We start from the raw sequence: 288,358 nt of genomic DNA, 5'->3' as shown, positions 1-288,358 counted from the left end.
GGGAGTTAGAACCTAGGTTTCCTAATCCCTAGGCACTTATACTGTAAAATAGGGACAATTTTTATCTTACAGCTGGGCTGAGAAGCTCAACTAGTTGATATTTTTAAGTTACTTCATGAACTTTGTGTGGGAGAGGCAGTATTATGACTTTTTGTAAAGAATATGCTGGGGTTTGTTAGAACTGATCCTTTTCTTTTTAAGCAAAAAGATGCCCCTTTCTTTCCAGGTTAAATATTGCACTACAGAAAGTGACCTGTTTGTACTGCAACCCAGCAGGGGAGTTCCACCTTCTGGATACTAAACACATGCTTGCTTGTTTACTGATACATAGGAGAAGTAACGGGAATTTTTTTCATTCTATAATACAATAACCTATTTACAAATCCCTTTTACTCTCCCATCTTTTTAAAGGTTTCACTAAAGAGCAGGAAAGTGGCACAATTATGCAAATGAGCAATGTCTATATTAAGTATGTAAAATAAATTCCCCTTTTCATTTTCCCCATTGATTTTAAACAGGAAGAGAAAACAATAAGAACATAAGAGCAGTCATACTGAGTCAAACCAAAGGTCCATCTAGCCCAGTGTCCTGTCTTCTGACAGTGACCAATGCCAGGGAATGAACAGAACAGGGTAATCATCAAGTGATCTATCCTCTGTTGCCCATTCCCAGCTTCTGGCAAACAGAGGCTAGGGACACCATCCCTTCCCATCCTGGCTAATAGCCATTGATGGACCTATCCTCCATGAATGTATCTAGTTCTTTTTTGAACCCTGTCTGCTTACTTATTCTGTCTACTTACGTTTTAGCACCAGATTTTCAAAGTGAAGCTGACCCAACAGTTGCAAATACATGGTTAAAGCATGCGTGCCAATTTTGATCAAGGTATTTACACAGCTAGTTATATACTCAATTTGGCCAAATACCCATGAAGTACTTATAAGTACTGCATTCCTAACTGATGCATATAATTGCATGTGCTTTGCTTTGAAAGTCTGTCCCTTAAGGACTTAAATGGTGTCAGTTTATCTCATTTAACCTCTCTTTTTATGTTCCCAGCTGCTCTCCGTAATCAGAATCTGAAGGTCTTTGACTTATTACTGTCTTGTGTCAATGGGAAATAGAGATTTTAAAATCATATGAAAAGACCTAATGGGTGCAATTTGCGGGGGGCTAGTTTACCCTCTCATTTAAGGCAAGGCTGAAGAAATTAGAACAACTACAAGTGTTGTAAATGTAATTCCTGATCCCTGTATCCTGTTTAGTTATACCTCACCCTGAAACACCACTTGGAAAGATACCCTGGATACAGATCAATAACTAAAGAAGCTAATGGGAGCTCAGGGCTGTTTTACTTAAGTTTATTTCAGCGGGGGCTCAAGGCAGGTCTTTGTTTACTACTTAGTGTCCCCTAATAGCTGTCAAATGTTAGCATTGCTGAGAAGGATGTCTTGTGGAAGGATAACCATGACAAAGTTGTGTGAGTCCACTCTTGCCTATTGCAGCAGTACCAGTCTGAGCAATACTGTAAGCCCTTAGAGGTGCACCAGCTGTCCATTATCTCTACTCCCTTCCTTTAAGGTTTCCTTGTGATCAGAAAATCCAGGGCGGGAATGTGTGGCTCCTAGCCCTACGTGGATCTCACAGTTATTGCCAGCCCCTCTTCCAGGCAAGACATTTGGGCTGGCAACTCCCTCAAGTTCACACAGAAGTTGAACTGCCCAGCCCTGGTAGGTGCTTCCCAGTGCTGCAGCCTTCTGAACATCACATGACTGGGCAAAGGGGTGCCACTGTACATGGACTAGCTCTGTGCAGCTGTCCTATGTGTTTTACGGAAACAGCAATCAGAATTTTGAGCTGGAGGCTCTTGTGACTCTACCTTGGAGCACATCTGCCTTTGACAGTGGAATAGGCTGAGAGTCAGGGTGAGCAGAAGGGAGCAAGCTGCTGGGCACTGAAATCAGAAATAGTGTTTTGTTTTTTTAAAAGAAAAGGAGTACTTTAAAAATTATGTTGTAAAAAGGGGTGTTGGTTGGAAGGGGGGGCAGCAAAATGTTTGGAAGTTTATGATCATTTTTCTGTTACGAGGAAAAGCACTAATTTTTAAAAATTAAGTACTTCCATTCATCCTATGCTCATGCTGGGAAAAGTTCCCTCAGTTTTCCCAAAATAGCCTAAGGCAAGAGAACCTCTGTCTGCTCTGCTGCTAATCACCCAGGTGAAAACATGACCTGGGCATATGTCCCATTAACCTTGGACTATCCACAGCTGTTATGTGAGTGCTACTTTTACACAGCCCACGAGCTGCCTTAATGCTAATAGCAACAGCTTTCCCAAGACCTCAAAACTCTTTGGAGAGGGGAATATCTGCAGCATATACACTTTTTGGCTCTTTCTGTATCTTCCCTGCTCCTTTCTTGGACATTCACTCCATCCTTTCTTCTGCAAGATACATTTGCAGGCACTAATGCGGCAACAACAAAATCTCAAAGTTTTTGAAGAAGGTCATATGAGGCCTCTAATTTGTACCCACCAAATTATACCTAGATGCAATCCTAGAGAAGTGAGAAATGTGGGCGTTTCTGTCTTGATGTTGCCTCAAGCAGTCAATTCACATGCAATTCCTTCTCCTGATTTGGAATATTCCTCCATTTAGCTACAGAACAAGGACTTTACCATAGACTGCAGAATCCTGAGCTGTGCAAACAGCCAGGAAGGGATACCTATGACACCGATGTTTGCTGGACTTTTGCCTTTGAAATTTATAGGCTGAAGGCCTTGAGTGTCCCTTTTTTTCTTTTTTTTTTTTAAAGTTGGCTTTGTGATGTTTTGGGGTTCCCCATATGTGGCTGCCCCAACCATCTAATTAGCAATTTCCATCTCCCTCTTTACAAATTTCATGATCAGAGCTGGTTCCGGCAGGAGTCAGGTGTCTTCATTCAGGGATGTTGTTTTCCCTTGCCTCTTCCTTCCCATACCTGTAACAACTGCACTGTGGCACCTGACCTGGCAATCTTGATAGTTGCTGGCAGCTTGCTGGCAGAAGCTTGCTGGCCACAGCCAGTGAGCCTCAAGAGCTTTGGAGTTCGGGTTGGGATTAACGTCTACAAATCTGGAGGCTTATTGCTGTCATTTACAGTCTGTGATCAAGATTTCTTTCTGAGATTTCCAGCAACATCTGATTTCTGCTGACACACACCCCCCCCACCCCACACTCTCACCCACAACAGATTGTCTCACCATATTTTGTTACTTCTGCTTCTGCATTCAGCTGAAGCCAGGAAACACAGAGCCACGCAAAAAAGTGAAGCACAGCAAGCCCACACCAAACCTTAAGGTGGGAAATATATGGCTAGCTCCCTTTGGGGAAAAACGTTTCGGTCAGCATTCCATACTCATTGCAAGCATGGGTACAGTTGCCCCTTCTTTTGACACCAGTGTCGTCCCTCTGCCAAGAAGTGGTAGATGTGCTGGGCCTTGCAGGTTGGCTTCCCAGTCCAGAGAATTGGGACGCGGAGGCTGGGTGCATTCTAGGCATAGCTTGCTTTATGTACACATGTACATCAGTCCCAAAATGAGAGGGTCAAACAGCAGCCAGGTCAATCCCTTTCCCCAGGAAACTCAACCCAATACCAATGCCTGGTTGTCAAAAACCCACCCTGCCTCAAGAATGGACTAAACCAAGCCTAAGGCAGAGCAAAAGCTCTCCACCCAGCTCTGCATAGAAACTTGCATCACCCAAACCTAACAATACACAGCGGGTCTTCTCAAGAGTCTCAGCTTACTCCTACATTAAGAAAAGGAGCCTGAAGATGACCTGCAACCATGTCACCTTCCATAACTAGTTATCTTAGGTGTGTGTACATGAACGCAAGAAGCCTGGGAAACAAGCAGGAAGAATTGGAAGTCCTGGCACAATCAAGGAACTACGATGTGATTGGAACAACAGAAACCTGGTGGGGCAGTTCACCTGACTGGAGCACTGTCATGGATGGGTATAAACTGTTCAGGAAGGACAGGTATGGGAGGAAATTGCATTGTATGTAAGAGAGCGGTATGATTGTTCAGAGCTCCAGTATGAAACTGGAGAAAAGCCTGTTGAGAGTCTTTGGGTTAACTTTAGAGGTGAGAGCAACAAGAGTGATGTCCTGGTGGGCGTGTGCTATAGACCACTGGACAGAAGGAGGAGATAGACGACGCTTTCTTCGGACAACTAACTGAAGTTTCCAGATCACAGGCCCTGTTTCTCATGGGGGACGTCAATCACCCTGGCATCTGCTGGGAGAGCAATACAGCAATGCACAGACAATCCAAGAAGTCTTTGGAGAGTGTTGGGGACAACTTCCTGGTACAAGTGCTGGAGAAACCAACTAGGGGTCATGCTCCTCTTGACCTGCTGCTCACAAACAGGGAAGAATTGGTAGGAGAAGTAGAAGTGGGTGGCAACCTAGGCAGCAGCAACCATGAGATGGTCGAGTTCAGGATCCTGACAAAAGGAAGAAAGGAAGAAGCAAAATATTGACCCTGGACTTCAGAAAAGCAGACTTAGACTCCTTTAGGGAACTAATGGGCAGGATCCCCTGGGAGGCTAATATGAGGAGGAAAGGAGTCCAGGAGAGCTGGCTGTACTTTAAAGAAGCCTTATTGAGGGCGCAGGAACAAACCATCCCAATGTGCAGAAAGAATAGAAAATATGGCAGCCGACCAGCTTGGCTTAACAGAGAAATCTTTGGTAAGCTTAAGGAAGCTTACAAGAAGTGGAAATTTGGACAGATGACTGGGGATTACAATGGACAAGAAGCTGGATATGAGTCAGCAGTGTGTCGTTGTTGTCAAGAAGGCCAACAGCATATTAGGCTGCATTAGCAGGAGCATTGCCAGCAGATCAAGGGAAGTGATTATTCCCCTCTATTTGGCACTGGTGAGGCCATATCCGGTGTATTGCATCCAGTTTTGGGCCCCCCACTACAGAAAGGATGTGGACAAATTGGAGAGAGTTCAGCAGAGGGCAATAAAAATAATTAGGGGGCTGGAGCACATGACTTACGAGGAGAGGCTTAAGGGAACTGGGATTGTTTAGTCTGCAGAGGAGAGGAGTGAGGGGGGATTTGATAGCAGCCTTCAACTACCTGAAGGGGGGTTCCAAAGAGGATGGAGCTCGGCTGTTCTCAGTGGTGGCAGATGACAGAACAAGGAGTAATGGTCTCAAGTTGCAGTGGGGGAGGTCTCGGTTGGATATTAGGAAACACTATTTCACTTGGAGGGTGGTGAAGCACTGGAATGGGGTCCCTAGGGAGGTGGTGGAATCTCCATCCTTGGAGGTTTCTAAGGCCCAGCTTGACAAAACCTTGGCTGGGATGATTTAGTGGGTGTTGGTCCGGCTTCGAGCAGGGGATTGGACTAGACGACCTCCTGAGGTCTCTTCCAACCCTAATATTCTATTATTCTATTCTATGATAACCCCTCTCTAGCACCCTTGTGGCAGAGTTAAATGTGCCATCTCCTCCTCCTCCTCCTCCTCATGGGAGGTATGAGGATGAGCTCTACATACCTCCCATCTCCATCAAACGGTGTGAAACTTACATGGGGCTTCAAGGAAGTAGTTTTCCCTGCAGCATATTACATGACCTCATGGTGACATTCTTTCACTATTTTGTTTCGTGCTTCTTAAATCAGTGACCAGAAGGGTTTTTTTCCCCCACACCCTGCTTAACTTCACAATAGCTGCCCTATCACCATCATGTGGCTGCGGAAAATTTCCCACGTTGTACCATACAGTGGGTCTCTCTATAGTACAAATATTCAGGTCATTAAAACCAGCTTGATGAGAATGCCTCTTAGATTGTTGGAAAGATAAAGAGTGAACAGATCCCTTTTGGCAACTCCCGGGAATTGACTCAAAGATGTAGCTATTTGTTTGAATGCTCCCAGTTCATTCTTAACAACGTTCAAGAGACCAAATAACTGAACTCAGCCAAAGTGATTGTCTAAAGACAAAGCAGTACGCTATGAAAAGGACATATACACTCCCTTCTTTGGGAAGCAAATTCTCAGTGTGTTCACTTTACACGGAAAGTGTGATTCAAAGCTACCCATTTCAACTAGCAATACTTATAGTATGATTTTACAAGTTCTGAAACTTTTTATACATCACTAAAATCCAACCCACCAGTTTATACCAGTTCCTTAACTTGTTACTCTGTCCCTTCCTTATCTTAGTTTTGGATACTAGCATTCCCGGTTCTGGGCTGTGATGGTACTGCTCTATACTTTCCTGTATCTTGTTTTGAATACTACATTCCAAGTGTTGATGAGTGTTAGGATATAGATATTCAGGCCTGTCTGTAAAGGCCTATACTCTAAGAATTTAGGTGTATTCTTATCACTTGGCTAGTTATAGAGGTATAAAAGAAAGAATCAAAATCACTGTCTGCCAGTGTAAGGTCCTTCTCTTACCATGACAGTCTGAGGCCCTGTTCTTAGGCTAAGGCCTTTGGCTAAGCAGCAGAGGCAGCCATAAGCTGGGAAGCGACCGGTCACATCCTCACATTCCAAACTAGTCACGTTGAAATAAGGTGCTATTGGGCTGTTAGGAAAACAATCCTGTCCTGATAGTGCCTATCACCTCCAGAGAAAGGGAAGTGCCTAGAAAATGTAAAAGGAAACTTAGTTTGATAGCATCCTGTCTGGCAAGAACTCACTTATCAATAGCTGGGATGTGAAATCCTCACTTCTGTATTGTTTTGTCACTATAGTTCCCACTTTGCTATTGTTTGTCTGTATAATCTCTGCCTGGTTCTGTGATTGTTCCTGTCTGCTGTATAATTAATTTTGCTGGGTGTAAACTAATTAAGGTGGTGGGATATAATTGGTTACATAATCATGTTACAATATGTTAGGATTGGTTAGTTAAATTTCAGGAAAATGATTGGCTAAGGTATAGCAAAGCAGAACTCAAGTTTTACTATATAGTCTGCAGTCAATCAGGAAGTGGGTGTGTGTGGGGGGGGAAATGGGAACAAGGAATGGGGGTAAGGAAATTGGAATCATGTTTGGCTAAGGGCAGGAATGGGAACAAGGACACAGGTGTAAGGCTCCCTGGTGTCAGAGCTGGGAAGGGGGACACTAAGGAAGGAAACTGGAATCATGCTTGCTGGAAGTTCACCCCAATAAACATCGAATTGTTTGCACCTTTGGACTTCGGGTATTGTTGCTCTCTGTTCATGCAAGAAGGACCAGGGAAGTAAGTGGGTGAAGGAATAAGCCCCTTAACAATGAGCCATGAAAGTACTCCTCTGACTACTTGGTACAAAGTTGTTATACCAATAAAATAAAAACCAGCAGGATCTTATTAAAGGGAATAAGGCAAAATGCCACATTTATTGTGAATACAGAAAGAATCATAGTAAGCAGTTATAGGTATAACATTCCTTTCAATTTCATATTTATTCACACATTCATTCATACACACACACACAGAGGTTCTGCAAGGTTATCATAATAGTTACCAGCCTTAGAGTAGCTCGTGCCAAGCCACTGGCCAGGTGGCCTGGACACGAGGAGGGAGAAGGGCCTTGTCAGATGCTCATCTGATGCTTCTGGAAGTTGGTTTGCAGAGTCAGATCCCAAAGTTCTCAGTTTCCAGAGTCCATTTTTATAGGAATTTATTCCTATGCCAGTCTATGGGAATTGCTTCATCGTGCTGTTGCTGAATTAATCAGCAGATGGCACATTCCTGGTTGCTCCGTGCTGCCAGATGTTATCTTGTTCTTCGGTTCTCCCATCCTTGAGGCTGTTGGGTGGATTCCAGTCGACCTCCAGGGGTCCTTTGGTTGTTTCCACTTGACGCCTTCTTCAGCCGATGGACACTGGATTCTTAGGCTGGCACCTCCCTGATCATTCAGTTATTATCCATCCGCATATATCCTCCATCTCTATTTTAATCACAATTGTTAACAAAGCGAGATGAATACAACAAAAGGGCCGGGGAGTCTCTGGGTGCTGTTTCTGTTGTTACAAAGTATCGCTTTGAGTCTCTCTCTGTCTGAGCAGTTGTTGTTACGAAGTATTGCTTTGAGAACAGACTCTGTCTTAGGATGTACTAACACAATTAGAAGCTTTCAAGTTTCACACAGAGAGGGAGAGGAACAGTAAAAATAAGAGACCAAAAACCAAGAGACCTCTTAATTAGTAATACCCTGGAATTTAAACTATGGGGAATCAAACTCATTTGTGATTTTAATACAGAGCTCCTTTAATATGATCCAACCTAACAAAGTATTCATACAGCCTTGCTTTGACAAATTTCCTATTTTCTAATTCCAGAACTGACTTCAAAGTGTTGAGGGATACCTGATGTGGGTGAACAGACTAGTGGGAAGAGAAGTGGGAACATTCAGTTCACTTAAATTCCCAACACCCATAGAATATCAATATTATATTAATACCATGCACATAACTATTAATGTGTTGTGTACTATGCCTAACACATATATATTGGCTAACTCTGGTTTGGCGTTTGATGCCCATGCTGGAATGCTGATTTACTTTGACATCCAGCGTCTCAGATCAGGGCCATCTCTGTGAAGTCCGTTCTATGACCTGCTGTTGCAGCAAAAGCAGACTGGCCTTTTCAGGCATTCTGACGCACTGGGACTTTATTCTCTCCCCTGTGCCTGGGAGCTGGACAAACCCCTTTGGCAAAGCAGTGGAACGTGCCTTGGTTTTTCTCAAACCAGAAATCTCTGTGCTGTGGGGGCGGGGAAAAGCCAAAACCACAGCTGTGCTGTGTGATGCCCAGCACTGCACAGAAAACTTCTCTTTAAAGAGGAAACAGGAGGAAGAACAACCACTTGTCAGCCAAAGTCTGAACAAAGCAACAAAGGAAGTAACTGTATCTCTAACTTCTAGGGAATTTATTGCAGTTGGTGGTGGGGGCAGCAATCCTATTAGCAAATATGCTTGTGCTGGGAAGACAGGAGAAGTGCATGGTGATGCGTGTTACCGACGAAGGTCAGTGGAGTATGAAGGGCAAAATGTAGGCCTGGCAACTATAGGAAAGCAGTGACCTCATTTGGCAGGGATAACACAGGGAGGTGGTGGCTATGAGATAAATACCTATGCTGGACCACACGGAGATAGAAGCCTTCAGGAAACTGCACTGGCTAAATCTCAGTGAGCCAAGGCAATGCAGGGCCCTGAGGACAGAAAGGGCATTTGGAGAGGAAAGCCTGTGGGGAATGGGGGGGCCTGTTTGCCATGGAAGTATAGCTACATCAGGGCACTGCTTGCAAGGCTCTTTCACTGTTTGTAGGGGGGTGGCTGAAGCTGTTAATGGGATGGGTTAAATTTTCTGACATCCCGGACTAAACTGTCAGGTGCCTAAATTCCTTTGTGGCTCTGGCTCAACCTGCCACATTAGGTGCCCAAACCTAAAATTAGATCATCAAAATTCCTGCTCAGCTGCCACCACCCCACCTAGGTACCTACATTTCCCCTGGTGCCTACCTTTCTTCCAGTGGGCATGCACAAAGCTGCTTAAGTCCTGACACCTAGGGCCAAATTTCTAAATGTATTTCAGCACCAAACTCCCTCATATTCCCCCACCTATTTCACCTGTGAGGCCCACCAGATTGGGCATTACCCAAAGCAGCCTGTGGGGGTGACACTGCCCCCATGTCGAACCTTTATCCTAATGGTTAGAGTTCTCACCCAGGATGTGGGATACCTGGGTTCAAATCTCCTCTCTGCCTAATGTGGCTCCAGATCTCCCACCTCCCTAGGTGAATGCATTGAGCTATGGGGTATTCTGGGGTGGGTCTCTCTCAAACTCCTCTCTTGGAGTGTTCCACTTTGTGTAGTCATTGGAATCAGGGCTTGAACCCCAGTCTGTCATGTCCTGAGGTAGTGCTCCTATACGTTTCCTCTAGCATGACCTCTCGTACATCAAAAAACGGAAATATAATGAGTGAGTAGTTTGATTTCTGTGAAGTGTTTCTTTCTGTATACAACTAACTTCATGCTGAGTAAGCTTGGTTTCTTGACAAAAATAATAGCTGGCAACAAGTATTTGTGTGTGCTAGCAGTAGGGGAAGGTGTTCTAGTCTTTAGTCATTACTATATTTTAATCAACAAGAAAATAGCCCTATGAGACTTTAATGGCATATCACTTCTGGAGAATAGGACAGTTAGGTAATCTGATGGCTATTTTGCCAAATTTCTGCTGGCTACAGTTGCTTCTCTCCAGGAAGAAATGCTCAAATGCTACTAAGTGCGCTTGCCTAACACTTCTGCCCAGCCATGCATGAGATTCAACAAGGACAAGTGCAGAGTCCTGCACTTAGGATAGAAGAATCCAATGCACCGCTACAGACTAGGGACCGAATGGCTCGGCAGCAGTTCTGCAGAAAAGAACCTAGGGGTTACAGTGGACGAGAAGCTGGATATGAGTCAACAGTGTGCCCTTGTTGCCAAGAAGGCCAATGGCATTTTGGGCTGTATAAGTAGGGGCATTGCCAGCAGATCAAGGGACGTGATCGTTCCCCTCTATTCGACACTGGTGAGGCCTCATCTGGAGTACTGTGTCCAGTTTTGGGCCCCACACTACAAGAAGGATGTGGAAAAATTGGAAAGAGTCCAGCAGAGGGCAACAAAAATGATTAGGGGACTGGAACACATGAGTTCTGAGGAGAGGCTGAGGGAACTGGAGATGTTGAGTCTACGGAAGAGAAGAATGAGGGGGGATTTGATAGCTGCTTTCAACTACCCGAAAGGGGGTTCCAAAGAGGATGGATCTAGACTGTTCTCAGTGGTAGCTGATGACAGAACAAGGAGCAATGGTCTCAAGTTGCAGTGGGGGAGGTTTAGGCTGGATATTAGGAAAAACTTTTTCACTAGGAGGGTGGTGAAACACTGGAATGCGTTACCTAGGGAGGTGGTGGAATCTCCTTCCTTAGAAGTTTTAAGGTCTGGCTTGACAAAACTCTGGCTGGGATGATTTAATTGGGGATTGGCCCTGCTTTGAGCAGGGGGTTGAACTAGATGACCTCCTGAGGTCCCTTCCAACCCTGATATTCTATAATTCTGTGATTCTATGAGTAAGAATGTTGTCTGGAATTCCAGTTTTTGGTAAGGGCCTAATTTATTGTAACAGCATTAGTCACTTAGGCTGACGCAAGAATTCATCAAGCCCTAAAATTGGCATTGCTCCCACATCAGTCCCATGCAAAGGGTGTCTAGACAAGATATTGGCAACTACAAAGGCCTTTGCAAAAAGAAAAGGAGTACTTGTGGCACCTTAGCAACTAACCAATTTATTTGAGCATAAGCTTTCATGAGCTACAGCTCACTTCATCGGATGCATACTGTGGAATATACAGAAGATGTTTTTATACATACAAACCATGAAAAAATGGGTGTTTATCACTACAAAAGGTTTTCTCACCCCCCACCCCACTCTCCTGCTCGTAATAGCTTATCTAAAGTGATCACTATAAGATAAGCTATTACCAGCAGGAGAGTGGGGTGGGGGGAGAGAAAACCTTTTGTAGTGATAAACACCCATTTTTTCATGATTTGTGTGTATAAAAACAAACATCTTCTGTATTTTCCACAGTATGCATCCGATGAAGTGAGCTGTAGCTCACAAAAGCTTATGCTCAAATAAATTGGTTAGTCTCTAAGGTGCCACAAGTACTCCTTTTCTTTTTGCGAATACAGACTAACACGGCTGCTACTCTGAAACCTACAAAGGCCTTGTCAGACATGTGACTGTCTTCAGGTAGAACGTCATTAATCATGTGCCTGTGAGATGGTAAAGGTGTCCCTCAGTGCACGAAGGCCTCGCTATTTTTTAATGGTCAGAGAAAGGTTTACAAGATTCTAATCCATACATGACTTCACAATTTTTTCCACACACCAGTACTGTGGTGAGGTGCTCCTCCTCAGTGCGAGCGTAAAGATCCCAGCCAGACAATGGTCTGGAGCAGCAGGCCACTGCCTTCAGCTGACTTTGCAATGATACTGCTTAACCACAGTATTTCACTATATAGGCAGATACATACCCTACTGGTCCAAATCATACCTAGCCAGAGCTTCAGTTGTCTACTCTGGATTGAGACACTGCATTATTTAACAGCATTTACGTTCTCTGGAGGTAGTCCAAAGTGCACATGCTCCCATTACTTTCCCTAAAGAGGATGTAGCACTGAAGTGTTGTTAACAATTGAATGGGTGTGGGACTGGAATGCTTGTACTTCCGTACAAATGTTTGCTAAGTGCAGCGACTCAGAATTGGACAAATTATTTTGTATTCACTTTATGTAGCCCTTGTTTTCTGTTTGCGTATTGCCTGTGAACAAGTCCCTGAGTGTTTGTTGCTGGAGATATTTGGCTGAGGAGCTGAGACTAGTTTGCCAAGGACATTAGTTATTTCACTGTAAGCACACCTTCAGCTGTTGATCAAAACAGCTCAGATTTCATGCGTGATTATCAGACAGATGAGCCACAGGGTGCGTTTCTGTTCCCTGATTTCTGTTCAGCTATTCCAATGGGAAAACTTGCAATTATGAAAGTGCGTAAACAATGGATTTTGAGTGAATACTCCAGAATAGACACTGCAAAATTGATACATTGTGCCCTAGAGTATTCAGGGAAAACAAACTCAGTGTCTTGATTGGTGCTGGAGCAATTAGTTGTATCTAGACTTCCCACCCTGCTTCTCTTCTGCATAGGTTGGAGGAGAAATGATCTTTCTCAATAGCTTAGGATTTTTCAAACTAGTTGTAGAAAACACTCCTTAGTGTTTCTAGTTGACTCTGAAGATGAGGAATCCGATCCTGTGTCTTTTAAAAATGTCTTTGGATGCTTATCCTTCTTCTATTCTTGACACACATACGAATATCTCGGGGAGGGGGGGTGTTCTATTAATGTTAGATGGACCGTAGCTATATCTGAGTGGTATCTGCGAGAACAGAAATGGCCACACGGTCAGCCTTCAAAGAAGTGGGATGATTTCCTAACAAGGAGATATGGACAAGCATGGCGAAGGATGGCCAGAGCAAGAGAAGATTGGAAAACGTGTTGTGATCGGCTCAGTCTCAATTGATGAAGGATCGACAGTCTATGTAGTTAGATTATTATTATTATCATCAATTATTTGTATTACCATAGTACCTAGGAATTCATCGGGGACAAGGACTTCATTGTGCCAGGCACTGTACAAACACAGAACAAAAAGCCAGGCCCTGCCCCCAAAGAGTTGACAATAGAAGTATAAAACAAGACACCATAAATGAATACAGACGGATGAGGGAGAACAGGGAAACCATGAGACAATATTGGTCAGCATAACAGACTGTGTGGTCTCAACACCCCAGTGGTTTTTTGAAGGCACCCCATCAAAGGAGAGTTTTAGGGAGGGGCGGATTTGAAGGAGGGTAATGAGGTAGCTTTGCAGAAGTTTACGGGGAGCTTCTTCCAACCATGAGGGACAGCATAAGAGAGCACGCCAGTGCTTGTTGGATAACTGAACAGGTGGGTGATGGAAGCTGGAGTAATAGACCAAAGGTGGGAGTTGACCTTTTGATGGTGCATGAGAGATGATAATGGGGTGGGGCATGTAACAGGTATAATGGGGGAACAATCAGTGTTTTTTTAAAAATTCCATTTCATCAACTCTCTGGGCTGTGCTAGAGGCTTTGGGAGTAGGCTGTTTGCCTTATCACGCCACTTTGTGGGCCCTGCAGCTACCCAACAGGAAGCAGGCTAGAAAGATACAAGGGGACAGACGCATGTGAGCGATGCTGATGCAGAAGGGAAGGGAAGGGAAGATACATCAGAGGATGATGTGTTTGTTACTGTCCAGGGCCCAATGAGAGCGGCTGAGATGGCCGTGGGGCAGGGGTTGCTGGCTGAGGGGAGGGCCTGGCCGTGGCCCAGAAGAGGAGGTCTAACAGGCTGATTACTGGCCCTGTAGCAAGGCAGGGTTTCAGATGGGACATACAATGTTCAGAATGTCTGAGCACTGTCGTTAGGATGCAGGTGCTGCTCCTGTTGGCAACAGAGAAAGTGTTGTAGGGGTTCAGGTGATCTGGCCACAACTTTGGGTGATGAGGCCGATACCTAAGGGGAGTAGGAAAAGAGAGCGGGCTTATGGCAGCTACTGGCAGTGCCGTGAAGCCAGCTCAGTGCAGCCTGGGGCAAGCCAGTGACTATTTGGGTGCGAGGGGGGACGTGGGGCAGCTTCGGTGACAGCAGCCAAATGGCAGGCAGGTCACGGCCCATGCAGGGCACGGGCGGCTTTGAGAAATCATCCGCCCCTTTGTCATCCTTTGGAGCAGCTCCTCTCCCCGCCCCGGGGTAGTGGTGTCTGCTAACCATATTTAACAGCTTCTATAGAAGCCTGTTGATTTCTTCCCAATTACAGCTAGGGGCCTTTTCCAGAAGGGGTGACATCATCAATACATTGGGCTTTGGAGTTTTAGTTTTAGCCGATAAAACACCTCCAATTAAAAAAATGAAATCAGCGTTTGTTCAATAAACCCCAGAAATGGTGACTTGCAGATAAGGGCTTGTCTACACAGAGCAGTAATGTGGACTACGGGGAGTGTCCGTGGTGTGTAATGTGCACTAATATAATTAATTGGTCTGTGCAGACCCTGCTGGTGCGTACTACAGATTGCCTAGTGTGGTTTAACGTTTGAAACAGCGCTATGTTACAGTGCGATAGGGAGCACCACAGAGATTACTCATTACAGTGCTATACACTGTAAAGTATGGAACAGAGCTTACTCAGGACAGTATATACAAAGAGCAAAATCCTGATTTTTGGACACCTACATAAAACTCACAAGTTGCTTAAAACTATACCCTGAAAAACAGAAGCCCTGTCAATCCAATAATGGCACCCATTAAACATGTCACTGCACTTCCCGTTAGCACTGTGCGTGCTCCATGTTATGGAACTAATTTGTGTTGTGGACTTCATCCCTCTGCCGCACCATTAGGAGGGACGTGCAGAGAAAGACTCCTTATTCACACACAAGACTTCTGTGGGCATATGGCAGTTTTATTGTGATGCACTTCAGTAATCATTAATTTCCCTGCTCTTTATGGCAGGAACATGTAACTCTGGCATACCAGTCAGAGCCACTGACTGCTTCTGTTTGCCCCTGCCCTTCCATAACGATCTTTCTGCCTCCCCTAATGGAGAGATGAAGTGCCCACTGGTGCTTGTCTGAGGGGGAGTTTAGTCATAGGCGTAGTTTGACTTTTATATTTGGGGTGGGGCTAGGGTGACCAGATAACAAGTGCGAAAAATGGGGGTGGGGGGTAACAGGCACCTATATAAGAAAAAGCCCCGAATATCAGGACTGTCCCTATAAAATTGGGACATCTGGTCACCCTAGGTGGGGCTGCTCCAGTCAGGCCTATGGGGCCGTGTGTGTGTTGGGGCGGGGGAACAATTCCATGCCTGCCCACAAGGGGGCCATTTCACATTTCGGGGTGTGGGGGAGGGGCACAACTTTCACTGTGATTCCGGGGGCTACTTAGGCAACTGCAAACTCTAGTATTTTTGCAGATAACTTACAAATCTCTGACAGGAGGATGGTATTGAATTCTTATCTCAACAAAGAAAATTAAATAAAGATTAGACCCCTCAGCTCTAATACTAACATGTGCTGACATCTTGTAGCAAGTCACTTATGGGACACTGGTTAGGTTTAAAATTATAATGTCTATTCTTACTCAGATACGCTTACTGAAGTCAGAAGGGACCAGCGTGATCATCTAGTCTGACCTCCTGCACCTTGCAGGCCACAGAACCTCCTCCACCCACTCCTATAATCGACCCCTAGTCTCTGGCTGAGTTACTGACGTCCTCAAATCATGGGTTAAAGATTTCAAGTTACAGAGAATCCACCATTTACACTAGTTTAAAACCCCCATGGTCTCTGCCAATCTGATCTGGGGGAAAATTCCTTTCTGAACCCAAATATAAAGATCAGTTAGACCCTGAGCATGCGGGAAGACCCATCAGGCAGATACCTAGGAAAGAATTCTCTGTAGTAACTCCCTATCTAGTGTCCCAACTCCAGCCATTTGAGATATTTGCTGTAGGCAGTTGCCGATGGTCCACACACCATTGTAGGCAGTCCTGTTGTACCGGCCCCTCCATAAACTTATCAAGCTCTGTCTTGAAGCCAGTTAGGTTTTTTGCCCCCACTGCTCCCCTTGGGAGGCTGTTCCAGAATTTCACTCATCCAATGGTTAGAAACATTCATCTAATTTCAAGCCTAAACTTGTTGATGGCCAGTTTATATATATTCGTTCTGGGGCCTACATTGATGCTTAATTTAAGTAACTCCTCTCCCTCCCTGGTATTTAGCACTCTGATGTATTTTTAGAGAGCAATCATCTCTCTCTCCTCAGCCTTCTATTGGTTAGACTAAACAAGCCACATTCTTTGAGTCTCTTCTCAGAAGATAGGATGATCTGAGGAATGGAGAACCTAGTAGCCCGTCTCTGCACATGTTCCAGTTTGAATTCATCTTTCTTAAACACGGGAGTCCAGAATTGCACACAATACTCCAGACAAGGTCTCACTTGTGCCTTGTATAATGGTACTACACTTGCCTGTCTCTACTGGAAATACCTCGCCTGATACCTCCTAGGACTGCATAAGCCTTTTTCACGAGCGCATCACATTGACGGCTCATAGGCATCCTGTGATCACTCAATACACCCAGGTCTTTCTCCTCCTCCTGTCGCTTCCAACTGATAAATTCCCAGCTTATAGCAAGTTTCAGAGTAGCAGCCGTGTTAGTCTATATTTGCAAAAAGAAAAGGAGTACTTGTGGCACCCTAGAGACTAACCAATTTATTTTTCTTTTTACTCCTTTTCCTTTTTCTTTTAAAAAAGGACTCCTTTTCTTTTAGCTTATAGCAAGACTTCTTGTTGTTAGTCCCTAAATGCATGACCTTGCACTTTGCACTATTAAATCTCATCCCATTTCTATTACTCCAGTTTACAAGGTTATCCAGATCTTCTTGTATTATATTCCGGCCCTCTTCGGTATTGGCAATACCTCCCAACTTTGTGACATCTGCAAATTTTATTAGCGCACTCACGCTTTTTGTGCCAAGGTCAGTAATAAAAATGGTAAATAAGGTTGGCCCCCCGAGACTGATCCCTGAGGAACTCCACTAGTAACCTCCCTCCAGTATGACAGGTTGTAGTCTCCCCTTTAACTAATTCCTTATTCACTTTTCAGTTCTCATATTAATCCCCTCTTCTCCCCTTTAACTAACAATTTCTCATTTGGAACTGTATCAGCTGCCTCACTGGAAGCCAGGTAGATGAGATCTACTGCATTTCCTTTGCCTAAAAATCAGTCATCTTCTCAAAGAAAGCTATTAGTAACTTTGTTATTTTAGGCTACTTACTTTTTGGAGTTCACCAAGCTTATCCTAACAGCCCTTTCTTATCTTAATCGACGCTAATCACTCTGTTTATAAACAAAATTCTGACTCCCTGTCTCAGGGGCGCAAGCTGGGAGCAGCCTCCAGTCTCCTCTGCAGAACTCATTACATTGCACGCTCAGGCTGCCTGCCTGAGGCTTGCAGTTTGCAGGGTGGGGGGGGAGGGAACACCCTCCTATGCCTGCCCCCACAAACTCCACCTATGATTTCAGTCTGCAGTTCCTGTGTTCTGCTGAGCTGGCAGATGCCACTAGCTCTGGGGGTCACCTGCTGGCACCTTTCCTTGTTCTGGTTCCCTAATAAGGTGAAAACTGACCAATGGGTGGCAGTGTCTGACTGATAGAAAAGCCATACAGGGATTCAGTTTTAATCCATCAGTTCTCAAATGGAAAGGATGCCTCTCTTTTATAATGCACGGATTGGCTAAACTGCTTCATGCTATCAATTCACTAACGAAGAGACAACGGAAAGTGGAATGGGAGTTAAGAGATGGATCAGATTAGCATCATGGGTGGAAATACTATATGGCCCAGTCCCTTCCCCAATGCTAATCAATGTCCCAGGGTAGGTGAATATTAACTCTTAAGCTATTGCCTGTTTCTGCCAAAATATCAGCAGTGAAATACCTACATTTTACATTTCCATTATTAGGCTTAAGTAAATAAGAAACAAGGCTTTTTGTACAGTATCCTCAGTCCTTTAACAGAGCAATAACTTCCCAGAAAAGTCATGTCAAGAAAGAAACATCTCATAGAGTTGGATTAGTGTAATACAAGCTTGTACGTCAGTTTCAGCAAATTAGCTTTTTCAGGCTCTTGTGTCTTATCCAAACTATAACAGAAAGCTTAGAACAGGGGTGGGCAAACTTTTTGGCTGCAGGGCCACATCTGGGTGGGGAAATTGTATGCAGGGCCATGAATGGAGGGCCGGGGTGCGGGAGGGAGTGTGAGGTGCAGGAAGGGGCTCAGGGCAAGGGGTTGGGGTGCAGGAAGGGGTACAGCAGGGGCTCGCTGCTTACCGGGAGCGGCTCCGGGGTGGTAGCGGTACACAGCGAGGCTAAGGCAGACTCCCTGCCTCCCCTGGCCCCGCGCTGCTCCCAGAAGCAGCCAGCACTATGTCCCTGAGGCCCCTGGGGGAGGCCGGGTACCTCCCCCGAAGCTCCCATTGGCCATGGTTCCCCATTCCTGGCCAATGGGAGCTGTGGGGTAAGGGCTGCGCATGGAGCCCTCTGCCTCTTCACAGGGGCCACAGCGCCGCAGTGTGGGGCTGGCAATCCCACGGGCCAGATCCAAAGCCCTGATGGGCCAGATCCGGCCCCATAAGTGCAGTGTCCCTGCTCCTCCTCCTCCTCCCCAGCACTTCCCGCCCCCTGCTGCCTAACAGCTGTTTGGCGGTGCTTAGGACTTTCTGGGAGGGAGAGGAAGGAGCAGGGACGCAGCGCGCTCAGGAGAGGAGGTGGAGAAGAGGCAGGGCAGGGGCGGGGACTTGGGGTAAGGGTGGTGCAGGTGCAGGAAGAGGCGGGGTCAGGGGCAGGGGAGGTGGGGGGGGTCGAGCAGCTACCAGGCGGTGGGGAAGTCGGCGCCCAAGGGCTGTAGTTTGCCCACCCCTGGCTTAGAACAAGCAAGCTGTGCAATTAAGAATCCATGCATCCTCGCTGTCAGCCACACATGATGTATATGGTACCAATTTATTTTGGAGAGGCAGGACTCTTGCTACTGGCCTGATCAGCTCTGGATTTTCACTATGTGCTGCTTTAGGTGCATAGTTCACTTTAAAAGTCGCATTTTCACCACCCTGTGGTTATTTATTATTTGTACTGGAATAGCACCTAGCACCCTCAGCCATGGACCAGGACCTCATTGTGCAAGGCACTGTACGAATTGCAGAGGACTTTGCCAAAACTCCAGCGACTCATCAGAACTAGATTAAAAGGATGACGCAATTATTGTAAACCATGAGCTTTAATTGAATTGCACTTGCTTCATAGCACACACACGAAGAGTACATGATAAAAAGTTAAAAGATTACAATCTGTTCAAAAAATACTTTGCACTGAAAGTGCTTCACATTTATTCCAACAATGGTGGAAAGGGCCCTTTAAGATATTTAAAATTTACTAGCAAGCATAGAACAAGGTAGGGATTAATGTTTGGGAAGTTTTGAAGATGTATCACGGAAAAAGGACACTGAGGAATCAAAGGCATGATCATTACAAAATGGCTCACTACACTCTTATGGCAGATGCCATAATACTTGGTAAACGTTAGTCCATTTATTTCAAGAAACCGAAGTGGTATTCTTGTAGTTGGTTTGATTTGATATTACTCTTCCATGACTCATGATGCATGAGGCAGCACACTGAAACACTGAACAAGGAATCTGACTAATGGAAAACCAGCTCGAGAGGGAAGCAGTTGCTAGCAACAGTTGCTGCTTCTTTAGAAAGAATAATTCTGTGGGCTGAGCAAGACAAAGGTAAGAGGAAGCAAAAGCAAAATTAGGAAACAATCAGGTTTGTGCCCTCCATCCTTTTTTCCTTCTAAAGTTGTTTAATCTTCTATTCTTTGTGTGAGGAAGCTGTTTGTTCCTTTCTGTAAGGGGAAAACAAGAAAAGTAAATGCAGAGAAAATGGGTGGGCTATTACAGCTATACTTCGTGGCCTTGTGAAAAATCGCTTAATCTCTGGGCCTTGTTTTCCAGATGGGGGAATAAAGATGGTCTCAAACTTTATTTAGGACCTGTCTTAATTATGTGAAAACACAAACCAAGTAATTGTGATAATTATCGTGCACACAGAGCTTTTCATCCATGGCTATCCATTGATTGGATATGAACAAGAAATGGGACAGGCCTGCAGTTAGAGCTAGATAATTGTACAAGGGCTAAGGGAAAAAAGAGTAACATCTCTCATTTGAAAATAGACCGTCACTTTCCTGACTGGACTTTGTTCAGCTTTATCACGAACCATCAACTTTGTCCTAAAATGGCCCAATCGATTAGATAACATTGTTTCAGCAGACTTTGCCTGACAATTTTCGTCATTAAATGTGAGAGTTTACGTTACTGGTGTAATGCTTTGTATTTTAATCCTCAAGAGTCAGGAACTGAGAATTATACTCACAGTATCCTTTATCTTAACCATGTCTAGATCTTAACATCTTCTAGATTTTATATTGAACAAAAGCCATAACATTTTAAAGATCCAAAAGTAAATACTCAAAAATCAGAAAGGGAAATATCCCTGTTAAATGTTAGATCATTACGGGTTGGGTTTTCAAAAGCCTTCAGCATTGGCTTAAATCTGCTCCCACTGGAAAAAAGTTCATAAGTCAATTTTTTTTAAAGGAAAAATTCACAGCTCTTAGCTTTGAGCTTAAAAACCTAACTGGTTGCAAAGCCAATTAATATGCAGTTTACAAGCGGTTGTTCTGACTTCCCCAAAGTTACCATTTTAATTTATTTTTCTAATAATAAAAGAATGAGTGTAGTCCTCAGTGTAGACAGATGGTTTTGTGGTTAGAGCACTCATCTGGGACTCCAAATCCTGGTTCTACTATATACTTGCTTATGCAATTTGACAGAGGTCACACACAATGAGATAAAGGGCTTTCATGAGTCAATGTTCTAACCTGGTTACAGCTGCAAAACTAGTACTTCCTTACTTTACAGGATGTAGTAAAGTTAAATTAATTTGATGTTCCTGAGCACTCAGATATCACACTGATCGGGACATGGAAATATCCAGGGAGAATAGCCAACCAGGAAGCTTGATTTGTAGAGCTGGGCAAATAAGTTTCTTGAAGTTTAAGTGGGGATATTATTTTTGCTGTTCTATTACTTAAAAATGACCAGATGAATCTTGCTCAAACTTTCCAGGATAATTTCTTTCCTGGCTGAGACCAAGCAGTGGACTGCAGGCAGGAAGGGGCATTTTTCAGAGAAGTATGAGCATGGTAAAACAGAGGGTTAGAATAAAAATTCAAATATAACCATAACTAGAGCTTGTGCACTCAAACTGTTCTATAACAAAGCATTAACTTAAATGAGGCAGCTTCATACAGTTAGGCTTCAAGATCAGGTCTCTTTAGTCTGATCTGCTACAACTCAGGGGGCAGTTCGGCAAACTTTAACTGCCTGAGTAGTTCTTACTCATGCACATAGTACCATGGATGTCAGACTATGCATGAGTAATGGTTGTAGGAATGGGTCCTATTACAGGCAAATAATATAAATGAGACTTACTGGTTATGTAACTTAGTCAGAAATTTCTGCATCCAGGGGGCCTTGGGATGCACACACAGTTTCTGCCCTGTTTTTAGTTTGAGTCTGAAAAACAAGTGTAGTTTAAGCTTTCATTAAATACTGTGCTTTCTTCAAATCATTATTAGCAGCAATAGCCATCCCTCAAACAGACAACTTATGGAGCAGACTTCAAAATACTGAGAATGTAGAGGAATGGGCAAATAGAAGTAATTCTGCATCACACGAGGACGAGTACAAGTTTTCAATTGTTCAAAGCAAAACAAAATTTTAGATTTAACTCGTAGCGCATGTGATCAGTAGACACCTCTTTTAAAGCCCCGATTCTGCAAAGTCAATGAGACAACTTGCAGTTACACATGTATAAATTCACACATGCCTTATCAGGGCCCAAAAGTAGGGATTTTTAAACATAACACATAACTGGGCAATCAAGATCATTTGTGTGATTGAAAGAGGGAGATCACTGGACTGATGCAAGTTCTAGCACATGTATTTCTACAAATAAAATAAATCCCACTCCTTTGAAATAACTAGCTAGGAGCACATTTTAAAAGTGTTGGATGTTTTGATCACACAGGAGCAGCACACAAAGCTGTAGGTTTCTCTCTAGAAAACAGAAGGGACCAAACAAATACTTTCTCTAGTCCTCAGTCTCAAACTTTGTCTCAGAGAAAATGGAACCTGGCTCCCCAGTTTTGTCAGACTAATAACAACACCTGATCAAGAAGTTCTTTCCAAACCAAATCCTAGTCACTCATTCTCATCTCCACTCTAAAGCGTACCCATAGTTCTATGGTCTCGGAAGTGGGCTAGAAATTAAATGACCTCAAGCTGTTTGGGGAAATTTCCAGTACTTCCTGAATCCATATAGGCTGAGAATAGCACAAGTGTAATTCCTTGTGGTATTTTGGTTCTTCCACTTCCAGTCTGGGCCAAAGAACAGGAAGTGCAGAAGCACATGAAGTTAAAAACAACAAAAATTAAAAAATTTCAGTATTTAACACGTGTTTGATTTGAATCTGTCCTTACTACGCCAGAACCCGTTCGCCCAGCTGGGAAAAAAAAAAAAAAAGTTCAAGGGTGTAGTTGAGCCAAGAAGACTTTATACTTGATTTTCCCCTGAGTGGTAAGCCAATCCTGTGACTTTGGGCATTAAAACCTACTCTTTGTACATTGTTCGTATAAATACAAAAAGCGACCCAGTATATAGCTAGGTTGTTAGATGGAAGCTGAAATGTAAAGGTCTATACTGCATCAGTGTATCTAATTGTAAGTGTAATTGCTGCCCTCTTCATAACTAAAGTAGAGTCTTGGTGCATCGAGGCAAGTTAAAAGTAATTTATGCCACTTACATAATTTCTGTGGTTCGGCAGGCACCCCCAAGAGGAATGATCTCAATACTTTCATATCTTCTTGGCGCTATAAAGTCTGAAGTCTGCTTTGTGCATCTGCAGCTCTTATAGGAACCGTTGGTTTCTAGGATAGCTATGAAGCAAAAATTCATCGAATTAGGTATAATTCAGGGATAGCAATAGAGTAGGTAGCTTACACTTAGCTAGTGAGACAGAGAAATCCTTGCTGTGTAGTACGTTATTAATGGAGTTTTAGCCACAACTAATGGAAATAATTATTATACCTTGTATTTCTAAAGCCCCTTTAGAAAGGGGGTATCTCAATGCACTGTACTGATCAATGCATTAGTTCTTGCAGTACTCCTGTAAGGTAGGTGGTATTATCCCTATTTTACACATGGGAAATTGAGGCACAGAGGATTAGCATCTGTTGTAGCCTTATTAAAACAAATGAGGTAATTGGAGGAGTAACGTACTATGCAACATGAGTAAGGGCCAGATTTTTAAAAGTATTTAATGATACTATTTATTTCAATGGGAATTTGGTGCTTTTGAAAAATCCACTAGGTGCCTTTCTGCATCTTTAGGTGCATCTTTTAATTAGTGTTACATTAGTGCCTAGAGGTCTCAACGGAGAGCAGGTTCCCATTGCACTAGGTGCTGTACATACGCATAACAGACAGTCTCTTCCCCCTCTCTTGTTGTTTATGTGGCTTGTAAGTTTTTGAGGCAGAGAAGCACAGGGAGGTGAAGTGACTTGCCCAAGGTCACACAATAGGTGTCAGAGCTGGGAACAGAACCCAGGTCTCCAGACTCCTAGAGCAGTGCCTGGTCTGCTGGACCACACACTGCAAATCTGATGAGAGAAAACCATTTTTAATGATTATCTTACTCTTTCAAGAGGAGTGACTGTAACTCCTCCTGCCCCGTCAAGAAATGAAAGTACTTACCTGCATAAACTGAGTGACAGATCACCAGCAGAGAGACCAGCAGAAGAGCAGTGTGGGATCTCATTATGGCTAGAGTTGTCAGTTGACCTCTCAGCAGCAAGTTCAATCTCAAAGTTTGTCTGAGGCTTTTGGTGGAGAAAAGGTTCCTATTTATTTGGGAGGTTCACAGTGTGGCAAGATCAGCAGGATTCTATTTTTAGAAATCAAAGCCGAGAAATGGCATCATCGTTTTTCACGGGCTGCTACCCAGGCATTCCCCTGAGACTAATTGCTGAATTTGCAATATTGTTGATACAAATGAGCAAAAGGAATTAATACACATTTTGCTGCTTTTAGAATCAGCTAAACAGTAGAGGAAAACATTGCGTAATGGAAGAAAACCCAAATGACTTTCCTTACATGAGATATGCTTGGTAATATTTCACCCCAGTGTTTACACCTAATAATCGTTATTCGTTTTATGTCATACTGCCTCCACATGCTTAAGTATTTTATAACCCTACAATAAATATCTCGTCTACTTCTCTGTATTTTACAGTACCAAGCAAAATGCTGACAGGCATCTCCCGTCCTGAAGTCCTTCTAGTCAGGCTCAGACATTACAATTCGCACTATGTAGAACTGGTGAAGCACACATTCAATGGATTAAAAATGGCTAATTGGCCTATCTCACAGTTAATGGGGAATCATCCCTAAATGGCGGTGTTTCTAGCAGGATTCTGCAGGGTTCGTCCTGCTGTTATTCACCATTATCTATGATCTGGAAGTAAATATAAAGTCACTGCTGATAAAATCTGTGGATGACAGACTGGTGGCATGGTGTATAACAATGAGGGTAGTCAGAGTGATCTGGCTTGCTTAGTGACTTGGGCTCACACAAAGTGCGTATAAATACAGCCAAATGTAAAAGTTATGCACCTAGGAATAATCAGGGCAGGCCAGACCTACTGACCGGGAGACCGTACGTTGGAACGTGGTGACTCCAAAAAGGTGTTGGGGTCAAAGTGGCCAAGCAGCTGAACGGGAGCTCCCCGTGTAATGCTGTGGCAGGAAGCTGATGTAAGCCATGGATATCAAATCAGGGGACCGGTGAGCGGGAAGGCGATTTCACCTCCGTACACAATGCTAGCGGCAGACGTTGGAATGACGCAACCAGTTTGGGTGCCATGGTTTAGAAAGAGGTTGAAAAAAAATAGAGGGTGCAGAAACGAGCCACAAAAATAAACGGAGGGTGGGAGAAAACACCCTGCAAAGAGATTTAAAGAGCTCCAGCTGTTTACCTAGTACACTGTACGAACTGAGAGGTGGCTTGGTAGGTCCCTTCGTGAGGCGAGAATACTGGGTACTGAAGGGCTCGAGAATCTCGCAGAGAAATGTAACCACCACCAAAGGCTGGGAGCTGAAGCTAGACACATTCAAACGAGCAATAAGGCAAAAAAAGTAACTGTGAGGATGATTAACCATTGGAACACACTGCCAAGGGAAGTGGTGGTTTCTCCACCTCCTGATGTCTTCAGGTTCAGACTGGTGTCCTCCTGGAAGGAAGGACATATAAGTTATTGAGTCTGTACAGGGATAATTGGGTGAAACTTAATGGCTGTAGGGTTCAGGAGGTCAGATTTGATCTAATGGTCTCTTTTAGCCCTAAAATCTATTCAGTAGCCTCTGGAATGTGACTAACATTAGTATTCAGTTGTATGCGTCTCCTATTTGGGATCCTTCTCAAAGCCCCACCTCCTGGAGTCACGTGGTGAAGGGCAGGACTCGGCAGCCAAGGTGTCCCTCGTAGTTCACCTTATGTTCCTAAAATCTCATCCTTCAGGGCTTCAGACAGTCATCTATAAGGGTCAGGAAGGAAAACTTCTCCGCTGCCCCCAATCCAATGTGTTCGTGGGTTTGTCCTCTGATGCATCAAAAGATAGCTACAGCTGGAGGTGGGACTATGTAGGGTGGGCTAGTGCTGTCAGGTGGTAACTGAGAATTCAGTCTGCTGGCTTGGTAGGTCTTTCTCACTTGCTCAGGGTCTAACTGATCATCGCATTTGGGATCAGGAAGGAATCTTTCCCCAGGTCAGATTCGCAGAGGCCTGGGGATTTTTTTGCCTTCCATTGCCATGTGAGGCATGGGTCACTTGTTTGGGTATCCCACTAAATTGGTTTCCTGCCACTGCCTGGGGCACTGATGCATGTTAGTCCTTCCTGTTCTCTGCCTGTAACACAGTCCCCTGAGGGCTGTAATACTTTGGTCTAATTCTGGCGGTATTTAGTGACCTGTGACATAGGAGGTTAGACTAAATGAGCTGATGGTTCCTTCTGGCCTTAGATTAGATTCATAAAGTTACTTGTGTGAGTCCCTTGCTGTAGTATCTGAGTGCCTCTGTCCTAAATGGTTTTGCCCTCACAATACCCCCATGATGGAGGGACATGCTATTGTCCCCATTTCAGTGATACAGAATGGAGATGGAGAGAGACTGAGTGGCATGTCCAATATCACTCAGGCACAGCAGGGATTTGAACCCCCCATCTCACTGGTAGTAGGCTCCTCCCCTAACCACTGGACCATCTTTTGTCAGCTTACTTTTCTTTAAAAAGTTTCTAGCCCCTCATGATTTCTTGGAGAAAAGTTTGAAAAGTGACCCCTCAACTCTCAAACCAGGAGGCCAATAAAAAAACCCCCAGAGATACATTGCAGAATGTTAATTTTAAGCCAGGTTCATGATCTGGTTGGGATGGTGGGAGGCAACTCATGCTATTTCAATGTGCAGGAAGCATAGCAACAGCTTGACCAAAGAACCTTAAGCCAGCAGGGTGCCAGGAAAAGTGGCAGACTTGGCAGGATGGGGTCAAACGCTCGAACGCATCATAGCGGCCAATTTATGCCAACTGATGGTGGGCTCAATCTAGTTCCTTGTGTAGAGGTGTGCACATCACAAGCTATCAACTCATTTCAGAGCCTGCTAGGGCTTAAATACTCCAGGAATTGAACTTCCCAGGAACTTCTTACAGGAGGCAGACCCAGATGCTAATGGCTTGTGGATGCTAATGAAATAGGCTGGTTTTTTAACAGAAGCCTGTGGATTTACGGTAAAATGAGGAGAAAGGAAAACACTCATTGGGAAATATATTACAAAGTATGCGATTTTACACACATGGAAATATTATATATGGAACTACCTGGCTTGTAACCCTCCTAATTCCAAGGATGCATCATTGTATGTGCTGGTGGTGGCAGTGTTCATTTCACTCCCTACTTTGTGAGGAGGGACCTGCTAATACAACATCATGACCCTCAACTAGAAAAATATCAAGGTTTCCAGGAAAGGGGCCCAACTCTGCAGTTTTCTGAGGTCACTGATTAGAATACTCCTTACCACGGTCACTGCATCCCTTGCTGGCCAACTGAAGCCTTAAAAATGGTGCGTTGAAAAAGCACAGAGGCCTTGCCAGCGGTGTCCAGTTTTGAATGGGTCCTGCTGAATCCCTCGGTGTTTCCCTTGAACCTTTAAAATTTGCAATATGACTAAATCAGGGATGATCTCTCTACTGCAGGAGCACACAATTAAATTCTTGTCTCTGCCACGTGGGTGAGTTTCTCGTGTTTGCCCATCTTTAATAGCAGTCAGATGTAGACCCTTAACCCGCTATTGGAAGAACCTGAAATAGTCTGTTTTATTTTACGTCCTTCTTGCTTGTCTAATATCCCAGAAAATCAGCTTTAACTGTGCAAATGTTGAGAGCTGTCTTTCATTCCCTACAATTTGGGGTAAAGGGGGGGAAGCTTTAATACTGATTTCAACCTGTATATCATGCTGTCACTACTACATTGTTTCATGCTACATGCCTATCGGGAGCTAATGGCAAAGCGGTCTCACTGAACAGCAAAGCAGAGCTGTGCGAGTGATATATAACAATAGAAAGCAAAACTGGATTTTAACCAATCCTTACAACACTGTTGATCAACTATCACAGAGCTCTCAGTTGGCCAAGTTTGGAAACTAGCAGATTCTTGTCATCCTCACACAGATGGACTTCCCTCTACTACCATTTGGAGGTCTGTCTACACGAGATCTACAGGATTGGATTACAGTTAGCATATTTCACAGCTGGGTAACCCCAAACCAGTGTTCTGAATGGTCATCATCTCCCTCATCAGACTGGGAACACCCACACTGGAATCAGTGGCTCATGTGTTTTGGAGTAAAGAAGAGGTTGCAGGTCTGGAAGTGACACAACACTTCATGGTGCACAGCAGATGTATAGATTCCCAAATGCATGAGTGAGTGTTTGGTTTCTTGGCTGTGATGAAAGTGAATAACCAAAGAAATATCCACAAGATGGAGCAGATTAGTCTGACTCATGAAAAGACTGGGTCAGCATTGATCAGATTATGACGATGTTGCATTAGTAGCCTTAAAATGAACCCAAACTTTAGATAATGAAGAATTTATATTATTGTCTAAAATGAATAGGGACATGGGTTTCCCAAAAATATTTAATTAAATATTGAAATACAATATTTGTTAGCATTTCGATAGGTCTTTTAAAAATGTGATCTTAGCTCAGAGGACTTAAATTCAAACCCACTGTACATTTCATTAGCGAAAGTTGTCCTTTCCCAACTGTGTGTCACTGCTCACCACTTTCACTCAGCATCAGGGAAATATTTAAGTGTCCACCATTTAACTGAGATCTACACAGACATAAGTCTGAGAAGATGAACGCAGACTCAAGGCAGCCCCAGCTAAATGGTCAGCTATTGATGGACTCAAATGGAGACAAAAATCAGAACAAAACACAAACACTTGCTCAGAGAATTTTCAGACTAATAGTCTTATTAAAATGTTTGATGACTGTTAATGGCTGGTGTGGTTGGACCACGTGAGGAGGCCTCCGATTCCTGCAAGTTATCACATCACTGTACTAAAATCACTGCACTTAATTGGTTAATTTCTATGTGATTCACTACATTCTGCTGAATGGATTCAGAACCGTGCACTTGTGTCATAGGCCCCATCATGCTAACAAATTTGCCGCAGAAGGATCTGGGTTCAGACTACAAGCCCGCCTTGCTGTTCTGAATGGTGCTTCTGCAGAATCATCATGGTACTGCCCAAAGTCCGCAGATGAAGCGTGGGGCCTCATCGTACGGTCCCTGCCCTGAACAATTTAAATTTAAAGATGAGATGCAATAAGTGAGTAGACAGGGACAGGAAGGAAAAAGGGGGGTTACACTGATGAGATGACTGTAGAATGATGTGCAGAACAGAGTGGTTTCAAGTCATGTAAATGGGTTTGGTTTTTTTTAAAATTAATTTACCATTTAAATAAACCACAAAGCACTGTCATCTCCCACAATTCCCACCCCTCTCTTGCCAGAGAACGTGAGTGCTCAGCCATTGGTTTTGCATGCTAAAAGTTGGGACCTCAGACAATCTTCAAGCTTAACAGTTTTACCCCACTGTACATGACAGCACAAAATAGAATCTGATGAGGATTTACCTGAACAATTTCCCAGTTCCTTCAGAATTTAATAGTGAACGAGAGCCTCACGGTCGGTGCTTATATAGCACCCTATAGAATTTAACAATTATATCCCTGCCACGGGCTGCGGCAAAAGAACCTCTCACAAGGCTCTCGTGCACTATGAAATTCCATAGGGTTTCGGAGTAATTTGTATAGAACCACATAGGGCTCATTCTTAAATTGTCAGCCTTTTTTATATAAAGCAACTGTGACGTAGGGTTGAAGTAGAGGACATGGGTGTGCGTGTGAAGCTGCCCCCAATTTGGGAGGGAATTGAATTTGGTCTCCTCACCCCCCTGCGTTGGTTCCCCCAAAGCCTGTGTGCAGGGAGGGATGGGAGTTAGCCTATTCATCCTCTGAGCAGTCTCAGTATTTGGATTCACGCAGGGTTCAGAGCCTTCTCTTCTCTTCTTCTTCTTCTCTTCTTCTCAAGATTCTTCTCTTCAATGAGGGCCTAACTCTGTCTGCCTTTAATGAGCATAGTCAGTGAACATTAAACCCCCAGCGACTAGTCAAACCTTGAGCAATGGCCGAGGGGAGGCTACATTTGGAAAAGCCCCACCAGCAGTCAGCTTTCTTGGTTTAAAAATAGGGAGTAAGTGTGGTAAACTGAAACAGTACTTGCTCATTTCTCCCCCATTCTTATTTATATAAACACAGTATGTTGGCTTAAGAAAATCGCAACAAAGCCATCTGCTTCCTTTGTGTTGTGATAAGACTTTCTTTGGAATGTCCCCCCTGGCTGCAAAACTGCTATCTCTAAAAACCATGACCCTTGTGTGTGCATCAAAATTTCTCTTCCTCGATTTGCACTGCAAGCAGAAAAAGTCTGACATCAGCGTAACAGAAAGCTGTATCCTCACCATGTCACTTAAGGCTCTTAACATCTTCTTAGAATCTGAACTTAAAAGGAGTATTTAATATTGGTAAGTGTTACAACAGTTTAGCTGCAGGAGATACAGTGGTGTTTTCAATGACGAGCCTGTTGTGTGAGATCAGGAGGAGATAGTTAGCATGTAAAGTGTTCAAAGCACTGTCCAGAGTTTAACTAAGCCTCACAACACTGCTGTGAAGGAGAGGAGTCTAAGTATTCCACCCATTTTACAGAGAGGTAAACAGACTGAAGTGGCTTGCCCAATGCCATACAGCAAGTCAGTGACAAAGACCAGTTTGGCTCACAGGTGTGGGAGACAGAAGGTCCCGTGCTTTTTCCTCCACAGTCCTTTTACCTGGAGAAGTAGCACACCGGTCTCGTAAGACCAAAATTAGAAATAGATATGTTCTTTCCTTGGAAGGATTTAAAGTTAGTGAATAATCCACCTCTTAAAAATTGATTCCCTGAGAGAAGAGTTTGGAACATTTAAAAAAATGAGCAAGCAACTGTGCCCCCCACTGGAAGGCTCAATAAATAAGTTACTGTGAGCATTGAATGGGGCGCAAGATACCAACCCTCGTATTTGCTTGCTCTAGGATAGATTGAAGAGATACAGCGTATCAGCATATGAGAAAACACTAGACACAGGGTTTCCTTGTGTTTAAGCACATACCCTGGAATTCAACACTTCTATCCTTTAGACCTTTGCTATGAAGGACTTCGAATGACTGTTAAAAGTGATTGCTAGATACTGGTCTTTATGCATCTTTTCACCCATGTGTCTGTTGCTCTGATGGGCCCAAAATATTAGCTTTCCTCTCCAGTATCATTCTTGGGCCAGCCATGCTTCTGTCTGGCCTCTTCCCTCCTTTCCATCCTAGCTTCGCTGTAGGTTGGATATTAGGAAAAACTTTTTCACTAGGAGGGTGGTGAAACACTGGAATGCGTTACCTAGGGAGGTGGTGGAATCTCCTTCCTTAGATATTTTTAAGGTCAGGCTTGACAAAGCCCTGGCTGGGATGATTTAGTTGGGGATTGGTCCTGCTTTGAGCAGGGGGTTGGACTAGATGGCCTCCTGAGGTCCCTTCCAACCCTGATATTCTATGATTTTACCTTTCATGGATAGTTTAACCTTTCACCCTGTATTAGGGAACCACAGCAGGTAGTGCTCACTAAAGTTAATTCCCCTCTGTGACCCGGTGGTACATAGGGCAGCCCTCACTGGAAATGCCAAGGTCAGGGCAAGCTGCAAGGGAGAGCAGATACTCCCAAGACTGGTGAGTAATACTGAAATTAAACTCCCGAACCAGGTCACAAACTGTGCTTCTGATCCCCCAACCTCGTTATCAAGAAGCAAAAAGAAATCACACCGCCCCCTTTATTGCATTCCAGCTCTCTGGCTCTCAATCCGCACCTAGGTCCAGTGCAGGGAGAAGTTATTTTAAACACTGCTCACATATACAAAGTGTTCTTCTGACCCCAAAGGGTCAGCCATGTTACTGGGACAGCATAGATTTGGATCTTACCCAAAATACCACACTGCCAGCCAATCCTTTAGTATCTAAAATTAAAGGTTTATTATAAAGAAGAAGAAAAAGAAAAAGAACAAGAGAGTTGTTAAATGAAAAAGCAATCAAATACATACAGAGACCTCAAAGTCCATATATCAGGTTCTTAGCAGTTTAGATGAGTTTGCTGGTTTGAAAGTCCCTTTGGAACTCATCCACAGCTTGGATGGGTCATTCAGTCCTTTGTTCAGAGCTTCAGTTTGTAGCAAAGTTTGGAAATACAGATATATCCTACATATCTATGAATCATCATAGAAAGGTGATATAAACAAGATCATATTTAGCAAATTATAAATTTTCCACTGATACCTTACACTGTATATCTGGAAAGAGTGATTGCGCTTTTATAATATTGGGATCAACAATGTCATAAAATGTCTCCCATACGCCATACAGTGTCACACCTTCCGACGAAATTCAGACAGAGACAGAGAGTGTGTGAGATCAGCATAACCAGAACATTTTGAGGTAAGGCTGAAACTGGTTTAATCCTCTGTCTGTCTGGGCAGAAGGAAGGGGGACAGACAGCAGTTTTGAGGTGTACAGGGGAAGGAAGAGGAATCAGTCATGGCTCCAATTTCAGCCCAGGGTCTGGAATACAGATTGTGGAGCTGTTTTGTGTTCTGCCAGTGGTTCAGAGGAAACTCCCAGGCCTTCCAACCTCTGCATAGTTCCTCACACAGCCGCTTTAGTGGTCTCTGCGCGGGCAGGGAGCTGAGCTGATGGTGCACACTCAATTTCCTCGCTGACATGAATGCGGTGGACAAGAACTTTGTACTTCAGTTTCAGTGGCAAGCGAACTGGAGTTTGATGATGACTGCAATAAGAAAGGCCCCTGCTACAAATGTCATCTTGTTTTCAAACAGTCGCCACCACACGCCCCATACACACAGAGTGGAACATGCCTACATGTATCATTTACCGAGGTACCATTTGCTCTTTAAACCACACTGAACCCTCTGCGCCACAGCTGGAAAAGTTTGTGTTCTCAGGGTTTGTTTGTTTTTTTAATTTGTTTGAGTTATGTTTGCTCTAAAAAAAATTTAAAAAAAAATTCAGCCTCCTGCTCATAAATGTAAAGCAACATAGGTATGGCAGCATGGGATTTTCAAAAGTACCTAGAGGAGTTAGGTGCCCAACTTCTATGAGGCTTGCATTCCTCAGTTGCCTTTAGCATCCTTCCCCCAGCTGCTGGTGGATTTCACATGCCTTCTGGTGATGTTAATTTAGATTTGTGTCTGCATTTCTTGAAAGCTATCAGGCGTGAGGCTAGGGTGACCAGATAGCAAATGTGAAAAATTGGGACAAGGGCGGGGGGGTGGGTAATAGGCGCCAATATAAGAAAAAGCCCTGAATATCGGGACAGTCCCTATAAAATCGGGACATCTGGTCACCCTTTGGGAGTCCCTGATAATTAAAACTCTTATCAGAGATCTCCTCTGCTAGGGAAGGAAGAAGGTGGCAAACCCATAATTCCACTAAGTTCTACATTGGCCACCCTCCCACCTAGTGCATCATGTTGCAGAAATAGAGGATATTTTGTCAAAATGAGGCAATGTTGCAGAAACATAATATCACAAACTCCTCACCACAGGAGGTTAATGGGTTTTGAACCAGGCACCTTCCTGAACTGAAACACAGGCCTCTACCACTTGAAGGAGTAACTGTTAGCTGGCAGCAGGAGTAGGAGGTTATCATAATGAAAGTCTGAATGGCACAGAGGGTAACACACACGGTTGTATTTTCAATCATTGGTGGGTTTCCTGTATACCAGCAAATACACACAGGAAAACTTGTTTTCACAGTTTGGCTACTTATCAGCTCTCCATTTCCTACAGACGCTACAGTACTGCCTCTCTCATGCCTAACTAACAGCTACCTGGCAGCCTCCCGTTGTCACCTTCAGATGCTAGATTCACTCTCCCTTCAGCTGCCTCATGGGATTATCTTGATCAGCTCGAGTTGGCCAAACAACGTGTAAGACATTTGCTGTCAGAGAGAGGGCTAAAGACTAAGGGATAGATTCACAGAGGCACTTCAGCCCCTAAATCATTTAGGCACCTGCACAAAAGACAGCCAGGAAACAGGGTGAGCAGGAGCAAGAGACAGACCCTGTCAGGGAGACAGCAGGCAGACTAGATAGAGAGAGAAGTGGTAGGTTGACTGGTCAGGGATAGGGAGCGGGTTAGTGGGGCAGAGTGGAGGTCAGAGACAGCTGAGATAGCCCAAACAGGTGGGGAAGGGGAACCACAGATAGTCAGGGCTGGGAGGTGGGGTAGCAGTGGGGGCTTGACCGCTGGGAAGGGAGAGGCTGGAGAACAGGCTACAGTAAATATGAATCAATGTCTTTGTGGTGCAGCAGCTCCTATTGTTGCAGGTGGAGGACCAGCAGTGGAAGGCTCCAGGGGGAGCCACATGCCCACCCCCATGCCTCAGTTTCCTGGGGACTCTCAGAGTGGATCTGCATGCTGCACCATTATGTAGGCAAGAAACAGAGAAAGCAAGAGGGCAAACTCCAGCTGATGGCCCACTATGGCTGAACCTCTGACGCACCTGCATCCTCCTCCAGGGGATGCCAGGAGCAGGGGCCACCGTGGGGCAGTTTCCAAGGCAGCAGTATGTTCGGAAAGAGTCAGCTGCCGTAGGGGGCGACAGTTATTTCAACCAAGACTTCTTGAGCAAGTTTCATCCTATAGCCAGGTGTAGCAGGGTCCCCTTTGCTCCTGTCTCTGCTCTGCTCCAAAAACCACTTAGAGACCCTCAGTTTCAGCAGTCACCGGTACAGTTTATTTACAGGGTGCAATCCCACCACCTTCTCACCCCATGGAGCTTGGGGTTCTCAGCCTTGAGAACTCCTTAGTCTCTGCATCCAGAAGGGAAGAGCTACCCCCTCCTTCCCTTCTCTGGCTTCCCCCCTGCTTCCTTCCTCTGGGCCTGTATATAGCCCCAGGCTAATTGGGCTGGCAGCTGTTTCCCCTTTGCTAATCAGGTACAGGTGTCTCTAGCCAGCTCCAGTTTACCTTTTTGAATTGGAGTTAGTGTGACAGAGGGCTGACTCAGGAGTCTCTGCCCAGCACCCTGTCACACAGCCCTGTTCTTGGGGAGCCAATCGGGGGCCCAAGAACGAGCATCCTTTGCCAGCCCGCACTGGCTTCATTATCCATCTGGATAAGCAAAACCATTCCCTTCTGTGTGCACCTGTCGAGCAGACCCAGATCTGGACACCTCTTTGACAAAGGGTCCAGCAGAGCAGATGCTGGACAGCAGTAGCTCACTCCCAAAGAGCAGATCTCAGGGTGTAGTCTCTGCCTGTGTGGCTTTTGGGGTGAGGACATACCTGGTACAGGCAGGGTCTAACATCTACAGGTTCAACTAGGATGCCATCCACAACCCATGCTTCATCACTCAGGAGGACCTCTGTGCCAGAGCCCACAGGAGCCACACTATACCAGTGCAGTATGGATCAGTGCTGGCCACATTGACCACCAGCTCTTTCCAGAGGATCACCCCCCAGACCACTCAGCATCAGCCAGGCCACTGCCTCCAGGGTCTTAGACCAGTTCCTGGGGGGCCATCATAAAAAAGACAACAACATGGACTACATCCAGTTCCTTACCAACCCAGCCACCCAAAGGAGGAACGTGCTGGAGGTCTACTGTGCCTCACGCTGCCCATCGGTACTGGGAGAGGTTGATGGCACAGGCAGGGTACCCATTCATACACCAACAGGCACCAAACCTGTGATGAACATGATGGCAGTGCGACAGTTGGATAAAATTCATTATCCTTGTGGGCAGATTCCCAGGGTCCCAGTCCAGCCTCGGTAACTGCTTTGTCCAAGGGGAAGTCCCCTCTCCATCACTCATATCACCAATCCCACCTTATGGCCTGGCACATCCCCACTTCTCCCCATCCACAGCCCACCACCATCCATCACGGTGCAACCTTACCACAACAACTATAATATATAATGGAGCTGAATGAGCTTTTCTGCCACAGGTCCCAGCAAAAGACCTTCTGACCCCAGCCAGTAGGTGAGTGCTTAGAATGGTGTAGGTCCTAATGCTGTGTGGACACCTTGATTCATAACTGAATCTGAGCTTTAGAAAATGCTGCAAAAACTTTCCTAATAATGAGAGACACCCTAGCACTCCTTTTTGCCTCCATACCCCACCCTAAGCAAAAGCATAACCTTAGCCCCCCCACCCCAAAAGGGAGAAGAGCTAGGGACTTTGCTATTGTTAATTTGTTTTATGTGGAAGATGCTCAAATATTATGGTGATGGGTGTTGGTATAAGATTGCCAGCACTATGGTTTTTCCAGTACTGATGACATTTGCCCATATTCACAGATGCTCAGCGGTTAAGCCTCACTTTCAAATTGAGAGGTGGGAGCATGTAAGGAAGAGCTAGATTCTAAAATATTTTTTTGGAATTGTGTACCAAGAACCGAACCTCTAAACCAACCCTCTTTCTATTTCAAGAGGTGAGGGTCAACTCCCGTATGGTTACGGTTCTAAATCCTAGCCAGAGTAGGTCTAGTTTGCTAGTTTCAATTCAGATGTATCCAAAGTCTGGGACATTTAGGGCCAGATTTTCAATAGAACTCCACTCTCATTTAGATACTTAAGTGATGTGGTCAGATTTTCAAGAGAGCTCAGCATATTGGATGCTGAGCTCTGTTGAAAATGTAGCCCCAAGCTCTTGAAAAGTTGACCCAGAGACTAGAGAAGACAGCTAATAGATCGGGGTCCTAATAGATAAAGGCTGAGGAACAAGGGTGCATCAGTGTGTGAAGAACTTGCAGAGATAAATAAATAAAACAGGCTAAAGTGGCCTGTTTTTCACTTTTGTCAACACAAAGCACACAGAAAAAATTTACATCTCTATGATTAACACATGTTGTATCAATATACAACAGGATTCTGAAAAGGGAAAAGTGTGTGTGGGGTTTTCTGGGGAAGGAACAGGTTACCCAGCACAAGCTTTCAGTAACTAAACCTTGAATGTTTGACACTTCTTTAAGTATATTCTCAGATAAGAGCCTCACCACGCTAACCGCTTCCTGGATGCCAGTAAATCAGAAGCACGGTTCTGATCTATTCAATAGAAACAACCGTTGATGGGACAGATGAGTCCACAAGTTATTAATCTTGATAATATTTTGCATACCTTCAGCAGCCGCTAAATCTGCCATGAGAGGCAAGGTGTCAAAGTTTGCTATTGACGGTTGTGCGCCTCCTCCTACCCACTCACTGAATCTGTGGATGTGTCAACAGCTCAGACTTGGAGCTGGCCAAAAGTGGCATCTGAGTCAAGTAACTGACAGGATGGCTTGTTTCGGGGCTGAATTTTCCACTTGGCTAGACAAGAACTACTCAGCCCTGGCAGCCTACAGGCAAAGCCTGATTACACAATCGAGGCTGATTTCAACGGGGCTCCACAGGGAGGATATTGTGTGGCCTCTGAGCCAAGGGAAGGGAGGGTGGCAGAGTCCATGGTTCATGGCTTCTATTTCAACCCAAGGTGTGGAACTGGCCTGTGTCCTGCCAGTGGGTTGGGAGAAGAATGGGATAGGGTCTCACCCTTTCCAAACACAGACACTTTACTAGAACGGCATCCGCCTGATGGCGTGCATTGAAGGATCAGCACGTGACAGGTTCCGTAGGTTTCTGAGGCTAGACCTAAGCTGCATAATGCACAGTTTTCTGTGAATTTCAGGCACCTTCTTTGTTCGTTTCCCATGAAAGTTTTAGCAAACAAGTTTGCCAGCAAAAATGCTCCTCACAACAGGCAGCTTTAAATGCATCCTTCTCAGAAAGTGGATTTGGAAGTATCGTAACGATGAGGGCTCACGCCAGGAACCTGCTTGTAAGAGTTAATGCAAGTCAGTCCAGGGACAGTCACAACAGCTCAGATTTTGAATTCCAAGTTCATGAAGCAAACTGCTTGTGAAATGAGCTCCAGATCAAAAGTGATTTGCTCAAAAGCTTGTGAATATTTTCAGATAACTAGGAGAATAAAATCATCTGTTAATGTGAATCAGTGGAAGACCAGAAGTTTTCCTAACCAATTATTTATTCGGAATTATTTTCTCAGTCTAGCCTCATGCTTCCTAGGAACTGAATCATAATGCCATAAGTCAAAGGGTTAAGATACTGCTAGTGGAGTGAACTGGAGAATGGATCTGGAGTAAGGGTATCAGCCTGACCCAGAGCTATTGCTATTGAGGATTAACTGCGGGATCTCTATTATAGAACAACAAGACTACTAAACCCTCTGAAGAGTGGTAGCATTTTTGTGGACTTTTGTTATCAGGGTTCAGCTGTGGAGATAATAGTTAGATAGATAGTAGCTGTGGAGAGCATAGTTGTTTGGAGATCTAAGCACAATTGTGAAATAGACTCCCAGTCCAGCGTAGTGCAGAAATTTATGGTCTGTAAGCTCTCCCTTTTGCGTCTGTCTCTGCCTGTCCCTCCCGACAATGTGGGTGCCTGGGGTCACAGCCTGACCTTACAATGGCCTCGCTCTCAAACCAAACAGCGAGTTCCCCGCTGAATCCAAAAGACGCCCGCATTCGTTGACCTCAGCACCTCTTCGTTAGCAACGGTGCAACTTTTTTTCCAAAAAGAATTAGCAGCGTTCCAAGGCGCCGGGCCTGAAACGGAGAAAGGGGGATTTCACATGCGGATGACAACGTCCAGAGAAGCGATATAGTTCGTTCAGCCTAAGAATGACACTACCCATGGGTCATTGAACAAGTGGTAGACAAGCCACTGATTAAAAGTGACAAAACCTCACAGGCCCACGTGGAGCCCCTGTTGACGCTGATGCTCCTTGCAGGATTGACATTTAAGGGGTGTGAAGGGGGTTGGTCAGTAAATGCTTGCAGCATCAACAGTTTTAATGATGGGCTGCCCCTGCCTCATTACTCCCCATCGTACATGGCCACCAGGCATGGGGGCCGGGGGTTGAAGCAGCCTGCATGTCTGGCACCAGCCCGGTCACAGGTGCTGAATTAATGGGAACCAGGAGAGCAAAACATGGCTGAAGTCAGAGACTCTGGCCCAGAGTTTCATTAGCTCCTGTGTAGGCCTCAGCAAAGCAATGTAAGAATATCCCAGGCTTGCTGATTAGTTTAGTGGGAGAAAGGAGCAAATAGGCCAGTGAATAGCCAGGAGGCTGTGCAGCAATTGCAGACAAGTGAAGAAGAAAATGGCAAGCGAGCACTGTGAGGGGCAAGGGAAGAAAAGCAGCTTTTCCATAGAGGAGGCAGAGATCATCATAAGGCCTCGTCTACACGCTGTGGGCTTCAGCAGCACAGATCCAGCACCGGAGCTGTGCCACTGTGGCACCATAGCGTAGATGCTTCCTACAGTGATAGAAGGCGGTTTCTCGTTGCAGTAGGTAATCTGCCTCCCCGAGCTAGGGCAATGGAAATATTCTTCCATCGACCTACACCGAGGGTTAGGTCAGCATGGCTACGGGGGCTCAGGGGTGGGAATCTTTTCACACCCCTGAATGCTCTAGCAATGTTGACCTAACTTTTAAGTGCAGATCAGACCTAAGGCAGATACGTGCCTTATACGCCTGAGCCCACGCCAAAGGATCGGCTAGGCAGCGTCGTCACGGAGCAGGGGTAGATGGCATTCGCTCCCTAAATAGCCATCAGCAGTCAACGTCAGAGAGCAGGAGGAGAAGTGGCAACAACAACAACGCGTCTCTGCACACTCAAGCTCCACGGTAAGCCCAGCTTCACCGCCTAAAGCCCTCCTGCCCTGAGACCAAGCCCATGAGAAGCCTGCGTCGCTCCATGTAGGTATGCCGGCACGCACAGTAGAATTGCTCCCTGATCACAATGCTGGTTAAGGATTCAAATCAGTCTAGTACCACAAGGAGTTAAAATGTGTATGTCTTGCTGTAAGTTAACCTAAGTGATGCATTAGGTACAGGGCACTGAATTCAGAAGAAGCCACTGAGCCATTTCAAAACTGCAAAGCTTGTCCAACTTTGCAGCCTACAATGCATGCTGTACATGCAAGTGAATTTTAAGGAGGTTCAGTTCCCCCTTTCCCTGTTTTTCATACACTATTGTGTAGTTTGCCCTTTCCCTCTTACCCAGTGTTCCTTTGGCCATCACTGAAAATTACAGTATTTTTCTACTGCATTGTTTGCTAAGAGACGTGTTTTGACCTGTTAGCGAATTGTCATTGCTGTGGTTTGTGGTGCACCAGCTGCTTCATAGACAGGGACAAAGAGATACTCCTTTTGTATCCACATCAGATGGTAAGCCACACACACCTGGCTTTCAAACTCAGTCTGAGTCAAACTGGATGAGAATCATTCCCCTCTCACTTGGCAAATTCCACAAGGGCAGGTACAATAAGCGAAGAGGAAGTTAGTTAGCATTTTATTCACAGATGTTTCATGGCCATGAGGGTGCAGCTGATGTGTTTGGAAGAACTAGGGCTGATGTTCACAGGGAACCTCAGAGCTGCGTGAAAACAAGCTGCTGGATCAGTAGTGTAGGTACTTACATAGCTCCTGTCCCGACTGTATCAGAGCACCTCAAATTGTAACAGATTTCTCCTCCCCGTTACAAGCCCTATTTTACAGGTGTGGAACCAAGGCAGCGAGATTAAGAGCCAGATTGTTAAAGGTGCTTAGCAGCTGACCTGCCAGCGCTGCACGGCCAAACTGCCTAAGCGGCTCGCTGCCTAGTGGAATTTCTAGGACTGAGGAGGCGTATACCCTCCCAGTTGCTGCATGGGGACTGTTTAAGCACCTATATATGGGGGTTTCAGAAAGCCAGCATAAGCACTGCGCCACCTTACTGGACATTTTCCCCAAGCAAGGCAGGCTTGAAAAGTAACGCAAGACTGGTCAGCCCCTACAGGCGGCTATCTGAAACAGTCACTGTACAGTCCATCACCGTCTGACTGCTACACCTTTACACTTCACTGGGACATCTCCCTCTCTAATCCAATGCTGCATCGGAGGAAGACAGACGTGTCCTCCCTTCCCTCTGGAGTCCTCCCACAACACCTAAAACCCCAGGCTACCGGTAGGACATGCCCCACTCCCCTGATCCCTGATGCAGCTTTAAAACAGGCGCCGGACAGATGGGATGGTTCGTCACATTCCCCACCATGCCATGACGTCTGTACATGTTGTCATTCCAGGAGTGCTGAGGAAGGAGTGAATGGAGGCCTCCATGCAAAGCAATCATACTAGTCCCAGCTCCTCTGTCCCTAGCTCAAAGACTTCCCAGACCTACAAAGGCAATCCCTGGGGGAAGTCAGTCTCTGTAACATCCCCAAGTGCAGAGAGGATAGTTTACACAGTCTAGCTAGGAGGCATCCTGGATCAGGGTCCCATACGTCTCCTTTTGGCTGGTACAGTCCCCATTTGAAGCTCTGTTCTGGATGTCATGACTTTTGGCAAAACGGGGCATTTGTCCCATTTGATGACTAGTATGCTATTCAGAATAGACTATTCTACTTGTAATAAAACCGTTATTATTCAGACCATCCAGGATATACTTTTTTAAAAAACTATTTGGCTCAATTAAGAGGAGACTTACCTCAACACCGTAACCTCTACCCTTCAGGCTAGCATTCACTCAGTTCATTAACTCATAGCTCAAATCTCCAGGGAAGTGATGAAAGATACAAGAATCATCACGTGATGCTTTCGGCTATTTTGGGGGGGCTTGTGCGTATTTGTGTAATTAGAAGAATCAATACTTTGTGGTCATTTATTGCTGTAAAAAGTCTCAAACATCTCTGTAATTTTGATGAAGACCTCCAAAAACAGTTCAAGTTTTTTTTTTTTTGAAAGACACTTCAACATCAGACAACAGCAAAGTTGTATACGAGACATGTGGAGCATATTTCTCCATCGTCCCCATCCTCCGTAGAGCACGGGAGACCTGCCTTTGAGTGCACTGAAAAGTTGGAGTGGGCTCTGCAGAGGAAAATTTCTGCACGATGCTGGACTGGGAGTCTATTTCAGAATTGTGCTTAGATCTCCAAACAACTATGCTCTCTAATCTACTATCTCAATAGTTGAATCCTGATAACAAAAGTCACAAAAATGCTACCACTCTTCAAGGGTTGAGTAGACAGCCTCACTGCATGCCGCACCAGAATTCCCACCTTGAATATGTTGGATGAGACTCATCTCTTCAAGTAGTGGTCCAGTGCAAAGTCCATGGTCTCCAGTTGTCTTTCCAACTGGAGCCGTCAGAGAACACCCATCCGGTGGCGGAAGATTTTTCACGAGATGGTCAGTAATGCAGTACAATACATAGATCTAGCCAAGGCTGGGGAATTTGTGCTGCATCTGCCTGCTATTACAGTGCCCGTTGAACGTGTCTTTTTAATGATGAATGTGTGCCCTCCTGAAAAATTACGTTTGAATGTCTCCACCCTGCAGGCTGTCTTGTGTGTGCGTGAGTTAACTTTTCTCTGAACTGCACTGCATTCTACGACGAGTTGCTGGAAGATGAGCAAACCCTCAGAAAAATAGCATAGCCAGAGAAATCCAGCTGGTATCAAGCCGCTTCATGCTGTGGAGAACAGCAGCAAGACAAGGAACAATGCCAGTAACTACTGAATTGTAAGTAAAATATATGAAACTATAAAATAAATCAACATGTGTATAAAAATCTGTGAAGCTGCCCTATCTTTTCTGCATACTGTAAGTAAGCGGTGACCATCTCTTACTGGGTGTCCTGTTTTCAGTATAGGGAAATATGGTCACCCTATACTGGATGTATTCAAGTGTCTCGTGGAGCCAGTGGTTCTATCAGAATGGAAGGGGGCAGTATCCTATGATGAGAGAAGAAACAGGAGATTGTCACTGGTGACAGCCGTAGAAGATGAGATAATGGGAAAGGACAGGAGAATCGCCTGCCAATGGAAGATACTGAAAACAACAAGTTCCTAAAGTGAACCAGAAGAATCCCAGTGTCCTCACCCCACCCAGCTACCGATCCACTGGAACCTTCACACGCAGCCAGATCTGCAACAGCCAGCCATGGGGCTTGGACTGCCAGCCTCACTCATCCTCACTCCACAGTGCAGTTATGAGACAGAGCTGTACCCCAGCTCAGCTCTCCCAGTTCACTGGGTCACTGAGGGATGGACTGGCGTAACTCCCCTCCCACTGGATAAGGCATAGCAGTAGCTCCTCACCCCCCAACATCTGGACTCTTACATGTGTACAGATCAAAAAAGATAGGAAAAGCTATGGTTCCCCCAGGTTGTCTAAGTAAAGGCTGGGTAAAAAGTTCAGAGGAAACTCTTACATTTCATTTCTGTTTTCAAACCCCGAACTTACTGTAGTAGGAGTCCAGATTTAGAAATGAAACTTTCACTTCAAACAACCATCTGTCCTCCCACAGTGGGTATACTCCCTTGGGGGCACAGCGGTCTCTAAATTGTGGCAAAAGGGGGAGCAACTGCATCAGCGTGAGCCTGGAGGAGATCATAACCCACCATAGTTTGTCCAGGTATACACGTACTCGTCTAACAGGTAATTAAATGCCGTGTACAGTGGAGGTGAGTTGCTATGACAGACTTAACCGTAGTTTCCTGACTTTTGTGCATTTAAATTACTAACCTGAACTTTGTATAAGATTAGTTTACATTCAGCATTTTTAACGCATGTTACAAAGGGTCTAAAGGTATAAATACCCTTATTCCTCCGGAGCACCTTGGAAAAGTAGGACACGATTTGTATCCCAAGAACATGCCCATACAAAAGTTCAGCAGGGGTCATTAAAAAAAAAAAAGTCAAGAATTAGCAAAAGAGCTTTTCTCAGAACAATTGGGCTGCAGCTACTTAATCTCACCACACAGTTGTCCGCAAGTACACCCTAAAAAAAGCCAGTCTAAACATAACCGGCGCCTAAAAGTACCGTTATTTATTTGCATATTACATCAGTCTGATGTTATGTCAGCCGTCTGGGGTCAGCAGCCGCTGACACCAAGTACAAGCTGAGTAAACCTTTTACAGAGAAGCCCAGTTTATAATACAGTTGGGAATTGCCCACTAAATTGCTGATGCATTAGTTGTGGAAGAGTCGATCACTTAACATTTAAACCTTTTGGAAGTTAAATATTGCTGGTGCAATACACATTGAATAAACCAGCAGAACACACGATCTAAAGTCTCATATGTCACTGGTGTGAATGAGATGGCTTGAAGCCCAAATCAGATTTGGTTTTAAAAGCATAAACTGAAACAGGTGCAGATTTGTTTTTCTCCTTTGGCCTCAAGCTAGGTCTTAGTCTGCCCTTCACCAGAGTGTCTGAGCAGCTTCCATAAATATTAAGTATAAAAACCTCTTCTTACCTAAACTGGCATGAAGGCACTAGTTTCAAGTTACGGATAGCTGTCAAGGGGAGGATGTGCAAGTGTTGGAGAAGGCCATCATGGGACAGCGAAGTGAAAAATGTTGGTTTAGTCTTAACCAGTGCTGCTGTAGGACTGGTGAGACAGGTGCTGTAGTACCTGAGAATTTTGCATGGCACCTCAAAAGCAACGCTCAGATAAACCTTTTATCTGGAAACTGCCACTAAATTCTCTGTATCAAAGGAGTCAACCCAGCCAGAAGCAACCTTATATTGGTATGTTCACTTCCATGCCCCCCAGCTGCAATCCATTTCAATGATGACTCACTTTCCCCCCCAAGCCAAGTTTCTGATTCATCTAGAAAAACCACATTGCAGTGTATGTCCACACGCCCCTGCCATATCCCTTTTTCATAGGCTCAGTGACCTGCCAGATATCGGCCAAAACATCTCCAAGAAGTCACCCTCAGTCATATCCCAGAGACGATCAGAAATGGCCTGGATCTCACGGCAGCAGAGTCCCCACGGGCCTACACTCTAGCGTTGCCCAAGTGCTTGATCTCCCCTGACTTCGTTGACGTATGGAGGGGAACAGCCTCATAATACAGGAGCCCAGGCAGGGCTGCCCTGCTCGCGTGGGTCCTTTTAACCCTAGAAGACCTGGTACTCCAGAAACCACCTCACACCGCCTGCCCCCACCCCCCGCACCCAAAATGCTTCCCTCGCCCAAGACATAGGCCTTGGAACCGACACCACTGCCCCAGACAGGGAGACGCGGAGTAGCCTCACATCCTTCACTAGCAGCAGCAGCCCAACAAAGAGGCCCAGGATATGTACTGTCCAATCCTCCCACTATCTCCCTGGCTAGCAAGCTGCCTCACCCTGGGTCCAGGAAAGCGGCTATCCACCAGGCAATAAGCTGGGGCTCAGGTGTGCCCCTGACCTCAGAGGTAGGCTTCTGTCTTCCCACGCAGGCCGCAGCTACGTAGGTGCCTACGGCCAAGTGTGACCCACAAACGCAAAGGGGCGGAGCTGGAATTAGGTGCCGATGTGGTAACCCTGCCCCGCGCGGGGATTGAGGGGCAGGTGTGCACAGGCCCATGTCTCTATGAGGTCACAGGGCAGCAGCATGTTTGAGCAATGGCTAAAAGCTGAAACCCGGGTCCCCCTGGGCCTGTGCCCCAGCACCGTCACGCCAAGTACTGGGCCCGGGCGTGAGAGAGCAGATGCAGGGGGTGGCGTGGGAAGCCCAGGGCCAACTTCACTGAGCCAGAGATCAAGGCCATTAACACTTTCATGTATGCTCATGCCTCAGAAATGAGCGTGGCAGCAAGGGACAGCCTATCGGGGGAGCTCAGGCCTGGGAGGGCTCAGGTGGGGAACGGGGGACATCAGAGACGTGGAGGCTGATGAGTGAGTACGCGCCACCCTCACATCGTTCCCAGTGATGGAGTCGAGGAACTGGATATCCTGAGGAAGTGTCACTGGCTGCACTGTGCGAGCAGCAGGGCAGCTGCAAGGGGCCACTGCAGTGCATGAACTGGACACGGGCACTTTACGTGCGAGCAATCGCTGTAGCCAGACAGCGCGTCCACTGGCACATGCCCCCTAGTCCAGGCATGGACCCCAGCCCCAACACAGCGTCCTGATTCCGTTTCCCATAACCCTCTGTGCGCACAAACCCCTGGCAAGGGGAGAGGCCAAGGAGAGCAGGTCGAGGAAGGCCTCAGTCTGCTGCATAGCCAACTGCCACCCCTGTGTGGGTCTTCAGGTTGCGCCCTGCTGGGTGCCGGGAACTAGCGAGGTTTCAAGGCTAGAGACCTTGAGCAGGTGCTGGAGTGCTGGGATGTACAGATCCCCAGAGCCTTGCACGGGCAGTGCTATCCAAGGTGGGGTGCAAGATGCCAACTCAGCAAAGAATTTGAAACTGTCCAGCCAGATTGTGGCAGTGACTCAGACGGCCAATGCACTTCTGCTGATGGTCAGCCAGAACCAGGAGGCTTGTGTTGTCCCCAAGGGGCAACCCACACCAGCGTAGTCTCAGGACCCTACACTTGGCTCTGCTGGAGACCAACACCCACCACTGGCTCCCTGCCCCTTCAACATCCGCCCACAGAGCTGGGCCAAGCTGATCATCTCCCCCCACAGAATGTTCTTCTGCTCCTCACATCCCCTTTGAAATACCTCTCCCCACCCAAGTCAGCCCATCTTCCCTCTCAACTCTGCACCAAGAAGGTGCCTCTTTGACAACCCCCTGCCCCCATGGACCTCCCCATCTCTGCCATCAACATTATCCCCATTCCCCAGCTCCAAACCCTGGGCCAGGCCCATCTTACTGCCCTGATGCCACCCTCTTGCCCTGCTGCTCTTCCAGAAGAGGCGGGGCTCCCTGGTCTCAGCACGCCTCCCCAAACCAGCCCTACATCACAGCAGAGTGCCCAGAAAATATGGAGGACAGCCACTACCTGGCTTGGGCTCTCCAGCCTCTCCACCAAGAACACCTGGAAGCAGTGACGGGTTTTCCCCTCGTGTCACCTTCCTCCTGATGACAGCTGCACTCCTCCTTGATAGCCTGCCCTCAGGGAATCAAGGACATCAAGAGGCAGAGGCTACCGAGGGAGCAGACAATGGTGGACTTGCAGAGGATTGTAAGAAGAGAGCAGGGGAGCGGGGAGGGAGAGGAAGCCTGGTGTCCCAGGTCCCTGAACTCTTGAGAGAGTGGCGAGAGCGATGGGCATAGGGGAATTGGACACACCATGGACTTCGCCAGCCACGCTGTGAGCATGAGCAGTAGGACAAATGCAAAGGGGCACTGCAATGCATGGGCTGGTCATGTTCACAGTATGGGTGACTGGTGGCACAGCCAGAGAGCCTCCACTCCCCATCCCAGGGGGGCAGGTGGAGGAAGGACTCTGTCTTCTGCATAGGCATATGTCACTCCCAGGTGCGTCTGGAGGCTGTGCACAGAGGGATGTCTGGTGGAGGGCCACACCACTGACAGGAAGCATGTGCAGAGGCTATTGGCTTTTAGAATCCATGCAGCACATCCCCACGTGACCCCTTCCCCCGGATACGGACTCCATTCCCCCAAACCACTGACACCCTTCTTTCACCGTACCTGCATTGACCACCGCCAACCTCAGCTGGATCCCCCTCTTTACCTACAGGAATCCCGTCTGCACACATGAGTGTGAAGGATTGTCCTGGTCTTGCAGCCAGAGTTCCAGGCATCATCTTTAGCCATTTCCCTTGCAAGCCCACCATCCACAAGCTTCCTCTATCCTCCCCCTTGCCCCATCTGCTACCCTCCTCTAAACCAGTAAGTAGTCAGTCACCAGCAGGGGATCCTTGAAATGGGCCCCCCACCTCCCAACCCAGCATAACTTCAAGGCCGGCTGGCCTGTCCCCCAAGCTCCAAGTGGCCCTGGGAAACTATTCAGATGTGGGCGGCTCTGCTTTCACTAAGTCTCCCCAGGCTGGCCCTGCACCACTCTGGGGTGCCAGTCCAGCCACCCTGAGAAAATGCGGCAGGAGGCAACGTTAAGCTGTAGTGGGTTGGTGGATGAGATTTGTTTTGGAAGAATTGCTGTTTCGATGGCCACCATCTGTGTTCTAAAGTGGTTTCATTTTGAGTGCAAGTAAAAGTGATATGTGCAGAGATAATAGGTTGTTGTGGGTGTAGCGTCAGCGATGTCTGTTTTCGGTATAGCCACCCCTGGGTTTGACTTACCATTGGTTAAGTCAAAACGCTATATAGGTAGCTTCAGAAGAGAGACTTGCCATTCACTTTCAGGTGTGATATAACCTTTCCCCAACCACAACATATGCAGGTATAGTGTGTCTTCACTTTCCGTGTGTGTCACTGACTCCTTTGTGTACAATTGTCACGTCTTTCCAGAGGAACCTATGTTGATTTTGATAGACTGACCTTTGTCTCTGCTGTTTCCACCAATTTTATATTTCCAGATGATGTGCTTGCAATTACAGTGTCAGTAGCGTGACATTTCCAGTCTGATCAAATACTTTTTCATCGAATATTTGAAGTGCTTGTAAAAAACTCTTAGATTACAAGATCCGGGCCTCCAAATGATACAATATTGTCTGCTGTAAAATAAGCTGGGAATTCTGTGCTAGAGACCCCAGATGTGTTTGAATAACTCTGACCCCTTACTCTTAAGCTACCTGGGAACAAAACAGTGCCAGCCACCAGGCAAATTCACAGGGTAGTATTTAAAGCCCGCAAAAAACTGATCGCCCTTGACTGATAATACTGTAAGAAGGGGAAAACCAGCAACTCCACAGAAAAGGAACCATGCTGTTGCAATGCAAATGTCTCTGAGGGGGATCCGGCAATCTCAGCTCATTTGGAAACTCCCTTCAAAACACAGTTTTCACTGTCCCAGGCAGCACTGATTGGCATGTTACCAGATTTGCCCATTACTTTGGGGTACGCTCATTTATTAGGGTCACTCTTCTGGGGGGAGGATGTTCTGTAATTCTATCAATGTCCTGCTTGTGTTCTCATACGGAGCTCTACTTCTCCCTGCTGCAAGTTCCCTCCCAATGGAGCATCCTGCAGGACCTAGGTTCCTCCAGCCCCAGAATCAGATGAACACACACATTCATTCACAGGGTGCATCTGAGCAGACCGAGTAAATCAGCACTCACAAGCTGACCCCTTATATGTCCCTGGACTCAGCAGGCTGGGTCAAGCAGCACTTCCAAGCTGCCACCCTCCTACGCCCCAGGTTCAGCACATCCCTATCCCCACTTTCATGTTACAATTGTTCCGTTAATAACCCACTTGCTGAGCAAACTCCACAGGATTTTTGGGCGCTACAGGGATCGTTAGCTTAGGTAAGAGGAGCGTTGCTGCAGAGCAAATGGGGAAGCCAAAAACACGATGACTTGTGGTGGCGGGGAGAGCAACCAGCTTAATCATAAAAGTTATTTATTGCCAGGTAATAACCATAGGGGAGCCAAACTAACAAAACAGTCACAATATTAAAATCTAGCTTAAATTTGATTACAAAAGTCAGGTTTAGAAAATGAGATCTGATCACACAAGTCAGCGTTAGAAAGCTATACCTAGAGTAGAGAGAGAGAGAGAGAGAGAGAGGTTGACCTCTTGCAGGCCATTTTGCCTGATATTTACCACTGCTGATACGCTCAGGTTAGAGCTACAGGCCCAGGAGTTCACATGATACCTTGCACCCTTTCCCCAGTACTAGTGTAGAACAGAATGGTTTGTTAGATCAGGGGCTTCACTTAGGTGAAGGATTTGTAGATCTTCAATCTCACCTCCCAAAGAAAGGAGGCAGGAGAAGTCATTTTCATAGATGCAGAATATGATTTGGGGTGGGTATGTCATAGGGTGAGCTGGTATTTGAAGGGGTTCCAGGCCCAGCTTGGCTGCATCCCTGGTTTCACGCCAGACAAGAGGTCATGTTAACATCTGAGCAACCTGGATTGGCACATGGCCATTTCAACAGTGGCCTGCTGTAGGGGATGTGGGCTTTGTGGAGTCCTTCCAGGAGGACTTCTTCCTGGCCTGGGGAGGACAGACTTACCCTTTCCTCTCCGTGTGGAGATGGTGGGAAGCGGGGAAGAGGTCATAGCAGGAACTCCACAACACACCCCTAGGGCCAGTCAGTAGAGGAAGGCTGTGATGGACCAGCTGAAGCAGGAGGTGATGGAGCTGGAGGGGCACCCGGCAACCATCCCTGAAATTCCATCCTTCCATGTAAAGGAGCTGAAGAAGTGGGGTGCGCTCAGGGCCCTTGATGAGCACTAGGCCTGGGGCACTTTGTCCAACAGCACAGCTAGCTTCCACTTCCTATGCTCTGAAGCAGAGAGACAACACCTGCCTCCTGATGGAGGACAGCACTCTTCCTGTAGAGCCAGGAATGGCGTTCTCTCTCTGGATCCAACCAATGCTGCTGCTTGCAGAGTCCTGGGGCATAAACTCCTGACAGTCAGGGCAGGTGACTGGGGCTACCTGGAACGTCCTCTCACTCTGGCTGCATTCTCAGCAGACAGTGCAGACCTCCACCTGATGGCCACTGTTAAACTCTCAGGCATAGACAGGCTGATTGTGGAAACCTACAGTGCATTCTGGGACATATTGGGCTCAGACTCTGTCATTGTCTGGGCACAGTGCCTGAGGAGCAGGGGGTTCCCTTTCATGCAGGTAGGTGATGCTCACCTTGCAATCCTGCCCATTCTCTGGCACTGGTTCAACACCTTAGGTCTCCCCCACAGCCTGGCTAGTACCTAGAGAAAGCTTTTTTTCCCTGGCTAAAGCAGCACTGGGTCCCAATGTCCTGACCCTCCATCTGGGAGAGGGCAGACAGGGCCCAGCCTGTCTGTGCCAACAAGTCACACATTGCACCATCAGGCCCGGCAGGGATTTCTTTTACTGCTTGTAGTCTGGCATGGAGATTCCTAGTACATATCTTCCTCCATGGGCTTCAGTGTGACCAGCAGCTCTTCTACATCCATCTGAAAGATACCCCAGAGATCCCTCTGAGTGGCCAGCCTTCTACCAGGATCACTTCAGGACCTGGAGGTTGGTCTCCACATCCACACCCATTGGGACCACCCAAGGTGAGAACTATTCCCGATAAATCCTGCTGCACAATGTGCATCTTTGTGTCCGGCGGGGTGGAGTGACCCTCAGTGCACTGCAAGTTGGCCCTGGCTGGTGTTGCCCAAGCCTGAGACATCCTGATCTGTGGCTGATGGGCCTAGACGGATCCCACGGAGCTTGTTCAGTAGATGGAGCTACCCACCCTTCCTGTCCACCGCTGTGCCCTGTCTCCTACTGCTCTCTTGTCTTGAGCAAGCCCTCTGAGAAGGTGCTCCCTGTTTGCCCACATCTCCTGGCCTTCTGGAGCTTCATGTCAGACCCTTCGTGATGGGGCAAACCCCCATCACCTCCTAGCAAAGGCAAAAACCCCAAATAGAGAGATGTTTCACAGGTAGAGGGTGATTGAGTGACTGCCTCCCAGCCAGAATGGGGTGGAGCTAGACACCTGGGCCTGGCTGAGGAAGAAACAGGACAGGATATTCCTGGGGAGACACCTGCAAGGTGAGGGAAGAGAGATCCTTGTTGGAGGGGGCTCAGGCAGAGATTGCTAAAGGAAGCGAAGAGCCAGCAAGCCCACCTGGGAGTTGGGAAGAACTTGCTGCAACTAACGGCCAGGAGCTGTTGCAGAACCTTGAGTTAAAGGGACACACTTGTATTGAAGCTAGCTGCCAGAGGAACTGTTGCAAAACCCTGAGTTAAAGGGGCAAACCTGTAGCCTTGGGAAGCCAGGATTTACAAGGACACAACGTTAAATAAATGAGACCCCCGGGGAGGGGTGGGGGAGGGGAAGAATAACATTCGAGAGATTTTTGCTGGTGTGTAGCCTTCTCCAGGGAAACTGAGGCTGAGGCCATGCAAAGCCAACCCAGTCTGCAGGGGAAGCCTGAGAGGCAGCAGCACCTCCCTGACACCCTGTTTCAGGAGCCTCCTCAGCTTTGTTCCTTCTGGGCCATTTCCCGCTGTCCGCCTCCAAACCGGGCCCAGGGAACAGCTATATATGCTTGCTCTCCACAGTAACATCTACTACTTCGCTGTGTCCCTGGATACATCCAAGTTCAAAAGTGACAGATCAGCGGCAGGGCACCACTAGGAGGAAGCAGCTTGCTTAGCACGAGACAAATTTTGGCTGAAGTAGGTGTTATTAATGATTATGTTACTCAATGGGGGGAGAACAACAGAAAATGTGGAAATGGCCGAAGCGTTTTACCAAAAAGCTTAGCAGCAATTGGATGTTTAACCTAGTGAATGCCAGTGAAAGTGAGGTAGGATCAGAGGCTAAAATAGGGAAAGAACAAGCCAAAAATTACTTAGACAAGTTAGATGTCCTTAAGTCGGGCAGGGCCTGTTGAAATACATCCTAGAATACTCAAGGAGCTGACTAAGGAGATATCTGAGCTATTACCAATGATCTTCAAAAAGTCATGGAAGATGGAAGAGATTCCAGAGGACTGGAAGAGAGCAAATATAGTGCAAATCTATAACAAGGGGAATAAGGACAACCCAGGGAATTACAGCTTAACTTCAGTCCCCGGGGAAGATAATGGAGTAAATAATCAAGCAATCAATTTGCAAATACCTAGGGGATAAGTAACAGTCAGCATGGATTTGTCAAGAACAAATCATGTCAAACCAGCTTAATAGCTTTCTTTGACAGGGTAACACATCTTGTGGATAGGAGGAAAGTGGTAGATGTGGTATATCTGACTTTAGTCAGGCTTTGGATACTGTCTCACATGACCTCATAAACTAGGGAAATACAACCTAGGTGGAGCTACTATAGGGTGGGTGCATAACTGGTTGGAAAACCGTTCCCAGAGAGGAATTAACTGCCACCAGCACCTATGTATACCCATGTAATATCACTCTTTTACAGCAAGCATGAGCTACTTTTCCACCCCTCGTGACCCCTATAGTAGATCTCTAGAGTGCTTCCAGAAGTAGCTATAGTAGTTCTGAGCACACCTTAAAGTGGAGTCAGATGCCTTCATCAGGGAGGACATTATATAGCCCTGAAGGTCTGTACATCACTGTGATGGGTGTTTATCCCACACAGGACAGGAAGGGGTTAAGGTGGCCAAGTAGGCCTATTAACTCTACAGCCTGCACCGGGAGGAAGAGCCAGGAAGCAGAGATCGATTGTAAACAGGTTCAGCTGGGAAGGAAGAGGCAGGGGCTACAAAGCCTGGCAGCAGGCAGGGGCTGGGCTGCTGCGAAAGGGCAGTCACTCTCTGGGAAGAGGGAGGAGTGTTTGGAGGCTGAAGAGACCTTAGGCTGTAGTCACTCCCTGGGAGGAGGGTTTGGAGCTAGTACTCGCAGCGTAAGAGGGAAACCAGGAGTTGTAGGAAGCAGCCCAGGGAAGGAGCAATGAGAGTAAAGCCCACAACTGCCAGGTTGAGGGCCCCTGGACTGGAACCCGGAGTAAAGGGCAGGCCTGCCTTCCCCTACCCACCACTGAAGGAGGGACACCTGTGGCAGTGAATGGGAAGACCCATGCTGAAGGAAGTTTGGTATACCCTGGAAAGGGGGGACGCCGAGTGACCTTGCTGGAGGGCTGAGTCATGACGAGGACGCTGCAATTCCTGGAGTGAGAGGTGCTGCAGAGCAGCAAAAGAGATGGACTGATGGTCTGCAACCATGGGAGGGAGTATTGACCTGATGAGCTAAATATGTAGAAGGTTTTTTTTGTTGTTGGGTTTTTTGGTTTGTTTTTTTGGAAGAGGACACTTATACCTCTCAGGCTGGACTCTAGAGTCCCTGTCCCTGCAGGGACAGATATGGGCCCTGCTGAGACAAATGCTTAAGAACCAGCACAGACTGGGACGTCAGGTGTATCCACAAAACTCTTTGGCACAGCTGGCTGAACAGCAACCTTACTTATTTAAGCTCCTGTGGGAGAAAGTTAATAGAGGCCACAGGGAGTGAGATTGGAAAACTGGGACCAGGGCCAGGACGAACAGGCAGGGTCTATATAAGCCAGGATGCTGGCAACACAGAGAGGGGCTGCAGTCACTTCCTCAGAGGAGGGTTTGGAGCTGGTACACCCAGAGAAAAGTGGGGGGGGGGAGACCAGAAATTGTAGGAAGCCGTCCAGGGAAGAAGCAGTGAGGGCTGGGAGAGGAAAGCCCAGAACTGCTGGGTTGAGGGTCCCTGGACTGGAACCCAGAGTAGTGGGCAGGCCCGGGATCCCCTGCTGACCCCTGGAGAAGCGGCACCATAAGGGCAGTGCTGGAGATGTCTGTCTGAGACTGTGCGGAAGGACTTTGGGGCTGGAGGGCCAAGTCACGAAGAGGTTTCTGGAACGAGGGGGGCCCCAGGGCAAGATGATAGGAGGGACACTGCTGGAGGAGGGTGCAACACCTAGACAGCTAATCCCAGGATGGCCAGGAGGAGGTGCCACCTGCAGTGAGAATGTTGTCCTGCAAACCAATCAGAAATACAGCCTTGGCTTAGAGATTCTCCTCTGCAGCTCCCCCCAAAGCAGCTGGGGTCATAAAAGTCTTGAGGACTTAAAGGCTATAGCAGGAAGCCTATTGTCCAATGTCAGACCCAGCTGACTGAGGCCACCTTGAGTTTGTAACACTGCAAGTAGCCATTGGTGTGGTTTTATATTTTCTGAATGTTTGTTTTTGTTCTAACACACACACACACCAGTTCAGTCCAAGGCATTGATGAAGCTCTTTTCTGGTGTGTAGTTTAGGGTAAGATTTCTTCTACATATAATGGAATGTGGCTCCTAAGTTTCAGAGGTGGGGTCTGTATTATGTTTACCTTACTTTAGAATTAAAGGCTTAAATTCAACCTTTTATTCACAAATATACAAGCTGGCCCCTGGAACGACAGACATGGGTCCAATGAGAGTTTATACAAAATCCGACCTTGCTCAGGCTGAATTCTGGTTTAGAGCATTTACTACGAGTGCTTGGGTTCCTTGCAAACCCCATATAATGATACGGCCACTCCTGCTCAGACGAGTTGCCCAGGGAAGGAAAATAAAAGCCATTTCCAGAGACTCACAGGAGCTACTTGAAAAGATTTTGCTCCTGGCTCCAAGAAGTTTTTTCTTTCATAGCCAGCCAATGACCCAGAAATCTGAACACACACAAGCAACATCTGACAGGGCTGGCTGACGACTGCCTAGTGGATGATCCATGCTCATGAATCTTTAACTCTGTAGTTAAATTGAAGATTGAATTCAAATTGAAGATTTTCATGATTATCTAGAGAGCAGCGCGTGATGGCATTTGAATCTGCTGAGCAACATAAACCCCAATGGTAGGTTCATTTTGTGTGCACTTCACTTAAAAGCTATTTTAAAAGCACTTTTCAGCTGCGGGCAAGAGAATTTCTTCCCTCTTCCCAGGAGCCTGTTTCTGAACAGACTACCATTTGTTTCCTGCCTGGAAGTTTAAGTAATAGGTGCCTATTTATAAGCCTAAAGTAAAACATGCTAACTCAATACAGCAAGAAAAAGTGTCCAAAATGGAAAACCATACATCTATACAGTAGGCCCTTTCCATGGGACAACATTTAATTAAAGTTGCCTCAGAACAAGCTGGCATCTTCTATGCCAAGTAGTTCAGATTAGATGCCAATAGGGACAGAAAGACCATGCATTTCTGAGGCAGAAATATCTGTAGTCGTGTTTCATCTGTAGATCTGGAAGCACTTTATAAAAGGAGGGCAAGTATTAACATCCCCACTTTACAGAGGGGGAAAATGGAGGCCTCTGGCTATGATGCAATTTGTCCAAGATCACAAGTCAACAATTGAGTTATTTGCACAGTATATTCTACTCCAATTTAGAGGTTTCCCTTTGACTTTGAAGGGAGACTGATGCACAATGAAATCACTCATTGCTGGAGGACCACATCAATGTGCCAAGCGTGGAAAAGTCTCCATTCGGATCTGGATAAGTTAGTATTTTCAACTGAGAAAGGGGGCATCAGAAGTAAGACCTCTTCCGTACCAGAGAGTCCTAACAAGATGTGTGATGTCAGTGGATGAATGGAGTATAATGGATCTGTGTTCTATACACTACCATCAAGGCAGTCATGCTGAGCAGCATCTGGAACAGAAGCCAGATTGGGTCAAAATTACAATTATACTATGGTCAGATCTACGCTATAGTCTTTTGCTGTTGGGTCAGTTTGGGGATGGGATGATTTCCCCCCCTCCCATTCCTATATCAGCAAAACCCTAGTGTAGATGCAGTTATACCAGCAAAAAAGTGCTTCCCCCCCCCCCCGTATAGTTTATTTCATTCAAGGAACGAGATATACCAGCAAAAGCATAACTAGTCTTTTCTAGCTTAAATTGCAAAGATGTGACCAGAACTTTGTTTAAACTTGTTAAAAAATGACTTGATGTTTGACCCAAAGAAAACCAAAGTTTAATTCAAACTCAGATTTCCCAAAAATCAAAGTGACATGAGTTTCTAGTTTGGGGTGAAAATTTACTCTAGCCTGCCTTTATGAAATTAGATTTTTCCGTGGGTAGAGAGTCTGTCTTGTTTCTCTAAGTAGATGTCAGTTTTTTTAGGCCCCAAAGGCTATGAAATAGGTGCAAAGTTTTTGTACGTGCTTTGACTACATGTCTACCAAATTTAGAACTATAAAGAATACTCTTTACAGAATGTTCTGGTTGTTACAAGCCGGCAATATGAAATGTATGGCACAATATATTAAAGGTACAAGTAGCTAAGCTGCATAACTTTGGAATATGAAGAGCAACTGCTTAGAAAGAAGTAATTCTCATTCACCAACATTACAAGAATTTTGTAAACAAATGAAACTTGTCCTCGGACAAGGAAAGAAATCATGGACATTTGACACTAGCGCCATCTACTGGATAACAAGAGTACATAAACTGGAGGTGCAGAAAAAAGCCTTTGCAAGCATCCAATAGGAAGGTAGTCCCCTCCAGCAAACCTTGAAAGGGTATTAGGTGGCAGGGAAGAATCTCAGTTTGCTGAGCCCACCAAGTGCAGCTGGACCCTCCATGAAGCTTTGGATCAGCGAATGCTGACACCCTTTCCCCTCACCCAAGAGTTACCAGGCATAAGAAGTGGGGAGTTCATTTCAGAGATTGTATTTCACTAAGTATCTGAAACTCACCTGGCTAGACCTTTGCGCTCTCCCGTGAGATTCCAAGGAACTGTATTTTGGGGTTCTATCAACTAGTGTCAAAGTACAAGTTTCTTCTTTGTAAGTCTAAGTAGGTTTGCAAAAGCAAAACCTTTAAATACTTATGCAATTGCTTTTGATGTTTTAAACTAGCCCTTCCTAAACGAAGTTCTAGAAAATGACAGGAATATACTGTCCACACAGTACATGAGGACAGAGTGCAATTTTTTATTCCTTTGAGTTATTTATGTGCTTAGCATATTCGAAGAAAGTGATAACTGGTGATTACAAAAAGAGATGCATTTTGATTGATATGGTGTATGTCTCCCCACAGATCTACTTAAGTCTTTTGCAGACTGCTGGTTGCGTTTTATCTGCCTGACATGGGTTCATTTACATTTTTATAGACTTTTCAACAGTTAACTCTCCTTTCCTATCTCACTTTTTATGGTAAGTGGTATCGTTCTGCTACTTTAAACAAAAATTGGATGTAAGCTATTTTTAAAATCTGTAACATTTAATGGATTATGTACAAAAAGTAGAATAGTGCACCACTGGAACTAGCCTGAAGTATGATTTATGATAGCTATTGGGGGTTGGGGAGCGAGCTGAAAGATGCAATTTGTCCCATTCTTCAAGAAGGCCTGCTAGATTTCTGCATTTTCAGAGCGTTCCTCTTCTGTGTATGACCTCTCGTATTTTTTTCCATCCAGCTTGTTTTTTTTTTTGTTTTTTTGTTTTTTAACTCGAGAGAACACATCCTTGATGCACCCTGGGAGCGTTTCGGATCCTCTCAACTCTTCACTCTGTCACACTGCGATGCAAGAGGGCAATGCCAGATGTGGAGAACCATCACCGTGTTGGAAAAAGCTTTTGCTCAGGCTAACAGCAGATACGCTGGGCCCAAGTGCAGACTGAAGTTTGGCCACAGACTAAGGAACAAGTCCTGATAAAGATCTTAGTGAGGTGGAGGGGAATGGTAGACTACAGTCTGGTCTATGCTATATGGTTAAGTCGCCGTAAGCTACTTTGCATCGATCTACCTATGGAAGTCTCTTCACTTAAATTTGGCTCCCACCAACATAAGTGCCTCTTTAGTAACTCCATCTCCCCCAGTGGCATAGAGCCACAGTCACTAATTAAGTTTACACTGACACTGCATCAACGCTGCGTTGCTTATGTTGACTGTTACTGGCCTCCAGGAGCCGTCCCACACTGACAATACAATTGAGAGATGTGCTCCTGGCGAGGATGCACACTGCCGATACAAGAAGACAAGGGTGTGCACACACATGCAATTTAACAACACTGGTGGCTATAGGCAGATGTAGAATCATAGAATATCAGGGTTGGAAGGGACCCCAGAAGGTCATCTAGTCCAACTCCCTGCTCGAAGCAGGACCAATTCCCAGTTAAATCATCCCAGCCAGGGCTTTGTCAAGCCTGACCTTAAAAACCTCTAAGGAAGGAGATTCTACCACCTCCCTAGGTAACACATTCCAGTGTTTCACCACCCTCTTAGTGAAAAAGTTTTTCCTAATATCCAATCTAAACCTCCCCCACTGCAACTTGAGACCATTACTCCTCGTTCTGTCATCTGCTACCATTGAGAACAGTTTAGAGCCATCCTCTTTGGAACCCCCTTTCAGGTAGTTGAAAGCAGCTATCAAACCCCCCTCATTCTTCTCTTCTGCAGGCTAAACAATCCCAGCTCCCTCAGCCTCTCCTCATAAGTCATGTGTTCTAGACCCCTAATCATTTTTGTTGCCCTTCGCTGGACTCTCTCCAATTTATCCACATCCTTCTTGTAGTGTGGGGCCCAAAACTGGACACAGTACTCCAGATGAGGCCTCACCAATGTCGAATAGAGGGGAACGATCACGTCCCTCGATCTGCTCGCTATGCCCCTACTTATACATCCCAAAATGCCATTGGCCTTCTTGGCAACAAGGGCACACTGCTGACTCATATCCAGCTTCTCGTCCACTGTCACCCCTAGGTCCTTTTCCGCAGAACTGCTGCCTAGCCATTCGGTCCCTAGTCTGTAGCGGTGCATTGGATTCTTCCGTCCTAAGTGCAGGACCCTGCACTTATCCTTATTGAACCTCATCAGATAAGTTAGGTTGAGATAATTTTGTCTTGAAGACATGGCCTAAAAAGGTAAAAAGTTTAAGTGTAACCCCACCACTGTGACCTGAGTCACTAACCTCATCCCTGAGACCACCAACCCTCTGCACCTCTTAATTACAGGATAGTTTAGTCTCTCCCTGCTGCGTCAGGAGACTAACTCCCTCTTATAGTGGCCTACATGCCACCAGAGAACAGATTCAGCTGTCTGGAAAAAGCTGTTTCTCCATGTCCCTACAAGCAGCAGATGAAGGCTATCATTGATTATTATCCTTGAGTATTGGTGTTTATAATGGCACTGTTCATGGAGACTGTCAGGGGCCACTTTTACTCAATCCCACATCAATCTCCCGAAGGAGCTAGATTGCGGTTCCTCTGTCTATGCCCTGGAGAAAGAGGGGTCCCAAAAAGCATATCACCTGTCTCCTGGTTGAGAACAGCACCCATCTCTTGGATCTGATTGAGATGTGGGAAGAGGCTTGGGTCTTCTATGCCAGCCTGTTCTCCCCAGACCTGACTGATGCTGATGTCTGCAGGGTCCTGTGGGATGAACTGCCTATGGTCAGTGTGGGTGAGGAGACCAGTTAGAGCACCTGCTCCATGGGAGCAACAAACCTCCAGGTACCAATGGGCTGACTGAGTTCTACCGCGCATTCAGGGATGTCCTCAACCTCGCCACCATCTGAGCCAAGTCCTTGGGGAGTGGGGTGCTTCTCCTGTCATGCAGGCAGGCTGGGGCTGGCCATGCAGCCCAAAAAGGAGACTTCCATGACATAAGGAACTGGCACCTAGTATCGTTCCTCAGCAGCCTGTAATGTTGTAAGCAAAGGCCATCTCACTGCAGCTGAAGTCCATGCTGGGGGACAGGATCGACACTGACCAGATGCCGGACCATCTTTGGTCCGGTCTCCAAGACTGTCTCCACCTAGCATGTAGGGATGGTCTGTGCACCCTCCTGTCCCTCAGTCAGGAGAAGGCATTTGAGAGGGTGGATCAGTCTTCGGGGGAGGGTGCTGGTGCTCAATAATGTAGTCCTGTCTATGCTCTGGCACCAGCTCAACACCCTGGCTGGGGATCATGGCCCGGCTCCAGAAGGTAGCTCTGGAGTTCTTCTGGCCAGGACTGTACTGGGTCTCTGCAGGGTCCTGAGTCTTCCCCTGGAGGAGGGAGGATAGGGCCTGGTCTGCCACCGCAGCCAGGTCCATGTCTTGCACCTCCAGGCCCTGCAGAGACTCCTTTATGGTGCAGGTAGTCCGGCTTGGAGCACATTGGTGCATGCCTTCCTCGGCCACCTCCGAAGGCTCTGATACGACTGGCAGCTCCTTCTCCATCCAAGGTGCCTTCCGCAAGACCTCTCTGAGTTGCCGGTCTTCTACCAGGGCCTCCTCCAGACCTGCAAGCTGTTCTCAGCCACCAGGTTTGTTGTGGCCACCGAGGGGGCGGACCTCCTTGCGGAGCTGCTGCTCCACAACCCCTGCCTTTGTGAGCAGGTGGCAGAGTCCCCCTCGGTGCTCTGAAGGCTGGTCCTGGCAGAAACCACCAGAATTGGAGACCTGCTGGACTACGATAGGGGAGACGTGGTGGATCCCCAAGCGCTTGGTTGGCACATGGGGCTCTCCACTCTTCTGACCCCCCTGTGCGTACTCCAGGACAAGGAGGCAGCCTTGTCGCCCACCTCTCGGGTTTTCCTTGAGAGGGTGCTGTCTGCTCACCGCAGGCCCTCCCGACCCTTTCAGTGAGCTCCTGTCCTGTGAGCCCTCCTGGCTCCCTCCCTTCCACAATCCAAGCTGGCTGCGTGCCCTGCAGCTGGTTCGCTTCTGAACTGTGCCAAGGAAGCTGTACACACTCGTGCTCCACACGTTTCACATCCTCACCCTCATGTCCTACCCTGATATCAAATGGGGGGACTATGTCCTGCCTGTGGAAGGTGAGGAGCCCTGGTAGGCAGCCTCTATTCAACCCTGGTCCCATAGCCCACTGGGGATATCTATTGGCAGCTCCTCCATAGAGCTGTGAGCATGGGCATGTACCTGGTGCGGTTCCCCCCCAGTGCTGATGCCTGCCCCTTTTGCAGTGTGAGGGAGAACCTGGCGCATGCTTATCTCGAAGGTGCCAGGTTGCAGCCCCTATTCCAGCTCCTCCAGAACCTCCTGTTGTGCACTTTTCCCCACACCTGTTTATATTCACATACCCTGTCTGTGGCCCCATCAAGTTGCAAGACCTCCTTGCAACTGGCCCTGGCGAAAGTAGCCATCTACAACACCAGGAGGAGGATGCTGAATGAGGGAGTGCTCTGCGACTGTGGGGCCTATTTTCACTCCTCTCTGGTCTCATGCATCTGGGCAGAGTTCCTCTGGGCGGCATCTGCTGGCTCCCTAGACAGCTTTGAGGAGCAGTGGGGACTGTCCGGGGTTCTTCTGCTCGGTGTCCCCCTCTGGATCCCTAGTTTTGAACCGGTGACCTTCACTCCTGACCCTATTATTCTTTAGTTTCTCCCATTTTCAGTTAGTCCCTGAGTCCAGTGGGAGAGGGGCCTTTAGACGTGGGTGGGCTTGCGCCTGCCCACCTCCCAGGATTTGCAATAAGGCCTTCCTGTCCCTCAATCAGGAGAATGCATTTGAGAGGGTGGATCCGTCTTCAGAGGAAGATGCTGATGCTCTGGAATGTAGTCCTGTCCATGCTCTGGCACCAGCTCAACACCCTGCACTCGCCCCCAGGAATCTTGGCCAGCCGCCAGAATAAGATCTTGGAGATTTTCTGGCCAAAGATGAATGAGGTGTCTGTGGGTGTCCTGAGCTGCCTCGTGAGAGAGGGCAGACAGGCCCTGGTCTGTAATCACAGCTAGGTCCACACATGCCACCTTCAGGCTCTGCAAAGACTGTTTGAGTGTGCTAGTCACATGGCATGGAGCATGCTGGCCCATGCTTTCCTCTTCCCCCTCTGATATGACCAGAGGCTCTTCTGTCTCCACCTGAGATGTCTTCCCGAGACCTCTGAGCTGCTGGTCTTCTACCAGGACCTCCTTGGGACCTGGCAGCTACTAGGTCTGCAGCAGTTAGTGAGGGGAAGATCTCCTAGCAGAACTCTGGCTACCCAACCCACACCTCCGTGTACAACTAGTGGAGTCCCCTCAGTGCACCAGAGGATGGTCCTGGCTGGTGCCACCAGAATTGGAGACCTCTAGGATTACAGCCAGAGAGACCAGGGGGACCCTGTGGAGCTTGGCTAGAGGATAGGGCTGCCCCACTCTATTCATCCTATTGCGCGCTTCAGGAGGGGTGAGGACAGCCTTGCCCCTTCCTTCTCTTGAGCAGGTCCCATGGGAGGGAGCTCCCTGCTCACTTCTGACCCCTAGCCCACCTCCAGAACTAGTCCTCGCTCCCTTACCCTGTAAACCTCCCCAGCCACCTGACATGCCGCTGGAGTTGGCAGAGTGACATCCGCACTGACACCAGAGAACATCTGAACCTGCTCATGCTCCATACCATCCATTTCCTTGCCCTCGTGTCCTGCCCCTACTCCAAGTGGGGGGGATTCGCAGAAGGCAGGGAGCCCCGGTGGGCCAGCTCATATTCCACCTTGGTCCCATGGCCTGCTGGGGGGTATTAAGTGGCAGCTCCTCCATGGAGCCATGAGCATGGGTGTGTGTCTGGCATGGTTCACACCATCCCGACACCTGTCCCTTCTACAGCAAGAGGGAGACCCTGGTGCACGGTTTTTGTAGAGTACACCAGGCTGCAGCCCCTCCTCCAGAACCTCTTTCTGAGGGTCTGGCTGCCCTCTCCTCACACACATACACACACCCCATTCATGGCCCCACACAGTCATGAGACCGCCTCTTCCAGGCTCTGGCCGAGACAACCACCATCACACCAGGAGGAGGAAGCTGGACAGGGGGTAGGGGGGAAGGAAGGGGTGTTCTACAACCGTGTGGCCTATTTCCAATCCCTTGCCCATTTGTGCCTCTGAGCAGCATCCACTGACTCCTTAGCTGCCTTTGAGGTTTTGAGGAGCAGTGGGTGAGGTTTGGGGGTGGGGGGTGTCTGTGGTGGGTATTCCCTTCTGGTTCCCTGATTTAACCTTTGAACCTTATTCCCATTTCTTTGTTGTCCCAAGAATTCCCGTGTAGCCGGAGTTCAGTGGTTCCTCCCCCTTGGCTGAGGGAGATGACCTTTCATGCTGCCCGCCTGTTCCAGTATCTGGACTAGGCACACTGGGAGAGGTCCCTTTTAGGCGATACAGAATGGGTAGTTTAAGTGGATGATCAGATATAGAAATTTTTATGTACAGTGCTGCTTGGATGTTCTGTACCAGGGTATACCATTGAGGAAAAAAAGGGGTATATGAAGTTTAATAGGAACTAGGTTCACCCGTGCCTCTAAGAATGTATAGTAGATAAAGGTACATACATGACAAAGTACTGTGAAGACAGCTTTGCATCTGAAGTGTCATGACATTGGAGGTAGCATAAATTCAGGTACAGCCACCCCTCAATACCCACTCCCTTAAATCCAGGTACCAGTCAGTTTAATGAATCCACATTACAGACAGACTGTTCACAAAGGGAGCCAAGACAAGAACCCTTCTATTCCAGTAGCACCAGCCTCTATCACTTGAGCAAAAGGAAAAACCTCTTGCTGGTAGCTCTAGAAGCAGGTGTTTGCTCCTGGTTCAGACAGCAGAGGGCATCCATCACATTCATATGAATAGGGCTAATTCATTTTGGCAGTTCAGTAAGGCGAAGAAAAGGCAATTCCTCTGCCCAGGAGTTAGATACTGAGTGACTGTATGCAATCTCTTCGATAGGTTTGCCCTTTATTTTCCAAAAATTATAATAAGTGATAGAGAGCAAGTGGTTTAATGAAGGTCTAAGGTTAAGTTTAAGCCACAGTGTTATTAGCTTAAGCACCTTTTTCTATCTTGCATAAGTGAGTAAACAGGACCATTTAACCCTCCCACATATATAATTATAGTCATTCAAAACAGGTGATGCCTAGAACTTCTGTCAATACCCTTAAGCCCTAAATGTACAGGTTGGGAGAACCAGTGATGTATTGAAAGCCATCGTGACAGGACGTGAGTCACGCAGCTAATGTTTACATTAGCTTACACTGGGATCATTATGAAACTTGCCTCTCCCAAGGTGTTTTCCATACTGCAAGTTAAGAGACCTGCAGACGTGTCGGCAGAAGGTCATGGTGCTCAACTGGCACTGGAGTTTACCATCCAAAATGTTCCTTTATATCTGCTTAGCCATATATTTATCCAGATTTGTCTTTGCCAAGTGTACCTCAGTGGTACGATCCAAAGGGTAGTGATGATTGGCAAAAACAGATCACTCGACAGTGTCATGTTCAACAAAGAGCCTTACTTGCCTCTCCCCGCATGGCATAGTGCCTAAGCCCCGGTCAGTAAGATGTTTCAGCTAGAGCCAGTCTGAAGAGAAGAGGCTGGGGCAGAGAGTCTGATGGGCTGTCAGCTGTAGAACCAGCTTCTGCACATGGTCCAAAACGGTTCAGGATTGTTGAGCCTCAGGGCACGCTGCAAAGTTCATCATTCTGGTGAGTGGCAGAAGCATTTGGTACCCAATGGGGAGAATTGTTGGGGGAAAGTCTTGCCTCGTGAGAGTCGTGATGGTGTTTCCTACTGGTTTCCTAAAGGCCTGTTTTGGTGCAAATGCGGCGGCAGAACTGAGGACAAGGAGATACCTGGGAACGTCTCCCTCACAAGGGGAGTTGGTCATCAAGAGTGTGCTTGAGGGCAAAACCATTCTTGATCATGTTAATCACTTCCTGGGGTTTCCTTCAACAAGCCAGTTCAGTAAGGAAGTAAGTAGAGACAGCCAGTGAACTGCCATTCTATTCAGCAACCTGAGCTGATGTAACTGTTGTGAGTAAACTGTTTTGTGGCTCTTTAGACAGGGGACAGGTTGAGATCTGAGGTGAAGATTATGTACAATTCATGGCTACACCTATTTGTATCATACCCATCTGGTGTGTCAGAGGATTGCAGTCTATTTCATAATAGAACCATTTCCATCTGTTTTACAAGAGATAGGAATTTGTCACACCCAGTTTCTTTCTGACCCTCTGTCTAACCAGTATGTTAAGATTATGGATTTTATTAGCCAGCTTTTAAACAGCAATCAAGGTGTTCCCAAAGCCAGCATACAGCCCCACTGTTGCTGTTAACGTCTAAGAGAAGAGGAGACACAACAATGGGAAGAAATGGGAGCCAGAAGTTAAGCTCTAGAGGGCATGTTTATATAGCCCAGATATTCCTGAGCAGTTGTTTCGGTGCTACTTGTAATTATCTGAATAATTGTTAGCATTTTACAGTCTATATGAAGGACAAAAGCCCATCCCAAGAACAATGTCCATGTAATAAAGCCTGCCCAATCTAGCAGGTTTGCTGTAAGAATGCATGGCAATTTGTAAGATAGATGTGGTTTCTCTCATTATTCTTGTCCTTCCCTCCCTCCCCAACTCTCGAGAGAAGCCATATTCAATAAGGAGGCATTTAACCATTGAGAAAGTTAGGGGTGAACACACAATGAACACCTGGTCCTATATAAATACTCTAGCCTATGGAAAAAACAGTAATTTCAGTCGTAAAATGCAGTCATGGTGGGTACATGCCAAGCAGCTGTTGAAGACAGCTCAGGTTATTAGACACATCCATCCTTTCCTGTATTCTAGTGGTAAAACCCAAGTCCATTTCAGACTTCAGAAGGAAGATGATAGCATGCTAGACTTGAACACTGAACCTGTCTACTTATCATTCTGAACAGGTGAAGGACAGAAATAGGTGTGCTTCACCCATACCCTCCTCCCAAGTCGTCCTCCATCTGTTCCTACTGGCTGCTGCTTCTCTCCCAGAAGCAACCATTTTCCCAGAGTCTCCCCTCCAGACAGGAGGACTAGATACTGATTGAGGGGGATCATTGACACCATCTGGAAGTACAGCTGTTTGGCTGGCTACAGCAGGGGTATCAGTAGAAAAGAAAATCTGAGGTTGGTTGCCTTAGAGACTTGGTCATGTTTCCTAGGATCTCCATCAGCCACATGGCTACCTCTTGCAGTAGGAGATAAGGTGATGAATGCCCCAACGCTAGCACTGGGGTCTCTACCGCCTAATTCTCTGCTCCACATACTTTCACTGCAATTCCAACCATGCACTATTGCCCCTGAGGTGTCTAGGCAGGACACCGGGCAGGGCAGGGCCTAGATTGCCATGACTACTGGCCTGCAAGTTATGTGGTGTTGGCAACCAGAATGCAGTATGATTTTAAAGTGGAACCAGTACACAGTTGAATTGTCAGCTGTAGCCAAGTCTCCGTTCAAGCTTAGGCACCAACAGCTACAAGCTTGTTGAATATGGAAAGTTTGGAAATACAGTATTTAACTGTACAACTAAGAACTCAGCAGGAGATGAGGGGAGGATTGAGGAAAGGTTAGCAGTTAGCAACTAAAGAAATTGGGCTGAAAGTGTAAGAGGTGCCTTTAACCTATAGATGACCAGAGTAGTCTTAAAGATAGCAAACTTCAGTGAATCCTACCTCCAAATGTCAAGTGGTCCAGCCATAATTAGTAATAATGCTTTAAACATACAGGGCTCAAAAGCAAACCCTTTATTAAAGCCTGGTGTGCAACCTGTGCTCCTTATACTGGCCCTGCAGTGTTCTGAATTCCATCCTATGGCATCTCCAGGCTTTGTGGCAGAGGAGCTGATGGTACCACAATGTGTCCTTCCGGACCAGCTCCATAGCTGCAGGTTCGTGTGCCATGCTAAAGTAGGTGAGGCACCTAGGAGATCTTCCACTAAGACAGCAGAGAGGCAAACCTCTGAGGCCTCACCCTCAGACAGGAGTCTGGCTCCAGAGCCTGCTCTATGTAGCTTAGCAGGGTGTCTGCTATTTGGGCCACTAATGCCCTAAAACACCAAATACGGCTAATGAATTGGCCTGCCCAAGTTGTGCTGTGTGGGCTAAAAGAAGTCCTAGCTATGATCCACCAGGTGCAGGTCAGCCAAGTATTCTGCTGCAGTGCAGATTTCTATGGTGGAGCCACTCAGATGGCTACTCAAAGCCAGCAACCAACGGCACTGGAACCGGGGGGGCGGGCATGCAAAAAAGATACTGTTAGAGTATACGGGACAGGAGAAAAGACATTTTAATTTTGAGTGGTACAAAACCCAAGAGTGGCTGGTTTTCTGCAAAACTGGAAAGAGACCTTATTGTGAAGTTTGTGGTTTTGCAGTAGCAAAAGAGCTCGTTACATCCCCTATGTGTGGAGACGATGGATATGTGAAAGTCAATATAAGTAACTGGAAAAATTTGTCCTGCAAATCTGGATTTGCATGAAAACAAAAATTGCATTTTCCCAGGGAGTGTTTGCTAAAACGCGGTGCTTACTTGAAACGCAGTGCCTGTCAGTGTTTATCAAAAGACTGCTGATCAGGAAGAGAACAGCAATACCTTCTAGAAACCTGTGCTGTTTGCAATGTCTTGTAAGGCAGGGTATCACTCTTAGACAGCACACCGATGAAAAAAGTAACTTCCAAAAGTTAGTCAAGCTACTGTCGCATAATTACATAACCCTTATGATGAATGGGAAGTATGCATCATATGATATTATCAATGAACTGTTCAAGGAAATGTATAGTGTGTCTCAACAATCTTGTCTCACTGAATAAGGCTGCAGAAATTTACTTCACTACAGTTGACAAAACATGAAAAGTAGCTGGACATGTGCAGATATCTTTTTTCAGTGCGTTGGGTGTCGCAGGATTACCTTGTGCATGAAGACTTCATTGGAATGCACAACTGCCCCAAAACAGACTCAGAATCAATCTTCTTGACAATACAGGATATATTAAAGTATGTTGCGGATTGAATATGGATTGCATGAGGGGAAAATTTACAATGGTGCATCAGTCCCTCCAGGGCCAGATGTTGGGCGTAGCTAAACTAATCAAAGACATTAATCCAAAGTCAGTTCCAGTTCACTGTATGAACCACAGTTTGACTCTTATTCTGCAGGAAGCTGGTAGCAAGTGTGCCATGATTTGAAGTGCTTTGAACTTGCTGTACGAACTTCATGACATTATTGATTCATCATCACCAGAAAAAGACTTGCCCTTTTTGAGAAGATCCAAGTGTCCTACTCCTCCCAATCTGATGGCTTTCATTCATTGAAGCCTCTCTGTCCCACGTGCTGGAGAGCAAGTCGTCAGGCAATTGAATCAGTATTGTATAATAACGAAGCTCTTTAGAGGAGCTAATTGCTGCTGGGGGTGACACAGAAGCAGCAAAGAAAGCACCTGGACGTCAAGTTCTGAGGTTGCGCTTTGATCCGTTTCTTGGTCTTAAAGCATCTTTCAAAATTTTCTCAGCAGCGGAAGTGGCGGCTCAGGTGCTTCAGACACTAGATATCACGTCCGAGACGCAATTCTGCTGTTGAAATGCTGCACGTTCATCTGACCAGTTCTTTGAGCGGATAGACATGCTCACCACTGTAATTAACTGGCCCACTTTGTTGCTTCTTATGAGCATCAAAAAAAATGCTCATAACCACTATCGATGGTCAGCCATGTAGCCAAATACCAAGAAAGATTGTGGATACATACTCTGGTGACATTGTGTTTGATAGACTTCATACAGCTTGTAATGCTGCCAGATCTCTTGAAAACTCACGATCAAATGACATGCATCAAGAACATGACAAAAATTGGCTGGCACCATAATGGAAATCTTGACAGAAAAATCCGAGATGTGCTGTTTTCACAAGTCAGTATCCTTTCAAGGATCTATCTTACAGCCCCAATGTGTAATGCTACTTCTGAGTACAGCTGTGTTTAGTCATGGATGGTAGGTATGTTTTCATCCATGGGGAGACAAAGCGTCTAATCCACCTGCTCTTTGTCCACATTCATAAACATCTGATGGAGTCTATGGATCTCAAACATGTTTTACACAACTTTTGTTTTGCTGAAAGAACAGGAGGACTTGTGGCACCTTAGAGACTAACCAATTTATTTGAGCATAAGCTTTCGTGAGCTACAGCTCACTTCATCAGATGCATTTGTTTTGCCGGTGATAGATGCAGTCAGTATACTAGAAACATCTGAAAAAGGTAAAAAATAAAATTACATTAAGTTTACATTTTTTGCTTATCAGAAGGAATACAATATCTATCTGCTACAGGCTGTTGATGGTGTTTGTTAGATTTTCAAAAAATATTTTTTTTTTATAAAACATTCCAAAAATCATTTTATGTTCGCTCTTATGGGGACACATTTACCTCCCTTCAAAGTTGTTCACTATTATTTTTTATTTTGCTGACACCTTTTTCCAAGGAGATTTACAATTTAGGGTTACCATTGTTAAACTATGCATTATATGTAAACAAGGATGATTCAATTGTAATGTTACAGAATTGCAAGTTACAGTTCAATGAAAGTAGTGCAGTATTTGTAGTGGAGTATACACTGTAAAATGATAAATGCAAGTGTATATGAAGTACAAAAATAAAATGCAGTCCTGATTCTAGAAAAGTTGTCTTTTCCCCGTTTGTTCATACTATAATTATACGTTAAAAATTATGTGGTTATTATGGTACTCTGGTTCTCTATGTTGTACTCTACAGGGTATTTAAGTAGCATTTTAATTCTGCCACCACTCCGGCCCTTCCAGATCTGCAAAGGTTCCAGTACCCTTGCTAGTGACTAAATGTTCTTAAGAGCAGTTGAGATTCTGGACACTTTTTTCCAGGAATTCAAGCTGAGCTCCTTACTGTAGAGCTGAAAGGATTGTGGCACTTTGCGCCTCGGACTACACAGTCGATATGCCAAAAGAGTTTTTTCTGAATAACCAGATCTTTTACTTTTTAAGATGCATCTGCCATCTTGGAAAAGAGCGTCTGGCACTTCTGCACTCCAATGGAGAGCCTACTATTGGAGGCAGGAGCTGATAGGCCAGCAACGTAAGTCTCAGTGTTCAAGCTTCATGTCCGGAGAATTATGATAATTTGTCTTCACTTGACCATTTATGCTTCTGGTAAGAAGAGGGTAGCCAAGTCCCATTTGAGGCTCCAAACCTACTACTGCAGGTATCAAGTGCTCTCTCCCATACGCAGCATTGCACAAGTGAATTATGAGGGTTTTCACCTTCCTCTGAAGCATCATGTATTGGCTACTGCCTGAAGCAGGACGTGGACCAAGACTGGCCTGGTAAATTGCAAAAGAAACAGGATTTCAGCTGGCTGGAAGATAGCCACAGCTGTAAAAGGTGTGTTGAAGCCTTATAAAAGAAAGAAAGTGGCATTTGGGCCTGTATGAATTTAGTTATGATTAACATGTGTTCCTCAGGATCACTTCGCTAGCTAGTTAAAGTGAATCCATTACATTCTGCTGAGTCTGTGGCCACCTGTTGTATTCTAAAGATAATAACCCCTTGGGATTCATTTGTATTTCCAGGGCGAATAAAGGAGGAGAGTTGTCTGCTAGAGTCAGTGACAAAACTAGCTGAGCCATTAGTCATTGTAACCCTTGTCTCTCACGCTACCCCATTCACACACGAAGAAGCCTTCGAAAGTAGTTTAGGTCTACACTATGGGTCTTTACAAGAAACATTACTGCTGACAATTATAGATCGCATTCTGAGGACTTACGTGAGGTAGACACATTTACTAGGAATTCATACGAGAGAGTTTGGGAAGTGAGCTGGGACCAGGTTTTTAAAAGTACTTTGTGCTATCCCACTAAGCGTCCCCCCCACCTAGCAGAGTTTTCAGAACTGTGGAAGTGATGTAAGTACTGATCTCCCCATTCACCTCATGGGGGCCTTGTAAGTCCCTACCTGTGGGATTTTTAGAAAGGGAAGATAAGCCTATCAAGGCAGGGATTGGCTGGTAGAGCTGATGTCATTAGCACACGGTGCAAAATTCCAAACAGATGCATTTATAAACCAGCCTCGCCAGATATACGCCCCCAGCACAAAGTGAACATTTGAGTCAGAGGGACAGGTCAGCCACCGGGCAGCAGCAGCCCGCACGCTGAAGGGCCAGGTTTTCAGACAGAGTTGGAAGCAATAAATGTTTGCATGTCAATGCATGCCCTGACCTTAGCTGGCACCCAGACAACAGCAACCTCAGTGAGAAGAATTAAGGGACAGGGTAAACACTGTGGGACTCCACAATCTGTGGGAGAGAACTAGAGTGAAGAAAGAGAGAGAGAAAGAGAAAAGGCAGCTGCTCCTGGAGCAGGCCACGGGGGCCCTCCATGAGATCATTAAAGAGAAAGGCTTAGTATACAAAAGACTTATGAGCAGACTAACAGCAATGCCAAATGAGTCTGAAGGGAGTGCGAGGTTTTCTGGTATATTTACCTAGTATTCAAGCTCACTGAATATTGATTAAACCCTGTGGAAAGCTGGGACGTCTCTTCCATTTACCACACTGTACCACCAACGGACCAATCTGTTCTAGGACTCAGGATGTGGGTCTTGCCCATCCTAAGTTCACCATTCAAGTACTCAATACGTTGGTTAGAATATGAGGACAGTTTCACTAGATAGTTGGGTTTGCTGTCTCCTACATTTATGCTGGTGAGGATTTGGTGCAGAAAGTTGGGGGGGGCTTTTTCAAATCCTGGCATTTCTAGACTAGTACAACGTGAATCGGAGTCAAGTTTGACCTACAGATGACAAACACTATTTCTAGGAAGCTGTAAAAGTCTTGTGACATACCCTTTCCCCCTCCATCTTGTACAAGATGACAAAGAAGCATCAGAAAGCCTTTCCAAATGTAGGCAAGAACAAGCATCTGTCAAAAACAAGGAGTCTGGTTGTTGGATCATATTAAAGAAGTTCTGTATTAAAATCACAAATGAGTTTGATTCCCCATAGTTTAAATTCCAGGGTATTAGTAATTAAGAGGTCTCTTGGTTTTTGGTACTGCTTCTCTCCCTCTGTGTGAAACTTGCAAGCTGCTAATTGTGTTAGTACATTCTAAGACAGAGTCTGTTCTCAAAGCAATTCTTTTTAACAACTACTCACAGAGAGAGACTCAAAGCAATACTCTGTAACAACAGAAACAGCACCCAGAGACTCCCCATCCTTTTGTTGTATTCATCTCGCCTTAACAATTGTGATTAAAATAGAGATAGAGGAGGTATGTGGATGGATGCTTGGTTCAGATAATAACTGAATGATCAGGGAGGTGCCAGCCTAAGAATCCAGTGTCCATCGGCTGAAGAAGGCGTCAAGTGGAAATAACGAGAGGACCCCCCCGGAGGGCAGACTGGAATCCACCCAACAGCCTCAAGAATGGGAGAACAAGATAACATTTGGCAGCATGGAGCCATCAGGAATGTGCCATCTGCTGATTGATTCAGCAACAGCATGATGAAGCAATTCCCATAGACTGGCATAGGAATAAATTCCTATAAAAATGGACTCTAGAAACTGAGAACTTTGGGGTCTGATTCTGCAAACCAACTTCCAGGAGCATCAGATGAGCATCTGACAAGCCCTGCTCCCTCCTCATGGCCAGTGGCTTGGCATGAGCAACTCTAAGGCTGGTAACTATGATAACAACCTTGCAGAACCTGTGTGTGTGTGTGTGAATAAATATGAAATTGAATGGAATGTTATAGCTATAAGTGCTTACTATGATTCTTTCCGTATTCACAATAAATGTGGTATTTTGCCTTTCCCCCTTTAATAAGATCCTGCTGGTTTTTATTTTATTGATATAACATGGTGGCACCTTTAAGACTAATTTATTTGGGCATAAAAGTTTTCGCGGGTAAAAAACCCACTTCTTCAGATGCTGTCAAAGTACCTAAACTCTTTCCTAGGCATTAAATGCTGGCATCAGTCTGTGTAGCCGTGCACAGGGCTTAAAACTCATTTTACGAACAAATGCTGTTAACTTCCCTAAATATCTAGGTGCCAGGTATTTTTTAACACTTCCAGAATCTCTTTAGATTCCCAGTGTATTCCAAGAGGTACTCATGCTACCAGTTCATGTGGAGACTATTCTCCCTGTGCCTTGTAAGAAAACCAAGCCACAGGTATACTGCGCACACAAATAGACAAGAGCATCAGCTATGTGGCACTCAATGGAATTGAGTCCGACCACAGAGAATGGGTACCAGATGGCAAAGCTAGCCAAATCTAGCATTTTCCCAAAGCCTAACAGACTGAAGTTACTTCAGTCAGAGAAACAAGGAGTCATCTCAGCTGCTGTGCAGAGGAGTTAATTTTACTTGAAAAAGCAGAATTTATGCCCAGCGCAAATTGGACTCAATATATTTGAAAGAGCAAGTTTCCATTCCAAAGCCCCCTTTCTAAAAATCGGGGGGGGGGAAGGGGGAGGGGGAGGAGGAAAGAGGCAGAACAAGCCAGCCTAATGCCAGTATTAAGTAGTCAGTGGTTCTGTTGGTAACTTTTATCCTCTTAAAGGGTCTTCCTGTGGGTTTATCAGGTAGCACAAAGCCTGTGTTGGAAGTAAAAAAAAAAAAAGGGTGTTGAAAGGATACAATATTTTCTCTAGCCCATTTCAGCTTGGATAGGGCTACACAGTTTGTTGGACCAGTTGCAAGAACAGTGCCTGTACCATGACGCACTGGGTCAGGAAGGAAGAGGGATTGGGTTGGGCTACAGTTGTTGGCAGCCTTTATATGAGGAGATTTGATATTTGACTGATCAAGTTTATAGAGGACACCCCAAAAAGAGAGTTTGGGACTGTTTTGATATCAGTAAAGAAAAGAGAAGTGGTAGTGGATTTGCTTTGGCCTGCTTGCAGAAAAGCAGTGAAACTAAGAATGCCTGTGTGAAATATTAGAGACAAGATGGGTGAGGTAATATCTTTTATTGGACCAGCTTCTGTTGGGGAGAGAGAGAGAGAGAAACAAGCTTTTGGGTTTACACAGAGCTCTTCTTCAGGTCTGGGAAGCACTCAGTGTGTCACAGCTAACACCAGGTCACCTGTGGGGGATCACTTTTCACAAGTTACCTCACCCTCCTTGTCTCTAATATCCTGGGACCGACACGGCTACAACAACATGGCATACGACCATTTGTGAAGTATCTGCCTTCAGGCAGGTTTCCATGCTGCTCTGTCTGAACTGGAGTTCATAAAAAGCTGCAGGCATTTGTCCATTGTGGGGCATGTTTGGTAGGTACTTAGGCACAAGGATTTGACATCACAAGTCAAAGCGGAGTGCAGGTCTGAAATCTTGTGCAATAGCTGCCACCATGATGAACATAAAGCCTAAAAAAAAAATAAGGGCTACATTTTTCGTAGTGTGGTGGTTGTACTGAGGGCATTCACCACCGCCAGCCTCCCTTGAAAGTGTATGAATGAGAGATGTGCCAAGTCATATCTTGCAATGATTAGTTAGGCAAGATCATCTTTTGGAGTGTAATTGTATCGCTGTTCCAAGTTTAGGACCTTGGTTGAGAGCCTTGTTCTCACAGGCATCACTTCATAGCGTGCAGTTTCAAAAAGGGTTCTGACTTCATTAAGCAATTGCTGGAGGAAGATGCAGGACACATTACTTCAGGATGAAGCTCCCAAGTGTTATGAAGACTGCAAAAATCCACTTAAAAATCTTACTCATGAAATTCAGCCACAAGTCAGTATTCTTAACATGCCAAAAAGTTCCTCACTTTCATCAAATCTAACCAGAATCACCTAGTTCCAGGCCGAGGCTGCAAAACTCTGTGGAGCTGGTTACATGGTTCTCTGGGAGACAGCCACGTTTTTAGCCTGCTTCCAGACTAAAAACAAGTTTGACCTACAGAAAGAACTGATATTTCTACCAAGAAGAAGAACCGACAAGCCAGGAATCCTGTACAGAAATACTATGGAAATAGCTTTTTTAGAATCTGGAAGATAAGCGCATAGGGTCTCCAACACACTATCAGTCTGCAAGGTTTCATACCAGCCTAAAGTCATTTGAGATTTGTACCATGGCACTCTTCTCTGCAAAGAGTTGCAAGAACAAAAATAAATAAAATAAATAAATAAATAAATAAATAAATAAATAGAGAGAGAGAGAGAGAGAGAGAGACACACACACACACACACACTGCCCCTACTGTTGTGCAAATAGCGTCTACAGCCTATAAAACCCACCTTCAACATGTTTTATGAAGTAGAGCGTTTCTAGCAGACCTCATCTCTAGGAGCGCAGGGCATTGGCTGACAGGGACCCTGCTCAACAGTTCATGATGTTTAATACAAGGTCAATGGCTAATGTTATCATGACATTTCAGAGGGAAAATGCAAAAGGTTAGGTTTGCTCTGCACAGCCTGTATAGTAGGTCTTCCTTGTAATCCATGCACACAATTTAGATCCCCTGGAGCACTCTTGCTGCATGTTGGTAGACTAGGGAGTAAGGTTTCATGGCACAGGACTCTGGATCCCCTACATTTCTTTCCATTCTAGGACCAAGGTGGAGTCTGAACGCCCACACAACACACTGTAAGGTCACCTTTTGGTTTATTTTCATTACAAAGGCAGGTATATTAGAATTGTGAAGTATTAGCTAGATATAAGAATTGAGGGGAAATTTCAACTGACCACCCTCTCACTGAATACATTTGAAGTACATAGACTGGAGAAAGCATAAATAATGTGCCAGGACAGGATTGTCTGATGGAGACCAGTTGGGTGATCTATTCTCTATCTGACATCTATTATACGTAGTCTCAAAATGCAGCTGGGCACCATGACTAGCAATCGGTGAAATCTAGTCCAACAACATCCATATTGTATTAGCTGTGAGCCAAAGCTTGTATGATGTATTCAGCATTTGTTTTTGATACCTGTAACAAGTGGCTAGATGGCATGAGACAGCTAGAAATTTGGGTTACTGTACTTTGTGTCACTGGGTATGTCTTCACTGCAATTAAAAACCCACAGCTGGCCTGTGCCAGCTGACTCAGGCTCATGGGGCTTGGGCTGTGGGGCGGTTTCATTGCAGTGCAGACTTCCAGGCTTGTGCAGCACAAACTCTAGGACTCTCCCTCTTTGCAGGGTCCTGCTTGAGCTTGGAAGTCTGCACTGCAATGAAACCGCCCCGCAGCCCAAACCCCCCAAGCCTGAGTCAGCTGGCACAGGCCAGCCACAGGTGTTTAATGGCACCGTAGACGTACACCCAGCGAGGGCAAGGTTGGTTTAGAAGTTCCTGAAAATGACGTTTGTCGTTTGAGAACAGCTACTTATTGACAACCCTCAGGAAAAGAACAGACTCAGTCCAACACCCATGTGTAGTTCTGAACAGGTTTTCTCCTCTATGGGGGAAGGGCCTGGAGATAAAGGCAAGTGGGAAATCTACATGACAGGCACTGGAAAAGCAGAATCGCATATCTGACTTTCAGCATAATTTGTTAATATGAAAGGAAAAATCCTTTGATGCTACAAGTCTCCTACCCCTTCTTCACAAAGTCCATCCTGAAGCCCCACCCTCGGCCAGGGTGTCTAGTGAAAGGGTGTAGAAGAGGAGAAGTGGGGCAAATTTGGAAACAGGCTATACATAAACTGACGTGTGAATAGGAAATCTGGTTCCTCTACCTCCTACCTCTCCCTACAGTCTCCAGGCTGAAAGGGCCTCGGAGCAGGGTTCATGCTGTGTTTGGCTAATGCCCATTACTGGAAGTTATTCGAGCAAGGACTCTCCCCCTCTAAGTTTAGAAAGAGAACACTGAATACTTTGACATGCTAATTGCAGAGATCCGCACTCAGGTTTCTAAACTTTTGTAGGGAAATCCAGCCAGCGTCACAGGGTTTTAACCACCGTCTGTCCCTCAGTTCTAGTAATGAAGTTCTGACTCCACTCATGCAGCTCAGTTCCTTTCCTCACTTCCTCATTCTCCTTTCCCCAGTGAGACATGGCCAGCTCCGACACTTGGTGGAGAAAGAATACATACAAATACACACAGAGCTTTCCAAGGGTGAAGCCTGCATCTGCACAGCCACCTAGCTACGGCAGAACTTCCACCTCTATTTGAATTTATCTACAGAGAAGATTTTCCTGGTCTGGTTCTCACTTTGCAGGGACAGTCTGCGTTAAGTGATACAGATAATCAGTGTTTTTATGCAAGCGTATTGCTTCCTTTGGTGCAGAAGCTGGTACTCCAAGTTATTCAAGGTAATTCCATCTCAGCCGGCTACATGAAGTTATTGCAAGTCAGCAAGAGCTGAGAGATTGGTACAAACTGGAATGTTTCAGTTAAAGAAACTGATGAGGGGTCCTCGAGGCTCCTTGTAAGGTTGGCATGTCTGGAAGAAAGACACCAAGAATGGGAAGAAAAGTTTCTAGTTGAACTCATGAAAGTATTTTGATGGATTTTAATGGGTTAGGTTGCCCCCTTCTTTGCTGTTGCTCCCATCTAAACAGTGAAATGAGACACTGAACGGAGTGAGCTTTACCATCATGACTGCCACCCTGGGGGTCCCACCGGGACATTGTGTTGGCAAGATGTCTTTCAGGAGCAGGACTATGAAGGCAAAAGTAGCCATAGGGGAAATTGACACCACCTCCTCCACAGACTTCAGCTAAATCCTGACTATCCCCTGGAATGTGAGCCTTAGGCCCCAACTGTTACCGCTCCCTCGTGAGTCACTTTTCTCCCACCTTATTTCTCCTCTTTCCCGAGTCTGGCTCTGCTTTTGCCTCTAAGGGGCATCTGGCTTCACTGCCAAGACACCCTTTGCAACATTGCTGTGAGCCTGTGACCAGAGAAGCAGCTGAAAGCAACCCCTCCAGCCACCCAATGCTGGCACAAGTTTGCCAGGAATGTGCGCTGGGCCTGTTTCTCCAGCAGCGAAGCTGCAAGAGTCAGCTCCAAAGACAAAAAGAAAAAGGAGTACTTGTGGCACCTTAGAGACTAACCAATTTATTTGAGCATGAGCTTTTGTGAGCTACAGCTCACTTCAGAAGCTGTTTCTTTCTTTCCTTATGTGCACACAGCTGGATTGGTCTGAAAGGATGACAGAGCGGACTTCTACAGCTCCAGACCATCTAAGCACCCCTTTTTTTCCCCTTTCCCCCACAAAGGCCAGGAATACCATCTAAAAATGTCTGACACTGAGTTCCCCTTTAAGAGACTATACAGTTGAGAAAGGGAATAAGTTAAAATGAAAGCTTTCATACATTCATATTTCAAATGCATTCTCTGTTTTTCCTTCTTTCTGTATCATTAGTAAGAGGTTAACATGTTTTAATGGTGGTTGTTACTCCCCTTGTAAGCCAGCCATAATTTGACATGAAACCCCAAGCCACATTTAACTTTTTAATGTTATAACAATGAACAAGGATCTCATTAACATCTTGTCTCTTGTTGGGCCTGAGACTTAATTAATAAGCCCCTTGTAGCTTCCTATAGATGCTGCTTCTGGACCCCCAAGGAAGACCCTCCTTGAAGCGTTATCCAATTCTGTATACAGATAAATTAAATCCAACCTTTCTGATCATTGGTCATAGGCAACACTGACCACCACTGGTCTGATGCATCTATTAGAGTAGGTTGCAGCCTGTCTGATCCTAACACACAGCATTAAACATGCAACAGTTGCAACGGCAAATTGAGAGGTTGCATAGTAGGTAGGTGGAAATTTCCACATCCAACCCCAGATGGAGGCAGAGCTATGATGAACTAAGCTAATTCCCTATTCAAACCAGACACTACCCCTTACTGGAAGAGGTTCGTGCTTTCCATCTATAAAGCCACCCCTCTGGGCAGGCCAGTCTTTGCCAGCAAGATACTGGTGAGGAGAAATGTGTGTTTCCCCTATCCTAGGCACCACACTGATTTTGCAGCTTTCCCCCTTCAGATGCTTCAGAATTTTAGCTGCCAGTTTTACTTGATTAGCATGGAGCTTCATTGTGGGGAAGGGCCTGCACCTGGTCTCAAGAGCCAGTGAGCTGACAAGAGCTTTAACACAGCTGTGGCAAACAGGACCAATTATCTATATGCCTCAGCAATCTGGGTGATCGGCAACGGGTAGAGGAATGCTAAATTTAATTCAGGGGAGAAATCAACTCTAGAAGTTGCATCTATTTCCCCACTTCCCTCCAGGGTCCTCAGTATTAGCTTTTAAGTCTGAATTTTATAGCCCCTCTGTAAGTGCAGAAGTCTAAGCAGTCTGCATGAGAAACCTGTGGTTTTTGCTTTATAATCCTTTACACCGATCCATAATTCTGGACTGGGGGGTGGTCTGTGTCGATAAATACGGACAACTGTTTTGGTCTTTTAATACATTCCCCTTACATTTGAAGGGGAAGATAAACATCTAGTTTGTAGCCCTAAACCCTCTCTCAATGATGCAGGAGAACCTTGAAGAAACATCTCCTATCTACATCTAACACACAATTGATCTGTTTATCTTATATAAGTGCCAAAACCTGTTCCAACTCACTTTCTAAAGGGGATGCCCATGGGAGTGTTCTCCTAATGAGTATATGTAGGCAACAAAAAACCTTTTAAGTTAGGTGGCCCTTCCCCCAGCAGATAAAAATCATTTAATATTAAACTTGTGCTCTAGGTACTAAAAAAAAATTGGATCTCCTTTACCATCTTGTTTGCTGAAGAATTTAGATGCAAGACAAGTTATGACCAGCTCTCACTGTATTTCCAATCAGCCCCCTTTAAGGGTTGAAAATTAGAGGGGATTGTGCAACCAGCCAGAGAATATTTCAGTTTTTACATACAATAGTTAAATTACAGTCTTTAGGCTGCTTTCTACTATGTTGTAATAAGACGCCTGGTAGATTTGCCACATGCAAGAGAATAATCATAGTGCCTCAGTTGTTCTTTAAAGTACTGCTCAAGCAGAGTTGCTCTGTGCTGTAAAACAGGAATAAGGAGGAATAAAGTCAAGTAAGCTGGTTAACATAAGTCACATTCAGGAATCTAAGTGACTTTAGGATACAACTAGCTTAGTATGTTTGTTAGGTCTCAGGAAACTAACACACACTAGCTTTTAATTTAAAGTGTAATTTCAAAGCAAGTGTTTTTCTCCCTAGTCCAGGATCATGGTTAGGGAGCTTCGGGTTTTTTGGTAGTAGGAACAATGTTTATCCTTAACCAAAAGTTTTCATAAAGCTCTTGAGATTGCCAGGGGTTTATCTGTTAGATAAGGACTAAGGCCTTCTTTCCTTGTATTCATTTGCATGTTCTTCTCTCAGCCTATAAGTGTTTGTGGAAGCTCTAATTCTGCTAGAATCAGTGAAGTTAGTCTGTGTAGTGAGAGATGGCCATTAGAGACTGTTCCCCCTGCAGCCCCCACTTAAGAGATTGCTCTACTGAAGTTCTTCTGTTATTTCCCTACAGCCCCTTTTCTGATAAGTTTCCTCACATTAAAAAGTTCCCCCAAAATCTCCTGTCAACTGCACAGAGTTAAAGAGAAGCTAACAGCTTTCTTCCTTCCTCAAACCCATCTTAGCTTTCACCTAAGAGCATAAATCCTTTAAGGGGGACTGCTAGCTGCACTTTCCTTTTTATGCACTAAGGCCCACCTCCTTTGGAATCTAAACTAATGAGAATGCTTAGGGTCCCATCAGGCTCCCTCCTATTCGTTTTTGGTGACTGTCACTCAGTACATAACAGAAGGGTGGTCCTCTGAAAGCTGCACTCCCAGGCTTCTGCTGCTTAAAGGTGTCCTGTCCCCTTTTTAGTATGCCCTGCTCTGCTGACTGTGAAAGGAACACTGTCAATGTGGTAACCAAATGGTTGAAACAAACTGCGGTGAAACACTTCAGAAATGTGCTTGGTGTGTGACTTTGGTTCTAGTGCAAGGTCTGGGGTTGAGAGCGCTGGAAATGGCTGTTTATCTACAGAACAGGGCATGCTTCCCCCACATTGCCCCATTAGCGTGCCACAACTACAGGGCAGGCTGGCTAGATCACAGGTCAGGGTGCTGTGCTCCATGCATCACTCCCAGCAGACGCCCACGGAGACCACAACAGTCCTTCCTCCCCAGTGCAGGCCCAAGGCAAATGCCTCCCCTAAATCTAATCCTCCAGCACAGAATCCCTAAAGAACGATCCAGATTCTGATCTCAGTTACGCCCACATCCAGATTTCCAGATTTCACATGAGGTACTTGGGATCTATCCTGATGTAGCTGAGATCACGATCTGGCCCAATAACAACCCAGGGGGGGAATTTACAGCACGGGCAAGGAGACCTGTAGGCTCAGAGCAGGGTATGTGCATTGAATGGAAATAGTTAAAACCTTCAGTGCTGCAAAGGAGAGGGGGGCCGAGGTGGATCTAAGCCACCTGTTGCTCCCTCAGCAGGCTGGCAGAACAGTCACTGTGATCCATGCCTTTGTCACCTTGAGACTAGAAGACTGTAGCACACTCTACATGGGGCTACACATTAAATCCACATGGAAGCTAAAGCTAGAGCAGAATGCAACTATATGCTTAGCTAATTGAGTGCTCAATATGAACATATAGTAGTAATAATACACATCAAATACCTGGTTTCCATCATCAGCACCCCCACCCCCCCCATAAACATTGTCCCAGCACCCCAGGGGAAGCGTTTAAGGTGTTGCTTTTGACATATAAAGCCTAGATGGCTCAGATCCTTCCTACCTGAGAGATCTGCAGAGGTGCTCGGGCTGGATCCGCCTCACCGGAAAAGGGGGTGCTGGTAAGATGTTCTCTGGGAGGACCCCACACCTTTGACTTGTGCTGTCCCCTCCCCCAGTTTGAAATAGCCCAGATCTGCATGCTGAAAGGCACATCTTGTTCCGAGGGTGGTGGAGGAAGTGAATGTTGTTGGGTTGGGAGGTGTTTAAAGACAAATGAGGGATTTGGCTTATTATTACACTGCTGCTTTTTCGGTGCTGCTATGTGACCTGGGGGGGTCTCTTCCTTTCTGTGATTTGTTGTGATTTTAAGTACGTGTCCGAACTAGCTAGAGGGTTTAGATAGCCAGGCGCCTCTTGTTAATGTTAGTTTATACAGCTAAGGAATGAATACGTATAAATACAGGCTGTGTGCTCCAGCCCTGCCCTGCCACGGCCCCCCGCTACCCAACAGAGAGGGGTGAGGAGAGTATGGCATAGAGCCTGCTATACTGGCTTTGTGCCAGCTGGGGATTCCCTGTCCCCGGGCGGCATAGATACCCTGGTGGTGAAGGTGATATAAGAACCAGGGGCATCAATTAATCACAATTAAATCAAGCAATTAACACTAAACAAATTAAAAAAATAGTCGTGGTTAATCGCACTGTTAAACAATAATAGAATACCACTTTAAATGTATTATAAACATTTTTGGATGCTTTTCTACCTTTTCAAATATATTTTGGTTTCAGTTACAACACAGAACACAAAGTGTACAGAGCTCACTTTGTATTATTATATTTCATTACAAATATTTGCACTGTAAAAAAAATAAACGAAAGAGATAGCATTTTTTAATTCATCTCATACAAGTACGGTAGTGCAATCTCTTTACAGTGAATGTGCAACTTACAAATGTAGAATTTTTTTTCCGCATAACTGCACTCAACAACACAACAAAGAGCCTACGAGTCCTCTCAGTCCTACTTCTTATTCGGTCAATCGCTAAGACAAGTTTGTTTATATTTACAGGAGATAATTCTGCCCACTTCTTATTTACAGCGTCACCAGAAAGTGAGACTGGGCATTCACATGGCACTGTGGTAGCCGGTGGTGCAAGGTGTTTATGTGCCAGATATGCTAAACATTTGTATGCCCCTTCGTGCTTCGACTTGTAGATTTTTTACAGTGCAAATATTTGTAATAAAAATAATATAAAGTGAGCACTATATACTTTTTATTCTGTGTTGTAATTGAAATCAATATATTTGAAAAGGTAGAAAAACATTCAGAAATATTTATAATATATTTAAATTGGTATTCTATTATTGTTTAACAGTGCGATTAAAACTGCAACTAATTGCAACTTTTTTTTTAATCTCGCAATTAATTGTAATTTATTTTAAACATTTGACAGCCCTAATAAGAACCCATTTTGAATAGCTACCCCTTTAGAGCAGTCTTTCCACCTGGAAAGCAGTCAGCACACAGGCTAAGAATGTAGTCAAAAGGGCCTAACCGTATTTCCACTTCAGACAATGGGAACCTTGCAAATGACTGAAACGGGAGCACGGTTGGATGAATATTTTTGTTGCAGTCAAGGGAATCTGAATTCTTCTTCCTTCAGGAATTACTGTCCTCTGTGTTTCATCTGTATACATCTCGGGAAATGACAGATGTAAAGTCTGCCAGCCTTACAAATCGTACTTACTTGGGACGTGATAATTTCTAAAAATGTGTTGTCCCAGCATGACATACCTGGGCTTGCTGCACTTTGCCAAGTGGGCAGAAGGAGCTTCTTTGCAGCCAGCACTTTACATCCTGATGCTAAGGAACAATAATCTTTCATTGTTTTTTTTGTTTGTGTTTGTTTGTTTTAAATTCAAGTGGCTGGTGTCTCCAAGTACGACAACCTCAAGGTGACACTGGAAATCTTGCTGCAGGGCTAGGTTAATTCTTATGATAACTTCCTTCCAAAATAGACTGTCCTTAGAGCATTCCTATGAGTAATGGTGCCTTTGCTAGCACGACATTGCCAGAAGCCATCTCTTGGAAAAAAATCTGTGGAAAAAAATTGTTTGTGATCATGTAGTTAAAGACTGTATCGATTATGCATACACACAAGGGGCCGAATTAAGATTGCACGGGCAGCCTTCATACCGGCATTTCCTATGTGTTGAGTGTGTAACATTGCCACCTTAATAATGTTATGAGTGTCATTGTTTAATATAGAATTATTTTTAGATTGATTCAAAATCCCCGTTCCATAAATAACATGAATGGGCTGAAGAGTTGAGCACTGGTGATATTTTGGGGCAGAAAGTCTTGTTAGAAACATGTACATTGTCCTGGTATCAGAAATTCAAGATCTGATCCCTGAAGTTTCCTCTTGGCAAATTCTCTTTGCCAATGTCTGACAGCCAGTTTTTCTTACATAATCCCTTTGCCCAGGCAAGGCTCTATTATTAGGGTAAAAAAGTAAATTTCTTGCCCAAATTGTTGTCACTGGCTAGGGGAGATTATGGGGACCATTGGTTTTGGGGACTGTTGGATAAGGGTGGTAATGTGGCTGTTAGATATGGGAGGCGACTCCTGGGCGGATGGAGAGGTTTGTGTACAGTTTCCATTAACAAAGATGCTACTTACAATGTGGGCCACAGCAGATGATACAGTAAGACAGTTCTGAACAGCTACAGTGCCACTGGGGCGAGACTGGGGAGAAGGTACGAGGACAGCCGCACTCCAGCTGGGAGGACGATGCCCGTACGTGGCTATTGCCTCTGGTGTCTCTGAAAGTGGGGGGCAAAGATGGACCCAGGGTCTGCCGTCCCCACCAGCCATTGGAATTGGCCTGGCATGTAGGGGAGAAGGCGCTGCTAGGATAGCACAGCTTCTGCTCCCGCCTTTGCGTCCCGGAGGAATTCCAGCCAAGTCATCCGGAACGGTTCCCGCGGGCTCCCGCCACAGTGGGGCACCTCCGATCCGCCCCTCTACAGCAAGCCATGTCTGTATATCGCACTCACGCCCCAATGGTCTCAACTACCGTATTCCTGATCAAGGTGCTTGGTCGTTTTTCTGAAGCTGTAGCTATCCCTTGCTGCATCCAGCACAGCCCTGCTCCTGCAGCAGTCAATGGCAAATATCCCACTGATTCCCGTGGTGCAGGACTACACCCTGACTGAATTTCAGCTTGTTGCAATATCCTCTTGGCAATAGAATAGCAATGTCCTGTGTGGTTCGCACGTGCCCCCTGACATCCGCCGGCTACACACAATCAGTAGCAAGTGAGTCTGTGATTAGTTATTTTGTTCATTAACTTGACACTTCACATTATGTTCTTTTGCATTTTTGTCTATTAACAGATTCTGAAAATCCATACAATAGCTCCTCTCGGATGGTCCTCATATATACTCCTCCAGAACCATAACCCTCACTCTTCTGCCGGCCAATGTAGTATAGAATAATGACCATGTAAATGACATAAGACAAGCAAAGCAAATAGTGAAAATCTTTTAATGAGATGCTTTCTGATGGTTTGTTATCAGCTGAGTGGGCATTTGTTCCCCATCATTTTCAAAACTCTTTTGGGAGGTGAAAAAATGATTATTTCTTTCCAGTGTCCTTAGTGTTTTTGTCTTGTTTCATTTGGCAAGAATCACTTCCACTTTCTAAATTTTTTATAGAGCACAAGCTCACACAGACATGCTGTATTTATAATTCTTGTGAGTCTACTAGCATCACGAATGAAGTCAGCAGCACTGCTTTGGGCATTGGGTGTGTTCCTTAACTGGCAGCTGGTTCTGCAGCAGAAAAGCACAGAATATTGGAGGTGATCGCTGCTCCTTATTAATTTCACAAAATTAACAATCTATCCATGGTTTCAGAGCAGCAGCCGTGTTAGTCTGTATTTGCAAAAAGAAAAGGAGTACTTGTGGCACCTTAGAGACTAACCAATTTATTTGAGCATAAGCTTTCATGAGCTACAGCTCACTTCATCGGATGCATTCAGTGGAAAATACAGCCAATCTATCCCTGGTCACTGGGCAACTCAGGCCCCATTATGGAGAATCGTTTCCTGCTATCCCAGGTTGGTAGTAATCAGAAATAATTTCAGTTCTAAATGCTGTGAAAGAGTTGTTCCCCTCAGACTAATTCATAAGGGACAAATGTCTACCAGAGATATGGCCAGAACCACCTTAAATGACCTTAACTGGCCTCCTTGTTAGCAGTTCTGACTGAATAGACGTAAAGACTGAACGAATCTCTCACTCCTCGAGGTCATTCAGCTCAGGGCATAGCACACTGACGGGGAAGTCTCCACCACCAGTGCCCATGCTGTATCTTTTCCCTGAAGGACTTCATTCTCTCGTGTCGTCTCTTCACATCTTTGAGCCCCACTGCATTCACTCATACAACAGACGTTAGTCGCATCGCTTCTTTCATGTCTCGAAGGCACTCAGATGTCACAGTGATGAGGGCAATATAAAGCCTGACCAGAATAGAAGAGAACTCAGAAAAACCCTTACGCCCATTCCTCGCTATACACCCCGTCCCACTGATTTCAATAGGGCTACTCCTAGAGTGAGATGCTATTCACTGCATGCTAAGCACAATTGGGCCCTTAAAAATAGGTTTAATTACAATTAATTAGCTCTCTTGGGAAATGGTAGAAGAAAGACAGAGCTTCTTTAAAAAAATAAAAAAACCAAAAAACCCCCAGATTTTGACATCACTGTTTTACACCAGTGTGAGTAAGTGGTCTTCAGTGGCTTTACTCCTGATTTACACTGATTTTAGTGAGATCAGAATCAGATTCAAGTATAGCGGATTAATAGTGGCATTATATTGTTAGATGTCCGTTTTAGGATGTCTGGTTTACAGGCATTTAAAAGAAACCCAGTTTAAATATACATTAGATTTCATTCAAAATGCTATGGCATCCTTTGTCTCCTTGGAAGTGGGACAAAGCAGGAACTCTGACCCATCAAAGCAAGCTCGTTAGCGCATGCTTGACTATAAGTGCAATAAGGAACAAAGGGAAAATCTTGCTAATGTTGTTGTCCCCAGTCCTTTCAAAGGCAAGAGGTTGTAAACTGGCTGGCTCTAAAACAAGATGTAATGTGAGTCTATTTCCATAAAGCTGTAAAAACGACATCAAGCAGTCAGGTAATAAGAACAGGAGTACTTGTGGCACCTTAGAGACTAACAAATGCCATCAAAGCCATAGGAATTCATTTTTTTCAGATATTTACAAATTTCCAATGGCTCTAAAGCTTTCCAACATCATTTATGTTAGCTGGGGACACTGATAAAAAGAAAACATATGAACACATTTATGGTATTTTACAACCAAGATTTTCATCTATATTGCCTTTCTGTTCATTATATATGGCTCTCTACACAAGGCTTTCCAGTAAATCCATAATGGAAGGCTGCTGATAAATAAGAACTTAGATAATGAGGACCAATAAAAGCAATAGATTTTAGGACAGATTTAAAATGGGACGGGGAAGAAATATTTATATCAGATTCAACAATAAGTACAAGATCCAAGCAGGAGACACTAACAGTCAAGGTGGAAGGGAAGAGAGATGAAAGTAAAGAATATTAACACTACAGTAGCACATTGTAGGGTTTGCAGAGGTAAAGAATGAGTGGCCCCCACAAAAAAGCCACAGTAGCTTTGCAAAGAAAGGAATAATGGGCAAGATCTTCAGCACTGTAAAGCCGTGTTGTATTGTGCATGTGATTTGCTGGATTGTGGCTTTGAAAACAAGATTGTAACACGATTAACACACACAAATTGAGCATGCCCAGTTGACATCTAAGGCCAGATACTCAGCTGGTGTGTATTAACATACCTCCACAGAAGTCAATGGCGTTAGGCTGATTTACACCACCTGAGGATCTGGCCTAAAATGGTTCCTTCCACTATCCACAGGAGCACTGGAGGGTGAGCCTGATTACATGGCAGGTTCCATGCTGTTGAATTTTGGATGAGTTGAAATCTGGCAACATTTTTCAATCCAGCTAGCAGGCTTTAGCAATAACTTATCCAAGATGTAAAGAATGATAGACCAGATTCTTTCTCATCAAGGGACGGTTACAAACAAGGGCATATTGTTTCAGAGATATTTATGGACCTCACATACCAATATCCTTCCAAATACCATGTAGTTTTGCTCTCCAAAATACAATTTGAGAGTCCTGCTATAGAAGTTCCTCAGTTGTGACCCAAAATGACCATCTGCTGAGCACTAGGCCTCTGAACCTCAGGCCCCTTTATGATGTCTTAGCTTGGGCACCCAAAAATGGAGGCAGCCAGACTCAGTAGTCGCTTCTGAAAATCTAGGCCACTAGAAATAAAGTTTAGAATACACATATTTATCGGTATTTTTCTAGGTTGTTCACTTAGATCTGTCCATTAAAATACTCTGGATACAAACTGTCACTTCTGGCTTAACACACACTATAGTGTTTTGCCTGACTTGAGCTGGAAACTGAAAGATGGCCCCAGTCTCAAAGTCCAGATCTGAATTTCAAACTCCCTAAAGTCCAGGGGCATTCAATCCTAGCTGTAGGTTTGGTCCCTTATAAAAATAGGGGTTGTTATAGAGATAGGGACTATTTGCAAAGTTTGGCTCCGGATTAGGTGCTTCATATCCAGGGTTTTCATTGTGGCCTATCTCCAGTACACACAAGGCCTGGCTTTCCGAGATGGTAAGCATCTGTGACTCCCATGGCAGGAAATGGGAGCTGCAGGGGCTCAACAACACTGAAAATCAAGCCCACCATACATAGATTGAAACGCTGTCAGCATCTAGCTCCCCGCTGGCTTCCATTGACATCCTTTGCTGAAGCATGATGTTCACATTTCCACTCTCAGCAAGAGAAGAAGAACACTGTCCCAATGCTGTGCTAGATCAAGACTTGGATACTGTCACAGGGCAAGCTGGGTCCTTAAGGGAGTTCAAACTCAGCTGTGCCAGGCTTTAGCCCCAATCCCGAGGTGAAGGGAGTGAGTCCAGGGGTGATGGGAGCATGGGACTCAGAACCAAGCCTGCTGGGGATATAAGGGCAGGGTGCATTCAGACAGGAAGGTTGCTGGGAAAAGGGTAGGTGGATACTTTCTAGAGCAGTCAAGTAGAAGGCCTGGGAAAGAGACCTGTCAGGAGCCTTTTGGGTGAGTAGGCCTAGCTAGCAGGACTACAGACGACTGTGAGCCTGGAGAGAGGAATATAAGGGAGGAAAAGCCATGATATAGCACTGGAAAAGGTTTTGAGCCAGGACGGAGGGTTGTATGGCCTCTCAAGACCATTATAAACCGCAAAGGACTAACTGAGCTTACGGAAGAGGGCTTGGGAGGCCTTGGGTGTTTTATGGTAACAAACCACACCCAGAAAAGCAGTACTGTGAAGACATGAGATCTGGTCACTTCCTTGTGAGTTAGAAGACAAACAGAGGAAAGCAGATGGGCCCAAAGACAGGTAGGGTAAGTCGCTGATACCACTAGGTTCTATATATTACTGCCTAGAGCTAAAAAATTATGACTCATGCTGCTACTAACAATGGGAGGAATGGTCGAGCACATGGAAGCTCTGGCTTTAGAAATCAACCTGCAGTTCAAACAGCTCGAGTCTCTTAGCAGCAGGAACGAATCTAAGATAACAAAGTTGTACTGAGTCCAAAGATGATGTGGGTTGATTACCTGCTGGATGCAACCAGAATGGCACCTGTACATGCAACACAACAATCTGTGGGACTCTTAGAAGCAATATACTCGCTATCGTTAAAAGTAAAGGATTATGCGCAAAAATACCATTACCATTGGCGTATAGGAGAACTCCTCCTGTGTTAGCTAATCAAGCCTACTTGATTAGTTTTACCCACAAGCAATATTGTCTGTGAGTGGAAACCTTTCCTAACAGAGGGCGCATGGCTTAAAGGATCGTAGTAATGGGGAAACATCCTCTAACAGCTAGGTCACCAGTTTGAACCCAGCCCGTGTTAGTAGAGAGGGGAAGCTATTACCATCTGTCAGCCTAACTGGCTTATATAAACTGAACGAGCTGAATCAGTAGTTGAAGTAGAAGTATCTATGCTAGCCCTGCTGAGTGGAGTTAAGAACCCTTGTACGTTGTCCATACTAACACTGTTCTAAACCATTTCAATTGCCATGTCCTCTGGCCATCTATTGCTCCGCTCCTAGAAGCAGCATGTTCTGGGACACTTTGAAAGGCCACTGGTTAACTGTGGGACGACTAGTTGAATTGTTTCAGCCAGTCTGTACCCAGATTCTCATTAAAAATGATACTGAAACAATGCCCAAATGGTCTTTAGCCCTGCTGAAGCATCATCTGCTTCAAATGCTACTGTTCCCCCTGCAAACTGTTTGGAGCACTTCTCTGTGCAGATGTGAGGTGCTTTAGGATTGTAGGAGGGGGAACAAACTTGACTTAGCATGATACGCTTCCACAGTGTAGACCAGCCGTTAGATGTGCAGTCTCACCAGGTTCGAGGCACGCGGCGGCGGAGAAAGCATGGAGAAATGCCTACCATAGCTGTTCTGTGGTTAAAAAAAGAGGCTTTGATCTCTAGGCCTGGCACTCTTACACCTTTGACATGCGCTATATTTTACAGAGCTTTTTATTTGCCTTTTATATTATGCCAGGCACCTGAGGCATTAGCTGATGGCTAGATGCCAGATACACGTAATTATCATTATTACTATTTATTCACAAAGGAGTTATTTTCTTGTTGACGGCTGAAGAAACATTGCCCAGGGCACAGACTGATCACAGGACAGCCACAACGTGAAGCCACTGCTAATCAGGGATAAAAATTCCACACAGCCTGAAGTTCCATGGTTTACCAGGGAATGGTTAGAGCTAAAGAAACCAGCTACGTCAACGCTGAATCGTAGCTGACTTATGACTCGAACACTGAGGACTCAGCCTCCCGATACATTCAGCTGGACTTGTAATGGATGAATTCAATGGGGTTTTGAGAAAACAAATAGAATTCTATAGAAATTATTGTAAAAAAATCTATATTTAATGGAGAATGAGGGCTAGAGGGCATTTACACCAAGGCCCTTTTACATCACTCTGGCAGTTTAAAAGGACCTTAAAATAACTAAACATTACCAATGTGGTGTAAAGAGGACTGAGAATCAGGCCCTGAGCCTCTATGTGTAGCATTCTTTAAAGCACCCAGCGGAATACAGAATTCTATCCTTATGGACTGGCTTCTGTGATGAACTGGGGCTTTGTCTGTACAACTGGTTAATTCTGGTTGATATTGTGGAGTCGTATTAAAAAAATTGCTGTGTCATAAATGCCTACATGTATATGGATCCACCATTGCTGATGGGTCCTGTAGCATCAACGCACCAGGCAGATACAATGGGGTGATGCTTAGGACTCAGTGAAGCTATTCAGGGGAGAATACCTGGACAATGGGTGAGCTGCTTCCCCAGAAAACCAGTTTTAACTTAACTCCCTGAAGGGAGCAATGGAAAGTTACCCGAAGACAGAATGAAGGAAGCTGGGGGGTTGAAATAGCAAACCAAAGAAGAAACCTGGGGCAGGAGAAAGCAAAGTCACAGCAGCTGGGTAACAGAGTAACAGCCGTGTTAGTCTGTATTCGCAAAAAGAAAAGGAGTACTTGTGGCACCTTAGAGACTAACCAATTTATTTGAGCATAAGCTTTCGTGAGCTACAGCTCACTTCATCAGATGCATACTGTGGAAACTGCAGAAGACATTATATACACAGAGACCATGAAACAATACCTCCTCCCACCCCACTCGCCTGCTGGTAATAGCTTATCTAAAGTGATCACTCTCCTTACAATGTGTATGAAAATCAAGGTGGGCCATTTCCAGCACAAATCCAGGTTTTCTCACCCTCCGCCCCTCCCCACACAAACTCACTCTCCTGCTGGTAATAGCCCATCCAAAGTGACCACTCTCTTTACAATGTGCATGATAATCAAGGTGGGCCATTTCCAGCACAAATCCAGTTTTTCTCACCCCCCCTTTCCTACCCACCCGCTTTTTCCAAAAAGCAGCTGGGTAAGGGGCTCTAGGAGGGAGAGATCACCGCAGTGCATAACAGCTTGCATTGGGCAGGGGACAGTCTACCTGCCTTCCTGGATCCCGACGATCCCGAAGGATTTCCAAGGGAAAGATGAAATAGAAAGTGATGTGTGTAATCTTTGTTTCTGTATGATCTGTACTTCACATGATTAAGTATGAGAACATAAAGGTGTTAGAGACTCTGTTCAGTGTGTGGGCGTGTGTGTGTGAGAAAGAGAGAATTGACTCCTGCCTGCCCCTGAGGTTTAAATGGTAAACCAGAAGCTTCACACCTTTAGGGTGGAGTTCTGGGAGAGAGAGAGTGTGTTTATGTAACTGTAGTGGCTTGGAGGTCTGTGCTTCATATGGCTTTTCTGTAAAGGGGAAGCAGACTGCGAGTCAGAGCTCAAAGTGAACCAGAGATGTGAAGAGAGAAGCCAGGGCTGCAACAGAAGCTTGAAACACGGGCAGAGGGGGAGTCCAGAACAACAGAGACTCACTCACAGCAGTCCTAGTGGGTGGCCAGCAGCGGGCTGCTTGCTAGACTCTGTGACCATTTCTCTAGCCTGATTAAAAATAAAATAGAAAAATTACTGTGGTCTCTTAATAGGCTTGGCAGAACTTGAGGCATATCATTTTGATGCATCATGTGTTTTAAGTGTTTTTTAATTTTTTTGGACTTATGGAGGGATGTCAGACCATAGTTAAACGACAGATGTTGAGATTCAAAAAGTTAAACTTTTTAAAGCCATTAAAACAAACACCACGTGTCAAAATACACAAAGTAAGTATCCTTAAATCAAACTAAGTTCTCAAGCAGGTGGAGTAAGAAAAATGCTATCTGTTAATTTCAGTTATCAGTGGAAATATTGATTGTCAGCTTGTGTGTATGGTGAAAATTGATTTTTACTAATAGGCTTGGAAGGGTTAGATTTCTATCACATTTTAAAGCCTGGTCTCCCTCTTTATGCCTACAGTTTGTGTGCAGTGATGTCATTTAGCAGTTAAATTATGGTATTTAGGCAGTCGAATAATTAAGGGTGGGGTTTTCAAAAGTGCTCAACATTGGCCTGAAGGCTCCCAGTGACTTCAGTGAAAGCAGAGTTTGCTCAACACTGAGGACTTCTGCAAATCCACTCTAGGTGTTCAATTGTATCAGCTGGACCCATAAATATCTGGAGTCACAACCAGGGGAGGTGGAGGGGATAGGTCAGGAGGGAAGGTAGTGAGTCAGCTGGGGAGTAACTGGCTCCCGGTTGGGAAGGTTGGGGTGTATAAGTAGGGGCATTGCCAGCAGATCGAGGGATGTGATCGTTCCCCTCTATTTGACATTGGTGAGGCCTCATCTGGAGTACTGTGTCCAGTTTTGGGCCCCACACTACAAGAAGGATGTGGAAAAATTGGAGAGAGTCCAGCGAAGGGCAACAAAAATGATTAGGGGACTGGAACACATGAGTTATGAGGAGAGGCTGAGGCAACTGGGATTGTTTAGTCTACGGAAGAGAAGAATGAGGGGGGATTTGATAGCTGCTTTCAACTACCTGAAAGGTGGATCCAAAGAGGATGGATCTAGACTGTTCTCAGTGGTATCAGATGACAGAACAAGGAGTAATGGTCTCAAGTTGCAGTGGGGGAGGTTTAGGTTGGATATTTGGAAAAACTTTTTCACTAGGAGGGTGGTGAAACACTGGAATGCGTTACCTAGGGAGGTGGTGGAATCCCCTTCCTTAGAAGTTTTTAAGATCAGGCTTGACAAAGCCCTGGCTGGAATGATTTAATTGGGATTGGTCCTGCTCTGGGCAGGAGATTGGACTAGATGGCCTCCAGAGGTCCCTTCCAACTCTGTTATTCTATGATTCTATGATTCTAAGGAGGGTTCCAGGGCTTCCTACCTTCTCCCTGTCTGAGTCCCAGACTTTACAGCAGCCACACCACTCCCTCTGGGTGCCACTCTCCCCTCAGCCCTCCCCCAACCATGTGAGCTGGCCAGAATATTTCTGTTACAGGGGTGTGACCCACCCCTTCCACCTGGTTCTGCTCTCCCTGGTCACAACTGCAATTATCTGCAAAACTGTGGGCACTAAAAGGGAGACTGGGTTGAGGCTATGCTGAAAATTGGACCCAGTGTAGTCAGAAAATGAATCCTGGGAAAGGTGTAGTTGAACCTCTGTTGATTCAACTCATTCCAGACTTGGAAAAGAGAAATATAAGAGAATAAAAGGATCAAGAGTGGTATCAGACATAAAATGCCAGAGTAATCAAGAAAGGGAACATTACCCACAATCGGTAAAGCAAACTTATACCCTGTAAGGCACAACTAATTTTCCGTAGGAAGGAAACAGAACTGACCCCTCATCTTCCTATGGCCAATCCACTGTAAAGCCAGCCAGTTTGCAAGGCTCTCTTTCCAAGGGAATCCTGGTCACTGATCATTGCTGAAGTTACTCAGGATCATCGGCCTACAAAGGCAATATCTGAAAGGCTTTCAGAAACGCTGACCCTGTAATTTCTGTGAGCTGGTCCTGAGCCAAAGTACTGGTCCTGTTACTTCACCCACTGGTCCTGAACCTAGCTTGTGAGACTGCAATTTCATGGTCTTCAAGCTACCTCCTCTTTAAGTCTGCCATTCAATTCTGATAGCTGAGTTACTCGCAAAAAAAGGGGTTGTATTAAAAACAGCTATTTTTATATCACAGCAGTACCTAAAATGCTAGCTGAAATCAGGGAGGGTCCTATTGTGCTAGCTGTTATACACAGCTGTAGTAGGACAGTCCTTTCCCTCACTAAATCACAATCTAAATAGGCGAGACAAAGGGAGAGAACAGGTATTTTCCTTAGTATACAGATTACTTGGATTTATCCAAAACAGGGCACTTGCCAGCCTGAGATTATACGGGATGTCTGTGGCAAAGCAGTGACTTGAATCCCCATGACCAGAATACCAATGTGTTGCCTTAAGCAGAAAATCTTCCTTTTCCCTGATGCTGGAAGCTGCTCAACACCCTTAATGCCCGTTCACTTCAAGGTAAAGCTGCTCAGTACCTTTTCAAGAGGCAGTGAGCCCTTTGTAGAACTGTACTTTTAAAATGTCAGACCACAGCCTCAGGAGGCATGGCTGCAGGTAGCTCACATGCAGGAGCAGATTAGGGGTTTGTGGGGCCCTGGGCTAGAGCACGCGGGGGGTCTCCTCCCCACCCCTTTCACTTGCAGTCCCCTTGTCCCCCCTCCCCCTTGTGCTCCTGCCGGGGAAATGGGGTTGGGATGCAGGGGCTTGCCCTGCCCCCCCACCCCGCCCGGCACTCCTGTTGGGAAGCTGGCTCAGGGCATGGGGGCTTCCCCTGCTCCCCAGCAGGAGTGCCGGGCAGAGCAGGTTGGGGCATGGGAGCGCCCATTTTCTGGGGCCCCCCCAGTTGGCCAGAGACCCTGGGCATGGGCCCCTTTGGCCCAGTGGCTAATCCACTAAATGTCAGTGGTGTATAAACCTAGCTGTCTGACAATGATCTCAATCTCCAATCCTTTGCATCATGGACTCTTCTGGCTGTCATGGTTAGCAGCAACAGGCCAGGGTAAAACTCAGTTTTCTACATCAGTGGTTCTCAACCAGGGGTTTGGGTACATCAGCTCATCTAGATATTTGCCTAGTTTTACAACAGGCTACATAAAAAGCACTCGCGAAGTCAGTACAGACTACAATTTCATACCGACAATGACTTGTTTATACTGCTCTGTGTACCATACACTGAAATGTAAGTACAAGATTTATATTACATGGTAAAAATGGGAAAATAAGCAATGTTTCAGTAATAGTGTGCTGTGACACATTTGTCTGTTTGTCTGATTTTGTAAGCAAGTCCTTTTCAAGTCAGTTAAAACGTGGGGCAACCCCAGACAAATCAGACTCCTGAAAGGGGGGCAGTGGTCTGGAAAAGTTGAGAGCCGCTGGGCTACATCTTATAAAAGCAATTTTTTAGCTAACTAAAATGATGATCTTACGGGTAAAACTGTAGTAGTTGCGTACTCCTTAAATCACAACAGCAGGATGTGTGTATGGGAGGGTAATGGTAGTAACAGGCTGACATCACATAAAAGTGTTATGAATAGAATGAATAGTAACTCGCCCTAATATAGACACATTTGGTTTCCTGAACACCGTTAAAAGCTGCCTAATGCTGTAACTCAAGACTTGAGAGGATGCTGCTCATGCAGAGCACAGGACACAGACGGCAGGATTACATTTCATGGTGTAATAAAAGCAGGGGGAGATTAAGACTGTGGGTTTTAAGTAATTGTGACCACCGCATATTGTCCTTTGAGGGGAAACGTGCTACCGCGAGTGTGCTCGGCCTTCCTTAGAATAAACCAGTCCCTAGAACATGGCGTTTGGAGCTGCTGGAGCCCAAGGTTGCTCTTCATTTTCACTGGCTGCGCTGCTGAGCTGGGTGGAGGTCAGTCAGTGAGGATGAGGGTTTTCTTACTGCAGCATCTCCATCTCTACCTCTTCCAGCCTTTCTTTGGGAAATAAACCCTCTCTCCCGTTGTTTTACTTTTCTCTGAGTAGCATGAGTGGCACTTCATCAGCAGAGTGGCCGCTGAATGTTCAAGGGGGATTTTGGGGTGGAGGGGATCACTTTGGCTATTGGGTTCCTGAGCCATCTGTCTAAGGCGCGCGTCAGATGAGGCTGCGACTTTACAACCTACCTTGTCAAAGGGGCAGCAGGGAGCTGCATGGCCCCAGGAGAAGCTCAGCACTTTCTTCCCCGGTCTCCCCTTTTGCTGATGGTGAAGTTCTGTACTCCTCTTGTCCTGGAGCAGCTCACTTCACCGTGCAGCCTGCCAGCTACTCTGCCCAATGAGTGGGGGAGGGGGTGGGGAGGAGCTTGCACGTGCCCTTCCACCTCTGTTCACTCACAGCAGGCAATATTGGATGAGTAGCTTTTGCTTTTCGCACTACAGCCAGTCATAACCTGAGCAGGGATGGGGGTGGGGGGCAAGTCCCCTCACTCTCTCATGCTTCCCTGGGCAGCTGAGTACGGTGTGTGGCGATTTAGTCCTGAACGAGGCAGTGCTTCCTCAAGCTGTGGGCTCAGTCACTGCCTATTAAAGTGCACACAGAGGCCCCAGTCCAGCATTTTTCAAAATCAGCCGGGGGACTTAAAATCCTAAGTCACTTGCTGAGGTGCTGGAACTAGGGGCGCTCCCGTACCCCCGGCTTGAAATGGTTTCCACCCTACAGAGGGTTTGCAGTTCGGTGCAATGCCTCTCCGTTCCCCCACTATACAAATTGTTCCAGCACTTGTGATCACTTGTCCACATCTGAAAATCTTACTCGTAAGCTTGAAGTCAGTGGAATTACTAACGTATCATGGTTAAAGTTAAGCAGATACGTCCAGCTTTGCTGGCTTGGTGCCTTAATACAGCCCTGCCTCATTCGCTGCACGTAGCCTTGGAAAGCAGAAAACTCTGTGCACTTAGCACAAAGTGTTCCATGATAACTTTATAGGCCCAGCACCTGGAGTTTTCAGTTGCACAGTGTCAGCACTCACTCAGGGCAGACCTTGTGTAGGAGATAAGGCTGGGGTGGTGTCTAAGCAAACTGTTCTAGGTTCTGGCATCTTTTTCTTTTAAAGGAACCTAGGAAAGTTCATTACCAAATCGACACTAAGACTGTGAGAAATGTCCATGTGAAGTGTGCACTTACATTTCGAACCCTGCCACCGGGTATGGATTACGGCCCAGTCCTACATACATGATCACGTACTGCTCAAATATGGCAAACGCTCTTTTTGCCCCTGCAACACTGCAAGATGAACGGTGAATGAGGCTACAGAGCGCCATTTGATCCACCTCTCCTTTCTAGAAGTTACATTTGTTATCTTGGACCAGGGTACAAAATGTATCACACGGGTGCAGAAGATTCTGCATGTGCCTAACCAGTTGCAGGGGGAAAAGTATTAACATTACATTGTATCTGTGTGAGGAACAGCATGTAGCTGCGCCCTTGAAAATGGTAATCTCTTGCCTGTTCCTGCTACATGCCAATCTGCTCTTGAGAACTGCTGAGCACTTTCAGAGCTCAGGGAAATCACTGGGACTTGTGATAAAGCACCAGAGATGGGGTATATAATGTAGACACAAAGGGGCCGCATTTAAGTTACACCTGCATTCCTAAGCAGGAATTTCCTGACATTTGAGCGCTTCGCTGCAACGCTGGAGTGCAAAAAACACTGAGCGTTGCCCTAACTTTGAAGTTGGGGTAAAACAGTCTTCTCTTAGGCATTTGGGATGGGATCCACAAAGGGGCTTTCGTTGGCATTGCAACAGTGATGGTCCCAGGACTTAGCTTTTACTCACAGTAACAACCGTGCAATGCACCGAAGCCAGTTTAAGTGCCTAAACTCCCTGTACAAGGAATGGGGAGGCGCCTTAGAGTGTGGTCCACAAAAGGTAGCTGCCTAAACTAGCCATTGGGCAATGCTGACAGGAGAGGGGTGTTAGAGGTGCCCCTTTCACAGCAACCAGCGGCGTGGAGTGAGGCAGCTTAGGCACCTCTGATGGGAATGAGTTAGGTGCCTGCCTTGCTCTACACAAAGACATCTGGAGGTGACGGAAGCTGCTGCTGCCAAACTTACAACTATTAGCCTAGTTAGAGCACTTGCCTGGACTGTGGGAGACCCAGATTCAACCCCCATCCCCTTTCTGCTAGTGGGTGAGAAAGGATTTGAACAGGTGTCTCCCACCACTCAGAGGGCTCTAACCACTGAGCTATGGGATATTCTGATGTGGGGCTTCTTCCATCTCTCCTGCTGAAGCTGTTCCATTGTGGATAAATAGGGAGAGTGACTGGATCTGGGGGACTGGACCTTGGGTCTCTCACCTCACTTAACCACTGGACTATGGAGTCATTTACCCCTGCCCCGAGCCCAATGACTAGATAAGTATTTATACATAGGGAATGGATCCAATCCAATAGATGGCTTCTGGATTGGGCCCTGCATGTAACTTGGGTGGCCAAACACCTGTCTTCCCCCAGTTTAGAATCGCTCGGGGGCTTAGGCGGCAGAGAGACATCTGAATACCTGAAGGGAGACAGCAGCATGCATGCCCAGAGGCAGAAACATAGGCACCACAGGAATTTTTGCCCTGAAAACATAGGCACTGACTGAGTTTAGGGGCCTACAGGGTTTGGTGGGAGTTTTGTGGATCATAGTGGAGCCAAAACTGAGTGTTAAGCACTTCATGTACATGTGTCCTCTGCTCCTATAGTATCAGAGCCCCATACAATTTTCAATTTGTTTATCCTTGGTAGCTCTGAGGGGCAGGGGAGTATGACTATGATCCCCCCCTTAACTGATGTGAAACTGAGGCAGAGTAAAACTAAGTGACATGCCAAAGGTTACCCAAGAAGCACATGACAGAACATGGAATTGAACCTGCTCTTCCGGGCCCCAGTCACTGGACAGTGAGGCCAGTGCTGAGTGCTCTTGAAAATGCCATTTACTATTGACTCCGCGTGGCCTCTTTTGTAGTGCTTTTAATATGTCTTCCCGATGAAGACATGCTAATAGCAGCAAAACAAAACAACACCTCTCTTTAAAGGGGAACTGACATGCTGTCTAAAATGTACTTGGTTTAAAAAACGGTTAGAGATTTCAAATCATGAACAGAACATACATGTCTAGGGCAAAATTACACATAAATTAAGCAAAATGCTGCATTTATGCAACATTAAGGATGAGATTTTAATTGCTTATAACTTTAATAGATTTAATTCAGTTGCCGTGGAATAAGAATTTTAATTGCTTATTTTAATTGATTTCATTCAGATACTATTGTAACCTGCTCCTTTCAGTATATGCCTTGTAATAGGATCTTATGGGCTCACAAAATGAGGCAATGTGACATACCAGGCGTACAATATATAACACTAGATATAATATAGTGTGTGTGTGTTATAGGGGAAGTAATGGATTAAGTCTGCCTAACATTCTCCATTATGTAGCCTACAGAGATGATACTTGCTTACGTTAAATAGAAATGTTCTGAAATATAAATAGAGAAGAGGTTTTTGGGCTAAGGCCTAATAAGATACCAGTGAAGTGAGACAATTCAGAGATAAGTTAGGCATAACCCCAGGTCATGTTGTAAGCATGTTTTTGGTTTTAACAAGGGTTTTAGACCCACTGTGAATGTTATCTGTATTGATAGTTATTGGAATGACATGTACGCAGATGTTAATTAAGAAGACATTTAATGTTAAATAGCCAAGGAGAAAATAGTGGTAGTGGAAATATAGAGATGGTAAAAGGTAGGCTAAATGCTAAATAATTAAGGGGTGTTATAAGGGATTATAAAAAGGGTAATATGCTAATTTTTGATTAGCGCACTCATCCATGATCAACATACTGTTAGAGAAAGGATTATATGCCCATTTTTCTCATCCAGGGACAGAATACCCCTGCATGCACCATTTCATCTTAGAATGTGAGTATCAATGCAGTGTATGGTTATATTGTAATGTGTGTTTGCTTTAACTTATTATATTTAAAACCAAGTCTTTAACGCTCGTGCCATTCGCAGTCCTTCACTAAATTAAATTGTCTCTAACTAATCTGCAGGCTCCAACCTTAAAGAGTTCAGTTAGGTTCTGTTCCTTATCTTTAAACTATTAATTGGGAACACAAAAATCAAGGCTAGAATTACAAGGCTCTATTTTCATTTGCTGACAACTGATCAAACACATGATTTTTATGCTTTGCCTCTAGGTTAGGTCAGGGTTTGGGTCTTTCGTGACTTTCTTTTAAGACTGAATGGGGGTTTTTTTTGGACAACCAAGTTTTGAGAATGAAATTAGTTACGGTAATCTTACAAGTGTGTTTTAAATAAATACAACTATATAGTCTGAACATTTTCTTGAATAGCTTTTTTCTCATCAGGGGCTTGGAGTAGCCACTTAAAATTTAGTAGGCAAGAGACTGGGGTCAGAGAGATGCCCTTTGCTGTTTTTGAAAACTTATTCAGATTTGGCTAAATATAAAACACTGAAAATACCATTTGCACATGCTCAGTAGGGTTTGCTTTTAATTTGCTGAATGTTCCACCTACATTGCCTAGTCTCTTGCATTACAATCATATAAAACACACAAGACAAACTCAAGTGGTCACAAGCCAAACCGATCATTCCCCTTCTTTCATTTAAATGTCACCTGTCCTAGACAGACATTTTCCTGGCCTTTTGAGTGGTTGCTTAAAATCGGTTACCGTCAGCTCTCAAGTGCACTGGATTTTATGGAATGTTACACATCTGTGATGAATCTGAGTAAGATCATATTCATCTGTCTCAGAAGGTGGTCAAATATTAGTGCTCCCCTCTTACAAATATCTTAACAGAGACGGGTGAAGATCACTGCAGACAGAGTAGAGATTATATAACCAAAGTCTTAGTCATGCTGCCTTTGAAACTGAACGTGCAAAATGTATCCGCAAAAAGAAAAGGAGAACTTGGGGCATCTAAGAGATTACCACCTTTATTTGAGCATAAGCTTTCGTGAGCTACAGCTAAGCTGTAGCTCACGAAAGCTTATGCTCAAAAAAATTTGTTAGTCCCTAAGGTGCCACAAGTTCTCCTTTTCTTTTTGCAGATACAGACTAACATGGCTCCTACTCTGAAACATGCAAAATGTATGTACTTCAGTGTGTGCTCACCCCCCTGCAGTGACTGGTCTACATAAAAAGCTGGCAGTTAGTCCAGTAGCTGACAGGGTAGAACCACAAAACCATCTGCTCTTAATCAGAACAGGTCTGGTTGTCCCCACCATTGCTGGAGTGGCCATGATGTACCATAAAGTTCCTAAGGAGCCATTATACTGTTTAGAGGTGTTAAGATTGATCAAAGGTTGAAAGATGAACAGTACTAAGTGTTTATTATAGGGATGAATGTAATTTTTACTGGTGTATAATTGTTATGGCAGAGATCAGCTTTTGAATTTCTTTGGAAGAAGTTTCCTCGGGAACGTCAGCTATATAGGCCTGCACTGTTGTACGGCTCCAAACGCTTGGCCCCGAGGAAGAGACAGGACCAGAGCTTGGAGCTCCGTTGTAAAGCTTGGAGTTACAGCGATAGACCATGTTTGGAATGAATGAATTAGGGGAAGCGTGATGGTGGTACCAATTATAGTACAGCACAAGGAATCCAGTCTTAAATGGTTTGGGCAGGTGAAAAGATTGGAAGAATATATAGGCAATGGGGTGTTAAACTAAGAAGTGAAGGATAAGAGAAGAGTTGGAAAACCCAAAACTAGATGGATGTCATACAAAAGGATTCGATTAGCTAGAGTTTCCGAGGAACGGCTTCAAGACAGACTGGAACGGAGCAAGAAGGATGCGAATAGCTGACCTGCCCCATAAACAGGCCTAAGACTAGAAGAGAAGGAAGTGTTGATCTTTGTTTTTCTAACACTTACCTATGTTCTATGTTTATAATAGCTGTGAGGCCCTGGCCTAGAAAACTCTGAAAACTGGAAGTTACTAAAAATCACAAGATTGTCCTCACAGCAACATTGACTTCACTTTGCCAACCAAACTAAGAGCACTTGTTTTCATGTCACCTTGGGAGACTTGGCCTTTTTTGTCATACTTTGGCTTGTAATTACACTGTAAGACCTTTGGGGCTGGCCAGCATTTTCTATTTGGTTACACAGTCCCTACGACAACAGGGCTCTGATCCCTGATGGGGGTTACTGCTATTTCCACAGTACAAGTAAATTATTAGCATTATTTGTAGAACAGCAGAAGCTAGAAGCCCTAGCTGAGAGCAGGACGCTACTGTGCTAGGCCTTGTACATACACACAGAAGTGATAGTCTTAGCCCAAAACAGCTTTTTTTCTGAACGGACGAGAGCAGGGCTAGGAGAAAGGAAGAAGGAAAACTACAGGCTGTGTTTCTGCCGGGGGCCGAGAAAATGGCTGTTCTGTTCCTAATACAATCACACTAACGTGTCTCTGCCAGGAGCTGAATTGGCATGGGGACTGTACTGCCTTCTCTTGATCCTTAGATATGCTTACTATGAAGTGGGTTAAAGCAGATTGTTTAAAGCAGCACCCTCAGACATTTGACAAATAGAACTTTACTTTCCAGAACTACCACTATCCTATGTTTAAGAAAAGTGCCTTCACTTTCCATGAGTTTTTTTAATAAGGCAAAGCTACACTAAAACATTAACCTACACCCTACCTTACGTATTCAGAATCAGTTTAATATTAAACAAACCTGGCTAAAGCTTCTGGCTTGCAGGCTGGGAAGGCTGCCTCCTCCGAGTACACTAAAAGAGTAAATTTCTAAATACTTATCTTCTTTTTTGGCACTTGTGTCCACACTGTGACAAAGCCACACCTGACCCCGAGAAGAGTGGTGGAATGCTGCTATATCAGCCTTAGAGTAGTAAAGGCCCTTTCCACCCCCATGAGCTGAAAAGGTTACTTCATGTCAACAAGGCCCACCTGAGTCCAATTAAGGCCTGTTTGTGACCTTTACAAACCCCTCTCCTGATGAGAGGGGGAGGAGAAATGAGAAAGAAGCTGCAGCAGGGAGAAAAGGCTGGTCTCTTTCCCATAGGAGAAGCAACCAAGCTAACTGCTGTTTGGCACCCAGAAGCCAGCATAATAAGTCAACACCCCAGAGAATAGGCAGGGAAAGGTATTCCCTCTGAGTATTTCTCAGCTAAACAAAAGAAACAACTTGGGCCTAACATGAGGCCCACTTTGTAAATACTGAAAAATAAACCAGAGAGGAATTAAACACACAAAATACCCCACCAACAACCCTCTCCAGAGTCAAACTGATTTACTCCAGGCCCACACTGCCAAAGGGAGAAATGTTGATGCCAATGAGGTGCCTGGGTGTGAAAGCTTTTCCATTACAAGAACAGTCCATATATTATTAACCGCAACTCCATAAGAGAAGTCACATTTTTCCAAGGTGAAAGTCTTGCTGCTAACAATAAAATCAATCATTCTATTTAAAACGTAGATCCTTCACTGCAGCATTAAGTAAGGCAGTCGGGGATCTTAAGGAAGTTGCTATTTTGTCATAAAATGAACCTCTAATTTCCTCCCAAAACTGTAATTCCTGACCACAACTACCACATGTGTAAGTATGTTCCCCTTTGACATGTTTCTCAAAAATTCTAAAAATGTCATTTGTTCCGTACAAAGCTCTCTCCCTTGGGTGGTAGAAACAGCAGTAGACGCAGCCTTCTCAACACTGGAGAAGTCTTGCAAACAGATGCAACTATGGATTTGAGCATCTCAAAACAGTTGTTTACCACTACTTCACTCCTGTGACATCAGGAAGCATAATCACTGCTCATGCTGTAATTTTTTTTACTATTTAACTATTCCTTTTTGCATGTACATATACTCAGAACATTATCGAACGAGGGCACAGCAAACTTAAAATCCATTTTTGTTGAAATTCCAAGAACTTGAGGCTACAGAATGTAGCCACTTGGGGGTGGTTTTTTCACAGCTTACATGAATGAATAAGCTTACTTCATGGGTCAGACATCCGATGAAGTGAGCTGTAGTTCACGAAAGCTTATGCTCAAATAAATTTGTTAAGTCTCCAAGGTGCCTCAAGTACTCCTTTTCTTTTTGTGAATACAGACTAAACACGGCTGCTACTCTGAAACCTGTTCAAAGACAATAAGTCTAGCTGCCTCTGGTTGAAGGCCAGTGGACTAGTTGTCTTCAATGCCAAGGCTTGGGTTTGAGCTAAACTTATCTTGAGCTTTAGGACATGTGTTTAAGAGTTGAAGGTTATTGAAAACCAAGATCTTAATTTTTTTTAATGTAGAAAATGAGAGCCAGTCATATGCAATAATGCTACCATATTCTGAATAATTTGGTTGAGGCACATAGGCTAGCAGACATCTCATGCAATTCACGCTAGAGCCATCTAAAATCACTGTTCAGAAGACAGGCTAAGTGACATGTGGTGTGAATATACAACACACTGCTGAGGGAAAAGGGAATTTATGGTAGAAGTCAAGCCCCCCAGTAGCCTAGCACAGAGCAGTAATCACAACCTAATACTGTTAACTGACAAACTATAGTAAAGTTGATAGTTACAGTGCTAGGGAAGAATGCCCAACTCCATCCAGAACATGTAATAGTGTTAGTTCCAGGACTCTGAGATGCAGTGGAGTTAGTGGTAGGCTGACGGCAACTAGAATTAGATAAATTCATGGAGAATAGGTCCATCACTGACTACTAGCCAAGATGGCCAAGGATGCAACCCCATGCTCAGGCATCCCTAAACCTCCAACAGCCAGAAGCTGGGACTGAACAACAGGGAATGGATCAATTAATAATTGCCCAGTTCTATTCATTCCTTCTGAAGCACATGGCACCGGCCACTGTCAGAAGACAGGCTACTAGGCTAGGTAGATCATTGGTCTGACCCCATCTGACTTATGTAATGGCATACAAAGTCTAAACACATTAAGGAAAGACTGAGCAAAAGTGTATAATTAGCTGATCTTATTTTCTTTGGCAAAGGAGAAGCCAATCTGTGATAGGAATTTTCTTAGTTGGAGGCAACAGAAAATTTTGCCTAGATAGGTTAGGTTTTCTCCTGTGATTAAATCAGAACTTAGTTAAGCAAAATCACTATGTAGAGCCATTTTAGAAATCTTTTAAACAATTATCTAGTATGTTACAATTCATGAATCAAAAACAGTATCAAAGTCTAGTTAGCTAGGCTCTTACTGGAGACCCAATCTATAAAAATCTAGCATATAAAGGACACCATTTTCCTTTAAATTTTTCAGAAAAGCCTTAAATAGTCCCGGTAGAAAAGTTTCAGACAAAGCCAGTTTTCAGTATATAGAGCAGCTGATATAACTTTACTGAGAAGTCTTAGGTTGCAGTAGATTTACACAAACAGAAATACAACTGCTTTATTTTTATTCTGAACTGAAGCAAAACAGTAGGTTTAATAACCTTTATCAGAGGTTGGGTTCAGAAAATATCTTGTTGGATGTTAAGGCCTGCTGTAGAAAAAGCAAGACTTCAATAGACAGTATTTGTATCATAGAGAATACACAATAAATTAATATCCACATGCATGCTACCTACAGAAAGTTACATACACAATGTAAAAAAATACAGTCCTTTTTTGTTCATTTAAAGTTAAGATTTTTCTGTACATTTTTAAAATTTACATTTTTTTATACATTTTGTAAACTTTTGTATAAGTTTATAAAACTGAAAGCATAACACATTTAGGAACTTACGTCCCCATTCACATCTGCGCACCATACTAGAAAGATGTTTACTTCTACAAACGTTAAACTTTAGCTTGTCATTTTTTTGCCCCTTCATTTTTACATTGGCACTACCATGCATTTACCGTTATTCTACGGAGTGAATTTCCTCATTTGCTAGCTGTCCATACTCGAGTGAAATGCAATCATACTAATCGGTGTGCTTGAACAAAAATGCAAAAAAATTACCAAGTTTCTGCCATTATATCAACCACTTTATCAACTTCACATTTACCTGACATTTCTGCATAATACCAACTCTTCTTGCACTAACAGCTTTCACATAAGCATGCAAACCAGTCTGATTATGGATTTAGTCATTTGACAGTGGAAGAATACTGAAATCAACTACAAGGGTTAAATATTTAGAGGAATGTAAATTTACCAAATTTAACATGTTAATACTTCTAGTCTAATAGTATGAATTGACATGTTCACACTAAGTTTTTAAACATTGAAGTTCATATTATGAAATTCAGCATAAGCTTATCTGCATTAGTTTAAAATGAAAATGCTAAAATAAACCCTGGCACATACATACTAGACTATCATTCATATGAATGGGTTTAAAGGTATTTAAGTCTATATTCCTCCCAAAATAGATCATGCATACTCCTGATTAAAATCTTTGCTTTTTAAACTTAAGGAATCCTTGTTTAAAATCCTTAGAGTACACCATTAAAATATATAATTTTGGTTAAAATACTTCCTGCCCCAAAAGAAATGAGTACAATAGAGCACATACAAGCTCTTTTCTTGAAGATTGTGTGCGCACTCTAAAGCGGTTTTACCATTTGAAATACTAGCCCATTATGCTGTGAGACCGAATTCAGCAAGGTACTTTTCCACATGCATCATTTTACTCACACGAGGAGTCCACTTCAGGACCGTGGCTGTGTTTAAGTATTTTGCTGAACGGGCACCTAAATGGCTGTTTAAATCAGAATTCTAAAAAAGGCAGGCCTTATAAGCACTTATGTATTCCACAGCAACTCTTGCCTGGATACCACCTACTCATTTATTATTGCCAAGAAAACCTATGGTACATTTAAAAATTGTACTCTAGTGCAATCAAATTGCTAAGACTGACAGTTGAGAGCTTTTCATGTAGATTTAGGTTTGAGGTCAAAGAAGAAGTTGCCTTCTAGATCACTAGGAGAACTGCTAAGACTTTCTTCTCCACAGCTCATGTCTTCACAGGAGTCTTCGCTAAAAGAGAACGAAGAGTTATTTGTAATTTACTCAAGTAATGATGACTACACAAGCAGCCATGAAGATAGCAACCTTTATTTTTTTTTGATCCCACGTTTTCTCATTAAATATTTTGTTCCTATAGACGTATTGAGTTGCTGTGGAATGTCAGGTGCCAATGAAATTCAAAAGCTCTTCATACTTTTAGTTCTACAGAATTTCATTCCATTGGCAAAGAGATTTCAAAAATATTAGAAAAAAAAAAAGCTTGTATTACTAGTTACTGTGCTCCCAATGCTCAAATCACAGCATATTCGCAAGCGTTGGACCTAGTTTTTAAATCCACTAGCATGATTATGCTACCGCTTATTAACTAACACGAACAGGCACTGTACGTCTTATTACTATATTTATACTGTTGTGTGAAATGGCACTGCTACTAGTTTCTTTAAAATGTTTAGTATCGACAACCATCCAAGTTACTAAAGGTTTTATACGACTGCCATTTAAGTCAACAGATGTAGGATCAGACTGCTGTGCAAAGAACTCATCTAGTTAGGGACTACTGCATATTGTAAAATGGGGCCCAGCAGGGGCAATCACTTCCACAAGCAATTACATGGACCCAAAACTATGCAGGGGAACCCCACAAACTCTGGGGGCACAAGGACACAGGTGGTGCCTCATCAGCATCTGGCCTTGGAGCCAAACTGCTCCAGAGACTCCAGCCAGTAGGAGCAGCCAAACACCTTTCTACAATTTTGACTGGACTTCCTTTGCCCTGTGTTGATTGGCTGTTTGCTCCAGCACTGTCCCTTCCTCTCCTTCTGCTGTCCCTCACCTTCCCTTAAATTTGATTCCCAAACATGCTAACCTTTTAGCTACAGTCCTTTAAGAAACTGTTGAAACAAAAATTAACATGGACTAAAGTGACAAAAAGCCAACAATAAAACTATTTGTTTATGGAACATTTGGGTTGCAGTCCTTAAAATTAAATTTCTGGGAGCTGCTAAGTCAGATCATGCCACATGACTTCAACTGCTTGGGAAAACTGAGGTGATTTTCTAGTTACCCAAGCAACATATAGTTTTGGAGATTTAAGTCAGTTTGGACGGCAACCAGAAAGACTACACTTCCTTAAGCAACTGTTCATGCAAATAAGAACTACTGAATCAAATCTATTTTTATGACTACATGTCACCACAATGCTTGCAGAAACTAACAAATCAGTGAAAACCAGCAACTTAGGAAATGTTACTTACCTCTCACTTTCATTGAAACATCCAACCTCTGGTATAGTTGGCAACTCAGGAACACTGCAGTAACTATTTTGTAGATTCTGGGCTGTACGTCTTGAAACAATCCAAACTAACTTCTTATGATCTGGTTTGCAACATTCAGGAGAAGAATAATCTGCTAGGCATTTGGAAACCAACTCTCGCCAGTAGAGTAAGTCACTATCACTTATCTTAAAGAAAAAAAAGAGTGAGAAAAACATCTAATTAGTTATACTGCAGACAGTCTAGAATGAGGCCCCGTCACCTTTACAAACATGCTGGCATGTAAATCAAGTGATATGCTGCTGAAGTAATGGACTAAAAAGTCAGTCTTTCACTTTTCAAATTCAGCTCCTTTAGCATGGCCTAAGACAATCTTGTGCGATATAGCGTGAAGCTGACAGTTCAAATAAAATTCATGTTGCCTTTAAGTTAAAGACAGGTTTAAGCAAACGAGCCAGTTAGTCCCTGCCTCATAACACACAATGCATGCCAGTATAACTCAGGACCCTGAATCTTAGGATTTTCACACAGTAACAAAACAGTAGAGTTATCTGTTATACTATTTAATGTCTATTAAGAACATTAAAATTGTATAGTGACAATGATTTTATGAAGGATGTCAGACAAAACTATTAAGAGCTAGGAAATATGAAATAATTTCTCCAGGGCTGGGATCACCACCATAATCATCATTTCAGGTTAAATAAATCTGGGTAGATTTGTTTGTTGTAAAGTCTTGGTTTTATTGTACACTTAAAGTTAAGACAAAAGCACTCAGCTATACTAGTTTCACTAATGCTTTTAAGACAATACCTTTCACTTTTTCTATATATTTAACATCTTTAGTGTGAGAAGAAAAAATCAACAGGTACATTTACATAGACCACATTTTAAGTGTCATGTTTAAGCCCCTTTCCATGTAAGAAGCAGGACGACAGGGGAGCTTCCTCGGATCCACATATTTAAGTAGACTGGGTAAGATGAAGAACTTAACGGGTTCTTAATCATATAAGCATCCAATAAGACCCTGCTATCAGATTGCTTCTTGGTAAAGAAGAGAGCGCAAAGTGTATTCATGTAGTTTTGTCTTAGTGGTATGGTATGTTTTACACCTCAAGATGCTAAAGGGAAGGGTGCTGGTATTATCCAACATCTTATGGTTGTGTTCAGAATGCCCATGGTTAGGAAAGTGGTACTTCATTATTCAGTGCTAAAGCCAACAGGTAAACAAGCCATTTAAAATAGTTTACCTGTGAATGCTTTTGAACACGCAGAACAATTTCAAACAGCTCAATGGATTTTAAAGTCTGAACTTCCAGAGTGAGAAGACACAAGGCCAATATGGATGGCTGGAAGTACAAAACACACACTTAGCATACACAAATCAAAATCCAGTTATGAATTACTAAGCAAAACAATTTAAATGTACATACTTTTGCTTTAGAGAAGACTAATCGGCAGTTGCAAGCTTTCAGCTGTGCTTCCAATTTGTCAAGGTTCAGGATTTCTTTCCTACAAATAATAAAAGAGAACAACATTTGTACTCAAGTAAAAACTAAGATTAAAAGATGGCGATTTTTAAGCTAAAGTCAGAATTTAATGAGACTTCTAAAAGGGGGGAAAAGGGTCTTATAACCATGACAGATCATTGGATAGGATATATAACTACACTTACCTTTCTGAGGTATGACAGAGTACAATAGTATGGTACAAGTGCAAAAAGGTTAAGGCAGTAGTAGCTTTAAATTCAAAGTGCAGTTTTTCCGAAATTATTTTTTCCATCCGTTTCAGGTCGGAAACAGTGCATTTACATTGGCTAATCCGGATGACATCATGAGTGGACGGAATATTGCATTCCTCTTCAATGACTTGGGAAGCCAGTTGAAAACAACAGACTCCAATGCAAGATAAATGCTTAGGTTTCACCTGAAAAAAAAAAAAAAAAACCCCACACATTTATCAATTGTTACACCTGTGACAACCTAGTGACCCACATGATGTTACTATGGAAGTACCATGTTTAAAAGCCACACAACCTTTACAGTTAAACACGAAGCATTTCATGTTTTAGGCTGCAAATTCTTTTGGGTAGGACTGTCATGTATGTTTGTACAACACCCAGCTAAACAGAGATTTAGCCTGGTTGAGACCTCTAGGCACTACTACAATATAAACATTAAGTAAAAGATTTAGACTGCATTTACTGGTACATGATGCCTGTCTAACCAAATCTTATATATAAAATGCACTTTGTCAAGGTAGTTTCACTAGAAAGGTACCTGCAAAGTGATATCAGTATAACAGAAAAATAAGGAAGAAAATTAGGAAGAAAAAAAGAGTTCACTAATGCAAATCCTGAAATGCACAACTTCCAGAGGCCATGAGGGGAACCAATTCCATATCTGAGCCCCCTCTACTGAGAATAGTCCAGCAATGCATTCTTGAAGCAGTTCCACTGGACTATACATTAATACTACATATAGGTTGGCCATAGTTATACAGATTTCTCAATACTCCAAGATTAGTTTGCAAAATATTGTGACTCATCTTATTTCATGATTATAGGCTTTTAAAGGCAAGAACCAGAACCATATTTTTTGTTTACCTATGTAGAGTTATGTGCAAAGTTATGATAACATATAAATATCGGATAGTCACTCTAAGAATCTTATCTGTCGTGAAGTGACCTACCCACTTCTGATCTAGGAAGTAGGAGCTATCATAGGATGTTGCTAACCAGGACACAGGAATTACAATTGTTTATTAAAGAATCTCGATTGTTTTTTACCTTCGTTCAAAGCAAACCTCATGAATGTAAAACTAAACGGAAGTATGCATATTCAACACAAGGATCTTTGCCATAGTAGTACTTCTTCCCCATTCAAGATACCTTCATAAGAGCCAAGAATCTGTCCAGAATGTTGACAGCCAGGACAAACGTTTCAGTTGTAAATCCAAAAAAACTGGTCAGACTCCACAGATCTTCAACCTTGGCATTCCTTAGTCTTGGACATAAAGTGTTTTCATTCTGCAATGAAATGAGCAAAATCAGCATTTACCAACACTATATAATGCAGTGTCATCTGTTTTAGAAGTAGGCAAGCAGATGGCAAATAGTCTCTTAAAAGAAGTACACTGTGAAAACAGTGGATTTTTTAATTTACTGAACAGGGGGTAAGTTATCCTACAGAGCTTCACAACAAACCCACGGTGTTTGGACTGAAGGCCAAACCTTCTAAGTCAACTTAGTACAAAATCCAGTATAAATCCAGTATATTATAATCCATTTATAATATGCATTTGTTTTTAAAAGACAACTGTTACCAAAATATATATAAACAGAACAAGCCCTGACCTCAGGGTGTGGGCAAAGGCTGCAGAAAAATTCCTGTATTAAATGGAGTTCCTTCTACACTCCACCAGAATGCAAAAATTAAACCCATTATGAGCCCTGCTTGTATTGAGGGACCACTGTAGACACATGATTTGTAGGCATCTAGATAGGGGTGCCCCTGGAGCTACCTGTGGGATAATACAGATTACTCATCAAAATTCCTCTTTATAGTATCCAATTAAAGTATTCCATATTCAGCTGAAATTCAGAAAAGCTCATTGGGTCACTTCTACGGAGATCATTAAAATATTAAATTACATGGGATGACACTTCACATGTCTTTGGTTAAATGTATTTTTGAAGCCCATTACCCTTAATTATCTGTCTCCACTGCCTAATTTGTCAAGATACCCCAGTAGTTTACAACCCCAAGAACTGTTCTAGTTGTTTGTACAGTGCTTTGAAGACATAAAGCACTACAACGTAAGCACATCATTAAAATCTACAAGAATCCAACAATAGCTTCTGTACCTGAAGGCACACAAGATAGAAACATTAATATTAAAATAAGTTTCTTTACCTAAGCTATTAACTTCGTATTGAAATCAGTGGGGCTCTGTACCTGCTGACTGAGTTCAGCGGGAGTCTGCCCAGTAGGATTAGGGCATTAGACCCCAACTCAGGAAAGCATCCCTAGAGCCTTGCAAATCTGCAGCTATCCACGGACCATTTTTGTGGATTACGGACGGATGCAGATCCAAATTTTATATACTAGAGCCCTGCAAATCTACAGCTATCCACAGACCATTTTTGCATATCACAGATCAGATGCAGATACAAAACTCACCTTATTTTTTTAACTAGTTCTTCTATTAATGAAGATATCTAGTGGATTTAAGTGTTGGAATTTAAAGACAGTTCACGGCACATAATATATACATTTATTTTAAATTAAAATACCTCCACAAACACATAAAAAGGATGTTTATATAGAAAAAAATGATAATGGGATTTTTAAAGACATGTGTTTCTACTGGTATTCAGTTTCCTACAAGTTTGTTTCTATAAAACCCAAGTTGTGTATTAAATCTGAACTAACAGCATCGCTTTGCTTTACTATTTATCTTCGTGTACTGCAATTCCCTAGTGTAAAACTACAGCAGAGCTTTTGATAGTTACACAGCTAGTTCTCATTGCAATGGATCAACCTCATGAATGATTAACTCTTCCACCCCTAGAGTCAAAGCTCTCCTCCTGCTCCTCACCTCAGCAGTGCGCTCAATCAGGCTCAGCCCCTTCTCCCGAGGTTGAAACTTCAATTCTTGCTCCAAATGTAGATTTAACTGCTTGAACAGCCAGAAAGCTTCATTGCTCATTTGTTCTTCAGCCCCCAAATCCTTCATCTTAATAGGAAAACAAATCTCAGTGTTAGGTAGCTTGCCACTGAATGAAAATTAGACAATGGAGTCAGACAGGATCTACAGACTCAAATACCAGTGTGAAACATTCCAAGTCCAACTTTTGCAACACTTATTCCCCTTGTCTTGCCAATGAAACATTCTGTCTTCACTTGAGAAAAAGCTTAGGGTGGTGTACTTAGTCCTACCCTTCTATGGGGAAAGGAGACTGGGATGAATTAGGAGAAGATGGTGATATACACTTCCCACCCTGAAGAGGGAGGGGAGAGAAGAGAGTCGCCGCTCCTGTGACAGTGTGGGTGGGTTTGGCAATTGCTGTTGGGTTTGGGGTGTTGTCTCCTATACTGACCCAGGGAGATCTCTGACCTGATTTGTTATTAAACAAAACAATAATACAGGAGAGGGACGTTCAGCAGCAACAGTTCAATGCCTTACAGAAATTAATCACACTGCATTTCAGTTAGGTGGTTGGACACACACAATGGCTTCTGGCCACTCTCTACTCAAAAAAAAAAACCAAAAAAACAGCAGTACTTGTGGCACCTTAGAGACTAAAAATTTAATTGGGCATAAGTCAGAGAACACTTCAACCTCCCTGGTCACTCAATTTCAGACCTAAAAGTTGCAATTCTCCTACAAAAAAACTTCAAAAACAGACTCCAACGAGAAACTGCAAAATTGGAATTAATTTGCAAACTGGACACCATTAAATTAGGCTTGAATAAAGACTGGGAGTGGATGGGTCATTACACAAAGCAAAAACTATTTCCCCATGCTAATTTTTCCCCTACTGTTACTCACACCTTCTTGTCAACTGTTTGAAATGGGCCATCCTCATTATCACTACAAAAGTTTTTTTTCTCCTGCTGACAATAGCCCACCTTAATGGATTAGTCTCCTTACAGCTGGTAAGGCAACACCCATTGTTTCATGTTCTCTGTATATATATCTTCCTACTGTATTTTCCACTGCACACATCCGATGAAGTGGGTTTTAGCCCATGAAAGCTTATGCCCAAATAAATTTGTCAGTCTCTAAGGTGCCACAAGTCCGCCTTGGTTTTTTTGCCAGTACAGACGAACACTGCTGCCGCTCTGAAACCTCTCTACTCAAACCATCTCAAGGTTTAATTTTTGCCAGGCTCTCCCCATCTAATCTAGGTATGTTTTAGAAATCACTGAACCAGTACATTGAAATGATCAGGCTCTTTATACACTTAAATTACCAGTCACCCACCATGGCGTGCGGGGGAGGGGAGGGGAGGGGGGGGGCGCCTTTGTTCAATAACTGAAACTTATCACAAGGAGAGAGGAGGAGAGGGAAAGAGAAACAAAACAAAGGGAGGTGGCTCAGCAGCCCTAAGAAAGCCAGACCCACTACGGGGCAGGAGGCACTGGGGCAGACAGCTCTGCCTTCGCACAGTGCCCCGCACAAAGGGGTCCCGACTAGGGTGCCACCAGTTCTCAGACACATAAGTAGCCCCCTCCCCCTCTTCCCAGCCCCCTGCCCCCCCACTCCCCCTCTTCCCAGCCCCCCCACTCCCCCTCTTCCCAGCCCCCTCCCCCCCCTCCCCCTCTTCCCAGCCCCCTCCCCACCCCTCCCCCTCTTCCCAGCCCCTTCCCCCCCCACTCCCCCTCTTCCCAGCCCCCTCCCCCCCAAGCCGCAACGGCTCCCCCTTCCTGCCAGCGACTGCCCCAACCCCCCCTTTCCTTTTCCAGCCCCCTCCCCCCCAGCACCAACGGCTCCCCCTTTCTCCCGCCCCCCGCGACTGCTCCCAGCCCCCCCACCTTGCTCCTCCCCCCCCCACCAGCCGCAGCCCCTCCCCCCGGCCCCCCACCGCTCCCGGGGCGGCCCCTCATACCTCTCCGCAGCGCTGTTCCCCCCCCCGGCCGGAGAAGCGGGGCCGGGGGCGGGGGGGTGAAGCGGAGCTCGGGGCGGGGGGCGATTCCAGCCTCTTGTCACCGCAGAATCGCGCAGCGGCCCCGATCCCGGCCCCGCATCCAGGCGGCGACCGTCACCCGCGAGCGGCCCGGCCCGCCCCGCCCCGCCCCGCCCCGCCCTCACTGCACGGGCGGCGGCGGCAGCAGCCGCACCATCGCCGCCGCCTTCCCCGCGGGCGCCGAGCGAGAGGCAGCTGAGGCCACAGCAAAATGGAGGCGGCTGGGCTGGCCGGCTGGCTCGCCGTCCCCTCCGCTCAGCCCCGTCACGTGACCCGCCCCGCCCCCTTGTTTTTGTTTCTCCCGAGTCGCAGATGTTCCCGGGCGGAGTGATCTCGGGCAGGTCCGGCCGGTGAAATGTCAGGCAGGGGGAAGGGAGGTGAAAGAGTCCCCCTGGGGGAGTGGTAGACAAAGAGGCCGAGAGGGCAACCGCCGCGCTCAGTGGGGCTGTCAGCTGTCCCCAGGCAGCGCCCGGGTGCACGCCACTCCCTCCCTGGCAGGGAGCTTTCTCCGGGTGTTTACCCAGGTGGGGACGCGGAAGGAGACGGAAACTAAATCGAATCACACTTTTAAAGGGACCGGAGATTTTTTTTTTCCGTTTTGAAAAGTCCGCCCAAATCATCCTGCGCGGTGATTGGTCCGTGAATCCTGCTCGCTGATTGGATAGAGCCGTCCCCCTCCTTCCTTCTCGATGTTGTTGTTGTTCCGAGTCTGAGATTGGTCGGCGGTGACGACAGCTGCCTCCGATTGGCCGGCCGGGGACACACACGGACACACCTCCAGTTCCAGGCCTTAGCAACTGCTGCGCGCAGCCGCGAGGCGGGGGCGCGCTGCGACGAGGGCTTTAGCTCGTGCAGGGCCCGATCCTGCGCCCTGCGAGGGCACTGGCTGTTGTGCCGTTGGCTTCCATGGGCCCGATCCTGAAACGGGGCCCAGCTCCCACTGAACTGCGGCGGGGGAGCCCCACTGGGGCCCGGGCCTGACAGGTGCAGAGTGAACCCCAGCTCCCGCCTTTGCAGGATCAGGCCCAGTGGGGCAGGTCCCTCCTGAGTCCTGGTCCCAGGTGCAGCTGAGGGACTGGGGGTGGGGGCCCACAATGGCCATCAGGCAGCTCGGGGCTGGTGCTACAAACGACTGAGACCAGGCTACGCTGCCTGCCGCAGCCCTGCCGCCGTCGCACGTACACACCCCCCCAGTGGCAACATGCCCAGTGTAGAAGCAGCTGTGCCAGCAACATCCCTAATGTAGGCGCTGCCATGCCAACAGGAGGGTGCCCCCATCGCATAGCTAGCCTTGCTCGGGGAGATGGTGTTACTCCACCAGCAGGAAAAACTCCATATGCTGGCATAGGCTGTGTCTATACTAGGGGGAATCTGCTGGTATAGCTATACTGGTAAAGCATGTGTAGTGTAGGCAAGGCCTGAGTGGCACAGGATTCACTGTCACCCATCCCTACGTGCACACCCGTCGGGGTAAAGTCAGAGGCAGCACTCACATTTCCTCCCAAATAACACTGCAGGACAGCACCATTAACCCACAGTCCTTTGAGGAAACTTACCTCCCCCCCCAAAAAACATCTCTCCCCATAGGTGCTGGAACTAGGGGTGCTGGAGCACCCCCTGACTTGAAGAGGTTTCCACCATATACAGGGTTTACAGTTTGGTTCAATGGCTCTCAGAACCCCCACTATACAAATTGTTCCAGCACCCCTGTCTCTCCCTCAACACAGCTGCAGGACATTTATGACTTATCCACCCCCCTGTGTTGTTATTCTATGTGGGTCAATAACACCAATGCCACATGTTCAAAAATCATGAGTCAGGCCCAGAAAATCAAAAGATTGGTTGAAAAATAACATTTTTGTTTGTCTTCCAGTGTTGGAGCCATTCAGGTTTGTGTTTTCAAGCTTTTCTGTGCCACCACAAGGGCTGGAAAAAAAAATTAAATGAAAATTGAGATGTCGTAGTCACATATATTCAGGAGCTGGGGCTTTAAGACAAACCTAATATCACGAGTATTGGTATCAGTGTACCTATGCATCTTTCCATAGCATGTTATTTACAGGCACTGCCAAAGACCTCAGTGTACAGCTTTCATATATAACACTTCGGGGCGGAGGTGGCAGGGTGGAGACAAGATTCGCAAACAGAAAGGAAATGGTTTTAACCAATAGCTAAAATTATGCTAGTGTTTATGAAGTTTCCCAGGTTCAGAAAACAAAGCCTTCTACTCCATAAGACAGTTAGCTGCACTGCAAACTTCCCCATATTGCTCTCTGCCAATGTGTCTATCTAAGTACTTATATCGTCCTTATCACTGTGGTATCTGAACATCTCCCAAGCCTTATCCTCACAGCACTCCTGCAAAGTGGGATATGTGGAATGACTACTGACTATATTATAACTAGGGCCGGTACTTTAAGGATTAAACACAATTTCAGCCTCTAAAGTGATCTCACCTCCAATGATCAGCCTCTTCTAAGGGCAGTGCTTACTGTTAGCTACATTGAAATGAACTACGCACAGTACCAAACACTGCTTACACTAGTGAACGTTTGCAGAATAAGGCTCTTGACTCCAATTTCTATTCAAATTATTAATGGCATCAATGCTCTTTACTTGGTGAAGTGCATCTTGCAATGTCAACATACAATACAGATATAAACACGCTTTCAGGCCCCTGAATGAAATAGCATAACAGGCCATGCATATCAACTGCTTCCGGTAATAAACCTAAGTAATTGCAGTAATTCATTTTTTTTAAACGATTAAACCCAAACATTTCATTTTTAAAAAATACGGGTTTGCTTTCCACCTGAACATAGAAGTTGCTTTTGTTTCACCCAATGATTTAAACCTAATTAAAAACTCCCCAAATATCATTCATATATATGTAACTAACTAAATAATTTGAAGAAGAAAACCGGTTAAAAGAGCATGGACCACTTGTGTTTCTCCTATGCAATGTTGCATGAGAAGGGCTCCTTCTCATCAGTGCGGCAGAAGAGGATCACAAACTGTATCTGCAAAAAGAAAAGGAGTACTTGTGGCACCTTAGAGACTAACCAATTTATCTGAGCATAAGCTTTCGTGAGCTACAGCTCACTTCATCGGATGCATACTGTGGAAAATACAGAAGATGCTTTTATACATACAAACCATGAAAAAATGGGTGTTTACCACTACAAAAGGTTTTCTCTCCCCCCACCCCACTCTCCTGCTGGTAATAGCTTATCTAAAGTGATCACTCTCCTTACAATGTGTATGATAATCAAGGTGGGCCATTTCCAGCACAAATCCAGGTTTTCTCGCCCCCCCCCCCCGCTTTTTCACACACACAAACCCACTCTCCTGTTGGTAATAGCTTATCTAAAGTGATCACTCTCCTTACAATGTGTACGATAATCAAGGTGGGCCATTTCCAGCACAAATCCAGTGTTTAACAAGAACGTCGGGGGGGAGGGGTAGGAAAAAACAAGGGGAAATAGGTTACCTTGCATAATGACTTAGCCACTCCCAGTCTCTATTCAAGCCTAAGTTAATTGTATCCAATTTGCAAATGAATTCTAATTCAACAGTTTCTTGCTGGAGTCTGGTTTTGAAGTTTTTCTGTTGTAATATCGCAACTTTCATGTCTGTAATCGCGGGACCAGAGAGATTGAAGTATTCTCCGACTGGTTTATGAATGTTATAATTCTTGACATCTGATTTTGTGTCCATTTATTCTTTTACGTAGAGACTGTCCAGTTTGACCAATGTACATGGCAGAGGGGCATTGCTGGCACATGATGGCATATATTACATTGGTGGATGTACAGGTGAACGAGCCTCTGATAGTGTGGCTGATGTTATTAGGCGCTTTGATGGTGTCCCCTGAATAGATATGTGGGCACAGTTGGCAACGGGCTTTGTTGCAAGGATAGGTTCCTGGGTTAGTAGTTCTGTTGTGTGGTATGTGGTTGCTGGTGAGTATTCGCTTCAGGTTGGGGGGCTGTCTGTAGGCAAGGACTGGCCTGTCTCCTAAGATTTGTGAGAGTGTTGGGTCATCCTTCAGGATAGGTTGTAGATCCTTAATAATGCATTGGAGGGGTTTTAGTTGGGGCTGAAGGTGACGGCTAGTGGCGTTCTGTTATTTTCTTTGTTAGGCCTGTCCTGTAGTAGGTGACTTCTGGGAACTCTTCTGGCTCTATCAATCTTTTTCTTCACTTCCGCAGGTGCGTATTGTAGTTGTAAGAATGCTTGATAGAGATCTTGTAGGGGTTTGTCTCTGTCTGAGGGGTTGGAGCAAATGCGGTTGTATCGCAGAGCTTGGCTGTAGACAATGGATCGTATGGTGTGGTCAGGGTGAAAGCTGGAGGCGTGTAGGTAGGAATAGCGGTCAGTAGGTTTCCGGGATAGGGTGGTGTTTATGTGACCATCGTTTATTAGCACTGTAGTGTCCAGGAAGTGGATCTCTTGTGTGGACTGGTCCAGGCTGAGGTTGATGGTGGGATGGAAATTGTTGAAATCATGGTGGAATTCCTCAAGTGCTTCTTTTCCATGGGTCCAGATGATGAAGATCTCATCAATATAGCGCAAGTAGAGCAGGGGCATTAGGGGACGAGAGCTGAGGAAGCGTTGTTCTAAGTCAGCCATAAAAATGTTGGCATACTGTGGGGCCATGCGGGTACCCATAGCAGTGCCGCTGATTTGGAAGTATACATTGTCCCCAAATGTAAAATAGTTATGGGTAAGGACAAAGTCACAAAGTTCAGCCACCAGGTTAGCTATGACATTATCGGGGATAGTGTTCTTGACGGCTTGTAGTCCATCTTTGTGTGGAATGTTGGTGTAGAGGGCTTCTACATCCATAGTGGCCAGGATGGTGTTATCAGGAAGATCACCGATGGATTGTAGTTTCCTCAGGAAGTCAGTGGTGTCTCGAAGGTAGCTGGGAGTGCTGGTAGCATAGGGCCTGAGGAGGGAGTCTACATAGCCAGACAATCCTGCTGTCAGGGTGCCAATGCCTGAGATGATGGGGCGCCCAGGATTTCCAGGTTTATGGATCTTGGGTAGTAGATAGTAGAATATCCCAGGTCGGGGTTCCAGGGGTGTGTCTGTGCGGATTTGATGTTGTGCTTTTTCAGGGAGTTTCTTGAGCAAATGCTGTAGTTTCTTTTGGTAACTCTCAGTTGCTCCTCCCTAATTGACTGAGACCCTGCAAATGGTGGAGCAAGGTTGCAAGAGCAACTGCTCCTCAGCAACATAAATGACCTACTCTTCAACGTTGGAATTGTAATGAGGGAAAACTCAAAATCTTGGTTAGCTCCCCAGGCAGACAGGAGCTGTCAGTGCACTTATACAGTAACACAGTTCAGTAACAACAGTTTTTTCAAAGAGCAACTGCTGCTCTTTTACTCTGAGTGACTTATTTTGGATGAAAGGATGCAACAGAAAAGAATATAACATAGTTCAGATCCTGTAGGAAACCATAGTTTATCTCCTCTGTAACATGCTGTGCCTAATAGAACAGCAGCTGCTCCTGGAGATGGATATTCCTTGGAAATTGAAAGGCTCAGTACAGTGAAATAAAGTTATAACAGTTTCTTAGCTACACACATTATGTGCACTGTGTGGGAGAAACAGAATGTGTCTTGGGCTTTCAAGGACTGCTTGCACTATGTGGGATAACAAACCAACTCCAAGTCAAGGTAATTTTGGATGGAAGAGAACTTATGTTGGAATCTTTGAGGAGAAAGGGAGACAATAAGCCTACCAGCTGCAAGGGCACACTCAGGGGAATGATGATATGCCCTCATCCTACCAGAGGGTCCAGTTTGAGGAAGCACTCTAGTGTGTGCTTATCTTTAAGCTTGTGAGTATGCTAGTTCCATTGAAGTCGATATGTCAAAAAAGGATGGAGCTTCCATTAGGCTTTATAAGGGGGAAAACCTTAGCTTGTGCAGAAACTTTCAATGCTTGTTATCTTTGCTTAAAAGACTAGAATGGTAGTAGACCTCACTGAGTACTGTGTCCTTGCCAAGCTTCAAACTCCAATTGCTTTTATTATTATAGCCACTTTTGAAGTATGGATATATTTTACCACTCTCCCATCACTTTTAAAAGATGGGAGATTCACTTTTGTGCAGAGGCCAAGGATGGAAAATTTCAGTCTCAAGGATAAATGTGGAAAGTTATGATGAAGACAGAAACGGCTTATCAACATTAGCTTTAACAGGTTTTACCAGGTTCCCTCATGTTTTTGGTGTAAGCAAACTGTGTTTGCACAAAGCAGTACAGTATTTATTTGGCATACTGTGATTATAACTTATTCTCAACCTTGGCCTATTACAGCAGCCACCAAGCACAGGTAGATGTCCCATAATTCTATGCTTTGCCATATGTTATTGCTCCGTGTTGTATACTTTGAAAGGTGTTGGCTGAGTGCTACATTGCTGGTTACCAATTTAGCTACATTATTGCCCTTTGATCACCGAACAGTGTTCTTGCATAATAAGAGAAGTTGTCCAATGTGAAATCTTTATACATATGTAACTCTTATCCAACAATCTCTAGACACTTTATGAACATTAATTAACCCTGTCGACGATGCCACGCTGCTTCCCTTTTTATATTTAGGAAGCTAATGTTTGGTTTTGGAAAAACTATGCATTAGTTTGAAAACACCCTTTATTTCTATGATGATCGAGCAGAGAACAGCTCATCTGTTAATCAGTATTTTCTCCAAATGTAATTCAAGTTGAGCTGAAAAATGTGGGTAAAGTATCCAATACAAAGAGAGTCTGTCTGTTGTATGATAAGAGCCCCTGACTGAATTTCCATTTCCTGTGTTTGTGTAATAATGCAGAAAACTTCTTCTTCCTCTTTTTATAATCAGTAAGCAGACTTCATACGAAAAGTGTTTCTAGCAGGCACCATTTAAAGAGGTGCCTTGCCTGTGTAGGTTAGGCTCCATATTTCAGTTTGTTAATTTTGTTCCAAACCTGATGTGAATAAAAATGTTTCATTAAACTCATTTACATATAAAATACGGTGTGTTTTTATTGGAGAACTCTACTGTAGTATTTGCAACTTGTAACGGGAGAGGGCCAGGACCAGGCAGTGCTGCCAGCAAAGGACATGATCCAATCCCACTGAATTCAATGGGAATCTTTGCGTAACTTCAGTGGGCTTTAGGCCCTTTGGTGGAGCGGGATCATGGCAGGGGCACCCGGAAAATGCACTAATTCAAATCCCTGCTGGCATATAAAGCTCCCTCCCTTGGCTGAACTTGCAAAGGAGGGTAGCAGTGAATCCGGTGTCCTCTTCTTTGAGTTAAATGTCCCTGCTGGTGCATCTATCACAGAGGTCTGTAACGTGCACTCCCTTGTGCTAGTGGAGGTGAATCAAGCTCAGGGTGTTACTGAAAAGTATGTGCCTGTCTCTGTAAATTCAGGATCGACAGAGGATGTATGACGAATTGCTTCAAGTAAAACCCTGAGACAGGTCCATGAAAGACTAATCGGCATTCTAAAAGCTCTCTTCCAGGAAGGACAGGTATATCTGGGGTGGGAGTGGAAAAGGGGTTTAGTTTTGGCTGGACAAGAATAGATCTAGAGGTGGCCTTTCCTCTGAGCCAAGATTAAGCAATGACCATGGAATGTGTGGCTCAGTGACTCTAGTCTGAGTTCAGTATAGCTTTTGAAATTAAAGTGGGAAGGTAGAGGAGAAGGAAAACAAGATATACTTATCTTGGGGCAGTAACCTGTGTTTGGATCCTATATGCACAACCTAATAATGACATAATCAGAATGGAAAGGCAGGCTAGCACTGACTATAAGATCTTTGGGGCAGAGATTGTCTTTTTGTTATGTTTGCACAGTGCCTAGCACAAGGGGCTTGGCCTCTAAGTGCTACTGTAATAAAACTAATGTTTTAAAATACTTGTTGATATACCAGGGAAGTCTCTCTGACAAAAGGAAGCTATTGGCACTTTCTACAATAGGGGGACGCAGGCCTGGTGGACACTAGAAAAGTGATACTGGTGTGGCGATGTCAGTAAAGTATGTGTGTTTTTAACTGTATCAGTAATACCACTACAAACCCTAATGTGGGTGCAATTATACTGGTATAATGGTGTCCGTCAGTGGGCTCTCTGAAGGGGTCAGGGGCCCAGCCCATCTCTGACAGGCTCCACAAGGGGGAATGAGGTAGTTCAGGTTCTCCTGGGAGTCATTAACTCACTGAGTCACTAGGAGGCAGTTAATTAGGCAGGAAAGCACCTTTGTCTGATAAAAGGCTAAGGACCTCTGTTAGAGGGGGACTCTTGAGGAGAATAGAAGCGGTCAGAGAGGAGTCTTTGCAGCTGTGTGAGGAGAAGCTGAGGGACAAGCCAACACTCCAAAGAGGGAGGCCTACAGAGGAGGAAAGGTAGGAAGTAGCTCAGGGAGCAGAAAGGGGCTGAGAAGGATTAGTTCTGGCAGCTCCCAACAGGGGCCCTGAGCTGGAACCCAGTGGAGAGAGTGGGACTGGGCTCCCCTATCAGCTCTAGCCAAGGACTCTGGAGAAGAAGGCACTAACCCCAGGAGACCTGGGGCTGACTAGCCCCCACTACAGTCATGGGACTTCTGACCCTCCATCACCTTGAAAGGGGCAGAGACCATTAATGACCCAGTTAGAGGGCTGGGTCATAACAGGGCCTTGACAAACCCAGAATTGGGTGTGGTGGCATGGATTTAGATTGGTGTAGGTCCCCATTCCCCTGCAAGGGGACACTGACAGACAAAGGCACCCCCTCCTGACATTATGTGCCTCATACTGTATAGCTTATTTTGCTCCCCAGGCTGGAATAAGTTATACCAGTATACTATTTTATATTGATATAATTGCATCCACATTAGAGGAGGGGAATTTGCCACTTGAACTATACCACTATAGTTCAAGCAGTGAAGCTTTTTAGTAGAGCCATGCTTGAGACTGATGTGCTGAATGGTAGCTTATTAGCAAGGAAGCTGTGGCCAAACTTTAGTAGATCATGACCTGCTGATACAACATGCTATTTCTAACTTCTCTTTTCATACCAGTAAGTCTCCAGCTGTCTAGATTAATATTTGAATTAAGGCTAAATCTGCTTCCATATTATGTTTTAATACAATTGTCCCTTTTTCTAAGCTGGCTTTAACAGAGATTCTTATTGTGCAAGACTGTTTGTGTTCTTTTGTGAAATTCACACAGTCTTTTCCAGGATAGGTCAACTAACCTTTGTCCTGAAAGAAGAGCGCTCTTTACATCTACCCCTGCTTGGGATCCTCTGTCCAAAGGCAAGAACGACTTCTTGCCAGAACTATCTAGCACAGCACATGATAAACCAGTAAAGACCAAAGCTAAGAGTCAAGTTGCTTGGGCCAAGGACCTAGTCTCAAGGTCCTGGCTCAGGCAGAAGTCCATCCCATTGTCTTTAATAGGAATTTCCATTGATACAATGGGATTTTGCTTAAGTAAAGACTTCAGGCTTAGACCCATAGTTATTATTTTTTGTGACTCAGAATGTGCCTAGACAACATGCTGAAAAAACACTGATGGCTTACCTAGCACTCCTACCAGTGAGAGACTTCCTGAAAAGTGCTAATGTAGGCTGTCACCTCTATTTCCCCATTGTGGTCCAGGAAGGCTGTCCACTCTAGGCTCCAGGCTCCTCAGTCATCATGTCTCTTGGGTGGAGATTTGTGTCTCTTTCCCTACTGAGCGGCGTCTTTCCAGGCTCATGGTTCTCTGCCTATGCTGTGAATTCCTCCAGCAAGTCAGACTGCCTAAACAGGCCAGCTTTGCATTCCCTTCGGAGGCTACAAACAGCATAATTGCTCACAATTATAAGGTACCACACAGCTTTTCCTAAGCAAGCACACTTATTCATAAGGTTAATGCATTACAGAGGAAAAAATAAGAGCCTCCATGCATACTAAAAAGCTTATCCGTAATCACCCCTACTCCAACAAGGGCTTGGCTCGGAGTCAGTCCTTCAAACCTCACCAAGGGTTTTCTATGAGGTTACAAAGTTCATAACTGCCTTGGCTCAGACCCAGCACACCTTTAATTGTTCATTGGGACTCTAACTGCATCTTCATGTACCAGGTGATCAGCAGTCAAAGGTCCCCACCTTAAGGTGAAGCTTCAAAAGGGTGAGTTGTTGCATTAGTGGTGGGGGTACATTTACATACAATTCCTAAAGATTTCCTGAGGAAATCCATTCAACTTTAAAGTGCATTCTTGTCTGGCATGCTATTTGCAATAGTCTTTTGAACCTCCTAATGCTTTCCAGGGCTTACATTTGCCATGTCTCCACCCCTGGAAACATTACATAAAATTCCACAATAATACATAAACATTTCTTTTTGATACAATGAACTCCTAAGATACTTTTAATTCAGTAAGGTTAGTCCAGTATATTGCAGGAAAGTGCCATATTTGTCACATAGATAGACACACTGTATGACTCTGAGCGTCCCCTCTGCACGCACTTTAACTACATATCTTTAACCGCAACTGCTAGAAAGGACTTAACACCTTTAAAAAAGTGTTAGCTGGTCAACGTCAATCCTGGCAAGCATGGTTTTAAACAAAACCCACTTTCCAATTTGTGACATTCCCCAAGGTACAATCTGGACTGCTGAAGAGCAGTGTCACCTCAATTCTCCAACCTTGGGTGCCTTTCACACTGCTGTGCTCTGAGAACAACTGCTCAAACATGGCCTCTAGCATGTCAATTACTCCCAGCTGAGTTATACTAGTGCTGTAGGTCAGCCAGTCCTGAATTATATTGCAGAGTGAAACCAGCAAATTCCCAGCCTCAGAATTTGTCCGAAGAAATGTGCTTCTTGTACTACTCAGTTCTTTCCTTCTGGACAAGACAAGCTCATAGAAAGCCTGTCATTTTATTAATAGAAATTTATATGCACAAGCCCTGTTCTCTCAAATGGAGGTTCCAAACGCTTCAGTCCAAACACACACTGATTTAGCTAAAACAAGCTTATTAACTACAGAAAGATAGATTTTAAGTGATTACAAGTAATGAGTCATAAGTCAGAATAGGTTCCATAGAAATAAAAGGTAAAATGCAAACTAATACTTAACTTAACAAGCTAAGTGAACTTACGGTGGGAGAAACCCCTTTGTTTTATGCTTATGGCAGTATGGCTGGACTTCTTAGCCAGGACTCCTCCTCCAGTTCAAATATGCTTTCTTTATCTTTCAAATATTGTTGATGCTGTGAGTAGAGATGAGGGGAGAGAGGTGATCTGTGTCCTCTGTTTCCCTTTTTATAGCGTTTCTCTCCTTTGAGAATCTTTTCCAATGGGGGTTCAGGTGACAGCAAGTCTGTCTGGCAATATGTAAATGTCTCGCTGAGACCCTTATTCCTGCCAAAGAATGGCCACTTAACCAAGTAATAGTCCATTTGATTTTGTAGACACCTGGCTGAGGTGCTAGCTAGCCTTTTGTCTCTGGGGAACTGGTTTGAAGTTCTTTCCCCAGACTTGGAATATGTCTTAAACAGTAGAATTTTATAACTTTACATACAGTGTTTCCACACACATTTTACCAGGACACTAATGTTCAGCAGATTATGAGTTTTTCAAATGATATCTCACAAGGCATACTTTGTACAAAAGTTATCACAGTATTGTAAAAATGGTGAACATAAGGATACACCCTGTCATGCTAATGAATGCAGGACCCTAGTGATCAGTTGGGGCTGAGGTTTCTGGAGGCCATGGCTGAGCTCTGTTTCCTTCTCCAGCAATGGCCCTGGAAGAGGAGGAAAAAAATTCAGCACCAGTCTACTCACGTCCTCCCCACAACAGGACTGGAAGAGGAGGCAATTTATGGTCTGATTTCCTCTGATGCCCTTTCTCCCCCCGACAAACAAACTCTTCTCCTGGAACTCACACCGTTTGTAAGGCTGGCCCTACTGTTTTTATTGAGTAAGCTTGCTGGCAGGGCAAATAGCTTACTCTGGTTCTACTTTCATACTAAGAAAGATGAGGGGACCAGGAAACTAGTACATGCTGGTCTTAATATGTGGCATATTGAGTATGGCTATTGTTTGTGATTTACTGCTTTTGTTTGAGGATTTTATGTGCTCTTTGTACTAGAATTCTGTAGTACAATTTCAGCTCAGCTGTGAGTGGGCTCAACTCCACTGATGTTGATATAGCTACTGTATAAGAACGGCCATACTGGGTCAGACCAAGGATCCATCTAGCCCAGTATCCTGTCTTCTGGCAGTGGCCAGTACCAGGTGCCCCAGAGGGAATGAACAGAACAGGTAATCAAGTGATCCATCCCCTGTCACCCATTCCCAGCTTCTGGCAAACAGAGGCTAGGGACATCATTCCTGCCCATCCTGGCTCATAGCCATTGATGCACCTATCCTCCATGAATTTATCTAGTTCTTTTTGAACTCTGTTATGGTCTTGGCCTTCACAACATCCTCTGGCAAGGAGTTCCACAGGTTGTGTGAAGAAATACTTCCTTTTATTTGTTTTAAACCTGCTGCCTATTAATTTCATTTGGTGACCCCTATTTCTTGTGTTGTGAGAAGTAGTAAACAACACTTCCTTATCTACTTTCTCTACACGATTCATGATTTTATAGACTTCCATCATATCTCCCTGTAGCTGTCTCTTTTCCAAGCTGAATAGTCCCAGTCTTATTATTCTGTCCTCATCCAGAAGCCGTTCTATACCCCTAGTAATTTTTGTTGCCCTTTTCTGAACCTTTTCCAATTCCAATATCTTTTTTGAGATGGGGTGACCACATCTGCACTAGTATTAAAGATGTGGGTGTACCATGGATTTATATAGAGGCAACAGGATATTTTCTGTCCTAGTATCAGAAATCTATTTTGCATCTACAACCTTTTTGCAAATCTACTTCCTTTCCTCCCTTAAATTGACAAAGTAAACCCCTCTCTAGCTATGTTCTAGGTATCATTTGAAAATACCTTGGAATGTGTAGCATGGAATTGTGCTGAGTTGAGTGTCTCTTTTGCAGTTTATAATATTAGCAATTAAAGATCATGAAGTCTGATTTTCTCATTTTCACTGGTGTGAAACAGGACTAACCCTATAAAATGAATAGAATTATGCCAGTGTAAAAGGCAGCACAATCAGCCTCAGTGCTTTCCTGGCAATGATTTCCCTTCACTGCAAGTTAAATTGTCTGAGACTGAGCTGTATGTTTCAATGGTCATATACTTGTCTGATCATAGCCATGTAAGTAGCAGTTTGCATGAAGTTCTCCGTTTCTCTTTTAATAACGGCTTGTCACTTGAAGGTATCTTTCATCCACTGTGCATTTTTGACACTTTATTTCAAAATGATTTGCTCATTTAATTGACAAGATAATTCTAGGCAGTGCTGTACTTGTGTTTTTTAAAGTATGTTTAAAGGGGGGAGAGGGGGAAACTTCTGTGCATTCTTTCAAAGCCGCTTTCAAAATCATATGGAATCTAAATAAAATGGAGTTTAAATTATAGTCATTAAGCAGTTAAATAAGTCTGAAGACAAAAGAGTAACCAGTCACCTTTCTGACTACAACCAGGCAACTGCTGAGTAAAATGATCTTCTGGAAGACATTCAACTGTAGAGAACCTAAATTAAGAGATTTTTATTTGTGTAGATTTAACAACCATCTACAATTTCAGTCCATTACATACAACTCTCACCTCAGAAACTAAAAGCATCAAGAGCCTAATCCAAAGCGCACTGAAGTCAATGGAAAGTCACCTTCCCTTGCTGACTTCACTAGCCTTTGGATCAAGCCACCAGAAAACATATTGATTAAATTTATAGGAGAATTCAGGCATTATTGTAGAGCTAAACTGTATAGCACAAAAGTATCGCACGGAGATTTCGTGCATTCAGTCATGTAAATCATCCCATAGTACACCACAATACATCATTTAGACTTGGCAGAATTTGATTTTTACTTTTTTTTTATAATTTTGATGGATCATATAGATTTTTGTTAAGCATTTTCCCCCTAATATCTATTTAGCTTTTCACAGTTGTGGGAAATTATGCGGGGGTGGAACAATAACTACTTAATGACCGGAGATGGTGCAATTCAAAAAGTTAAAGCTCTCTAACCATTAAAACACATATTGTTAACGTCACATGTCAAAATATAAAGTAAATATCTTTAAAACAAACTCTAGCAAGCAGGCAAAGTCAGAAAAATGTGATCTGTAAATTTTTGATGTTTATCAATGAAAATTTTTTTTGTCGGTTTGTGTCCAGTTCATGCCTTCATGAACAACGAAAGAAAATAGAAGTAAGGAAACAGAGGTTAACGGTGGACTAAGCACAAATTCATAAGTGGCCTTGTAAATAACATGTATTTAGTAAATAAAGAAATAGTAAGAAGAATAATGTGTGATAAGTTTGCAGCGGCAGTTTTGTTTACTAGAATATTTTGTAGCTTGTGGACTGTTCAGAATTTGTTTATATGCAGGCATGTGCATTATATAGACTATCTATTTTTGAAGTTGTGGTAAACCCCTATACCCACTCCACTGCATTTACACTTAATCACCTCAGCGTAGTGGTGCTGTATGCCAATAACAAATCTGGATTTGAGCTAATTTCTTGGGAAGCAAGTGGAAAAGGTCCTGGAAAAGAAATCCCAATATCCAGTGACATTGGCTGATAAAAATATAATCCTTCCAGACCCACAGATATGGGACGAAATCTTGCCCCTGCAGCAGTCAATGGCAAAGCACTCATTGTGTCAGAGGGGCTGGGATTTCTTCTCTTCTCTTGCCATTTTCCTCTCTGCTAATAATACCATTCTCAATTCCCCATTCATCTGTTTTGTTTTGTTTTTCATAGATGCACAGATCATCTAATTCAATCATCAGTGAATCTCGGGCCATTACATTTCATGTACTTACCCTTGTAATGAGCCCAGTATCTTGTGTCTTGACTAAAACATAACTTCCAGAAAGGCATCCAGTCTTGATCTGAAGACATTAGGAGATGGAGACTCCCACAGCCATTTCTGTACTTTCTTTGTACTTTCACGGACAGCCATTCCTGAGCTGTTCGACAAAGATTTTAACAAGGATTTGAAGGGAGAAAGGGCAAAAACTTATGAAAAGTGAGTCAACAATATATCTTATAAACAAAAACTACGGTGTGCTTCCATCTGGATTTCTTCACCTCACCTATTTGTATCTACCTTGTTTCAATGAAGTCTTTGGGGCAGAGACATTCTGTTTTGTACTGGGACAACCACGTTGGTTGGCATTTAATAATAAATAACAAGTTATCATATCCCACATACTCTTGCCTTTATCAGGATGTACAGACATAGATGTTAACAAATCATCAGTAATTCCAAAGGGAGACAGGTCTACTATACTGTAAGATTGAAAGAGCAGTTCCCCAACAGTGACTGACAAACATTCTAGTGTTCACAGGGAGTCGCTTCATCCAACACTGAAATGTGGCTGTTTTTAGCCCTTTTGTTCCTGTTGATTTCAACAGTAGTATGATCAGGAGCTTTGGGACAGGAAGTGAAGAATACCTTCCCCAATCCTAACTTCAAGGGGAATGTTAGGAAAGTGAAAAGTAACTGCCTAACTAAAATTTGGGACCCTCAATCTGTCCAAGTGCCATGGGAACTTTTATTAAAGTGATCAAGATTTCTATCTGACATTCTCACCTGAAAGAAGAAAAGGAGTACTTGTGGCACCTTAGAGACTAACCAATTTATTTGAGCATGAGCTTTCGTGAGCTTACCAATGGATCTACACCATTTGTACAGTTAAGCATATGGGAAAGTCTTTACAGAGTCAGGGCCTTACATTGCATACATGGTACTGAACCCAAGACCTATTATTATACATATGCTTCTCCATTTCCTAGATTCATGTAGCTTTTACATCCATTCAGTCTAGCATGGAGTTCACCAGTTTTATTTTATTTGTGTGTGGCTACTGCAGGTCACACACAACTAAGCATTATAACAAGCAGTTTCAACTTTGCTGTAAGAAGCCCCCAAGGCATTTGGTATAAAAGTGAACGACAATGTTCTGGCTTCTGTAACTAACTCTAATTAAAAGAACTTGTTTTGGAGAACTATCAAGAAGAACATAAGAACGGCCTTACTATGTCAAACCAATGGTCCATCTTGCCTAGTATCCTGTCTTCCAACAGTGGCCAGTACCAGATGCTTCAGAGGGAGTGAATAGAGCAAGGCAATTTATTGGGTGATCCATCCCTTGTCGTCCAATCCCAGTTTCTAGCCATCGGAGGGTTAGGGATACCTGGAGCATGGGGTTGTGTCACTGACCATCTTGGCTAGTAGCCATTGATAGACCTATCCATCATAAACTTATCTAATTCTTTTAAAAACCTAGTTATACTTTTGGCCTTGACAGCAACCCCTGGCAATGAACTCCAAAGGTTGACTGTGCGTTGTGTGAAGAAGTTCTTCCTTATGTTAGTTTTAAACCTGCCACCAATTAATTTCATTGTGTGATCCCTTCTTCATGTGTTACGTGAAGGGGTAATTAACACTTCCTCATTCGCTTTCTCTATACGATTTGTGATTATTTTTTTTTTAATGGCCCTTTATCATATTCCCCTCTCTCTCTAGTCATCTATCTTTTTCCAAGCTCAACAGTCCCAGTCTATTTAATCTCTCCTCACAGAGTAGCTGTTTCATACCCCTAATAATTTTTGTTGCCCTTCTCTGTACTTTTTCCACTTCTAATATATAATTTTAAGATGAGGGAACCATAATTGCACAAAGTATTCAAGGTGAGTGAATCATGGATTTATATAGTGGCATTTTGATACTTTCTCTTAACATGGAATACCAGACACTCCTGCATCTGGCTTGGGAACATCATCATATGTTTTGCACTTTGATGCATGCTTTTATAGACCCTCTCATAACATCTGTGTAACTGCAGTGAATTAAGAATAGCTTGTGTGAGAAGTGGACACAACTCATCCTGTGGTTGGAGGTAATGCTAAACTGTTTTGTCACAGCAAGCTTTTGCTTCCATTTACTGCTTGTTTTTTTATACACTATCTAATTGGATGTAAAGAAACAATAACAAAGTTGAACAGTTTGAAAAGAAATGAACATCAAGTTCAAATCCGTGGAAGCTCAACTCATGTCTTCTTCCTTCTGAGTTAGGAAACCTGAAGTCCATGCAGTTTATCTATGTCCTATATGCTTTGAATGCCATTAGAGTCTATGGTACTTAAGAATGGGTTTGCCTCAATAGGTTATTGTGATAAAACTCCTCCCAACCCCACCCTAGAGTTGATGTCCTATGCCCCAGAGTTGTCTGCATTTCAGTGATAGTATAGCTATAGAGTTGAAAAGCATTTTCTGATTGTGGAAATTGTCGAAACAGCTTCCATTTGCACTTATGAGGTCAGATTTTTTGAAAGCGCACATCACCTACAATTGGTGACAGATTTTCAAATGTGCTTGGCACACAGGAATTCCTGTTGAGAACAGTGGGAACTTCTGGGTGCTGAGATCTTTTGAAAATGTTGCCTATGGTGTTTGCAGTATTGAAACTGTTGCTCTGTCAAGTACTAAAACATCTGGTCCATCTATCAACCTGGAAAAATCCTGTGACACACAAGTGTATTTGAAAGCAAATTACCCCTTCTAAAGTCCTGTTTGACCAGACATACACAGTAGCCAGGTGTTGCAGAAATACAGTATGTTAGGGGGCTTATTCCTTCACCCACTTACTTCCCTGGTCCTTCTCGCATGAACAGAGAGCAACAATACCCAAAGTCCAAAGGTGCAAACAATTTGATGTTTGTTGGGGTGAACTTCCAGCGAGTATGATTCCAGTTTCCTTTCTTAAAAAAAAAAAAAAAGTTTCAAAGTGCAAAATGGCAGGGTTTGCCGGAGCAGGTAACAACCCCCACTCTTCCCCCAGAGCCGGAATGAGAACCTGGGGATAAGGGTTTTCAACTGTTTCAACCCAGGGAGCCTACTCTTGGCTCAGAGCTAACTATATCCTTTTCTTCTTTTCCTCGGTTTACTTAATTGGCTGCTGGTAGCCTATACTTCAAACTGACCTGACAGGCTTACTTGGTTTCTTTACACCTCTCCCCCTGCCTTTCCACACGCTTTTGTTTTTCTGAAGTTTTAATGGAGGGTACTTTTGGATACTTATGTGAGATGTTTTTGTTTGTTTTTTGGACAAAGTATGATGGAGGTCTGCTGTATTCCACTGGAATTTTTGGAGTAAAAGATCCATGGAGACAAAAGTTTTACTGCCTCTTGGAACAGTCTCCAGGTAAAGACAGCACAGGTTAAGGCAGCTGTGTGGCAATAATTGTACTTGGTGGCTAAGTTGTTAGACAAATTGCACTACCTTAAAGAACTAAATGTAGGAGTAAGTAACAGCCGTGTTAGTCTGTATTTGCAAAAAGAAAAGGAGTACTTGTGGCACCTAGAAGTGAGTGAAAAGTTATAAATGGCTTCTGCAAAAATTGATACAGGGTTTGCAGGAAAGTAAACATTTGGGAGTTGTGGAAATGGTAAAAGAGTAACAGTTGTGGTGTTACAAGAAGAAAGTTGTTTAATGATAAAACCCAGTTATATAAATGTAACTGTATGTGCAACTCTGTGCAGTCACATTGGATGGAAGCTTGGTAATTAATTTTATCCAAGGTGGTTAGGTAGAGTGGCTACTACCACCACTATGCTTCTGTCTCCAGAAACCTTTACAGCTATTCTGAAGGAAAATGGGCCCTTTCCCCACAGAAATAATCTATAAGGGACTGCTGCAGGCAGCAGGAGGAGAGAGAATCTGATCAAAATTATTTAACTATTGGGTAATCAAAATTACTAAAGGATATAAGGGGTTTCTATTGGAACTTAACTTGGCTGCCCCTGGTTGTCTAGTTGTACAAGATGGAAGTGTAATCGGGGTACAGTTGTGTGAAAGAGTAATCACGGTGAAAGGGATGTTGGGCAAAAGAGAATTTTGTGTGTGCACAGGAAAAAGAAAAGGAGGAATGATGGGAACACTGAGACTTGGGGTGGCTCTGGGGGATCAGATTGTTGCTTTGGTGGGTGTGCATGAAAACTCTGTGGGCATGGGGGAGGCAGGTACACCTTGTGTAAAATTAATATGGCTAATGTTACGGAGATTAAACTATGGAAGGAATGTGCATTTTCCCAGAATGTGTACAGTACTAAAATCTGAAGTTGTGTCTCAGCTATTACCTGAGAATAAACTTAAAGCTTGGTACAGCAGAGAAACTATTGCAAACATGGCCTGTTGTACAAGAGGGGAAACTGAGGTATACCACCTCATGAATTTCATAAATGATCAGTGACGGGGGTAATTCACTAGCCTGACCATAGAACAAAATAAGGACAGCCTGGAGATGGTAATTCTGTTTTTCCTGCAATTAGCAAGGAAATTTGTAAAAGAAAGTGATATTATTATTAAGCAATAATCTGTCCCCACCAGGGGGGTGAAAATTGTTTTTTGTTTTTCAGACACTCTACAAGCAAGCTGGCGCCAGCAGGGAAAAATAACCCAGAATACCATGGATCTGTGTTTTGTGTTTTTCTGTGGTGTTTGTCTTGTTGCGAGCATTGTTGTGTTTTAATGAACAGAAAACCTCATGACATGGGTGGGGGATGGCTTCAAAAGGCTGACCGAGGGAGGTGGGGGAAGAGATGCTCAACTAGGAAGCCAGCACCTGTGTAATAGCTACCGTAGTACCTGGAAATGGGGGCACAATTACACCAGCCCATAACCAAACTACACACATCTACATGCTGCTATCTGGACTTTGGTGCACAAATGGATCTGTGAATCTTATTGGTGTGAATAATCAAACCAGGGCATACTGCCTGATTCCATACCAAGTGGTCAAGCTGGTTTGGACAATCCCATTTCTCTGTGAACATTCAATGGACTTATGATATGGACAAAAGCAAGCAAAACCTGCAGGGGCAGCTTGTTGCAACTGCCAGCCACTGGACACATAAGATCGTGATCCTGTCGAAGGAGGAGAGGCAGTGTTTTGGGGGTGTCTTGGATGTTGGACCATACTGCAGTGGTCAGGAATCAGTGTTGCTGTGGATTTTGTATTGTTAACTGTACTTGTGTTGCATTGCATATGGAGATAACCTATAAGTAATGTAGTAATCCCTCCAAACCCTACAGTGTGCTAGACAACCCAGACCCAACCTTCTCAGGCCCACTCTAATGGGAAGTCTGGAACACTAATTGGAATAGGTGTGGTATGCCCATACAAGAGAAGGTGCAGGGCACTATACTACACAAGGGGCAGTGGGACAAATGGAATATCGACACCTTCCACCTTGATGCCTGGCCCTATCAGGAAATGTGTGGCCATATGTCCTATGCTTTTCCAGGGATATCTGGGCAGGAGGATCCCAGAAGAGAGAGGAAAGAGTTATAGAGGTATAAAAGAGAGAATCAAAATCACTCTCTGCCAGCGTAAGGGCCTTCTCTTACAGTAACAGCCTAAGAACAGGGCCTCAGACTAAGGCCTTTGGCTAAGCAGCAGAGGCAGCCATAAGCTGGGAGGCAAATGGTCCGATCCTCACATTCCAAACTAGTCACATTGAAATAAGGTGTTATTGGGCTGTTAAGCATTATCAGGACATTATTGTATTCCTATCACTTACATTTTCTAGGCACTTCCCTTTCTCTGGAACGGGAAACTTAGTTTGATAGCATCCTGTCTGGTAAGAACTCACTTATCAATAGCTGGGATGTAAAATCCTCACTTCTGTATTGTTTTGTCATTATAGTTCCCACTTTGCTATTGTTTGTCTCTATAATCTCTGTCTAGTTCTGTGATTGTTCCTGTCTGCTGTACAATTAATTTTGCTGGGTGTAAACTAATTAAGGTGGTGGGATATAATTGGTTAAATCATGTTAGGATTGGTTAGTTAAATTTCAGTAAAATGATTGGTTAAGGTATAGCTAAGCAGAACTCAAGTTTGACTACAGACTAGATAGTAAATCAGGAAGGGGGTGAGTGGGTGGAATGGGGGTGGGGAAATTGGAATCATGTTTGGCTAAGGGCAGGAATGGGAACAGGGACACAGGTGTAAGGCTCTATGGTGTCAGAGCTGGGAAGGGGGACACTAAGGAAGGAAACTGGAATCATGTTTGCTGGAAGTTCACCTCAATAAACATCGAATTGTTTGCACCTTTGGACTTCAGGTATTGTTGCTCTCTGCTCATGTGAGAAGGACCAGGGAAGTAAGTGGGTGAAGGAATAAGCCCCTGAACGCAGTAAACTTCATGAGACTGATTGCCCAAGCAAAACTATCAAGAAAGTCAAGTCAAACATTACAGATAATGGTTTCTGGTAAAACCAGTCCAGGGGAAACCAAGACATTGGTAATTAATTTGAACTCCTCCTCTTCAGTATGAAAATAGAGGAACAAAAGGGATTTTTGAGGTGTCTTGGGAAGGAAATAACATAATCAAGAAAGGCTGCATCAAGTGAAACTTCAATACAAGTATGCAGTTTGGAGGAATTATCTCTCACCCTTTTCTCTTCTCCCCCCTCTCCCCCCCCCCCAAAGGAAAATGGAAAAAAGCAACTGGCACCTAAAACCATGATGCTACTACTTAACTACAGACTCCTTCAGGGCAGATCTTGTCAGAAAGAGGCAGCTTTTGCTGTCTGAGGAGCTGAGAGGTTTTTTTAAACTGTGCTCTAAGGCAGATCCTAGTATTCTTTGATTTCATGTTCATAGATTCCAAGACCAGAAGGGACCACTGTGACCATTTGGTCTGACCTCCCGTATAACATAGACCATAGAACTTCCCCCAAAATAATCCCTAGAGCAGATATTTTAGAAAAACATCCAATCTTGATTTTAAAATTGTCAGTGATGGAGACTAACCATTGGAACAATTTACCAAGGGTTATGGTGGAATTACTCACACAGTTAAAAAATTATGCCTGATTTCTGAATTGGTCTAGTTTCAACTTCCAGCCACTGAGTCATGTTACACCTTTCACTCCTAGACTGAAGAGCCCATTATTAAATATTTGTTCCATATGTAGATACTTAGTCTTAAATGGATGACTTGATTAACCTTTTCTTTGTTCAAGCAAAATAGATTAGACTCAAAGAGCTCATCAGTATAAGACACTTTTTCTAATCTTTCAAAAAGAAAAGGAGTACTTGTGGCACCTTAAAGACTAACCAATTTATTTGAGCATAAGCTTTCGTGAGCTACAGCTCACTTCATCGGATTTGCGAATACAGACTAACATGGCTGTTACTCTGAAATCTAATCTTTCAGTCATTCTCATGGATCTTTTCTGAACCTTCTCCAAATTTCAACATCCTTCTTGAATTGTGGACATCAGAACTGAATACAATATTCCAGCACCTCTCTTTCTACTCAAGATTCCCACATTGATGCATCCCAGGATCACATTAGTTCTTTTGGCTATGGCGTCACATTGAGAGCTCATGTTCCGCTAATTATCCACCATGACTCCAAAATCTTTTACAGAGTCTGTGCTTCTTAGTTTAGAATCCCCCATCATGTAAGTATGGCCTACATGCTCTGTTCCTAGATGAATGTGTTTACATTTAGCCATATTGCTCTGAATCAGTGTCCTCTCCTCTTCATTATTTACCAATCCCTTAACTTTGTGTCATCTACAAACTGTACCAGCGATTTTATATTTTCTTCCATGTCATTGTAGTAATATTAAATAATGTAAGAACAGTTCCCTGAAGGATCCCACTGGAAAACACACCCGCTCAATGACAAATCCTATTTACAATTACATTTTGAGACCTATCAATTAGCCATTTTAGTCCATTTAATGTGTGCTGTGTTCATGACATTTTGATTAAAAAAATTTAAATGATATAAAATTAAGTACCAAGTCAAACTTCTTAAAGAAGTCTACATAAATTACATCAACACTATTACCTTTATTGGCCAAACTTGTAATTTCATTTAAAAAAAAGTTATCAAGTTAGTTTGACAGAATCTATTTTCCATAAGCCCATTTGATTGGCATTAATTATGTTTCTCTGCTTTTAATACTTTATTTATTGAGTCCCATATCAGCCACTCCATTATCTTGCTCTGGATTGATGTTAGGCTGCCAGGCCTATTACCCAGGTCATCCCATTTACCCTTTTTAAAAATAGCACATTAGCTTTCTTCCAATTTTCTGGAATGTCTCAAGTGATCTAAGACTTACTGAAAATCAACATTAACACTCCAGCAAGCTCCTCAGCCAGCTTTTTACAACTCTTGGATGCAAGTTATCTGGACCTGCTGATTTGAAAATATCTGACTTTAATAGCTCCTGTTTAATATCCTCCAGAAATATTAGTGGAATGGAAAGAGTATTATCAACATATGATGAGACTATATCACCTGTTTTCCCCCCAAATATAGAACACTAATATTTATCAAACAGTTTTGCCTCTTCTGCATTATTATTGATGATTCTACCATTTCCATCTAGTAATGGACCAATATAATTTTCAGGGTTCTGTTAGATCCTAATATACTTTTAAAAAAACCCAACTTCTTATTGTCCTTAACTCTGCTGGCCATAGAGTTCTTCTTGTGTCCTTTTGCTTCCCTTACCAACTTTCTACAATTCCTATCAATTTCCCCTTTCTTCCATTTTTGTTGTTTTTATAGTTGCCTTCACTTCTCCTCTCAACGAGGTAAGTTTTTTAACCAACACTGCCTTCTTCCTCAGTGGTGGGATTGTGGCTTTTGGGGCATCTTGTAAAGTGATTTCCCGATGTTCTATAACTAAGATTTGGTACAGTACTACCAGACTGCTGTATACATTAAAAAAAAATTTTTTTTTAAAAAGCTCCAGAGGCAATCCTGGCAATTACAGGCCAGTAAGCCTAACTTCAGTACCAGGCAAATTGCTTGAAACTATAGTAAAGAACAGAATTATCAGACACATAGACTAACATGATTTGTTGGGCAAGTCAACATGGTTATTATAAGGGAAATCATGCCTTACCAATCTAGTAGAATTCTTTGAGGGGGGTCAACAAGCATGTGGAAAAGGGTGATCCGGTGGATATAGTGTACTTATATTTTCAGAAAGTCTTTGTCAAAGTGCCTCACCAAAGGGTCTTAACAGAGTTAAGTAGTTATGGGATAAGAGGGAAGGTCCTCTCATAGACAGGAAACAAAGGGTAGGGAAAAAATGGTCCATTTTCAAAATGGAGAGAGGTGAACAGTGGTGTCCCCCAGGGGTCTGTACTGGGACCAGTGCTGTTCAACATATTCATAAAGTATCTGATTATTTTGTGTTGACATGTCACTATGGACTCTTTTTAATCCAAGAAATTAGTCTAAAATATGTTTGGATGCTGATCATTAAACTAATGTTGAAGTCTTCCAAAACTATTTAGATCTAAGTACGTAGAGCAGTGGTTCTCAATCTTTCCAGACTACTGGACCCCTTTCAGGAGTCTGATTTGTCTTGTGTACCCCAAGTTTCACCTCACTTAAACTACTTGCTTACAAAATCAGACCTAAAAATACAAGTGCCACAGCACACCAAGACTGGAAAAATTGCGTACTTTCTCATTTTTACCATATAATTATAAAATCATTTAGAATATAAATATTGTACTTAATTTCTGTGTAAAGTATATAGAGCAGTATAATCAAGTAATTGTCTATATGAAATTTTAGTTGTACTGACTTTGCGAGTGCTTTTTATGTAGCCTCTAGTAAAACTAGGCAAATATCTAGATGAGTTGTTGTACCCCCTGCAGAAAACCTCTGCATACTGCCAGCGGTACATGTACCTCTGGTTGAGAACCACTGATCTAGAGCATGTGCATGAGACCTAATTAGATAAAGTCTATAAAATATTAATGTCAACTAACAGCTCCAATATATAATTCATTGTAACAGCACTAAGAACATAAAATGAAAAATATTGTGGACAAAAAGACACGTTCTCATCTGCTGTTTGCCTTCCTCAGGTGTTACAACATACATTTTTGACTCTGTTTTTGAAAGAGAATCCGTGATTTACTGGTGGAATTACTAGGATGAGGGATGCCAGGTAAGAGTATCAACACTTACAGACCAAGTTGGAGTGTTGAAAAATACTTTGCTAACAATAAGGCAAATCATAGGAAAATTATTTTGGAGGGGAATATTGTTCTCTGGGGCTGGCAATTTAGTGAACAAATCAGGTAAAAGATAATTGAGTGTAGCAGTGCACCTTCATACCCTCTGGACACTGGTGGAGGGTCAGGTATTCCAAGAGCAAGAAGGCAAGCACCATAGGTGTGTCAGATGCTTTGCCTGATAGGCTCAGCTACCTACATTGTCATTCTAGGACCCTGTCTACATTAAGGAAACTGTCACCAGTGTGACTACATCACCATGGTTACACGCATCCAGATTCAGCAGACATGCTGCACTGGGACAATGCTGGGGCAATTTACTTTGGTGCCTTACCAAATTAATCTGCAGCAGTGTAAGTCCTGCTTCGTGTCCGTGCACCGTGTCTCCACTATGTGGTAACTAAACAGATGTAGTGATACCACTGTGAATCTCTTTAAAATAGAGAGGGCCTCAGTCTGTCCCTCTCGGGGAAGTCTAAGCATTTTGACTCTAGTCCTCTTAAGCCAATGATTCAACCTCTGTCTCTGGACCAGTGGGGTTCTATGCTGTCTCCCTGTCACCTAGCTGCACGAATAGCCTGATGTCCTGCACTTAGTGCAGCTCTACACTTAAAACACTGCAGTGACGCAGTGCAACGGCACCACTTTAAAGCTTCGGGGAATACACTAACATGAGCTTCTCCCATCAGAGTAGTTAATCCACCTCCAGCCTTCCTGTCAACAACGCTGTCTACACCGGGGGTTAGGACAGTAGAATGGCGTTGCTCAGGGTTGTGAATTTTTCACTCACCTGAGCAACGTAGTTATACCAATGTAAGTTTAGAATGTAGACCTGGCCTTGGTGTCCCTTGTTCCTGTGGATGACAGACTACAACCTCTCCCCACGTCTAGTAGTGACATTCCTGTGTGCATGTTCTCCCGCAACCTTGTTCCCCACAGCTATCACCATTGGTTTGATTCTAGCTCTACAGTTCCTCAGCTGCCATGGTCCCAAAATGCCCTGAAAGAGGATAAAGGCCATCAGCCTTTTTTGATTCCTACTCTTTGAGAAAGGAGCCCCCTTTGTCCTACAGAACAGATTTGACACATCAATTCTTTCCCAAGCTGGTTCCCTATGTGCTGAAGGCCTGGTCTGGAGGGAGGCCATTAAAGCCCTCTCCACTACAATTGCTGGGCTTCTCATCTCCAGGCCCTTGGTGGCTCCATGTTGCCTCTTGTGCTTCCTCTCTGGGCTGCAAGCCTCTACTGGCTAGTTTGCTGCTGGGCTTCTCTGCCGCTTGCTCAGTGATCTCTTAATCCCATGCTCTCTGGCAGGGATGCCCAGAGTATTCAGGGGCCCTGGGGTCTTCGGCAGCAGGCCCTTCACTCTGGGTGTGTTCAGCAGCACTGAAGGACCTGCTGCCGAAGTGCCACTGAAAACTCTTGTGGGGCCCAGGGTCTGGGGCAAATTGCTCCACTTGCGTGTGCCCTCCCCCCGGCAGCCCTGCTCTCTGGCAGTCTCTTGTTTATGGGAGCCTGCCAGCCATAATCCCGATCTGGTCTGGGGACACAGTGCATCCGTCTCTCTCTCTCTTGCATGCCCTTCTATTCCATGCAGAACATAGGGCCTTCACATTACTTTCCATCCTTGCTGGTCTCCTGCAGCAGTCTTAGCTTCTTCCCATGTTATTTTAATAACTTTCAATTAGCTACTTTCCATGTTATCCTTGGTTTAACCAAATTGGCTCTTGTCATGGGGGGTGATTCTAGTCCAACACCGATATTATGATGTTCAGCTCTTTCCTCCATGTGTATCCTAGCCATCTCCATTTTCATTCTGTAATTTCCTGTCCTGTCAGTTTCTGTTTTGTTGTCATCCAGAGTTCTTTGTGTTCTCCCCACTTCCCCTGGCCATCTGATTTTGAAGATTTGTCTAAGGCAGCTATTTATGAAAATCTGGAGTTTAGCTGGTAAGGTGTTAAGTCTCCAAGTTTCAGCACCCTATAGGAAGACCAAGTTTACAATGGTGTTAAATATTCCATGTTTAGTTTTGAGGGCAAGATTTCTGTTTTTGCAAATTGGCTTTAGAGTAGAAAGGCATGCCTGGCTTTTGCTATTCTGGCTTCCATGTCTTCATCTGTTCCACCTGTTGTACTTACAATGCTGTCAAAATATATGAAATATTGGACCTCTTCTATGTCACTCTCAGAAAGTATGACTGGTGTTTCTTTTTGGTTTTTTGTTTTCTTGGGTGCTTTGATGCCTTCATTAAGTTACCTTTGGGATCTTGAACGTCAGTAGGTATTTGCTTTTGTTTTTCCTGACAACTGATTAATGATGACATACAGTTCCTACATGTCATTTTGTGCTGCTGTGATCTAGGCATCTGTTGCCATTTAGTCTATAAAGTCTCTTTCCTACACTTTTTTGGTCTTCTTTGTTCTTTATGGCATATTTCTCCTGGAGTCACTATGTCTGTGCTCTTTCTTGCTTAAATTAGTCTGTCTACTTTTACATCTTTCTGCTATTTTTGGCCATGCATACTCAGAAAACCATTTATTGTGATGTTTCTTTCTGAATCCCAGCCACTTCAGAAATTTTAATGAGAGCTACTATTTTGCCTTCCCAACTGGAAATAGTAGTTGAATTATTTACAGCTGATTCCTGCTAGTTCTAGTTGGAAAAATAGATTTTTGGGAAAGCGCACTAGATTTACTGTTCTACAGGTTCCTGTGATGCTGATCCTCTAGCAGGAGCCAAAAGTGATCAGTAGGAACAAAAGAGACCAGATGTAAGATTCCAATAGAGTCTACTGAAATTTCCATTAGGGCCACTGATGCTCCCCTTCTCCCCCCCCCCCCAACCCCGCTTTCTAAAAATTAAACTTCCATTTTAAAAAGGGAAACAAAAAACTATTCAAGAACACGTCTGGCTCTGCTGCTGGATTGCTGTAGAGGAAGGGTCCCTTTAAAGTCATAGGAGTGAAAGACAGACTGAGAGTGCAGTGCAGTGATCAGAATTCATCTTGCAGAGAGCAGGTGCCAAATTGAGATTCCCCATCATGAAAGTCTGAAACTGCACAGTTACCCTTTCTGATTTAAGAGTTTTTACTTACAGTCCTACAGAGACAGAATGTCCATCCTGTTCGTTTGATCTAAAATATTGTACTTCAGCCAATCAGTGGAAGAAATTCTGAGTTAAGGTTCCCCTATTCTTGACTTACTGGTATTCAGTGTTCATAGAGAATTTACCCTATTGAGTGAACTACATAGCTGAGACTATTTGCTCTAATCCCTACATGTAGGGGAGAGATCTTAAAGAAGAGGGGCTACCTTCACTCTGAACTTCCTTGCATTTTGTCAGATAATCTCAGACCCTTATTATTATAAAGTTGTTTGTGCTAAAGAAACACTGTCAAATCTGGCAGCTCTAACACCTTTCTTTTTGGTTCATGAGCATGTTGCATCACATTTATGCTTAGATGATTGCTTAGTTTTAAGAGCAAACATGATATGTAAGTGTAAGCATTTTGAAAAGTAATACCCTGTTTTACTCCCAAGAATAGAGCATGCAGGAAGGGTGTAGACAGACCTGCCCTTATTGCAGATGAAGTCTAGCCCTGAACAGTTGTCCTGCTGCAATTTGATCTCTATCCATTTCCCTATCTGTGTAAGAGGCATAATAGTATGTGTCTCCCTCGCCTCATGTAATGAATGAGCATATCATAATACATACACACAAGGGGGCAGAATTAAGGTTGCACAGGCAGCCTTTACCGAGATGGCAAAACACAGTAGGGGGAGGGAGGACATGGAGAAGAGTTATACATACATGAGAACAGACTGCTGAAGGCTATTCCTCTCCCAAGGTCTGTTTCAGTGTGTGAAATTTTCCTGCGACATGCCCCTTTCCCCTCCTGCCCCCAAGTTCTTCACTGCAGGATATGTACAGAAAATCAAACGATGAGAAAATCTTAACTAGGTTTCCACTCTAGTATGGAATATTGGCCAATAGTGATGCTCTTCAACCTCCAAGAATCTCTCTCTAGTGAAATTCTCATGAGTGGGACTACAGGATGGAGGACATGACCTCTCTGGTAACTGCTGGGCTGTGGTGAAGGAAGAGGAGAGGTCTTTGAGCTAGTAGGGAGGATCAGGGCCACAAGAGGGAAAAACTCCTGCTTACCACTTGCACTCAGCTGGGGAGGGAAGTGAAGCCATGACAGAGCTTCCCTAAGTCTTTGCTCCCATGTAGGTGGTAGTAAGAAAGCTGACTGTGAGAGGCTGTCTTCTACCACTGCTGTATGCGTGCATATATAGTGACAAGAAGGAATAAATACACATTCTTCACCAAGAGCCTGCATTGTTTTAATCTGCACCTTACACAATACCCACACCCATATTACAGATGGGGGCAAACTAAATTTTTCCTCAGTGCTGGAACTGTTTCTATTGGCATAGGCAAGCACATGCTATGTATGCCAATAGTGTAACATTTCCTAGAGGGAACCTTTGAGTAACTGCAGGTGCTTTCTGTACTGCATCAGGTAGGCCTTTTATTAACACACTACAAGAGATCTCTTGCTAATTGAGGGTTGCCAATTTTGGTTGGACATATTCTTGGAGATTTCATCACATGACATAGTCTTTAATTAAAAAGATTAATCTCTAATTCCTGGAGAAGCCAGGATAATCCTGGAGGGTTGGCAACCCTAGTCTAACCGCATGAGTTGCATTAGTGAACCCATCAGGTCAAATTCATCCTGTGTAACTCTGCTGCCTTTGATGGAATTTGGTCCATTGACTAGCTCGGAAGATGACTGCAATACTGGGCAAGGAGTGGATGGGGGCTGAGGGTGGGAAATGAACTAACCAGTGCATACAAATCACTAGCTACACTCCTGGATTATTCCTATAACCATAGTCAGACTTTCACTGCATAGGTCTCATTGAAAGAAATGTGGTGTGTTTCTGCTATTCCTGGTGGTGGTTTTTTTTTTTGTTTTTTTTTAAGACAAAAATCCTAAAGCTTAAACATGTGATTTTAAAACGTGGTAGGAGGGGAGTTATACTAAGAAAGAGGATGGTGGAGAGGGGACTGTTGTCACACATTTCCCAAGCAGAAAAAAGAGACCAAATTGGCTAAAGTAGGGAAGGTAGTGCCAAGGGCCTCTTTCCTCAGTGAGTCTCCGCCATCTCCTCCCTTATGTTCCCTCACCCTTATGCTCCAGTCCCACCACTTCCACACCTCCTGCTCACTTGGCCCTCCCTGTTTCCTAACCCATCTGCCACCTGCTCTCCCACTCTCCTCCCATCCCTGCTCTCTGCTGTTTTCTTTCCCTGCCTCCTCCAGCTGGCCACTGGGGTGCATGCGCAGTCAGGCCACTCCAGAATGGAGAAGGGCACAGAGGGAAGGATGAGGAACATCACAACACAGAGGTCTGATGCTTCCGCCAAGCAGTGAAAGGAAAACCAAGTCCCTTTTTAACAACATATCCATGAAAGATTGGAATAGAAAAAGCACTCAGTGCTCATAACTCACTTTGTTCACCCTCCCACACAGTACGCATGACATATATTGCAGCTATAGCTATAAGGTTAGGTAGGATTTAAATATTAAAATCAATCTTTTAATCATCCACTCAACTTTAAGTAATATTTTTTGAGATGCTGATAAAATATCATTTGTTTTTAAATTATTATCTGCATTATTGTAAGGGTGAGTAAGTAGATTTCATGTTTGGGCTGGTAAATTTATATCCACTGTATACAGAATGTTCTGCACATCCATCAGTATGTTTCCACTATTTATCTCCTGTATAAATACATATATTCTCTGGGCATATAGCCCTCTTATAAGGTATATTATTCCCTATACCCATAGGCATACGTGTCTCCTTGGTAGACATTTATTGATATATCTGTATTCCTCAGGTCCACAGGTAGGGTTTTAGAGCAACAAAGTGGGTGAGATAATATTTTATTGGACGAAAATCCCTCAGTGAGAGAGAAAAACTTTCGATCTTACAGAGAGCTCTTCTTCAGACCTGGGCCATTAACTCACAGTGGCACAGCTAAATACAAGGTGGAACAGATGGATGAGCCTAAGGAGCTAACATGTATTTCAAGGGACCATTCAAGGTGAAGTGGCCTGTTGCAGCTACAACAACACTGCATACATAGGTAGGGTTGGCACGTACAGCACATACATGCTGGTTTACATTTTTCAAAAGTGACTTGTGATTTTGGATGCCAACCTGAGACACCTTAAATGAGCCTGATTTTAAGGGGGCAAGCGCTTGTTACTTTCTGAAAATACCCCCCCCCCCCTTATTATTGGTTATTATTTGTATCGCAGTAGCACCTAGGAGTCTTGGCCTATGACCCCATTGTACTCGGTGCTAAATTGGGTGGTGTGTAGATATATAATATACACACTGTATGTATGACCTACATTCCCTTCCCCACCATCTGTGATGTGGCACATGCAAGATGCATGTGTGCCCAATATACCAGGAATACAGGCCTCTCTTTATTGACGTAAATAACACACAACTCCACTATGTACAGCAGCCTATGCTTTCGAAAGTGACTAATGATTTTGGGTGCCCAAAGTGGGGCATCCTGATGGGACCTGGTTTTCATAGCATGGTTCTTGTAAGGTATCTCAAATCACTAGTTTCTTTTGGAAAAAATTAGGGGTGCGCAGTTGGTGTGTGTGTGGGTGTATATATAGGATACATTATGTTAGGGACACATGCATGCATTATATAGATGTCTGTAGGGCATAAATATGTACATATATAGTGTGTATATAGGGGCTACACAGTGTAAAGAACATATGTATGCATTATATAGATGACTAGTGGGCATGTATATATAATGGCATATATCCCTATGGCCGTGGTTCTCAACCTGTGGCCAAATCAGCACCCAGCTACAGCCCATGTGCCACCCTCAGGGCCATACAGGTAATATATATTAGGGTGATCAGCTGTCCCAATTATATAGGGACAGTGCTGATAGTCAGGGCTTTGTCTGATATAGGCGCCTATGACCTCTCACCCCATCACGATTTTTCACACTTGCAATCGGGTCGCCCTACTGATATCTATTATGTGGCTGTGGCCCACGTCACACAGAAAGAGCGGCATACGTGGCCCACAATGGTCAGGGGGGGAGAACCTGCCACCTGTGGGGGACACAGTGCTAGGGACAGATGCGTGCCCGCCTCTCTAGGGCATAACTAAGTACGGGTCTGCATGGGACCCAGCATAAGGGCCACGTCCATGACACCGGCGTCTCAGAGCGGCAGCCGGCTTCGTCTGCACGAGTAAACACAAGGCAGGGGCCCTCGTGGCACCTGAGCGACTAGCCCCCGTGTATCTGGGCACCCCGAGAGCGGATGCCTGACACAGCTGCCCCGGGGGCACAGATACGCTCTCGCACACGCGGCTCTGGAGGTGGCACACCCGGCCTGAGGGCCGCAGGGCCGCGCTACGCAGCCGGCTACCGGCCGCTGTATTTACCTCCCCCCCCCAGCGCCGCGGCCCGGGCGGGCGGGAGGGAGGCGCGCCTCAGGCGGGCTGCGCGGGGCGGGGCAGCGCGCGGAGGCGGCGGCAGCGGCCGGTCCTTCTTTCCCCGCCCTGCGGCCCGGGCCGCGGCTCGCTCCCCGCCTTGTTCCCGCCCCTCCCCAGCACGACGCGCGTCGCAGGCCGGGGGCGGCGGCAGCAGCGGCAGCAGCAGCAGCAGGCGGGCCGGCCGGCCGGGCTCCCCTCCCGCTCACCCCGCACAGCGAGCCGCCCGCCATGGAGACGTGAGCCCCGCGCCGCCGCTGCCGCCGCTGCCGGCCGCCGCCGCCGAGATGGCCCGGGCGGGAAACTAGCCGCGTGCAGCGCCCGCGCCGCCGGCATGGGGTTCTGATGGGCCGGAGGCTGGCCCGCCCCGACCGGGAACCCGACAGCTCCGCGGGGGAGGTGAGCGCGCGCGCGTGGCACGCCCCGGGGTCCGTCGTGCCCGCGCGCCCGCCCGCGCGGCATGTGCCGCCTTTGTTGGGGCGGGGGCTGGGGGGTCTCCTGCGCTGCGAATAGCACCGGGGGTTGGTGTGAGGCGGGGTGCGTTGCATGGTGCAAGGGGTACTAGGGCAACGGCCCTTACGGGACACAAACACACACCCCTGTGTGCCTGCGGGGTTGAAATAGCTCAGTCACCTTGTGGGGCTTCGTGTGCGCCTTTGTTTGGCTAAGTAACGCGCGCTGCTGCAAACAACTGTGTGTGTGCGTACGTGCAAATTCTGCCGCGTATAACGTGCCTACCGTACTTGCACAATCCGTACACCCCGTAATGCACGTTTGTGTATACAGCAGCCTTCTTTATGCTGCAGGTGTCCTGGTTTCAGCGGCTACAGATGTATAAAATACGCTTCTTAATCAGTGTTTGCCAGTGTTATTGTTTACATACACAATACATGCAGTGTGTGTGTGTGGTTTAGTATAGAATAGGTGCTGATATACTTGTAGATGCTCCTTCTGCAATATATAGCATTGTTTGCAGATATACACACAGTGCTGTTTTATATCTTAAACTTTAGTGATACATTTTGTTTTTACTTCCATGTGTAAAATATGGGAACTGTTACATGGAAGTGACTGCATATGTAGATATGTTTTTTCAATAATCATAGATACATTAATTTTTGTTTATGGCATGTCAAATACAATAAGGAAAAAAACTGTGTGTATTTCTTTGGTGCAAGTGTTCACACTTCTATCCTCTGTTTTGGGGAGTAATATTTCTAAATACTGTGTTAGCTCAGTCCTGCAAGCTCCTCCTGCAAGGCGCTTAGAGTTCTCAACTCCTGGAAAAGACTCCGGACACCCAGCACCTGGAATGTACTCTTTATTTGTAGGTCCTCAATCCTGCAACAAGCTCTGCTTTGGAGCACTCCTGCAGCTGCATGGTGCTCCATTGAAGTCATTAGGGCCCTTCGGGGTTCAGGGGGCTACCTGAGCAGAAGTCATTTCAGGATTTGGGGCCTTAGATGTTCTAAATATTGCTGTCCAAAGGGGCATAATTCCACTTGAATATTTGTTCCCAGTCCTGTAATTTTGCTGCAAATAGTGTATCCAGTGTCTCTTGTACTTTAGCTCCTGTTTTATGGCCATATGGTCAGTTGTCCATAATTCTGTCTGCTGCTTTGGGTTATTGTTGATTATTCTGTATCAAAAGTATGCTTTAAAAAAAACTGCCACTGTGCTTCATTTCAGACTCTTCTGATCTGACTGCTAAACTTGTGCATGTAGCTCTCTTGGATGTTTTTGTTCTTGTTTTGTTATATCTGTTGCATCGATAGAATGGACCCCTCCTGCCCCATGGAGAGAGTTTTCTTGACAGAAGACTGAATTGCTGATGTTTTTTCATGTAAAACTGTCCCAGAAGGGATGATATAAACAGATAATGTTATCTTAGGTTATTTCGTGCAACTGGTAAAAGAAGTCTTTGCAAAAATTCTCATGAAAATTTGCCACCTTGGGCAAAAAAATCCATTCCCCCACTTTTACCCTAATGTGAAAAAATTAATGATGCTTTATTTGCTTGCTTTAAAAAATAATAATTACTTGCCCTAGGCAGGCAGAATTTTGGAAGGCTGATTTAAACAATTGCTTTTTCAGCCGCTGTAGAGTTCATAATGTCCCGTTCCCTGGGTTTCAGAGGGGTAGCCGTGTTAGTCTGTATCCCTGGGGTGACAGGCGGCTGCATCTCTGACATAGGCACAGAGTTTTGATTTTTTTTTTTAAACCCCTTTATCATATTTAAATTGTACAAAGTCTCTCCGGCTACTTGTGGTTTTAGTTTTTCCCTTTTAAGCTTGGCTAATGTTTTCACTGTCATGGTGATGAGTCTGTAGGCTTTTGCAACCTTTAGGTTGATTGCAGTGCTTTGTTTATCATCACCTCTGGGATGTATATATGTGGCACCAAGTTTTGCAACATAGGACTGGTAGAAGTTTAGCTCTCTGAAAGCAGCCCCAAATAAGCCACACCTTATTCCAGATTTGGGGGATTTACTTTGGATCCCTGCTAACAATTAGATTTGCTTTTAAAATTGTTCAGATGCTTTGTGAAGGTAGGTTTCAGAGTAACAGCCGTGTTAGTCTGTATTCGCAAAAAGAAAAGGAGTACTCGTGGCACCTTAGAGACTAACCAATTTATTTGAGCATAAGCTTTTGTGAAGGTAGCGCACAGTTCTGTGCCTTGCTCCGACATGCTGTGTCTGAATGAGCGTGGGGTTAGAACTCTGCAAAGCTAATCTATTGGCTTTTCCCAGTAGGAGTTCAACATTCTGGGGTGTGTGCTTTTAATTGCCCTGCACCCCAAATTTGGAACTTTCTCTTAGCTGGGGTTTGAAAGGCTCCATTAAGAGACTGATCTTAATCTGGCCCTTATATATTCATACAGATTCTTGCCTTTTGTGTGTTCGGGATCTAATTTTAAACACCTGAGACATTTGCATGAAATGTTTCTCTGCTAGTATAAATCCATTGGGTCACTTAAATGCCCTTTCCAAAAAAATATTGCACTGTAGCTATTTGAAGGCGTATAGATTGCACTATCTGGGGCTAAATACTCTCCTGTGTCTGTTCCAGCTGCTGCTGGAGGGCACCCTGGTGAAGGCCTTCAAGATGGAAAGTCAGAGGGAGGGGAAATGGCACTACAAAACCCCTAGGATTTCCCTTGTATCCAGATGGGGTTAATGCTGGCCCCCTGCATAGCAGTGCTGTCTGGGATGGGGTCTGGCCAGGATGGCTTCAGGATATGCATACAAGTGTCTCCCAGCTGTGGCTCCTGCTCATGGAGTTTGGGGTGGGCATTAAAATTTAAAGCAATATCCACCTCCTGACACCTGGTGGGAACCATGAATGGGGGCTTGTTGCAATAACACCCCCTCTCTTCTTTTGGGGTGAATCCCCATGGGGCCTTGCTGGCAGCTAGAGATTTAATATTGTAAATACTTAGGGGTAGCAAATGGCTTTTTGGTCTGTGTTTGGACAGCGCCTAGTACTATAGGTTCCTGGTCCATGGCCCTTAGTACTATTGCAATTCACATTGTTAATAACTATGTCTCCATTGCAAATATCCACATATCTGGCCTTTGGTTACAAAAGGGCTTTCTGAGGGATAGGGAAGGGTGGAAGTGTAGGGATGGGTTGGTTTGGGTCAGAGTGGCAATGGCTGACAGACTTGGTATATAAGAATCCAGCCCAGATTGGAAGGGACTGAAAGATATTACTAATGGTTGTTAAGTGGCCAAGGTGAAATGAGTTTGGTGGTCACAGTTCAGCTCACAGCAGACAAGTCTGATTTGAAGTAGGTGCTCAGATCCTATGTTGATGAGCATGGTGCAGATGTCTAAGTAGAGCCAGGTCTTGTGGTGGTGTCTTTTGCATTCTCACTGTCCCTTTTGCTAGCAGTATCTGAAGAGGCTAGGGCTGAAATGTGACCTACACAGCAGGGCTATACTCGGGAAAGTTAAGGCAAGTGAATTAAAGGTGTAAAGTCAGTGCGCATTAAACACTGTGTGGATGCTTTTATTCAGGAATACAGGGATCTTAATTATCTTTAACTTAATCCTCCTTTGGGACTACTTCATTATGGCTTGTGCAGAATGCAGCTGCCCTCTTGTGAAGTGGTGGCTCTCATCCAGAGTTTGTCACACCTGTGATCTGTACTGCTTAACCATTGATTCCAAATGCTATTTAAGGTGCAGGTTTTAACCTGTATATCCTTAAATGGGTTGTGTCCTGGCTACCTCAGAGACTCTCTCTCCTTGTTTGATCGCAGCACTCAGCAGCCACGGTATTATCTTCTGAAGTCATTGATGGGGCTGGCAGCTGGGCTGTTTCTGTGAGGGGCTATGACTTTGGAATTCCCAAGTCCAAATGTATTGATCTTAAGCTGTTTCTCTAGGCTTGAGTGTTGGGGAAAGTCTTGGGTGTTTTCGTTTGGCATTGTATAGTTCTTAATGATCTATTTTGTACATGTTCCCAGAAGTCTGGATTTGATAGTTGGATCTTTATGGTCCATTTATCTTTTCGCTTCTCAGGGAGCGTTGTGTGAGTATGGGTTGAGGCAATAGAAGAAAACATACAGGTACAAGTGCTGTATCTGTTCTATGAACAAATAACTGGCTTCGGTCTCCAGAGCTGGCAATCTGGCATCTTTAACTAGGACTGCAATGCAATTTGCCTGCACGTTTTAATAATAATTTTCATAGCTACTAAAATAACTCAAACTATACAAATAATCTCTTTAAAAAGATATGTTTTAGATACATTTCAGAACTCTAAACATGCTTTGAGTTTTGGTGCCACTAATTTTGTCTAGGCTTTTTATTTATTTATTTTAATTATAGGATAAACTTTCAAAGGTGTTAATGGCAATGGGGTACCTAACTTCCCTTCATGCCTTTTGGAAAATCTCCCACGTAATTGTTTTCTTCCCTGTCATCCTTCTGTCCTTGAGGGCTGGGTCTTCCAGTGTCCTTTGATTGCCTGGTTTCCTTGTGTAGTGGCAGTGATGAGAAACAAAAAATGTACTTACTCCCACAACGGAGAAATGCTCAGTCAGTGGAACTCAGCAGCTCAGAATCCCCCGTGGGAGATTTCCTTCCACGGAAGAATCCTTCTCTTTGCATCTCTGCACCTAACAGTTCACTGTGGCTCTGGTTACTAATCCTGACCTGGTACCAGACTGGAGTCCTTAAAAGCATGTATCTTTGCAGGTTTAATCCTTTTGGTTTATACTGTATTCAGCTGCTTTTAGAAGCAGAATATTGTGGTGCATAGAGCACTGGAGTGCAACTCAGAAGATGAGGATGCTATTTCTGGGTCTCTCGCTGGCCTGCTGTATTACCTTGGGCAAGTCACTTCACCTCTGCTTGCCTCAGTATTTGTACAGTCTTTGTAAAGTGTTTTGAGGTCTCCTGATGAAGCACTATGCAGGAATTGGGTAGTGGTATTATTTATTAAAGATATTTGACCTGATTTACCTGGCACTTACACGTGTGTAACTCAGGAGTTCATCTGATTAGAGGAGAATCAGGCCCATGTATTGATTTCTTTTCTTTTACCTTTGATTTTTAATTCTTGTAGGGAAAGTTCAGTTTCTCCCTTATTCTCTGAAACTTCAGATGCTGCACTGCTTGGATAGAAGGTATTTCAAATAACCCAAACAAACCTAAAACATATAAACCATTTTGCATCGAAGCTGCTACTATTCTGAAGTTCCAAAAAGCTGATGAATATTTTGTCAGAGGTGCTGATCATGAAAACTTCTCTGCTAGATAGCATTTTTACACAAGAAAGTCTTATATTGAAGAAGAAAGTTGGGTACTTTAGAAGTGTACCTTTTATTGGTGGCCTTATTTAGATTTTTTTTCCCCAAAGCCGTGTGTAAACAGTAGCTAATTAGTAAAATGGAGTTAACAATACTGAAAGAGGAGATGGAAGGTTTTAATGATTTTTCACGAGATCACACACAGCACTGGCAGAGCTGGGATTAGCCCTCAGGAGTTTCTGGCTCTGCTCAAGTCACTAGCTCATGCTTCCCCTTCTGCTCATTGTCAAATTCTGAAGGGCAGCAGAACTGACCAGATGCTTGTAAATTTCACTGGGGGTCTTGGAAGGAAAGAGCAGGGGTAGGAAATGAATTGTGGAGGGCAGCCCTGTTCTTTCTCCCCATTGTCCACCAACCTCAGCAGTGGAGGACTGAGGCTCTGATCCTAAATACCTTTGAGGATCTGGGCACGAGTCCCTGTTGCTACTGTCATTGGCAAGTAGATTTTTTTTTAAGGCCTTGATTATGACCTAATCATCATTCAGTTTATAGTAATGTTGAGGTGCTTGTACTGTTCTTAAACTGCTTTTAGTCCCGTGCAAGGATTGTTTTGGGGAGATTGAATACATTTTTCCAGTTGTCAAGGTTTTGGATGTGGTGCTCTCTCCTAACATTTCCACTGTACTAAGTGTTCAACCCGTTGCTAAAAATTCTACAGAGGGGGAAACGTCAGTGTCAGTTTAGGGTTTGCAAAGATAGGTGTGGCTTTTTTTATAAATACACGGAAAAGGGAAATTCGTGGTAAGTTTACAAAATTCTTATATGATGTCAGAATAATTCCCGTAGGTGGAGATCTACAAAACGAATTTTTCAGGGGCAAAAGTAATTGATACCAGGTTTAAACTTTGCTGATTCCTAATAGCTATCCATATCATACTATTTTCTCTGGCTAGAGAATTTACATACTGATGTTTGAATCGTAAAAGTCGTTGCTGAGCATTTGCATTCTGTAGTTTGTTGGGAAGTGCATCATGGGCATGAAGCCTGCTGCAGATTATTAATGGTTGTGCTGTAAGCCAGCGTTTCTCGCATGCGGCCACCAGGGGGCTTTTCTTGCGGCCACAGCCTGCTGGACTGTGATGAGGGGGAAAAACCAGTGGTCCCTCTCCCATGGCTGCTAGCAGGGGTTGGGCTTGGCCCCCCTCCAGAGAGACGGAAGCTGGTGGAGCAGGCAGCTGGTAAATGCCTCACTTTCCTGGGTGGATCTCTGGCTTTGGGCTTCAGCCCTGGAGTGGCGGGGGTGGGTGGGCAGGCTTTGGCTGCAAGACTTTGGGCTCCGTCCATGCAGTGGCAGGCTCTGGTTCCAGGCTTCAGCCACAGGCCTTACTCTCTTTCCCCCCCTTCCCCATCATCTCTGGCCCCTGAAGCCTCCCTGCCCACCTCCCTGTCTAGGGTTTGATTTGCCCTCAGGCTTACTGGGGCTTAGTAAGTCTGCTGTGAAGAGTGATATTAACAAACATACATAATATCACTTTTTACAGCAACAGACTTACTAGCTAGCAAGCCTTAAACAAAAACCCAAAAAAGCAAAAGAAACAACAACAAAGAGAAGAATGTGCAAAGCGTCTTATTTGTGTTTCTATTCTGTTTAGGTCCAGTAAAGAAAAGACAACTGTACATTATTTTTATTGAGTCTGCAAAAACAAATTCCTATGTGAATAAATTACAATGTCTTGGACATGTGTATGTGCATGTTTATTTGTTTTTCCTAAAGTTAATTAAATATTTTAGGAAAAATTGTCAGCACGGCCACCAGTAAGACTTTGTGGCCACACTCTGAGGCCACCAAAATTTTTGTTGAGAACCCTCATGGTTGGAAAAACTTAATAGTTATACCTGTAAGTGCTAAACTTTGTGATCTCTGTCCCACCATTCAAATTCCAGAAGAATAATACTAGTCTTTTATATTCTAGGATTTATAAATACAATCTGGTTGGATGAAACATGGTCGCATGTTCTAAAAGTCCCCTTGAATTGATCGTTGCAGACAATTTAGCTTTGTAATACTGGGTTGTCTTTGGTTGAAGGCAAAATAATGAGTGTCTAGGCCACACCTGTCTGCTTACAGGGTTTGAAGGATTTTTTAGGCCCTCCCTCAGGAGTTTCGGTGGGGCCAGAGATGTCAGAGCCATAAGTGCTGTAACCATGTAACTGGCTCTGAATGGAATAGAGGGTGAATTGAAAATTCAGGCAGGCCACAAAGAAGGTATGCTTGAGCTCCACAGACATCTAGTTTCACTGAAGTTAAGAGAGGTTTTTTCAAATACCAATTAAAAATGTCTGTTTTTTCAAATGATAAAACCCGTGGGTTAGAGGTGGATCAGATGGGAAGAAAATCTCAGGCTTCTCAAGTCTCTTGTTTTCCTGTTTGTTCACTAACTGCAGATGTTATTGATGTGCTGTCTTACTAACCATAATGGAAAGCTGCAGTTGGTAACAGTATGCAATAAACTGGTCTAAAAGCTCACTCATGAGTAACATGTTACGGCAAATAGTCAGTTTTGCTCATCAGTCTAGAGATCAGATGTTTCTTTTCTTTAACTTGATAAGGGAGGTGCTGAATTAAACCATTTGCCAGAGGTTCTGTGCCATGGTGACATTATTTTTGCCTTTGTATCACAAGCCAAATTCTCTGCTGATGTAACTGTTGACTTCAGTGGAGTTACACCAGCTGAGAACTTGGTCCCAAGAATCTTGAGGCTTTACTTTCATAATACAGTTTGAATTTTAAGTGCTCAGATTGTTCTCTGTAAGTACTACCGTCCAGCTGATGGTCGCTGTTCTTGAAGGATCAAACTACTATAAACAAGTTCACCATCAGCTGTAGCTTGTTCTTTATTGGTGAAACAAAACGGGAAGCACGCAAACATTTGGAACAGAGAACTGCACGTACTGCTGTAACCGAGTGTATGGGAACAAATGGCGACTTCAGACTAAACATTTGCAAAGCAAGCAGAAAGGGAACTCCAAGACGCAAAGGCTGGCACTCCCCAAATCTGCAGAGTTTACCTCCTCTGAGCTGTGGCGTGGGCATTCTGGGGATAGAATAGTCCAGGTGTTTTAATACTTACTCTGATCCATTGGTGGCTTCATGAGACCTTCTCAGCTTGAGTTACTTGCGCTTCTGACATGAGTACCTGTGCAGATGCCCCAGGACCAACCAGCACAGGAGGGCCATCTTAACACTGAAATTTACACCAATTTGGCAGGTGTTTGCAGAGAAGAGCCAGAACTGTGCTTGTACAGTCCTGTATTAGTGGACACTTGGAATTGTATAATTTACATTCTCTAATTGGCATCTTGGAGAGAAGGGGCTCTTAAATTGGGGGTCGGAACCTATCAGGGGGTCACGAGGTTGTTACATGGAGGGTTGTGAGCTGTCAACCTCCACCCCAACCCCGCTTTGCCTCCAGCATTTATAATGGTGTTAAATATGTAAAAAAGTATTCTTAATTTGTAAGGGGGGTTGCACTCAGAGGCTTGCTATGTGAAAGAGATCACCCGTTTTTTTAAAAAAAAAAGGTTTGAGAACCACTGGTCTAGACAGAGAACACATGATCCTTGCAGACGATTTAACTTTGCAATACTGGGTTGTCTTCAGTTAATGATGAGGAGGGCATGGTACCCTCAGAGCCTAAGAATGCTGTTCTACATCTTCTGTACCTTATCTCCTACTTGATCTGTTGTTCCAAAAGTGGCTTATTTCTCATTTCCTTATAATTGTCTCCTCTTAGTGCCTTAAACTGCACCCACAAGTTAGCAGTAATCTCTGATAGCTATCTCTGAAGGTGTTCTGAGTGTGCACTGTGAAATATCGGACTCACTACATGTTTAGTTTTGTTTTTAATAAATGGCTGGTGGTGATTGCTTTCTCTTAGCATCCTGTTCGCAGTTGTCAAGGGGAACCAAATTATTGTAATTGCTCTGTGTGCACGTGTGGGTGTTAGAGAAACAACATAATTGGTCAGAAATAAGACTTAAGAACAGTAATTTTTTTACCCAATTTTGTTTTGTCGCTGTTCAATTATATTAATGACTGGCTAGAGCTGCAAAAAAATGGAGCTGTTGCTCAATCTGTTCCATGTGTATCTAGCTGCAGCTGTATTGCACTCCTCTTGTTTGGATGGTTGTATTGTAAAGCAATGCAGAGTATTTTTGTTTCTGAATGTGTAACAAACAAACATCAAAAACTAGCATTTTATGAATGTGAAAGCCAGTGATCCTTATTCTAAATATACTACCCAATCTTTGTGGGTTTGATTCTCCTTACATCTACATCAGTGTAAATCAGAAGTAACGTAAGTGAAGTCAGTGAGTTAGATTGGTGTCACTGAGAGGTGACTTGGACTCTGCATCTGCTGCATTAGCATGTTTGTAATGAGGGGAGCAAAGAGCCATTTCATAATGCTGTGTGGTGATGTTTTAACTTAGGCACTCTGTGCTTTAGCATGTACAGAAGGTGTATGCTGTCCCTAGTTGTAATGAGCCACATGTTAAACCGGTGCAGCTGTTGTCTTGAGACTGAAGAGAATGGGTTGTGTTGGTGTAAGGGTGTATACAGTTTGCTCAGTATGGTGCAGTTGCTGCCTCATATTTGCCTTTCATTTTGACTAGTACCGGAATAAAAAGTGTTTTTTATATGTCACAACAGTTTTATTTCCTAGGGTTCCCTGTCTGTATCCACATTTTATCTATAGTCCTGTGCGTAAATGGTAAGCTCATCAGGGCAGGGATCGTATCTTTGTTATGTTCGTACAGTGCCTGGCACAGTAGGTGCTACCGCAATAATAAATGTACATAATCCTGACTTTGTAGTCCGTGGCATGCACTGAAGTCAGGCTAACTAGTGTATGAGATTTGAGTGCCCACAATTGCAGGATTGGGCCCAGTAAACGGGCACAGTCTAATGTCATAAAAGTTTACATCTCAAACAGCATCTTGTATGTGTAACAACGTATAGACATATAAAATAAGGGCAGTGTAAAGCTCAACGGTGCAGTGTAAAATTCAACCGTGTTTTGGTTTGTAGCAGTTCATGCAAAGCTTGGGGGGGGGGGGGGAATTGCTTAACGTGTGAGTGGAAGGAGGTGGTGGTTTTGCTTTGAATGTGGGTACAAATAAACCAAAACCTAAAAGCAAAACTCGTCAAAAAATGAGCATCGGGGGCATAAATTTTGCAGCTGCAGCTAATCTCAACGGTGAGTTACATGTTGCCCACAGTAAGCGGGGGTGTTTGTACTGACTTAGAAGCAGTGCAGGAGAAGGAATTGTGACTAAATTTGCCACTGGTTTATACCATTATCAAATTATTTCCTGTCTCTACAGGCCAGCCTGTAGAAAGAGGGTGAGCAGAACAAAGGCAACTTTTTACTACTGTCCTCAGCAGTCCTGCCTTGAATACGTGTGGGTGGACCTGGGATTCAACATTCTTCCTCATCTCTAAAAATGGCTGATGCTTTGTTCCTAAAAGTCTAGGGCTACTGCCAACCATGCCTGTCTTCTTTTTAATTATTTGTAAGACTTCTTATCCCGAAGCTTGTTACCCTGAAGACCCTTGTTACCCTGTTACACTGTTCTGTTTTGCCTTCTTGAAAAGTTTTGCAGCATGGATATTCCCCCCCCCCCCACCGCACAGTCCCCCTTTTCATAAGGGAACTCTTTTGTAAACAGAAGATGTTTTAATAGTTGATTAATCAATTGTTTTAGAGTCCAACAGTTGTCATAGGTTGTTAGTCTAACTGGTTGCTTGTAATCTTGATTTATGACCATCTAGAACATTATCTATCAATGTGCTTATCGCATTCTACTCATGTCTGTAAAATACTTACAACTAGGCTTGAAAGGATTTGATTTTTAGGTAATGTCAGTAAATGTTGTTTTTCACTGTACACACACAAACCGGACAAAAATATTTCCATTGCTGGTTGGAATTTACAGACTGGCACAGTAAGAAGAATACTGCTTGAGAGCTTACTAGTTTGGTTTAAGGATATTTACTTTGTATAGTTTGTCCGTTACATATCAATTTATGTTGTAATGGTCATAAAGCCAGAAGATAAGAGACAAGTGAAGAGCCAGAGATAAGTGAAACTGTTGGATCATATTAAAGAAGTTCTGTATTAAAATCACAAATGAGTTTGATTCCCCAGAGTTTAAATTCCAGGGTATTACTAATTAAGAGGTCTCTTGGTTTTTGGTACTGTTTCTCTCCCTCTATGTGTGAAACTTGCAAGCTGCTAATTGTGTTAGTACATTCTAAGACAGAGTCTGTTCTCAAAGCAATTCACAAGAGAGAGAGACTCAAAGCAAAACTCTAACAACAGAAAGAGCACCCAGAGACTCCCCACCCTTTTGTTGTATTAACAATTGTGATTAAAATAGAGATAGAGGATGTATGTGGATGGATGCTTGGTGTGGATAATAACTGAATGATCAGGGAGGTGCCAGCCTAAGAATCCAGTGTCCATCGGCTGAAGAAGGCGTCAAGTGGAAATAACCAGACGACCCCCCCCCCCCCCCGGGGGGCAGACTGGAATCCACCCAACAGCCTCAAGAATGGGAGAACCAAAGAACAAGATAACATCTTGGAGTCGTCGGGAATGTGCTATCTGCTGATTGATTCAGCAACAGCATGATGAAGCAATTCCCATAGACTGGCATAGGAAGAAATTCCTATAAAAATAGACTCTAAAAAGTGAGAACTTTGGGGTCTGATTCTGCAAACCAACTTCCAGGAGCATCAGATGAGCATCTGACAAGGCCCTGCTCCCTCCTCATGTCCAGGCCACCTGGCCAGTGACTTGGCATGAGCAACTCTAAGGCTGGTAACTATGATAACAACCTTGCAGAACCTGTGTGTGTGTGTATGTGTATGTGTATGTGTATGAATGGAATGTTATAGCTATAACTAACTGCTTACTATGATTCTTTCTGTATTCACAATAAATGTGGTATTTTGCCTTTTTCCCTTTAATAAGATCCTGCTGGTTTTTATTTTATTGGTACAACAAAACCCTTCAGGTTCAGGAAACGACTTTATTCTGTGGACATGAAGGACTCTTTGGAACTGCGTGTGATCATTATTCAGCCCCGGGTGGAGGGCGATGGTGCTCATGAGAGAGACTGTGTGGAATCTGTAACGGGCCCTGAAGAGGGAGGATGTGGCAGAGGGACATGTGGCCATGAGGGAACACATGGAGAAGGCATCACCTCTAAAAGACTTGAACCTCTAATTTCAGGGCAAGAATCACCAACTTATGACCTTGTTTGGAAGAAAGCAGCCTTCAGAACAAAACTGAAGGTTTCACACAGCTGACTTTCACCCTTTCCAACTTGCCAGCAATTCCTCAAGAAATATGACTGTGGCCAGTTGAGCCTATGCTGAATGGATTAAGAAGCTGCTAGATGTTTGAGCAGTAATTAAAAAACTTCCAAGATTTGGTGGGGGTAGAGGAGGAGGAAGGAGAGAAATCAGTCTAGTTGTTAAAGGAGCCATTTTATTCTAATGCTACGAAAGCGGAGGCCAAAATTAATCTGGAGTTGAATGCTTTACAGTGGTCCAATCCACCCTGATCCAAGTTTATTGAATTTCTATGGTGATTGTGGTGACAGATATCCAACTGCCTACAAAGGCTGACATTTTGGGCAAGCCAGTTTGTCCGCTCTAGGTTCCCATTCCTTCGCGCCCCCCCCCAATTGCCATAATAGTTCCTCAGGTGCATGCATGCACACATTTAATTGGATGTGGTACAGATAGTATTACCACTGGTGGGACCTTGGAAAGTGTCTTTTGTGGAGGGAGCTTGTCTGTTACGAATCTGAGCACATAAAAACAACAGGGTTGCCTAATGGGCTCCAGCCCGACTTTTTTATAAAGCTGGATTCAAAGAAGCAGTTCCACTCTTTCCGTTTGTTTCCTTCCCGTACAGCCCTTTCATGTGTATTTGGTCTGTGTGCTTTGTAAAGCATAGTATATGCTTGCAATGCTCTATAATTTTTTCTTTAAGTGAGAATGTATCTGGTTAAAATCTATGTTAATTTATATGCAAGTTAGTTTCAGCCTTCAGGCTCCTTGGCAAGTTGCCCATGGTGCTCTGAGTGCTGCAAAGGTTATGTTTCAGAGTAACAGCCGTGTTAGTCTGTATTCGCAAAAAGAAAAGGAGTACTTGTGGCACCTTAGAGACTAACCAATTTATTTGAGCATGAGCTTTCGTGAGCTACAGCTCACTTCATTGGTATGCATCCGATGAAGTGAGCTGTAGCTCACGAAAGCTCATGTTCAAATAAATTGGTTAGTCTCTAAGGTGCCACAAGTACTCCTTTTCTTTTTGCAAAGGTTATGTGCCACTTTGGCTTACAGGGACACTTTCAAGGGCTTAATTTTATTGTAGTTTTTTTTTCCTGTCCCATTTCCAGTTTATTTACCTCCTGAGTTTGGAAACGAAATGTCTCTCTTCCATTTGGCAAATTTTGACTTTCCACCCCCCTTCTCTTAGTCCCAGTGGTGGCTCTAGATTCAACATTCTCAGAGGTATTTAACCCTTCTTCGCTGCACCTGTGTTATTAATTCAGGGCACTTTTGAAAGTGTCCCTCAGTCCTTTGCTGTCAAGCTATTCAGTGAGGTACAGGTGCTCTCTCTGTTCACCTGGTGCTTCTGTGCAATGGAGCAGCTGCCTCTGTATAAATCGTTAACCTCTTGCTCCTCCTCACTCCTGCTGGTAAATTGTATTGTCAAGGGCTTGGTCACACTTTGGTTCATAATTAAATATTCTCAAGAGACCAGATAACCCGTATCAGTGAGGTTTATTGCTAAAAGTCAATAATGGAATAGTACAGGAAAAGTTCAATATGATGCCAGTTTCCAGGAACCTATCCTGTGTAGCATTGTTGAATTCAGCTTACCAAGAAGGTTTGCTTCTGAAGTGACACATTTCAGCTAATGCTTTTTAGAGGATGATTTTACAAGTTACAAAACTCTTTACACATCACTCAAATCCACCCCACCAGTTCCTACCAGCTCCTTAACCTGTTCTGTATCTTCCTTATCTTTGTTTTGGCGACTAGCATTTCACGCTCTGGTCCATGAATGTACCTCCCTGGCTTGTACCAGGGTAGGACATTAATGTACTTTTGCCTTTGATGAGTTACCTATTTTCTAATGCCAAAGCTGACTTCAGTTTTGTAAAGTGTTATTGGATACTTAGCATAAGTGAACAGGATTATAAAAAGGCATAGGCTGATTCAGGTCATGTAACAGCTAGAAATATATACACAGTATAATGTTATATTGATATTGTGGGCTTAATGCATAGTAGTTATATGCAATGTGAATAAAGTATAACCCCAGCATGTATTGGTCAACCCTCCCTCCCTCCCTCAGGTGTAGGTGCCCACTCAGCTGGGGGAAGAGATTCAAATTGCCCCTCCTCTACACTCTTGGGGATGAGTCAACCCTCTAGGGTGGGTTTATGACTTTCCCTTGAAGTCTGGGTTTATAAAATGACCAATAGATCTTTTTCGTTCATGTATGTAGTTTGTTCATCCATCAAAGACACAGCATGGATATTAATTGTTGTAATTGTCTCTATTGGATAAGTCATCCAAGTATCACTACATTACAAGCCCACAATAGAATTATGAAAATAGTCTTCATACTGACATTTTGTCGCATTCTCTTGTATACAGTGGAAAAAGGCAATACAAAAAGTGAATCATGATCAAGTGGGTGTATGATAGCATACAATATATTAGTGCCTTTTGTGTAACTGTGTGTAAAATATATCTATAAAAATATACCTAGCCTACATTCCATTACATATTGACTGTTGTAGTCAAAGAGAAATGAAGGCATGTATGATATAACCTGGTCATGTTTGCGCTAAGCTGTTAAGACTCTCCTGGTTCAATAGGAGGTTTTAATGCTCAGCCCACTGCTAATCTTGTCTGCTACATTTATTAAAGACGTGGGTCAGACACCTCTCTTTGGGCAGCCAGAATTGTGCTTTTTTTTTTTTTTTTTTAAACACTGCAGTGTGACTCTTGCATTGCATCAGTTGATTTCTTATGAGGAGAGGCAGTGATTGGCCTGCCCTGCATTGCCCTAGGACCAGTACTACTCTCAAAATCTTATGCGATACACTCCCTCGCTGACTGCTTCCTTCTGTTGCAAGAGCTGGACCTTTTTTCACCAACCAGGCGTCACTGTTGGGAGAAAAGGGGGCTGAAAGGAAGAAACGTTCTCTTCTGAGTCCATTGCTTTCTTCTCTTGCATCAGTTACTTCCTCACTCTTTTATCTGTAGTGCCCATAGAAACATCTCTTGCCGGGAGTGGGAAGACCAGTGGGAGCACTGACTGTCTCAGAAGAATCCCTGTGTAGAGTGCCTCATGAGAGGAACGAGGAGATACTGGCTCAGGGTTTCTTTGTGCAAAGGGGTTGGGAGCACACTTTAAAGCGTGACCTTTGAAAGAAGAGGTTAGGCAAGAGTGAGTGACTGGACTAGAGTGCAGTGAAATCCATTTGTGCTGTAAACATTGTTGGAGTGGGTGTTTTGGTCATGATATAGGAAAAACAATTGACAACTGCTGGTATAAACTAACTTTTTTTCAAAACTCAGCCTAGAAAAGAGTATAGATTTTGCTTTCCTTAGAATCCAAAGATTTGCCAAAGTGTGTGCTCCTTTTCTTCTGAAGGATGGAATCCAGCCTTGAGTGGAAAAAAATCTGTAAGCATTCCAGACCTTCCGCCATTAGAGACAATGGGAGGCTTGCCATTAACTGTGATGGGAACAGAATCGAGCCCTGTGTTATCAAAGCTGACTGTTATGGCCTGAATTGTGTATATTAAACAAAATAACTGGAGGAGTAAAATCGTGAAAGATTGACTGTTGCTTGAAATCTGTAGCCCCTTTTGATATTTTAGGTCTGGAGTTTAAGGCCTGGCTAATTATGTTTTCTGTGCTAGGAAATCAAGGTATGATATTCACAAATATTTTAAATAAAGGGACATGATGTTCAGGGTAACGTTCACTCATGCTTCTTGTGAAGCATGAGGAGAAAGGACCTCTGTGCTTCCAAAACAGCCCTTGAATTTTGTTCCCAGGACTCACGCCTTTGATGCTGCTGGTTTGAGGTATAAGAACAGAGTTTAGGCAGTGCTTTAGGGGGCTGATCTAAAACCAATGGAAGACGGTGAAGTTTTTCCATTGGCTTTCGTGGGCTTTGGATCAGATCCTAAAAGCACTGCTTGTCCCGTCCCCCGCTGCCTCGTTCATTCTCTTTTTTTTCCCCGTGTACTTATTTTATCTCCTATAAAGTTAAGTGTTCACATAAGCCTTTAATTACAGTCTTTTCCAATTCTGTACCCTACAGTGCAGTCTGACAGGCTGCAGTTGATATCCTGTTGGATGTTACCCAGCTAGGATTACCTGTGTAAAGAATGTTTCATTACTTAGCAGTTACATAGCAACTGAACTCCTAAGGGTCTAATTGAATTTGAAAATAAGTTATGTCCAGCTGCTGTGCTGTGGAGTCCCTGAAAAAAATCCAATTTTATTTAGGAGGTGTGGAAGAATGATTTCTGTGACGTGGGAGCTAGTGTTATGTTTTATCTAAATCTGTTCGTAAGGACCAAATCCAACGGGTGTTGAAATTAAAGGGAGTATTTCCATTGGCTTGTTCTAATTGCAGTTGGATCAGGTCCTAAATTATTGTAACGTGCTTCCTAAATGTAGTCATCAGCCACCAATATAGGAAGCTAAATTCTCCCCTGCCTGGACCCTTGTGTTGTCACACACACACCTGTGCAAAGTGAGTGTCGAAGACCATTATTGTGACTTGCTGGTGTTATACACCCAATCTGTGCAGGTGTGAATGACTGTGAAAGGCAAGGGTGGATCAGGCCCCAGGTCTATATTTTTGGAACCAGCAGTTCCAATTCTGCAAACCTTGAAGTCGGAGGGAGTTTTGCCAGTGGGTGTGGGATTGAACCCCATCCGTGTGAATTAAGTCTACAGGCTTGATTCGATCTCTCACTAGTTTTACAGCTGGGTAACTCTAGTGGAATTACTCCTGACTTATCCTGGTGTTAGTGAGGTTTGTTGTTGTCTCCCCCTGAGAAGAGGTACTTGTGAAAAAGCAGTAAATGAGAAGTACAGCAGTTACCCACATGGAACAAACCCAGAGAATGTAACAGGGCAACTTCCCTTCTGCTTTTAAAAGGAAACTTTCCCCTGTGAAAATGGTAAAAGGGTACTGCACTTAAATAAAGATTTATTCTGTGTAAATCCTCAGCTGATCCATTAGAAGCCAATATCCGGTATTTTTCATAAATTTTAAAGTATTTTGAATTCGTTTAGAACAGGGGTCGGCAACCTTTCAGAAGTGGTGTGCTGAGTCTTCATTTACTCACTCTAATTTAAAGTTTCACATGCGGTAACACATTTTAATGTTTTTTAGAAGCGCGCGCTCTCTCTCTCTCTCTCTCTCTCTAAGTCTATATATTATATAACTAAACTATTCTGGTATTGTAAAATAAACAAGGTTTTCAAAATTGTTTAAGAAGCTTCATTTAAAATTAAATTAAAATGTTGATCTTACGCCGCCAGCCCACTCAGCCCACTGCTAGTCTGGGGTTCTGTTCACCTAGGCCGGCAGTGGGCTGAGCGGGGCCTGCGGCCGGGACCCTGGCTGGCAAGGGGCTGGCAGCCAGAACCCCAGACTGGCAGTGGCCTGAGCGGCTCAGCCCACTGCCGCTCAGGGGTTCCATCTGTTGGCTCCTGCCAGCCGGGATCCTGGCTGCCGGACCCGCTCAGCCCGCTGCCGGTCTGGGGTCCCAGCCCTGCCCACATACAGTGGGTACCTACCTTCTCCCTGGTTCTGGCCATCTCTTCCTCTCTCTCTCTGCACTGAGCTGAGGGTGGGAGTGCACTGAGCACAGGGCTGGGGGTGAAGGAGCAGGCTGGGGGTTGGGGTGTAGGGTCTGGCCTGGAGCTAGAATGAGGGGGGGCTCAGGGTTGGGGAAGGAGGTTTGGGTGTGGAGTGCTTACCTGGGCAGTTCCCATTTGGTGGGAGGGTTGCAGGTGGGAATGTGTGTGGGGGGGAAGGTGCAGGAGCTCCCGTTTGGTGCTCAGGGTGGGGGTGGGTGCAAGAGTCAGGGCTGGGGCCATGTGTGGGGGATCCAGAGTCAGGGCTGGGGTCTTGGGGGGGTGAAGGAGTCAAGCAGAGGGCTGGGGGTGTGTGAGGGGGATACAGGGCTCAGGGCAGGGGCCTTGAGGGTGTGCAGGGCTCAGGGCAGAGGACTTTGTGTGTGTGGGGGGGGGGGGGGGGTGGGTCAGGGCAGAGGGCTGGGGTCGTGGGCTGCTCACGGCACGGGGCTGGAGGGGATATGCCCTGCTTCCCCAAGGCCCTGCCCCTGCTTCTTCTCTGCCCCCCCCACCTCCCCCCAGCATGCTGACTCAGCTCATCAGCTGATCGGAGAGGAGGAGGGGTAGGAACGCAGCACACTGCAGGAAGAGGCTGGGGAGCCGGCAGGACCAAGCTTCTGCCCCTTGCCCCCGCGGGAGAGGGCAGGGAGCGGAGAAGAGCGGGCTGGGCCAGGCTGGATTTTTAATGGCACGCTGCTGCCTGCCGGGACCCTGACAGGCAGCAGCGTGCCATTAAAAATGGGCTTGCGTCATAGGTTGCCAACCCCTGGTTTAGAATATTCACTGGGAACTTGAATCTGGAAATCGCTCCATCCATTGTCACTCTGGTTCGTTACTCTAGTATTAGGCTGGCATAGGGTTGGCTAACAAGCTGGGGGTTTAGTTTGTTCGCTTCACTTTGAAGCGCTTGTTTTGGAAGAATCTCAGAAGAGGTGAAATTCAACCTATGCACAGAGATCACACAAGGTGTATACATCACTTAAACTGTACTTGAGGGCTTAAGTGGGATTGAAGAGATGTTTAGGCCTTGTGCATAAGTCCGAGTGGGGTGAATGGCACCTATTAAGAACTGCAGGAATCTTAGCAACAGATTAAAAAACTTGGTTTAGTCTCCCTTAAATTTGTGATACAGCGTACTGAATCTGCCTTTTTAAAACAAACAAACAAAAAACGAACAAAACCATTTTTGGTCTGGGAGAACCAATTTTCTCTTGTCGTTGCTACCTGTGCTGTTACGTTGACGGAAATAGTAGCAGGGTATCTTATTTACTGTACAATTTGACAGAAGCATGAACTACATTATATTCATAAATCTAAGAACTGCAGTCTTTGTAAACAGCCTGGCCAGCCTCCTCCGTATCGTGTTTCAGATTTCACAAGAGAGCACACAAATAGTTCAAAGTTTAAATACTTTCCCATGGACTTACATTTACAGCATGAATCGTTTTGCCTGACTGCCTTAGTACAATCAAGAAATCTGTGCTCACAAAAAGTGGCTGGTGATATCTAGCTGACTTAAATAACAAACTTAAATCCTTTTTCTCTTGAAAACATCTTTTCTCTGATTCAACTATATTAGAGGGTCCATTTAAAAAACAATTTTTTTTGCTTAAAATTGTAACAAATAACATCTAAGTTTTAGTTCTGAAAGCTATTGAAGGAGAGGGCATGCTTCTATGTCCCCCCCCAACCCCTTTTCATTTATTTACTTGGTGCATTTGTGGGAAGATTTTACAGGTAAATGGGACTTGTGCTCCTAAATTCTGTAGGCTTCTGTGGGAAAATTTTCCTCCTTGATTATCTAGATTGCAGGGCATTTATGCCTTTTCTGTGCTAATGAGTTTTGTATAGATTCCCACTAATGCTCCAGCTGAATTGGAATTAGTGATGGGTGGCTTCAGGTTAGAGGAGCCTGGTCTGCAGTAGGGGTAACACAGGTTCAGCTGCCTTGGAATAAACACTGGTTGGGTTTTTTGTATTTTAAAAATGTTCCCTAGTGTAGATATGGCCTTAAAAATTGACATGTTCAGTCAAGTTCCCCTCCACAGTTGTTGACTCTAACCTACTTTAATTACATCCAAGAATAGCTTTCCTGTCCTCCTAGGTATCATTGCAGGGTATGTGAAGCCAGTTTCAATTTCTGTGAATTATAAACCACATTATGGGTAAATTTCAGAGTAACAGCTGTGTTAGTCTGTATTCACAAAAAGAAAAGGAGTACTTGTGGCACCTTAGAGACTAACCAATTTATTTGAGCATGAGCTTTCGTGAGCTACAGCTCACTTCATCGGATGCATACCGTGAAAACTGCATCCGATGAAGTGAGCTGTAGCTCACGAAAGCTTATGCTCAAATAAATTGCTTAGTCTCTAAGGTGCCACAAGTACTCCTTTCATTATGGGTAAAACTTTCAAAAGTGCTGAAGTGACTTAGGAATCCAGCTGATGTTGGGTGTTTTGCCCTTGTGGATCAGCTTTCAGGATCTGTTCCTAAATTCAGTAGTGCATTATTTACACAATAGACCATGTCTATGGAGCAGTGTGTAAGCATCAAGAATTCCTGACAATGGATCTCAGATACGATTTTTCTTTCTAAATATGTTCTTGATGGGAGTACTGATTGGTTAAAGCAGTTTGATTATCATGTTAACCGCTTTAGGAAGATCCTAGTGTCTGGGTGTAGTGCCTCACAGTGGTGCCCAGACTTTAATCTACTTTATGATCTATCTATAAAATGTTTTTAATAATCATCCAAAGTATTTGGTAGACAGAATTGCATTTAATGGTCACTGCTGTTTGTCCTCTCATTTTCACCATATATATAATTTTTAAAGCATTCATTTCAAATATTTGTCGGGGGCTGAATGGTAAATTGTTCTTGTCTTTATCCTTGATGTGTACGTAGTTCCATTCTGTGCAACTCTTGAGCTGTAGCGGTCTTCATTCTTGATTTAAATACGTAGGCCCGACACAGTTGTGTCACTGGTTTGTATTTGCTTTTGCAGGTAGCTGCATCCAGTTGGGTGGTAGGCGGATCCAAGGATTATCATGAAGTTTTCGGGGTCCCTGGAGAGCCAGAGATTGTCTCTCCTCTTGGAGACGGCAATCTCTAGAGAAGCTCAGATGTGGAAAGTGCATATGCCCAAAATTCAGCCCAATCAGGTAAAGTCTCTTATGTACATTTTTTTACTCGATGGGAATATTTTCTGGCATATTTTTCAGTGAATAACTGAACCCGTTACATGAGAAGTGATCCTACTGCCTGGGGGAGGGAGGTTAACCTTTAATTCAATGTAGTGACTAATGCTTTGTTTCAGGAACATACCCACAGTCTGAGGTACAGAACGTGGTGTACGGAATACAGTGTTAAATCACTGCTATTTCTTCTAGAAGTACTCACACACATTTGGTTTTATTAAACTGACACTGTGAATTGCCCTGATAATTAATACACGTTTGCTGCTATACAGTCAGTTTGAAAGGCAACTCAATTGTGTTAGGTTAAGTTTGACTTACAATATATTGTTGTTGAAATCCTGGGCAATTTTCTACGTGAAGCATCCTATTGCTGGTCTGTGTGTTACTGCTGACATTAGCTTGGTGTGCGGTCACTCCCTTCTGAATTTTCTTCTTCAAACGTAGGGCCTTTTCTGCCACCCTTACTCATATTGGGCCAGATTTTCCGATAGCGTATATTGGTGTTACTCCATTGACTTAAATGGAGTCACTCCAGTTTACCCTACCTGAGGATCTGGCATCGTGAATAATACCCTACTCCACGAGTAGTCCCACTGATTTCAGAGTAGTGTATTACTTAGTGTAACTAAAGATGGCAGAACTGGGCACAGAATTGGCATTGGTAAACAGTGAGTTCCCGCTTGTGTTCTGTGTATCGAAAAACCCCACGTAGCATATTTGTTTATGAATGGCCTGCGTGCTACGTACCGGCGTAGTTTGATTTAAAACAAAATATCCCAGTGTCAGGGTGAGGGATTGGACCTTCCCATTCTTTACTCCTAGAGGCTGGGAGCGCATCAAGTCCTACTCTTGGGCCTCTTTGTGGCTGACACAGAGAGAGAACAGTATTGATGGGCTCTGGAAGGGAAAAAGGTCCATCCTTGCTTAGCTTGGTACACAGAAAACACAGGAGTGCGGGCACTCAGTAGCTTCCATTGACTTCAAATATTTACCGGAAACCAGTATTGTAGCCACAGATCTGTATCTCTGTGCAGACAATATCCAGGGCACTTAATTACAGATGTGCCCAAGAATTGGTTATTTGCATTCAAAGCATCAGTTGTTCTTTGTAACAACTATTGCATTGTAAAATTGGTTTAGTACCCACTGAAGTACAGGTTCTCCAACCATGGTATGTTTAGGTGGTAGTGGTTGTTTGAATTCAGTCTTTACACCTTGCTATGGCTGCAGTCTTGCTCTGGGTCGTCTTTGGAACTTTTCTGTGTTAGTCAGTGGATATTTCAGGACCTTGTCCTGTGAGGTTGACTTCAGTGGGGCGAAGGGTACTCAGCTACCCACAGGATAGGTACGTAGTCAGTGACATTAATTTGACGTTGTAATGTGTCTGGCCATCTGCAGATATGAAAACGGGGAGGCAGCGTTACCAGATTCTGTGAAAGGTCAGAGTGGTATAAAGTCATGGAAACAGTCTTGATTAATATTTGTGGTATCTGCAAAAATCCTACAGTGTTACTTTTCAGTAGAAAGTCTAGTTTCAGAATTGACTGATTCAGGTTTGGGATTCTACTATGCTATAATGCCATTACACATAAGGTTGACTTTTTTCATTCTGATTGCTGAGTTAGGATTCATGCTTGGAAAAGTTTACTGGCCTTGAAAGGGTTTTTGTACTGGTCCATCCAAGCACTTCCAATCTTGGTAGGTCATTAAAATCACATCATTTTAATGATTATCTTGCATCTTTCCATACTTCAATTCACACATGATTCTATCAGCTGGAATGCCAGACTGCTTTGACACAATATGAAATGTTGTTTTCTAGCATTAGCGACTCCAGAGAAAATAATTACTAAATCAGGTTGAAATTTAAGCATGTGGGGGTAAAAATACATGGTAATTAGATTTAAATGAATAAAAAGAGAGCGAGCACATGCTGACATGTAAAACTACACAATTTTTATAGGTACTCGGTAACTGATAACCAGCTTTGTAGTGGTATAAAATATTCTTTTCTAGTGCTTATTGTTCATGAGACACTGGACTTCAGACTGTCACAGATCATTTCATTTTATCAGTGCTCATTTTGGCACTGTTTCATGTCATAAAGTTCAACCCATATTATTACCCTAACCCCCCTGTTATCTGAAACAGGGATATTATTCCTTAGCATCTATTCACTTCATTGAAAATGTTCTCAATAGCCTGAAACATCCAATAACACAAAATCATTTGTCTCCCTTGACCTTCAGAAAATCTAAGATGTACTGGATAGCCAATCCTGGGACTCTGTGAGCACTTAATTTTCATTGCCTGTTATAAGTATAAACTCTATTTTGACGTGGTACTCTGGTTTCCAAATGAAGAAACACACAAGGAAAATCTAATGATCAAAACTGAAAGTATATTTCTTGTTTTTTTCCTACTAATGAAAGTTCAGCTAGGTTCTTGGCTGTTTTTTAAATTCTAAAGGGGGAAAACACACACACACACACACTTTCTAGACCTTATTGTGCTCTAGTTTAGATCAGAGGTGGGCAAACTATGGCCCACGGGCCACATCTGGCTCGCAGGCCCCTCCTGCCCGGCCCTTGAGCTCCTGGCCGGGGAGGCTAGCCCCCGGCCCTTCCCCTGCTGCCCCCTCTCCTCCACAGCCTCACCTCACCGCCGGCGCCATGCTCGGGGCGGCGGGGCTGTGAGCTCCTGGGGCAGTGCGGCTGCAGTGCCCGGCCTGACCCGGTGCTCTGTGCTGCATGGTGATGGCGGCGTGGCCTGGCTCCCGCCGGGCAGCGCAGCTGTTGCACCGCCAGCCCCTGGTGCTCCAGGCAGTGTGGTAAGGGGGCACGGAGCAGAGTGGGTTGGACAGAGGGCAGGGGAGTTTGGGGTGGTGGGCAGAGGGCAGGGATGTGGATGGGGTCGGGGCAGGAACAGGGGTTGAATGGGTGCGGGGGTCCCGGGAGGGGCAGTCAGGAAGGAGGGGGGTTGGATGGGGCGGCAGGGGGCAGTCAGGTTCAGGGGTTCCAGGGGCGGTCCTGGGACATGGAGAGGGGTGTGTGTGGATGGGGCACGGTTTCGGGGGGGGGCTGTCAGGGAACTGGGGGGTTGGATGGGGCAGGAGTCTGGGGGAAGAGGGGCAGGCCAGATAGGAGGTGGGGGCTGGGCCACGACCCCCTCCCCTAACCGGTCCTCCATACAATTTCCAAAACCTGATGTGGCCCTCAGGCCAAAAATCCCCCCCCGTTTAGATCCTTGAAAATAGTGTATGATAAAGGTGTAACATATGTGTACTGCAGTCTGCCGCAGTTTGGTGGGAATTTCTGTCCGGGTATGTTTTGGAAAGCCCCAGTCCCTGACAATGTGTATTGCTTTCAGTTTTCCTTTTTCTGACTTGTGACACACTGACTCTGCCTGTGTTTGATAGCTCTAAACCAAAGGTTAAAGGGGTTTTTCAGTCTTGAAGAGTCATCTGGCTTGTGTGTTTAGGACCACTTTGCATTTTGTTAGCACTATTAAGTTGTTTGTTCACATAAATTATACATATATACACACACACAGTAAAATAGTATATGTATATTGCTTATGATGGTTAGGTGAAAGTTTAGTCAGGTGAAAGTTCAGAGGTTAGTTTTCTCGTTAACAAGTAACCCTCTCTGTGGCAGTTACGTTCATGGGCCAGGAAAATTTTTTTTTAGAAACTTGATGCCATTTCATCTTCCTTTTTCCTTTCCCTGCTTGTTCTGTTTTCTTTTTCCATTCCTCATGACAATGGGAATCAGGAGTCTTCAGTTCATTCCCATTTTTTCCCCACTGCCTTGTCATGTCACCTTGGACAAGACAAAATGGAGATTATCATCTTTACCCAACTTTGTAAAGCCCTGAGAGATTTCTGGATGGAATGCTCTAAGTGCAAAATAGTACTTTTTGCCTCTCCAGATGTCTGTTTCCAAATGTGGCCATGCACAAAAAGGAAATTGTACTGCTTATGAATTTTGTAGCTTTCACTAAACTGGAACTAAACATAAATTAGCACTGTTGGAGACTTCAGAGAGATGCCTGCATCCGATTTCACGTTGGTGCAATTGAGAAACAACCCCACTGAAATCAGTGGAGTTACACCAGTGTAAAACCAGTGTACCCGAGGTTGGATATTGGTCCTAATTCCGCAGTGCTGTAGCTGCCCTTTAAGTATGCCAGTCCTGATAAAGGTTACTGCTTCTCGCAGAAGAGCCTGGAAAGAGAAGAAGAAAAATCAAATGGGGAAAGAACAAAACCCAGGAATTCACTGACTAAATTTCAACCAGTAAAATTTACCTGAATTTGAGACATAAAAATTTAATAGCATTGAGTTTGCCCAGAATGTAATACGATGGGTGTTCAAAGGCACCTAAGGAGTGTTCAGTGGGGTTCTATTTATTATTTGTGTTGCAGTCGGCACCTACGATCCCCAGGCCCCATTGTGCTTGGCACTGTACAAACACAGAACAAGACAGTCCTAGTTCCAAGGGGCTTACTATCGAAGTGTAGGACTGGAGACGACAGTCGGGGAACACAAGGAAACAATGAGGCAATACTGATCAGCATGTGGTCCTGGCACATCAGCAGCCTAACCATGGGCAAGCTTTTGGGTGGGGAGTTGGTCCAGAGATTTGGGCACCTGACTCCCCTCAGTTCCTGTGAGGCCCCAGCTGTAAAGTGTGTATTTGTGAGGTTGGAGTGAGGGAGGATGGCAAAAAGTCCACGTAGCTAGCAATAGCATGACTCCGCTCTAGAGGAGATCCAGGTTTGAGAGCAGGTAGGGAATGGGCCTCTGCTGGTGCTGGCTAAGATCTGGGGACATGGAGGGAAGGGTAACTGTTTTTTTTTTTTTTATTTTTAATCTAGCTTTAGATTTAAACAATAGTATAAAAAAATAACCACCCATACAAGTTCTAGGCATTTTAGCAGTTAATCTTACATCTGTTAATAACCACCTACAAACCTGAAAAACCCAGCCTGCCGGAAGCATTAAGCAGTTGGATACAGTAATAAGTCAGTTCAGCCGGTCAGTATCAAAGCAGTAGAAAAAGCCCCTTTCCGCCCTCGCCATTTCCAAGCCAATAACTTCAGGCCTCCCCGGGTGTCATGTAAATGGCTTTTTGGTTAAATTGGAAATCAGAATAACAACTTCTTAATTCACACCAACACCTGAATGTCTAAGTAGGACCTGTGACGTAGCCAGTAGCTAACGGTCATAACTGGTGCTGCTCTTCCCTGTCTTAAGGATACTTACTTTCCTCTGCTGTTTCTCATTTTGAGGCGATAGAATCGTGCCATCAGAGGCAGCACTTCCACCAACACGTTATAGCATATCAGCCGTGCAGTTGAGTTTATTTTGTATTCTGCTATCCAGTAAGTTAAAATGTCTAGTCTTAAACCTTTCAGAGGAACATCCAGTTCTTCAGATGTACACCCCTTGAAAGAGCATCTAAGAATCCGCAACTGCGAGAGTTTCCTACATGGAGTTAGATAAGTATTCGCAGGAAAAAATATTGTGGGATGTGCATGAGATGACCCCCTTCTGAGCCAGCCTCTTTCCTAAAACGTGCCAAGTTCAGTTCTGCAATTCCAGTAAGATCCCTGTTTTTATACACCTCTGATATGCGGCTGGTGATCAGTTCACTATCTCGCTGCACTTGGGGAAACTCGGAACTAGAGCAGCATTTCCACTTGGAGTAGAAAATACAGCCACAGTAATTGCATGGACCTTGGATTATATTAATAGATTTTAAGGTAAGAAAGGACCATTATCATCTAGTTTTACCTCCTAATACTCGTCTCTTGATTCCCAGTACAGTGCCCTCTCCATTGAACCACTGTGCTCCTTTGATAGAGGGGACTGCTTACTCTTCAGAGGAGGGATGGGGAAAGGGTAAGCATGTATTATTATTATGGTTTTTTTTTAAAGGCCTCTCCCCATTGGTTCCATAGAATCTATTAGTAGAGGTGCATTGTTAATGTTCTAGAAGCAGGAGCATTGTAGTGGCCTCTTCCTGTAGGACTGGTGTGCAGAGGTGCCAAACAGGAGTGAGCAGGTTCTAGTGGGAGGAATTAAGGCTTTTAAATAGCAGTGTTAATCTTAGTGCCATGTTACATGTCATCACAGCTGTGTGCACGTCCAGGAAATTAGTGGCTAGACAGCTATTCTCTTCTCTATGGGTTTTCATACTGCTCTGAACTCCTGTCAACATATGGCCGTGTTGCTAACTGTAGTTCTCTGTGGACCGTTTAAAAAAGGCACCGACAACTGTTTTAGCGGGAGAATGTAAAAATTCTTTAAATGCATCTCTGCCAGTGTTGGTAAACCCCTGTTGCATCTCTGCCAGTGTTGGTAAACCCCTGTGAGAAGCTGGTAAGGAGCATTTCTGCCCTCTTCACGCTTTCCATGTAGCAAGCTGTTTTGAGGTCTGTTGAGCCCCACAGATGCCTTCTGGCTTTTTGCAGCCTGTGCCAATATCTGCCTTGGCCCTGATCTGCGTCATAGGGCTTGATCCTGCAGGATATTTGAGCACTCTGGCTCCAAGACAGTGAAGCACTAAAGCACATGCATAACTTCAGCATGTGAGTAGTCTCATGGAATCCAGTGCTCACATGCCTACAGTTGAGAGCGTATTTAAGTGCTTGGGTGTGTCAGGGCCAGACTGCTCAGCGCCTTGCAGGGTACGCTGTTTGTACACAGCCCCGTTCCCCACATTGGGCTCCTCGTGCTAGCCCTGTGCTACACAAGGAGGGGAGTGCATGTGGCTCTGTGTATGGCCCCTCAGTCATTGGCCGTCATGGGGAGGAATAGTTACTTTTGCAGGAGGTATGCATCCGAGGCAGCCAGCCATAACCGGGATGGTTATAATGGCTTGGTCAGTTGCTTGATCCTGCCAGTGCTTTTGGTGAGGGGTGGAGAGCGCCCCCAGCTCTCACTGACTTCAGTCGTGGCACGTTTCCATAGATCATTGGTCTAGGGCAGGCCTGTAGAGACATACAGCTGATTCCTCTGCTGGTTGTAAGTCATGTTGCCCAGCTGAGAATCTGGCCCATGGACTCCTCCTTTTTAACATGAAAAATGTCCCTTCGAAAATCATGGGGCAAGCCGAACTGTGCCTTAATCTTGAAGCCCATTGTTAGTGTTGCTTGAGCGCAGAATGCAGTAGGGCTGCTTCAGTTTGCTGTTGCTGTGTAGGAAATTAAAGTGAACCCTGCGAGTGCCATGCCTCCTGTCATTTTCCCTGGCATGGGGGGGCTGTAATTAAAGCAGTGACACTGGACTGTTACGTAAGTGTCCAACTGGCATGTGGCAACAAAACAAACAAAACCCTGACATGTGATGGGCTTGTGGTGTGAGAAAATGTCTAAGGGAAAGCCCTTTGGAGTCTAGGAAGGGACTTTACTGTTGCAACTGAAAGGGACTTTTTAGTCTAAGGAACAAAAATACCTTGCTTTGCTTTCAATTTAACTCACATAGCTCAAGAAATTATGACCCTGCTGTTTGTTTAGTTTTATAGCTTCCTACTTATTGCGTGTGCCGTTGGGATTATGTGAAATGCAAACCTCCTTGGGCATTTCACAAACACAAACCGTGCGGCAGTCTGATCGGCCACTCCTCTACAAGTGGGTCCCTGCCCTATTTGAGAGCCTGGGCATCTTCTCCGGTGATGGGAGTGTTGCTTTCTCTGTGGAAAATAGTGAATTTTCCCCATCTCAATATGAAGAGGCATGAACTGCCGGCAGGTGGATTTTATTGAAATCATGATTTAAATCACTCGTCAGGAAGACTCGATTTAATCATGGCTTTCTACATAAAAGTGGTTGTTATAACCTTAATACATGTTCTTCACAACTCAGCGATAGATGTAGGTTTCATTTTTAGGAGGTACACACTATGCATTTTTTTAAGTGATTTAATTTGAAAACTTTTCAGATTAGTTTTACAGCTATATCAGAAAATGAATGATTGTTTGGTTATTTCATTTACCAAAGGTAATTGAAGCCGATATTTATGAAGTCATTGGGAGTTGAACTATCTCCAGTTCAACTGGTTAATCATTAATATTTGGAGGATTTTCTTGCCATGCTGTATTAGGAGGAGAACATCACCAGACAGATATTTAAATTGTTTTATTTAACTAAAATAACAACATGATGTGTTCCGGATTTTTTTCTTCAAAAGCAAACAATAATATTTTAACAAAACAAGCATATGAATTTAGTTAAACATTCAAGTTTTTTAAAATCCGGTTTGTTTTTGTTAAAATTGTTTTTAGTGAAATGAAATATTTTAAAAAAAAAACAACCAAAAATTAAATCAACTTTGTCAGCCAGGTCAACATGAGAAACTTAAAATATTGGCTTCTGCAGCTAACTCAGTCGTCTTCACCTTCATTTTCCTCTTTGTTCATAATCTGGAAAAGAAAAACAAGCTTTCCTGCTTTTTCAGGTCCCAAACCATTTCTCAATTTGGAATGAATTAGTCCAAAGGAAGAAAATATTCTTTCTACACTGGCAGAAGAAGCTACTGCTGTTGAAAGTGAGATTATCACTTAAGCACTTGGATTCCGAGACTGATGAAGTGACTTCCACCAGTTCACTGGTGTGACTTTTTTTTGAAACATCAGCAAACATATAGTTCTTGAAGGGTTCACCCTTAGCTCTGAAGTGTATTATAGTTGGCATTATGGAGGGATGATTGCTGGATGGCCATATCATAGCCAACTCCTCTTCTTCAGCACTTAAAGTTTGACTCTGGTACCGAGTATTGAGAATATTTGCAAGAAAATGAGCTGGAGATAGTGCTTGTCCCATTTGTTTTTTTTAATGCTTGTAATTTAACTCTGTTATTGCATATTTCTCTTTTTAAGATCTCACTCAATTCCTTCCAAACTTCAACAGCGTCAGCAATAAACCAGCTATTTCCCTGCATTCTGTTCAAGGCTACATAAGGTACTCGGCATGTGTTCAACATTTCTCTTAAGCCCAGTGTTGAGCACTTTGGCTGTGACAGGGCCATCTATTTTTTCCACCATTTGGTTCACAAACTGTCATCAGATTAGGCCAGTTCTTGATACAGTGCTCAAAACAGTCCACTACTGAGTTCCACCACACGTCTTGTGGGAGAGTTAGCCTGGTTCCTCCCACTTTTTTCAGAGCAGCTGCTGCGAAGTGGTTGTCATGGAAGTATTTTGCAATTTCAACAACTAGCCTTTATTTCTAGAGCACTGAAGTCTTTGGCTAGGAAGTGCATCAAACGAGCACAGCAACTGTATGTTGTTAGCTTGGGACACTCTTCTAAATAATTTCTTCTCATCTTGGATACATTTGCAGCATTGTCTGTGACCAAGCTGTGTACTAGACATTTGAAATTTTTTTTTCCAGTTTGTTATAGCTTTTACTGCTGCTACTTGTAAGTATTCTACTGTGTGTGCATTTCCTGATGTATCAGTTGTTTCTGTAAGGAAGACATTCCTCCTTCTGTTGTCACACAAGCACATACAACCTGATCATTGTGGACATTGTTCCACCCATTAGGACTCAGGTTAACAATTTCACCCTCTAGATCTTTTGCCCACTGCTCAATTTCTCTTTCATACACTTTATCCAGCAACTTGCCTGTGACATCTGCTCTGTTGGATGGACTGTATCCTGATTTTAATGACATGTGGGTTCTCAATCATACGGAAAGGAGAGTTCGTTGCATAAACAAACCGGGCAAATTTTTCATCCATTACATCTTTTTGTAATCTGCTGGTTCTTATCACAGACTTATCTGTGGTAGTTTCTGGATGATGGAGATTTTTTTTTTCTTTTTGCTACAGGTGCTATACTGTGGCTATGTGACATACATGATGTGACTGAAACACTATCATTGGCAGATAACTCTGAAACTATAGAAAATGATGGTGATCTTGAAAGTGGATATTCTTCAGAATCCTGTATGTTGAGGATGGATTCTCCCAAACAAAATAAGTCAATGCGGTTATTTTAATTATTATTACTATACTGCTCATTTAGTATTACTCATTGCATTCACTGTCACTCAGTACTACTTTAAAGGTGAAATTGTAAAAGGAAGATCTGCCTGTTTCAGCTATTTAATTTTTATCACAACTGCGTCTAAAATGCTAATACCATAGAGTAACAACTATATTTTTTGCAAACATGAGAATTCAGGAATAGTCCAGAAGGAAGACCGTCAGTCCTTAAGAAAGAAGTATGAAATAAAAAAATTTACCAACCTGAAGATCCTGCATGTTCAGACATGTTCCTTTCATCATCTTCAACGCAGCTTCCTCCCGAGAAGGAACACTTCTCATGATGTTGTTTCATTCGGGTAACAAGGCCTTGCATTTCTTTGTTGCACTGTTTGCAATTTGCACGCATGCCGGTCTTACCCACAGGTAGAGGAACTGAGTGCTGGAATGGGTGCTTTCTTTGCTCTTAGTTGAAGGGGAGAGAGTGAGTCTCTAAACAGGTGAGAGGAAAAAAATCTCCTTTTTTAAAGTTAAAACTACTAATGAAACCCAAAGAGGAGTTAACATTTTGACTAAAAATCCCTTCCCCTCTGTTTCTTGGGTTTCATTTCTTAAGTGCCTGTGATGTCGCACACCTGATGTCTGGAGTCTCCAAGGGAAAATGAGACCTGACTTGAATTTCAGATGTAAAAAATCAAACCGGGGAGGGGGGGAATAAATAAATAACCCTCACATTTTCTGTGTAGAGCATTTAAAAAACAAAAACAAAAGCCCAAACCCAATTTGCTTTCCTCTGCAGGTCACTTTTAACCTTTGAATGGGGGTGAGTGAGAAATGGGAAATAAAAAACACTTCTTCAAATTTTAGAGTAGGAAATTTCAAGATTCCAAACGTTTCTCCCAGCACAGCCTTCCTGTACTGACCTCACCTTTTTCCGCCCCTCAAGAACACCTCACAAAACAAATGTTCGGTCTAATAACCTCTGCCCATTCCTGAGGTTTAACAAGAAACAGCGTCCACAAAGTGCAGCCCTTTTGCTTCCTATTACTTTAAGACTGAATATGTGACTTCCTAGCCTCCTGTCCGGTTGAAGGCCTGGGACTGTCACTCTGAGGTCTGTCAGAAGTCCCCTTAGCAGCCTGAGGGGTTTAGAGGCCGAATCCCAGCTTGGGAAGTGTGCTCTTCCCCTGCCACATCATATGGACCCAGCTTTTGGGAGGGATGTGGCCAGAGACCTATAGCTTAGGGGATGGTTCAGGGAAGTATTGCAAAACTGCAGAAGCAGATACAGACACATAAGCTCCAGGCTACTGCCTGCTCCTTTAGGGACCTAGCTGGAACGGAGACCTCTTCCCCAACGGAAGAATTCAGTGGAGGAGGCAGATGAGACCCTGCTCAGTTGTACAGGGTTGGGGTCGGAGAATGGCAGGGAAGGTGCTGTCTTCTGAGCATTTTCCTGGCCAACTGCCAGGAGATGCCGCCTCCTGTCAGCAACGGTTGCAAGAGCCTCCACTTCCTCCCTCCTTCCCTTGTACACAGATGCACACAGCAAGAGGAAATGCTTCAGAAAGTGACACTGCTGTTCTATTTTCAGTAGTATCTATTTTTAATCTTTCCTTTTGCCTGTAAAAGCCCCAGGCCTGTTGCCATTGGAGTCACTGGCAAAACTCCTGCTGACAGGACCGGCTTAATATTCCGGCAATGATTGGGGATCAGGTTTTTAAAAGTGTTTGGTTTGTCTGAAGAAGCAGTTTGGTTCAGCGTTGATGCATTTTACATCTGGAGCTTAGCTTCCAGATTCGCCCAGATACCACATGTTCAAACTAAGCTTTTAAGCTACTTGAAACCATCTAAGTCGACAATACGGTCCAAACCTGGTTGTGTTTGTCTCCCTTTGTGTATTTTGCCTTGTTGTATTAAAATTAGCACCAGATAAAAGGATAGTGAAGTTCATTCTGTCACTTTTCACCTTGGGGTATTGTTTAGAAGTAGGTGGATTTATAATATTTTATTTGGTGTACAGTTTCATCTGTCACATTAACAATGTGATATATGTTCCTTATAATATCACCCAATATTAATATCTTGTTTCCCATTTTTCTCCCCAGATAAACTTTGTTCCCTACACCATTACCAAAACTCTTCATTATTTTTTAGCAGAGTTACTAAATACTTTATATTACATGACAACTGGCATTTCCAGAGTGAGTGAAATTCTGACCCCATATGAAGTCAATGGGAGTTTTGCTGTTGATTTCAGTGGGGCCAGGATTTCACTCACACAGCATAATGACACTTGCTAAAATTATATAATGTTCTAGAAATAAATCTATTTACTTTCTCTCCATAAAGCAGATTTATTTTTAAAACGGTACTGTTATTAGTATGTTTTATTTGTATTACAGAAGTGCACAGAGGTCTCAACTGAGATCAGGGCCCTGTTTATGCCAGATGCTGTACATATACATAGTAAGAAATATTCCCAGCCCCAAAGATCTTGCAAAGACTTAAGCGTATGTTTAGCTTCATGCCCAGTGAAATGGATCTTTTGAGTTCATTGTAAAGTTAAGCTCATGCAAAGTTTTTGCAAGATTGGGGCCTAAATAAACAGGACAGAGTGGCAAAATGGAAGTATTGAACAAAACGCGTAAGCATGTGGTTAAATACATTGAGAAGATTGACAAGTTAAGGATCATTTGACTTCAGTGGGACTTGGGTACATGCATAAAATTAAGCAGGTGACTTACCAAGGATACACCCAAAAGCTGTGGCAGAGCCAAACATTGAACCCATGCCTCTCGCTGTTTTCTTAAACTTTTGTAAAATGTAGGAAATGTGTCTCAAAGCCAATAACTGGTTTAACCCGCAGTTTAAAACAGTCTTTGGAAAGTTAACATGAGTTTAAAAGTAATTTGCATTTTTTTTTGTCAGCACTGCAGCTACTTGTGCGGAGGAGTCTCAGACATGGTTCTGACTTCTAGGTGGCTCAGCTTGTTCTGACCCTGCCAGCTGTTGGGGTGGGTAGGTTAACTGAGTTTTGCATTTGAATTTGAATTTGAACTGAGCTGAGTTCTTCTGAAGACTTGGCTTCTATTCTGGGTGCTGGAGTGTTGGTGATTCTGGCCACTGCCTGTGGGGAGGCACGGGCCGTGGGTGACCTGCCGGCTCAGGGAGGCTAGCCCCCCAAGCGCTGGGTGGGCAGTCTCCCCGAAGCATGGGCAGGCAGTGCTGGCAGCCCCTCCACGCCTGGGCGGTGCGGCCCCAGCACCCCGGGGCCTCCCCCCCAGTATTGGGCAGCCCCAGCATGCTTCTCTGAGGGGGCCTTCTGGGCAGAGCGTGGGTGGGGCCATGCTGGGCTGTTCGGGAAGGCACAGTCTCCCCCAGCCTATGATATGCACCGCCCATGTGGGGAGGTATCCAAAGGGCTAGTCTACACTCAGTTCAGTGGTGCTCACCCTTATTACACAGGAGGGCCACACTAACCTAAACACAACCCTGTGTGGGCCAAACAGATACTGCATATTTTAGTAAGATTTAAAGTCACCCTTATTGATTTATATTTTAAGTTCAGCTTATTTCGTATGTGTTTAGATAGAAACAACCTATGTACAGTATTGTTTATTTACACAGTGGTGTTAACTAAAATGATGTAAACCTGACAAAACACTAATGAATCGACCGTTAATATATTGTGTTGAAACAGGCTTTATGAAATGCTGTGGTAGGCTGTATACAGCCCACGCGGGCCGTAGGTTGGGCACCCCTTCACTATATCTATTTGAAACTGGAATAGTTAAATCGGTACAACCCCAGCATTGACAGTGATACTGGCATAAATGTGATATGATGGTATGTATTGATTTAACTGTTTCAGTGTAAATATCTCTCCCTCTCCCATGAAATAGTTAAATCAGTACAAAAACTGTGTAGACCCAGACCTAAGGCAGGAGGCTGCATAATCAGGTTGGTCCCTTGTATACATTAATCCCTTTTGAAGGCCTTGTTGGTTAATGGAACAGATCTCTAAACTAGGTATTGCATCAGTGGTGGGTATTTATTTTTATTTTATTTTTGAATTGGTTTTCTTCTTTGGTCTTCTGCTGAAAAGGAAAGCAACCCACAACAACTCAGAGCAGCGTGGTGTTTTGTTGTGCAAGCTGTTAGCTCTCTCTTGCCCCACAGTGCCTTGGCAGCCATCGTTCGATTCCACATTTTGAAACCACATTAGCAGCAGCACTGAGGGGTGAAGGGCTGTCAAGGACAGAACAAGCACACCTGATGGCTGCTTCCCTTCTAGCTCAGCAAGTTGCAGTGACTAGAGTTGAAGTGGGAACAGCCACATGCCTCCAAATGTTAGGCAGACGTACTGTAAATATTGCAGAAGAGGAAATGAGGCTCCGCATACAAGCAGAACAGAATGTTTTAATGGTAATGCGGGTGACTACTGTAGTTAAGGTTGATGTGTAACTTCAGCCATAAACCCTCATTTTCAGTTACTTGTAACTTCAGCCAACAAGCTCTTTTGAGGCTGACTCTTTCAATTCTTGGGCGGGGGCCATAGGTAATTTGGTTGTTGAAATCTTCAGTGAAATGTGTTTTTGAGTTCAGTAAGTGTATGTTGAATTTAAAAACAAAACAAAACCCTCGTCCCATGCGTGCTGCTAGCAAAATTGTGTGCATGCCTAGTCCCAGTGTTTTAATCCGTTTTGTTCAGACCTGGTTTGTTTGTGTTAGTGATATCTTTGAAAAAACTGGAGCCAGGCTTGAAGGCAATTGGATCAGTACCTTGTAAGTTAAGAATGCTGAGTTTTCCCCTCACCCATGTGCTGTAAGATTTTTGGTTGGTTAGTGGCTAGGTCAGGAGTGCTGCTGCAGAGTGCTCTAGTTCCATCCAGACTTGTAAGGGGTTTTTTCCCTGCAAAGGCAGACTTTCAATGGGAATCAGCTGTCTAACTCCCTTTGTCACTCTTCGAAACTCCCACCCAGAAAGTGCAGAAAACTTGACAAACACAGGGAAGCTACGACGACGACAACGTTGTGGGAGTGCTGGTTCCAGGAGCCCTTGTGGGCTAGAGAAAAAGCACTGGGGTTGGGGCTTAGCACTCCTGAGCACTATTGCTACCTGCCTCATGTTGATGAGAGTGCTTCCCTACCTCACAGATGTGCTCATACCCCTCCTCATGGACCCCTTGCTTAATGCAAAGCTCCTCCTTGATCTGCTGACAGTTCTCTTTGGGTATCTTGGGTAGATGGGGGGGAGAAAATTCATCCCCCCAGAAGTTGTGGTGGACCAGTTGTTCAGACTGGAACTACAGAATCATAGAAATACAGGGCTGGAAGGGACCTTAAAAGGACATCTAGTTCATTCACCTGCGCTGAGGCAGAACCAAGTGAACCTAGACTATCCGTGACAGGTATTTGTTTAATCTGTTCTTAAAAACCTCCAGTGATGGGGATTTCATATGTATGAGTGCAACTGCTGGATCACCTCTGGGAAAGTAAACTTGGACTGGGAGGTTCAGTACTGCAGTAAGATGCCACACTCTGCTGATTCCCTTTCCAGAAGTCCAGATACTGCTCGCAATCTGTTGCACAAACTGATGTATAAATGACTATCCAGCTGCCCCTCTCACCCTGGACTCAGGGCCTCAGACAATTGGGATCTGTGGGTATTCAATGCCTCTGAAAATCAGGCCCCACTATTGCTGGGTTTGAATTTGGAGAAGTAGATTGAGGGTGGCGGGGTGGGGAGGGGCGGAGAAACAGCATGGATGTACCTTATAACACCTGCTGTGGTTAGTCCAAAAATAAGATTTCATTGATTCTTAGGACATCTGCCAGATGTTGATTAGGGCAATGTATATTAGAGTAAATATTACAGGAGTGGATTATTATACCTTAAACTTGTGGCCATATATTTACCTAATGCCTTCAGTTTGCTGGTGCTCTGGAAAACACCAGGGATCTACGGGTTAACACTGTGGTTGATCTCATGTTGCGGTATGAACACAATGAACTGTAGATGGCTGATGCCCAAGGGGTTGGTGCTTCACCGCTACAGCCAAAAGACATAGTGTTTCAGGTTTTCCAGAATTCACATGATCAGGGATGGCAAGGGATTGGTCTCTTAATAGGTTTGTTTTTGTTTTTTTTTTTAAATCCACACAGCTCAGTAATTGGTAAGTTCATTCAAAGGGGGAGACTTGCTTGCTAAGCCTTAAAATGCCTTTCCAAGTCTCCCCCTCCTCAGAGATAATTACACCTGACATGTTACCAAATCCTGCATTCACTTAGATACTGTAAGATGTAAAATACCAAAGTCTTAGTAATTAGAGATGGAAAAGACCAGCTTGATCATAAAATTCACCCCTCTTGCCAGCACAGGCTGCAGCAGCATGGCAACTATCCGGAGCATATTTTAAAATGAGGCCAGGAGTATCTGACAGTTCCCAAGGAACCACTGTTGCAACAAGAACACAACTGTGAATTACATAGTTATTTTAGCTCTCCTGGGACACTTCCAGCGAGGCTGAACAATAATAGTTCTTTTTAGTTACGGTCACATCTGTCATCTGCCTGGAAAGGAGGGATCAAATTATTTCAGACAATAAACAGTGCAGATAATAGGAAATGAATATGTATCAGAGGGCATGGCCTCCTTTTTTATATGCAAGAGGTTTTTGGAAAATCAGGCTTTGACTGTGTTCTCCAAGTTGGTGGAACTTCAGTAACTTTCACGGGAGCACACTTTGTCATCTTTTTCACAGTGGGAGCTGCACAGAGGGTCTCTTGAGCTTCCAAATCACATTTCAGTGACACACAGAAGGTTGTGTGTGTTCAGTTTTGGGTTTTCTTTGTTTAAGGTATTAGTGTTTAGTAATATTACTGTTTAGCTAGAGGAGGTATTACTGTTTAGATCAGTCATAAAAGGCTGTTCCCTAGACCAGTGGTTCCTAAACTGGGGTTTGCAAAATGTTACAGGGGGTTCTCGGGGGGGTGGGGGGGGAATTCCCTAATGGCAGACAGAGTTGTCCCTAGGGACCCTGGGTAGCACGGGGCCAGCAGCCTGGAGCCCTTGGACTTTGAAGAGCTAAGCAGATCAAAGCAAGCATATCATATTGGGGGAGGGATAACTCAGTGGTTTGAGCATTGGGCCTGCTAAACTCTGGGTTGTGAGTTCACTGCTTGAGGGGGCCATTTAGGGATCTGGGGCAAAAATTGGGGATTGGTCCTGCTTTGAGCAGGGGGTTGGACTAGATGATCTCCTGAGGTCCCTTCCAACCTGATATTCTATGATTCTATTACACAGAGGAGATTTAAACTTCAAGAATTCTTATAAGAAATGGAAAGGGAGGTGGATATTTTTTTGCTGTTTTTAAAATTAAATAGGCAGCTCGTATTGTTTTTTAAATTATTATGAAGAACAAGTTTAAGCTTTGTTGTACCATGCGTTGTTTGCCTGGACTGCTCAAGACCTGAATGCTGGTGTAGGAGGAACTCTTTGATTTAGCTTCTTAAATACTTTCATGCTGTTTCACATCTGATACTCCTTGATGAAACCGAGGAGCCTTGTCTTATAACAGGCTTATTCAAAGTGATACAAGCTACAAAAGTGAGATCTTGGAAGAGTGTTGCCGTTTTCATAATGTAATAAAAATACTGTAATGATAAATAATTAATAATAGTGTGTAATAAGCATGTCATAAAACCAAATTTTATATTTCCAAGATCATTGCTTTTATAATTTTATAAAGGAGAAAGGAGAAAATCCCTGGAAATATTCATTTTTAGGAGAGGGTTTGCGAGACTTGACATTTCAGTGAAAGGGGTTCACAGGTTGTTAAAATGTGGGAACCACTGCCCTAGACACACTAAAACCACAAGCCCCACAAACAAGATCGTACAGAGTTTATGGTTGGTGGTGGAAATATTCTCTTGGAACTTAAATAGGACTGAATCCTAAGCTCCTTATGGGGGGACCCCTGTTGTAGTTGAGGGGGTCACTGCAGGCATAGGTGTCTCTCATAGGTCAGCTTGGATAAGGGCCGAGGGCTTGATCCTGCAAGTTTCTGAATGTTCTTGATTCCTACTGACGCAGGTCAGCGCAGAGGGTGCTCAGTATTATACAGGATGTAGCCTGTGGTTACCATAAAGAACAGGTTTCATATTGAATTGCATCTTCACTTGGATAGTGCGTTCTTCGTTCTGTAATATTTTTTGTTGAACATGAGACTAGCATCATCTATCGTAGCCTTTTCATCCATAACACTATCTGACTGGAGCTTTCCAATTTTCATACGCCTACGTTTAGACAGCAGTGTTATGGGGCCACATTCTAAAAGTAGATCCTACATTTTTGCAGGCATGCCGCAGCTTCAGCCTGCTAGACTTCTAACTCCATGGGTGCACCCACAAATCAGGTCAGGAGAAGTCAATATGACCACGAAGAACTCCAGGTGCAAACATAGAAAGTGGCTTCAGTCTGTGTTAAAAGCATCCCCTTGGTCCCCCTTCCCTTGAACAGCCACATAGGGCTTTGTTTCTGCATATGTTAATATTTTGCCTTCTCTCAATTCTCTCAGCCTTCAGGTTCTGGGTGTGAGTACAGCTTGTTTTTTTTGTTGTTTTTTTTTCCCCCCCTCCAACAGGATGTAGCCATTTCTCCAGCGCAGCGGGATGAGGTGATTCAGTGGCTGGCCAAACTCAAGTACCAGTTCCACCTTTATCCAGAAACACTCGCCCTGGCCGTCAGTCTCTTGGACCGGTTTTTAGCCACGGTAAAGGTAAATAATTTCAGGATCTGTATCCTGCAGTGGATTTATACCACCAGCTCATGGCTTTAGAAGTGACTCTTCTTGCTGCTGGGCCAAACCCAATCAGGCTCAGTGTATGAGAGTGTGTACTTCCGCTTTACACACTGCATGATGCCTTAGATTTCAGCTGCTGAACGAGATTAGTGTCTTCAGTATATCCCTTCCTGACTATGCCTGAACAGTGCAGCTGGGTCTGTGGAAACCCCCTGTTATCATGAGAGCACTGTGGGCCTGGTCTCTGACTAGGGCACCTAGGTGCTACAGTAATACAAATAATAGATGGGCTTTCTGGAACAGTTTTATTTTTTAGTTAATGGGTCAGATATTCACCTGATGCAAATCAACATAGTTGCATTGATTGCAGTGGAGACATGCCAACTTACCTGAGCTGAGAATCTGGCCCAGTGCATGTCCATGTCGGGAATACTTGCTCTCTTCCCTGTTCTGCCAGCTTCCATTGACATGCTGCAGCTCATCAGTTTAACCGAAGAGAGGAGATAATCACTCCACCTACCTAGAAGCTGTCCATGTTCATGCTGTCTCTGCTAACCTGGTGTAAATGTTGAATTAGCCTCACCTAGCCATTTGTCTTCCAAACTGTATCCAAATATTGCCCCTGGCAAGTCCGGGGCGGGGGGCGGAGGATCTACATAGAAATCTGACATCTCTAGCTTAAAATATACAAAAAAGCTTGTTAAACTAAATAGATTCTGAAATGCAACTGCCTTTGTGGTAAGCCCTTTCCATACTCGTATGTCCTATGGCATGACACGGAGGATCTGTGTTTCTATAATATTTAATTCAGACATTGGGTAGGTCTGCATTTGTCTTGTTTGTATCACCTGAAATTGCTGTTGCCCAAGGGCTAGGGACGTAGGAGTAGTGGGATGGCCATGGCTTAGCCAGAAGTATGGCAAGGAACAGGATTCATAGATTCCGAGGCAGCATTGTGATCGTTTAGTCTGACCTCCTGTATTACACAGGCCAGAGAACCTTCCCAAAATAATTCCTGGAGTCTGAGGTGATAGAAGAATGTTTGGGAAGGCTGGAGCCAGGCTAGGAAAAGAAAGCAGTATGACAGAAAGGGCTTCAGGAGCAGGGTGACACAGGTAGGAGGGAGGGAGGGAAGTGTAGAGACTTTCAATGCCAGGAGTCTGATTGAAGTCAATGGGCCGAGCATCAAGGGGTGGGTCTGGAAGGGAGGGCTATATGAAGATGGTAGGGCAAAAGACAGCACCTAATTCAGGTGGGTCCTGGCCCACAGCTAGGGCTCCAAGACTGCTGCAATAATATAAATAATTATAATAATAAAAAGAAATCCAGGAGATTATCAGTGAAGACCATAAAGGGAGGAGTGGCAGTCCAAACAGGCCTACCGTATTGTCTATTGGAGTGGAGCTGTGCGTGTGCTCATAAGAGTATGGTGAACACAGTGGCTTAAGGAATAAAATTCCACACGACTGATTAAAATATTTTAAATATCAGCCTTTGGGGCATACATGGTACCATGACTCTTGGCCTCCGAGTCTGTGCTGTCCTTCCCAACCCTGGTGCAGTCACTTACAGCTTGCAGAGTAAGCGGGTCTAAAACGCCACCAAATTGAAATGGTAGTGCTCTGCGGAGGCTTTGCACCCTCTGTAAGTAACTGCACAAGGTGCAGGGTAGTGGAAAAACATGTCCCCCTGGCCTTGAGTTCTAGAATCTGGCAGTCTTGCCTTTGGCTAACATAATCCTTTATTCTGTTTGCTCTGTTAAGCTCAGGTCTCATTAAATGGTCAGTCTCCTCTGTTTGTGAGGTTTTTAATCCTATTACAAACATTGCTAAAACAGAGGTCAGAGGAGTTTAAAATTTTACCCCCGTGGTTACATCATTAACGTAGCTTGCCTCACTAAAGTACAAATTGGATCTTCCAGTAAGGCCTTGTCTACGCTGCCATTTTACAGCGCGGAAACTTTCTTCGCTCCGGGGTGTGAAAAAACACCCCCCTGAGCGCGGCAAGTTTCAGCATTGTAAAATGGCAGTGTAGACAGTGCTCCAGTGCTGGGAGCCCTTCCCCTTGCCCAACGCTGGAGCCGCAACTACACAGCCACCTTAAAGTGCTGCCATGGCAACATTTTAACGTGGGCTGTCTGGACGTACTGTAAGTCTTGGATATGTGGTGAATTATTGCTAGTGCTTAAACTGCAAGACACTGAAAAGTTTTGTTTTTAAAGAAATCCTGACCTCTAACCATTATGACATCTTAGTGATGGGGTCAGATGTTGAAGGGATAGAAAATGTGTGATTGAAACCCCTAAATAGCTAATGCCCTTAGGAAATGGTGATTGTTTCAGTATTTCTGTAGCAGTCAAAGGCTCTGACTGTTCTACAGAGGCTACTACTGTGAAATGAAGTGGCACAGACTAGGACTAAAAGAAACTCCATTCTGTACTTCAAGGAATGGTGATAATAGAAAACACTGAAAGCAGTTTGGGGAGGAGTTTCAGGTAACGTGCCCCCCGCCCGGTATAGCATTGTTCATTTAAACATGTCCTTTTTCTCTCCCTGCTGCAAATAAACTGGGCCTTATTCTCCCTGCCTTTAAACCGGATTTACAAAAGGGTAACTCCATTGACACGATGTACCGTAGTGTGAAGGGAGAATCTTAGCCACAGCCTGGGATTGTTTGACTAATAGCTTCCCTTGAATTCGAATGTGCCTTGAAATAGTTCAGACTGTTCTGTGTCCCGTCCTATTGCCCTGCCATGCTCTGGTTCATTCACATACCAGCAGTGGCTTTTGCTGTAGGTCACTTCACTAAATAATTAATCCTCAACATAATTACAGTCTTGGTTTAACTGTGTGGCAGTTGCCAATAAAGAGGGAGCACAGAGGGGGTGGTGTGGGAGCCAAAGCAGTGTGACTGTATTTTAATACTATCTCACAAACGGACTCAGATGATGTCAGGGGTGAGGACGGGAGGGTGAGCAGGGGGACAATTTCTGTTACAATAATGCAGGACGTTATGGGGGAATTTTTCAATAAACATTGAAACTCTCCTACAAGCTGTCTTCAGTGGCTCCTTTTCCATTTTCTGTATGCAGGGATTTGTCTTTAGCCCAGCTAATTAAATTTACTGTTTCTCACACATCCTTTCCTCTTGCTCCACTGCGCCCTTCTCCAGCCCCTTCCATCCAGAGATGTCCAAGCACTTCACATCTTTAACTAAGCCTTGCCACATCCCTGTAATGCAATAAAATTTTGTCCCTATTGTATAGATGGGGAAACTGAGGCATGAATTGTCAGCCTGATCCAAAGCCCGTTGAAGTCAGTGGCCCTAGGTGATTTGGCCAAGGTCTTGCAGTGAATCTCTAGCCAAGATGGGAGTAGAACCTGGTTTCCTATTGAAGATGGCAGTTGTTAGGTAGGTTTTCCAGGAGATTAGCTATTGGTCTTTTACAGAGCTGGCTGACTGATGTGGGATAAAGGCTTTGGGTTCTTCTCTCCATTTTAGTAAGTTAATATTAGTTGAAGAGGATTTGCCTGCCTACCATGAAAGGGACCTAGGTTTGTAGTAGAAATGAATAGATTTTATCTCTGTCCTGGCTGCATTTACTAGTGTAACTGACTGAAGTCGTGTCAGGTGACAGTCGGTGCTGTACAGTGTGTGGATGGATGTTGTGGATTTAGGGGATACTCACTGAGCGCTCTCAGGAGGGAGTTACCCAGGGCCCTGACTAAGGGGCAGCATGTCATTGTGATGCCCCTGGAACAGACCAGGGAACTCTGGGATCCTCTCTGCTGCCTGGTTTTTTCCACACTTGCACCAAGGGAAAATTATTGGTGCTAGCCCTTTACCTTGTGCAGATTACTTCCTGCTCTGTGCCAGCTGAGCTGTGCTGTGTGGGAGAGGGGCTGAATCAAGACTCCTCCCACTTGTGGGCCCGGGGAGGCCGCTCCTTCCTCCTGCATGGTCACCTGTGGAGAGGGTACTTCCACCCCGCCTTATTTCCTTGTGTGGGCATGTAGCACAAACCACAGATTCACCCTCGGGGACATTGTTCTCCTCACTGTCAGCAGTACCTGGACACGTTGAAACAGCTATTTTATACAGCTATTTAATTCAAACCTCCCGGTGCCTCGCCAGTAGAAGTCAAAGTCCCTGGGGATCAGCGATTCCTTTTGTGTAACAGGAACTGGAACCTGTTAGAGGCCGTGTTTGTCCTTGATCCTGCACCCCTTCCCCCTCGCTCCCTGCTGGGAGGAGTCATGTTGACTGTTAAGGACCTAGAGTGTGGATTCCAGGATCGGGCCTTGGAACTGCCCTGTAGCTCCATTCTGTCTGCTGGAATTAATCCGCCTGGAATTAATCATGGAAGTGCTCTAGGTTAAAAACTGATTTTGTGTTCTCAGCAGGGCAGTTATTTATTTACTTATTATTTACTTATTTATCTCTCTTCCTTGCCCTGCGGCTTCTTTCGGTTCCATGTTCCACAAGGATATTTAAATTTTTGTCAGTACAGACAGCGTGAGAGAAATTGTCAGCTAGCTGTTTGGAAGTGGTTGGGGGGGAAAGGACATCATTGCGCTGCTCAGTTTGTGCACAGGCATTGCTCCTGGTTTTCACAGGACTGAATACTGTACTCTGTGCATACAGAATAGAGGGATGCATCTTCCTTTCTTGCTCTCCTACTTCACTGGCACGGGAAACAAAGTCCTGAATCACGTTAATAGAGCCACTAAGGTCCCGATTCAGCCAAACTCTTAAGCATGTGCTTAGCTTGAAGCACACCCATGAGTTCTGTTGATTTTAATTGACTACCTATGTGCCTAAAGTTAAGCACATGCTTAAGTGCATTTGCAGAATTGGGGCCCATAACAAGGTTCTTCGTTGTTGTCACTCTGCAAGAGAGGTTCTCTTAGGGTGACTGGATGTCCCGATATTATCGGGGACTGTCTCAATATTAGGGGCTTTGTCTTATATAAACAACTATTAACGCTCCCTCTCCCGATTTTTTTTTTTCACACTTGCTGTTTGGTCACCCTACGGTCACTCCTAGTCACCACCTCTCCCTGCACTCCACTGCTCGCTTAACCCCAAAACATTTCACCGGAAAGGGCTCGGCTACCCTCGTTTGAGAGCTGTTGCCGTAAAACATAATTCTCTCTTGGTGTTTGTTTCTAACTAGATACAGTGTCAACGCCTCAGCTTTATCTTCTTCCTTGCGTCACATCTAACCCGTGTTGTTCTCTGGGCCTGATCCGCAGCTGGTGGAAATCGGCCTGACTCCATTGAAGTAGGTGGAGCTGTGCTGAGTTTTGCCAACGGAGGATCCAGCCTCCTGTTTTTTCTCCTTCCAAGTACCACTGCTCCCACTAAAAACAAGCTCCTGTTCCTCTCCAGTGATGCGCATCACTGGATGCCAGTTAGGACGCTGGGGCTGACTAACTTCCATCCTGCCTCATGTAATGGAGTATGGATTTTTCCTTTCTGTGGCTCACAATAGTAGCAGTGGAGTTGGAGGTCGGCCCATTGATCCTGTCTGCATTGTTTTGGCATCCTGAGATCACAGGGCAAGGGAGTTAGAGCCAAAGGGTCACAAATCCGTTTCTGCATTGTACTCTGTGACTTTTTTTCTGTTTCCTAGGCCCGTCCAAAATACTTGAATTGTATTGCGATCAGCTGCTTCTTCCTTGCTGCCAAAACCGTTGAGGAAGATGAGGTAATACTTTCTCCAAAGGCCTAGCATCTGCTTTAAATTTTATGCTCATCTAATTCTTTGGTCGCTTGAGCAGGGGGGTTGGCACTTGCCAGGACAGGAAGGAAACGGCTTTTGTGACTGATGATTGTTCTTGCTTTTCTTTTCTTTTTGTTTTTTATCATCTGTTTCTGCAGAGGGTTCCAGTACTGAAGGTGTTGGCCAGAGACAGCTTTTGCGGCTGTTCTCCAGCTGAAATTCGCAGAATGGAAAAGATTATTCTGGATAAACTGCACTGGGATCTTCACATGGCTACGCCACTGGATTTCCTTCACATTGTAAATATGTTGCTAGTTACCTTCTTTCCGGTGCTCGTCCTTGTTTGTTTTTTCGGTTCATTGGTATTAATGTGAGTATGTGCCAAATCTTGAGGGACTTACTCAGATTTTACTTGGGCAAAAATCCCTACTGCTGGGGTGGGTAAGGATTCCAGGATTTGGTCGTATGTTCATAAACTTGGCCTAAACAAAAATCGAGACGACAGACTTTCAAAAGTGACTCGTGATTTTTTGCGGACCAACTTTAGACACTTTAAAGTTGCCTGATTTTCAAAACGTGCTGAGCTCGCATCCTCTGAAAATCAGGCCCCTTTAAGATATAAACTGCCCATGTATAAATTCAGGCTGGAAATTAGAAGGCTTCTAACCATCAGAAGAGTGTGTTCCTGGAACAGCCTTCCAAAAAAGGAGTAGTGGGGGCAAACATCCTCCAACTAGTTTTAAGATGGAGCTTGATAAGTTTATGAACAGGATTATCTGATGGGTTTGCCTGTGGTAGCACAAGACTGGACTTGGTGACACAGAGGGTCCCTTCCAGTTCTGTCCCTATGTCTTGAGTTGAGCACCCAAAACCATTAGTCCCTCTTGAAAATCTTGGCCCTAAATGTTAACTGCCAGTATATCTGCTCCAGGATCAAAGACAGACAACAATAGAACACAAAGGCATTGAGGAGTGGCTGGGGGGGGGAGAGGGGCCACATAATTGGTGGATGTGAAACGTGCTTCAGTGTGTCCTTAACTGACCCAAGTTTTGGTTTACCTGTTAACAACTGGGGCCAGAGAGCCCTTTCGTGTGGTGAAATCCATGGCAGGGGGATAGTGGCAAGGAAAACTTTGTGTCCCCTCACAGAATCTCTCCTCAGTGGTTTCATCCCAGGAGAGAGCCCTGTTTGTCCAGGGCCAATTGAACCTTTGAGCCTGCAGTTCAGGAAGAAGGCAGGATCATCCATACAGGGGCTTCGTGCCCCTCCCTGGCAGCACTGCACCTGTAGAACTGCTCTATCCAGGACTCCCCCTGGCCATGGCTGCCCTGGGACCCTGCTCCCCCATCCCTTACAAGGCAGTCTCCACCATAGACAGGGCTCCCCTGGCTGTGTCACCTTTCCTGGGGTATCGCCGAAGGGCCAACGAGGGGACAGTGTGCATCCCCTGGCCCTATCTCAACCCAGCAAGAGGCTTCCCACTCCTCGCAGAGCTGTCTGCCTTAGGGGACAGTGCCTGGCTGGGGTGAAGCAGAGCATGAGATGGGAAATCTCTGGGGGGGAGAGAATCTCACTCCACGTGAGCTGTTTGGAATAACATAGCCCACTTGAACCCCCCAGGCACAGGAACGAATGGCTGCTCGTGCCTTTGCATGTGCTCATGAAGCAGTGTGCTAAACTCTGTCAGTAACATACCGACTGGTTTGCTTGTCTTTTTCCTCAGTTCCATGCAGTTGCTGTGTCAACCAGGCCTCAGTTACTGACCGTCCTGCCCAAGATGAACCCATCTCAGCATGTGGCTGTTCTCACCAAGCAGTTACTGCACTGTATGGCCTGTTACCAGCTGCTGCAGTTCAAGGGCTCCATGCTGGCACTGGCCATCATCAGTCTGGAACTGGAGAAGCTGATTCCTGATTGGCTCTCGCTCATCATTGAATTGCTCCAGAAAGCACAGGTGAGGCCTGGGCAGAGGTCTTCTGGACATCCCAGCTAACTGGCATTCTGGGTAGGAGAAAGGTCCCGTGTTTCTGGGACGGCCACTGAAAGGAGGAGGAGGAGGAGGAGAAGCTGATGGTCTGCACTAAACAGCCAGCTGTGGTTATGAAACCACTCTCGTCTTGTGACCATTACTCTGGCAGCTGGCAATTGATAGATAATCACCTGGGTTAGCCATAGGCCAGGAAGTGAATTATCAAGCTAATGGAGAGAGCTGAATAGGTTGAAATTCAGCAGGACAGGCGGTTTTTCCTCCCCCTTCATGTCTCTTGCACACCATCTCTCCCCACTTTACTGAAGATGAACATAGACCTACTTCTTGTTCATTCAAGTTGATTTGTATCCCTAGGCTCCAGGAAATCTTTGACGCCGGTGGAGTAGTTGTTGCTGCAGTCAGCGTAACACACCCATCCAATAAAAGCTGAGTCAAGTAATAAGCAAGTTACAAGAAGATACATGTACCTTTAATGATATATGTCCATAGCACAGAGACAGACTGAGGGGCTGATTGCTCTCTTGCTTATGCTGGTATAAATCAAAGGAATATCCCCCATAGTGTCAAATGGGCTTGAATAGAACTGAGCCCCCAGATTAGAAAGTGGAAATAAGCCTAGACTTTGGCTGATCTGATTTTACGGCACAAATCTTTAGCTGGTTGTAACTGTGTCAACCTCAGTGGAGCTATGCTCTGGATCTATATCTGAAATAGGATTGAAAATAGCATTTTTTCTGTGAGCACAGTGGTGTGGATAAGGCCTCGAGAGCTGTCTGATTCCCAGCCTCTGAGTTTTGGATGCAAGGTTTTGTGGTTGGGATTTTTTGTTTTCTCTCTTTTTGGCAAGGTGGGGAGGGTGGTGGTGGGGTGGTGTTTCTATGTTTTGCAAAGATGCTCAGGCTACAGCCTTAAGGGTTGAGTCTTTGAGACATATCTCTGCAAATACTTTGCATTGTTTGACGATCAGTATGCTCGCTTCTTGATAGAGGGAGCCTAATGCATGAGCTAATGTACAAATCAAAAGTGTTTTCAGCAGAGAATGCCCAACTGGCCTGGCCACAAGGGGTTAAACTAATCAGAAGGATGCAATCATTGTTGCCAGCGTAACAAGGGAAGGTATGAAATATTCCCTTGATAGGCCGGAGATTAAAGTGGTTATAGCACACTTAAATACGTTAAGTGTCCTAACTAGGAAGGCTCTGTGGAAGGGTTAATTTTTTTTTCTGCTGCATATGGATAGATATGTAAGAGGTAGGAACACATAGGCCATTGATAAACATTTTGGATGACATTTGCAAAGCCACGTAGGGGATTTGGACACCCAATTTCCATGAGTTGTAATGGGAACCAGGTGTCCAAATCTCTTGGCAGTTATGAAAAATCTTGGCCTTTAAGCAGAATAATTTTCACCCCTAAAGTGATCACTTCCCCCACATTCAGCAGAAAAACAAGAAGCAGCTAGGTATGGGGACAATAGACGTGTCGGGAGCCAGAATTGCAGTGACTCACCTTGTTTTGCAATGCCTGTGTCTGTTTCTTCCATCTAGATGGACAGCTCCCAGCTGATCCACTGTCGGGAGCTTGTGGCCCGTCACCTTTCCACTCTGCAGTCTGCTCTGCCACCCAATTCTGTATACGTCTACAGTCCCCTCAAGCGTACCCTTGTGACCTGTAACAGAGGAGCATTCAGATTCAACCCCTCCTCTGTCCCAGGGCCAGAATTCTCCAAGGACAACAGCCGACCAGAAGTGCCAATCAAAGGTACAGCCGGGGGGTTCTACCATTGTCTGCCAGCTCCCCCCGGGTGCAAGCAAGCCTCCGCCAAGCGCAAAGTGGAAGAGATGGAAGTGGATGACTTCTACGATGGAATCAAGCGGCTCTATAATGAAGACAGTGCTTCAGAGGCGGTGGCACTAGAAAACGTGGGGTCTGTTTGTGGTGCTGATGTGTCGAGGCAAGAGGGCAAGAGTTCCCCTTGCCCACCTTTACAGCCGGTCTCTGTTATGTAGCTACCGCCTGTGCAAGCATTCAGAGGAAAGCTACTTTTTAAACCATGCAAAATCAGGCTATGATGTGGGAGGGGGCTGTGAAAGAAGCTGTATCTCATCAGGCTGAACTGAAGAGAGCCAAGAAAACCTTTATTTTTTTTTTTTGAAGATTTTTTTCCCCCCTTTGTGTGGCTAATTATAGTTCAACTATTATTTAAGCACTTAAAAACACAAAAAAGTATAAAAAATTTACAAAAGACCCAAAAAACCAACAAAAAAAGTAGCAAAAATTTTTTTTCTTTCTAGTGTCATTGGTTCCCCTGTTTTTCTGCTACTGTGTATTATAATCTATCATCCATGTCCAAGAGCTCACATTGATTGTGCAAAATTGTTCCAGGTTTTTCAGCCATCCCATTTCTTTCTGTTCCGATTTCCTCTTCCTGCTTGCTCTTCCTTTAACACTCTGCAAGTCTTGTGTGTGATTCTCTGTATTCTGACCTTCACCACAGATATTTTTTTTTCCTTAACCAAAAATCCTTCTTTATTTCATTAGCCACTTTGGTGTCTTAATGTAAGAATATTTCAAACTGGCTTTAAATAAGATTTGGAAAAAATAATCCTACGGTGTTTGCAAACTGCCCTGCATTTAAAAAGCCAAAGCAGTGTGAATATGCTATCGAAAAGCATTCAGGTAGCAAGAGGGAGACTGTGTTTAGAGTCTTGCATAAGTAAGAAGTCATTGTGATTAGAAACTAAGTGATTGTGGTTTTGATTTTAAAAAGTGAAAGCAGTCAAATGATTAGGCCAATTTAACTAAAATATTGGGTTTTTTTCACACCCACACAAGGATTTTTGCAGTCAATCAGCTCTCTGGTAGGTGCTCACAAAAGTTTAAATTAATGTGTGCGTCAAATGCAAACCGTAAATTCTGCAATTGATTTTGATTCATATGTTCGTAAATTTTAGCATGAGATCAATGCTGCTCATTTAGGTGCTGGGACAGTTCTGTGATTCTGAGTTTTGGAACGTGTGTAATTATAAGCCACAAAATACCCCAAGTTTTGTGTTTATGTAACTTTTAACCAAAAGTTTAAAAAAAACAAAAAAAACCTTTAAAAGCTTGTCTTTTTAAATGTTTAATACCTATTTCTCAGAACGACCTGTCCTGGATCTTTAGCTCTCTCTGCAGCCCTGAAGAACGCATGGTGTTCAGAGCCATTGTACTGATGATAGCCTTCTGGTAGCAATAAAAAAAATGTTGTCCTTTAATTTGTGAGTTGTGTTTTGCTTTCACTTTTTGCACTGGACAAAGGTGAGTGTTATGCTGGGGCTGCAGCAATGCTGACAAGCCACTGCCAGGTGGACTCTTCCAAGCAGAGCACCTGAGAGAAAAGGAAGCGTATGTTTTAATACACTATAGTCCCGATTTTTTTCAGAGTTGCCAAGGATCCAGGATGCCAACTGCAGCCACATGCCACCTGGATTTTATTCCATCCATTCCTCCTTCATCTTTACTCCTCAGACCATCCCTCTTGTTACTCCTTACCCTCCCACCCTCTGGTTCCTCTCTCTCCAAATACAGGTGCAATTCTGTCTCTTCCATTATCAATGTCTCTCTCCCAACCACATCTGCCCCTCCAACTACCGTCTTCCTTCTTCTCTTCCCCTCCAAACTCATTGAACAAGCTGTTTACAGCTATTGACTCAAGTTTCTCTGTATCAGATCCAATCTGGATTCCCCTTCCTCCTCTCCATTGAAAATGAGGTTTCTAATAACCTACTCTTGGGCCACATCTCAAGGTCTTTAGTCCATCCTTGCTCTCCTGGACTTCTCAGCTGCTTTGGAACTAATGCGCTCCTTCTGGACACGTGCCCTCTCTGAGCAGGCCTTGCTGGGACAGAGGTAAGAATGCCGGTGGCCAGTTGACATGAATGCTCGCATTGGTGCAGCTGCAGTTGTGAGTGAGTTCCCAAAGCTGGCCAGTGTGGATAAGCCCTTACCTAGCTGGATGTAATTGTCTTGAGAACCACCAAAAGTATCTTGCTGAGGCTTCCAAAGGAAGTTGCTAGAGAGAAACACGACGTGCTCTCACTGTGTCATGGATTGTCCCTTAAATGCAAGGCTGAAGGTGTCTCACATCTTTCCAAGAGGCTGAGTAGGAGCAGATTCCGTATCGGCACACCTGTCGATACAGCCTTTGGGATTGGGCCTTAGGACACCCCTTCTCTCGATTTCTTAGCCACCTCGTTCTCTTCTCGTGACCTTTTACTGATTTGTGGAGCCTTGGGGAAATGTTTTTCAGAGCCAATAGATGGAGGACGTGAAGGGGCCGAAAAAACACGTGTTTCTCTTTCTCGATGCTGCCGGACACTTGACAAACACCCAACAACCTGGAAAAGGTGATGTGAGGTCCAGAAACCAAATTGACAAGCTAAAGAGGCAGAGTGGTGAGAGAGTGCCACCTGGGAGGGCGCCAGGTTCTGTGCAGAGCAGGGAGGGGGAATGCATCTTGCTAGCTGCCATGGTTACTGTGTGGTTGAGACTCCTATAGATACAAATTGTTCAGAGCCAGCCAGGGCACTATGTGATTACAAAGTAAGTTAAATATTGACAGTGTAGAGAGTGCTTCAGTATAGACTTCGTCTACATTGGCGGCACCATGTAGGGTGTGTGTCGCTCCGTGCCACAGTGAAAAGCAAAGTAAAAGTAAATGAAAAGAAAAGTACAAATTGCAATGTAGATTTGGCAGGCGTTGCTTGAGAGCTGTCGTTCTGGTGTGTCTTTACTTGCCTAAGCAATGCCTCACCGTCTACACTGCTCTTTATACTGGTGCTGGGGGGTATGCAGTGGCTGTCCTCTCCATGTCGCTGTAAGTGTAGACGTAGTCATAGACTCAGCCCCATTGAGCTTCTCCCAATCCCCCTGCACCCAGTTGTTCCCCACTGGCTCTTCCGTGTGTGTTAGAATACTGGTAATAAGCAATGCTTATTTGAAGCCCGGTGAATCTTTCTGTCGTTCTGCAGCAATACGATTCAGGCTTTTTCAGTCTGTGTCTTTTATGGCCAAGATTTTCAAAAATGGGGGCTTAAAATCTAGTGTGGCCTCAGGAGAGCTGGGTTTGGTTCCTGGCTCTGCCACTGGCCTATTGGGTGACCCTGCGTAAGTCATTGCCTCGTTCTGTGCCTTTATTTCCCCATATGTAAAATAGGGCTGATGGCATTGACGTCCTTTAAGTGCTTTAAGATCTACTGATGGAAAAATGCTATCAATGAACTAAACTTTAGTATTATTGAAGCTACTCAGTGGCCTGATTTTCAAAGGTTCAGCGCACCCAGCAGCTCCAGCCAGAGACCATTGGGAACTGGGGGTGCTCGGCACTTTCTGAAAAACAGGGCAGTGCCTTGCTGAGCAGCCAAACTTTAGGTTACAATGGCTGGGACTGTTGGAGGAACCTAAGGGAGTTAGGGACATCACTGGGAGTTGGACACCTAATTCTTCTAAACACCTTTGCAAATCCCAGCCCAAACAGCCACAATGGTAGATGCTTTTCCAGTTTATCTCCTTAGGGCTGGTCCTTTCATGGCACTATTTTTCAGGATGGTATAATTTTGTTGGAGGGGTGGCAAGTGAAGCATTGTGTGTTGAAATTTCATCACTTGAACACATTGTTTTATCAAATCTATATGAAAATCCCCGTCAGTTCAGTGATGAGGCTATGGGCCGTGTGCTCGGATTGGATAAATTGGCAATGCCCAGAATACTTAAGAATTCTAAAAATGTTGGTGATTATTTAAGTAAAAGATCCGCTGATATTTTTTCCCTTACAAAGCATGTTGCCTTAGGCGTTTCTGCTTTTGGGTGACGGAGAACAGAGTTCTCAATATGTAAAAATAAGTCTACTCAAGCCAGAAAGTCAATTTTCACTGTAAGGAAGGCAGAATTAAATGTAGTGATTAGCAGGCGCCGTCGTAGAGTTCTCTGGTTTGCACGTGGAAACCAGTTCTATGCCTATTGGGCAGGGCAATTCGGGACCAGCTAGTGTGAATGGCACGATATTCTGAAAAGACCTACGTTCGTGTAACTCAACAGCAGGGAAACGCAGAACTAGTGACCCTCCAGTATCCGTGCACAGAGCTGTGTTCGATATTAACTCCTGAATTAAACTGCCTTGCTTTCGTGGGCTGAGTGCAGATCCCTGTTCTTTGGCTCAAGAGTTTAATGGCCCTGATTCAGTGAAGCAGCTGGGCTGTGACTTCTGAGAAGCACCTGACTTAGGAGTACAAAGCCCAATGGTTGCCAAGGGGACGTGCTCTTTTGAAAAGCCCATCTGGAAACACATGCTTAAATAAAGCCCATGGACTTCACCAGGCCTTTTACCTGCTGCAAGTTAAGCAAATGCTGAAGTGTTTTAGTGATGTGTAGCCTCTGCTCTTCTGGCTGAACACAGGGAATTATAAGGACAGGATGTCAGTGTTTCACACGGTTGGACTGTGCCCCTATTGGGCCCACCGGCATAGGGGTCAGGAAACTCCATGAGATTCCCCTGCTCTCAGGACTCTGGCCCACAAGGGCTGCTGGGGTCAGGGCCAGCTCCATGGAGGCCCAGTGCCTGTGTGTCTGCTCAGAGTCCTCCGCAGCTTGGCCGCCGGCTCCCTGCCAGCATGGCTGTAGTGAGCTGCTCCCAGCGTTGAGCCAGATCCTGCAATCCTTCCTCCCATGAAGTGTCCTGTTTTTCCCCCCTTCCCGGGACCGGCCAGCTGCAGGAGGAAGTGCAGGGCTGCGGGTACGTCTCCAGGGCAGTCAGAGGGGTGATTGTAGCTCAGGTAGTCATACCCACAGGAGCCTTAATCTAGCTAGCAAGCTAAGACTAGTAGCGATGATGCAGAGGTGTGGGCTAAAGTCCAGGGTCTGGGCACGCTTGGACAGCCCACACCACTGCATCTTTACTGCTAGGGCTAGCAGAACGAGCTCAGTCAGTCAGCATGGGCCTGCCTACCTGCATTGGAGTCATACCGCCAATTGCCATGTTTGACATACCCTGACCCTAGACCAGTGGTTCCCAAAATGAAGTTCACGAAATGTTACAGGGGGTTCTTGGAGCGGGGGGGGGGAAGAATTCGCTAATGGCCCACAGAGCTGTCCCTCGGGACCCGGGGCAGCATGGGGCCAGCAGCCCGGAGCCTTGGGGACTTCCAAGAACTAAGTAGATCAAAGCAAGGATTATCTATCACACTGGGGAGATTTAAACTTAGACTTGTACAAAATGGAAAGGGAGGTGGATATTTTTTGCTGTTTTTAAAATTAAATAGGCGGCTAGTGTTTTTAAAATTATGATCAAGTTTTAAGCTTTTTTGTACTGTGTGTTGTTTGCCTGGACTGCTCAAGATCTGAATGCTCATGTAGGAGGAGCTCTTTGAGTTGGCTTCTTAAATACCTTCATGCTGTTCCACATCAGATACTCCTTAGGAGCCAGAAGCGCCAGTGTGTGTGTGTGTGGGGGGGGATGAGGGTCAAGTCCTGTCCCTGCATCGGTGACCCCCCCCACGGGTACCTTCCCTTTTTTTCCAGTGGCCCCTGCGGGGGCCCCTCCACTTTTCCAGCAATGCCCCCTCCCTGGGGGGGGCATGGGGGCTTTGCCCTTGCACCCCTTTCTTCTACTAGCGCATCTGATAGGAGCCTTGTCTTATAATGGGCTTAATCAACAGTGATACCAACTATAAAAGTGAGATCTTGGAAGAGTGTCGTTTTTGTAATGTAATAAAAATACTGTAATGATAAATAATAATTAATATGTAATAAGCATGTCATAAAAACAGATTTTATATTTCCAAGATCACTGCTTTTATAATTTATGCTGAGGTAAGGGAGAAAATCCCTGGAAATACTCATTTTTAGGAGGGGGTTCACAAGACTTGACATTTTAGTGAAAGGGGTTCGTGGGTTGTTAAAGTTTGGGAACCACTGCCCTAGAGTACACAAGCAGTCACTGAGTCATGGAAGAAAAGGAGTACTTGTGGCACCTTAGAGACTAACCAATTTATTTGAGCATAAGCTTTCGTGAGCTACAGCTCACTTCATCGGATGCATACTGTGGAAAGTGTAGAAGATCTTATTATATACACGCAAAGCATGAAACAATACCTCCTCCCACCCCACTCTCCTGCTGGTAATAGCTTATCTAAAGTGGATCACTTTAGATAAGCTATTACCAGCAGGAGAGTGGGGTGGGAGGAGGTATTGTTTCATGCTTTGCGTGTATATAATAAGATCTTCTACACTTTCCACAGTATGCATCCGATGAAGTGAGCTGTAGCTCACGAAAGCTTATGCTCAAATAAATTGGTTAGTCGCTCAGCTGCCACAAGTACTCCTTTTCTTTTTGCGAATACAGACTAACAGGGCTGTTACTCTGAAATGAGTCATGGAAGGTGTCTTTTGCAGCCTCTGCCTCCCTCTTGTGGCTGATGTAGCTGTTAGTACTCTGTTTTGGATTTTTGGGGGGCGTGAAAGCTGCAGATTATTTTGACTTGACGTGAATGCTTGTTGTCCAGAGGGCAAAATGGTGCGGTGCCACTTTAACCATAATTATATGGCAGCCCTGCGAGTTTACAAAGCCAAATGCTTCAGGCTGCAAAAGGTGCCTTGGAGCTGTCTGAAGAATGAAAAGGACAGCTGCTCTCATGCCAAGGAACCGTCTTGCTAGGATTGTGCAGCAGGACTGAACAGGGCTACAGTTGAGTCTGGCGCTGAACATGCAGGTGGAGAGGGAACAGACAATGGTGTGTAGAATTATAGGTCCTGATTCATTGGTGCCTTGTGCTTCCTGTAGGCAAGTCCCTGCTGATGTGCACAACCATATGTGTATATGGCAACGGTGAGCTGTGTGCATAAAGTAGGCTCTGCCTTTAGGTGATTTGAATCCTAATATTTTAAAAAATTTCCTCCAGATGTTTCCCAATTTCTGTCTTCACATATCCAGCCTGCCCCAGGTTCTCAGTCTTGTAGAGGCAGCAGAGGAAACGGATGTAAGGGGAAAGCAATTATCCTCTAGTCCTTTGCCACTTCTCCAAGGTCTCTAGGGAAATGATCTTTGCTTCTCTCTACTTGGATACTTGCCTTTTATTTATTGTGTTAACAGTATAAATCCTTCATTTAAAAACCAAATTCCCCTCCCTTCATGAAGTTTATTGTCTCCCACAGTGCAGTGTTGTGGTGATGTCACACACACTGATGTCAATCAAATTGTGTTATGGACATGGTTGCTTAGTGAATGATTCACCATCTACTTCCTCCAGCAGACAGGCGTGTCAGCTCTGAACCACACTGGATGGGCACGGGCCCAACTTGCTTTTCCTGTGGCCATTTAATTCTTTTTTGGGGGTGGGGGGGTATTTTCTTCCTCATCTGGGGCCTGACTCAAAATCTACTGCAGTCAATGGGAGTCTTTTCACTGGGCTCAAGGGTTTTTTGACTGAGGCCTTAGTGCGGCTGAAAAGTACATTTTTATGCCCTAAAAGTTAGCCAAATCCAAGCTCGTGTTTGTCACGCCGACCAGCACGCGTCCAACAGAGGGACCGTGCCAAATGTCTCAGTACCATCTGCGTCTACTAATGTGCTGCAGCAGCTCCAAGAAAGTAATAACTCTTTTAACGGGCAACGATGCATCGCTTTTTGGTCCCGTCTTCCTCCAGCTCCGTCCCCACAACGTGTGAGCAATGAAGTCCTTGCGTGCCTGTGACCCCCTGCTAAACCCAGGGGAGGCAGGGCAGCCCACTGGAAGGCAGGTGCTGCTAATGTGTGAGGCCCAACTTCATCTTTTACGTTCTGGGTGGTGGCCTGGCCGCACTTTACCACTGTGCATGGGAAAATGGAGCATTTAAAAGACCACATGAGACCAAGAACACATTTTTATTATTTAAATGTTATGCCTGAATATCACACAGGAGGAGGTGCCTTGTGGACACGGATACAAATGCCCAGAGGAACCTGCACGTTGCTTGGAGCTCCAGCCTTGCCAAGCCAGTCACTGAATGGAGTCACAACCTCATGGCAGCCTGTTGCACTGTTCACCATGTTCCCATGAGGCTACTACATTCAGCTCCCATTACAACATCAAACCGTCATGCCATGATTGTTCAGTGCCTGGCCCTATTCTTGGTTGGTCCTTAGCCACTACTGTGATTAACATTAACATTAGTAATAATGGACAACAAATTAATCATCATTCCACTTCTTCCTTGCCTCAGGTTTTTTGGCTGCTGAGCTCATCAAGCCTAGGGACTCCAATACAGCAGAGCATGAGATGGTGGTTACTCTGGAAGAGAACAGGTGAGCATCTCCTATCACTGACCCTGTACAGGCTGCTTCACTAGATGGGCTGGCTATGTGTCCTGCGCAAACTAAAGGGTGGGAAGGGGTACTCAAAATGGGTACAAGTCCCACCCTGGGAGGCTTTTAAATTTAGACATTTAAATCCATTGTTTTTCCCAAAGGCGCTGAGAACCTGCAGCACTGACTGGTTGCGGACCACTGCAGCTAACCCCAGAGAGCACAATGTGTCTCTCCCTTAGGCGTTGTTCCACTGAGGTCAGTGGAGTTACACTGCTTATAAAACCACGGCAAGCAGAGAATCCAGCAGAATCCGCTCTTAGATACTGGGGTAAGACTGGTTTCCCAGTGTTAAGTTCTCTCTCCTTGGTTGTGTTACAGCAGTGCTTAGGAAGCCTGGTCACAGAGCAGGGCCCCATTGTGTTAGGTGCTGTACAAACGCAGAACAAAAAGACGGTCCCTAAGAGCTTACATGTGATGTTGTGAAGGAGTTGTGCTTTCTCTCATCACTGCATTCTACATTCCCTCCCCTACACCACACTCTGTGAATGGGAATTGTGGGAGCTACAAGGAGCTGGCCTGGAGGCAGATGGGGCTCAAGTACTGTACCCCAAAATACAAATTGATCTACAGCATGTAAGGGGAGGGGTTCCTAATCCCAGACCACACTACTTCATGAGATGTAAGGGTGAAGATTGGAGCATCTCAGCAGCTGTAAATCTCCACAGCTCAAGGAGAGTTGACAGAACTACCTCATGTTGAGCCAGTTCAGTCTGTCCCCAAGTCTCCCTTTTACTCTGTGAAGCGCAGCTGGCAGCAGTGACTGGAGGAGGAGGAATCCTCCATAGCTGTGAAGATGTGTTAATTACCATTGGTATGACACTGTTCTTCACATGGACTGACTCTCCTCTCTTTTCTTGCAGGCATAGTAACAAGTCAGACTTGTTTTATTCTGGGGAACAGGCTCTTATCTGAACAGTAGGTGATGTGCAAGGAAAACTTCAGGAGACTTAGCTGGCAAGGCAAGGCAGGCTAGCTGTAGAAGGGACACACCCGTGAAGGGCACTAACTCAGGGAAAACCAAGCTGGATACAGGTAGGCACTATTATTTAGCTCTTTGGATAGAGACGCTATTGTGTGGCAGCACCTCAGTGTAGGTCAATGGAGTTGTAGTGATATGCAGCAGCTGGGGATCTGGCCCATGGCCCTCTAATGCATTTACCTCATTTCTGGAACTGATCCTGTTTTGCTTTTTCTCTTACACCAAAGTGTTCAGTACCTTTAAATTAATAGATCGCTTCCATAATCTATGGGGAAGAGCACCCTGCCTGGTGAGGAATATGTAACTGCTTTGGATGACTTATGTTGTCATCTCTCCCTGTGGTATCTATTACTTTTCTTAACAGCTGGGTGTGAGGGGGAAAGTGAGTCAACACTATCCTTCCCTTTTCAAAATTCCTTGACAAAAACAAGTGGGGAAACTTTAAAGGTGTTTAACAAGAAAGTGGTTGGGTTTCTGTTTCAAACAGAAGAGCCCCTCTCTCTAGGCATATGGCCAACATAAGTAATTCAAAGGCTTGCACTTCATATAAAGAACCCAAATAAGTGTGTGCCCCTTACCAAACAGCAGCTCCTCAGCTGTATCATATCTTCTTCCCTAAGGGGCTGCTAATAGGTTTGTAACACAGGTGCTCAGCCTTTTGTGTGCATTACATAACACTTGCAAGGCAATCAAGTGAAAATAAAACACCACAGGCCCCACCTCATGAAGCACTCATGTTTCTGTGATAGTCTAAGCCAGGGCAGGCAACCTATGGTGCACACAAGCTTATTTTCAGCAGCACCCATGCTGCCTGGGTCCTGGCCACTGGTTGGGGGTTCTGCATTTTAATTTAATTTTAAATGAAGAGTTATTTACAATACTCATTTAGTTAACATTTTTAGAAGGTCTCTAAAATATATATTTTTTTACTGGCATGTGCCTAAATGAAGACTAGACCCACCACTTCTGAAAGATTGCCAACCCTTGGTCTAAGCTCATCTAGCTGCCTGAGCAGGGTGCAGGAGCCTGGCTGTATAACCATGTATACAAACTTAATTGAATCTCAACTCCTTGTGCACAGGACAGCAGTGAACTCACTGTGCCTTAGGCAGACTGTAGGCTTCAGGACTATGCAGGCAGGGAAGCAGTTCTGACCATACATTTTCAGAAGCCAAAGTTGGGTTCCTAACTACTATTTGATTTTAAAAATACTCACACCTGATTAACCCATCAGAGGGATTCAGAGCATGCAGCAGTGCATTAAGGAATGAGGCACAAATGGATTGGGGGCTAAGTAGCTTAACTTGTTTGGAAGGCATGGCCCTTATAAACTCCCTGGGTGAGACATCATCCAGTGGTGGCAGGGCCTTGATGCTTAAGCACATGCATAAATTTTATTCTCAAATGAGGGCTTGAGAGGGAGTTAAGTAAGGCCTAAGCCTCTAGCTGACCACCTGCCCAGAGGTGACTTTCAGCTGGGGTCACCTACTTCTACTGAAGTCACAGAGGCCATGATCCTGTTCCCATTGAAGTGAGGGCAAGGTGTGGCATCAGCAGCACAATGAGAATCTCTCATCCTATGCTTCATATAGATCACAGCCTGACCACACAGTGCTAGAAAATTGGGTTCATCTCTGCTAATCAGTAACAGTCACGTTTTACTAAAGTGGTAACAAAAATCTGTGGAAGAAATTAAATATTAATGGAGTCAGGCCTTAATCCAGCAATGGACTAACCCTGTGTTTAAACACTTCCTGGATTGAGGCCTGGTGTTCTAAACTTAATATATTTCAAATGTTTTCTATAGGTGGTTGCTTCTGAGCAAGTCTGTTCCAGGTACAGGGCTTTAACTCCACCCTCAGGTTCTCTCCCCATCTTCTACCACTCCTTCAGTAGGAGGAGAGTACAATTTCAGCCAGCTAAACTTAATACCAGGACTGGTAAACATTCATGACAATTTTGTACAGCTGATTTAAATATTTCCTTGATGTATAAGCACAAATCTACTTAATCAGATTGAAGAAAGGGTTGTTTTGTCACTCTAAATCCAGCCCTCTCTCTTGCAGCAGGAGTCCAAATCCTCTACTACTGCCAAAAAAACCTGTACTTCCGAAAAAGCACGTAAGCAAGTTTAGGAACGACAGTGGCTTTTATTCTTTAAACAAGAAAGGAGGCAATGTAAAATACTCTGCATTCCCTTTTTCACTCCACACTGAAATACGGCATTGATTTGTGGTCAGGAGCAATGAACAGCCACAGTTTGGCAGCAAGTGATTAAAAAAACCTCCCCACAATACACCTAAAACAACAATCATAATGAACAGAGCCACTGACACTAGAGGGCACTTGACTTACATGTGTAAACTAAGTTACAAGTTTACTTTTTGGCACTTTTCAAGCTCTTCGCTGTTGAATCTGCTTCTGAAGTAGACAAGTGAAAAAGTTTATGCACATGTCCCACAGCAAGACTACATAAAGCATGTAAAAACAGTTACTGGATGGGCTTCACATACTTAAATAGTCTTCTCCTCAAGCAGCAATCTGCATGGCTGGACTTCATAGGAAAAGATCTCATTTTGCACACGAAGAGGCAGAAGATCAGCTGAAAACAACTGAACAAATTCCATCAACCTGACAGTATCAAATAGCAGCTCTCTCTGCTCATGCCACTTCATACTTAAAAATAGTGATCCCTGTCCAAGGAACTGGTTTAAAATGCACAGGAGCGCACAGCTTTCAGAGTAGCCAGATCAGGATGTTTGTCAGCATTAAAGTCAGTTCTAGCTTAAGTCTACTACTCAGCAATCCTTTATTATTGCACACTCATTCTGTCCATAATCCATAAGCTTCTTATTTATCAAGAGCAGCGTGCAGGTGAAGGCAAAAGAAAAGTTCCCAATGTAATATCTGTGATAGCATCTAAGTTCTCTGTTCCACTTATTCTGTCTCTTTGTGGTAATGAAAATCCTGTAGAAGACATACTGGGAAGCAAACAGACCCTTAGAGCTACGCACTTCCCTGACCCACGCTTTAAAGAGCAAGGTGGAGATGATGGAAGAATGAGGTAACTCTTCTCCCAACAGGTGTGTACATGTCCCGCTGGCTCTTCTAATGCCCATTAGGAGAAAGGGAGTGGGGGCTTGGCAAGGTGACCATTACATAAAGAAGAAGCTACAGAAGGAAGAAGAAGAAAAAGTTCAGAATTCAACCGCAAAGGAAAAGAGAAAATGAAACATTTTAAAAGGAAGTAAGCTGTGAAGGGAAGAGAGCGTGCATATGTGTAGGGTTTAATATGCAGCAGGAGCGGTGCAAGGGGCTTGGCCTACCAAGCCCCTGTTTAGTGAACAGGGGAAGAGGAGCAAGGAATGGGGTTTTTAAAAAAGGTAAAAAGAACGCTCCCATTGTGAACCGCCTTAGCACAGCCCAAAAGCAATCAACCAAAGAACAAGAAATGTCTATGTCAACATCAAGCAAGTATAAAAACGTCACCCTTGGCATTCACACACGTCCACTTCTTTTTCACCCAACATCCAACAACCACAACAAAAGAAAATTACAAAGGCCACACAAAAACTAGAGTGTTTGGGTAAAAATATATTTCCCCTTTCCCGCTTTGTGTTGGCATTATTTCACATTTGCACCCCAGAGCACATACAAAAAAAGGAACTGAACTATAGTGGAAGGCTATGATTCATTTTGACATCAATAAGACATCTAAGAGGCATACATACATAATTCTGCATTAACACTGGCTGAAGGTATACAGTCATTTGGACAAAAACATGGGTTATTTTCAAAGAGCAAGGTAACAATGTTCTACACCTCTAGTTTAAGGCCATCAGCATATATTTAAAAATAAGTACACAAAATATTCCTACTGCTGTTCACAGCTTTATTTTCAGTTAGTTTAAAAAAAACAGCCTTCATATTTGTATAATCCCATACTGTCACACCCTGGCCCTTAGGGCCTCATAGATGATAGATACTGTAAATGCAGTTGGGCTCCTTGGAGAAAGGATGTGTGACAGGAATAAGCTGTTTCTGACACCTTGAGAATGGCAAATCAGAACATGATTCAAATGGACAGATTTGATAACACACACAAGACATTGCTGTATTCCGTCACAACAGTTTAAAAGTAGAATGAGAACTACTTGAAAAAAACCCATTGATTGTGTTAAATAAAATAAGGCTTTTTTTTTTTTAAAGACACAAATACAAAAGTCTTCTTGACAGGGTTATAATATACAAGGCAGCAAAAGGATAAGTAATCTTGTATTTAGGAAATCTCCCAGTAGCTAGGAACACAGAGTCTGGCTTGGCAGCTGAGAGGATGCATTCTGCAGATCAGTACCTTGGCCAGTTTTCAGTAGCTGGTTCAAATTCCAGCTTGGAGACACCACTGAGTGGAATACCTTGTAATTCCCCCTTTCCCATCAGCCACAAAGATGACATGTCACCCCATACTGAAAGATGACATGGATTTTGGTCCAATGGTAACCTTTGGTTTTGTTTTACAACTCTGGGCATGATTGGATATACTCAGGTCGCCATAGTTACTACTGAGGATAAGCACAGTCAAGGTTCTTATATAACAGAGTGGGATTTTCCAGAGCCCTCAGTGTTGGCCTAACTCTGCTCCTTAAAGCATGAAGGGGAGTTTCCCCATGGATTTAAAGAGGAGCAGTGACGCCAATATTGAGCACTCTTGAACAAACCCCTTTATAACCAAGGAGATGTTAAGTCAGTGGGAATCACGTGCCTAATCTGTGCTTTTGAAAGTCAACCCCCAATACTCACAACAGTGCATTTTGGAACAAGTATCACCCTTCCCAGGTGGCCAGTATGTCATTCAGACTTCGCCTATGGGTTTTACTCCACATCCAGGGAGTGCTTTAATGTGCAGATCTGCACTCTCCATTGTTTGTTCCTGCTCATTTATAACATCCTAAAAATGGACATCCCAGCACCTCTGGGAAATGCAGCATTATCAGTGACTAGTCATTGCTGTTTAAACATCGTACCATTTGCAGATCCTCACAAGCAAGATTTAGGGTTACGTAGCTGTCATCAAAAGCTAACGCTACCTTAAGCTGGAATTTTCAAATGAGTTAGGGGTCCCTAATAGCCAGTAGGAGCTGGTGCTTAACTCCCTTTGGCTCCTTTGAAAATCCCAGCTGAAGATGGTTATTGTTTAATAAAGTTTTTAAAAACCCCTCAGCATTGCCACTTGAATGAAAGTTGAGTTTTCTACATTTCAAAAGTGGGCAGAGAGGTCTCTTGCTGCTGTACTTACATGCAAAGGTGAAAGAAAGCACATCCAACTAGATTTGAGGGTATCACTTACTCCATGCAGAGCCAGGGACTACTGTGAAAAAAGGCATAGATACAGAAAGGAAAGAAGTGCAGCAGTAACAAGCTAAACATGGCCCAGGGATTTTTAAAAGTTAGTGTGCTATTGGGCAAAAAAAAAAAAAAAAAAAAATTAAATTTAAAATTTTATTCCCAGCTTCTCCAAAACGATGGTTTTTATTTTGTTTTTTGCTAAAAAGAGAAACAAACCAATCCCTCCCCCCAGCATTTAATACATTTGGCAACAGCTTTGTGTCCAAAATAAAAATACCTAGTCTCAGCTAATTTTCTCTGCCAAGCTTCCCTTGAAAGGGTTTTTAAACTGAACAGGAAAAACTAATGTTAAAATTAAGTTCTCTTACTTGGCACAAAAAACCCCACCTGTGTTAATTAAAAATAGGACACGCACAGACACAGCTGATGGAAACACACTACACAAGCTTTAAACTTGAGCATATTGCATGATCAAATGCAGCCCATGGTTAGGAAACTGGTTTCATGTGTTCAATACCAAGTGAGTTTATAAGGTTAAGCTGAAGCAAAACTGCAAGGATCTCTGATTTTTACTGCTATTTAACCTGGCTACTGCAACTGTCAGTCCTTCCAGTGATTGTGTTCACATGACAACTTAGCTTGAATTTCAAAAGTTTCTTCCCTGCTTTTCCTCTGCTTAAATTTATGCAGTTTGTCCAGCCACCCTTTCCCCTCCCTAAGGGCCATGTTTACGCCGGGGGGGGGGGGGGGGGAAGAGAACAAAACAACCCCCCACAAACCTGCCTTTGTGACTGTAGTTACATGACCCCTGTGCTTGGGTAGAAACAAGCAAAGTTGGAATGAGTGGGATCAGGTGAAGAGGGTTAATTTCAAGAGTGCTTTAAAGAAAAACAGGAGACTACCTAGCTAGGAGCAGAGGGAAAGCTGGCAGATCAGCAGCAGCAGAGAAAGAAATCCAGAAGTCAGAGAGTAAACATGGGTCGCCACTTCTTGGAATGTATCAGAAAGGAAAAGACTCTGTCCAAAAAGGAATGGCATAGAAAATACAAATTAAACAGTTAGGTCAATTTTCACACCAAGGACGCCCTAAAAAAAGGCCTGGCTTATGCTAGACGTTCAGTCACCGTTTTTTAATGCAAACTATTGTTTGCATCCCAAGCCTCAGCCGGCTGCGCAGAGCTGATCAGTGCATTGAGGTTGCCTTTGTCAAGCAAGATAGCTATATCTTAGCCCGGTAAAGAGAGCGAACAGCCTTATTCTCCACTTTAGGAGCCCAGAGAAACTGAAGTTAATGGAGTTTTAATTAACTCCTTTAATGGTTCACTGGCACTTACCAACAGAAGACACTATGTTCCAAGACTGATCCTGCAACCACATAAGCATGTGCAAAAATTTACTCCTATAAGGAGTCCTACTAAAGTCAATTGAACTATATTGCATGAGTAAAGTTACTTTTGTGCTTATGCATTTGCTGGATGGGGCCCTGCAGGAATCAACGAAGTGTGGAGGGGTGACACTTTTACTCAGGCAATCTGTGGAAAAAGTGTATTCAAGTTTTGGGATGGGATTCAGTCACCTGGTTAGTTTTTGATGGGGGACTCTTGATTTCAAAGCAATAGGGGAGGGGGAACCTCCTGTCTTGGGAATTTGCAGCTCCTTTTGATGCATACTGTACAGCTTTTAGTGATTAGCCACAACACTTAATAGAGAAGAGTTATTACAAAAATATTTAACCTGTTGGGTGAATTACAAAAAGCCAGGCCAAAAGTCATTATCCATAAGGTAAAAAAGTCATGCAAGAATAAAAGCATGCAAGGTCAGTTGCTCTTTTGTTACCTACACACACAAAAACCTAACAATGGGATTTCTAGTCTTACAAGTCAAGCTATCAAAGAAACACTCATTTAAGTGGACTTCTGGGTTTAGCAATACACTGGGGAGACTCTGGCTAAGTCTGCATTGATTTTATTCGCACTGAATAGTAACTCACTCATAACTTAGCCCCCAGATTTCCATGGGAGTACTCGTGCTATTCAGTGTGAGTAAAGGGAATCACAGTTTGGCCTGTTGAGAGCAGTGTGTGCAAACGAGTAACAGCAGCATTTAAGGCCTGATCCTGAAACCCTTCCAATGTCTTTAAGTGCCCTTGGATCAAGCCAATGACGCACAAGTCTTGCTCTCAATTCAAAGCCAAGTGGCAGGTCTGATCTATTGCTGCTGTCCTTACCAAAGAGAGAAATGGCATCAACTTTTCAAACAAGAACACACCTCTCCCCCCGCACACACTCAATTTCCAGATGCTCACTGCTTCACCCACCTTTCTCCCACCCACTCCATTATTAAATGAGTTAATAGTTATTTGTGTTTAAAACAAAAACAAAAACCAAACAGATGGCAGACACACGTTACTGCAAAAGCAGGTGAATGCAGGAACATCCTTGGCTTGCCAGGCTTTATGTGAAGCTTGCACTGCAAGTTAAAAAAACAAAAACAAAAAACATTAGAAATAATAGAAACCCAAAAGAAAAGAAAGAAAGATGGGAGAGCTGACACCAGCATTCTGCTTCGGTGGACGCCCATGCAAATGGATTATGAAATTAAAAAGGAGTGAAACAAACCTTAAAATTGGAGTCAATTCTATTCTATATGACAAGCAAAAGCAAAGAAAAACTGAGTGGAGAAAAACAAACCAACCACATAGTTAGTCCAAACTAGGTTACTGTTTGATAGTGACTTAGGCCAATATTTTCAGAAGTGGCTAGTGATTTTGCATGCCCAACCTAAGACATCTTAAAAGGGATTCTGAGAGCGGATGCTTCACATTTTCTGAAAACCAGGCCCCTTTAAGGCATCTCAAGTTGGGCACTTTAAGGTCAATCACCACTTTTGAAAATGTAGCCGACCGGTCTGATCCCGATCCCACTGAAATCAGCTAGAGTCTCTCTTCAGTGGGTGTCGTCCCAGGCCCCCATTGAACACCCTGCATGGTGTAGTTTAAGGACTTCTACCATGACTGAATACGGCCTAGTATATTTGCACCTGTTTGAAAATTCCTTTCATTAAAGGAAGAGAAGTTTCTTGTACTGTTTTACAAAGTGACTTTACATTAAAGAAGCCAAACAAAAGAGTTCCAACTCCTGTGCCTGTCTGAGAAATGGCAGGTAATACAATGCACACATCTAGGTACGCAGCTGACGACCTATTCAATGGAACAGGCAAGAGCCAAGAAGCATTTCACTGATCTTATTAAAAAGGACCCACTCTGGTTAGACATGTGCCATGACCACACTCGTTGCCAGCAAATGCCTCTGGAACATTTAGGTATGAAGAAATGCCAAGGCCACAACTAAGATTATGGGATCAGGATGGGATTTAGGCAAGCACTTAAGCACATGGCTGTACAGCACCTAGCACAGTGGGGCCTGGTCTACAAATAGGGCCCCTAGGTGCTGTGGTAATGAAAAAGTTAATATACCTCGAACTCCAAGGGGACTTATGCCCATGCTTAAGTGCTGTCCCCACTCAAAATTCTTTCCTCAATCAGGGCTATCAACATCAACAAAAGTTAGAAAAATGTCTGTGAACTGTAGATGTTCAATTCCACTCATGAATCCATCAGAAAAACCACAGTAAAAAGGAAGTAATAAGGACAGTGGTTTAGTCTCATGGGATGGGACCAAATTCTCTCCAGTGGAGTTAGGCCAGCAGAGAATTTGGCCCTGTTTCATCATTCTGGCTTGTGCAGAATTCTGATAAGTTCTCAGCGGTCCAAGTTACAGATGTGTAATTCCACCTTTAAAAAGAAGCAGTCCAATAAATTGCATTCTGGGGAAGCTACAAGGGAAATCCAGCAGAGAGCATTTCAGGAATTAGCCTGACTTCCACTGGTAATTGTATAAAACATCACAGTCATGCCACCACAGCTCAACGATAAGAATAAAAAACCTTACCTATTAAAACTGTAGCATTTCATTAGAGTGCAAGAGGAAATTTAAAGGTTTTAGGAACCAAGATATGCTACAATGCAGATGCATCCGCATTTTCCTTTCCAGCTTCTGTTACCAATTTGATCATCATAAAACAATTTGAGCAACTCCCAACAGCTGGTGTGGAATGATACGGAGAGCCGAGACTATTTTAAACATATTTACAAAGCAAAAGTGCATGTTCCTCATGACTGGATTTCTGTGGCGGAATAGAAACCATGTGATTTGTAATGGCAACTAGAAACATGATGTATATAATACACCAATTCCATGCAGGTGCCCGAAAAATTCACAGGAATAACTAGTAGCGAACATCTACTATTAAAAGTTACAAAACCAAACCTCACTGCGTATAGCTTCAGTCTGATACAGAAGAGATGAAGAAGCCTATTGCAGATTTTATATAAATATTAAGTTAGCAGCGCCATTTCAAAGATTTCCGAGTAGGAAAAGGTCATCAAAAGTTCCAAGTTACTTAGAAAAAAGACCATACTAGGGGAACACAATGTGGGAACAGCCATGCCAGGCAGGACCCTTGTTCCAGTCTATCCTATTTACTGAAAACGCACAAGGGAGAAATCTCAGCATTCTAGGAAGGTTACTGCCAGATATTATTAGTTCTGTGCTGATCTGCTTTTTGAATTATTTTAATTAAATGAGTTTCCAGTACACATGAAAATGCTGTATTTTCTCTATGGTCTTTGCGTAAGCTTTTAGAGACAGATTCTCAGCTAGAGTAAGCCAGCATGGCTCCATAGGAGCTACATTGATTTACATCAGGTGAGGAACTGGCCCTTCATTATTTTAAATGTCTTCATTGGGCATGACTTTCAGAGCACTGATCCAGCAGCAGAAACCAGAGACAGACACTCTGGCTTCTGCTGGTACAAGGACGAGAGCACGGTGCCGCTGCCCATTGTAGAAAAATATACTAGTGTACATGAAATAAAGTAGAAGCTCACTAGCTCGCTCTAGTCCTCTTATGAATAGTTGAAGTTAGTCAATTAGCAAGTAAGGTCTTACCCACACTTGAGAGTTAATTCAGATTAAGGTAGGATGGGAATTTAAAGCACACCAGCCATTCCTGAATAACTCCACGTGCAGACAAGCCCTAGGTGACCAAATAAAAAGCAAAAACTGCCACATCATTAATTGCACTTCAACCATTTTTCTTTTGTCAATGACAGCTCAGTGTTAGTTATTTATGACCGTATTTCATAGAATACCAGGAAATGCCCTATGCCATATGTATAATGCAAGACCTTGCTGGATCATTGGCTATTAAACGTTTGCTGAGGTCTGGAGACAACAAAGTTTTGTGTGTGTTACTCAGCTTCTACAGTATCACTCTCTTTATAGAGTATATGATTTCAGTAAAATGAATGTGTGTTTTTATCTCAGGCAACCTGGGAAGAAATCCCAGGGGAACCCTGCCCTATCTGAGAATGGCAGAGAGGAACTATGGGTACTTTCTACCCAAGACTGCCCTCAGAATAGGTTGTCCCATTCTGCTATACAGACAATCCATTCTTATTCTACTTCAGCTCTGTCAAACTTGTTTGGTTTCATTGCAAGTCCCCAGTCCCGAGACCGTTTGGGGTTTTTTAAAGCCAATAAAGGGAAAAATTCTGCCCTTGGATACATTCTGCCATTCGGAAGCCCCATAAGTATTTGAGAGTAGAATTTGCCTCACAAGTGTAAATACATAATAGTAGAAAATATAATGCCATTTATCTTTTGCTAGATGTATCAGTTGTGCTATCTTATGATGTTGAATTGATACTACGTGAATTAAATTAACCTGTAATTATAGGTACCATAGTTTAAAAAACAAAAAAAAACCCTTCCAAGTGTTCACTTTTTGGCACTAGGATGTTCCATGTCAAAATGACATGGCTGTTAAGCTTTTGGTTTTAAAGGTGTTTACAGCTATAACCGCAACCCTAAAGTATTTAGACTTAGGAACTATAGTTAAAGTATAAATGGGGAAGGGAAGTACAATTAGAGACACTCTTATTGGGCTCAGGAGAATAAGTCTGTGACCCGAGTGTCCCAAAGCTGGATCAGAATATACTTGAAAAAATCACAGATTAGACCTCTACTTTCTGACTGCTCTCTCAAACCAGCCAGAGGGATAAATTAAACTTTACGGTACCCTTTTAATGAAACATTAAAATCATCTCCCTGGCCCACCCCTTGGAGATATTTTATTTGATCAGTCTGGTAAAAAGCCCAGTTTCCAGTCTGATGATGGGGAAAAGCAAATACAGACATGCAACAGAAAAAAACCACACACACTGGAATAAGGCCACAAGGTTGTAGTGCGACAGCCCCTTACTTTTTCTTGTCCTTGTCTTTCTTGGTTTGTTGGGAACCAGCCTGTTGAGCCTGTGACTGTAGTAGCTGAGTGGCTGCCTTCTTCTTCTGGAAGTTGCTCAGCTCCTCCTCAAGCTCCTTCTTTTTGTCTTCCACTTTTTTCTTCTCTTCTTGGTGTGTCCGCTTGAGATGATCGAACTTTTCGTGGAGCTGCCCAGACAGGGAGGGGATGATGGAGTTGGAGGAGAGGGGGAGAGAATATTGCTTTTTGTTATTTGTGTGAATTACAGCACTTCCTACAGGGTTCCCACAGCTCTAGATGCTCTCCACAGACATAAAGCAGAACTATAGCAAAACTGCAGTGCCTGCCCTGAAGAGCTCCCAATCTAAGCCGGCACGCCGGCCAAAGGAAGTAGTCTATAACTGAAGTAGAGAAAGAAATAAGGGTCAGATTGAAAATCAGTGGGACTTACGAGCCTAAGTCCTGTTTCTAATGCATGAAGAAGCCTAAGTCATTGAGGCACTTTTGAAAATTTTGCCTGAGGTCACACAAGACAGCTGTGGTAGAGTTGGGAATTGAAGGCAGATCTTCCCAGTCCAGGGCCTTCACCACAAAACCAAGCTTTACTGATCTCAAAAAGAAATTTTCCTAAAGGGATTTTAAACAATCCTGGTATTCTACAAGGAGGAGCAAAGTATGGAGAGGTATCGCTGGGTGCTTATGTACTAGTTATTCTGCCAACGGGCTTCAGGGAAAGTTAGGATTTCACCTTTCGCTGCAGGAAAGCTACGTGTGAAGAGAACTGCCTTAAACATCTATTTCATTCACGTATTGACATGAATTTGAGATGACTGCACAAAAGACCCAAGCCAGCTAGCATTTCTCCTCCACCATATCTTCTGCCTTCCTGGGGACTGCTAGATAACTCATTCCCAATTCCAAGCACTGGGAAGGTTACAATGATGTGTCTTGTTCACTTTAATGAACAGACTCATACAATTTGTGTTTTCGTTTGTGTAGTGACAAACTGTTGTACATTGGTGACCAGCAAAACTGCTACGTGACCACCTGATGAAAAGCCCTCCAGAAACACTCTCATGCTCTCGGAACATTCACAGGTGTCTGAGCACTTACATGCTCAGGGCTTGATTCTCCTCTGCCCAGCACCATGTTGGGACAGCTACATTTGCACAAAGCGAGTAGACAGTGGGTGCAAAACGCTACCACTCTGACCCGGTGGCATGTTACACCCCCTTTGCAGAGATATAATGGGACGACAAGGTGCAGGGAGGCAGGAAATCGGTCTTAGAGCAACTCCTGTTGAAATGGCCCTCTTGGAATTATGACAGTTCAGCTGTGCCCTTTGGGGCTGCACTCTGAAAAACCCCGACTCTGCAGTGGGGGGTGGCAGTCCAGAGAACAGTGCTGAGCTGCTGAAAGGCTCTATGCAGCAGCCAGGTTTCAAAGAACTGTAATGTTGAAACGTGGCCCCTTCAAAGACAGATAGTCTGTAGCGCTGGGTGCCATCCTGCAAAGCCATCAGCTCCCCAGACTGCAGCTGTCCCCAGTATTTTGGGCGAAGGGGAACCACTGAGCTGTATGACCTAGCAAGTATGCGCCTTTCATTGGGCAGGAAGGATTCCCATCTGCAGAGCCAGCATGACGTGGTGGCTGGGGTTTTATCAAGAAGCCTGAGGGAGTTCTCTGTGCCTATGGTATTTATCTGCTGCCCCCCTTCCCCTCATCTGAACCCCTCACAATCTTCAATGTCTGTATCTTCATAACACCCCTGAGAAGCCGGGAAGCGCTATTATCCCCACTGTCCAAATGGGGGAACTGAGGCACAGGGACCTTAGGTCAGGTGTTTAAAAAAGTGTTTAGGTATCTAACTCCCATTGAAAATCAATGTAGGTGCCTGGACACCTTTAAAAATCTGGCCCTAAGGGTCTTGCCCTAGGTCCCACAGGAAGTCTACGGCAGAGCAAGGACTTGAACCCAGGTCTCCCAACACCTAGGCACATGTCCTAACAAGTGGGCCATCCTTTCTCTCAGACTACCAGTGGGATCCAAATGTCAGAATCCTTTAGACCCCTTTCAAGCTCCCAGCGTAAACCCCCGCACTAATCCTTTTGGTTAGAAATCACTCACATCTTTCTCCGCTTCTTTCAACTCTGCTTCTTTCTCCTTCACTCTCATGACAAACATCTGTCTCATTTCTTCCTCCTTCTTCTGCAGCTCACCCAGGAATTCATTCCTCTTCGCTTCATAGGTCTCTTGGAGACTATTAAAAATACACAAGGGAAAACACAGTCAAGATTACGCTTCGTGCATGGACCAGAGATATTCACCCAGGCTTTGGGCCTCTTGGCATGTCACCCCTCACTCAGCATCGCCATGAAATTTCAGAGAAGAGACCTGATCGCATTGTCCGAATCTCCATTCCCGTTTTCTGGAAGGCCGCAGTTTGGGAAGTTATATAAAAGGCTTTCAGAGTCTGCAAGTCACTTAACAGGCAGCAAGAGTGACTCCGCTTCAAAACCAGCTACTGCATATGCATTTACTGCAATTCAGCAGCTAACACAGCCTTCCACGCCTGATCAGTTATACATTTCTGTCTGCTCCCAATCTGCTTGCCTCATCTTCTGTTTGTCCTGCATCTAGCCTACATAGGATCCAGGGTTAACAGAACACAGATTCTGGGCTGGTATGTTTGGTAAAACACTATTATTCTTCCTCTGAATCACCATCTTTTACAGCTTTAATTTCTTCATTCCTCCATCAACACAAAGGAATCTGTTTCTTGACACTGATTTACTACCCAACGAGGAGATGCTGCAGCAGACCTCTGGGGGATAAAATGGGCCAACACACACGTACACAAAGAGCTGCGATTTTTAGAGTCGCTCAGGGGATTTGGAAGCCAAATTCCCATTTATTTTATTCCTTTGGTGGCTTTGAAAATCTCAGTCAAAAGGATAGCTGGAGTTTGCCAGCAACTCTTTTCCCAGGTTGCATTCCTGAGAACAAACAATCCCAATTAAAGCTCCATTGATATGGATTTTGTGTTTACACCCAGGCTACTTTCTATGCGTAGGCACAATGAGGATAATTAAAACTGACAGGTTTCAGAGTAACAGCCGTGTTAGTCTGTATTCGCAAAAAGAAAAGGAGTACTTGTGGCACCTTAGAGACTAACCAATTTATTAGAGCATAAGCTTTCGTGAGCTACAGCTCACTTCCTCAGATGCATATCGTGGAAACTGCAGCAGGCTTTATATATACACAGAGAATATGAAACAATACCTCCTCCCACCCCACTGTCCTGCTGGTAATAGCTTATCTAAAGTGATCATCAGGTGGGCCATTTCCAGCACAAATCCAGGTTTTCTCACCCTCCACCCCCCCACACAAATTCACTCTCCTGCTGGTGATAGCCCATCCAAAGTGACAACTCTTTACACAATGTGCATGACAATCAAGTTGGGCTATTTCCTGCACAAATCCAGGTTCTCTCACATCCCCCCCCACCCCCATACACACACAAACTCACTCTCCTGCTGGTAATAGCTCATCCAAACTGACCACTCTTCAAGTTTAAATCCAAGTTAAACCAGAACATCTGGGGGAGGGGGTAGGAAAAAACAAGAGGAAACAGGCTACCTTGCATAATGACTTAGCCACTCCCAGTCTCTATTTAAGCCTAAATTAATAGTATCCAATTTGCAAATGAATTCCAATTCAGCAGTTTCTCGCTGGAGTCTGGATTTGAAGTTTTTTTGTTTTAAGATAGCGACCTTCAGGTCTGTGATTGCGTGACCAGAGAGATTGAAGTGTTCTCCGACTGGTTTATGAATGTTATAATTCTTGACATCTGATTTGTGTCCATTTATTCTTTTACGTAGAGACTGTCCAGTTTGACCAATGTATATGGCAGAGGGGCATTGCTGGCACATGATGGCATATATCACATTGGTGGATGTGCAGGTGAACGAGCCTCTGATAGTGTGGCTGATGTTATTAGGCCCTGTGATGGTGTCCCCTGAATAGATATGTGGGCACAATTGGCAACGGGCTTTGTTGCAAGGATAAGTTCCTGGGTTAGTGGTTCTGTTGTGTGGTATGTGGTTGTTGGTGAGTATTTGCTTCAGGTTGCGGGGCTGTCCATAGGCAAGGACTGGCCTGTCTCCCAAGATTTGTGAGAGTGTTGGGTCATCCTTTAGGATAGGTTGTAGATCCTTAATAATGCGTTGGAGGGGTTTTAGTTGGGGGCTGAAGGTGACGGCTAGTGGCGTTCTGTTATTTTCTTTGTTAGGCTATTACCAGCAGGACAGTGGGGTGGGAGGAGGTATTGTTTCATATTCTCTGTGTATATATAAAGCCTGCTGCAGTTTCCACGATATGCATCTGAGGAAGTGAGCTGTAGCTCACGAAAGCTTATGCTCTAATAAATTGGTTAGTCTCTAAGGTGCCACAAGTACTCCTTTTCTTTTTTTAATTAAAACTGAGTTAGTGAAACATTTGCCCCTGCTTCGGGCCAGTGCTTTATTCTTCATTGCGTGCAGTGATTTTCTTTGTTAGTTCCTCCTGCAATCCCAATCAAACATAGCCTTCAGATTGCTACATCTCAGGCTTAATCTTGCACACAGTGCTCAGTAACCCCAGCTCCCACCAATTTCCCCATAGCCCCTTGCAGGAATGGGTCTCTCATGAGCTGCTCTTCTGCACTATCAACCACAGACAGAGACAGTCTCATGATGCCAGCTAACCTAGCTGGGTTCCCAGCACTTGAATGGTGGAAGTCTCATAGGGTTCAGTTCTCGTGAGATTCTCACCATCTGAGAATGGGAAAATGAAAATGAGCTTCTTTTGGATCTGGACTGGAAACAGTCCCAGACTGGTGGTAATAGGTAAAGATCCAGACAAACGAATCAGAATCTACCTGAAACTCAATTTTCGATGGAAGGTTCTGTTTGTGGCCCATATCTAATCGAAATCCTGTAAATGTCCAAGTATAGGCTCTGGATACACTACCTTCTTCATCAACAGAGCTGCTAGCACCCTGTGCGTGCTTTCAGTTTTATCTGTTCGTTTGAGTGAAGATTAGAAACTGCAGTTGCAATATAGTATCCTAGAGAGCAGCAGAGCCTTACGAAACCAAACTGAAAGCACTCCATACTCAGTTAATCATATCCTGCCTTGCAACCCACATCTTGGTCACAAACAAAAGAGCAGGGTGATGTGGAAGGCGGAAGGCTGGCCAGCTGATGCAGGATTTTTTCCGGCGACAGACAAAATTACTCATTTTTACTGATATCACCTTATTATTTTAGCCTGGCATTTGCAGAAGAGCCTACCAAAGTTAGGCCCTCAACTACAGTTGGAAATCCCACCCTTCGTGTGAAACTTTCAAATACGTGAAAGCCAGCAAGCTACATTGTTTGTTGATGTAATACCACTGACTTTCTTGGAATTCGTCTGGGCCAAATTCTCTGCTGGTAGAATTCCATGACTTCCCTAGAATTCGTCTGGGTCAAATTCTTTCTTGGGGCAACACCGCTGACCTCTCGGCCGTTATGCCAGCAGAGAATTTGGCCCAGGAATTCAAAATGACACATGGAAAACTCACTGGAGGCGTATAAAAGCAAGGCCATTTGGGATTTCAGGAACTTCTTACAGTTGCAGCACTCTAGAGATGCTGTTACTTCAGCTATCAAACGAAGAGGCATAAACCTACATTCCAGAGAAAACTCCCAGAATCTGAACATTTACATCCAATTAAGGAAAACACGTTTCCAAATTACTGTCAATTAAAAAAAAACAAACGTTCTAGCTTTTATTTTAAAAATCGATAGGCCAGTTAACAACCCAAGCGACGGAGAAAGGATTCCACAAAGAGGAGGAAAATGCATGGGAAGCAAGGAGAGTACAACAGTAAAGAGACGCTGTCTGTTTTTTGTGGGGTACAACCCACCTCTTCTCAAACAAAAAGACAAAACCAAAAACCTTCTGTTAGGAACACAGACACTTCCTCCTGTTTTAGCACCTCTTTGAGCCTGCACGAGCAGTGGCCTGCATTCTTGCAACGAGCTTAATTTCACTGACACTGGCCTCTCATTTACATGCTTCCTTTCTGCAATATCCTGTTTAGTGTAAACAGTTTGCTGCGGTCTTATCCAGCTTGCTTAAGATTAATAGAATACTTACTGCTCCTGACAGAGTAATGTAAACCAGCTGAGGAGCTGGGATTGCTGCGGACATGCTCTCTGTAGACCACGACTCAGACTCAAGGGAATGCATATTTGCTTGCTTGTCTTGGGAGAAATAATGGATACCCTCCCTACACGACCGTTTCCCTCATTTTGGGAATACAACTACTGCAGGAAAAGGGGGTGGGGGTACTTTAAACTACTAGCATCCACCCGATGTATAAAATTAGGTACTTTCCCCATTTCCTTTCTACTTATAAACTTGAGCAAAAGTGGCCTCAAGTACACAGGAAGCAATGGAAATTCCTTGGATTCCTGAATGGGAAGGGCTGAGCCCATCTTAAGTCAAAAGAAAAGGAGTACTTGTGGCACCTTAGAGACTAACCAGTTTATTTGAGCATAAACTTTCGTGAGCTACAGCTCACTTCATTGGATGCATACTGTGGAAACTGCAGAAGACATTATACACACAGAGACCATGAAACAATACCTCCTCCCACCCCACTCTCCTGCTGGTAATAGCTTATCTAAAGTGATCACTCTCCTTACAATGTGTATGATAATCAAGTTGGGCCATTTCCAGCACAAATCCAATAAATTGGTTAGTCTCTAAGGTGCCACAAGTCCTCCTTTTCTTTTTGCGAATACAGACTAACAGGGCTGTTACTCCGAAACCTGTCATCTTAAGTCATTGCTCTCTGGAAAGGAAATCAAACTTCAGCTGGTTAGAGAGCAGGGGACCGACGCCCCTCTCACTCATGCCGGTGGAACTTCGCCTAGTCATTGAAGCTTAATACTGGTGTCAGTCTGGCCTAAGCGAGAGGGATGCAAACTTGACCTTCCATACCGGGGTTATATGAGCATTGGTGTGAGGAGAACAAGGCCGTATCTTTACCTCAAGCTATGGAACACACCTGGGTTTAATGTTGCCAAGGATCAGAAAGAAATCCTGTTTGCAGTGATTGGTGCCAGCAGACAATCTGCAATTTCAAGGATTGCACATGCACACCCCCCCCCACAGATTTAGGCACAGGCTGACTTAGTGGCATAATAGTGGCAATGCAATCAGAGTCTAATTTTGGATCTAACTCACTCCAGCCAGGAAAGACTTGGGGTGCTGAAGGGGCAACATGTTTGGCTGTTTGGATGAGGGAAAACAAAAAAACCCCAAGGAGAATGTAGGAGGGTAGAGAAGGAAAAACAAGTGCTGTCACTCACTAGTGACTCACACCAGCAAAGGAATATGGGCTTTGTTATGCTTTCATACCTGAATGGTTTACTATCAGGGTCAGTGTCTTTGAATCCCATTTCTTCTAGCTTACAGCGCCTGTACAATTCATAGTGCCGGGTGTGCGTCTGCTCTCTCAAGTCCTCCATGTTCACTCGGATCAACATCTCACGCAGCTTCACAAAGTCACAATGGTTTTCGTTTTCAACTGCAAAAGAAACGAAAAGAAAAACAGCCCATCAAGAAAGAAAAAAGAAAGTTACATCCAGCGGGTTTTCACCATTCCTCTTTCTTCATGGTTAGTATTTACTGTGCACAGATGCATGTCTATGCAGCTTGTGTATTAGTCTGGAGTTCCACACGTCAGGCAGTGTTAGAAATTAGGGGCCCATGTTACAGCAGTGTAAACTGGGTTCACTGTAAATCGGAATAAAGCACTAGGTTTCCTGGGAATGAGGGGAAACTGACACGGCACATGACTAGTATGAGATTTCCAAATGTTGCTAGCTTATTTCCTAACCCTAATTCACTCAGAGATGTTGCTCTGATTTGTGTTGTATGATGAAACTCGCCAGGCGCTCTAAGTTGCTCAGTGAGAAAACTGCTGAAAAATATTCGAACAGCTGAAGAATTATTTTGCAAACACTCTTGCAGTTTGTTGCACTGAGTCTCTGACATGCTGCTTTCCAGTCAGGTACCTCTACGTCCCCTGCCTGAATGCGTACCAAGAGCAGGGCATCAGCACTATCTGTGCTGGCAGGATTAGACAATACAGTGGTAAAAATAACTAGGCCCTCTCCATTTCACCTCATCCACCGTTGCTACCACTTGGGGAGCTGCAGTGGGGGTGAATTGCAGGGCCTAGGCTTTGCCAGTGTCTATACATTCTGGGTTGGTTTTTCAAACATGAAGGGTATGTCTATACTGCACACTAACACAGGGGTCTGACTCAGGTTTGAGTCCAAGCCCCCCTTCTGTCCACACACAATTCAGTCTACCTCACATCAGCAAGAACTCAGGACCTGGGTCCCTTAAACCTGGCTAGGGAGGTGGGTCAGAGCCCAATTCCTGCTGAGACTTGGGTCCAAGCCCCTGTTATTTTGCAGTGTGAATGCAGCTTAAGCTGCAGATCTGAGACAGAAGGTCTGAGTAGTGCAGCACGGACGCACTACCACAGCCGTGAGACCAGGGGCCAGCAGTTGTAAGCCCAGGTTTACAATGCAGTGTGGACACAAGTATGGGCATGGAGGCAACAAATCCACAAGCCCTGCTCCCACACACCCAGGCTTAGCATGCAATGTAGACATGCCCTCAGAGACAAGTTCTAGTCGCAGGTAGATGCAGGGCTTCCATTGACTTCCAGAGGAACCAGCACATCCAAGGGAAGAATTTGGCCTTCATTGGCATTTTGTTAGAATTTCAGGATGAGATTTTCACAAGCACTCAGCATTTGCCCAACTCTGATCCCATTTCAATCAATGAGAAAACTCCCATTGACTTTCATCAGAGATGAGTAAGGCACGTGCTGCATATTCCTTGAAAATAAAGCAAACCATTCACCTGTCTGACCATTCCCTGTTATCAGAGTTAGTTTACTGGCACAGAAATGTCAGGAACACAAAAAGAAAAAAGTTACAAATGAAATATTTGCCAACGTCTCTGAATTCTAACCTGCTCTTCCCCAGATCAGAGAGTCAGGTTGTGGATTCACGCCTTTCACAAGTGACCAAGAGACCAATCTCAAGGTTAAGAAGTGCTTACGAAGCCCTGTTTTGTTTTGCTTTTTAAATGGCCTTTTTGCCCCTGACCACTGCAAAGTTCTTCCCGCCCAACGCCAGAAATTGGCAGACAGCCTCAACAGATCAGCAATTTTTTAAAAACTGGATGGCATAAAACAAGGAGTTTTTGTTTGTCTTTGGACATACCCTGCACAACCCCCCATGGATACTGCCTGGCCTTGCTCATCTTATTGCCAATCTTCACTTCTTCAGTACTGCCAACAACAGCAAATGGAAGATGGACCTACAAAAGCAAAGAGACAAAGAGATTAGGGATTTCCTGTGTTGCTTTGCCAGGGAGTGTTTTCGAAGAAAGCTCTATTTACTATAGCAGCTGTGATTTTTTATTTAAAGTTACTAAAATGCCTTTGCAATCCAGCTGGTGTCTTTGGATGATCAATGGAGGCTCTAGATCAGAGGCATGCTCGGACTTCAGAAAGGAAAAATCTAAAGCAGATGAGCCACCTCCTACAAAAATGTCTTAGTCAACTACAGCACTTGCATTTCATTACAACATGGACTTTAAATATAAAGGTCAGTGCACTTCACTGCAGCTTAATGCCCAACACATTCATTTTCAGAACAAATTTAACCCCCCTGTTTTTTGAGATGGGATAGAGATGAAATCCTGCAAATGGGAGAGTAATGAGTTTTCTTCTATATCTGTGTCTATCGGATGACCGTACAAATGTTAAACCCGGAACCGGTGTCTTTTGCACAAGGCAATCAAAATGGAAACGGATTTGAATGTTAAAAAATCAAATGTCACACAGTAAAAACAACTATGCTTCTCAAAAGAAGGGGCCATTTAAAAAAAAAAATTAAAAATTAAATATTTGCCAAAGCTTTTTAATCCAGCCATTTGCAGTAGCTAGAAGTAACTGTTCGATCTCCCAGGAAAGGGCCAGGCCATGACTGCAGACACAGCCCTAAGCAAGAGGTGGTGTGTAAACTGCACCACCACCGGAGGCAGCCTTCCTCACAACTCATCCCTGGCTTCCTACTGGGTGGGTATTAATTTGCAGTTGGCCCACACCAGCAGCACACTTGGGACCCACTATGGCCAGTTGTGCTAGCCAGTAAGGAGAGAGCCTGAGTATGAGTGGGGAGAAGGTAGGGAGAAGAGATGGAGTGAAGCTCCACCCATTTTCCACCGCCCAGCTGCTCTGGGAGAACGGAGCAGAGAGACCAGGACGAAGGCAGCTGATCAAAGCCCTGCAAGGGGATTTGAGACAGTCCCAGCAGCTGGAAGAGATGCTCAGAACCCCTGCCAAGAGGAAGCTAGGCCTGCACGCCAGCCTCTGGAGAGCTTGGCCAGGTGGTATTTTCATAGCCTGTCCTTTGAAAGGGCTGGTATGGACCAATGCCCAGCCTGGGCAGCCAAGCCAAGAATGGGGCAGATGGATGGGAGGAGAAATCATCCCCGCCTGGCCATGGAGCAGCTGCAGCTCCCTCACTAAAACAAACTTCCACTGGCCCTTCCACTCAGCCCCAAAAGGGTGCAAGTCAGAGAAGCAGGATGTGCTTCTCCTCCCCTAGCCCACCCCACGCGCCTGCCTCTCCCTCCCTCACTGCCATGCGGGTTGATTGCAGGGCTGAGCTCTGCATTGTGCCAGGCACGCACCCACTGGAATTTTGCCCGCCTTCCCTCTCGGAGTTCTGCTACCCCAGAGACATAGGGGCTGGATTTCATGCTGTTCACCCACTCCTGCTTTCCTGGAGCATCCAAACTCTCAGGCTACATCCACACTGCAGCCACGAGTGTGCTTCCCAGCATGGACAGACGGACATACGCTAGCTCTGCGAGCCACCCGAGTACCTACCCAGGGGTGCGGGCTCATACGTCCTTGGCCAGCTAGCCCGAGTGGCTGCCTGTGCTCCCCCTGAGCTTGTGCATGTTGCTCTACCCTGTGCTGGGATGCTTGCTGCCAGCTGCAGAGCAGACAGCCTCAGGTCACGTCTCTGTGCAACCACATGACCAGAGCTCCAGGATGGACCCTCAGAGGACAACTCACAGTTTAGTGCTGGCACCACAGACAGCAGGGACAGCCTTCTGTTTAAGGCACTGCCTGGGTTCAGCTTGTGCCTCTGGGAAGGCAGCTAGACACAACATGGTCCTTCATGTTTGTGAGGTGCTGTTAAGACAGCAGCAGGCACCAGAGAGATTCCCAAGAAACAAACTTCAATATATATTTTTTAAAAATAGAACAAAATAGAAAGAGTTTTCTTGCACTAAGTGTGGCGAGAAATATACTCTCCTCTCAACCAAGCACAGCTAATGTGATTCTAGGTGGCCCAAGTCGTAACCATGAGCTAAGTTGTTAGAATGGCAAAAATGGCTGATCTCCTCAATTCAATGGTTCGAATGACCAAAAACGAGAACAAATAAAATCTGTGTTCCAGGTTCTGTGTTCCAAGCAGCCAGTCAGCCCGGGACTTCACCTGGGGAAGAGCAGTGGGGGAGTGTTGAACCTTTGCTTTCACCAAAGAGAACAAAGAATAACTGGGTTCAAAAAAGAACTAGATAAATTCATGGGGGGTAGGTCCATCAATGGCTATTAGCCAAGATAGGCAGGGATGCAACCCCCGGCTCCAGGTGTCCCTACCCTTGGACAGCCGGAAGCTCTGGACTGGATAGATGGATCACTATATGCATGTACAGCTCCTAGCACAATGGGGCCCTGATCTTGGTTGGGGACCTCTATGTGCTACTGTAATACAGTTAGAGGCAAAGGGCTTAGATTCCTCCTCTGCTTTTTCAAACAAGCCTCCCGGGGTGCAATTCATCTCTCCCTGCGTAACCCTTGTGTAAAGACCTGCCTACACTAGCTTTATTTCCCTAAAAATCTCTCTTATTGCTACCACTGGTGCAGTTTGTGCTAGCAGAGGTCAGTTGCCAGCAGTCCCCACCACTTTAACCACCGCACTACCCAGAACTGCTCCACACGGGACCAGAGCACCAGCTGCCTGATTCTAGCCCTCCCCCAGAAACTTAATCAAAGGAAGGTGAAGTGGATCACCCAGCAACAAGCAATGAGTGGGAACAGGAGGCCTTGCTCCAAGTCCTCTGCCCTGATCACTCTGCCCTCCGGGGATATGAATATTTAGTAAGGGGGAAAGCACATGGGAAAGGACACGCTCAGCAGAGAAGAAATATTTTCAAGCCCAAGCCCACCCCGTTTTATTAAGTCCTGCTGACCAGAGCGGAGGGGGGCTTCCATCAAACTCTATTTATTGGCTCATGTTTGAGTTTCAGTTGGAAAAGCAAAAGGATGCAGCATCCCCCTGCCCTGGGGGTGGGGATGGATGGGTTCAGAAAAACAATACTTACACTCATTGTAGCATTTATCTCAGCCACTGTCTCTTCATCTGTGGGGAACTGATAGATCTGGACACCATTGCTGACCAGCTCACTCATGATTTTACTCTTGAATTTATGCAACTCGTTTTTTGCAATCGTATCAGCTTTGGCTATTATAGGGATAATGTTAACCTGCAAGGCAAAGAGAGCGCTGTCATTTTACTTTGCCAATGGCCTCATAAAGGACACCTCCCTCAATATATTCAACCAGAAGAGGACAAAGAACATGGCACATAAAAACAGTGATGCAATACAAACTTTCTACTAGAACAGAAATTGCCGGTCCATCCACTGCATTTGATATTTTTGGGGGGGTGGTGAAGCAAGCAACGTTGGCTGAGACAGGATTGCGCCAATCGCTTTTCATGTGTAGAGAAGGGCTCCATTAAAAGTCAAATGCAATTTGGCAACATGTTATTTCCTCTTCTGTAGCAGTTGTTTACTTTTTTAACTAGGGCGGAGAGGAAATGCTGTCAGACAGACTATCCAAACAGTTCCAAAGGAAATTACCATCTAGGCACTCATCCTCTTCAGACGTGTAGCATGCTTAACTACTCTAGAGCTCACCTTCAGAAAACAGCCTAGAGATTTATCCTTGAGCACCTCTACAGCCTAGTATTAAAAGGAAACGTTCATATAAGATGAACAAAGTGTAGGGATTGGACAGAGATGAATTGTCCCTTTATTGCATTGGCCTGAAATGAGCAACCTTGTCCTCCCCCATTAAAGAAGCTTGCATCCCCCCTATACTGCTTAGGGGAGTCGCACTAAATTTGGCAAACTTCAAGTACATACAGGAAGAAACTGGACGCAGAGCCAGATCCTCAGATGGAGCTACACTAATTTACATTGGCTGAGGACCATGGGGCGATAGGGATCAGGGAGCTTCATGCAGGCCACAGCTCTGCTGTGACAAATGAAGATCTGTGTATCCTTTCTTGGTCTCTCTCTCGCCCTAGATTGCTGGCTGTTGTAACTTGCTTATGGTCCCCAAGGGTCTGGCCTATCCAGCTCACCACAGCCATAGGTTAATGTAGCTCTTGCTCAACAGTGCCTTTTAAACCAACTCTGAAAAGACCAGACTGCGAGGTGTGATCTAGGGTTGATTAGTAGCCTTCCTTCATTTATTCTGCCCTGTGGCAATATAAAATGCTGCTACAGTAAGGAAGACGTTAATATGGACCTATATGGAGACATTTTAACTACAGTACTTGAAAATCCTCTTAAATTATATAGACTAATTCCTTTCTGAGGATGGCCCTGTAACAGCAACTAATCCCTGTCCAGGGAGAAGTTAAGACTAGTGCCAATTACAGGCAAATTCTCAGCAAATCTCTGCAACTACAGAACAAGACGACTCGAAGCTTTACCCACATCATCATCATCAGGCAACCTGTTACGAATTCTTCATGGCTCTTGGGCTCCAGAGTCACTCAATAGACGTGGAACGTTCTACGCATATGAAATGAAGAGCTCCAGCTGCCCGCTTTCCTGTCCTGCACGTATTTCAAACCAGAATGCAAGCAGCTGACCATGTCACAGTGCTGGTGGGCAGAGGGCATTTAAGTATTTAGGAATACCAGCTTCCTTTCAAGGGGCTTGGGTTTTCAGCTAACTTTTCTCTGCTAAAAGATGCTCTTGAACATGAAACATTTGAACAGGAGCTTCTCTTTACCCATCTGAGGGCTAAATCAGCGCCCCACCCACTGCTAGATCTACTGGCTATATCATCAGTAAGGATAGTTTTGCCTGCAGTGCAGAATTGCTGATCAACTATATCAAATAGTGTTTGGCTGTGAGGGGGGCATTTGCAGCAAAGCACAGAGGAGTTTTGACCCCCAAATGCCAAAAATGGGGCTCTATTGGTATGAAACGAGGGCCATCCGTGTGAGCACACACTATAGTTTCATTTGCAGCAGCCTGTTTCAGCATTGCTGCTCATTTGGGGCTGGTGTGGAGTAAAGTGGGTGATGTTATCATTCTAACTGGACATGGTGGACCAGTTTGGATGAAAAAGAACCCAGATTTTTGCCCAAATCCCAGTTAATGGGGAGAGCCTTTGGAAATTCATTAGTGCTAACCTGCTCTTGCTGTCGAGAAATCTGATAAGCTCTTTTAAGCCTTCTCTGCACTCCTATCCATTCACAGCTGCTAGAGAGAATGGGTATTTTCCTTCCACCTTCTGCTAGATCCTTGGCACGGTCACCAAATTAAGTGGCAGCAGGAGAGAATCACAGGGGCATGACATGGGTAGTGCATACCTTACTGTCGAGCTTCTTCATGGTGACTAGGTCAAGAGACTTCAGTGAGTGTCCCGTAGGTGCGATGAAATATAGGCAGGCGTGAATCCTTGTGTCATGGTAATTAAACAGGGAACGCTTGATCTTCAGTTCCTCCTGCAGATAGGCTTCAAACTGAGTGTCGATATATTCAACTATGGGCTTATAGCTGAAAATTTGGAAGGAACAGTTCTTTTCAGATCAGGGCATTCGCTATTGGTAAGTTACAGTCTAACTGGCAGACACGCATGACGTCTCATTGCCTTTTTTGGGGGTGGGGGCATGTCTAATTTTAAGACACTGCCATTGACCACCTTCATGTTCACCATGAGATTTTCTACTTCTGGAGCCAAGCCCCGTCCCCAGCCCATACGCCTTTCTGAATGACCATGTGTTTTATCTTAGACCAGAAGAAAACGCATCATACAAGATTTCAGCTATGGTGGATGGAAGAGAGCCTAGGCTTTCAAATCACGGAGGCCACAACAGCCTCGACACACACTACAGCACAAACCATTTGCTTGTCTGTATCAAGAGCGACCAGATACGTGTGATGCAAAAAAAATCCCAGCTGTTCCAAACTCCGGGCTGTTATTTTAAAGGGAAGAGAGACTTACCTGGGATAACCAGTTCTCAGGAGTTTAGATTGCAGAGCAAAGCTGCTAATTTTTTTTTTTTTTTTTTTGACAGCTTTACTGGAGATGCGATCTGATTCATTAATTGACTCTGCCTTCAGAGAAGGGTGTCATGGTCCCAGCTTTGTAGTTCGTGCCGTTCAAACTGTTTGTTGCTGGGCGCTAGCCACCATCCACCGAAAGCTGAGCTCAATGCAAGCCTATTGCCGATAGGTTTCTAAGTTGGGGACTGATCCTTTGAGGTTCTGAGCACCCCTAGTTCCCAATAAAGCCAAAAAAAGTTGGTAACCCACAGCATATGCAGGGTCAGGCCCTCGAACAGCAGGCATTCATTGGATTCCCCCTCTCCACCCACAACACAGTGCATGCTGAGAGCGCAATTGTCCAAATTCTTATCCCCTGGTTAGAAAACTTTAAATGAAGTCAACTAAACAATCTTTCCTGCAGCTAATGTGCACTCAGTCCGTTGGACACAGTGGAGTAAATCCCGAGCTGCTGTAAATCTGCGACTTCAACAGAATGAGGCCAGTTTACACCAGCTGAGATTCTGGGCCTCATTTGCCAGACCCCAGCAAAAATAATGCCTCAGCCTATTTTCCCACCCTCCCCCTACCCTGGTTGGCTCCCTCCCGGGCTTTAAAAGCTGTGGCTCATTAGCAGGTCCCCTGTTCGAACCCACTGACATTCATTCACAGGAAATACAGCTTCAAAATCCCAGCTTTATATTCACATTTTAGAGCTCCTTCGAGACTGAAATTAGAGTCAGCTATTTAGAAGACACTGCCCAGATTAAACAAAGGACAAGGGTCTGCTCCATTTAATGTTCTGCTGTTTAACCTGCCCCGGGGCCAGAGAGCAATGCAAGGAGTGGGTATTAGTTCTCTTAAGTGGAGTTACATTGAAATTCTGCTGCTTTCCTGCCATCTCCTCATCCCACTGCACTCTTGGGCACAAGAAAAAACACTCAGAGAAGCGACAGGAGCATAAAGCCATGAGATGTTCCCGACACTTCAGGTCTCACAGCAGCCTCATGGTGATAAGAGCGGACAGGATGAAGATGAGCCCGTTAGGGGTCACAGGTGGAGGAGCTGAGAACATTCCCTGTGCAGGTAGCCAGAAATGCATCCAGTATCTGAATCCAGAGCAGGGAACCAAGTCCGGCTCCAGACTGCAGGGCAGCTATTTGAAGGCTGTATGCAGCAGCGCATGATTGGGTGTGTGATCCACCACATTCCTCCCTGGTTTAGCTCTTGGGAGTGTAGATTGGTGCGGAATACGGCCCAGATCTAACAACCACCTGTGCAGGGCACACGGTGGTCAGCACTGTTAACCACATGGCTTACAAAACAGCGGTCAAACACCTCACGGTGAGTGCTCAGAACACAGTCCTCCCTCCAGTCTCCAACCCCTGAGTAACACTGTCTGATCTGACACAGATGATCCAAGGAGGCCTCAGACAATAGTGTATTGTAGAAGAGGCTGTGGCTGTCTGCTTGGGACCTGTCATGGTCTGAAATTAGAGAAGATGCTGTACAAAAGGGTCACCAAAATGGTCTGGAAAGCCCTAGTCTGGTAGCCCCCGTTGCTGCAGTCACAGGTGACAAGTCTCGGACTGTTCTGCGGCAGAGTTGGAATAATGGCTTTCCTGTGCCCGTCACGCTGTGGCTGCCTCTCTAAAGGAGCTCTGGAGAGTGAAGTCTGAGGGACTCCAATAACAATACTGCCTGCTCTTGCTGTCTGTTGAATGAATCAAACGCAAAGTGACCCAGCAGTAACAAGCTGCCATGTTCCCATGCTGAACACCTGCTCCTTCTCTGACTTGCCTTCCTTCTAGCTTGAGAGCATATGGCATCGCTCAAAGCACAGAGCTGCCTACGGTCAACACACACTTCACTTTTCATTTCTCCTTTGCGGGAAGGCACACGGTGCGTTAGTTAAAAGCTGCTGCAGAGCAGGAGGAGCGAAGCTTGGATAGTTCACAACACACACAGCATTTTGGTGCAATCGCAGCCAATGGGGATGCTTTTTAAAACAGCAATGACTGTCCAAAAACAAGAACAACCAACCAATGCCATGAATCTCGAGAAGTTTTCCATCAAGGGATAGAAATATTAAGACAAGCCCAACAATCTTAAAATACTGTCTGGGATTAGGCGATCCCAGGGGAAGGCAGACTTGTTGTTTAAGTGTAAGAATGTCTATTCGGACAGCGCAGTTGGGCATCCTAGAAATATTAAACAACAGTCTACATAGTATGTTGGAACGTACATGCAGAACGTTTACTTCTAGTCTGAAATGGGAAAATCTGCATCCAGACTAAAACCCATCCACATCCCAACATCACCTTAAGAACAAGGTGATCAGTGAGTTCTCTCTTGCTGAGGTCTGGAGGAATGAACGCCGAGTCAGGAATGCCTAAATTCTAGTCCCAACTTTGTCACGGATTTGAATGACCTTTCCGCAAGTCACTTCACTCACCATATCAGGTTCCCATTCATCAAAGAGTGATAGTATCTATCTGCTTTACACGTGTTGATTCCCTAGTTGATGACGAAACAGTGCTTTCAGCATGCAAAGCATTATCTAATTAAGTAATATTATTTAATACAAATTAAAAACCTACACAATTTAATAAGCTCATCTGTCAAACCAACAGTTTTCAGAAGCAACTTGACTTTTGCTTGGCATAATAAATCTCCACAATCCACTGCATTATTATTCTGCATTATTATTTCTATTATAGCAGTGCCTAGAGGCCCCCAATCAAAATCAGGGCTTCATTACACTTGGCACTACACATGCACATAAGAAGATACAGTCTCCACTTTGAAGAGCTTACATTCTAAATAGACAAGACTGACAAAGGATGAGAGGAGAAAAAAGCTTAGGGTAGGTCTACACAGCAACTAGACACCCAGGGCTGGCCTGTGCCAGCTGACTTGGGCTCACGGGGCTGTTTCTTTGCTCCCACCTTGTAGGGTCCCAGAGCCCAGGCTCCAGCCTGAGCATACAAGTCTACAAAGCAATTAAACAGCCCCACAGCCTGAGTCAGCTGGTAGGGGCTAGCTGTAGGTTTTTCTTTGCTGTGTAGCCATACCCAGAGAGAGCTGACGGGACCTATGCATGGTCACACAGCAGGTCAGGGAATAGAACCAAGGTCTCCCAAGTCCCAGTCCAGTGTTCTATCTGCTGGACTATGCGGTTTCCTTAATCAGAGTGCCACTAAACCCAACTGCTACAGCAGCACCAGGTTTGATGCTGCAGTCCTTGAGGACATTGGATACTGAATATTCCTGTAGTACGTTCAAGCCCTTCCAGCCTGAGGAGGAATCAATGCAAGACCCCCTTCCTATGCAAAAGGGACTTTACCTGTCATCTTTATTAATCTGATCTCCAAATCCAACTGTGTCAACAATGGTCAGCTTCAGACGGACGTTGCTCTCCTGGAGTTCATAGCTTCTTGCTTTCAACCTCACACCGGGCTCATTGTGGGTGGCTGGGTCACTTTCAAACTTTGTGTTAAACAGAGTGTCCATTAAGGTTGACTTGCCAATGCCGGTTTCACCTAAGCAGGCAAAAAATGGGTTAGAGCTAGAGACCACTTCGCCCCCCTACCATTCTGTCCAAAGCTCTCTTTAGAGCAGAGAGAGAGAGAGAGACATTGTTACTTCTGTCGCACCAAAAACACAGTGGATGGTTCTCAGACAGTGAGATAAGCTCTTCAGGCCTAGATGCCTTATAAGATGGCGGACATCTTGGTCAGCCACCGGGTTTTGAACTGGGGACTTTCAGAGTTCTGCAACAGCTTGAGCTGGGGTTGTAACAGACTCATTTCCCCTGCAGATCAGGCAGTGAGGGGGATCTGTAAGACATGCTCATCATTGGACTACCTACATCTTCTGATCAAAGGAAACTCAGCCCAAGTGAGCGCCCCAATCCATTATGTGATGGCTGCCAGTTTGGCAGACACCAGGTACCTCTAGAGCTATACGCATGAATTTCTACCGCTTCAGCCACGCTCTGTGGCTGAGAGCTGTAACTGACTCCCATTCTGTATGGATCGGGTCCAGAAGGGAGCACCACACACACACACACACACACACACACACCCCGCCTACCTATCAACCACTGGGTTACATTTACAGTTATAGACGATGTATAGACAACAGATGGGATACCGCAAATACATAAGTAACCGGCACAATTATGTTTCATCATTTTTAGGAGGAGCAAAGGGTTAATAAATATACTTTCCTGACAACAATTTTGTTAACACCCCTCTTGGGGAGGGGGTGAATTAGGCTTTATAGGTCTCCTGGACTAGGTCTTCTTAGAGAAGAGATTCGAAGTGTTGTGGGCTGGGTAGGAAGCTGAAATGTGCAGCACTGGTCAACAGACCAGGTGAGTTTTCTAGATGGGGGAAAACAAGAGTTGCCTTCCGCTGAAGGAGCGGGAATCAGCCATTGCTGGAAGCAGGTTATTAGACTTGTTAGACCCAAGATGTAAATATGGCAAATCCTACATTCCTAAGTACACTTTTCCTTCGTGTTTTCTTCTGCCATTGCTGGTTATTTTCACACTAGACTGATTGTTTATGTAATATCCTCTCTACAAACTCATGAAGAAGTTAATTCTTTGCCCAGACACTCCTCACACACTGTTTATAGGACATGTGCGTCCCAAATACTCCTAACTTGTACATAACCCTGGTACAGTATTCAGAATGCTGTCTCGAGAAATAACCATGCTCAAATTCCCTCTTATTATGAGCTAGACACTAATCTTAACAGCATTTTTCTTACAAAGAAACGGGACCCTCCAAACTCAGATTTATAGACTTTTACATTTTTTAAAAATTCCAATGGAAGCTGTTGCATTAGTCAAACATACAGTAAATTCAATTCTCCTGCAATATTTTTCAAACTAAATCACTGTAGAATCAAAAACCCAATAATGAAAAAAAATCAATAAAAATTAGATGACTTGATTTTCACAGTCTCAGCTGAGAGAAAGGCAAAAAAGTAAAGAATCCAAATGTGCGGCATAAATATTGACTTTTAAAAGTCTTTCAATTTTATTAATTTGAGATGTAATTAGTAACACAGGTAAATGAATGTTTAAAACAGGATTAAGTGGAAGGATCTGTTCAAATGTACAAGCTCCAAGACTTTATCATCATTCCACACAAGATAGTAAATGGAGGGAGGTGTATATCGCTGGTCTAGGTCCTGTTGTGGCAATCAAATCAAAGCAGGCAAACCCCCGCATCCACGTAGATCCCCACAGAAATCAGTAATTATATTGTTTGAAGTCAATGGGACTCTGCATAGGTTCAAGGTCTGGATTTAGATCTAACTGCAGGATTGAGGCCTTAATGAGGAAGCCAGGATATAGATACATAGAAATGCAAGTTATTTCTTAAAGGCAACTTAAAAGGCAAAGGATTATAAATATTAAAAATCAGGTTTGTGCAGTTTTAGCTAATTTATGGTTAGGCCTGGCAGAATTCAATGTTTTGTATATAATAATTTTGATGGATAATAGAAATGTTTATTTAAGCATCGTTTTCCATCTATTTTAATTTTTACAGTTCTCCAAAGTTATGGGAGGGGGGCGGACAACAATTATTTAACGACAGCAAACGTTAAGATTCAAAAAATTAAAAAGTTTTGCACCTATTAAACACACAAATTGCCTACACTGCATGTCAAAATATACAAAGTAAATAGCCTTAAATCAAACTAAGTTCTGAAGCAGCATTTCTCTTACTTTGCCTATCTGTAAATATCAATGGTTATCCATGGAAATATTTTTTGACCAGTTTGTGTACAGTGAAATTGACATTCACCAGTAAAAATCTAATTCTTCCAAGCCTGATGTGTACAGAAGGATGGGAAGGTTGGGGTTTTTTTGTTTGTTTGTTTTTTGTTCTTGAAACTGCTTTTCTACTTGCTTTTTAAACTTAAAGGGGACAAGAATAGCAAAACTTGGTCTTCTTTAGTTTTGCTGGAGGGCTTCAAAGTCTGCTCATTGTGAGCACTAACACATTGGTAAAGAATCAGCACTCCCTTCCATTAAAGAATTCCTTTAACCAAAATGTTAGTCATGGAAGTTAACAGTAAGTAGGTATTGACAAAACAAAACTAAAAACAAACCACAGAAACCAAGAATTTAAAAGAGTGACTACCAATCTCTTTTCTCAAACGCTCAACTTGCACTCTTGTGACCTCATCATTGCACTGGTTATCACAGAGCATTCCAGGGCAGACTAGACATGAATTTCTAATGTAAAAACACAAGCAGGAAAGGGAGAAAAATTGTTAAAAGCAAAACCATTTTAAATATATTAAGCAAGCAAAAAGGGAATCTATGGGCCCAATTTGTTTTCAAGTCACCACTAAGATACCTTGAGGGAAGGCAGTACTGAGGAATGGGGTCTTTCTGAAAGTAAAGGTGGTAATGTGAGAGACCTCCTTGTAAGAGGCCAGCAGCAAAGAGTAACCCGTCTGCGATGGCTGTTTCCATTTAATAACCAAAGATGATCAGCCTATTTTTAAGTTAAGGACCGGTTTATTCGCCAGGGTCCACTCCGTTCACATGTAGTAATACAGTGTCCCCTTTAAATAACAAAAGATCACTGTCTCTATTTGGCATGGACTATGGAAAGAAAGATTGGGTTCCACGAGAACAGCATGCGTTGAACCGACACTGCGTCACAGGGGGGGCGTCCAGACTACAATCACTGACTGTAACTGCAGCTGCGGCCAACATACCTGAACCAGATTTCATCTGGCTGGCTCGGGTACTGGAGCAGTGATGCCACGAGCGTGTGGGCTAACCCCACATGTAATTACCCAGCGACCCAGACGGGTCTGTACAGTCTGCACTGAGCCAGGCCATAGCTTCACAGCTCTGGGTGCCGAGCGAGCTAGATTAAAGCTAGCTTGGATTTGCTGGCTCCGGTGGCAATCACCCCCAGCTGTTGCAGGCTAGACATACCCAGGGTCTCTGCCCATTCAGCGCTAGCACTGGACAGCCCGCATTCCAGCAACCTGCCCAACGCTAATACTCGAGAGCCCACTCTCAAAGCAGCTGATCCTTCCCTTCTCACTGTGCTCTAAGGAAGGGTCCCAAATTGCAGAGCTGCTCCAGGTCAGAATCACACCACCCCGCTGAACCCAGACTTGTACACCTTTGGTTTCATTCCATCCCTCACAGGGCTGGTTTGGCATGCTCAGCTTTCTAGCGGAACCGTTTTCTCCTAGCCGTAATCCTTCCACCAAGGGAGCCTAAGATATCTATACCTATTCATTATTGTTTTCTCATTGGAACAATACCACAGCTCCTGCTTTTCTTGCATTGATTCACACGCCACATGAATAAGTCTTGATGCTTTCAAACATATACAGGCAGGGAATGAAACATTGGTTTGGGGCCTAAAACTAACAATATTTAAACGTGGACCAGTGTCCAAAAGCCCACTCCTAGCCTGTGGGATCAATGATCATCTTAAGGGGCCAGTAACCATGGAGGCTAGAAATGCTGGGATTTACAGATTTTCAAGGCGCTCCTATCCTGGAAAGTTGCACGATATACAGGGAGCCTTAAAATCATGTCATTCTCATAGCCATCTGGCTTTCCCTTTTGCTTCACTTCCCGCCTGGTTTTAGCTGCCAGTCTCTCAAACTGTTACAGCTGGAAAGCAATACTTTCTCCAAACCAAGAGCAGCTTGAATCCCAGCTCGCAAAGCTCAAAGCAATAAGGCTTTTAAAAATATGTATCTATATCATAGCCACAGACCAGCTCAATGTGGTCCCCATGAGGAATGCACTGTGCATGGAATTACTATTATTAAACAGTTCTACTGTAAATCACTAGAGCAGTGTTTGATGGCGAGCTGCTAAAGCAAACATAGCCATCATTGCATACTGTTCTCTGTGGCTCAAGACATGCTACATTTAGAAGCATTACGTCACCATGCAAGAGCCAATTGTGTGCTTTCCCTCAAAGAGATGCCAGGTTTTTTTCTCCTTCCTTTGGACAATAGCAGCAACGTGTGTGTGAAATTTCTATTTGGAGCTTAACAAAAGTTGACCGGCACACTTTGAAAAAGAAAAAACGTGGAGCAAATTGCCACGTTAATGAAGACAAATTGAGTCACGCTAGGCTAGGAATGTTTACCGCAGGAGGAAAAAAAAGCAACCAATTTATGCCATTTTGATCATCCAACTGCTTGCTAATCGGGAAGCTCCCTGCTGAATTTTAAACAGCTTCATGCTGCTAAGAGATGGTCAGTCGCTCTGGTCATATTTCTCCATGCTCATTCTCCTGTCTAGCTCCTGAACACTTAATGCTGCGAGTGCAGTCTAGTCTGGTTCGCCAGATGTGGATTCAGATAGCTGAAACTGCACTGTGGACAATATTCTAAACATGACATGAAAATCCAGTCAAAGCATTTTAAAAAAAAATAAACCTCAAGTCCTTAATCAGAAAAAAAGAGAAAACATTTTGCTTCAACACATGAGCAATGGAAATAGATAGTTTCTGGAACGTTCTGCCAAGCTAAGTGTTTTGTTTGCACACAGAAGTGCATTCAATGTTTGAGCAATTTTAGATGATATCTTGAAGACAACCAAGATGTTAAAACTGTTTTGACACATGGTTCCCCGAGTTTGAGCCATATACTTTTTTTTTTTTTTATTTGGTATAGCTTGAAAGTACTAATCACTGGAGGACGGGTGGGGGCTGGGAGGGGGAAGAGGCAAGGTTGTTTTCCAACCCACAGATGTGTGTCTCCCCTAGACAATAAGATTTGGGATTTCAGCTCTGAATAATTGGGAGAAACAAAGTAACTAAGGCAAGTGAACAGATGCTGTACCTGCAGTACCCCGATTAAATACGATATAAACGAGGTGGTAGGCCTGATTCTCATTCACACCCACCTTAAGGCCCCCCGGCATTGTCAGAGCGAGGGAAGCAGTGGGGGCAAAAGACCTATCTGGCTTCAAGATTAAACTTGATAAGTTTATGGAGGAGATCGTATGATGGGATAACATAATTTGGGCAATTAATTGATCTTGACTATTAGTGGTAAATAGGCCCAATGGCCTGTGATGGGATGTTAGATGGGGTGGGATCTGAGTTACTACAGAGAATTCTTTCCTGGGTGTCTGGCTGGTGAGTCTTGCCCACATGCTCAGGGTTTAGCTGATCGCCACACTTGGGGTCAGGAAGGAATTTTCCTCCAGGGCAGATTGGCAGAAGCCCTGGGGGTTTTTCGCCTTCCCCTGCAGCGTGAGGCACGGGTCACTTGCTGGAGGATTCTCTGCACCTTAACGTCTTTAAACCACAATTTGAGGACTTCAATAGCTCAGACATAGGTGAGAGGTTTATTGCAGGAGTGGGTGGGGGAGATTCTGTGGCCTGCGTTGTGCAGGTGGTCAGACTAGAGGATCATGATGGTCCATTCTGACCTTCGAGTCTATAATAGGGCCTTATTATAACACAGAATCAGGCCCAAGCCCACCCTGTTCCAACACAGACACATGAGAAATCTCTTGGCCTTACTCTCAAGCGTAAAGTGACTCATATATTAAAATGTGGACAGGAGCAGGCCTGAAGTCTGTACGTACAGCCTACGGTCAACCTCACCCCCGGGGGAGGGGGAAAGCAATTTATATCATCATTTAAAAAAAACAAGCTTGTTTAAAATGAAATCTGGGTTTAATACAAAATATATTAAGGCCCAAACATATTCCCTCTTCAAATACCAAAAATAAACGCGTGTTTTCATTAAATTCCAGTTATCTTAATATACCTTGACACAAATCATGAGCAAAAAGTTAATCATCTAGTGAATAAGCAATATATAGCACTCACCATTTTCTAACATACTAAAATGTACAAGAAAGAATCAGTGAATATTAAAGCTATATGTTGCTGAAATAAATGTATATAGTGATAGCATGCCCTCCTAGGTAAGGAAAAGACGTACCAACACTAGTGTAAAGGCTCTATTTAGTTGTAAATCAACTTGTTTTAATGATTATGTCAACCAATGAGAATGCACCTTTCCTTAGAAAATAACTGAAGCACAAATGGAAAAGTTGATTAAAATCAAGGCTTTCCACTTAGTGATTTAAATCAGTCCCTCCCTGGGTCCTGATACTTTTATAATGCTCACCCTATTGGTTTATATCTTATCCATGTTATTGAATGGAAGGGTTTTTTTGTTTTTATTTATTCACAAACATACCCACCCCACCCCTCTTTGTTTAAATTAATAATTTTCTTGTCACATGATGTCTTGATGTGAAAAGCCATTTTCTCAGCAGTGCAGCATCACTTACCAACACAAAGAATGTTGAAGCAGAACCCTTGAGAGGTTGATTTGTTGACCAGCTGATCTGGAAGACTGTCAAAGCCAACATGACCAGAGAGGGACAGGTTTCGAAGCTCGTCATTCTGAAAATCCCAAACAGAAATATTTGTAACAAAGATGTAGAACAACAACGTATGCAGGTGAAAGATATAGGAGTACCCACCACTCTCAAAGGAGAGGAGAATAATCTCTCACTGGGACCCATTTTAGTCAAGGTGGTTGAGGGCAGGAGGGAAAGAATAGACAGAGTAGATTCTCAACCACTTATTCTGGACCATTTTCCTCCCCAACCCTCAATGTCTTCCTTGTGTGTGATCTATCCAACTCTCCTGGGGGGGTAGCTATCTACAATGCCCCCAAACCACAGGAAGTAGGTAGTTCCGTGCCAGTGACTGGCAGATCAGCAAGCATTAGCAAATTGCAGAAGATGAAACTGAAATTCTGTGCCCCAGTTTCCACCATTCCTGTGGCCATAGAAGAAAAAAGTTAGGAAGCGACATACACAGTCAGACAACTAGGTACTGCAGGACTTCACTCAGAGTAGTAATGATGTGACCACACCCGACCACGCTTCAATTTTAGCTGTGATCAGACGAGCCCCCACTACGGTGCACCTGGCGAGACAGATTCTCTGCCTTGCTTTGTTACCATTGGGCAGCTCCGGTGGTGCAGAGGCGATGGAAGCTGGTTACCTCTCCCTTGTTGAGGATTTCCCGTCTGGTGCAGAATGATAGGCAGCTTCTCCACCACTGCCCCTGCAATAGGGGATGTGTTGGGCTGAGAAGGGGCTGTGGCTGGATCATGCTGACATCTGGCTAGCCCCAGCTGGCCCCTTGGGATTTTGACTTCAATGTCGGGAGTCCTGATTTAAATAAGTGGAGAACCCAGCTCGCTATTCCGTTACATTTGTCATGGAAAAAGGAACTTCCCAGAACTCTACTAATCAGCACAGCAACATAGCAGAAAGGGGACACTTTGTGCTTCAGTGCTGACTATTGTTTTACGACAGCAGCAGGGCATTGTTCGCATTGTTCAGATAATGCCGCTAAAGCCAGCTAAACCCCTGGCTTTGAAAGGCTTTGGATGCCGCGTTCTGACAAGGACCATGTGCGCGCTGCTCTATGGGTGGTTTGGTTTACACATAACATCGTTGTAAGGTGAGAAAGCAGGGCAATCATCCCTTGGCTTTTTAACGTGATGCACAATTTCCCATACAGAGCACATCTCATATTCCATAGCCTTGAAGGATCAGTACAGTCACCCGAATCAGATGCATTCTAGTCCTCATTCAGGGTCACTTTAAGCACCTGGGAAGGTTTAACCAGTAGTTCCCTCCCCATCCATTTGCCTCTGCTGTCTTGGTCGGGCACCCTGAACTGAAAGACACACCAACAGATATTTCCATGGGGTTTATTGTACCAGCAAAGACCTCGCAGGATGAAGAGTTGGAGCAAGTCCAATGTTCTATTTAGAGAGTTTTCCACAACAGCTGTGTAATAACTTACATTTTAGTCTAGAAAAAAGCAGCCACACTAGTTAGCTCTTCTGCCAAATCACATCGACACAAATACCTTGAAAACAGATTACAGGACTCCATGAAACAGAAAAAGAGGTCATTCCCTGCAGCTTGTGTTGGGTGCCCCAGACTTCGGACCTTTAAATGTTTTCCAATGCCAGACATTTGCACAGAAGCTACTCAATGTATGTTGTATGTTTGCAACTAAATTATAATCCTGTATAGCCTGGGCCTGATCCAAAACCCACTGAACTCAGTGGGAGTCTTTCCCTTGACTCCAACTGGGTTTGGATCAAGTCCTTAGAGAAATGGTGTTTAATCTAGTTCTTAGGGATCATCCTTGTTTGCTGCTTTGTGTTCTGTTCTCCCATTTGCCAGTGATTTGCTGCTCAACAAGGGGCAAGTCATTGACCTTTCCCGTGCCCATTTCCCATCCAGAAAAACAGCAGCCCTATTGCTCAGGGACTGTGAGACCAGGGCCTCATCTACACTTCCAAGGGTTTGCTGGCACAGATATACTGGCGGAGGTATACCGGCAAACCCTGTTACCATACACTTGAAAGGGTTTGCCAGTGAAACTTAAGCCAGTTTTCTGAAGAGAGTAAGGTCTTGTCTACACTTAACTCACACCCTGACCAACGCAGTTAAACGGACTTAATTTTCTAGTGTAAACCAGGCCCAAGATTTACCAGCAAAAGGACTTTTTTGCCAGTATTACTGTATTTGCCAGCACAGATACATCCACTGGGGATGGAGAGAGAGAAAGTCACTCCCTTGACTGATGTAGCTATGCCAGCAAACCTGCTACACGCAGGCCAGGTCTAATGGTGGGTTTTTCAAAGGAGCTCAGCACTGACCTACTCCCACTGAAGCAAGGGGGAGTTTTACCATTGACGCCAATAGGAGCAGAGTTAGGTGAAGGCTGAGTGCTTCTGAAAACCCTTCCCTTAATGTTTATGGAGAGCTGCGGCGGAAAGCACTATAGATGTAAAAACTGTCATTTCCATTAGAAGCCTGGTATCTAGGGGCTCTCTTGGCCATCCCCAAATTAGGTTGACACATGGTACACACAGGCAATGACTGCCTTTTCTTTCTTTGCATGCTGACGGGCTTTAGGCCCCCTCCCCCCGCAACCCAAATACCAGAATGCAGGTATCTGTCAATCACCCTTCACTCTAGTACCTCAGCAGCAGAGAATCATTAATGCCTTTTATCCTCACCACACCCCTGTCCTCTGGACATCTCCCGTTAGGAGGTGCACTTCGGGGGTAACTACTGGCAGGAATGTCCCTATCAGCAAAAGAACAGGGAAAATCAGCATCGGGGCATGGACACAGGGCCTCCACACTCAATTCTGACCTCATGTAGATCCCAAGAGCTAGATGCGTCTTCAAGTGCTAGATCTGGACGCTGACCCCCTGCCTTCTTCTGTGGATAGCCAAGTACACTGACAACCTGAAGGAAGAATCCCTAAGACATTCAATTAACTGCAGGTCACAGGAATCTCCTACCGATACTTATGCAAGTATAATTCAAAGCGGGACTGGAGCCCTGAGCATTTACCGGAACACGAATGGGGTGACTAACATTCTGTGGATGCTAGACATTTTTTAAGTGTCCATTGAATTAAGTACTTAATGAAGCAGTGGAAGCTAAGGCCTGACCCACCAAGAAAGGTGGGTGTTAAGTACTCCTCAAGAACAGGCCCTTAGCTCTTTCAGTGGAGTATTTTAGGAAAGTGATTGTTTGTTTGTAAATGAGTTATTCAGCAGATCCAGGAGATAAGAATTTCATAACAGAGTCATGCTGCACAACTGGTTTATTCTACTGCAAATTGTATGTGTGTGCTGGAAATGGCAATCTATCACCAGAGTTGAACGCCATAGTAATCCAAACATTTGTCATAACTCATGCTACATCTTAGCCTGAAGGAAGCCCAAGGCAGAGCCAGCCTGGAACACACTAGAACCTTCAGGTCGTACTGCAGGGCTGGGCCAAGATCCCAGAGCCACTGCCTCCCTGCAACAGCAAGGAGAGGACAAAGCCAATCAGCGGCCACTCTTTGCAGCTGGTGCTCTCCGCAGGGCCAGCTAATTCTACTCAACACCATGGGAGACCTACATTAAAAATCTCCGCTTTTCTCTGCATTAGATGCCAACGGGGTCACTGGTCTGCAGAGTCTGAACCCCTCCTGGACAAACGGGACCATACCGCATGGAAACGCGACCGATTCTGCTGTGCACCGGGAATCCTACAGGGGGCTGGTCTGTGCAATGAGACATTAGTTGCCATTTATATTTGGGGAAAGCCAACGACAACAGCAATTAGTCTTCCAGGGGCGGAGAAAAGAGAAAGGGAGGAGTAAATACTGGCCCGATGTCTAATGCTGAAGCCTATGCATTAAGCTTAAACAAAGAAGAAGCTGGATCTATTTTCCTCTCTATATTGGGCCAGACTGTTCCTGTGTGCTTTAAATGGGACAGGATAGAGGCGAAGGGGGAAGACGCATAGACCTGAGAGCAGGGTGAGGGTACAGTCTGGGCCAATGCCATTCATTATAGTGAAAGAGGTTGGGAAGGTGGGATGGGGAGGGGAAGAGCCTTGAAATGGTTTTGTGGTCCTTTTTCAGGCACTTTACCACTTAAATTCTGGCATTGGGTAGCCACTGAGCCAGATCCTCAGCTAGGTAAATCAGCACAGGTTGCCAATGGAGCTACAACAGCTTACACCAGCTGAGGATCTGGCTCTGAACGTTAAACCCCAGGGTGGTCCCTTGTGTTTGCATATGGCTCCCCCTATCAGTATCCAGTAGTCCCAATTACTGACCCTTAGGAATCCCAGGTACACAGGCAGGCAGCTTTGGATTATTAGTACAGACCAATATCAGCAGAGAAGGGAATGATTACTCCAGTGTGAAGACAAACTCCACCCCAAAGCCAGGCCAGGGAAGAGCTGCTCTCTGCAGAATGATCCAGACCAACAGCATGAGATCTGTCTTGGGGCCGAAAACCATGTCTGGAATTACTCTCCCCACTTTTCCTGCTATTTAGAAACCAAACCAAGCTGCATTAACTGGAGCGAATACACTGAAACTACACAACTGTGCTTTAGTCACTGGCCCTTGCCTCCACTCTGAAGAAGGGGCTGGGGTAGGCAAAAACTGCTGAAAAACTCCTCTAGCACAAAATAGTTTATGGCCGCAGATTTTATCTGGAGCCTGGAAAGGAAGCCACTGCAGTGGAGCAGTAAGTGTGACTATTTCAGTACATAATTACAAGACTGGGAGGATGATTCACTCATTCAGTGGGGTGCGGCACAAATATTTTAAACACAAAGATGCCAACTCAGATGGCCTCACTTATCTTGTAATTAGCTGTCGTGATGTGTGCCACACTGGAGTCAGTAGGCTAGATTCTGCTCTCAGGTACACTTATGTAAAACCTGTTCAAGGAACATAGGAAAGACTCCTGCCTTTGGGAGGGAAAACTGTCAATGTGACCTATTGTGATATGTTTTTCCATCTAGAAAGAAATCCCGGCATTCTGATCCCCGTTATCCTGGTGTAAACATGTTTTCTCTGTTAAAGTTCCTGGAGTTAGTCAAGTTTAATGCTGGTGCGACTCGGATCAAAATCTGGATCATTCTTTTTTCTTATGTAATGAGAGTCTTTCAAAGGGTGAAAAGACATCACTGAACCACTGCAGTGCAGGGGTTTGTTCCTAGATGGAAAGGCCCCTCTCTCCCGGTGCAGGATTCTCCCCTACATCAGATGCACCAGTACTTCATCCAAGCCAAGGAATGCGTCTTCCCACCATTTCCATTAGGTGATATAGAGATCTCAGCACAAGGAAACAATGAGTTTCAGCCTAAGTTTTCCCTTTCATCACCACCACAGCAAATCCCAAAGCGACATGACCTCTTTGCAAATCATGCGCCACCCAGATCCATCCCTGGCAAGATGCTGAAGGTAGTCTGGATGCACGTTCAGTTTTTTCCTTGCTCAACATCATCGCTAGTATTACCTCCCCACCCTGATTCAAAACAATGCCTCTAACATCACTAATGCTGATGACTCAGAGGAGTATGACGACCTGGAATTAAGGGATGGTCCTATTACTACACAGCCATTTGCAAAAGTTATTCTCATTCTTATGGCACGAGGCTAAGGGAATGGCATCTACCTGGCTCCTTCCCCAAGTGTATCATTAGGCCAAATCCTCAGCTGGTCTAAATCAATGGAGCTCCTCTGATTTCAGTAGTTACACCAGCTTACACAAGCTGAAGTTCTCACCTCTAACATCTAGAAAATCTCATGTGTTGTAGGCTTTTTAAGTCATCTGAAGAGCAGGTAAAGGGGATTTTCATTTTTAGACTGGTCCTTCCTGTAGGTTTGGGACAGAGTCACTGCTTAAACATTCTATTGTTCGCCATCTTGAGTTGTTTTTGTGTAAGCTTTTCCCTCCCATATGGGGTATACATTTGTATGATGCAATTTGTAGGCCATTATTTTGTCTTATCCATTAACAGTTGTAGAGTAGAGTGAGAGAGATACATAAATATTGAGACAAAATTCAAAATGCTTAATATTATTGGGAAGGTGGAATGTGATGTAGCTACAATGGATGACAGCTAGAAACTTTGATGAGTGATGATCTTCCTGGCTTCGGTACTGTAACTTTCAGTGTTTCTTTTGGCAGGCTGAAGCTAAGTGGGGCAGACACACACAAACCTTCAGAGGCTGTAAGACATTCAATCTAACCAGGGCAGAAAGCAAGGCTCCATTCTATATAGCACTTAAACCAAAACCAAATGAAAAGTTGTGTTTGTAACAACCAGGAGAACAGCATGGTGACTTGCCTGGTGGGTGCAAAGGTTGAAGACCTCTTGAGACTTATGTGCAGTGCTGGAGAGAAGCTGGTGTTTATGGTACAAATAGGTAACAATGGACATAGGGAAAGGAAGGAGAGAGGTCCCGGAGGCCAAATTGAGGATGCTAAGTCCAGGACCTGCATGGTAGCATTCTCTGAAATGCTTTCAGTTACACACACAGAGCCAGTTAGAGAGGCAGAACTGCAGGGTGTCAGTGAGTGGATGACTGCATGGAAACTATTTAAAAACACCGTAATAGAGGCTCAAATTAAACGTATATCCCAAATTTTAAAAAAAGTAGTGAGAGAACCATATTTATATATATATATATATATATATATATATATATATATATATATATATATATATATATATATATTATATAGCCATGACTAACCAGCAGAACAAAAGAGGAGGTTAGAGGCAAAAAGGCATCCTTTAAAAATTGGAAGACAATAGAAAAGAGCATACACTCTGGCAAGTCAAGTGTAGAAGTATAATTAGGCAGGTCAAAAAAAGAATTTGAAGGGCAACTAGCCAAAGACAAAAAAAAGTTTGCTGTTAATTTTTGTAAGTACATCAGAAGCAGGAAGTCTGCCAAACAATCAGGGGGCCACTGGATGATGATCGAGGTACTAAAGGAGCACTCAGAGAAGATCAGGCTGTTGCAGAGAAGCTCAATTAATTCTTCGCATCGGTCTTCACTGCACAGGAGGTGAGGGAGATTCCCACACCTGAGCCATTATTTTTGGGTGACAAATCTGAGGAACTGTCCCAGACTGAGATGTTGGTAGAGGAGGTTTGGGAACAAATTGATAAATTTAACAGTACCACCAGGACAAGATGGTATTCACCCAAGAGTTCTGAAGGAACTCAAATATGAAATTACAGAATTAACTGTAATATCAGCCTCTGTACCAGATGACTGGAGGGTAGCTAATATAATATCTATTTTTAAAAGAGGCTCCAGAGGCAATCCCGGCAATTACAGGCCACTAAGCCTAACTTCAGTACTAGGCAAAATGGTTGAAACTATAGTAAAGAACAGAAAGAGAAGGAGTACTTGTGGCACCTTAGAGACTAACCAATTTATTTGAGCATAAACTTTTGTGAGCTACAGCTCACTTCATCGGATCCGATAAGCTGTAGCTCACGAAAGCTTATGCTCAAATAAATTGGTTAGTCTCTAAGGTGCCACAAGTACTCCTTTTCTTTTTACGAATACAGACTAACACGGCTGTTACTCTGAAATCAGTAAAGAACAGAAGTATCAGATGCACAGATAATCACGATACATTAGGGAAAAGTCAACACGACTTTTGTAAAGGGAGATCATGCCTCACCAATCTATCAGAATTTTTTGAGGGAATGAACGAGGATGTGGACAAGGGTGATCCAGCTGATCTAGTGTAATAGGACTTTCAGGGCACATCTACACTGCAATTAAAAACCCACACCTGACCCCTAACAGCTGATTTGAGCTCGCAGGGCTTGGGCTGCGGGGCTGTTTAACTGCAGTGTAGATGTTCATGCTTGGGCTGCATCCTGGGCTCGAGGACCACGCAAGTTGTCCCAGAGCTCGGCTGCAGTCTGAGCAGGAACATCTACACTGCAGTTAAACAGCCCCGCAGCCCAAGCGCTGCTGGGCAACTGGGCAACAAAATGGCAGATGAAATTCAAGGTTGATAAGTGCAAAGTAATGCACATTGGAAAACATAATCCCAACTATACATATAAAGTGATGGGATCCAAATTAGCTGTTACCACTCAAGAAAGATCTTGGAATCATCGTGAATAGTTCTCTGAAAACATCCCCTCCACGTGCAGCGACAGTCAAAAAAGCGAACAGAACGTTAGGAACCATTAGGTAAAAATGAGATGATAAAACAGAAAATATCAAAATGCCACTGTATCAATCCATGGTGCACCCCCACCTTGAATACTGAGTACCGTCCTGGTCGCCAATCTCAAAAAAGCTGTATTAGAAGTGGAAAAGTTATAGAGAAGGGCAACAAAAATGATCTGGAGTATGGAACAGCTTAGAATCATAGAATAAGGGATAGCTCAGTGGTTTGAGCATTGGCCTGCTAAACCCAGGGTTGTGAGTTCAATCCTCGAGGGGGCCATTTAGGGATCTAGGGCAAAAATTGGGGATTGGTCCTGCTTTGAGCAGGGGGTTGGACTAGATGACCTCCTGAGGTCCCTTCCAACACTAATAGTCTATGATTCTATGAATAATAGGGTTGGAAAAGACCTCAGGAGGTCATGTAGTCCAACTCCCTGCTCAAAGCAGGACCAATCCCCAACTAAATCAAAGCCAGGGCTTTGTCAAGGACTTCTACAAAAAGCAGAGATTAAAAAGACTGAGTTTGTGCAGTTTAGAGTAGACGACGACTGGGGGGGGGGGGGGGGAATATGCTAGAGGTCAATGACATCATGAATGATGGAGAAAAAGTGTTATGTACCCCTTAACATAACACAAGAACCAAGGGTCACCCAATGAAATGAATAGGCAGCAGGTTTAAGAACAAACAAAAGGAAGTATTTTTTCACAAAACGCAGTCAATGTGTGGATCTCCTTACCAGTGGACACCATGAAGACCAAAAATATAAACTGGGTTCAAAAAAAGAATTCAATACGTTCCTGGACGGTAGGTCCGTCAATGGCTATTAGCCATGATGGTCAGGGATGCAACCCCATGCTCAGAGTGTCTCTAAACCTCCGACTGCCAGAAGCTGGGACTGGACAACAAGGGATGGATTACTTGATAATTGTCCCATTCTGTTCATTCCCTCTGAAACATCTGGTACTGGCCACTGTTAGAAGGCAGGATACTGGGCTAAGTGGACCACTGGTCTGACCCAGCATGGCCGTTCTTATGTTCTTAAGTTTATGGTCTCTGTTCCCGTCACAACCTTTCAATTTCAAGATCCCATGTGTTCAATTTACAAGTAAAAAGTCAGGGCAGCGTCTGTGACTGCTAGCCCTGAAAACTCAACCAGGGTTCTTCTCTTATACATCAAGCATAACATCGATTCTGCAGATCAAACAATACCCTCAGTGACCTCTCGTTGTTGCCAAGGGGCTTGCATGGGTAAAATTCATTGGAACTTAGTAAAACTGTTTGGTTGCTGAGATGAGTGAAGGAAGGGGCCCTAGTTCACTCCCTCTGAGCCGCGCTGGCTCTCCGGGGCTAACAGGAATAAAAAGCAATACAAACTTATTTTCCCGATTACAGCAGGTATGATTCTCCATGCAGACGGGGGGAAAAAATCTGACCTGAGGATTGAGAAGGTGGCATTTTTTCTCATCACTTCATTGAATAAGGTAATGAGGAAGAACTTATTTTAGCAGAGTATATTGTTCTCTTCCCACATGCAGTGGAGCCCTGCCTCCAATGTGCGGCTGAATCCGAGGCCCTGTGGATAATTTATAGATTCATAGAGATGAAGGCCAGAAGGGACCATTAGATCATCCAGTCTGACCTCCTGTCTATGACAGGGCAATAATTGCATTAGTTACCCCTGTTCTGAGCCCAATGACTTGTGTCTGACTAAGCCTGCTGCTGCCCCTTTTCCATCCGAGCGGCTAGTCAAATTTCAGGACCAGGGGAAGTAGATGGAGTCTGCTGTTTTCTTTGATGCGGTTTATTTATTTACAGAGAATGTAGAATGCCCTGGGTCTCTGAATGCAGAGAGAATCAGATAGCAGGAAACAGCTTCTTTTGCTCACAGCACCAAAAGCCTTCTTTTCAGCCTGCACCCCTGACCCAAAAACCTCTTCTCAGGCTTCTTCCAGAGTCAGCCACCATTTTCAGAGGCTCCTTCAGGCTGTCTGTCTCTCCCATGTGTGTTCTCTTCCCCCCGCGCCGCACACCCCTTCCAACACCCACGCCGGTTCACTATACCCAGTCGAACCCTCCACCCCATCGCGCTCTCATTTCTGGGCAGAATCTATTAGGCTCTCTTTTAGGTGTGGCCCCTTACAACTGCCTTAAATGGGGGACTCATTCACTTATCTGTTTGACTGAAATTTCACATGCCTTTTAAGAGTTAAAAAAAGACAAATGAGCTGCAAATTCAAGGGGAGGGGAAAACTGCCAGCACGTAAAATACTGAGATAAACCACAAATACGAAGCAAGGGTTTAGTTATTTGAGGCCACACATTTTAGGAGTAACTTCAAAAATATTCTTAGGCTTTTATCAGTGTCAACATTTCAAGCAGGCTACATTTTTGCATGATGACTGGAAGCACATTTCCCAAATTCTGATGTGACTTAGGATGCTGGATCCAAAGCTGGGAACCTTGCACAGGCAGAAAGTGCATTGAGGTGTCTGGAGAGAGAGCTGTGGGAACGGAGGCGAGGAATAGAGGGTGAAATCCACCACCACCTGTCACCCAGCACTTGGGTCAAGTGGGAATGCTCCAGAACACTGCTCTGGCACTTTTGGGGCAAGCTGGGACAGTACTTACATCCTGGCACTCTTTATTTGTTTATTTTTTTTAAGGACTGGAGCACTGCTCTCATCCGCCGCTACATAAAACCAGAGTACTCAGGGACTATACACGTGGAGTGTGGAGGAATCCACAACCATCCCTAACACAGGGACAGTTAGCCAGGCTGCTGTGCATGTTTGGAATAGGACCCACAGATGATCCCCACTGGTTCCCAATGCAGACTTAAGTGATGCTGAAAGCCTTGCACCATGAGGGTATTCCATACAAGAGAACCCATGCATAATACTATGGAGAAAACATCCAATAGACTACTATTCCTTCTTTCTAGAAACTCTCAGTTCTCCAACTTGGGCTTAAATCCACCCATGCCATCTGAAAAACTAATCAGTTATGCATTCATTAACAATGACAAGAAAAGCATCTTCATTAAGGATTTGGAGTCAACATCTCATAAAGACTAATGGCGGCTGAGAAGTTTGTGCTGCTAAGAGCTGTTGTTGCAGGCTGTCTGCAGACTCATGCAGACATCTCTGCATGGTTACACTTACTTTCTGTTTGGAAGGTTCTCTGTGAAACCAGGAGGGCTACAAACACCATTTAAAAAAAAAGAAAAAACTTAACATTCTGCAGTTTGGGATTATGCCACATGGGCCATACAGACGTACGAAGCAGGTATACCAGCCAGACATTCAGCATCTCCGCCGTACGACAATCCCATGCAGCGATTTGCTATAAACAGGTCTTTTCCCCCTAGAACTTCTGTGGCCATCTCCTGTCTTTGCCAAGACAGTGCTCATCAGTTGTACACCCCTCAGCTGGCCCATGCTGCTGCTGCTGCCGCTGCCCTACAAGCATGTAACAATAGGGTGAGCCTCCCCTGGGGACAGCCCCACTACCGCTTTCTAAGCTGAAAGGGAGGAAAGAGGTCTCAGCCACCTCAGTGAGAATTAAGGCTCCCAAACAGGAGGATTGCAAAATATTAAGCTACGGTTGGCTCCATCTCAACACAGCCGCTGAGCCCTCGGGGGATGGGAGACATTTCTCCTTGAATATAGTTACTGTTTCCTCTGTTTATCCTGGAGCACTTGGACAGTAAAAATTTGTTATTTTGTGGAAGAGAGGCAGGAAGGGAGCTGGCCGATAGCCAGACCCGAGCACACACAGTGTATAGTTAGATAGTGTGACCAACAAGAGCCGTGGGGACGAAGAGACAAAACTGGTCTCGGCTGCAGACAGAATTGCTCACCAATTCCATCAGCTTAAACTGGAGCAGCCTTTGGCCCTAGGAGGCTGCAAACAGGCAAAACAAGCAACTCTGCTGCAGAGATGTTACTCTTCGAATAATTCCACAAACGGGTCATTTCAGAGACGTGTTTTAAGAAACAACGCTTGGAGGCTCCAAGACCTTGGACAAGCAGGTAGGCCAACAACTACATGACCAGGGAGTGATTGTTAGAGCTGGACAGATTGCGCTTGCGATTGGTGGAGAGGCTCTTTTTACCCTAGCAAGGCGTGATTCTCTTTTTGTTTGGATTATGAACTCCTGAGGGCAGGGATCTTTACTTCCTCAGTGTCTGTCCAATGCTGACTATACCAGTGATATTCTAATGAGAATATGGCTGCAGTTTTGCACTGGGATCAGCCTAAGATAACAGATATTCGCCGAAGAGTATCTATGGAAGCCGGGGGTAGGACACAAAATGGGAGGGTTCCCTCATGCAAGTTACAAGCACAATTAGACATTCAACATCCTGCCTCCTGGAAGAGAAAGTCTCAGCAACTTTGGAGCTGGCTGGAGACCCCAGGTTACTAGTCTTAGTTATCTTTACCACAGCATCCATCAGCAAATCCTGCTTTTCCCTCTCTGATGCACTGACTATCCCAAGGCTGCAATGCCTCCATTTTTCTCCAGAAGTCTCCCCCACTGTTTCCTTGTTAGCAAAGAGTCTCATTTTCCTGAACATAAATGGCAAGGTACAGCTGGAGTGTGCTTGGGGCAGAACCCAGGGAGCAGGAAATAGGTCCCTTTCCACCGCCCTCTTCCGCCCTCTGGCACAAGTTAAAACACCTTCAGGGCTGCCTGAGCAGGTGCCCAGCTATGTACGATCTCAGGAGGACATAGTGGCAGCCAGAAACAGCCAGAGTTCAATGGGGCTGTGTGTGGGGCAGAGGTCAGGGACTTCTTTCACATACAAAAATTCTCCAGTGGCTGGATCAGCCCCTTTGCACTACCAGAGCTGGCTGACACGAGACCTAGTGCAACAACCTATCAGGCCCATCAATGGTTCAGCTCGTCTTTGGAATCAGGCTACAAATATCCAATGTAATCTCGTGTCGATTTTAAAAGCTAGGAGTATTTGGACTTTTGAATGCTAGCGCAGTGTGATAATGTATTTCTCCCCCAAAATCTCTCCCCGTGCATACTGACGGATGGTTACAATTCATGCACCATGTTCTGCTCGCTGTTACAGTCCAGTGGCGTTATTCCAGATGGATGCTGCTACGAGAGAGCACAATTGGGCCCAGTATCCATCCTCTCTGCAGTAGCCATTCCTAAAGGGCCCCCCTCGTGGTTCATCCTGTTACATGCGTCAGACTGCTCTTCCCTCTACACTCCCATTCTGGCTCACTCTTCAGTTAATACTCATTTTAAATGTTACTGCAAGTTGCCACATAGACAAAACGTACAAAGGCAGCCACAACAGGAAAACCCAGCAGGGTGGGGCCTTTATTCTAATTTTCAAGTTCTTCACCTCCTCTTTCCACTGAAACCCATTATTCTCCCTACCACCTTCCCCAAAGAAAATAAGAACCAAGAGGCATTTATCTCTCTCCCTAATAGCCCAGCATCAAGAGGCTTGTTCATTTGTATTTGGTGAGAGTGAATTCTGAGCCAATGGGGGCTGCTGAGGACCGAACCACAGCCTGCGAGACGTGCACACGCCCATCTGCAGTTGATAGAGCCCATGTTGCTACTATCTCAGACAGCGGCCTACAGCATAAAGGCACTTGGGAGGGGAATAGATTACCATGGCATCCTGTAAAAACTGAGCGAGGGGGGCTGAGAAAAGAGTACAGTTCACATGAGCTGTAGGAGAAGAGTCAGCAAAATGTGACAATTCACAAGTGGCTGTAGAGTGGGAACAAACATTTATCTTCAAGGCAAATGGTTTAGCTTAAAGGTCAGTGCAAACTCGGAGCAGTAACATCTCCCTTTACGCCAAGAACGGACATAAAGTATTTTCCTCCTTAGGTTTCCAAAAACCACGAACATTTCTATTTGGAGTAAGTGTGACTAATGCCTCTAACAGCCCTAATGTCACAAATTGCTAACCAGCAGAAAGCTGAAGTTTGGGAATTGATAAGGACCATATGTGCATTCCGGCGAGTCTTGTAAACTTACTGAAGGGAACGAGAGAGAAAGAGACAGTAATGTGACAAACAAGCATGAGGAATTTCCAAAGACAAAGTCCAATAAGAAACAGATGCTGTTCCCCTCACTGGCCCAGGGTCTGTAGTGTCAGGCAGATAATGTGCAACACTACCATTCTGAATGGCTGCATTAAGTTGATGAGACAGAACAGAAGTCAGTCAATTCCAAGCTTCCCAGGTTTTTTTTTTTTTTTTTTGGAGGGGGGGGGGGGAGAATGCTAAATTACTTTGTTCCACAACAGCCTACAGTTTGTTTTTAAAAATTAATTTCCCCCCGACTTCCAAAGTGTCATAAGAGGAGAAAACAAGTACACCTCCTCTCGGATTATGTCCCACACCCATCCTTCCCCCCCAACACAAAACACAGAAGAAAGCTGTGGGACCATTCATTCAAATACTTTTTACGAGGATATGCACAGTTTGGGCCAGATCCTCCGCTGGTGCACATCAGCATAGTGCAGCTACACCAATTTACACCAGCTAAAGATCTGGCCCTTAGAGTTCAATAACAAATTAGAAGGAAAGAAGCATAATCAGGGGGGAAAGCAAGTTTTCAGAACAGGAGCTTTGGAAAACCATTTATTTTCAGTTATTCGGTCACCATTCACGTTTCTAGTCCTTCCTGTACTTCAGCCCATGTAATCAGAGGAGCAGACTTCAGCCAGCAAGTCAGTGGCAAGAAAAATATGAACCATTTCCTCCTAAACACCGCTGCCACCCACCCAAAAGGGCTACATTACATACTCGCAAATAAATGGAGGTAGCCTCTGTTAAAAAAGAAAAACCAAAAAACCCAGAGGTGGAGTCAGAACACCATGAGAAATTAACCCACAGAGGAAAGTTTGATCTCTGCAGCTGCAAATCTGGTTTGTTTCAAAGACTTTGGATTTTGCAGTTCGCCCCGATACGATAGTCATGTGTGTTGGTGTAGAATTCCCAGTGATATTTCGAAAGCGGTGTCTGAATCTTGGCCAGCTTTCCACAACACCACATACATCAGTCATGGGTGAAACACAATCAGGGTGAAATGCTGGCCACAGAGACAGAGACAGAGATTGATTTAGGAAGTCTTGTGGCTCATATGGATCTCTTGTAAATCTGTGGGCACGTCTACACTACAAACTTTTGCCGACACAAGTTACCTCGGCATAAAGTGTTCATTTTCTAGAATTAAAGTTGTAAGCTACCTTAACAAGATATAATATTCTCAGCCAGTCTTGAATTTTCTAATTTTTGTATACTTATATTTTCCTTGGAATATTCTTTTAAAAGTTTTTAGTTATGAGATCATGATGTGAAGGAGTGAGGTGCTAACCTTAGACTATTTTTTTTTTTGTGGGCGTGCTAATTATGATTTCAGTGGTTGCCTTTAAAATTGGATGGATAACTCTGTCAATTTGACAGGTTTCAGAGTAACAGCCGTGTTAGTCTGTATTTGCAAAAAGAAAAGGAGTACTTGTGGCACCTTAGAGACTAACCAATTTATTTGAGCATAAGCTTTCGTGAGCTACAGCTCACTTCATCGGATGCATACCGTGGAAACTGCAGCAGACTTTATATATACACAGAGAATATGAAACAATACCTCCTCCCACCCCACTGTCCTGCTGGTAATAGCTTATCTAAATTTGAAAATGTTAATGGCACATCAACAAGAGATCTTCCTGTGGCATAGTCATAACATTGGTGTATTTAGAAAAAGTCAGAAGCAAGAGGCCATATTATAAGATTCTTCCTCATCTCCAATTTTACTGTGCTGATAGATTGTTACAGATATTTAACATTTCTGGACTTCGCCAGCAGCAGAAGACAAAACATTCTTTTCAGATACAAACTGCACAAAAGGAATGTTCCCACAGCACTCCCCACATTTGTCACTTGCAAAGGAAGCATTTGATCAGCACTCTAATCATGTTGATATTCCAACTTTTGAATGGGGCACTAGGGAAAGCTTACCAGACACTGTAAAATGTTAAATTCCTATTACATCTTATAATGAGACTGATAATCAAACCTCCACAGGAAGAAAAATAAATACTTTCATCACCAGGCAATGCAGACACTGCAAACAGTCTCATTTTGGGATTGCTGGAGGCATTGTCCTTAGATAGCATGGTGCTAAAATAACCATGATCAGGTAGATTTTCTCTTTCCAGTCTTTCCATTTTATTTATTTGGATTTGTACTGGGCAATATAAAAGAAGGCCCGTCCTAGACTACAGGTGATGTCAATTAAAACAATATATAAATCATTGCAGAACCACAATAGCTGTATACTTCTCTCCTAGCCTGCTCCACCACATACCAGCCACCAGAACATCTTACAAACCAGCAGAATTGCCTTCACATTCCACCCTCTCTCTCTAAAAAAAAAAAAAACCCAGTCTTCAGCCTTCCCCAGAAGCCCTCTCAGATACACAGGCTACAAGAAGTCAAGACATTCTAATGCATTCACAGAATCATAGAAGATTAGAGTTGGAAGAGACCTCAGGAGGTCATCTAGTCCAACCCCCTGCTCAAAGCAGGACCAACTCCAACTAAATCATCCCAGCCAGGGCTTTGTCACACCAGACCTTAAAAACCTCTAAGGATGGAGATTCCACCTCCTTCCTAGGTAACCTATTCCAGTGCTTCACCACCTTCCTGGTGAAATAGTTTTTCCTAATATCCAGCCTAGACCTCCCACACTGCAACTTGAAACCATTGCTCCTTGTTCTGTCATCTGCCACCACTGAGAACAGCTTAGCTCCATCCTCTTTGGAACCCCCCCTTCAGGTAGTTGACGGCTGCTATCAAATCCCCCCTCGCTCGTCTCTTCTACAGACTAAATAAGCCCAGTTCTCTCAGCCTCTCCTCATAAATCATGTGCCTCAGCCCCCTGATCATTTTTGTTGCCCTCTGCTGGACTCTCTCCAATTTGTCCACATCCTTTCTGTAGTGGGGGGCCCAAAACTGGACACAATACTCCAGATGTGGCCTCACCAGTGCCGAATAGAGGGGAATGATCACTTCCCTCAATCTGCTGGCAATGCTCCTACTAATGCAGCCCAATATGCCATTGGCCTTCTTGGCAAGAAGGGCACATTGCTGACTCATATCCAGCTTCTCATCCACCGTAATCCTCAGGTCCTTTTCTGCAGAACTGCTGCTCAGCCAGTCGGTCCCCAGCCTGTAGCAGTGCACTGGCGGGGGAAAAGAGTAAACTGCAGTCATAGGGCCCACACAGAGGATGCCCTGCCTACTGGGGACAGCCCCAACCAGGAAATAAAGAGGATCGAGAGCAGATATTCTCCCTGACCAGCCAGAATTATCAGATGTGACACTGGCTGACATCCACACAGAGAAGACCTAGTGTTTTTCCTCTTTAGAGACTCACCCACCTCCATGGCTGCAGACAGTTAAGTCTGGCTATGATCGATTTTATCTGCAAATTAACTCACAACGGGAGGAGCACACATGAGCAACCAAGTGAAGACAGCCTAGATTAACCAGACTACCTACCACCTGGAACAAATCAGCTGAGTGATGCTAGGCAGATACTATGGCGGAGGCAAAGAAACATTTCACTGTCTCCCACACAGCCAGGGCAGAAGAATTCTAAAGAATCTTTACAGTGCAACTGATCAGCCTCAGCATGAAACTTCTGCCACAGGGTCTGGGTCTTCTCTCATGCTTGATATGGGACAGGTCATCCATAAACGGCGGTGAACCGAGGACGGAGCTGGGGAAGAGGGCGTGAGGGAGGCACATTATAGGTCATAGATAACAAAAGGGCACTGTAAAATCCTACTAAGCCGTTCACAGAGTGAATCAGCAATACATTATTGCCCTTAAATAACACAGACCATTTATATTTAGCCAAATCAAAACCCAAACCCTCCACAACAAATGTTGCCCCCTACCTCCCCCAAACAGGTCAGACAGAACCTGCATTTTGCAGTGATCAGGGCAGCAACACGACTATTTGACCCCAGTGGGACGTGCAGGCCCAATCATGACTAAGAGCAGGTTTAGTTTAGTGCAGTAGTTGTGGCCATAGCTAAGGCCAGAAGCTGTTTCTGACAGCTGTCTGCCTTTCTTTGCTCTCCCTCTCTTTTGCTAGGCATTGACAAGCTTCCTGCCAGACCGTCAGCCCAGAGGCTAAAGATTTCTGAATCATCTGTGGCAAAATGGAGGCCCCACAAGTCATTCTCAGATTTACCCCAGGATACTTATGTGGTCTCCAAACTTATGCACGCACAGGTTTGGACAGCCTAAAATTTTGACCAATTTCCATTTTAAAAAAAGCCATATAATGGCACGTCTTTAGAAGCTGAAAGGTGCTGGCTTGCCATGGTAAGTAGGGCTCTTTTGGTAACAGCAAAAAGGGATTTAACCAATTCTATACCTAACTATCAACCATTTATATTTTCAGCTCTGACACTTGGTTCCTGCCCCGAAGGGCCTACGATCTAGGCATGACAGACACAGGGCACATCACCACTGCCATCTTACAGAGGCACCAAGTTAATTCAATTCAGACTCCCTACTCTTGTCAATGAGCGATCACACGCACCACCCAAAAATCCCCCTCCCGAGTAACGGGAACAGTACAATGGAGATAATGAATTGTTACAGGCTGAAGCAAGAGCAGAGGGATCGCCAGGGTGTCTTGGAGTGGCAGCAATATGGTGTGCAGTCCAGGGAAGCTCAGTCCAGGGAACCTCTGCAGTAAGGTTATACATCGAGCATGTTTATTTTTGCAACAACATTCTGATCTGCACACGGAGAAAACAAGTCCTGTTAAAATTATGCACTTTACAGCATGGTCTGTACTTTACATGTGCTGTAAAAATCCCCAGTGCCTATTATCAAGGCAAATGTCAGTCTTGAAATAAATGCTAACCCGTGGATGAGGACCCATCAGAAAAACAAAACATTAGCACAGAGCAGAAGCTTTACAGTCTGCCCCACTCATTGGAGAAATTCTCTTCTCTGGAGTGGATGAGTAGAAACGGCAGTTTTTCTATGCTAAAAGCTTCATGCAAAGACCAAAATGTTTTATGACACAAGGTGCAAAGCTTTAATATTTACGGCCTCAACAAAGCCAGTTCTGAGAATGCAAGGGCTGATTCTCAGCTAGGGCAGATCAGCGTTGCTCTGATTTATACCAGCTGAGTGAATCTGGTTCCAGGATTTTTAAATGGTTTCGCAACACACAGAGGGCCACCTCCTATAGCCTCTGTTTGGCGGATACTGACTTAACCCAAAAGGCCCCCTACATTTTCCCTCTCCATCACCCAATGGCCTCAGCTAGGGATTCTGAGCTGCAGAGAACATCAGAGTCAGTAACACTGAGGGGGGACCAGCTACTATTTCATAATTGGGAGAATTAAAAATATGGACGTTTCGTGTAGCAGGAAGTCGAATCACTGATTAAGGTGCTAAAAAGGAAACACCACCTCAGTCAGCAGTTACAGTCCTATAATAAAAGCTAGATCTGCAAAGAGCAACGGTCTGCTGAAACAAGAGAAGCGTTGCTCTCAGTGGCTCGGTGAACATGAGCTTTTTTGCTTATTTAGTAGAAATCGGGCACAATCCTGCTCAAACTTGCACCAGTTTTACCCTGATGTAACTCTGTTGGGCCAGATCCTCGGCTGGTGTAGGTCAGCATAGGTCCAGGGAAGTCAAGGGAACTGCACTGATTTCCACCAGCTATAGCTCTGACTCACTGACATTGATGAAGTTAAGCGTCAGGAAGAGGTGAGTGACAGCCTGCCCTCCTTGCCCTGTGGCTGCACAAGGATCAATCCGGCACTGTGGGTTTTCTGAACAACATAATTACATTTAATGCTCTGTCTGTAACATGTGACTGCCCTCTGGGCTACTATTCTGCAGTAGCCGAGTGCTAGGCGGCAGTACTAGATCACTACAGATAGTGGACGTAACGTTCATTTCGGCTTTTCTTGTACTTAAAGGGTCCACATCCCACTTGCAGTTCTACCATGCCTTTTCCTGCAGCTGTGCAGTTCGAGTGGCCTCCTCGTGATGCTCAGAACTTTACCTAGGATTCAAAGAGGAGAAGCCTTTTTCAACGCTTAAGGCTCACCAAATTCTTGAACTCTGCTTCAACCGCTGACAAAATCCAGCACCTATATGCCAGCATTCTTTAGAACAATCAGCCACGCTAAATACATTCTTAACTATGACACCAACTTGAAATCTAATTCTTTTTTTAACAAGTAAATTAAAAATCGTTTCAGATGCTATGCATACCCCTGGAATTCCCAAGCAGTTTTTGTGGTTGTTACAACCAGATCTTCCTATTTTGTTAAATATTTTTCTCTCTATTGTTAATGCCTGCAAAGGGAAACTGACCGAGAGTGTGGGAGACCCAATGAAACTGACTATACACCAAGAGCATTCAAATGTAGTGTACCTGAACTGGGAAGAGAAAAAAAAAAAAAGATAAATAGGGTTTTTTCCTCCATTTTTGTTCAGTGGGAGTAACCTTAAGTGTTATTTGAACAATTGCAGGTAAAAAAAGTTTCAAACGTGAAGTCTGATTTCCACCTGACAGCATCAGGAAAATTAACCCCGAATTAATGGATATATTCCAAAAGCTAATGAGATCAGTGGTCGCACAGTTATGCAACCATATTCATATTGTTTAGTAAATAATGTTTAGAGCTTGATCTGAAGCACAGCATCAACTGCAAAGTGGCTGATCCTTCTTTCAGATATGCAGTAACTGTTGCACATGATCCCTAAGAAAACCAAAAAAAAAAAGCCCGCAAAACATAAAAATATCCCACAAACCAGGATGGGTAAAAATGGATGATTTAAATTATAATAAGTTTTTCTTTTAAAAAAATAAACCTGTTTCAAAATGAAATCTGAATTTAATACAAAATATGTTAAGGCCTAAATGTATTATAATCTCTTAAAACATTTAAATAAAAAATAAAGATGCTGAATCCATGAATCTCTCTTAAAAAAAACTGAGTTAAAGGCTGTTTTTCTATATAAAGAAAGAATTGGGGAGGAAGACATCTAATTTTTGAGGTCAAGCTTTATAAATATGGCACAACAGGACAGCCTAAGTAACTTAAGCTCCAGTCACTTTCACTTAAGCACACTTGAAAATTTTCCCAGGCTGACCTGAAATAACCAGTCTAATTCACTGACTACAGTTGATCCCTCTGTTTAATAAACCATTTAGTTGTAAATATGAAACATGTTTTGAGAAAGAGAATTTTATGTATCCAAAACACACAAGGTTGTTTTGTTGAATAAAAATAAATTATGTGCTGTTGTGTGTGTTTACTTAAAGCTGAATTGAGATGGTAACTGGAATTGACACAAAACATGAGCAAAAAGTAAATTATCTAGTGAATAAGCAATATATCATTCACCATTTTCTCACACACTAAAAATGTACAATTAATAAGAACTGCAAAATATTATGCTATATAATAGCTTACATAAATATATATTTTTATAGCATACATGCCTAGAGAGCAAAAAGATGTACCAAAGCTAGTGTAAAGGTTCTACTTAATTGTAAATGAACATGTCTTAATGATTATACTAACCAATGAAAATGCACCTTTCTTCAGAAAAACAACTAAAGTACAAATGGAAAGGTTGATTCAAATCGATAATTTACATGGAGGCTTTCCACTTGATGATTTTAATTAATCCACCCTGCAACCAACACAACAGGAAGGAAACAGCTTGCACAGAAATGTCACAAAATTCAAGGCTTTCCAGAATTGAGACTCATGCTCAGCAAGATTGCTATTCCCAGGGGATGAACCAATAATCAGAGGGCTGGAAAGAGAGATAGTATTGACTTCACGGGTGTTACTTACAGTCGTGTAAATCGGGAGCCAGAGACTCAAGCCCCCATCATGTTTCAATTCCATGTATCCCTCCAGATCACTACTGCATACAACCCAGGTGTTCCAGTGAGATGATAGATATACGGTTGAGGCATTTAGCTGGGACCCATCCCTGGTAGTAAGTTCATCGAGTTTGTATGTTCCATAAAGGACTATCAGGAACTACTAACATCACAAGTTATACTTAGAAAGTCTTTCATGGCATCTACTTGATCTGACAAACAGCTAGGCTTACGCTGCAGTCCCTTAGAATTTGCAGAGACTGTTCTGGTACCACTCAGACAGAACATTTAACGTTTCTATGCCCATGACAGACATACAGCCATACTTAAAGTAATCAAGGCTATTCTGTGAATTATGTTTGAGGTTTAATTCCATTGACCACCCTCTAAAACCCAAGAGGCTTGCTTCTTCATTGCTCTGCACCTTGTACTGATGTAAACAACTATGCAAAGTGAGTACAGAACACTGCCCCTCTCATTTGGTAGCACTTTGCACTAACATGATTGCACAAGTTGGAGGGGAGAATCAGGTCCAAACTCCCTTTCTTCAGTTATTAAATACAAGCTACATCTACAATTTGAAGCAGTTAATGAATAAAGTCAACATAAGATTTATGTGGGTTCCTTTAACACCCACACCCCCATCCCCTCTCTCTAAAAAAAGTTACTGGGTTGTTTCAATATGTCTTGCTACCACTACAGTTTTGTTCAAGCAGTTGTTACAGAAGTGGCCTCTTTAAGCATATTTGAAAGGCTCTTGGTTTTGCAATACACTTGATTAGAGTTATAAGTCTGGCCATCTCATGATGCATTTCAAAGCTCAAGAACCTTTCGGGGTTGCACTGCATTTTATCCCATCAAACACAGGTGGCTTTCTGCAACAGAAAGCAGTGCTATTTGTAACAAGAGTAGCAGCAGCAAATAATCACCTAGTAATAAATACTGGCCTATGAGGCCAACTGCTCTGACCCCCAAAACCCATTGAACCGTTCTCTCCTGACAGCTTCAAACTCACCCCTCACGCTGCAGGGCAGGGGCTGCTCTATTCGGTGGTTGTAGCCAACGTGAATGGGCACATTGCACCATCTAATAAATGACAGCGAGTCCCCTAAAGGCCGCTGGCCACACGAGGTAATGCTAGTATTAATTATTCACACAGCTCAGTCACGTAGAAGGCACTTGGCAAAAAGCTGAATAAGACACATGGAAGCGTTGTGCGGACAGCTGCCACCTCTGGCACTCCTGAAGCAGCTAAGCAAGAGGACATGAAGGATGGCTTTGTGGGTAATGCACCAAGCCAGGAGCCTAAGGACCTGTGGTCTGTTTCTAGCAGGGTGGATACAAATAAAATAAAAAGATTTTGGGGGGATGGAGGAATCAATTTTTTATTGAATTAGATTTTTATGCTGTTATTAATTATGTTTTTCTTTTCTAAAGCAAACCTGTTTGCAACACAATCTGAATTTAATACAAAACATGTTAAGTCCTGAATTTATAATCTCTTAAAACTTCTAAATAAAAAATTTGCTGAATCCACGAACCCGTATCAAAAACTCTGTCTTAAAGGCTGCTTAGCCATGTAAAGAAAGAACTGGGGGGAAACATCAAACTTTTGAGGTCAAACTTTATAAATATGCAGCAATAGCTCAGCCTAAGTAACTTAGGAGACTCCCTCATTTTCAAGAGACTTAGGTGAGTAGAAACCTAAGCCCCAGTCACTTTTACTTGGGCATATTTGAAAATTTTCCCAGGCTGACCTGAAACAATCCATTTAGTTCACTGACTACAGTTAATCCCTCTGTTTCATAAATCATTTCACTGTAAATGTGAAACAAGTTTTGAAAAGAGAAGTTCATGTTTCCAAAAGATGTAAGGTTTTTTTGTTTCATAAAAATAAATTGTGTATGTTTTGTGTTTAATTAAATTCCAGTTACCATCCTAATGCAGCTTGACACAAATCATAAGCAAAATGTTAATTATCTAGTAAATAAGCAATCATTCACCATTTTCTAACATTAAAATTGTACAACTAATAAGAATTGAAAAATATTAAGCTATATAATTCCTTAAATAAATGCATAATTATAGTGTACCCTCCTAGGTAGCAAAAAGATGTACCAATTCTAGTGTAAAGGATCCATTTAGCTCTCAGTCAAGATGTTTTAATGGTTATGTCTACCAATGAGAATGCACCTTTCTTTAGAAAATAACTGATGCACAAAGGGAAAAGTTAATTACATTCAATTATTCAACTCAAGGCTTTCCACTTGGTGATTTATGCCATGATTTCAATCACAGATTTAAATCAACTTGATTTAAAAAAAATTTTAAAAAAAATCAATCCACCCTGATGTCACAGATCCACAAGATCCCCCAGCTTGTCCACAGTCCATAGGAGGAACCCCTTCAGTGTACCAGACCCCCAAGGGATCTCACTTTTCCTCCAAGGCAAGGCATGCGGCATCACTGCCTCCTTAGACTGAACCTCTGGGGATCTAGCACTCTGGCTTCACACCGCCACTCAGCAACTCCAACAGAGAGCCGCCCGGCAGAGACTTGTACGCTCTCCACCAAACATTTGCAGTGACACTCAAACAGCATTGTCAAAACAGGCTTCTTTATTTATCAACTGGAACCCAGCAAAAGAAGTCCTTACGCTAGCAGAGAGAAAAATGCACAGCTCTAGTATTTTCTGCTTAGCCCAGAGCCCAGCCAAGCTGTAGTAAATCCCCCTGTTCAAGGGGTCTCTGTCTGACCTCTTTGATCAGATCCAAGGTGAGAGCTCTGACGCCTTCCAGCAGCCAACTCTTTTGTGCCCCACTCCCCACTTCGCATCTCCCCTGTCCATTTTTCTCCAGCTGGGGGGATGCTGCTCAGCTTCCCTGCTGAGAGGTGGGAAAATCCTTCTCCCTTTGGGTCGCTGGTTGCTAAGTGTCAATGTCCTGGTGATTGTCTTCGCCATTGTCTTCGAGGATATGAGATTGGCCTTGGCCAGTCCCTTTTAATGACCCATCCCAACTCAAATAACTAAGTGACATTCATACCTGTGGCTCCTTGGCCTGCCCTGAGAGCAAACAGTCCTTTTCCACCCACTGGGAAACAATTCCGCATATTGGGGAAACTGAGGCACATGTGGGGAATGGGGGGTCATAAAAGTATTGCCCAAAATTCCCACTGTCACGATTCCTAGGTCTACACTGGACAAGTCAATGGGCCCTTCTTAGGCATGTCTGAAAATCCCACTAGCCACCTATCTGCATCTTTAGCTGCCTCAACCCCTTTGTAAACCTGGCCCTTAACCCGTCTGTATTTCAGGCCTGCTCTACACCCAACACTGCACCAGTTGAAGGAACGGTGCAATGTTGACCAGGTGCACTTTTGTAGGTGGACACTCTTACATTGGTATAAACCTGGCTTAGACCAGTTCAGCTTGCACCTGTACTTCTGGGCGCGCAGATGAGCCCTCAGCCGACTCATCCCCATTTCACTGAGAACACGACTGACGTAACCTCAGCAGCGGCGAGACGAAGTGATTCAATGCCTGTGGGGCACTCAGAGCTGGAGATTTTCTGGACAGTGAACAATGTGGGGTCAGGAAGGCTGCGTGGGAGGGGCCAACAGCTGAAGTCTTTCCCTGCAAGCTACTCAGGCCTTTGCTTCCCACATCTTATGGCATGCAAAGGCTGCAAGGTTCTGAACACGCTTACTGTCCCTGCCACCCTCCAGCTGCAGAGCATTCTTTCCACAGCCCTTCACTGCTCTGCGAAAGGAACCGACCCCAGGCGTAGGGGTGTGACATTTGCAGATATTGCCGTCTTTCCCCTCTGACCGTTTCCCTGTCGTGCTCCCTGCTCTCACACAATAGTTTGCTGGGATTTGTAGCAGTTGTGCTACTCAAAGTGGTGGTCCGCAGACCAGTGTCAGTCCACGAGCCATCGCCTGCCGGTCTGCGCGCACACTGGAAAAAAAAACTGCCGGTCCCCCGCATCAGATACCTTGAGAAGCACAGTTGTACAGCACCTAACACTATGGGGTCCTGCTCCATGACTGGGCCTCCTACTCAGTGCGGGAGTAATGGGGGTTTGAACCACACGGAGGTGGGAAGATCTGGGCATCCGTCATTACACCCTCAGGGCTGCATCGTGCTCTGAAGGGGATGGGGAGCAGCTATGGATGGCACTGCCTTGGGCAGCGGAGCAGACTGGCCATTTGGAGGGTGTTGAGGAGCTCACTCTATCTGCACGCCAGGCATCTCCAGCAGCATTCTGTCCCTCTGAGTCACAGCGTGCCTGCCAGCCGCTGCTTAAGTGGCACCATCAAGCACTTTGATGTGATGATTATAACAACTAAACTACAGTAAATAATGAGTGCCATGAGTAGGGAAATGAGACTTTAGGATGTGGCTACTACAAGCACTCCTCCTGATTTCAGTGGGACTTACCTGCATAATAAAAAGCACAGCTGGATGTGGGGAAGGGGAACAGAATCAGGCCCTTAATAAGGAACTTGTGTGCCCTTCTAAATGCACAGTAAGTGTCCAAAGTAACTCTGTACACTAGACCCAAACAGTTATGGTCCAGCGTATAAGTAGTAAATCACATACATTTAAAATTATCTCCCATTACCTGCCTGTATGTAACCAATGGCTGGGGCTGCTGCCATCTCTTGCATAAATGTTTGAGACCCATTCGTAACTGGTTTGTATAGGTTTTTTTTTTTTTTTAAAGAAATTTCTGAAATGAGAACAAAATACTCCCCTCCCCATCCCACCCCCCATTTAAAAATGGGGCTTGTTTCCCATGGGAATCAACGGGACCAGTCGCACTGTAGGGACTAGCCCTAGGAGTAGATGTTTTCAGATTGAGCTCAAACCCAGGAAACGTTACAATCAAGGCTGGTGCTCTGAGCATGATCTAGCTGAGATGAGTCTCCACAGCTGCTAGAGAACATGGTCCACAGTCCCCTATCTCGAGGGAAGAATGTCCATGCCTCTATCCTGACTGGAGATGCCATGGACCACCTAACATGGCATTCCACATTCCTAAGAGCATCATCTGGGAATCACCCTGCCCGTTGCCATATATGGTAATCTTTGGAGCTTTGTTCTTGGAAAGGACCATAGGAACCTACATTGACTTCCTGATGATTAGCCAGGCTCTTCAGTCAGCTGATGAAACTCAGCCAGCTAGAGAAGAATCTGCAATTGAGTTTACTTGCCCTTGACTGTGCTAATACAGACGTGTGGACTTTATTTGCAAGTTTACTCATTTCCAAATAGTAAGAAACATTTAACTACAGATAATTTACTTTAGTAACATCTATATCTATCTTTAATAAGCCACAGTAAAGCTTGGGCCACACATGAGAATTGTGCCCTAGTTATGGGGACAGAGAACTAGTAAGCCTGTGACCATGGGATGCAGGGAGCTCATTTGTATGACTTCTACTGAGCTACTCTGCCCCTCTCCGTATCTTTCTGGAGCAAGCTGAACTTTCCGCTGGGTGGGTTTGTCTTCTAGGACCGGTATGGCTCATAAAGCTGTGGATTTATTGTGCCTCTTTATCAGGTCCTTTAATCCACCCTGTTGTGAGGAGATGAAACATAATAGACTAGTGTCTGCCCCTACTAACTTTGTGCATCTTGTCTTGTCTGACTCAGTCTCTGTGACAGCCTTTTGTGCTTGGTTTTTGGCTAGGCCACTACCCGCTTCACAATTATCTGCTTGAGCGGTCGATGGCCAAGCTAGAAAATGAATTGCCATGACCTGTTGTGTTGGTTACCTACTTTAGTATCTAATTTTTACAGAGCGAGGCCCAGGCTGGGCAGCTGGAGTCAGCTAGGAATATCTTGACACCTAGCTGGAGCCACATGGGACTCTGCCCAGGCACAAGGACCTGACTCTGTCCGTGTGGATGCAGTTTGCGGGACTGCGACCCGGCTTGGGCTGTCTGTCCCCAGCATCTCTACTGAAACGGTGTTGTTTGAGATTACAAGCTTATCCTGATAACATGGGTCGCATGCTGTAACGCTCACCACATGAAGCTGTCATTGTGTAAGAGTCCCTGAGGTTCTCAGCTAACCCCGCACCTAAGGAGGCCATGACCTCCTCACTGGAGGTTTAAAATACTAGGTTAGAGAGACAAACAGCTCCCAAGGCTGGTCTAGGTATATTTGGTCCTGTCTCAGCATGGGGGGGATGGACAGATGACCTCTCTAGGTCCCTTCCAGCCCTATATTTCTGTGATTCCATGACTTTACTCCATGCAAAGTGGGTATAATATACAAGACTTGCTTTGCACAGGAGTAGATGACTATAGACGCACAAAGCAATGGAGGATCAAGCACCCTGGGTTTTTTTGTTCTTGTTTGGCAGTAGAGCTGCAGTCTTTTCCATTTCATCCTTCGAAAAATCTCTCCTCCTTTTACAGCATATTTCAACGAAGTGAGGAGGTTTGGCCCTATTTTTGTCTCATAAATAAGGTCATAAGATTTCAGATGCTGGCAGGTATGTTTTTAGCTGAAGTATCCAGGAAGAGAATCCGAATAGCTGCTCTAGATTTTTCCTTCTGCATGTTGTGGTAGCTGGAATACGTGTTTGGAAGCATCTGAAAAATAGCTTGAAAATTCTCTCTCTCTCGGGGATAAATCACAAAAAATGTTATATTAAAAATGGCGGAGTTTATTTTCATGTTTCCTTACTAAGAGCAGTGGTTACAGCCTGCGACCTCACAACAAGCCTTGGCAAAGGGACAATAATAAATAATTCGGTATAGAGACTTTTTTTTTTTTTTTTTTTTTAAAGAAGTAAAGCAAAGACTGGGTTGGGCATTCAAAGCAGAATTTGGTGGCAAGCTCTACAGTGCAGCTGCAGGGCTGGTCGCTGGCTCTCGTGTAACCTTTCTGCAGGGCTCCACTGACAGCTAATGGATGTTGCAGCAGACGGGGTGTGGAATAATTTATGTATTTAAAAGAATGCCCTTCCGTAGAGCATGCAGATGAGTGCTCAAAGATTTGAAATGTTTTTCCAACAAAATGGTTGAAATGTTTGGCCAAATCCTGCCACCAGTTCCATTAGTGGAGTTACCTTGGATTTTCACAGAGCAGGTTTATTTATGCTATTCGCTAAAATCACTCATTTAGTCTTCTCAAAAAAGCAGTTGCACAATATATTAGTTTTGTGCCAGTATTAAGTAATCACTAGAATTAGGCTGATGAAACATTTGAGCGGCAAAACTCCCATTAAGTTCAATAGGGACTGGCTCAGGTTCTAAATAATTTATTATAGCACTTTTCATCCATAGATCTCAAAGCATTTTACAAAGGAGTTCAATTGTCTCCATTTTACAGATGGGGAAAACTGAGGCACAAGGAGGCAACATGACATTGTCCAAGGTCACCCAGTAAACCAGTGGCAGAGCTGGGACTAGAACCTAGGCCTTCTGAATCCCAGGTCAGTGCACTGTCCACTACGCCCCACTGCCTCTAATTACATAGGGAAGAGTAAATACATACCTCTTAACACATAGTACTATTACTAGATACTCCTGCTTCAAACAGGAAGGTATAAATTGCTTTGGGGGGAGGAGGGGACACACACATAGGCTCAAGAATATGAGAAACTCTAGATTTGTGAAGTCTGCTTAACCAGCATCCCTTGCCACTGTGACAATCAGTGCGTGTCCAGGAAGTATGGCACGTCTCTGAGAAACAGCTTGGTTTCATCTTTCAGTTCAGCTTCCTTGTAAATTCAAAGCATCAGGAGGGCTTTATTACTGCTTTGGCTCGGAGCCAAAGTTCAGATCCACACCTGAACTTTCCCCACAGGTAAGCCATAACCAGACCCACGTTTCCCCTCCATGGGATGTGAGTAACTCTCATTAAAGTCAGTGGTGGTTGTTCATGCCCACCAGCAACACAATGACAGCCCCCAGCTTCATTTCAGCCTGTTACAGAGACTGGGCCCACAGCTTGTGGGTGTTTGAAACTGGGGGTGTATTGAGGGCTCACCTCAAACTTTTAAATGAGCAACTCAACAGACAGTCACGAACCCGGAAAGCACGTTCTACCTGATGCAGGCAGTGGGGGTTCTTGCAGTTCTAATTTCTATCAGTGCGTCCATGTCAAGACATTTTCCACCCATCGAAATAAAAAGCTCATCCCGATCCCTGAGCTTGGCACACAGGGATGGAGATGGAGCTTCATGAGACCTTTGTGTCCTCTTATCTTAGGTCAGCTATGGACCACTTCAGCAAACTTAGCTCTGCACAGCTGCCGATTGCCCTTAGGGGCCCGTTACAACAGCCAAGTCTCCATGCCCCATGATATCCTCAGCGCTAGCCATATCAACTTCATACAAGACATACAGATCCGCTGGGTTCACACACCCCTTCATGCCAGTGCAGCTCTTTCCATCATTGCTTTGAGACTCCTTGTGAGAGTCAGCACTTGAACAGGAGTATACACGGCCGAATCAGGCCGTACTGGGGGTAGTATTCAAAAGTGCTGGGCCCCTCAACTCTTTTGGACTTCAATGGGATCTGTGGGTGCTCAGCACCTTTGAAAATTGTGCCATAGGGTGGCAGACACTGAACACTTAGGCTCCTCGTGTCTGACTAATCCAGGGTTCCAAAAACAGGTTAAAAAGAGAATTGTAAATTAGGTCAAATGCTACTGGAAAGTGCAAATTATTTTATATATAGCAGATCGCACTAGGATGCCAGTTAATTCTCAGCTTGCAGTTGTCAGATAGTTGCTGAAATTCCTGCTTTGCCTCAGCTGCCATATTAAAGTGCCACGTACTCAATATTAATGAGACAGATGAAACACAGCAAGACTAGGTTTGCTCTTTCTGTAATAAAAGACACTTTGTGGCAGACATGAATTCCTTTAAATATTCAAAGCATGAAGGATTTCTCAGATTAGATACAGTATTACCTACAGAAGATTGGAAACATACTTGAAAAAAGCCATTGTCAGTACTAAACTGAAATCTAATGCCTTGAAAAAAAAAACCCTAAAACCATGGGATAAAGCTATCCCCCACCCCCAATTTAGTAAAGTCCTTAACTTCATTATTTTGTTTGGACACAAGATGGGAAAATGTTCAAAACTGAAATTGTTAGCCTGGATTTTGAAGTGACTAGTGATTTCAGGTACTCAATTTAAGACACCCTTAAAGTACCTGCCCCAGATGAAGATCTGGAGGCCTCTTTAATCAAACAGAGAGATCCAATTGCCGAAAGCTGAGCTGAGCAAAGTTCAATCTGGAAATAAGTAGTAATGGTGGGCAGGGAAGAGGGGTGTTCTGTTTTTTTAACAGTACGTGTAATTAACCAATGGAACAGATCAAAGGATGTGGTAAAGTCTCCATCATTTAAAGCAGATCAGAGGTCTCTCTAAGATAGATAAATATATTACACCCGTACACACACTGCCCCTTCTACCCCAGGTTAGTGGGCTTAATGCAGAGGTCACTGGGTGAAATACGGCCTGTGTTACACAGCTGGCCAAATTAGAGGATTATTTTGGTATCTCAACTTTGAATCTATAGGGGCCCAATTTTCTGAAGGTGGGTGCTCACCACTTTCTGAATAAAATACGTCTCAGCTTGGGAACCAAAAAACTCTTAGACAAAAACAAAAACTAGCCACTTTTTAAAATCTTGACCCGAATTACTAATAAAGTTTCTTTTTAAACATGTGTGTTATAGATCAAATACTACCAATCGAAAAAAATCAAGACAAGAGACTCAAAGACAAAAAGATATGAAGCAACAACAAACAAGAGAAAAGACAGTTCCAGTTTTGTGGAGCCTCAGTAGCTACCAGGTGACAACCTGTTTCCTGTACAAGTCTGAAGTATCTTGGGTAATCACTGTTATTACAATAGGGTGCCAAAAGGTGATAGCCAATTCAATGATAGCCAGATGCCAGTGCCTTTCCAGGTTGCAAGTCTCTCACTTGCCAAACCAGGCTGTTGCCTGCCAAATAGCATACTGGAAAAAAAGCCATAATTGTAACTATGGCATTCTTCATTCATGTGAGCTTGGCCCAAACAAAAAAACAAAAACACACACACCCCAAAAAAACCTAACAAAACCCAACCCATAATTTTTACGGCCTGATACTAACACTCAAATTCCAAGGGATGGGTGTTCAGATCAGTTAAGGAAGATGATATGAAATGCAAAGACTAGGTTGTGGAGGAAGCAGTGTGTACAACCATCTAACAACGTAATAAGGGATTTTCAGTTCACTCTTCAGTGCAGCTTACGCTCTGCAATTTATCACTGCAAATAAAAAAAAAAGGTGGAAAGCTTCTTTGTAATTATCAAAGCAGTCTTCATAAGGCTGATCCCTGCCTCATCTTTATACTGTTTAAAAATATAAATGGATGATGCCATGGGTAGAGATCTTGGAAACCTGACTGGAATTATGTTCAACTGTTTGAGTCAAGCTTTTGATATACTCAGCCCAGACACTGAATCTCTTGTCAACTGCAAAAGGTAACTGCGGCCTGATCCTATTGTCATTGAACTCAATGGCAAAACTCCCATCAACTTCAATAGAGCTAGATCAGCCACCTAATGGGAAAAATATCAGCCTGGAACTAGTCAACCATTTCTGAAGACTCCCTTCAGGATTCAATACATGGATTCAGTGGAAGAATTAAAAAAAAAAAAATGGAACATTCTTATGATAAGAGCAATTACTGTTCCTCAGGAGTGCAAGGGACCAAATACAAACAGATTTACAAAAGGATTTTGCATCTGCTGTTCAGGAATCAGTTTTGAGTAACCAATTTCCAAAGAAGAGGATGTTTGGATCAAAAGGAAAAAAAAAAAAAATTTCTAAAATGAGCTCTTTGCATATAACTGTTGAGGAGGGCACATGACCGGAACTGGTAAAGAAAATATTTATGATTTTGGAGCAAATGGACTGTTTCTTTAAAAAAAGATTTTACTAATAGATTTTAAATAGCAAATAGAATCAAACTAAAACAAGGAAGCAGAAACAGAAAGACGGTGAATTCACATGTACAAAAACACATACAGAGTTAAGGAAATAAGCAATCAGTTGAGAAAATCCCTGGAGTGCCCCCTGACATGATCTTATCAGTGATTACAGGAGATGAAAGCAGAAAATAGAAGGCCCAGTCCTGCAAACAGATCAACGTGCACTAGTCCTAACTCCCACTGAGTCCCATTGACTTCAACAGAGCTAGGATACACGTTCACAGAAAAGGACTCTCTTCTAAACAGAATGGGTTTAGATTTTTGGATAAGAAATCCCTAGGACATTAGGTCAGAGAGCTGCAAGATAATGTACTTTCAGTGAAATGGTGAGAATAGTCTCTTGGCTACTTGTCTGCTGTTGCAACAGTTGGTTTTTAGAATTCACTTTGGCACAGCTGAGGCAATTTCAATGGAAGTCCAAAGAGATGCTGTGGGGGTGCAGAGACACAAAAATTTACAGGAAAAACATGGTGATACTTGTAAAAAAATGGCAGGGAATTGATCCCCCTTCTGTGGAGATATATATATATTTTAAACACAGCACACCGCAGTGGTCAGTCAGACGTTGTCTATCCTAGAGTCCAAATGATGTTAACCCGAACTGTGTGTAAAACTCACTCTAGAATGATGCTAATCCTGGGCCACACGCTGCCCGGTGCTCTGGCGTGTCGAGGAGTGCAACATGGCTTAGAAGAGCCTCCAGACACTCAATGGAGCAGAGAAGAAACAGCATCTCAGTGGCATGGTCTCCCCTGAGCCAACAGGCCCCTTTGCACAAGAACCACATGCTCAGGGCCCGGACGATGGGCATAGGATGACTAGGGCAGATGGCAGAGCAGGGGCAGCAGTCATTCTCCACATCATGCTTTCCTATGCACCATCTGGGTTTCTGCTAGCCTATAGGCCTTCACCCTCCAGGAGCGGGGAATAAGGTGCAAGCAATGGAGGGAAGCCAATATCCCAGCAACCTTCTAATCTCCTTGGAAGAGTGCTCTGAAGAGTCATTGAGCTCTCCCCTCTGAGGAAGGCATACCCTGTCTGTTTCAAATCCCAGTGCACATTGGGCCATCAGCCATGTGATTGCACAGTCTATAGAACACTGTTGTAACTAGTGATCTGGGAATCTTTTTGCTATCACTTCGTTTATTGTGAGAACAAGGCTCCCTGCAACATGCTTGTCTGTGTGCGTTTCCCATCCAGTCAGGAGGGTGCTTCATTGGTATTAATTGTGAATGCTACTAGCACAGGCGAATTTAGATTGGATCATCATTATGCACTTCCAGGAGAGGGACCCATCTATGCTGGGACCTGAAATTGTTTTAGCACCTTTCCAGGAAGAACCATTGTGCTAACATGGTTCAGAACCGAGAGCAGATCCAACCAGAGAAGACAATGGATGTTGCAGAGGCAGACAAGTCTGCTGAGGGTCAGACGAAAGAGTAAGCCTGTCTCTTCCCAGCACCTCCCCCTGCTCTCTCCGCCCCTCCCCCCCACGACAGGATTTCTGCCACTAATTAAAAAACAAAACAAAACAGATAAAACCCTTGTGCCCATCCTGCATTTGCAATTGTTAGAGAAGCAAAGATTCCAAGGAGGAATGAGCAACAAAAACCCAGATTGCTTCCAGTGTGGACAATGAGCCAGAAAAGCAGAATCTGGGGGCGGGGGAGGGGACATTTCAAAATGCCTCCTGTCTAAGCAAACATTTGTTTCTCAGACTGAAGCTGCTTAATGAGCCTTGGCATTTCAATGGTCCTCCTTTGACTTTAAAGCCAACTGCTCTGTGGCAAGGGACATCTTCCAAGAGTTTCCCACAGTTGCTTCACGGAGCAACTAGCCCTAGGGAAGATGGCCTGCTGGGTGCAGGACATCACTCGCAGTTCAACCTGAGATAGCAATGGCAACAATGTCGGGGGGGGGGGGGGGGACGACGACACGGGACACACTGTTCACACCAGGGCCCAGCTAGAAGAGTGGGAGCAACAAGGAGAAAGGTTTGAATGAATTTCCCTAAGAATTAAAAAAGAAGAAGATTGCAAGCAGGGAGAAGACTGATTTAGTGGTTAGGTGCTACTCCCTGGGGCTCGGGAGACCTGGGTTCAATTCCCTGCTCTGCCAGACCTGTTGTGTGATATTGGGCACTTAATCTCTTTTGGCCTCAGCTCCCCTCTGTAAAATGGGGATAACAACACTTCCCTACCTTACAGGGGTGCTAAGATTGCGAGGTGCTCAGCTATCACAGTAATGGGGCCATACAAGGACCTACGACAGAAGCAGAACACCCCACCCCATACAAAGGTGCAGGAGTGAACCACATTTGCTTCTGAACCCATCTCCCTACTCCCAGGTCTCCAAGCCATCCGCAACTCCATAACACCTTCCATAAACTACTCTTCCAGTTGTCCAAACAACTAAGATGCCACACAGGTACGAGCACCCTTCCACTAATTCACAAGGAGGCCTAGCTTTCCAAAGATGGTGAGCACCCACAATTCTGACTGATGTCAGTGGGTGCCAGGGGCACTCAGCACCTGGGGTCCACTCAATGGCTTTTTATTTTTTTTAAACGAAGTCTGACATTCTGCCAGCAACAACAAACACTCAAAGATCCTAAAAGAGGTCACAAATTCGAGTAGTCCATTAGCCGTGCTTTTGTTTTCTCTCTCATTTTTCTCCAATGGGTGTGATTGGTAGCCCTTTTCCTGTATATTTAATATATTGTCAAGGATAAAGATAATACCATTTTTAAAACTGTTCAGATTATATCATCATCTTCCAAAGCCCACGTGTAAAACTTGCACTCCAGCGCTTCATCCTGCGCAGTATTCTTGGATTTAAGCTATTGGTCTTCCTACAAAAGTCAAGTCACGATCCTGAAAACACTTAAGCACATGCATAATATTAAGCAGATGCAAAGTCCCACTGGAGTCCCTGACCCTAATCTTGCAAAAACATATGCCCGTGTTTAACTTTACACATTGTAATTAGTACCACCAAAGGCAATGCAGTGCATAAATTGAATTATCATTTGCTGGATCAGGGCCTTAAAATCTTTCATCTTTTCAGTACTCATAGCCAGCCTACTAGACTATCATTAAATATAGTTCCTTTGGAGTGGTTGGTTAGATATTTGTTCTAGTTATTTTTTTTAATGCATGTTTTACAAGTAACAAAGATCATATCCTGCATAGGCCATCTCAGCAGTAAAATGTTACGACTCAAGAATGCTATCTTGGCTCATTAAATCAGATTAAGTTGTTCTTAATTTCATTCCTTCTACTTTCATTCCCCCCCACCCCAAATACTTAAAAAAAAACCACACACACAAATTAGCCAAATTCAGAGTTTGAAAGGCAAACATTTAACAAGAGGAACTTCACCCTCTCCGCATGTATAATGTGTTAACAATTAACCATTTCTCCAGCTCTCCCTCCCACCAACCCAATACCCACACAGGAGTAAACGTAGGGAAGAGAAGATTAGATTAAAGGAGTTGCACATACAGAATGGTCCACCATGGCTATGAGACTTCAACTCTCTAGAGATGCTCTCAGGAGAGCAGAACTCTGTTCTTGTTCAGCAGCAGAGCCCAGAAACTGAGATTCTAGAGGAGTAGCAGAGTCTAGCAGTACAGCTGGTTAACAGACTGTGTGCTATATAGCAGGTTACCTAACTGGACACTGCCTTAGGCTTTGCACTTAGGCAACCTTAACTCTAAACCAAAGATTTTCCCCACTCTTCTCCCCTTGAGTAGGAATTTATTCTGCAAGCAGTCCCATTGAAATCAACGAGGGCTCCACGACACACACAGACTTGAAGCCAGTTTAACTGGTGCAAATTTTCACTGGGGCACTATTATTCTGGTTTAAGAAATGCTTATTTTGGTTTAGCTGACACCTGTTCCTCATGGACTTAAATTAAACCAACACAGGAATGCCCCCCACAGCTTTTTGCATCAGTTTAACTACATCAGTTCTATATATCACCTTACATTGAACTGGTGCAAGTCTGCGTGTAGACAAGCTCTGAGCCTACTTAATGAGATGGCCCTGGAAGACTCTGATCTGTAGGCTCCCATTCAGCAACACATTTAGGCCTGCGCTTACGTCCCACTGATTTCAGTGGGATTTAAGCCTGTGCTGAAGTACAAGCTTAAATGTAAGTACCTGTTTAACGCCTTGCTGAACTGGGATCTTAGAGACCCATTTCACAGCCAGCTATGGCTCTCCAGTAGCTAGCATAAATTATAGTTGTTCTGTTATTAAACTTCAACTCTTGTTTTGTTTTCTTTAGCAGTGTAACTTCCCCTTCTACAGCAACACTGCTAAGGGACCATATACATTGACTCTGATGCACAGAATATGCAGTTTATTAGCCTGTTAGATCCATAATTACGTAATGAATGCTAACAGAAACTGTGTGATCCAGGTCACATCTTGAACACAGACACCATTTTCACATTATGAAAGTTACCACATTTAAAATCTTCAGCTCCATGTGCAACATCTGTTTTACTGGTAGGCACAGGAAAAAGTCAATCAAGTTTCTTTCCCTTCCCCCTCTCGACAGTGTATGAAAGCGCATTCATCTGGTCAACATTTCATTTCTCCCCCATTTCTGTGAGTTCGACACAATAAAAGCTTTTTTTGTAAGATCACTTTTAATGCTTTTGTACTTCCCAACATGTATGAAAAACTCGGTGGGAACCAGAGATCAAAACAAACTGGTATACATCAAAACCTGCAAAAGCTATAAGCTCATCCTAAGAAATCATTTTCATTTATGGTTTCTAAACTCAGTGATAATCCATCAGCAAAGTATCAAAACAAACAAAAACCCCTAAAAAAAAAAAATCTGAAATCCTGGGCGTTTTTCCCTCCCTAGTTAATCCTAGACGCAATCTACAGTTGCTCTTAAATCCAGCAGCTGTAGGTTTTCTGACTGTGGGAAATTGCTGGGGAGAAGCTGTAGCTGCCAAATGACCACATGGAGTCACCATCACCATTTATTAATTTATTTTATTCTTTCGGGAATAGCTGGGGAGGAAGCAAAGAGGGCAGGTCACGGCCGTGCTAACCCAGATTCATTACACGGCTCTCCCCCAGCACCTCTGTTCTCCAGTTCAACGCTACCCTTTCTCGGGTCACGCAACACCACACGCTTTGTCCAGAGAATAAACTATTCGCCCAACTGTCGCAAGGGAGGAAGCCTTGAAGGCGTCTCCCTGCGGGGCTCAATTCACCGCCACTGCTGCTCGGACACAGGCGGCTTGAAAACCTCCCCAAGCATCTCCCACCCAGCAGGCGCCGCCCGCCCCGCTGGAAGCCCACGGCAGGCGCCAGGTCTGTGCCCTGGGCTAGGGAACCATCGCCCTGCTGGGGTGAATGCTCTCCCGGGGCTGGAAGCCCTCCGGGGCAGACCAGGACCCCGCCGTGCTCGGGGCTGTACAGACACAGACCCGACCCGGGCAAAGGAGGGCTCCAGGCGAAGCGCAAGGGCCCGATCCGGATCTCACTCACCGCGGGCCTCCCCACCGCCACGGCCATCCCCGCGCTGCGCCGCCGGGGCTCGGGCTCCGGCTCCGGCTCCAGCCTGCCCGGCTCCCCGCGCTCCAGCCGCCGCCGCCGCCGCCGCTCCGGGTCCCGCTCGCGCTCTGCCCCCGCTGGGCTGCAGCCGCAACATGGCCACCCGGCTGGGCGGGCCCATGCGCGCCGGGGGCGGGGGAGGGGCCGCGCCGGGGGGGGGAGCCGCCCCCGCCCCAGTCCCCGCGCAGGCCGCGCCCCCGGGGTCCGCTGCAGCCCGCGAGCCCCGGCGAGTGCCCGCGTCCGCCCGGCCTGCTGCAGCCGCCGCGCGGGGGAAGGCGAAGGGGCACCCCGGGAACCATGTGTGCAAGGGGGGGGGCACCCCGGGAACCATGTGTGCAAGGGGGGGGGGGGTCGCTGCCAGCCATTGAAACAAACTGTGACCCTGGCTGGGCTATCTGGGAACCACGTCCAGCCGGGGGCGGGGGGGTGCCCTGCACCCCCAGTTCCAGCACCTGTGGGGTTACCTGGTGACTAGGGTCACAAGGGCCAGTGGCCCCCCCACATGCCCCCTGGCCTCCGACACAGAGCTCTGCACTGGGAGCTGCCCCCCTTGCAGAGCTGATCGCTGGGAGCAGGGGGATTAAACCCCAGCCAGGCTGCACAGCCCCCTCTTGGGCGGCTGCGATGAGTTCTGTTTCTGGTTCACATTTTCACACAGCATTTCCCAGGCCTGTAAAGGATTTACAGGAATTTTAAACAGTGTCTTCTGCACCTGGAATCTGTGTCCCTCCCTCCTGAGTGTTGCCAGACAAACATATGTGCCTGGGAAAGGACCAATTATCATTTGCCAGACTAACTGACACTGTAAGATCCTTGGGGCAGGGACTGTGTCTCTGTTTGGGTATGGACAGACCCAGCACTCACACTGTGCTTTATAAACAATCCTTCATAATCAAAGTGAATCCCAGCTTAAACCATTAGGGAAGGCTCTCACCCCAATTATTTATTTGGCAGTAGTACTTAGGAATCCCAGTCCTGGACCAGGCCTCTGCTATGCAAACACAGATCATTCCTGACCCCATGACCTGTAAGTAGCATTTATTTGGAAGTGGTCCTGTCATACCACTTTTAGAATTACTCATTACATTGGATACACTGTGGCACAGTCTCTTAAAACAGCAGATTACCTAACAGGGATGGTCTCTTGTACAGGTTTCCGTATAATTAAAGTGGGTAAGGAAAAGGGTGGAGATGTGAAAGAGAACTGTCATTACTCTCAGCTGGAAAAGAAATCCTCTTTATTTGGCACTCTCCTTTATAGGGTGAATGGCTTTGCGGTGTTCATAGATTCATAGCGTCCCGAGCCAGCAGGGACCATTGTGATCATCTAGTCTGATCTCTTCTTGTATAACACAGACCATAGAACTGCCCCTACATAATTCATGGAGCATATCTTTTAGATAAACATCCAATCATGATTTCAAATTTGTCAGTGATGGAGAATCCACCATGACCCTGTGTATATTGTTCCAATGGTTAATTAGCCTCATTGTCAAAAATTTACACCTTATTTGCAGTCTAAACTTGTCTTGCTTCAGCTGGGACATTCACAATATCACTCATCTGTTTTTTTTAAGATCACAAATGTGGAGATGAGAAAAGGATTTGAAAGTCGATGGACATACCACTGCAGAGCCTTTGCACAGTGAGGTCAACATCAGTGCCTGGATAATGAGGGGGGCACTGATTTCATAAAATATTAGAAAGCACATCAGAGCTGGAGCAGCTTGTGAATGGCAGCTAATGACATCTTTGCAGTCTAAAAGGTGAACTGTACAACAAGGAAAAATTGTGCAATTTGCTGCTCCTTTATGATGTGTAAAGATGGCCTCATCAAGATTTTTTTCCACTTTTAAGCAGTGTTACTAAATAATAACACTGCATTTGTGGCTTGCTGCTCCTGCCCAAGATTTCCAAACTCAGAGAAGAGGCACTGTTATTACCCTAGGCTCAGTCCTACGAAGTACTCCACAGTCTGCCCCCAATCAAGCAAAGCACTTAAGCACCAGTTTAAGCACATGAGCAGTACCAGTTACTTCAATGGGCCTACCCAGATGCTTGAAGTTTGCTGGACCAGGACCAAAGTACGCAGCATTTTGCAAAACTGAGCCCCTAAAGAGCTTACAGTGTAAGGGCCAGATCCTGAACACATTCACATTACACATGCAAGTAGTCACACTGAAATCGATTGCACTACAGCAGTACATAAAGTTACACAGTTGTGTGTTTCCAGGATGAAAGTCAAAATCACACACCAACAGAGGATAAGGGAAAAGGGCACAACAAATAAGCAAATTGGTCAGGGTGATAATTAACCATGTCTTGGTAACATAATGCTTAATAACACAAATGTTGTGTGTATATCTGTACATATGCACACTCCTTTAACTAAATATTTTATATCTTTATCCAGAAAGTTATCTACATACTACTGTGCAAGGAGATGCACACCACACATTGTAATGCACACACAATCTCTTACAAAAGGCTAGATCATAGACCAGACTGCATGCTCCAGGGGGAGTCAGCTCACATCTTGCTTCCCCTGTACAGGCCACTCAGGTCCAAGTGGTTCTGTATGCCTTCTTACTCTGCACTCAGAGCACAGAGGGAAAGGAGTGATATGGGAAGAGTTTTCTGCGCCCCCCCCCCCCATGCTCTAGCCAGGAAAGCTGAGCCAGGAGCAGCAGGGGGGTGGGCAGGAAAGGGCAGTAGTTAGCTGTCAGCCTAGGCAAGCAGGAAATTACTATCCTGCTGGACCAAGAGGGGAGAAAGGAAAGGATCACGGCTCCCTGGAGGGGTGCAGCAACCTTACAGTATGCTGCAGCCTTGGTGCACATTTTAGCCCTAAGGCAGTCCCATGACGTGTAACTACAATGCTATTTGTCACTGTATTTTCCATTTATAGTCAGGATGTGTAATGATGGCCTTAAAGTTCTTGCACAAGTTTTTCTCCATTTGTGAGTGGGGGGGGGGGGATCTGCCTTTTGTTAATTAGTATTAATTAATTAATTAATTAATTATTATTTTTAAAGGACTATCTGGGCCTGGCTGCTTTCTTTCCTCAAAGCTTTTCATCCCGCTTTAAGGGCCTGGGAACCCTTGACGTGAAAGGAAGCTGAAACTTAGGCTGTGGCTCTCCCAGAGGAAAAGTATTGTCAGTTTTCAGTTCAGTGGATGTCAAGTCTCAGGTCTGGCCTACGCTGGGGGAATGTAGCTGGACCAGCACAACCCCCTAGTGCAGACATGTTGCTGCGGTCTAAGTAGTGACTTGCTTCTGTGCAGCTTACCTCCTTTGTAACACCTGGGTCAGCTACACCAGCGGAAGCCTGATTTTAACACCTCTCTGAACTAGGACCTTCCACTGGGCTGCTACACTGTAGCTACACCAGTGCACAAATCCTTCATTTAGACAAGCCCTAGGATGACTCATCCCCTTCTTCCTCAACTATGAGAGCTGTGAATCAGGTTTCTCTCTTATAGTATCATGTAGATGACTTCCTGGATACAGTTGTTTAGGGTATAGAGGTTGACAAATAAATAAACCAACAATAAAAAAGATTTTCTAGAGTCCATTTGGATTTGGGTTATTCTCGTGCAGTGCATGGTGTCCCTGATGCTCAGTTGGAAAGGGGGACCGCATATTTTTAAAGATTTCACACCTTCGTTTCATCAAATCTAAAATGACATTGGTGCAAAGAGAACTGCAAGTTATTCCTCCGAAAGCAGATCACTGCTCTAACAGAACTTTCCTAGCTCTATGATTTTGCAACTAAGGGGTCCCCTGGCCTAGTCCTTTAATCGTTTCATTGTAACTATGGGACTATTCTATTTTTCAGATGAAACTGAATGAGAAAATAGACATTTAAGATAAATTGAAATATTATTTGCCATTTGTTTAATCTTGGTGCTTTAAAATCTAGGAATATGGGTCCCTAAAGACAGCCCTGTTTGTATAGTACACGTGGAGGAGTCTGTATCATTAAAAGGGGAGTGTCTAGAAAGCCTGTGTCAAGGGCGAGAACTGTTAAATTAAAAAAAAAAAAGTCTATTTTTGAAATACTGATTCATCTTTTTTTCCATCATTTCTGACCAGCTCTACTAGGGGCTTTTTTCAAATTTCTCCAGAACCCTCAGAAATGACCTTTGGAGCTGTAGAGTTGCTCAGCAACCATGAAGAG

The 288,358-nt window shown here is 44.4% G+C and overlaps 4 protein-coding genes and 1 long non-coding RNA gene across 20 annotated transcripts; 2 read left to right on the top strand and 3 right to left on the bottom strand.

Annotated features, from left to right (window-relative positions):
• Positions 1–19,516: 19,516 nt before the first annotated feature.
• LOC140909934 (C-X-C motif chemokine 13) lies at positions 19,517–24,142 on the bottom strand. Its single transcript, XM_073340027.1, has 4 exons — positions 24,047–24,142; positions 23,097–23,229; positions 21,724–21,807; positions 19,517–20,072 (listed from the first exon to the last, which is right to left on the bottom strand). Exons 1-4 carry the CDS (start codon positions 24,108–24,110, stop codon positions 20,039–20,041), a joined length of 315 nt encoding a protein of 104 aa, XP_073196128.1. The 5' UTR covers positions 24,111–24,142; the 3' UTR covers positions 19,517–20,038.
• An 81,602-nt stretch (positions 24,143–105,744) lies between these two features.
• CCNG2 (cyclin G2) lies at positions 105,745–115,632 on the bottom strand. Of its 9 annotated transcripts, none has more exons than XR_012158431.2 (9): positions 115,279–115,631; positions 113,265–113,402; positions 111,556–111,693; positions 110,341–110,591; positions 110,099–110,177; positions 109,916–110,014; positions 108,648–108,853; positions 106,281–107,403; positions 105,745–105,921 (listed from the first exon to the last, which is right to left on the bottom strand). XR_012158431.2 is itself a non-coding variant. In XM_073340449.2 (9 exons), the coding sequence occupies exons 2-8, from the start codon at positions 113,400–113,402 to the stop codon at positions 106,312–106,314; spliced, it is 957 nt and encodes a 318-aa protein (XP_073196550.1). In that variant the 5' UTR covers positions 115,279–115,632; the 3' UTR covers positions 105,745–105,921; positions 106,281–106,311. The 9 variants fall into 9 exon arrangements, 7 of the variants coding, with proteins under 7 accessions (XP_073196550.1, XP_073196551.1, XP_073196546.1 ...); XR_012158432.2 differs by having other exon boundaries at positions 105,745–105,918; XM_073340449.2 differs by having other exon boundaries at positions 106,281–106,357; positions 115,279–115,632.
• A 32,554-nt stretch (positions 115,633–148,186) lies between these two features.
• On the top strand, positions 148,187–199,795 carry CCNI (cyclin I). Of its 3 annotated transcripts, XM_073340442.2 has the most exons (7): positions 148,187–148,486; positions 169,831–169,987; positions 188,664–188,798; positions 194,458–194,532; positions 194,706–194,846; positions 196,272–196,502; positions 198,086–199,795. In XM_073340442.2, exons 2-7 carry the CDS (start codon positions 169,874–169,876, stop codon positions 198,545–198,547), a joined length of 1,158 nt encoding a protein of 385 aa, XP_073196543.1. In that variant the 5' UTR covers positions 148,187–148,486; positions 169,831–169,873; the 3' UTR covers positions 198,548–199,795. The 3 variants fall into 3 exon arrangements, with proteins under 3 accessions (XP_073196543.1, XP_073196544.1, XP_073196545.1); XM_073340443.1 differs by lacking the exon at positions 169,831–169,987; XM_073340444.1 differs by lacking the exon at positions 188,664–188,798 and having other exon boundaries at positions 148,189–148,486.
• A 5,726-nt stretch (positions 199,796–205,521) lies between these two features.
• Positions 205,522–213,993, top strand: LOC140910153 (uncharacterized). 3 transcript variants are annotated; one of them, XR_013635651.1, is made up of 4 exons: positions 205,523–206,855; positions 207,020–207,186; positions 207,779–207,950; positions 209,967–213,993. It is a non-coding gene; the product is annotated as an uncharacterized LOC140910153 (long non-coding RNA). The 3 variants fall into 3 exon arrangements; XR_013635650.1 differs by having other exon boundaries at positions 209,964–213,993; XR_012158430.1 differs by having other exon boundaries at positions 205,522–206,855; positions 207,779–213,993.
• On the bottom strand, positions 210,028–284,291 carry SEPTIN11 (septin 11). Of its 4 annotated transcripts, XM_073340439.1 has the most exons (11): positions 284,112–284,291; positions 245,384–245,498; positions 238,403–238,598; positions 234,381–234,567; positions 232,090–232,251; positions 228,906–229,002; positions 227,020–227,188; positions 221,695–221,827; positions 219,568–219,755; positions 213,194–213,265; positions 210,028–211,068 (listed from the first exon to the last, which is right to left on the bottom strand). In XM_073340439.1, exons 1-10 carry the CDS (start codon positions 284,136–284,138, stop codon positions 213,241–213,243), a joined length of 1,299 nt encoding a protein of 432 aa, XP_073196540.1. In that variant the 5' UTR covers positions 284,139–284,291; the 3' UTR covers positions 210,028–211,068; positions 213,194–213,240. The 4 variants fall into 4 exon arrangements, with proteins under 4 accessions (XP_073196540.1, XP_073196542.1, XP_073196539.1 ...); XM_073340441.2 differs by lacking the exon at positions 213,194–213,265 and having other exon boundaries at positions 284,112–284,290; XM_073340438.1 differs by lacking the exon at positions 210,028–211,068 and having other exon boundaries at positions 211,472–213,265.
• Between the last annotated feature and the right edge of the window lie 4,067 nt (positions 284,292–288,358).

This window comes from Lepidochelys kempii, chromosome 4 (genome assembly GCF_965140285.1).
Source record: "Lepidochelys kempii isolate rLepKem1 chromosome 4, rLepKem1.hap1, whole genome shotgun sequence".
Lineage (NCBI taxonomy): Eukaryota > Metazoa > Chordata > Testudines > Cheloniidae > Lepidochelys > Lepidochelys kempii.
The sequence above is the reverse complement of the archived record's forward strand: the minus strand, read 5'-3'. Positions and strand labels throughout refer to the sequence as shown.

Bases quoted from the DNA above. Each gene is read 5' to 3' on its own strand.
- LOC140909934 (XM_073340027.1), bottom strand. From the start codon at position 24,110: ATGAGATCCCACACTGCTCTTCTGCTGGTCTCTCTGCTGGTGATCTGT. The intron at 23,230-24,046 runs GTAAGTACTTTC...TTTGCTTCATAG, and splicing joins CTGTCACTCAGTTTATGCAG to CTATCCTAGAAACCAACGGT. The intron at 20,073-21,723 runs GTAAGTCTCATT...TTCCCCTTACAG, and splicing joins CTGACTAAGTTACATAACCA to AAAGGAACAAACAGCTTCCT.
- CCNG2 (XM_073340445.2), bottom strand. From the start codon at position 113,402: ATGAAGGATTTGGGGGCTGAAGAACAAATGAGCAATGAAGCTTTCTGG. The intron at 111,694-113,264 runs GTGAGGAGCAGG...ATTTCATTGCAG, and splicing joins TGATTGAGCGCACTGCTGAG to AATGAAAACACTTTATGTCC. The intron at 110,178-110,340 runs GTAAGTGTAGTT...TATTATTTGTAG, and splicing joins CTCTGTCATACCTCAGAAAG to GAAAGAAATCCTGAACCTTG.
- CCNI (XM_073340442.2), top strand. From the start codon at position 169,874: ATGAAGTTTTCGGGGTCCCTGGAGAGCCAGAGATTGTCTCTCCTCTTG. The intron at 169,988-188,663 runs GTAAAGTCTCTT...CCCCTCCAACAG, and splicing joins CCAAAATTCAGCCCAATCAG to GATGTAGCCATTTCTCCAGC. The intron at 194,533-194,705 runs GTAATACTTTCT...CTGTTTCTGCAG, and splicing joins AAACCGTTGAGGAAGATGAG to AGGGTTCCAGTACTGAAGGT.
- SEPTIN11 (XM_073340439.1), bottom strand. From the start codon at position 284,138: ATGGCCGTGGCGGTGGGGAGGCCCGCG. The intron at 227,189-228,905 runs GTATGTCCAAAG...TTTCTTTTGCAG, and splicing joins TCCATGGGGGGTTGTGCAGG to TTGAAAACGAAAACCATTGT. The intron at 221,828-227,019 runs GTATGAAAGCAT...TATTTTTAATAG, and splicing joins CCTGATAGTAAACCATTCAG to TCTCCAAGAGACCTATGAAG.